Here is a 283,248-nt window from a genome sequence, read left to right as displayed (position 1 = left end):
GGAAAACTTTTTTTTTTCCAAGACAGGGTTTCTCTGCGTAGCCTTGGCTGTCCTAGACTCACTCTGTAAACCAGGCTGGCTTTGAACTCACAGAGATCCACCTGCCTCTGCCTCCTAGAGTGCCAGGATTACAGGCGTTACAGGATTACAGGCCACCACTAAGTCCGTCACCTAAAAAGTATTTTGAGCTTTATTTTGTTTTACATGTATAAGTGTTTTGCATATGTGTGTGTGTGTTCACATGTGTGAATGGTCCCCATAGTGAGTAGAAGAGGGAATCGGATAGCAGGGATGTGGAGTTACAGAGTTTGTGAGCCATCATGTAGGTCCTGGGAACTGAACCCTGGTCCTCTGAGAGTGACACGGGCTGCTAACCTTTGTGTGTCTCTCCAGCCTTTATTCGGAACCTAGGAAGACTTATTTATCCAGCGGTTGCTTCATTCCCAGAATTTGAGCAGCCCACCCCTTCCTGCTTTCCCTCATTTCTTTTGCACCGGATTCTTTTAAAACTAACCAACCCGAAAAACCAAACAAAGGAGATCGGAGGTCTTCCCCCAGCTAACAAAAGCCTCGCACTGGGGTAACAGCCTGTTGAGTTTCCTGTGGGAGTTGCCTGATCTCTGGCTTTTGTCAGTGGCACGCGCTTCCGATCAGAAGGAAGGTTTTGCCATGTTGGGGAGCTTTGTGAAACCCCAAACTTATTTTTAGCACAGTCATTTAAAGCAAGAGCATAGCAGACCCCATCTACCCTCTTCCTACTCAGCAGAAGGCCACCCTCATGTTTATTGAATGGCATATTGAAACAAGGGGGTGAGAGCTATGTGGAATTTTTGTCATAAGAATAGTTTCCAAGATTTTAATTTTCACAAGGGAAGGAATTTCTTTACCAGCATTTCTTTACTGACCCTATGTAGCACTAAAACAAAACAAAACAAGACAAAACAAAATCAGCAAACAAATGCTGTCACCCTGGATTTGCATGTTGCTTCCAACATTTATGGTAGGTATTTGTTATCTTCAAGGTTGTCTTCAAGCTGTTATTCTCAGCAAATGAATCTCTCGCTACAGGCAAACACACACACATCATCCTGGATCCTGGCAGGGGAAAGAGTTCTAAAGGAAAAATAGAGAACACAGTTCAAGATTAAAATTACTTGCTCAATTTAGCTTGTAAAACTTGATTATATGGGAGTCCAAGAAAGAGTAAGGTTGGTGACATTATTTTTTTGAAAGCAAGATAAATTTAAACAAGGTGAGTACACAGGAGGGAAACAGGTTGAGTACAGAGTTTTAAACCACATGCATGCCTTGCTTTCAGGGTTGGGCAGAAGTTCAGTTTCTGAAGGCCAGCTGACAAGGCATTTCCAGAAATCATTCCCAGAGCCGCTATGGCTGAGTGGCATCAGGATATAAAGGGACAAGCCAAGGAGCTCAGGCCACACAGCACAGGTAAGGAAGGAGCAGAGACCCAGCCTGGTGCCAGAGAACAAGATACAAGAGGAAAGGGAGAATGGCTTGAGCCATTCTAGAGGCTGGACCATGGAGGATGGAGGATGGATGGATGGATGGATGGATGGATGGATGGATGGATGGGTTGGAATATGGGGTTTCTCCAGGAGCACCTTTAGACTTTGGGGAGCACAGTGTAATATGATAACAGGAGGTGTCTTGCTCAGAGCTTAGTCAGAATGTTAGCACGGTGGCGTTTTGGGGGTCACAGTGGGGACTTGTGGGTGAAACCATCCCTGGGCTCTTCTGAGCCTTTGAGCCTATGGAGAAAAGGGTTCCCGAATGTTCCCCTGTCTCAGTCTGGGCTGTGGGGATCCCTTATACCTGATGTCTTTTCCTCAGAGCCTCTCTGAAGTTCTTGCTACCTCCTCCCTGCTGCGGCTTCTAAGCATCAGACTTGTGCCCCAAACCCTCAGCAGCCATGCTGCTGTTGATGACATTGGCTCTTCTAGCCAGTTCCGCCTGCAGAGCCCAGAGTGAGTACCTGAGCCTCCTTTGTGGCATTCACCTCCTGAATCCTGTCCTGGGTGTAAGGGTCTCTGAGTGAGGGAGTGCTCCTGAGCACTCTCTACTGCCTCCCCTTTCCAGACATCCTGGGCAATCGTTTTGGCACCTATTTCTATATTATTGGCAACCATCATGGGGAACTCAAAGGCATCCGGATCTTCTTAACACCATCAAGACACATCAAGGGGTGAGTAGGAGCACTGGAGGCCTTAGCGCCCCTTGGTAATGACAGAAACTGCTCACACGGAGACATCCCTGTCTTCACAAGACATGAAATGTGCTGCTGACTCAGCCACTCTGGACCTTTCCTCTGCTCCAGAAGGGGCAGCCATTCCCTCGGGACAAGCAGGTCTTGATTATCCTCACCACTCTCTGCCTCTTGAGAGCTGTTGTTCTCCTAGAGTGCCACAGGCAGACAGATACATGCATAAAACACACACACACACACACACACACACACACACACACACACAGAGCCAGGTGGAGAGTGACTGATACACACAAGGGCAAGCACACACGTGCACTTCGCCTACAAACACAATTTAATATGGACAACACAGATACACTAGTTCTTTCCCTTTTTAGGGTACAGGGGGTTGAACTTAAGACATACCAGGGTGCTTTGTCTACAGCCTTCAGTTTTATGCAACAGGATCTCACTATGTAGCCCAGGCTGGCCTTAAGCTTGGAGTCCTCCATCTCATCCTGTTGGAGAGAACATGGTTATACCTTAAAGGTGCAATATTGGAGCCTGGCCCGGTGGCCCACTCCTGTATTCTCAACTACCCAGACAGCAGATGTTAGAGGATAGCAAAAACAAGGCTAGTTTGTGCTACAGAGTCACTTCAAGGTCAGCCTGGACAATGTAGTAAAACCCTGTCTCAGAATAGAAAGCAAAGCAAGGGTCAGAGCTGGGTGCAGTGTCGCACGCCTGTGATCCCAGCACTTGAGGAGGCAGAGGCAGGTGGATCTCTGTGAGTTCAAGGCCAGCCTGGCCTACAAAGTGAGTTCAGGACAGCCAAGGCTACACAGAGAAACCCTGTCTCAGAAAAAACAAAAAACAAAAGACAAAACAAAACAAAACACAACAACAACAACAAAAAATTCAAGGAAATTCTGGTGACAGAGTGAGATCCTGTTTCGATTAAAATTTAAAAAAAAGAGCAAAAGGAGAGAGAGAAAAAAGATGGATAATGTAGCTAGGGGCTCACCTAGAACATGTGTGACCCTAGGTTCACTCCCCAGCATCACCAAAGAGGTGAGGGCTGGCAAGATGGCTCTGGCGGGTAAAGCTGTTTGCTGGCCCGACTGACCGCCTGAGTTTCATCCATGGAACCCACATAGTGAAGGAGAGAACAAAATCCCAACATTTTCCCTCCCACCTGCATTGAGGCCTTGGCACATGTGGACCTACATGGATAGACATACACAAATACATTCTTACACACAGCTGCACAAAATAAATGACAGCTCAATGTCAAAGATGAGCAAATAAGCCATGCAACATGGGATGTACTTGTACTGAAAATTACTCATGATTATCTAATTGAATTAGACACCCTTTTTGCATTTTATCTGGAGTCTGATTTTGGTACGCGTCACACCCTGCAAGCAAAGAAAGAGGCGGGTGATAGGCAGGGTCTAGAAGCCCTGGGTGGTCATCTTGCTTGGTTGCTCAGCAGAACAGCTTTCAGGGCTCTCCTGTTCCTACTTGACAACACAAGGAGGGGAGATCCTGTCTCTCTGGTCTCTGCCTGTAAGGTCCATCCCTGGTCAGTGTGGCTGCTGCCTCATCTGGGACTAATAGGGGAGGAGGCTCCAGAGGGGAAGCTATGAGTCAGACCCTAAAAAAGTTTCAGGCTCACAATGGGCTGCAGGAGTAGACCTAGCCACCCTGGCACAGAAGCCTGACCAGGGCCAGACTCTCTGAGGTCTTATGAGGAGGGATGTGTCTGAGAGGCAGAAAGAGGGACTCCAGGCTGCCATATCAGAGCTGGGCACTTGTGGAGACGGAACTGTGAACTGGAAACTGGGACAGGGTGCAGATGTGAGAACGAGTAGAACCGGCATCCTGAGGTTGTGCTGATTTGGTTTTTCTCCAGCATCCAGCTGAGGTTTGGCAATTTCTGGAGTGATACCTATGGTTACCCGTCACTAAACTACAAAGACTTTCTTCTGGAGGATGGGGAGCACGTGACAAAGGTGGAAGGCAGCGTATCAATCTGCCTGAATTCCCTGAACTTCATTACCAACAAGAGGCGTGTGGCTTCCTTTGGTGTTAAAGGTGGCCGACCCTTTGAGGACACAGGAGATTCAAACAAACATCTAGTGACTATCAATGGTATGCTCTTACCAGGCGTCTGTATCAAAGGGATGGGGTTCATATGGGAACATGGCCCAGATAACTTGGTCTCCCCGAAGCCTCCAAGAAGGCCAATGGACGGCTTGGACATTTCCAGAGATAAGGAAGACGAAGACAAAGACAGTGAAAAAAATAAAGACAAAGATGACGATGATGATGATGATGACGACGATGATGAAGACAATGACCAAAAAAAAGATGATAATGACAAAGATGACAGTGATGACAATGATGATGATGATGATGAAGATGACAAGAAAAAAAGATGAGTAAGAGTGGTAGAATGCTTGAGCTCGGTCTTGCATCCCTACATTACCACCTCCTCTCAGCCAAGTGCACCCACCTGGAGGGACCAATATACCAGGTGACCCTAGGCCGGGGGAGGCAAAGCCCTAATGGCCTGTAGTGCTGTGTTCAATAAACTATGTGCATGTATGTGAGCCTGTGTGGTCCTTGTCACCAAATGGAATGGGCTTGGGATTCCCCAAGAACCTCCTTTTCTTCCCCACTTTTTTGGACCTACACCTGTGCACTGGGTTAGAGTTTGCACAGAAAGAACCGTGGTCAACTCATCAGGAGCAAGGTCCCCAGGATGAGGGCAGCATCCAGCCACTTCCTGTCCCAAAGCAGCATGGGCCTGCAAGGAGAGCTCAGTGTGTGCTGACAGGGCCGGCAGGGACTGGCTTTGCAGTGGTTCCGGTTAGCTCTATTTGAGCAGGTGTCCTTGCCTCCTGCTCCTCTGGCCTCCTCCTCCCTTCCCCTCTCCCGTCCTCTTCACTGTCCTCTCATATAGCTGGGCTGCCTGGAAAGCATCCACCACCCACTTGGGGATTAAACCTAGGGCCTTCTGCATGCTAGGTAACTACTCTACCCATGAACCACAATCTTAGATTGCTCTGTATCTATCTGTCTGTCTCTGTCTGTCTGTCTATCTATCTACTATCTGTCTGTCTCTCTCTGTCTATTCTACTATCTGTCTGTCTGTCTGTAATCTATCTATCTATTTATTCATGAGACAGAGTCTTCCATAGCCCTAGTTGGTCTACAAGGACGAATGTCAAGTCTGTTTAACATAGAAACTAAGTTCCAGCCAGCCAGGCTCAGGCAATCATCAAAAACATCTAGTCAGCAGCTAAGTGGACTACTGTGTTCAGGAGAGGTCTCCAGCCAATGTTCATGGCTTCCTTTCTCCCTGCACAGAGGCAGGTACATACTTTGCAGAATTTGAGTTTCATACATACACTCCAATTTTGATTATAATATCTCCCGTGGCAAGTCAATGGGTACCATCTGTTTTAAGTCAAAGAGTATAAATTTCAAGATGTCTGTGCAGCTCGTGAGGACAGACGTGGCAACCTTTGTGAGATATTAACATGATGTTAGTCTCAAGGGAAGTTTGCAGAACAGGATGAGGCAAATGAGAGGATTTTTTTCTCCATCTCAGCTAAGAGGATCCTCTGACTTTTGTTCACAGACTCCAGGCTACTGAAACCTTCAATTAGCATTTAAAGGTAAATCAACTGGGCTAGGTGACACAAGCCTATAATTAAAGCTACTTGGAAGACTGAGGCAGGAGGATTCAGAGCTCATAACCTGACTAAGCAACTTTAGTGAGGCCCTGCCTCAAAAGAAATTTTTAGAAACATTTTTATGTTTGACAATTTAAAAATGTATTAGCTTTTACATTTTATGTACATCTGAGTGTTGCTTTGGCATATGTCTGTCAGCTTCAAATTTTTAAGTTTTTTAAAGTAAGAAAAAGAGATAGAGTAAGAGAGAGAGAGGGCCTGGATAGTTGGCATAGGTTAAGAAGACCTATGCCAACCTGGTTTGGTTGCCAGAACCCACACAGGGCAGCCAACAACCCTCTGTAACCCCAGCTCCAGGGAATCTGAGTCCTTTTCTGGCACCAAGCATGAATGTGTTATATATTCACACATGCAAACAAATGCTTACACACATTTAAAAAAAATAAAGAAAAGAGGCTTAGACAGCTGGGCATGTTGGCCATAATACTTAGAATAGGTAGAGGTAGGAAGGTCAGGAGTTTAAACTTACTGCATTAGTCAGGGTTCTCTAGAGTAGCAGAGTGAATATCTCTTTCTATAAATATAGAAAGGGGATTTATTAGAATGACTTAAAACTGTGGTCCAACTAATCCAACAATGGCTATGAGCAGAAAAATCCAAGAATCCAGAAGTTGCTCAGTCATGAGGCTGGGTGTCTCAGCTGGTTTTCAGTAGACACTGGAATCTCGTGAAAGAATAGACTCGGGCAAGGAGAGGACAAGGAGCCAAAGAGCAAAACTTCCCTTTCCCCATGTCCTTATATAGGCTTCCAGCAGAAGGTGTGTCTTCTCCCCTCAAGATCTGGATCAAAGGCATGTGTTTTCCTGCCTCAAAGATCCAGATCAAGGTGTTTATCTTTCTACCTCATAGATTTGGACTAGAAGTGGATTCACCCCCTTCAAACCAAGCCAAATATACATATATTTGTACATATATACATATAATTTCACAGGTGAGCCTCCCTTTCTGGATTGCAGTTCATTCTACACGTAGTCAAGCTGACAACCAAGAATATCCATCACTATCAAGTCTGAAGTAGGTTGGTTGTCTCAAAAACAAAACAGAGGCAGGAGATACAGCTCAGTGATGCTGTCCAGCCTACACAAGGCCTTTGATGTGGGTGCTCTTAAGACCTAAAGACATCTCTTCAGCTCCCCAAATGTTAAGAAGTAAAGAAAATGAGAGAAAGATGTCTGTGTGAATTGTTGGGGTTGGAAAAGCCAAAACAACCCAATCAGTCACAAGAGCCTAGAAAAACACGATCTTCACTGAATTAAGCAGCAAAGCCTGACCAGCCACGGACAACAGCACAGACTTCATCTTAGCCTTTAGGCAGATGTCAAGAAATTCATTGTACTCAGGCCGCTACTGATCGATCAAGACTGCAGAATATTCTGAGGAGCTAAACTGCAACCCCAGGCCAGATGCCACAGAGATTTTCAGCCTGAAATCCACAGACAGCTGTGCCACGCCCTCCCACCCACCAGGATTTAGGGATGGGGGACTTCTTAGGCGTGTGTGTCTGTGGCACCCTTATCCCGTTCCCATTGGTTGGGTTATTCAAATGTAGTCGGGTAACTTGCCTATCATTCATGTCTCAGCTTGCCAACTAGGATGCCAGTTACCCGCATCCGTGTTTCTCTCTGCCAAGCAGGATGTCAGTTACCCAGGGAGGTAGAGCCAGAGCTGGAAAGGCAAGCTAGATGCTAGGGTGAGGCACATTTCTTTTTCATATTCTCTTAGTTTTTGCCTTCTTTCTGTATTTCCTCTGTTCACACTGGGTATGTAAGACAAATGGCCTCAGCATTAGATTGAAGCAGGTCGGAGGTGGAGGAGCAGCTCTTAAGATTAAGAGCTTGCCCACCATGGTAGCACACGTCTTTAGTCCCAGCACTTGGGAGGTAAAAGAAGGCAAAGTTCAAGGCCAGCCTGGTCTACAGAGTGAGTTGGTCAGCCAGAGCTACACAGAGAAACCCTGTCTCAAAAAACAAAACAAAACAAAACAAACCCCCCAAACCCAAAAGATTAGGCTGCTGAAAGGTTGGGTGTCATAGTCCACACCCTTATATCCCATCTATCCCAGCATTCACAAGTTTGAGACCAGCCTGGCCTACATGTTTTGGTCCAGGCCCCAAAGGGGGAGAAAAAGCCCGCTGGAGCTGGGGAAGATAGCTGTCAGTATCCCTGGAGTCTGGATCCCTGCACCCACGGATATCATTCGGGTATGGTGGCACACACCTGTAATCCTAGCACTGGAAAGATGGAGACAGGAGGAACAGTGAGGCATGCCGGCCACACAGTGTAGCCAAACGGGCAAACTCCGAGTTCAATGAGAGGTCTCAAGAGTGTGGTTGAGGAAGATGCTTGAGAGTACTGTGGCTTCAGCATGTGGGGGCACACATTTGCATGTGAACACACACAATGGACACATAGGCATGCATACTTTGTTACAGTCCAAGAACAGCGGCATAAACCATTCAGACATCGACCTGAATTAGACATTGACGGTTTGTTGAACACTTGCTCTAGGCTGATTGTGAACAGAGCCGCAGAAAAGACTCAGGAGCCTAGCTGTGACACTGCTCTGTTCCCCCCCCCCACTGGAAATATTTTTATTGAGACCCCCACCAGCTGTGCAAATTGCTTCTGGCATTAAGCACCTTCCTCCTTGGCAATGCAGTCTTTCTTGAGTGGTCCCATGAATGGTCTGGAAGCGGCCATGGTCAAACTTGGAGGTGGTATCAATAAACTTCAGGTCAATCTTCTCTAGAGCCCGCCGTTTGGTCTGCACCAGCAAGGACTTACAAAGAGTAAGCACTCACTTCTTGGTCCCTACCACGCAGCCTTTGAGCATGACGAAGTCATTGGTCACCTCACCATAATGGACAAAGCCACCCAGTGGGTTGATGCTCTTGTCAGACAGGTCATAGTCAGTAGATGCATTGTTCTTGATCAGCTTACCATCCTTGATCAGATAGCCTTGACCAATCTTGTAAATCTTCTTGTTAATCTCTGTTCGATGATGGTAGCCTTTCTGCCCAGCACGAGCCACAGAGAAGGCCACATGGGCAGGGTGCCAGGCTCCAATACAGGCAACCTTACGCAGCCCTCTGTGGGTCTTGCAGGGCAATTTCTTTGTGTGCCAACGACTGGTCACCCCTTTGTACCCTTTGCCTTTTGTTACCCCAATGATATCAATCATCTCATCCTGTCCAAACACCTGGTTCACAGGAATCTGCTGCTCCAGCCTCTCTCGGGCCCAGTCTAGCTTCTCAGCCACAGTGCCCCTGTTCACTTGGATCTCCATCAAGTGTGCCTTCTTCTGGTGCAGAGGAAGCAGACACATCTTAGTGTGGGCAATTATGCGAATGACTTGACAGTACTTTTTCATGCTGTTGAAGTCCTTATCCAGCTGCTTCTTGCCCATGTCATCCTGCCATTTCTTACAGTATTTGGTAAAAGCCTTCTTCTTAGATTTGTGCTAGTTCTTATAGAAACGACATTTACACTCATCACTGATGTGCTCAGCAAATACGGTCTTGAAGGTCCTGAGTCCTCGTGGGGTTTCTACGTATCCCACAATGGCCACAACCACCATGGGTGGGGTTTCCACAATGGTTACAGCCTCCACAACTTCCTTCTTGTTCACCTTAGATCCTGGTCTGTCAACTTCCCGCACGATGTGGGTCATGCCAGCCTTGTAGCCTAGAAAGGCTGTCAGGTGAACAGGCTTGAAAGGGTCATCCTCACTTTCCCGAGATGTCGGCTACTTCGCTTCCGAGGCAAGAAGCCCAAGGACCCATGCCTGGGCGCAGAGAATTTCCTGTGGGACGTCTCGCAGTCACACGCCTCCGGTAGAGCACTGCTCCGTTCTTACAGCTTTTTATAGAAAAATCAAGTGCAGAAGGCAAGGGAGGAGTGTTACATTTTGGCTGACTAGACAAAGTATTATCAGCTGACCTTCAAGCTGCTTGGTGCCAAGTGAGGTAAATGAGGCGGTGGTTAGGGTCTTTTAGAGTGTAACCAGAGTACAGCCAAGTGTAGAGATAACCGAGAATGAGTTATGATGCCACTGACTCCTAGTAAGGTTAACCTGACCTTCTGGAAAGGTCTCTCGTGTGTGTAATAGTTACAAAGCTACTTCTAGGAAGCAGATCTAAAAATGTGAACTTAAACAAAATGTCTTCAGCTTTGTTACAAAGAGCAGCCTTATTATCTCTCACACACACACACACACTCACACGTAGAGACAAAAAGGAATGTTGGAAGTAAGCTCAGCCTAAATTCAAGTCTGCCTGCGTCTGCCTGTGGGTGATGCCCTAGTGTCTCAAAAACATTAAGGTTTTGTAAGAGTGTGTGCACGCACGCTCACACGCGATGTGTGTTTATATGTGCTGTGTTATCCTTTTAGAAGCTGTATTTCTGAAGAATGCCGGCTGATGACAGTTACAAAGTTTCTAGAAAAATACAGACAAAAGATAACTAATGAGTAAGTAGTCAGGAGGGAAAACGCGTACTTGTTAGAGTCATTCTCCGAGAGTGTGATCGTAACTGCTTTTGAGAAGTGTGCGGAGCGTGGGTGTCAAGAGACTTACAATTAGGCAGGTAGAAGAACAGCCTGCTTGTTAGGAACCAGGGGCCCCCCGCAGCCGGGTCAGCAACCACCACCAAAGTCAACACATCTGCCACATACTCTTAAAATGTCCCAGCCATCACAGGCCCCCCCTCTCCCTCCCTCCCTGGTGATGAGCCACCGAATGGCTTGTGTCTTCCCTGTTCTGTTCCCTGAGACCTGGGGATACCTTGGACTACAGTCGTTGGATACAGAATCTTCCAGAGAGAACCGCCAGCCTCTCCACCTGGCACCTAACCTGAAGGGCTTCAAACTTATGCACTTCTGCAGTAAAATCTGGTCCCTCCGGCCTCCCCCACACACTGGGTAAACGCCCTGTTTTTAAATTAGGGTTGATGGATCTCGAAGTTGGGAGTGGGAGTTGCAAAGTGGGAGCCGGACCAAGCAGGAGCTAAAAGCAAAGAAGGCCAGCTGCAGCGGCATGCCCTCGGGACACCCCTGTTCTCTCCTGTAGCGTCTGCCCTGAACCAAGCTGCTGATCTGGCTCTCCTCATGTGCGGCTCACTTGTTTCTGCCGGCGTCTGCCACCCACACGCTCAGATTCTAGAGTCTGAGTCTTGGGCCGCAGCTTCCCTCTACCGGCTTTCTCACTGCTGCTCCATATCTTGGGCCCTGGCCTGTGCTCTCCACGCGAGCACCTACAGGCTTCTCTGACTAACGCAGCCTGCTGCACCCACGTCTCCATTCTCTCCTGCTCTCTCCCCTCCCTTGCCTCCCCCAGGAGCTACCTGTGTTCTTCCTGTGGCAGCCCGGGACGCTTTCCTTGCTTCCTCCCACTCAGAGCTACCTGCTCCAGCTCTCTGTGCCTTCCTGGGCCTATGCCTTGCAATGTCCTTGCCTCCTGCAGTGGCTACCTGCTAGGTCCTGTGGTAACTCCGCCCTGGTGGCTTCTGCAAGGTTGGAACCTGCCTGGTTCCTCCTTGTCCCTTAACTGTTCCTCTTCTTGTCCTATGGCATAAGTGTCTCTGGCTCCTGGAGCCTGTTTTGCCCTTGGGGCACCCACCACATGGGCAGCTCTCTCTCTCAGCTCTGGCCTGCTACAACCATCTGGGTCTCTCTACTAAAGACACTTACTGGCTCCACTTCCCCCTGCGCTCTGCTGGCTGTTTCTCACTCCAGCCTGCAGTCTTCAAGTTTCAGGTCTCAGCTCCCTGATAGGGCTTATGGGAACACCCCCGTGATGCTCAGCTTGGCCTCAATACAGATCAATGGCCAAAAAGCTGGCACGCTTGATTTCCAAATTCTTGCAGATTATGACAACTTCCATCTCCACACAAACAAAAGATCGAAAAGTCACTTATCTCTAAGGTTCTACTTCCCATTCTTAAAAATCTTTTAAATCTACACTTTCTCTGTGCTCTTCTTGAAAAAAACAAAACAATTATGTTATAATACAAACTTTACACGCTGCACAACAGTGTGGTACAAGGAAGTTTATTACAGAAAGGGCAGGGGAGAGAGGGAGAGGAGTTATAGTCTGAGTGAGCCATGAGAGAGACGGTGTGGAAGAGCAAACTAGGAAGACAGACAGAGAGAGGGACAGGCAGAGAATGCAAGAGAGGAGAGAGAAGGAGAGAGAAGTGAGAGATGGGTCTTTTACCCTGGGCCTGCAAGGACAGGTAATGATATCACAGGTTGCTAAGCAACCAAGGGGCTCCCTATACACTAACAAAATACCCACAGCTATGCTGTACCGCTACCTCAGCTATGCTGTACCGATACCTCAGGATTTGCAAATTCATTTGGGTATTGTTTTCTTTTGTTTTGTTATGTTTTGTTTTGAACAAAACCTCAATCATTTGAATACTCGGCAGCCAGATGCTGGGGTGAAAGCCTGCTAGCTCAGAGAGGCAGAGAAACACCCAGCTGATGTCCCAGAAGAAATGCCCCTCTCTCAAACAACCTCCTTCAAACTGCATGTTCCTCCCTTTTACTTCCCGTGTGCCTCTCTATCCGTCCTCCTGACTCCCTCTTACTATAGTTTTTTCTTAATAATCCTGTGTTCACTGGTTGCTTGCTCTGCCTCTTGACCTGTGGTTGACTTTATTTAATCCTGTTTACAATATTCAAGCAGAACGCTCTCAGTTTGCTAAGGCTGAGCCATATCACAACTGAGAATAGGTTTTTCCAGTAAATAGCACAATCTTTTTCTTCTTCTAAGATTTATTATTTTTTTTATAGATAGTGTTCAGCCGGCACGTATGCTTGCATGCCAGAAGAGGGCACCAGATCTCACTATAGATGGATATGAGCCACCATGTGGTTGCTGGGATTTGAACTCAGGACCTTTGGAAGAACAGCCAGTGCTCTTAACCTCTGAGCCATCTCTCCAGACCCAATAACACAATCTTGAGGTTCACAGTGTGATCAAATATTTTGCAACAGGATATGGCTTAAAATCTATAGAATCTGTAACAAAATTGGCTTTAAACTTATAACAAAAGGCTTATAATTAAATATAGACATAATTCAACTCTTGTTTAGGATATATGTGTGTGTATGTATATATAACTCGGGTTCAACTCATTCATTTAAGAAAATAATAGATCTACTAGGAAGATATGTTTTGAAATAGTAACCACGTGGCTGTCTTCTGGCTGATCCTGGGTTGGGATATGAGCAGCCACGTGGGTGGCAGCCATGTTTACTAATGTAAAGAGTACACACCACCATCATCAGAACAATTACAGAATGTTTTAGACCTACCGGGCCCTTTGTTTATCACTGCATCTCTTTTTAGATTAAGGAAGCAACTACAAGTTTCACATATTTTGGATTTGCATGGATTTTGGTATGATGATAAAAGTTTACGGTTGTACTTGCTACACTGTACTGTATATGTGATTCAACTCTGGTCTAAAATATACTGTCTATGATGACAAAAATCTAAGCTTATAAAGGCCTACTCAGTAACAAAACCTGACTTAAGATGTACGTCTAACTACTTATGTCTTTGCTAACTGCTCAACACCAAGCAGCTAGAAAGTTTAGATAAGGTACATATATGTTTGATAAATAAGGTAATTTGATAAATAAGATTTATAAACTCCTAAGGTCTACTCAGGTTCACAATAATATTGGTCTAGCTTCTTTGTCTTTGCTCACCTTAAGCTTTAGCCACTTGGATAAACTAAGCCATACAAAAAACTGCAACATTCTATAATGGTGTGCTCTAAAAGGATCAGCATATTTGCTAGTCTCCCTATGGACTGTATCTGTGATTAAATTTTTTATTTTGACGCTAAAAGAGCTTCCATTCAAAACTTGCTATTATTAAGGCTCAAACTTAACAAGGATAAAGCTATAAAATCCTAATTTTGTAAAAGCTACTAATGGCCTGGAGAGATGGCTCAGAAGTTTAAGAGCCCTGGTTGCTCTTCCAGAGGTCCTGAGTTCAATTCCCAGCAACCACATGGTGGCTCACAACCATCTGTAATGGAATCTTATCTCTGTGAGTTCCAGGCTAGCCTGGTCTACAGTGCCAGGACAGCCAAAGCTACACAGAGAAACCCTGTCTCAAAAAAATGAAACAAGATATGCAAGTTAATAGTCACTTTATAAATCAGCTACTTTTTTTAATGTGTTCAGAATTATACTTGTAGTCCTGCTAAGTACTGATGTAATTAATTACAGAAATAGCTTCATTTTTTTTCAAAGTTAAGTCTAAACCAAGTAACTAGAAACAAGCAAAGCTTGACTAGTTTATATACACTTAATAGATAATGATCCTCAAACTCTTCAGAGAACTACTGAATATGGCATTTAATGTTTAATTTTTTTTTAAGTTTTTTGTGATAGAGAGACATGCCTCCTGGCCGCTGCTCTTTGATCCCCTCTGAAGAGATGACGGGGCACCAAACTCCTGGAGCTTGCTTTCCATGAGGCAAAGCTGGCCATTGTCAAAAAACTGTCTTTCACCTTGCCCTCTGCCAGAACACCGTAAGAAAGTGGACAAGCAGGACAATGGGGAGTTGATTGCCCAACTTTGCCTAGACAAAGTAAGCCAGTCCCCCCCAAATTCCTCCTCCATGGGAGAGTCTATTGGCTCTTTTGGACCTGGCAGCTGGACACTGATACTACCCTGGGACCTCTGCCTCCAATGACCACGGAGGAATCTAGGTTGATTGTTCAGGTAGCCAGTAAGTCTCTGTCATTTTTAATAGATTGGGAGCTCCTTGGTATATATTTCCTGCTTTTACTCAGGTAAAATTCATCCTTCTCAGGTCTCTGATGGCATTGAGGACCAGGCTAGTGATAGTCTTGTCAGTTTTACAGCAGGAACCAAGGCTTCAGATGCCTCCTCGGTTCTCCTCACAGGTAAAATCCAGGCCACAGGCCTCCCTTTCCCATAGTGACTACTGGGTCTAAACACAATTTACCTTGCTGCCAGCCTTTAAAAAGAAAACGGGTTTCAATATAATGTGTTTTTTCTATTCTTTTATTTACAGGGACTCAATTCACAATGACTGCTCTAAGGTATTAACCACCTGTGTCTCATGGTAAATGATTGGATGGGGGAAAAGCTTAAGCCGGGATGCTACACCCACTCCAGTGTCGCATATCAATAGATTGTGCTACTAGGCAGGAGATACGCTTTCTTTGGAAATACCCTCTCTGGAGGTCCCTAGCAAGTGTTTCCCCGACCACCTAAGTTAAAAAGACATATTCTAAGGTCTCTACACTTTTTTGGTCGCGGTTGTGGGGCAGGATTAATGAGTTTTAATGAGATAAACTCTTTTATGATTCTTGGAATAGCACAATTAACTATTCAGGGAAACATTTTTTATAGATTACTAAAAGCTTTAATAAGAATAGAATGGAAGAAAAATAGTTTTAAGAGAAGTAATGAATTAGATTTAGTATTAAAAGCATTATAAGAATAGTAAAAAAACAATGGGCTCCTTCTTAGGAAAAGATAGCATGAGAAAGTACAGCTGGCTCGAGCATGCCTCCCTTAGTCTAAGGAAGATTATAAATCTTTAGCAAGGCATATGGGAGGACGGTTAACAAAGGTGTATTTAAACTTTGATGCAGAGAAAGATTTTGGCAGGCATCTGACTTAGCTCCTGACTTTCCTCTTCACTGGTTAGCAATAATGAAACTGCAGTTTGAGGTTTTTTTTGTCCTTTGTTTGCTTTGAACAAAAAGTTCTTAGGCCAAGATTTCTTGTGGGCACTGCTTTATGTTTGGCTACACTTTTGAGTTAAAATGTAAACTTTGTATTCTTGGTAAAAATCTAAGTGCTCTGGGAAGTATGCCAACTTTAAGGTGTTTCCCTATGTAATTATTATAAAATTATTAGCCTGACTTCAGTAAAATTGCAGCAGAATCACTCTTCGGTGTGGCCTCTGACTGTCATTCGCCTGAAACTGTGCCTTCCTGATATCCAAACCTCTGATTCTCCCGAGGACTCGGGGAACCCCACTGGGCAGGTCCCTGGCACCGGGAAGGTCTAAGAAAATGTTTTAAGATGTGTAAATGCATTTGTCAAAGTATTAAAAAGTCATTTAAGACATATGTGAAAATGAAAAATGTCTCAGATGTCCTTCCCTCTCTATGCTGTTGTCATACTAAGACCTCAAAAGTTCAGAATTTTAACATTAATCAATGGAGCTCTGATAAGCTATTAATCTAGCTCTGGTAAAACCCTGACTACTATTAGCATAATCATAAGCCCAAGATTTTAAATTTTCTTTGGTTGTCTTTTAAGTAAAATGCTTCTCATTGTGCTAAAGACATCTGTATAATCTATACCACATCTTCCTGATAGGGGAGTGTTCATGTTTATAACCTAGAATCATTTTGGAGTCTCCAGGCTTTTACTACAACTCAAAGGCCTTAGTCCACTGCCTCCTCTACATTGTGGCTTTCAGTACAGATTGCAAAGGGTGGTAATGCTAACCTCTAAAACCTCCTTTCGCAAACTTAAAACAAATCCTGTGAGCTTCAGAGAATTGGCTTGAATTCACCTCGAATAGGTCAAATGGACTCCATATAAGTATTATCCACCAAAAGGCCTGTTTCCCCGCTGGCCTATCCCACTTATTCCTGAGGGTGGGATCTCTCCCCCTTTATTCCTGGTCTTGGGGCTCCCTCCCCAACTGCCAGCAACCCACTAGCAACCCAGAGTTCCCTTGAACTCTTCACCGAGATAGCTTCAAAGCAGCTAGCCCCAGGTGGTCCAGCCTCACAGCTGCTGCCTGGACACCCCTAGCCCCGGAAGGTCCCCCATAGCCTGGACAGCAAGGGCAACAGCCTGCTTTTCCCAGGTATGGCCAGCATCCCGGAGTCCCCAAAGATGTCAACACCACCAGACAGCAGGAAGAGTCTGAAGAACACGGCACCTTGATGTCTGCCCCACCAGTCACCTTCCTATTTCTTCACCTTTTATAATAAACAGAAGAAGAGAATCGCAGGAACCAGCTACTCCTTCGGTGACTCAGCACCAGCAGCCACGTCATCACCAGCCACCAGGTTCGACACATTTGCCACGAGTCCTGTACCCTTGTCCTCACGGAGGGGGCCTTCCACCCCCTCCCCCACCCTGGTAAATCTGTTGCATGAGGTCCATTGTATGGTGTGACTGTGTGAGGCGCCCCTTGGCCAGGGTCCACTCTACTACCACAAGACCCTCAACACTAGTTTCACTGCATCAGCATTTCAGGACAGTAGTTAGGATTGACAGCATCACGCCAGGAACCATTAAGCTATCTTGATGTACTCTCAGACATGTGTTTAAATTTGTTTCTATTTAAATGAAAATGACTGTGGCTGGAGAGATGACTCAGGAGTTCACACCACTTACAGCTTTTTTTCTCTAGAGAACCCGAGTTCAGGTCCCAGCACCTAAGTCAAATGGCACAGGATTTTCTGTAACATCAGCTCCAGGCTGCACATACCCCTACACAGACACGCTGTTGGTTTTTCGTGGCAGGAAAAGCCTTCCCGGACAGACTCCCTTTATTTACTTTGTAAACGTTGGGCCTTTGCTGAGGAGCCCCTGCAGGCAGGTGGGTTCAAGTTTTGCCTCTGGGGCCCACCTACATCTTTCCCCAGGTACCTCCTCTGCAGCTCCCCTGGGTGCCGCCCCCTGTTGTCCCTGAAAGGGGTGCTTGGATTTTTAGGCTGTGCTGCTGCTGGCCTGTCTACACCCCAGAACTCCAGAGTAACTGAGGCTAAATCTCCACAGCCCTGGGACCGTATATCAGTTGCCCAGAGAAACTGAGAAGCTGAAGTCACAAAGAAAACAGCACCTGAGGCCTCAGTTACAGCTGCCGCGGCTGACAGGGAACTCGGAGGGGTTTAACTGGCACTGGTCAAGGATGGCCATGTGTCTTTGGGGCAACAATGTATAAACTTAGCCATTCCTCCCGGGCAGGGAGCTTTAGGTGGTCTGACACTACCAGCCAGGGACCAAAACTAGAAATCTGACCCTTTAGTAGGAGTCAATAGTTTAGTCTAGGAAAGATGTTTTGTTTAGTGTTCAAGTCTATGTAAACCCTTAGAGCATGAGTCAATAGGCCCCTCCCCCACCTCTCTAACTGTCAAACTGGCAGTTCCAGCCTGCCATGATGGCCATCACCCAGCCCCTCCCAGATTTATGTTAATTTTAGGTGAAAAGTCCAAACAAAACCCCACCAATCAGCTAAGCTCCCCTCAAGCTCAGGACTTGGAATCCACTAATCCTCTCTCTGGAAATCTCTGCCCTAGAAAATCCTATATAAAGGCTGTGTCTGGCCAGCTCTGTGCTGTCCTCACCTGCGAGCCAAGGCAGCCACTCCTGGATTCACCCCTCCTCTTCTGGGCACGTCCCTCCAATAAATCTCTTTTAAGAGATTTACATCCTGGTGTGAGTTTCTCATCAGGAGAAGCCCAGAAGGGAAGAAGGTGCCGAGCTCAGGCTCCTACACTCCTTCGCTCCTCCCCAAGGAGCTGCAACGTCTCTGCTGAGGAGACCTCCTCTCAGAGCTGTGTGCTTCCTAGCTCCCGTGTCTCAGGATACAGGTCCCTTGGGACATGGCTCCACCTCAGAGCTGGGATACCTTCCCAGGCCTTGGAGTTGTGGGTTTCCCTATCTGGAAGGCCAATGCACACACATCTATACATATTAACATGTTAAAAAATAAATGTCTGGATGCCTTCCAACACCTGAAGTGAGCCGCAGGCAAGATGGAAGCCTCTCCAAGTTCTCTGCCCTGCTGCATCCTAGACCCATTGACCAGGAGTAAGCTGGGCAAGACAGCAGAGGGAGCTTGAAAAACGCTTCAGGATGGAGCCATACCCCAGCCTTGAGGCTTGAAAGGTCCTGGTCGCTACACTCAGCCTGACGGAGAAACAGGTTGAGACTTGGTTCTTGTAGAGGACACGGGTTTGGTTTTCAGCCCCCACATGTGGCTCACGACCATCTGTGACTCCAGGTTCAGGGGTGCTGACACCTTCTTCCAGCCTCCACAGGCACCAGGCACGCATGCAGTACACATACAGATATACCGGCAACATACGCACACACATAAAATAATCGAATCTCAACATTTTTAAAAAACCTTTTGTCTTAGGGTTTCTATAGCTGTGGAGAGACACCGTGACCATGGCAACTCTTACGAAAGAGAACTTTTAACTGGTGCTGGCTTACAGTTCAGAGGCGTAGTCCAGTCTCGATATGGCAGAAAACATGGCAGCACACAGGCAGGAGCCGAGAGTTCTACATCTGGACTGGCAGGCAACAGGAAGAGAGAGAGACGCTGGACCAGGCTAAAGCTTCTGAAACACCAAAGCCCACCCCCAGTGACACACTACCTCCAACAGAGCCGCACTCCAATAATGCTACTCCCTATGAGCCTCTGCGGGCCATCTTCATTCAAACTACCACAGTCTTACTTTGTTATGACTCTATTTCCCCAAGTGGTAAAAGTCTAATAAAGTTATCACAAAATAGGGCCAGGGGTGTGGTGGCGCACACCTTTGATCCCAGCACTCGGGAGGCAGAGGCAGCTGGATCTCTGAGTTTGAGGCCAGCCTGGTCTATGTGGTGAGTTCCAGGACAGCCAAGACTATGTAGGAGACCTTGTCTCAAAAAACAAAACAAAAGATTGATTAAAAATGTAAGATAGTATGTTGATTAGACATACATTCTTTGCCTTTTAAGACTCTGTCAACGTTACCGTGAAGAAACAGTATAATCTGGGGAATTTTATCATCAACACACAGTGCTCTGAAGTCACTTTTCACAAACCTTGTATAAATCACTCAGACCTTCTGAGTTTGGCTTTAAGCTTTCTTAATTTTGTTTTCATCTTTCATTTTTATTCTCTGAAAAAAATCATATTTAGTCACATAAAATTCATTTTTATTTTAAATATATATTACCTATGTCATCAAAAGCTTTATCTCATTTATTATTTTTATTATTACTACTATTATTTCATTTCTGTAAATAAGCACTGGCCCCAAATTACATTCATGTTACATACACATTGTAACAAAGTAAGATCCTCCATACAGTATCGTCAAGCTTTCAAAACTTCCTTTCTCTTTCTCTCCTCCTCCCTTTCTTCCTTCTTTCTTTTCTTTCCCTGTTGTAAGGCAAGCATTCCCTGTGAACAAGAAAGGAAGAAAACAAACCACTAAGAGCCAAGACATTAACCAGGTAATTGGGGTTTTATGTGTAAAAAAGGTTTTGTTGCAGAAAGGATATTAGACTCTTGAGGGCTTCTCTACCCCAGCTAGTTCCCAAATAATTGAGACAGAGACCTTTCCTTTTAGATTTATACAAGCTTTAAGGCACTATAACTGAGCAGGTATCAACCCTTTAAGCTCTTTTGCTGTTTCCTGGCTACACACCCCAAGTTAATTGCCATAATCGTTCCTGCCTGGGCTGATTCTGTTCCATCAGGCCAGCCTTTGTGGCCATGTGCTCATGGTCCTTACTGCCCCATGGAAGCTTCCTTCTCTCCAGCTTCCTCTTCTGCTTCCTGGTCCTTCTCTACAACTTTGACTTCCTCTCCTTTACTCCCGCCCTCTGAGAGCCCCAAGCCCAGGAAACTCAGCTCCGCCTACTTCTCTTCTGCCCTTGTATAGGCTGTCAGCTGCTTTATTTAACCTGTCAGAGAATATTGACAAGCAAAGTTTCCACAACATCACTTGGTATATGTGAGAAAGTGCTCATTTGGGCGGCAACCAGATCTTGGGGACCGGTAATTAGGACCAGACCAACTCCAATAGGGTTTATTTTTCTTTAGTGTATTTTGTCTCCTCTAAAGAGGTAGCTGCTTTTATCACTAAGATTGAAGAAGGTTGAAGTTTAACATCAGTTAAACTCTGAGACTGTTCTTTAAGTCTGAAGTTTACCCACGGAAGAGGAGAAAGTCAGGTTCCTCTTCCATAAACCCACAGGTACCCCACTGGGGTGATTTAGCTCACAGGCAGGTTTCAGTAGGCAGCAAATAAAGATGATTTTATTTGCGGTGACCCTCTCTTTTGTAGATGCAGCTTGGCCTCCTTTGTTGAATAATATCCTTAAGCTTGTCCAAACATTTCCAAACACATCTTAAATTCAGGTAACACAAGAACATAGAGCCATAGCACAAAAACTAAGCAACACATTGACACTGACCGCTCTTGCCTCCTCCTCCTCTTCTCTCCCTGTCTCTGTCTCTCTCTCTCTCTGTTGCTGTCTCTCTAAAATATCCCCTCTTGCATACAGTTCTTCCTAGAGCTGGCCTAGTCCCCATACTGGAGTTTCTTGCACAGCCACGAACTCATGTATTTGGTCCCCAGCTACCCTCTTCTGAAGGAGACAAACCACCAATAGAAATTACATTTCCTGAGCTCATTCAACACCCCTGCCCTACTACCGGGAGTTTCTTGTGACCTCCAATAATCTCCAAGTACCAAGGCTCACTAGGCTCCCTTGCCAAATTCTTCGTACATTGGTTCCGACGAGGTTCCATGGTTGCCACTGTTGCAAGTTCCCTTTTCTTCAAAGGAGTTCTCCATCAGTCTGCACAGATTGGCCACTCAACTTGCAGGCCTTGTGTCTCCCACTGTGCAGAGACTCAAGAGCCTTCCTGGACACAAAAATCCCAGGCAAAGCCTTTAAAATTGTAGGAAATAAGACCTTCACTCTGTCTAATGAACTCAAGATACTAGTGAGGGGGGAAAAAGCAGTTTTAAATATACCATTTTGCAAAAAGGGATTTGGCACAGTTGTTTTTTTTTTTTTTTTGTTTTTTGTTTTTTGGTTTGGGTTTTTTTTTCTTCTCTCGTACATTACATCTCGACTGCAGTTTTCCCTCCCTCCACTCCTCTCAGTCCCATCCCCCATCTATCCCTCTATCCCAGATCCTCTCCTCCTCTGTTTCCCTTCGGAAAAGAGCAGACCTCCCAAAGATATCAGCCTAAACACGGCACAGCAACTTACAATACGGCTAGGCACATACCCTCATTGCAAGGCTGGACGAGGCAGCTCGGTAGGAGGAAAAGGGTTCCAAGAACAGGCGAAAGGGTCAGAGACACCTCTACTTCCACTGTTAGGCGTCCCACAAGAACACCAAGCTACACAACCATAACATATGTGCAGAGGACCTAGTGACCCACACAGGCTCCATGCCTGCCACGTCAGTCTCTGTGAGCCCCGATGAGCCCTGCTCAGTTGACTCTGTGGACTGTGTTCTTCTGGTGTCCTTGACTCATCTGGCTCCTATAATCCTTCCCACCCCTTCTCCTACAGAGTTCCCAAATAGAGGACTCTCAAGCGGCTGAGAAGCACATAAAGAAATGTTGAACATCTTTAGTCATCAAGGGAGGGGAAAGCAAATCAAAACTACTTTGAGGTTCCATCTTACGACTGTCAGAATGGCTAAGATCAAAACCACAAATGACAGTTCATGCTAGTGAGGGTGTGGAGCAAAGGGAACACTCCTCCATTGCTGGTGGGAGTGCAAACTTTACAGCCATTATGGAAATCAATATGGTGGTTCCTCAGGGAAAATTGGAAACCAGTCTATCTCACAACCCAGCTATACCACTCCTGAGCATATAGCCAAAGGATGCTTCATCCTACCACAAGGACACTTGCTCAGCTATGTTCATAGCAGCTTTATTCACAATATTCAGGAGCTAGAAACAACATAGATGTCCCTTGACAGAAGAATAGATAAAGAAATTGTGGTACATTTACACAATGGAATATTACTATTCCATTAAAAAAAAAGGGTATTAAAAAAAAGGGTAACATGAAATTTGTAGGCAAATGGATGGAACTAATAAAAATCATCTTGAGTGAGGTAACCCAGACCCAGAAAGACAAACATAGTCCGTACTCACTTATAAGTGGCTATGAGCTGTTAAGTAATGAAAATCATACTACGATCCACAAACCCACAGAGGCTAAGTCACAAGGAGGGCTCATGCTGGGAGGAGGGAGAGAGTACAGGAGGAAATGACTGGGATTGGGGGCTGTGTGGAAACAGCACAGTGTAAATTCCCTGGAATCTGTGAGGGTCTCCCTAGCAAAGACTCCTAGTAGTAGGGGACACAGAGCCCAAACTGGCCATCTTCTATAACCAGGCAAAGGTCCAGTGGTGGGACTGGGACACCAACCCAGGCACAAGACCTTCACCCTACAGTTGCTTGCAAGGACAAATTTAAAGTCCTCCAGTCCTGAGAACTTTCTGTCCTCTTCTCTTGTAGGTTGGGGCTTGCCCGCTTCCCATTTCCCTACCTGCTGGACACAGTGTTAGTATTTGGGAACAAAATGTGTTTCTGGGTTACCTAGCAACTTATGATGTCATCATGTGTCACCAGCCAGGTGGCCACACCTGGAAGACATGGTTACCTTGCCCCTTAAAGGGACCAGCCGGCCATGTGATCTCTCTCTTTCCCTCTTACCCTCTTGCCCTCTTGTTCTCTTTCTCTCTCTTGGTCCTTTCTCTGTTGGGGCACCCCCCCTTTCTCTCCATCATGTCCTGTTCTCTCTCCCCCCTCCCTCCATATCCACCTAATAAACCTCTTGCATAGAAGATCTGTTACCAGCCTCATCTTTTATTAATAGATCTAACATTGGTGCATTGGCCGGGAAAGGGTCTCTCCTGGTTTTGCCAGGACTCCTTTAATCTGATAGGACCATGGATGGCTGCAACCGATTTTCTCTGCCCTATACCTAAAACCTCTACTTCCCCTCACTGCTCTCATGCGCACACTTGCTCTGGCAGTGGCGCGGTGCCCGAGCTCCACAGCCACTGCAGCGGCGGTGGCGGCAGCGGCCACCAGCCATTCCACCTTGGCCAGTGCTCTGCGACTCTCAGAACTTTTAAAATCTCCGACGGGATTTTAAATCTCTCACGAGATTTCCGACGCTCTGTTGGTTTTGGGAGGAAGTGGGCGGAACCATAGCTTCACCACAGACTTAATGTGGTGGCGCCATCTTGAGTTAGGCAAAAGGACCCCGCCTCCCGCGTGCCTGCCAGGTCGCCTTTCCATGCGTCCACCCCTCCCTCTCTATGCTGCTTTCATTCTGTCCCTAGCACCACATATTTTTCTGACTACTCTAAGAGGCTGCTTCCAAGCTTCAAAAAAATCTTTTCTTGATTTCTGTAGACTCTACTCTTATGTTTTAAATGCTTTAAATTCCTTATCTAATGCTTTATATAATCTTCTCATTGGGTTTACATTTACAAGGCTAATCATAACTAACTTTATTTTATCTTTTAGACTAGGCTACAACAACAAGCCTCATTTTACATTGGTATGGACTTTTATAAAAATTCAAAGTTATATTTTACTATCTATAATTGAACCCTACTTCAAAATAAATTTTATATAATTATAAAATTTCAAAGTTATAAATATCTATTCAAGTTAAGTTGGTTTAAAATGTAAATCTAAATGCCTATGTTTTTTTCAATTCCTAAATTAATAAAGGCTATTGCTGTCTCCTGCTATGTGTTGCTTATGATCCAGATTCACCACTGGGCTTTCTGGCTAATGGGTTTGCTATAATAAATTCAAATGTAACTTCAAAATGTCTTTATACTGTTCTACTATATTGTTGGTTTTAAAACGCATAACTCTGGTTCGTTACCACATACAGCATTTTACCAATATTCTAAATTAAGATCTATTAATTTTACTGTTCTACCATATTGTTGTTTTTAAACTTAGAGTTCAGGGGCTCATTATTACAAGTTGTTTACCAATATTCTAAATTAAGATCTATTAATTCTTAAAAAATGTACTTATGTTAAAACTGGGTCATTGTGCTGTATCTCCACTATCGAAAGGTTAAAATATGCTTGGTCCTATTTTCTAAAAATGGTATTATTAATCTATAGTCTAGCCTTAGACCTCTATAAGCTCTACACTTCTTATATATTAAATCATACCCAAAACTCTTGTGCTTTCACTTTAATGGACTATATTTATGACTTTTAAGGTTCCAACTTAGCAAGGACAAAACATAAAGTCCTAATATTTAATGGTTAACAAATACAAGTTTAATAGTCATCTCATATATATCCAAATATATATTTATAGTCCTATAGATGCAAACATGGTCTCACTGCAATTTTTAATAAACAGCTGAGAACGGTCCTTGAGTCACCATATAGGAGTTAGTAAAAATATTAAGAGCCCTCCCGACTGGCTTCAGACCTTAGCTGTGCTCTGTGGCTGCTGGCATTCCCGAAAAAAAAAAAAAAAAAAGGCAAGAGGTTTGCATAGCCAAAAGTCAGTTCCGCCAGGTGACTTTTTCAAATGCAGCCAAAGGAGACGCTGGTCCAGCTGCTGCCTCAGCAGGCCACACACTGCCTGCTGGCAGACTGGCCTCTGGAAGACAAAATGCTCCCATGCAGGCTTGTCCTTTGTACCTAGCCATGGAGGTTCAGCCAGCACAAGAGCCACAGACACTTCCAGCCTTCTAGTTCTTTGGTCTGGTGGAGGACATATGGCTCCTTGAGTCAGCAACTTCCACAACTCTCACCCAGCCCAGAGTAACACTACAGGTTTGTTTTTTTACCTCAAAATAAGGTCCCACGGACATATTGCCAACTTCTGTGTTGGGAGACTTCAAATGCCTTCCCAGTTCTCTTCATATGCAGGAGTCCAGGCCTTAACCCTAAGTCCTAGAGCTGCTATTGTCAGGCCTAGACACAATATGCCTTGTTGCCAGACTCTAAAACAGGCCTAAATAAAACCTTTTACCATTCCTTTAGCTAAAGGACAATAGATGTTCATAGCAGTCTCAACCATGTCTCATGGTAAATAACTAAATTCAAAGGTCCCTCTCAAAAAAACATATTTGAGAGATGTCTTAAGGTTGATAAATACAAGTTATACATGTTTGACAGCCTGAAAATGTGTCTTAAGGTTGGTAATGCAAGTTATAAATGTTTGAGAGTCTAAGAAAGTGTTTTAAGGTTGGTAAATGCAAGTTATAAAGGTTATAAGGTCTAAGGTGATTTAAGGAGTCTTAAATAGGTAGAAATACTTAATATTTCCTCCTGTTGCTATGCTACTGTTGTATTGACTGTCCAGAGCTTGACCTTTATCAATAGAGCTCTAATTTATTAATCTGACTCTCGTACAAAAACTTTCCACTATACCACTATTCTACTATTATGGTCCTAAGCTCAGGATTGTAAGCCTCCATAATGTGTATGCTTATACTAAAAATTAAGATCAAATGAGTTTCCCTTTTACTTCATAAAAGGCTTTTGCCTTTTCAGAGTTCACCTTAAAAAATACTTATGCTGTTAACACAAATATGTGTGTCTGCTGCTTTTTCTACAAAGTATATTTCAATGCAGAGTACAATTGTGATCCTAACACGTCTAAAGTTTTATCTCCTTCTTAAAACTTAAAAGTAATTCTTGTAAGCTGCAGGGAGTCCACCTAAATCCACCTCTCAGGTCAATTAGACTCCAGATAAGTACTGCACTTATAGCCTATCTCAAAAGGTGGGACTCCTCCCCTTTCTCCGGTTTTGGGACTCCCTTTCCTGGCTACCAGACTGCTATTTACTGCATGCAACACTGGCTGGATTGGTGAGTTCTCCTTATTGGCCAGCTACTAGATTGGTGAGTTCACTCCATTTTTCAGCATAAAACGCCTCTCTTGGTAGGGGAAGCTTGACCGCTGAGCTCCATCGACTTCGTACTATCTTTTGAGATGGAGGCCTCCCTGCCCCCAGCCGTAGCCTTAACTGTCTAGGGTTGACCCTCTCTGCTGACCTCCATTTTAGGGCCCCACTCTCCCTTGGGCGGTGCTTCCCCACTCGCACATGGTTTCTTCTTCCCCTCTCTTGCTCGTGGGAGGACCTAGCGCTAGGCAAACTGTCATGCCCTTGGCCATGTCCTGCTGGGCATCTGTGCCTTGGCTGTGCCCTGCTGGGCATCTGTGCCCTGGTCTCTGGCCAAAAGCTGACAAGCTATTGGACCAGGTAGGACCTCTGCTCGAGTCACACCTTGCCTTTGGGACGCCTTTGGAAGGTCCCCGACTTCTCTGCCTCCCAATGGGAAAGGCCCAGATGGCCATTCCTCCAGATAGGATGTCTTCTGGAGAATTTCAAGTTTCTACACCTAGTGCCAGCTAGCACTGGGGCCTCTAAGTTTACACACTTCTGTAATCAAACCTCGCCTCAATGACAGATCCAAAACAAAGCCTTTTTAACTACTGCCAGTGATTGGGTAAATAAAGGTCCCCCCAGGGAGACAGAGGTTCCCATGTTCAAGTCTCATTGATGCAAACCTTCCACCTCTGTTTGCTCTCCCAAAAGTTTTCAATGTATACCTAAAGGATTTTCTCCATAACATACTTAACTTTATCTTTTGCCTATATATGTGTTTCAGTGTCCTGCCAGACACAGAAGTTTCCTATAGCCACAACAGCGCCAAAGCAGCTACAAGTGTTCAACTCTGACCTCACAGACTTCCAACAAGCTGGACCTGCACTTTCCCTCCCAGCCATGGATGTTCTCACAGACCCTGGACAGCATCAAAACAGCCTTTTCTTCTGGACTTGGCCAACATTTCAGCCTTTTGACCTCCCTACATCTCCCCCAGTGTCAGCAGGAAGTAGCCAGAAGAAAATCTACGCCTGTTATTCACTTATTATTAACAAAGGGCTGAAATGGTGTGCTTCAGGACCAGGACAAGCAGCTCCAGGTTCTCCCAGCATTCCCCAGTCTCTGCCTGCTGCCTTGCATGGCTGGCAACTCTCTACTGACAACCCTCTACCCTAAGTTTTCCAGGGCAGAGGCTTCCCTTACTCTTGATCTTGTAATCTGACCATTTTGTTGCTATAATTCTTCTCTCTCTCTTAACCCCTTGCATGACAATCAAGAGCTGCTTTCAATGAACCTAAATTTATATACTTTAACTTACCTTATAAAAAGCAGCCCAAGTTCCTCATTTTTTAGTTATAGAAAAAGGGAGGAATGTTAGTATTTTGGAACAAAACTTGCTTCTGGGTTACCTAGCAACTTATGATGTCATAGTGTGTCACCGGCCAGGTGGCCACACCTGGAAGGCATGGTTACCTTGCCCCTTAAAGGGACCAGCCAGCCATGTGATCTCTCTCTTGCCCTCTTGCCCTCTTTCTCTCTGTTGGTTCTTTCTCTGTCGGGGCACCCTCCCTTTTTCTCCCCATCATGTCCTGCTCTCCCTTACCTCCCTCCATATCTACCTAATAAACCTCTTGCATAGAAGATCCATTGCAAGCCTCATCTTTTATTAATAGATCTAACACACAGAGTCTTACCTAATGAGTAATGTGGGGCTTGAAATGGCCCCTTTTCTGAGTTACAGAGCAGACTGCCTGTAACTTTCCAACAGACTTGTCAGCTAAGGAGAGAGGGGCTCCTTCCTCCTGCCTATCTGTAACTCTGAGAGTACCTCACACGAAATCTGAACAACTTACTGTAACAACTTACTGTTTACACAGCCAGCCCAGCTATGTGAGAGGATAGTGAAGAGGACGGGAGAGGGGAAGGGAGGAGGAGGCCGGAGGAGCAGGAGGCAAGGACACCTGCTCAAATAGAGCTAACCGGAACCACTGCAAAGCCAGTCCCTGCCGGCCCTGTCAGCACACACTGAGCTCTCCTTGCAGGCCCATGCTGCTTTGGGACAGGAAGTGGCTGGATGCTGCCCTCATCCTGGGGACCTTGCTCCTGATGAGTTGACCACGGTTCTTTCTGTGCAAACTCTAACCCAGTGCACAGGTGTAGGTCCAAAAAAGTGGGGAAGAAAAGGAGGTTCTTGGGGAATCCCAAGCCCATTCCATTTGGTGACAAGGACCACACAGGCTCACATACATGCACATAGTTTATTGAACACAGCGCTACAGGCCATTAGGGCTTTGCCTCCCCCGGCCCAAGGTCACCTCCAGGTAGGTGCACTTGGCTGAGAGGAGGTGGTGCATTGTGGGGATGCAGGACCGAGCTCTGAGCGCCCTGGTGCTAATAGTCCTCCCTGCCTCTACCTTAGTTACTTTTGTCCTCACTGCCATCTTTACAGGTTTCCTTGCTGTCCTCTTTATCAGCTCCTTCGTCGCCTTCATCTTCTTTATCGTTGTCCTTTTGGTCATCTTTCTCAGCTTCCTCACTGCCATCGTTAGAGGCTTCCTTATTGTCTTTGTTTTGGTCACTGTTGTCCTCACTGCCATCTTCACAGGCTTTCTTGTTGTCACCGGGATTGTTGTCACTGGGGTTGGCTTCCTCATTGCTCTCATCTTTATCACTGTTATCAGCTTCCTTGTTGTCATCGTTAACAGCTTCTTCACCTCCTTTATCAGCTTCCTTGTCATGGTTAACAGCTTCTTCACCTCCTTTATCCCTATCTTCACCACCTTTATCTCCATCTTCACCATCTTTATCTCCATCTTCACCACCTTTATCTCCATTTTCACCACCTTTATCTCCATCTTCACCATCTTTATCTCCATCTTTACCATTGCTTGCATCTTTTTCATCTTTGTCTTCCTCTTTGGAAATGTCCGGACTCGGCTGTTCTGGCATCTCCGAGGTTAGATCCTCTGGACCATGTCCCCACTTGAAGCCCAGCTCAGTGATGCAGTAACCAGGAAGGTACTTGCCATCCATAGTTAGTAGATGCTTGCCGGGACGCCCAACATCTCTGAGGGAAAAGCCTTTCTTTATGCCCAAAGTGGCCCTACGTCTGTAATTGGTCCACAGCCTCAGGTACCGGATACAGATGCCGTCGTTAGTCTCCACTGCAATCACGTGCTCATTGTTCTTCAGCAGGAATGTCTGCTCTTTTCGTGTTGGAGATCCATAGACTAAACTCCACTTCTCACCAATCAGCAGCTGAATGCTGGGAAGAGAGCATGTCATGCATAGGAGGGTCAGCCTTTTCCCAAAGCTGTGCCCTATCCTAGTTCCCAGCTTCACTTCCGCCCCCAGAAGATGTGTCACACTATGCTCTGACTTGCCAGCCTGGCCTGCAGCCCACAGCTGCTCCTTCGCACCTCCCCATGAGTCATCAGAGAGACTGGCCCCAGGTCAGGCATCCGTGCAGCCAGCTCTCCCACTGAAGCCCATCCTGAGCCTGGATCTTTTGGGGTCTTCCCCCAAAGAGAAGGCCCTCTGGAAGTTGGTGGCCACACTGAGAGCCTTTGCTGAGGCCAGCAGACCAGAGATGGCCCTTCACTTAAGGGCAGGTGGTTCTGGGGGACAGAGACCAGTGAGACCAGATCTGCTCCCTCGGGGTTGTCAGGTGGGGGCAGGAGCTCCGGCAGCTGTCCTACTAAGCAAAGAAGGAAAGTGCACCCCAAGTTTTCTAGACTGTTCCTAACCCCGGCCTCTTTCTTCTCTTGCTTGCAAAGATGAATCCCAAATAGGCCTCTAGAAATAATTCAGATAATCAGTTAATAATTTCTGTGTAACTATACCTCAAGCACTGCATAGTTTATTTACTCACCCTTTGACATTTATTTCATGTATGTGTGTGTGTGTGTGTGTCTGTCTGTCTGTCTGTCTCTCTGTCTATGTGGGCTCATGTGTGCTGTGACCCTTATAGAGGTCAAAGGAAAACTGCAGGGAATTGATTCTCTCCTTCTACCATATGGCTTAGGTTGATCAAATTCAGGCAGCCAGGTGAGGACGCAGAGACTGTCACCTACAGGGTCATCTTGCCACTCTTAATTGTCTTATTGGTACTGGGAATCGAACCTATGGCTCACACATGCTAGACAGACCACTAAGGTATTCCCAGTCTCATCCCGCCATACCCCAACTCTGCCTCGCCTCTCTCTTTTTTCCTTTGATCTTTGCTTTGTTTATTTATTTGCTTTGAGACAGGATCTCACTGTAGCCAGAATCTTCTTGAACTTCTTGATGATGGACATTCTCCTGCCTCAGTCTCCTGGGTTCGGACATTATTGGCACAGGCCACCATGCTGGGCTCTGGCCCTCTCTTCGCTTTCTATTCTGAGATAGGGTTTTACTAAGTTGGCCAGGTTGGCCTTGAAGTGACTCTGTAGCACAAACTGGCCTCATCTTTGCTATTCTCTAACATCTGCTGTCTGGGTAGCTGAGAATACAGGAGTGGGCCACCGAGCCAGGCGCCAATATTACACTCTTAAAGTAAATCTGCATACTCTCCAGCAGTTGTGAGGATGAGGTGGGAGGATTCCAAGCTTAGGGCCAGCTTGGGGTACACAGTGAGGTCCTGTCACACAAAACTGAAGGCTACAGACAAAACACAGTGGTATATCTTGGGATTCAACCCCCAGCATTTTAAACAGGAAGAAAACCTAGCATATCTGTGTTGTCAGTAGTGAATTGTACATGCAGGAGATGTGTGCGTGCCGTTGTGTGTGTCTTCCTCAATCACTCTCCACCTGTGCATGTGCATGCATGTGTGTCTGTGTGCGTACATGTGTGTATGTCTATGTGTGCGTATGTCTGTCTGCCAATCTGTGATGCATGTGTGTGAGAACGTAGAGGCTAGAGCTGGGCGCTGGGTCCCTTCCTCTGTGGCTATCTGCCTTATTGCCTGGAGACAGGGTTTCTCCCTGTGTGGAAGCTCAGTGTTGCAGCTGGCCCCGGAGCCCCTGGGTTCTCGCTGTCCCTGCCTCCAGGGCTTCCCCACTGGGCCCTTCCGTCCCAGCACCTCCCCCCTTCCAGGCTAGCTTTCCTTTTATACAGGTTCTGAGAAGCTGGCCCTGGGTCTTCACATGGGCACAGCCAAGTGCTCTTTCCTGCGTTCCCTGCCATTTTCCCAGGCAGGCCTCCTCAGTTTTCTAGGCAGAGTCTCCAGGGGAACCTGGAGTTGCCCTTTGGGTAAGATTCTGGCCAGCCGGCCTGGCAGGCTCCCACACCTCTGCTCCACAGATTTAGGGTTACAGACCCAGGCTGCTGCTCTCTGCTTTCACATGGCTTCTGAGGATCCAAACTTAGGGCCTCATGCTTGCATGGCAGACACTTCATCCACTGGGCCTTCTCCCCAGTGGCCCAACATCAAATGTTTGAAGGACCGAGATAACCTCAATGTCACCCAGGACACACACTAAGAGACTATTCATGTTCATCTGAAATTCTGTGAATTTGGGGACCGTGCTTGCTTTTACCAAGCTTAGCAATAGTAACACAAGGTCTTGACGATGCTCTGGGAGAACAACAGCTCTCAAGAGGCAGAGAGTGGTGAGGATAGTCAAGATCTGCCTGTCCCGAGGGAATGGCTGCCCCTTCTGGAGCAGAGGAAAGGTCCAGAGTGGCTGAGTCAGCAGCACAGTTCACATCTTGTGAAGACAGGGATGTCTCTCAGACCGTGTGAGCAGTTTCTGTCACTACCAAGGGGCGCTTAGGCCTCCAGAGCTACCTGGAGGAGGGGCCCTTGAAGCCTCTTTGGTACTTTCTGAATTAGGAAGTCAGAGGTCCCTCTCCACCGGCCCCCCTGAGGACTGTCCAGTCTTACCCAAGCCTGGGCATTCCAGCCCCAAGTTGGCTAGTTTAGATCAAGCAGTGGCCAAGAGAATGCTGGGTAATATTAGAGGTGTGGAGCCAGGGACTCCTCCAAGAGCTCCAGGCGATAAGCCATGGGCGGTGGGGGCAACCTGGGAGCATGCAAGGAAGGTTCTGGAAACAGAGTTCTACTCACCCATTGATGGCAGACATATGACCTAAGAAGACCCGGACACCTCTGAGCTCCCCCTGATCTTCACCGCGAATGTAGAAATACTTATTGTCTGGAAAGGGGAGGCAGTAGAGAGTGCTCAGGAGCACTCCCTCACTCAGAGACCCTTACACCCAGGACAGGATTCAGGAGGTGAATGCCACAAAGGAGGCTCAGGTACTCACTCTGGGATCCGTAGGCGGAACTGGCTAGAAGAGCCAATGTCATCAACAGCAGCATGGCTGCTGAGGGTTTGGGGCACAAGTCTGATGCTTAGAAGCCGCAGCGGGGAGGAGGTAGCAAGAACTGCAGAGAGGCTCTGAGGAAAAGACATCAGGTATAAGGGATCCCCACAGCCCAGACTGAGACAGGGGAACATTCGGGAACCCTTTTCTCCATAGGCTCAAAGGCTCAGAAGAGCCCAGGGATGGTTTCACCCACAAGTCCCCACTGTGACCCCCAAAACGCCACCGTGCTAACATTCTGACTAAGCTCTGAGCAAGACACCTCCTGTTATCATATTACACTGTGCTCCCCAAAGTCTAAAGGTGCTCCTGGAGAAACCCCATATTCCAACCCATCCATCCATCCATCCATCCATCCTCCATCCTCCATGGTCCAGCCTCTAGAATGGCTCAAGTCATTCTCCCTTTCCTCTTGTATCTTGTCCTCTGGCACCAGGCTGAGTCTCTGCTCCTTCCTTACCTGTGCTGTGTGGCCTGAGCTCCTTGGCTTGTCCCTTTATACCCTGATGCCACTCAGCCATAGCCGCAGTGGGACCTCCGTGTTCCCGCCCTTGGCAGGGTTTCCTGCAAGAATGTGTGGGAATATCCAGGACATCCTGGGACACTGTTTGTGTTCCTCTCTGCTGCCTTTGAACAAATGAACCCCACAGTCCATGCCATCCTCTGCAAATGCAGGGAGGATCCTGTTGAATCCCGCTGGCGCACAGGAAGGTTTCAGAGCTCAAAGAGGGAGAACATGGTCACACTTGGTGATTTCCATAGGTCCTGGCAAAGCAGGTACCCAAAGCCAGGGAACACGTTTGTCTCAAGCGAATGAAACATGCAGAGTCAGTCATGAGCTCATGTGAGGGGAGAGCAGCCGCAGTCTGCCCATGGCTTTACCCAGAAGGATGGGCCAGGCCTGGACTTGGAGAACATGCAGGCATAATTTCCACCTCTCTCACTCTTGCTATGGGAGATCTTTTCAGAGTCTTCACATAAAACAACTGCCTTCTGCCTGCTCCTTCCAAACTCTACTCATGGCCGCTCCCATCAACTGGGCAGCTAGAGTTCTCAGCACAGCCTTGGTCCCCCAGGCAGCTCTGAGGCTGGCATCACTCAGGTGCCCATTTTACAGCTAAAGACAACGAGATGCCAAGTGCTTTAGCCCTGCCATGTCAGCCTGGCCTTGGGACCCACAGATTCTTTCTGCATCCACCTCTCTGGGACACATACCTCCTCCCAGGGGTCCCCAGAAAGTCCGGCCCCAGGTTGGGCAGTTGTGCCAGGATGACCAAGTCTTCCACAGCACCCATCCTGAGCTTGAATTTTTTGCAGGCTCTGCATAGCTCAGTTTTCCCTCTGGAGCCTCATCCCTTGTGTTCCCCAAATGAAGCCCAGCCACACTGAGGCCAGCAAGGCAGAATTCACTCAGCCTGGTGTTGTCAGGTGTAAGCAGAGGCCCTGACACCTGTTCTGCAAAGACAAGTCCCCTCTCCAAGTGTCCTAGCCTATTCCTAACCCTAGGTTTTGTTTTTGTTTTGTTTTTTGCTCTTACTCACTAAGCTACTTCCTAATTCAGCCTCCATATGAAATGTGGGGAGGATATTCAATTCAGTTTGGAGTTTAGATAAACATTGCAGAATTCTTCTGTCTAAGTATAACTCAAACATTTGCTTGTGTGTTTGTTTACGTTTGGGCATTTGTTTATTGTATGGGGGGGAGCACATTTGCGCCATGACATGCTTGTGGGGGTCACAGGATAACTTGCTGATATTAGTTCTCTCTATCCATCATGTAGGCTCAGGTATCGACCTCCGACTGCCAGGCTTAGCAGCAAGTCCCCTGCCTGCTGAGCCATCCCAGGCCATCACCTACTTATCTAGTAATTCTGAGAGTTTAATAGAGCTTGACACATTCTATCTCTCTTTATCTATCTATCTATCTATCTATCTATCTATCTATCTATCTATCTATCATCTATCCATGTCAATCTTACTCTGTAACTTAGGTTGGCCTTGAACTTTTTCATGGTGGAAATCCTCCTGCCACAGCCTCCTGAGTCCTGGCATTAAGTGCACCAGGCCAGGTTCCAAATTCTCTTTTAACTTCTCATTTTGAGACACAGTTCCACTAAGCTGTCCAGCTTGACCTTGAAGTGGCTCTGTAGCCAGACTGGTCTTGAATTTGTGATCCTCTTGACCCAAGTTCCCGGGATTATAGGGCTGGACTGGGATTACAAGCCAGGCTCCAAACATTTTCTTTTTTAAAATACGGCGGTAGCTGAGTGCCTGCCTGGAATCTCCAGCACCTGAGAGGATGAGATGGCCCAGTTTCAGTCTTAAGGCCAGCCTGAGAGCCTGTCTCACAAAGCTGAAGACTGCAGTCGCAGCACAAAAATAAAATGTGCTTCTGTTGCCATTACTGAAGTGTGTGCGCATGTGTGTGCACACATGCATGCAGGCATGCACCTGGTTGTGTTACATATGCAAGCAGAGGCCAGAGCAGGACACTGGGTGTCTTCTTTCATCTCTAGCTACCTCATTGCCTGGAGATGTGTCTCTCTCTGAGTTTCCAGCTCTTTGCCAGGGCAGGCCAGGGTGTTCTTGGGATCTGCCTGCCTTGCCCCATAGTGAGGTTACAGACGCTCACAGCCATTCGGGATGTTTTTAACCTGGGTACTGGGCATCCCCACTCAGGCATTCAGGCTTTGGAGCAGGGGCTCTTACTCACAGGGCCACCTCACCAGCTGCCCGCCTTATTGTTCAAGGGCGGATCACTGGATCAGAGCTTTCTACCTGGGCTGGAACCTGGCCAGCGGTCCCACAGGACTTTGTCTCTGCTCCCACCATGTGGGGTTCAGGGTGTACCATCTCTTATGTGGGTGCTGGGAACCCAAACTTAGGGCCTCACACTTACACAGCAAGCGTTTTCACCCAGTGAACTGTCTCCTCGGTGCAGGATAAGGACATATTATTGTTCTACATCTCTGAAGAAAGGGAGGCTGAGGGGCAGGCATTGGGAGAGTGCCCAGAGCCAGTCCTTCACCTCCAGAGGTCCTTTTGCCTAAACCAGGACAGGGGAGATGAAGGTTACACACCAAGTGTTGTAGTAAATATTTAAAAAAATGTGTTGGGTTATATTTCTTACCCCTATGATTATCACAGTGGTATTATTTAACCCGCTATCACAAATAGTAAAACACAGACACCTGTTAGAGTTTATAATTGCCTTAATTTACCTTGGGCTGGGCAGATATTTCACTTACACTGTCTCAATATCCTCACCATCCATCTGTCCATTGCCATCCACCTTAATCCTCCTCATCTGGTCCACCTTCCATCCATACCCCATGGTACTTGCTTGTATTCTTTATCTGGGTCTTTTCATGCCATTATTGGAGTCCTTTCTCCTTTCCCACAGGATTTATTCTCCACGCTAACCCATCGTAGTGTCCGCCTTCCTTATCTCCTGTCTGTCAGTCTCCCATGACTCTCCTGTCCTGGAAGCCAGGAATCGTAGCCGCATCTACCCCATTCTGCCCTGCCCAGGTCTAGGCCATTTAATCAACCAGTCAGGTATGTCTTAGGCAGGATAATCAAGGATAGATGAAACCAGATCTTGAGGGCCAGTGACACACATCAGACCAAACCCCAACAGCCAAGTGTGGAAGTTCACCCTGAGCTCTGCACATGAGGCCAGCAAAGAGAGCCAAGGTTAGCAACAGCAGCATGGCTCTGTGGATTCAGAAGCCAGAGGGGGGTGGCAGGCTTTCAAAGATGCTCCGAGGAAGAGATGCGGGATGTAAGACGCTCCAGATAGAGACAAGGAAATATCCAGGAGCCCTTTTTCCCCTGTAGGCTCGAAATGCTTCAGAAGGGCCCAGGGATGGTTTCACCACGTCTACACTGTGACTCCCCTGCCCAGTGTCACTCCGCTAGCATTCAGACTGAGCTCTGAGCAACCATGCAATGTCGTCATATTATACCGTGCTCCCTGAAGTCTAAAGGTGCTCCTGGAGAAGCCCCACATTCCAACCCCTCCATCCATCCTCCGAGGTTCAGTCTCTAGCTGGCTCAAGCCATTCTCCCATGGCCTCTGTAGTCTCTCCTCCTGCACCAGGCTGGGTCTCTGCTCCTTCCTTACCTGTTCTGTGTGGCCTGAGCCCCTTTCGCTTGTCCCTTCACAGCCGTGTTTGTATCTTGGGGGACTTTGATTCCACCTTGGGAAGAATGTGAGGATGTATCCGGGACATCTCAGACACTGAGCTTCTGTCCCATAGCCCCTCGGTAAATGATCCCCATATTGTGTGTCACGCTCTGTCAAGGTAGTCTCTGGTAGAGAGCCCTGGCCAAGGTACAGGAAGAATTCGGAGCTGGAGAAGTAGAGATGTGGTCACACTTGGTGATTTCCACTCAGGCAAAGCAAGGACCCAAGGCCAAGGGACTCATGTTTGTCCTAACACACGAGACGTGCAGGGTCACAGGCACATATCCCGTCTGTGATGACTTCACCGAGAAGGACGGGCCGATGGCAGAGAGATGGTTGCCTTTAGAGACTGTGCGTGAAGGGTCCTTGAACCCCTCCTTCCTCTGTTGGGTTGTTGACTGAGTTCTTTTTAGATTCTCTGCCTACACTGCTGTGTCGTCATGCCCCACTTCCAAGCTATCACCGACTGGCCAGGGATCCCAATGCAGCCTTAGTCCTCCGGGCAACTCTGAGACTGGCATTGCCGTGGTACGTCCCTACAGCTAACGCTGAAATGCCAAGTGGTTTAGCCCCTGATAAGCGGCCACAGTCTGGTCAGCCTTGACACTCCTAGTGCGGTACTGTGATGTATGGGGAGAGAGTTGTTCTGTGGAAATTTCGGCCTCCCTCGGCAGGCAGGAAGCCCAGGAGCCCAGGAAAGGAAGCCAGGAAAGCACAGAGGGCTGGTGACCCGGCCCAGGAAGCCCGCCCTCAGGTTTACTGCCAGCAAGCTTCCCTTTGATTGGCCAAGGCTCCTTGGAGCTACAAAAAGCTGGTCAAGGGATTTGGGTGGATTAAGGAGGGAGACAGCATTATTTGCTCATCATGGAGCTGAGAACAAAGAGCACACATTCACTTTATTGAGCAGGTGAACAAGCAAGCTGCCCAGAGGAGAGGCGTGGGCTCAGGTACTCGTGGACAGCTGGAGACCAGGTGCCCAAACGCCTTCTTCCGACACGGCTTTTTTTTTTTCTGTATCGGTGTCAGAACCCAGCCCCCACCTGGTCTCCTCTGGCTGGCTGGGCCACTGCCCCCTTGCTGTGCTTCCAAGGACTGCTCTCCACCAAGGGCTGCCGACACCGGCCTGGACCCCTCCAGGAAGCGTGGATTAGCTGAGAACTCTTGCTGCTCCCTTTAAGGAAGGGCCAGCTCCTGCAAGAGGGGACCGTATGCAGACCTCTCACCCCTGGGAGGCCTTTGTCCTGGGAACAATCCCCTAGAGCTAGTTGGGGCCGCGATGCTGTGGGGTGTTACTGCCCTCTAGTGGAGAAAATGAGAGATGCGCCTACACGCTAGGCAATGCCAGGCTCCGGCCCTATCCTGCTTTGCTCAATAAACCAAAGAGGCTCCGAGGACAGAGGCAGGCACAGAGCCGAGGCCGGACTGAGGTTAGCCAAAATTTGGCTCTGAGAAGTATAGCTGGGTCTCTTCAGCCTGTCCAACTCTTCTCCCATTCTGCTCTCTAGATTCCTAGGGGACCTAGTGGGTGTCAGAGCAGGGACTGTGCCCTCGGGCTCCAAACCTAAGAGACAAGAGTTTGTACTCTCCGAAGACCATGACCCTGGCCCCCAGTCTCCCTGGGGTCATGCAAATCCACTTACATATTGTGAGAGTTTAGCAAATATGTTCTTATTATAATAAACATGCCAGTAAATTCATTATTTTTTTTTACTATTTATTTTTACTTTATGTGTATGAGTGTTTTTGTATACATATAAGTGCCTGCCTGGTGCCCTTGGATGTCAGAAGAGAGCATCAGATGCCCTGGAACTGGAGTTACAGGTGGATGTGAACCACCATGTGGGTGCTGGGAACTGAACCCTGGACCTCTAGCAAGAGCAGCAAGCGCTCTGGACCACTGAGCCATCGCTCCAGACCCTACTTCATTAATTTTATCTGTCTATTCTTTTTTGAAACAATGTCATTGTGTAGCCCAGGCTGGCCTGAAATCCATGGCGATCCTTCTGCCTTAGCTTCCCGAGTCCCGGGGTTCTAGGTGTGGGCCACCATGGCCCGACCGTTTAAGGTATGTTAACGTGTGCGTTGCCGCGCGGTGTGGCTGTTGCCTTCAGCTGGTTCTGGAATGCCTCGTTATCCTGAGCAGAGCACCGCAGCCAAGACTCGGTCCTCTTAATGAGGTATGCCTGTTTCACGTGTGTTTGCTCGCGTCTCTGTGCGACCTGGACACGGGGATGCCTTCCTCCTCGTTGAACGCTGCTGTTCCTGCTTGCTTTGAGGCTTTATCTAGCTTCCCAGGGCTTCACCACCCTACCTTCATCACACTTCATTATCCGGCTGCATTTCTCTGTTTATCGAGGTCCTAACTCGCCAGCAGTGAAGAGCATGTGTGAGCCAGGTGTGGCGAATACACCTCTAACCCCAGCACTCAGAGGGCCAGGGTGGGGTGATCTGAGCTCAAGACTGGCCTGGGCTACAGCGCCAGATCCTGTGTCAAAGAAAGGGGGGAGGGGCGCTCTGAGGACCCTGCAGCTGGTAACCGTGCACACTCCCATAGCCTCTGCCGCCACGGAAAGTGGAAAATTTACCTCCAAAAGTTCCCCCTGACAGTCAGTGTGCCCCATCCTGAGATCCAGGTGGCTACCATCCTGTTTCCTGTCACTGCCGACTAGTAAACCAGATCCCCGGGAGGGGTCCTGTATCTGGATTCCTTCACTGGATAATATGCGTTCTGAAAGTCCCGTGTTTTGTGGTTCAGTTGTGTCCCACCCACCTCTCTAGTTGCTGTGAAAAAAAAAATAACAGAAGCAACCTAAGGGAAAAACGGTTTGTTTCCGCTCACAGATCCAGGCCCTGTCTGTTGTGGGGAAGTCAAGGTGGCAGGTATTTGAGGCGGCTGGCCACATCCCATCCATAACAACGACAGGGAGAGCTATGACTACAAGCTGCTTCTCAGTGCCCTGTCTTTATACAGTCTGGAAACCTCAGAGGATGGCACCGCCCATGGTGGACGAGACTTGCCATATCAATCAACACGGTAAAGATCATCCCTGGAGGCTTGTCTTCCATCTTTTCACCGATTTTAGATCTCAAGTTGTTGATTGAGATTAACCAGCATAGGAAGTCTTTGTGTTTTGTTTAGAACTCGTTTATATTTATTCATTTATGAGGTGGTGAACATCTAGGCTCTCTGTTGGGTGCTGTCGAGTCTTGGCGCAGGGAGGGGGGTTATTCTTCTTGAAGTGGAATTGATGCCTCCTAATGTAAGTGAAAAACGTTTAAGCAAACTGCCAGCTGGGCACCCCTGTAGTTATCTGTAATCCCGGCACTCTGGAGGTCGAGGTTATACATCAACCTCAACTACATGGCCAGCCTGGGTACACGAGACCCGGACTCGAATCCCACCCTAGCCCCAAAACAAAAGAAGGAAAGAAACTGCCAGCCCTCAAAGCGCAGTCCCCCTGGAGTTTCCCACCAGGAGAAACGCTTTCCACTCGCTGTGCCCGCTAACAGTTGGTGTTATTCGTCTCTTTCATTTGGACTTTTCAGTCTCTTTCCCGCAGTTGTGACTGAGACACCTCAGAGAAGGCCAAGGAAGGTGACTCGGCAGGTAAAAGTGTTGGCTACCAAGCCTGAGTGACCTGAGTTCAATCCCTGGGACCTGCACGGGGAGAGAGAGCCACATCTCACTCTGACCTACAGCCGAGGGGTGTGGCTCAGGCACTCTCTCACAGATGTTCACATACATAAATAAACCCAACACCGTCCTCTTGCTGCTGTGGGCACCTGCACGGCCCTACACACACACACACACACACACACACACACACACACGATTAAAAATAAAAACTACTTTTAAATGAATCCTTAAAAATCACATGAAAGGCCAGGGGATGTGGACTCGGGAGACAGGCAGGTGGATCTTTGTGAGTGGGTCCAACCTGTTCTTCATAGTGAGCTCCAGGACGGTCAGGGCTACGTAGAGAGATTCTGTCTCAAAAACAATAACAACAACAACAACAAAACAAAAACCATAAACAAACACATAACAAAGAGAAAGGGTTAAAAATTTAAAAAGGGGAGTCACTGGTCGGGTCGGATCTGATGTCAACACACCGTGTCAAGCAAAACGGCAAAGACCCCACCGAGAAGCTCCCTCAGCGCGCAGCATCCACTGTGTTCACCGTGTTTGGCCAGTCCCAGGTCCCAGAGTTCAAAGAGGCCTCCAACATGATCCACCAGAACCGGATGGCGTCATCGACAAGGAGGACCCGCACCATGTGCTTGCTTCTCCACCAACACCTGCCTGGATGCCATGATGAACGAGGCTCCTTTGCTTGCTTTGATGGGGAAGCGACAGGCGCCATCCAGGAGGGTGACCTGAGGGGGCTGCTGACCACCACGGGTGCTCGATTCACGGATGGGGAAGTAGATGAGCTGTTCAGGGAGGTCCCCATCCACAAGAAGGGAACTTCAGCTACACGCCTCCTCAAGCAAGGAGGAAAAGACAAAGGTGACCGGAGAGCTTTAGCCGAAACTCCATTCCCCCTCACTCCTTCCACTTCCGTAGGAAGGGCCTACTGCATGGCGCTTGCTCTCACAGCTTTGCCTCTTTTTTAATGTATTTATTCCAGACCTTTCTGCCACTCAGCATGTGTATAATCAGACTGGAGCCGGGGACAGTGTTGTAAATTGTATTGAAAATGAGATGCGAATAAAAATTGACAAGTGTGAAAGCCTAGGAAAATATATCTGTATTTCTGGTTTTGCAGGATTTTTCACATTTTTATATAATAAAAAGTTATTTTGAAATAAAGATTACGCTGACTCAAAATAAATAAATAAATGAATGAATAAATAAATAAATAAATAAATAATAGACAAAGACATTTTGGCAATGAGCAAAAAGAAATTGAAATTTAAAGAGAAGCTTCTATGAAACGCCAGGGGTTGGGGATGCAATTGGCAGAGTGCTTGCAAGAAGCCTTAGGGCCAGTTTCTAACAGGACATAAATCAGCTCTGGTTATAAGTATGTGTCTAAGCACAATGCACTGATTGTGCCATGGCCTCATGGTCATAAACACCTGTAATCGCAGCCTTTGGAAGGTAGAGGCAGGGGGACCAGAAGGTCAAGATCATTCTTTGCTGTATAGCAAGTTCAAGGCTAGCCTGAGAGATAGATGAGACCCTATCTCATCGAAGACAGACAGACAGACAGACAGACAGATAGATAGATAGACAGATAGACAGATAATAGATACAAATTCAACAGAGAGTGCTGGCTCAAGCCTGTAATCCCAGTATTCTGGAGACTGCAACAGGAGGATTGCCACAAGTTCAAGGCCAGACTGGGCTACAGAGTGGGACACTGTCTCAAAAATAATAAACAAACAAACAAGTCCCATTGGCCACATGTTGGTGTGGGGCGTGTGTGCACGAGTACATGCGGAACCGAGAGGACATTGCTGGAACTACCTGTCCTGCTCTTTGAACTGTTTCTCATTGGCCTGGAGCTTACCAGTGCAGCTAGGCTTCCCAGGATCCTTCACAGCACGGGCATTTCAAGTGCAGGCCACCATGCCTGTTTCTCGGCTGCCGGTCTTTGGTTGGGTTGCTCATTTTGTCTTTTTCAAACATGGATTTTGAGGATGGACCTAAGGCTCTTGCGCATGTACGGCAACAGCATCACTGACTGAGCCATCTACCTAATGCCTATTCTGTTTTCAGTCAGGCTCTCACTTAATAGCCCAGGCTGGCCTTGTACACAAGACAATCCTCATGCCTTGATCTCCTGAGTGCCGGGATGGCAGGTATAAGCTATTACATTGATGAAACTTGAAAGACACAGACAAACCAGGACCTGTGTCTATTGTGACTGGGACAGGGACAAAGAAGTCCAGACTCCCCAAGCATGTTTGCTATCCTTAATAAGGAAGCAGGCCCTGTACCACAAGCTGGCCAGATTTATGTCACCTGCTTCCTCCAGAGCCAGCAAAGAGACTTTCCTACAGCCTCAAGCTTAGAATGCCTGGCTGTGCCTGTCACCTGACCTTCCTGTCAGACCTCAGAGGACCAATAGACAGACAGACTGTGAACAGGATGACAGACAGACAGACTGTGAGCAAGAGCACAGACAGACTGTGAACAGGAGCACAGGCAGGCAGGCAGACAGACAGACAGACTGAGCAGGAGCACAGACAGACAGACAGACTGAGCAGGAGCAGGCCGATGCTGTGCACTGTTCTAACGCGGAGATTAGAGCTGTGCTGTGTTCATTGCACAGTCACAACCCCCTGATGCCAACAGAAGCTTCGGGGGAGGGCAGTCCCAGACCCTATCCCATGACCTCGCTTATGCTCGAGCACAAGGCCTCAGGGAAGCCTCCTTCCAGTGCTGTTGTTGGCTTTTTTGTATTTTTTTATTTGTATCTGTTTCAGTCAAAGAACCCACAGATGAGCCAGTAACACTAAACAGTAGGAGGGAGGGGGGAGGCAGAGACAATGGTGAGGATCTCTGTGGTGGCAGATTGCCTTCCTGGTGCTGCTCAGGGAGGCTGGTTCCGGCTGAAGGGTCTGCGAATCTGTCCATGTCAGGATCCTATGATCTGGCTGGGTGTTTGTTTGTTTGTTTGTTTGTTTGTTTTAAATGAGGGGATCAATGGGTGTGTGGTTAAGTGATGTGTATGTGGATAGGTAGGTGGACAGATGGATGGACAAATGGGAAGATAAACAAATGGACGGATTGATGAATAGATGGTTGCATAGACATATAGGTTGATAGGTGAGTGGGTGTTATTTGGGTGAGGGGGTGTTTGAATGGAAGGACTGATGCATCTATCGATGGAGGTGCAAATAGATGGAAGGGTGGACATGCCAGTGAACAGACAAACAGACGGCTGGATGATGGCTGCCTGGAGAAATGGATGGATGGAAGAGCAGACCAGCATTCAACAGGTATCAGTTCTGGATCACTCACGATGCTTTCACAACTGCCACTCATTTAATCATCTCAAACACACTGTGGGGAGGTTAACTCCAGTTTCTACAGTCGAGGAGGAAGCCAAGACCCAGAGTGGAAGTCATTTTTGTGGAGAGGGCAAGATACTGAAACCCAAATCCCCCTCCCCCTACAGTGCCCTGGGCAGGTACCACCCAGCCCACCATCATGAGGGAATGGCCTATCCGAAGGCACCGCCCCCGACCCCCCCAGCCCCAACCCACCCCCGCACTCCGTGAGCCGGTGGCTGACCTCAGCATCCGCTTTGTGATGTGTCTTGCTTTGGAAACCTGGAGCCAGCAGCATGTGGTACCTGTCCCTGAGGATCACTCCTCACCAACTCACTCCAAGTTCAGAGAGGAGGCATGCCAGCCTCAGCCCTAGGCTACAGCCGGGGAAGTCCCGCTGTGTTGCCCTTGGCTCTTGGCTCAGATCCTCATCTCAGCCCATCAGTCCCCAGCTTGACCTTTAGACAAAAGTCAGCTTATGGGTCTTCCGGAACATTTCAGTAAATTGTAACCACTTCCTTATCCTTGTTCTGGCTCGGCCTTGGAGGGAGCGTCCCTGGGTTGTCTGTGTTGGCCATAAACTGGCTCCTCTTGCACAACACGGAACTGGGCAGTTCTTGCCACAACCTGTCCAAGAAGAAGCCTGTCCCTAGATCTGTGTCATAGGGAGGCCGCATGGACAGTGCAGCCAGCGGGGGCGCCTGACGGCGGCTCCTGTGTGGACAAGGATGGGTACAGACACAGCCTCTGGGTGTGGTGCTGCACACCCCCCTGGGCTCCCAGCTACCCCAACCCGGGGTAACAGGGCTCTATAAGCAGAAACGCCATTCTTAAAATCCTCTGGCAGTACCATCCAGGGAAGGAAGCCAGACTAAGAGAAGACAAAGGGACCCATGTTTGTACAAAGTCAATACCAGGCTGCAAAACCTGGGATTTTCTGTAACCTGCTACTGGGGCCGGGGGTGGGTGGGTGAGGATGGCGATGGAGTGGGCCTTGGAGGGTGGGGTAAAATATGTCAATGGAAAATGAAGGTTGGTCTGCAGACCTCATGCACACGGAGACACACAGACGCACAGAGAGACACCCGCTCGGCCTGCGTAGGAGAGGCTCTTAGAGCTGGGCTGTGTGGTCATCTGAAGAGATAAAGGCCGCTCTCTAAGGAGGGCTCTTGTCTGGAGACCTCCCGGGGGTTGACTGGTGCGGGGCAGGTTTAACAGTTGTCGTGGGTTAAACAGGAATGTAGGACTAAAAGCAGGCTGATTGGCATGTCCCTGTAACCCCAGCACTCCAGAGGTGAAAGTAGGGTTCTCTGGAGCCCAAAGCCACCATAGCTACATGGTAAGTCAGGTCCAGTCTGAGGATGGGATTTCCTGCTTAGAAAATAACTTGTGAAACAAAATCTGGAAGGCAGAATGGGGCCTTTTTATTTGTCATTTGCTGACTTCTGGAAGGAAGTTAGGCAGAAGGAGACAGAGAATTTATTAACAAAATATTTGACCCTTGGCAGCAAGAGGAAACGAGAAGGCAAGGTGGACTCTGAAAGGCCAAATCCTTCACTAGACTTGAGTTCTGAGCTCTGGAAGGAAGATAGGATAGAGCAGAGTGCAGGAAGTGGGCAGAGATAATAATTCTGTAAGGGGTGCTGTCCATGGGAATAGAGCAAGGGGTTCCATGGCACCCAGACTTAGAATGATGGCCATTTCTTCCTAGAAGTAGCTGCCAAGGGCCCCGTTCTCTGAAAGGGCAGAGGGCCAAGGGTGGGCTCACCTGTCCTCTCCCGCTACCCTGGGCAGTCTCTGGCCTGGAGTTCTGCTCTTAGGCTCGGTGGCTGGCCAGGAAGCCCCAGAGGCCCTCATCTCCTCCTCCCCACACTAGGATTGCCGGTGCTCTGGCCCTCATGTTTGGCTGTGGGTTGGCCTTACGGTTGGTCTCTGTGGAGCATTCCACACAGCCACTCGGGAGTTTCAGGAGATACAGGGTGGACCCTGAGGGGCATGTTCTCACGTCCTCTGAAACTGTAATGACAGACCATGGTGAGCTGCCCTGTGGGTGCTCGAAATCAAACCCCGGCCCTCTGGAAGAGCAGACCCTCTCGAAGAATGGTAGCCATCCCCTCCGTGGCCCTGGCAGCCCCATCACCTCATCCTACACAGATAATAGGAGTTTCAGAGGCTTCCAAGAAAACAGTGCGATTTGCAAAGGTCTCTCTGATGACCTGGTCTGTCCCGTGCCCTTTTGTACAGCTGCTAAAACCCAGGTAGAGGGCGCTCACCAACCGAGTAGATGCTGGCATCGGCAGCTGAGGACAGCACCTGTGGTCTCCGGTAAGTTAGAAGCGTGTGGTGGGTGTTCCACAGGCCGGAGCTGGCAGAATGAAGAATCTCAGTGGCAGTTAGTGGCCATGGCAACTACGTGCTGAGGCTGACACCAAAATCTTCAAGAAAGAATGGGAGTTTTGCTAATAACCACACAGAAGACTCAACCACAGTGCTTCTGATTCTAACTAGGAAGAGCAGGGGAAAAGCAGGCAACCTGCCCAGGCCTGGACCTCAAATGCCTTCTGCGGTGAAGGAGCTTCTCTGAAAGCTGAAGCAGCACCTGACAACTTGTGGCCAGATACTTTTGGGAAATGAAATGCAAATGAATTGCTAGAAAAACGTGAAAGAAAGGCGGCCCCTGGACCAGACTCAACCGGCGTAAAGTTACTCTGTCAAAGGCTTTCTTTAAAATATGCATCTTATTTTGGGGGGCTGCAAAGATGGCTCGGTGGCTAAGAGCACACTGGCTGCTCTTCCAGAGGACCTGTGTTCAATTCCCAGCACCTACATGGCAGCTCACGTCCATCTGTAACTCTAGTTTCAAGAGACACTGGCAAGCACTGTACATGCAGACAAACCACCCAGACACATAAAATAAATCTTTAAAAAAGAAACATTAATTTTATTTTTAATTGTGTGTGTATGTGTGTGTTCGAGTATCGTGTGTATGTCCTCGGAGGCCGGAAGCAGGACCTCCTGCTCTTGTAAGCTACATGGTATGGGTGCTGGAAGTGAAATGCTGGTCCTCTGGAAGAGCCTTTTAACTGTTAAACCACCTTTCTAGCTCCATGTCATGGGGCTCCCCACCCCCCCACAACCCCAGAACAAAGATGCGTTATGAACAAAGAGTAAGAGCCAAGTGTGGCGGTGCCAGCTCTCCAATGCACACCTTCAGGAGGCTGGGGCCAGCTTGGGGCACATAGTGAGACTTCCTTCCAGGTGAGAGCACAGCTTCTGAACCACACCTGACCGATGGATTGGTTGGTTGTCTGACCGAGTGATTGAGATTCTGTCCCAGCTGTGTGACCGTAGGAAACTCACACGCCCTCTCTGAGCTTCCCCACCCCCCCACCACAGCACTGTCGCACAACTAAAAGAGCCGACACAGGTAGAGCTGAAAGGGAACCAGGCCTGCGGTGAGTGACAAGTGGGTGGCTGCCTGTGTTCGACAGGATGTGTCCCTGTGTTCTAGGTCACTGCAGCCCCCGACACCTCCAGGAGGCCACCTGCAAACCCACCAGTTGAGATTCATTTTCTCAGCATCTGTCTTAAGCTTCTGAGTCTCCAATCCCACTGGAAGAGGATCTGGGACTAGAGTTTATGGCTCACAGGGCCCATTGCAAGGCAAAGACCAGAAACACTAGTGGCAATATCTGAGAAGCCCCAGAGGCTCGGGAGTGGCCCCCGCAGGCACCAAAGACGTTCTCAGCCAGGGTTCTCCGAATCCAGTCTACGTAGGCCGGCACCCGAGTGTAGACACCAGGCCTGTATGGACGAGCACAGCCAATCCCCCAGCTGGTGATGCCGACCTGGATCCAGGAACCGTTGATGGCACAAACCAATGGTCCACCAGAGTCGCCCTGAGCGAGAAGGAGGAAGGCTCGGTCAAGAAAGACTTTTTAAAAAACACCCTCTGCCAAGGCCACAGAGGCTGGGTGAGTGTTCTTTCTAGTCCTCCTGGCACCCCTGGGATATGGGGTGCAGGTATGGAATATGAGGCAAGAGAGCCAGGGAAATCCAGAGGGCTGCTGTCACCTGGCAGGCGTCTTTCCCGCCCTCCACAAAGCCTGCACAGAGCATGTCTGCCTGGATGAACCGTTTCCCTGACTGGCCGGTCTCCCGGATGTGGTACATCTTCTCACACTCCTCTGAGTCCAAGAGGGGCACGGCCAGCTCCTGGAGGACACTGGCGAACCCTGGACCAGAGAGAAGCTTGGCCTGAGTACAGCCTGACCCAGCGGAACCCCTCCCACCACGCAGACAGCCTGGACCTCCTGCCACTTCTCTGTTCTCTGGTCCCTCCCATGTCCCCAAAGCAGAGAACAGAGTCAGGGAACATGGTTCACATCCAGTCTGCTCCCCCCCCCCACTGTAAGCTGTGCCTGCTTCCATAACTCATGGCTGCTGAGCTGAAGCTTACCCATGTCTTCAGTAGGTAGAATCCTGGGCACCAGGTGGGGTTCCCCAAGCCAAGGCGAACCCCACAATTTGGCAGTACATCCCCTAGACAGGTCGCCCCCTAGCAGGATATACGCCCTTACCTCTTTCCTGGGTAGACCCCCAGCCTGTTACCCAGCAGACAGTTCCAGGAGTGAGGGGAGCATGGGCTTCTGGGAGGCAGACGGGAGTGAACTGAAAGGGCCGCAGAAGAACGCCCAGCTGCACGAGGGCAATGTCCCCACTGGTCCCGTCTTCCCAGAGGTAGGTGGGGTAGACAGAGATGTTTCTCACAGCCACTATGGTTGACTGGGGTTCCGAAAGGGAGGCTGTCAGTCCCCCAACCTTCACATAGTAGAGGCTAGGGTTCAGAGACCTAAGAAAGGACAGGCCCGGGTTGCTGAGGCATCTGCCAGAGAGCGACAGGGTAAAGAGAATGGCAGCCGCTCTCCACCCCTACTTCCCCTTACCTGCGGAAGCAGTGGGCAGCCGTGAGCACCCACCTCTCGTGGATGAGGGCGCCCCCACATATGTGGCCCTCTTCGGCTATCCCCAGGCTGACCTGCCAAGGCCACTGTCCTTCCAGAGCATCTTGGCCACCCACGATCTTCCCAGCATCTCTGGCGTGGCCACACACTGCAGAGGGACCTTCTTAGAAAGCCAGGTCCTTGCTGGGTCCCGCCATCTCCAACGACTTCCATCCCCTGCCCTGGGCTTTTCCCCGTGAAAACTCTGGGCTGGACATTTCCTGAAGGCAACATACCACTACATTCCCCTAGAAAACAAGAGAAAAGTTCCTCCGTGCGCTCTGACCAATACAGAAACACATAACTGGCCAAAATACTGAGGCTAAGCGACTGAGTGCTAGCCCTAAGTGGGACACCACTATCTGCACAACACCATCCCAGGCTCCAGAACATCACTGAAGAGGAGGCAGACAGAATGCCAGCAGCAGGAGGGGGCGGAGAGCGGCGAGATGCTGTCTTCTGAGCATGACATGGCTGTTGCACGCATGTAGCTACTCATGTAGCCTGCAAATTCGGGCACTCAAAACTCCATTGTGGATGGAGAGTGGCTCCCGGGGCCCACCTCCCCCCCGCTGAGGACCGATTGGCAGTTCATTGATGGTAAGTTAAGGAGAGTAATTTTGGGGGGTGTGTGTGTGCACTGGTAGGTTGACCATGCTTCTCTGCATGGCCCCACACCCATGTACATGTGGACAGCAGTAGATGGACTCAGTGAGTTACGGAAGAAGAGGAGGAAGAGGAGGAGAACGAGGACAAGAAGGCAGAGATGATGACGATGATGAAGTTGGAAGAGTTACATGTTAGGGAAGGCCCAAGGGAACTGAAGAGAGAGGATAGGAGGTGGATACGATTAAAGTAAACTGTTTTTATGTTTTTCTGAGACAGGGTTTCTCTGTGTAGCCTTGGCTGTCCTGGACTCACTTTGTAGATCAGGCTGACCTTGAACTCACAGAGAGCCGCCTGACTCTGCCTCCCTGAGTGCTGGGATCACAGGTGTGCACCACTGCGCCCAGCTTGATCAAATTAATTATATATACATGAAATTCTCATAGAATTTTTTGAAAAAGAAAACAAAAGCAGGGGCCTGGGCTCAGCATTCCATCTACACCATTACCACCTAAGACCTGACACACAGCAATTGGCCTTCTACTCTCAGCCCTCTCCTGGTTGCCTAGAGAGAGTGGCTGAGGATCATAGGGAAGCAGGATGATGGAGGAGGAATGCTGAGGCCACCACAGGAGAGAGGAGTTGAGGGTGACGAGGAATGAACTTACCTGGCAGTAACCGCAGCAAGAGAAGAAAGACGCACCTCGCCCAGGACTCCATGGCTCCTCTCCAGGCGGCAGCACCTTGGGGTCAGAGTCCTTGAATTGCCCTAAGGAAGGGTTGCATTTCAGTGCTTCCAGGCAAACTGGAGCCCAGTAACCTGACAGAACCCGCCCATCCAGGCTTCCGTCCTGCAGTTCCAGGGATGTGGCTCAGTAAAACCGGGGTTATTCACTGCCCACCAGGAATCAGAGGCGAGCTGTCGCTCCACCGGTGAGGTTAACACAGGGAAGACTCATCTGCTCTTCAGGAAGGTGGGGGACCCACTGCGTTACCCACTTTGTCTAGGAGACCCGGGGCTCTGCTTACCGGTGCCAGAAGATCCCAGCCCTTTCTGGCCCCACACCGATCTCAGAGATGAGTCGGCGACACCTAACTCCAGAGTCCCCTCAAACTACAGTGGCTCATGGCCCTCTCTCGGTCACCCTATTTAAGAAGTAGGAACCCGTGGAAGTCCTGTCGGTCACTACGGAAACAAATGTAGTCAGGGTTTGTCTTCCAGTCCCGGAAGTATCAACTCAGAAATACCTAAGAAAGCTATTTCCTTCTGCTGCTATGGCTACTTCAAGTTTCCCTCTCCCATTCTAGGGACAAAAGCAACACTCAGGCCAGCCTCAAGCCAGGACTCCAGTGAACCCCTCAGTGGGGTTGGACTAGTACCCTGTTCCTGCACCACTGTTTCTGCTGCTGCTGTTTGGAGACAGGTTCTCACTATGTAGTTCTGGTTGCTCTGAAACTCCCTCTGTAGACCAGGCTGGCCTCGAACTCACAGAGAGCTGCCTGCCTCTGCCTCCCGACTGCTGGAATTAAAGACGTCTGCCACTTTACAAAGACCTTCCGTGTAATACTAATCTCATTGTCCTAGGATAGGACCACAACCACAAATTTTGAGCCAAATTTGAAGCAAGATTTGTTAAACACTGGCCAGGATGATGGACACTGGTCAGGTCCATACCTGGGATTCCCAGAAAATGATGCCAAATTATGTTAGTCAGGTTCTTATAAAATCAAAACCCACAAGGCTACATACTTTCTGCCTTTGTTCAGTCAGGGAAAGCATATATCCTGATGTATAGATCTCTCTCTCTCTCTCTTTCCTTTATAAATAATTTTTATTTATTTATTTTATATACATTTGGTGTTTGACCTACATAAATGTCTGTGTGAGAGAGTCAGATCCCCTGGATCTTGAGTTACAGACAGTTGTGAGCTGCCATGTGCATGCTGGGAATTGAACCCCAGTCCTCTGGAAGAGCAGCCAATGCTCTTAACCACTGACCCATCTCTCCAGCTCCCCCCTTTTTTGAGACAGAGTTTTTCTGTGCAGCCCTGGCTGTCCTGGAATTTTCTCTGTAGATCAGGCTTTCCTGGAGCTCTCGGAGAGCTGCCTGCCTCTGCCTCCTGAGTGCTGGGGTTAAAGGCACGCACCACCACCACCCAGCTGATATATAGATCTCGTAAGCCCAGTAATGTAAACGTAAAACATAACTTTTGCCCTCACAGTAGCCATGACTTATCTATATTTACCTTACTTTGTTCTTCAAGGAGATTTCTGTATACTTTGTTGTACATACGGAATTGGATTAATTATCACCAGAAAAGTTTTTATTAAATTGTGCTGTGCTTAAATATGCCCAAAATAAGTTGGTTCAGACTTGAAGTCTGAACCAATGCCAGCTACTGAGCTATACTGAAACAAATGATTTCTTGCCTCCATGGACCATCTCTCTGCGGGCCTGTGAAGGTCACAGACACACACACACACACACATATACCCAGTTCTAAATTCAGGCCTTCATGAATTGGTTCCATTGCAATCGGCCTGTGCGGACAGAGCATCCTGACAGAAGGATGTGGCTGAAACAAGCTTCTCTCAGTAGGGAAGAGTGTTTGCTGTGCAAACATGAGGACCTTAGCTGGGGTGAATCACAGTGTGCCCCTACTTGGAGATGGGAGGTGGAGACGGGGAGTCTTCAGCATAAAGGCCTGGCTTACCAGGTGGGAAGAGACCATCTCAGACAAGGAGGAACAAGAAGCAGCCCAAAAAGGTTGACCTCTGATCTCAACATGAGTACCGTGGTGGTACATGTGTGCCTGTAACATGTGTCTAGACACCCCACAACAAATTTCAGTGCTCTCCCCCCACCACACACACACACACACACACACACACACACACACACACGCCAGGCATAGCCACACATGGCTGTAAAGTTGGCATGTGGGGATGCAGGTAAAAGGTTTTTAGGGCTTGCTGCCAACCTAGCTCTAGGTTTAGCGAGAGACCATGTTTTACCTGCGCACACATTTGCTTCTCCTTCTTAAAAAAAGAAAAGAAAAAGTAAAGAAAGAAAAAAGAAAAGCTATGGATGCTTTTTATTCTGTTTATCCATTTTACAGATAAAAATGAAAAACAAGTTCTCAAAAATTTAGAGTCAGGAAGGGGCTGGGGATGTAGTCCAATCAGCGGAGTGTCTAGCAGACATGAGGATCTGGATTTGATTTCTGCACCACATAAACTCGCGGCGTTGCCAGCCTGTAGTCACAAGCATCTGGGAGGAAGTGGCAAGAGGATCGGGAGTTCAGTGTTATTTGCTACACAGAGAATTTGAGGCCCGCCTAAATAATAAATAAAGTGTGACTTAAACAAAACAAAATCATCAGAGTAGAAATACCCAGGCTCTGAGTCACCTAGTTAAAGGGAGATATGAGTTAAGGCACAAGAACCCGACAGGTGTTGGTTTCACAACTGGAATGAGATAGGGAGGCCAGCTGTAAGACAAAGCCAGCTCCCACTAAGTTCGCAACTGGTGGCTTTTGTCCCTAGGAAGGGGATAGCCCACGTGACCTCACACCTTCCTTGTCTCCCCAGGGACACTAAATCACAGCTGCCCCACCCACAGCTCCCAGGCTGCAGTTCTTCAGACTCTGTGTTCTTTTTACTTCAACAGTTTCTGGGTTTAAACCAATCAATTAAAAAAAATTTAATCTCAAGCCGGGCACATGCCTTTAATTCCAGCACTAAGGGAGGCAGAGGCAAGCAAGTCTCTGAGAGTTTGAGGCCAGCCTGGTCTACAAAGTGAGTCCAGGACAGCCAAGGCTACACAGAGAAACCCTGTCTTGAAAAACAAAACAAAACAACAACAAATGAATCACACAGGAGGGACAGTGGGCAGATCTAGCCAAGAATAAGTTGAACAAGAGAAGAGCTGGGATGGCTTCTAGTCAAAAGCTATCAGCATACGGGGCTTCGGGTACTGCTTTGAACAAAGGGGCAGGCTTTTATTGATTTTTGGTGGGGAGGGTGTGTGTGCAGAGGGTAGCTCCTTATAGTTTTCTACTGGCCAAACACAATGTCAAAGATGTTTTCCTCTTCTGTGAGACATGGGTCAACTGGACAAATGGTCAACTCATCCTGGAAACTGCCGAGTTCCTCTTGCTGCTGGTGCCATTGTCCTGTACAAACATCCTGGCTCCGTCGTTTGTTCTGGGCCTGATGATGGGTAAGAAGCAGCTGAAGGATTGCGTACAAGGGCGGGGTAGAAGAAATACACTAGCTCCAACACGCAGCAGGCCAGTGTGTCACAGCCTTGGAGAAAGATATTCTTCTAGTGATCCACACGTCAGCGTACTGACCCAAAGGTTTAGGCTAGGAAGAGAAAGAGATGTCACCCATCAGACCTCTGAAAACCAAAGTCAGGTCAGTGCTTTCAGGAAAAGTGGATTCAGGTGGATGAGGAGGGACCAAGGCAACTGTTACCATAACCCAGGCACCACAGGAGGCCTCCACAGAGTCTAGTGTAAAGTTAGTGACCTGTTTTCAGGCTGTGTGACTTTCAAAGTGAAACCCAGGCTAGCCAAGGTCAATGCTGACCTTGAACTTCTGGCCCTCCTGCCTCCACAGCCCGAGTTCAGGGGTTATAGCCACGCGCCGCGGCCACACCTGGCATGGAAGGGTTTTTGCGTTGACGAAGGGCAAGTGAAGCTAATGGGGTTGGGCTTAATTTTTCCCTTAGTAACACCTGAGTTGAGGTGTCTCTTGGGGGCTTTTGCAGGGTGAGGTTTTATCATCACCAGCATATGGAGAGCAGATGTTGACCAGAATAATGGAGCTGAACCAAAGGATGAAAAGTTTTGTGGCATGAACAGGAAATGTACTCACAGGTTCCCCATTTCACTGGCTACGTGTGTGTGTGTGTGTGTGCGCGCGCGCGTCCGAGCACACATATGCTGCAGTGTACAAGTGGAGGGCAGAAAACATCTTGTGTCAGTTAAGTCTCTCCTCCCACTCTGTGGGTCCCAGGGATCTACCCCAGGCTGTCAGGCTTGTCAGCAGATGCCTGAGCTGATGAGATATCTCAGCAGCCCGCAGGCGGAACCTTTAGGAGGCGAGGCTGAGCTGGAGGAAGCAGTCACTGGGGATGGCTCTTCAAGGGTGCACCATCCTTGCTCCTTCCTGTCCTGCTCCCTTGGCTTCTATGAGGAGTCTCAGCCCCACACTTCTCCCACCGTGGAACTTGAAAACCGAGAACCAAATTAAATCCTCTCTCCTCCCTTTAGGTGTTTCTGTCAGGTATTTTGCCATGGTGACAAGAAAAGTAACTGAGGCAGACGGGTTTTCCAGTTCCCACAGGGAGCCCAGTTCTCACTGGGTCTCTGGACCTGGTCAACCCCTAGGACACTTGGCTAATCCCTGAACAAGGTAAGAAGGTGTCAATAGAAAATGCTTCTGCTAATGAGGTAAATGGGAGCAAGTGAAAAATGAGAAAAACAAGAGAGAGATCCTGATGGTCTGCCAAACGAGCAAACTCGTCATAGCAACTGCCACTAACGGACAACCCTCTACTAACACTTATGACCAGGCAAGGACGTTTGTTGGGGAGACCCAAGCACTGAACCCTAATAAACTAGGACTATTTCCTAAGGAAGATAATCAGGGCTGGTGATAGCTCAGCAGATAAGGACACTTGCTGCCAAGCTAGAAACTGAGTTAGATCACAAGGACGCACAGGAAAGAGTGAACTTCTGCCAGTTGTCCCCTGACTTCCTGTCTGCCATGGCTCTCATGCCTCACCACACCAACACCTAAAAATAAACAAATGATTGTGAATTTTTAAAAACAGTTTTGAAGAGGTCAGGCATGGTGGTGCACATCTTTAATCCCAGCACTCAGGAGGCAGAAGCAGGCAGTTCCGGGCCAGCCTGGTCTACAGAGCAAGTTCCGGGCCAGCCAAGGCTACAAAGTAAAACCCTATCTTAAAACCAAACAAACAAACAAACACCACCACTAACAACAACAACCAAACAAAGCAAGGAATCTAGAACATGTTAAATAGTAATAAATGCTCTGAGAGAAACAGAAAGCAGGGAAGCAGTGAGGTGGCGGGCTGCAGAGCCACGCTGTTACAGGCAGGTGATCAGAGGTCAGCAGGAAGTGAGGACCTGGAACACAGGTCAGGAGGAAGGAAGAAGCTTCAAGGGCAAAGGTCAGAGGCAGAGGCTGGCCTGTTGGGTTCCAGCAGATAGGGAGGAAGCCACAGACTGCAGTGAGGAGATCAGAAGCAGGAAGAAGACCTACAGGATGTCATGGCCTCTGATTTGAAGAAGCCACCACCGGGTTTGAGGAGGTGAGTGACATCAGTTGACTTAATATTGCTTACGCCTTTTTTTTTTTCTTTTTTGAGTGGAATTCTAGGTGATTATCTGTTCACTCAAAGTTGAAAGACGTTTGGACTGTTCCGAGTTTTTTTGTTGACTGTAGATAAAGTTGCCATAAAAATTTGCTTACGGCTTTTTGTGTATTCTGTTTTCTTTTTTCTTGGCTAAATCTTAGAATAGGATTGCTACATGCAGGTAAAACTTTATAGGAAAAGCCCAAGGAGCTCTTGGCTCATTGTGCTGCTCTGTGCCACTGTGACAGAGTACCTGTTGACAAGTTAAAAGAGGAAGACTTTATTTTGGTTCTTGAATTCAAAGTGTTTGGACCATGGTCATTCGGCCTCATGTGCGGGCATTATCATGGGTTGTGAAGTTCCTGACCTCTGGGAAAGACCACAGACTCAATCTAATTATAATTAAAAGGTTTATTAATTAGAAGCTAGCGGGACAAGAATTTGAGCCAAACTTGAAATTGCCACATGAAGTGGGGGAGAGGGAAGGATTTTAAAAAATTGATTATTCTGGAATCTCCCATCATGCACCCTGACAAGCTCACCTCCCAGGCTTTCCACGTCCGATCCCCTCCTCCCTGAAAAAGCAAGCTCAAGTCTGTGTTGTCCGTATACTCACTGAAGCATGGTCAAATTTCCAGTGGCCATTGGCCCCACTCCCAAAAGGATGAGTCTTTCTCTGCCTGCATCCACGCCAGAACCCATCAACTGAGGAGAGCCCTGGGCTGACTGGGGAGGGGTGGGGCTAGCTCTCCCTCAAGAGGCAAGGCCGGATCTCCCTTGAGGGGTGGGGCCAGCTCAAAGGAAAGGGTTTCTCTGTGTAACAGACCTGGGCTGTCCTGAAACTCTCTTTGTAGACCAGGCTGGTCCTGAACTGCCTCTGCCTCCCACGTGCTGGGATTAGAGATGTGTGCCACCTCACCCAGCTAGGGGAAGGATTTTTAAAAGCACACAAGAAGACCTTGAGCATCTGGACCAGCAAGCCAAGAGCTGTTAGCTCTGCTTAGTAAGGTAGTCAAGGCAACCTCAAAATAGTCCTTGAACATCTTCACAAGCAGGTTACAGAAGCCAAAAGGTAGTTAGTTATATCATAACAAGTAGATGATCCCAGTTGTACATTTCCGGGTGGGGGTCACGTAGTCAGTGTTGCTGGGAACTTGTCTTCCAGGGACTGAAGTCAGAGACAAATGGCTACTGGGTGCTGAGATGGATGCCTAGCATGAAACAGAGCTTCTTCAGGCATCACAATGGCAGTGGAAGTATGTGCTGGGGTAGAGCAGTTCAAGTCATCACTGACCACAAAGAAAGAAGGGAAGCTGCCTTCCTCCTCTTCTTTCCATCTGGGTTCCCCAGCCCATGCGTGATGCTTTCCACGCTCGGAGCGTTTTCCCTGCCTCGTTAATCCCCTCTGTAAGTGATCTCATCCAGGGGTGTGCTCTACCAGCCTCCTAGCTGACTCAAAATCCGGTCAAGCTGACAATGAAGGTCGGCCATCCGTTAGTGGTGTGAGTCCCTGCCACTACGCACCAAAGCCCAGCAACTGAGCAGCTGCCAGTTTTGCTAAGATGGGAAATGGGCTGGGGTGGGGAGGCTTGGGAAGGAGCGGTAGGGTTGGGGTTGCATTAGGTTAGGGCTGCGGTTATTTATCATCCTCATGCAGGGGTTGAGTGGCTGATGGACACACGGGAAAACATTCCCTTCGGGGTCACCTGTCTACAGGCAGTATATGATGCTGTGGAAACAGATGGTTCCACTCCAGGAGTGCATATAAGTCAGTGGAGCAGAGCAGAAGCCCAAGGCCTTCCTGGGGGCCCTGTCACTAGAGAGTGAGAAGAGGACTGACACACAAGGGGAATTCTATTCTTTGGAGGCCAGTGCAGCCCTCTCCGTGGGCAGAGGCCGTTCTGTGCTTTCTGTGGATGTTTGCAGCTGCTCACAGGAACTGGTCCTTGGTTCCCTGAATGGATGGCCCGAGAACATAAGGGTCAGAGCAACTTGGGGAGGACAAGCCATTCTTCTGCCACCATGCAGAACCCTGACAGCCCTGACAAGCCTTTAAGTGGCAGTTCCGGGAGCTTGAAGACACAGCGCTCCCCAAGGACAGCAGGGAGGCTCTTTCCCATGGTGCTCTGTGGACTGGGACGCCGGCAGGAAGAGAGAAGAAGCAAAGACGTGCTCTTGAATTACTATGAGATGAAAACCAAGGACTCCTGAAAACACCTGGAGGACGTTTTGAGAGTCCAAAATTCTTGGGAGCCGGTTGGAGCCCAAATCCTTCATCATCTGGGTAATTTATTGTGATTTGATTATGCTGATGACATTTAACTAACTCTTTCTTGCTTGCTTTCTTGCTTGCTTTTGTTCCTGAGACAGAGTTTCTATGTGTAGCCTTGGCTGTCCTGGACTCACTTTGTAGACCAGGCTGGCCTTGAACTCACAGCAATCCTCCTGCCTCCGGCTCCCTGAGTTCTGGGATTACAGGTGTGCACCACCCTGCCTGGCTCTGTACCTCTTTCAATAACAAGTAGACCTCTGATTTTAAGGCCAGAGTTTACACAGCTTTCTCTTAAAATCTTCCTGCAAGTTCAAAACTACTATGAAATAGAATGATCGAAGCAAGCATGTCATTGGAACACGATTTACACAAAGGATAACACCAACAACAGTCAGGTCCAAAGGAAACTCCATTTCCCCAAATTCAGGGGATTCGACAAAAGCCAGCCTTCCTCAGGAACTTGTGGAGCCAGTTCCTCTCTTACCAAAAGAAGCCAGTTTTCCTCATCACTGGCAGAAGGCACAAATTACAACCTATACACATAATACCAAAGCAAGTGCTGGCCTCCAGGCTCCCTCAGCATCACAAGTCCCTGGACACATGTCAGAGTCTAGCCTGGCACCCAAGCCCTCCTCAACCCCTCTCCTACCCTAAACTCCCCCAGCTCGGGGCTTCCCTCCCTCAGCTACTCATTCTCCTTATAATCCTGCTATGTCAGTACACTCACTCTGTCCTTGTCCCTCGCTCTCCCCTCTATCCCTCTATCTCTCTGCTCTGCTCCTGCTTCTCTCCTGGCCAGGTCCAGACTGCGGGCTCTGATCCATCTACTACTTTCTCTCTCATCTTCCAGATGCTTCTGGCTGTTCTCTCTCTCCTTCCCCTTAACCATACCATGGAGCAGTCGATTTATACACCAACCATCGGGGATAACATAAGAAAAAGAAGCCAGACAGAAGGGAGCTCCCTAGGGGGCAGGCTGCAGCCTGCTGCGCCATGTCACCCATGGCTTTGGAATCTTTGTTCATTGCCGTTGGTTGTGATATTAGTCACTTTCCTCTTCGTGGCCAATTGCTCAGCTTGTTTGCTCCATTTATACTGTCCAGCAGCACAACTCAGGGAACAGCACCATCCACAACAAGAAGGATGCCCCCCACCGCTAACCCAAGACAGTCCCTCAGAGACCCATCTCCCACGTGACTCCAGATCTCATCAAACCCACAACTGACAGTAACTGTCACAGAGGCCGGCTTGCAGCCTCATGGTCCTAAGATGACTGCTGACACGTGGGCATCTGCATCCATGACTAAAGGTAAGCTGACGGGAAGGGACGTCCCCAGCTGAGTGTGTCCCTTGTATCAGAGGAAACAAAGTCTTACTAGGAAGCCACTCATCTCACTGGTCAACAGTCCCATAGAACATGTGACTTACTGACCATAAAAAAAAAATTGGGAAATTGTAGTGTCTAGGGTGGAAGAGGCAAGGGAGAAGGATGGGCAGCGGGGGAGAGGTGTGGGCCAACCAGTGGAGAAGCCCCGTGGCTAAGTGTGTGTTTTAAAAGCCTTGTCTGTGTGTGGAGTGGAGGAGAGACTAGGAGACAGACAGACTCCCTGGTAGGCAGACAGATGGGGAGAAGGGCCTTGTCTAGGCTATAAAGATGGTGAACTTCAAGATGGCTGCCTTCTTCTTCACCCTCCTGGCCTGAGACAAAATCCTGGCAGCTTGAAACAAAGGCCTTGTAGGCTTCTGCCTCTCAGCAGCAAGCCCCCTGTAATGAACCAGCTGACCGTGTTTGAGGCCAGATCAGGATGAGGTCCAGCAAAGGTTGTATGTAGGCTAATCAATCATCCTGTCTTTCCTCAAACTGACCAATGTTAAATTGGGGGAGGAAGACTCTTAAAACCCCAGGCCTTGAGAAGATCTGACAGTTTTTGGCTTTGGGTGGCCAGCTCTGTCCTGCGGAGAGTCGTTTTTTCTGTTTGTCTGCTGTGTGCCTGTGTTTCCCCACCCCCAGTATTTTAGGCTGATTATGTCTGCTCCTGTTTGTGTACCCAAGATTCCTCTGCGGGTGCCTGTCCTGCTCCAGATTTCCCTGTCTCTTAATCCTCTAACTGGCTGAGAAAAGGAATCTGATCACGACCCCTACCTAAACTCCTACACTGTCACATTGGGTACGAGAGGGCTGCTGAGATAAACTGTGGGGAACTCACTCAGGATGTGCCCCGCAACCAAAACTTTGCACTGGGTAGAAGGAAAGTCCCTTTCAAGAGTTCAGAAATTCAAGAAGCTGAGCTGGTGGCTCATGCCTATAATTCCAGCACTCAGGGAGCCCAAGGCCGGGGGATCTCTGTGAGCTCAAAGCCAGCCTGGTCTATAAAGAGAGTCCAGGACCACCAGGGCTACACAGTTAAACCCTGTCTCAAAAAGAAAAAGAAAAGAAAGAAAAAACAAACAAACCGAGAGTTCAAATTTCAAGGTGAGGAGCAGGGGAATACCCAGGAGTGGGGGGGGGGGCAGCACCCAGGCCTCAGGGCTGCTGCTGGCATTTCCTTGCTGTGATGACTTTTGTTGCAGACTATTAGGTCCGCACCCAGCTGTGCAAGGGCCTTGGAAGACTGATGGTGCCCAGGAAAGGCACGTTTGCCAGTCGTCCTCTGAGAATGACCGCAAGTCCAAGGTCTCCACCTGCAGCCCCCAGCAGGTTTCATGGCCCCTTATTCAGAACAGGACATGCTCCAGGCATGCCCTTCTTGGGCCACAGTGCGTACAGTGAGGCCTGGAGATGCGGCCTAGCACTCTGAGCTGGGCATGTACCCAAGGGCACTAGACACAGGAACGTTTTGAGGCAATGGACCTCAAAATGGGGATTTCACCAGGGCTCTCATGCTGGGAGAGGCAAAGGCTAAAGCCTGGTGCCAGCTAAAAAAAAGGGCCTTCAGACCATCTAGCTTGAGAGACTGGAGCTGAGCAGATGATGGCAGGACTAAAGACACAGAAACTCTGGGGTATGTGGGAAGGAAGAGGTGCCCCTCACCCTGGAGTGTAGATGAAGCCTCTTGCCAGCCAGAACATAAGAAACCAGCATAACTAAGAACTAGCTGTAAACCTGCAATTCTCTAGGAAGTTCTTCAGCAACCCCATTGAGCGAAGGCCGTGTCCTAACACCCTAGGGTTTGTTGTTTTCCTTTAGTAGATTACAATTCCACCAGAGGCCTGGGCAGAACTCCCATAATCTCAATTACCAGAAGAGATTAAGAGCACATGCTAGGTGTGTGTGTGTGTGGGTGGGTGGCTAGCAGTCTTTTGAGATGTGAGTTGAAAACCACCAGAGCTGACTACGCGGCCAGTGCTAAGACAGCCAGCTGCACCTGTCTCGCTGGAGCCTGTGCACACTCTTGAGCGTGTGTCACCACTGTGACTCTTCTCTGAGAAGCCTGCACTGATACTTTCTTACCGTCAGTGTCCCTTACTCTCTGCCGAGAATCTCTCTCTCTCTCAACACACACATTTAAGGTCTGTGTTAAAATATCTTTAATAAGATCCCTGAGGCTGGAGAGATGGCTCACTGGCTAAGAGACGGCTGGTCTCCAACCATCTGTAACCCCGGTTCTGGAGGATTTAAGGCCTCTTCTGGCCTCTGTGGGCGCTGCATGCACGTGGCACACAGGCACACGCGCAGACACTATCCATATAGAATAAACGCGCTTAGCGGAACCCTCAACTCTGTTTCATTAATACCATCTAGTCCTGGAATTGTTTTCAGCATTGAAAACATGAATCCTGATTGGACACCAAGGTCCCTAAAAGATAAGGGGAACTCAGAAGGATGGGTCAGCGGAGGGGAGTGATTGCTAGTGATAGCCAATTATTTAATTTAATTTTAAGAAAGATTATGGGGACTCCTCAGGCTGCTGAAGAGGACAATATGGAGTTGTGTTGATGTCCCCTCACCACTGACAGGACCACATTTTGACCAAGATATCACACCTCTATTTAACTCTAAACTTTATGTCAGTACCCCAAAGATGGCCTTAGGGCATCAGATCTCATCATTTGTTGTTCTTTCTAGTCTGGAATTATTCTCAGTGTGGCTGTACTGAAAAAAAAAAATCCCTTTTTCTGGCTTGTTTGCTTGACCTGCAACTGGAGCCCAGGGAATGGTCCTGACGACAGATAATATGTTTTGGGAACAGCTGAAGACTGACTTCCCATAGACAAACACAGCCACCATCCCACCTAAGCCATCAATTGGGGACCTCAGGTAGCTGTTGAAGGCACTTCAGCAGTGTGATGCTGGAGGCAAGATGTGAGGGATGGACTGGACACACGAGCCTGGAGGAAACGGTCAGAGTAAAGGAGAGGACAGAAACAGGACAGAAAGGGGAAAGCTAAAGGAGAAAGGTTAAGAGCGTGAAGACAGAAGGAGCAGGAAACAGAGTAGAGGGAGAGGGGACTGAGGGAAGGAGAGGGGGCAGCCAGGGAGAGCCAGGAGGTAAGCACGCGGGAAGGGTAAGGGGCGATGGCAGACAGAGGACACGAGGTCACAAGAGGACTGTGGGGACTCAGCCAGGCATGTGCTAACACCCGGGGCATGAGTCACCAGGCACTGCCAGGCTGCAGCCCTTACAGGCAGGTGGCCGGTTTGGGCTGTTTGTTTTTAAACACTCTTTATTGCTTTCTAACAATCAAATGAAAGAAATCAAAACCACACAGGGCAGGTGCGTCTTGGCGGCGGTGTGGACTTGACTCACACGTAAGAGGCCCTGGGTTCCACAGCTAAGGTGTGGGGGATGGGACAATGGGAGCAAATCTTTCGGGACTGGACTTGCCTCAAAGCACGCGGCACACACAAACCTGGGCAGCATCCACGTCACCTCTGTCGTTTCTGGTAGGAGATACTGTTTAGCAAAGATTGTTGCAGTCCGCTATTGGGGCTGGCTACTTTCTGACATTTATTTTTGGTGAATCTCCGGGTGTAAAGCAGACACTCACCCAGCATCTGTGAGAAGTCCACAGCCCTGCCCGGGGAGGGAACAGCAGTGTGTGGAGGGAGGACTCAGGCAGGGGCCTGCGGTGCAGGGCTGAGGGACATCAGACTTCAGCTGCAGACATTCTGTTAGCCACAGACCTCCTCATCGCCTGGACCACGCTGTCGCCACACTCCTCCCTCCTCCGCGCGGACAGGAGAGGTGATTCAAGCCTGCTGCCTGAATGTTTTGCACCTCCTTGGTGGAGAGGAATTTATGGGCTCAGTGGCGAGTCACCCCATGAATCAACAGCCGGCAGGGTGTAGGAAGACAAGGTCTGGCCGAGGCCCGCCTGAATTTGCTTCAAGAGCAACTGACTCTGAGGCCTGCAGTAGGGAGAGGACCGGATCTGGCCTCAAAAGGAGCCAATCCCCGTTCTCACAGGCTTCTCAGTAGCCAGCCCTGCTTTGGTGAGAACCCCAACCTTACCCTCTTCAGTATAGCACAGCCATGTCCTTGGGCTGCAGTCTCCTGCCTCCCCTACCTGCCGCCTCAGAGAAAAGGCTAGCAAGAGCAAGGAGAGCCCCATTCAGGGGGCCGAGATGGAGCTGTGGCCAGTACCATGTGCAACCTCACGCTAAAAGCATCCCAGTATTTTTGTCCTAACTGGATTCTTGCCTCATGTGTCCCCAAACATGGGAGAGAGAGAGAAAAAAAAAACTGAGAATAATTTATTGAAACTGGAATAAATATGTGAACATGGTTTTACAAATATGTATTTACAAGCTATTTACAAATAACTAAAAAATCATTGAGAGAGAAAGGTGGCCTCAATGAAGGGGCGGGGCTTCGTGGTGGGCGGGGCCAAGAGGTCCCTGCTCTCCTGTGCAGGCCGCGGGCGCCCCCCGGAGGTAGAAGACATATTTACAGCAGAGAGAGCCGCCTGAGCTGCTTCTCTCCAGATTCCCAACTTAGGAGCTCCCGGTGTCCCCACGGTCCTTCAAGTGCCCGCGCAGCTGCACCCCTTGCACGATCCTCTGCACCCAGAAGCGGTGAGCTAGGAGGCTGGTGTACACACCGGGCCGGTTGCGCTCAGCGCAGCCCTCTCCCCAGCTGATTATGCCAGTCAGAAGCCAGGCGCCATCCACCTGGCACATCAGGGGACCTCCAGAGTCACCCTGCGGAGAAGAAGGGAAGTCAAGGAACCCACGCCGTCAGGCAATGCGCACTGCCCCAGTATCCTTGGAGGCTGCGGTACTGGGCCACCCGGTCTGTGGAGAACCAGCCTTCCAAACAGAACCGCTTCTGTTGGCATGTTCCCCCCTTACTGCCCCCCCACACACACACAACCACAAGGAGCAGGAGATGAGACCGCTTCTGTTTAGAGGATTAGAAAGTCCTTATACCAACTGGCAACGTAGGCACTGCAGCCAGGCTATATGCTGGCCACCTTGGGACTGGCCCCTGGGAACAGGATTCTAAGCCACCAGGCCATCCTCAGAATACCAGCTGCCAAGCTGCCGTGTTAGCTCTGAGGCGCTCTGTACGTAACCACGTGTAAACAAGAAAATGAACGGCTCAGCCGGGCTAAAGGGGGCCCACAGCAGCTTTTGAGTCTCCCAGCTGGGGCTCATAAGGAACGGGCACTCACCAGACAAGCGTCACGCTCCCCTTCCAGGTAACCAGCACACAGCATGTCCTCAGTGATGGCTTCCTGCCCGGCACCCCGCCAGTACAGGCGTTTGCAGAGTTCGGAGTCGATGATGGGCACCTTGAGCTTCTGAAGGATCTGAGGGCGGGGCAGGGGCACTGGGAACAGAAGGAGAGAGTCAGGTCTGCTCTACGGAGCATTCTCCGGGTGCTTTCAGGAAGCCCTGGTACAGGATCTCTACCTCCTGGCCCAGGGTGTTCAGACATGGATGTGGAGTGCTGGATTTTCTGTCTTCAAGAGGCTCCCCCACCCTCACCATGCCCACAGAGCATGCCCACATGGCATTCCTAGACTTCCTACAAGGCAGTGTGTTTGGTAGCCCCTAGGCTCCGAATTCCCTCAGCCCCACACCCTCCCTGGGGTTAGTCTGTGGACCCCAAGGAAAGGCTGCAACTGTAGAGTCCCCGCATCCGCCCGTGTCCGAGCAATTCTGGACCCAGGTTACGGATCCGGCTTTCTACCCTTTCTCCTTATGTCATCTAGGTCTCTGCTGTTATCTTCCATAGATCATTTCTGCTTGTTGGGGCTTATTCCAGGCTCTGTCGAGCTGCCATCTGCCTTCTCATGCTCTCTTCTATCTCTTTATTTCAACTGGTTTGTGATTGGAGATGGTTTCTTCCAAACCTCTAGACTTGGTTTGAAAGTCGTGCTTTATAGCCATAGACATTTCCTCCTGGGAATTTTCCTTGCAGTTCAGAGGCTACTACTACCAGGGGCGGCTATTCCCGCTTGTGCTGACTGCATTTCCATGTTACCACCCCTCCCACCACATCTACCCATTCCTGTGTCAGTCATCAGCTTTGAAAATCAAACTCCCTCTCTCTGTCCTGGAACTCACTATGCAGGCCAGGCTGACCTTTAACTTACAGAGTTCTGTCTCTCAAGTGCTGGCACTAAAGGTGTATGCCACCATGCCTGGCCTTTTTTCTCTCTTTCTCTTTCTTTCTTTCTTCCTTCCTTCCTTCCTTTCTTTCTTTCTTTCTTTCTTTCTTTCTTTCTTTCTTTTTTCTTTCTCTTTCTTCCTTCCTTCCTCCCTTCCTTTCTTCTTTTTTCTTCCTTCCTTCCTTCCTTCCTTTTTTCTTCCTTCTCTTCTTGTTGCAAATCTCTATCATTGCTTTAAAAGATAGCCAAAGATTCCTTTCACCTAGAGATGACCTAAAAATTGGCAGTTCTTTTCTTTGACTTCACTTCTCTAGTCCCCGAATCATTTTTTTTTCTTGTCTCTATAATGTATATATAGCCTCTACCCTCTCCTATGCCTGGTGTTTGCATCTGAGTGGCATCCAGCTGTCCCCGACCCTTCTGGATTTAGAGGAGGACTGTACCTCCATCGCGAATGCTTCCCCAGCCTGCGATCCAGCAGTCAGTGTTGGGAGGGAGCTGGACAGAGGAGTCAGGTAGGCAGATGGGCAGGATCCGCTCGGAGAATTTGATGGAGTGTTCCAGGCGCACCAGGGCAATGTCTGCACGGGTCCCCTCCTGAGAATACCTAGGGTGAGGCAGCACCCAAGCAACACCCACTTTCTGGGACCTTGGGCCTGGGTTCTCCAGCTGCCAGGCCCCTAACAATATTGAGAACAGAAATGGCTTGTCCACACTGCTGAAAGGAAAGGGGGAGAGGGAGATGTCAGAGAGAGAATGCCTGGTACAGTGACAATCAAATCAACAGAACCCCTGCCCAGAGCCTGAGGCAGAAAGCACAGGTCCCGAGGGATCAAGGGCAAACCTGCTCTCACATACCTCCTGAAGCAGTGTGCAGCTGTGACCACCCAGCGGTTGGTGAGCAAGGATCCTGCACAGTGGTGGGTGCCATTCTTGAGGATGCTAACGATCCAGGGCCACTGGGCATCTGTGCTGTCTTCACCACCCACAACCCGGTTCAGCTGCTGGGGCTTCCCGCAGTCTGGGGACCCTGGCAGAAGGGATGGAGTTCTGTCATCTCCGCAGACACAATCGTCTTCTGGCTCGCCTGTCGGCCCACCTCCAAGCCCTCCAAGGCCTCAAGCCTGTGTCCCAGCTCAGCATGTGCCCAGCACAGGGCTGACTGCAGGGTGAGTCCCTGTTCCTTTTAGCTCTTGGATGGATGGCCTTTTCCCTTCCTCCAGCCCTTTAGCTGGCCTTCCCTCGCCTCCCTTAACCTTGATTTCTGTGGTTCTGTTGGCCTCTTACCCATCTGTCCTTCCAGCCTTTTCTCCTCTAGATTCGTCACCCTTTTTATAGCCCACTCAAGCTCTTCTTTCCTGAATTCCTTTTTTCTCGAGTTCCTGCTCCCCTCTGACTGCAGTCCCCACTTCTGACCTACCCCACAGGGTAAGATACAGAGACCACGGGTCACACTCACCGGGAATGTTGGCAGCTCTGAAGGCAGCTGAGGGCAAGAGAACAAAGAGGGTCAGGCCCGGTGTGAGAAGCCCCGTGCTCCATATCTAAAGGACCTCCATACTGGGCCCTCCAGCACCATTCACACATGCATACGCACATACACACACACACACACACACACACACACACACACACCACAGCTACCTCTAAGCCCTGCTTGGGACAAACATCTTTAGACCCTGCCTCCCAGGCCATCAGTTTTTGTCCCATCATGCTACAAGGAGGAAGAGAGCTTGGAACACACACACAGGCACCCAGGTTTTCTGCCCCCAGCTCCCATGAAAGCAGCTGTCCCCTGGGCAGCTGTTCTCCTATTCCAGAACAGGAGTAGACCCAAGATGTAAACCATAGAGGAGGAAGCAGGAGACGGAGGACAAAGGGAAGTGACATGGACAAGATGTGATGAGCCACAAGGATGAGAGATGTGTTCCCGAGCACTCACCCACATTCAGTTCTCATAGCTTCCAGGGAAACTGAGGCATGGAGCACGGAGCTAAACAGCATGCCAGAGGCAGGGGAGCAGAGACAGAGGCTCAGGGAGATGAAAGGAGACAATGGGAAGAGGAGAGAACAAATTCAAGGGAAGGTGCTGAGCTGAGCTGTCGAGGAGAAGGTAACTGTGGGTAGGAAGGGGGAGGGAAAGGGGGAGGAGGGAAGGAGCAGCCCTTGGGGCTCACCTGTGGAAGCCAGCAGCATCAGAAAGATTAAGCTCCTGAACGGGTCCCCACCCAGTGCTGGGGAAGGTCTGGAAACCACCACAGCTGATAGGGGTGGAGACCCAGCGAGGCTGTTGGCCATCTCAAAGGACCTAAGGGCTGTGCTGGTTGGGACTGGCAGGGTGGGTGGCTGTAGTGTGTAGGGTTCCCTACAGGTCGCCCCAGGTTTTATCCTGTGAGGAGGAATGCTGTTGGACCAGTCTCCCAGGTGGCTGAGACTGAGCCACTCAGACTGTGGGTCAAGGAGGAGGTGGGGTTGCCAGGAGGAAGCAACCAGTTACTGGGGCTAGGGGGTGCCATCAGGAGACTGGATTGGGAGGGGGGGTGTTCAGGCTCAGATGTGTGCCCAGGGTACACCTGCAGAGGGGCTGGTAAAGACTTGTGTCTTTCTAGGGCATGGCTTTACCACTGACTGTCCAGGTAAGCAGAGGAAGATCCCTGTGGCTTGCAGAGCGGTTGGGTGGGAAGGGGCTCAGTCTGGAGTGCCTACAGCTGAGGTAGAGAGTCTTAGGATCCGCTGTGTCCTTCTGTTGGGGTTGCCAGGGTGACCTTGTTCTTTAACGGCCCATGTCCAGTGCCCCTGGTTGCTGCCATGACTCAACCCAGATACTTGGGGCCCTGGCATCCCGTTAGCCCACTTCCCCGAAAGCTGTGACTCAGACCCCAAGGGGGCGGGCATGGTGGCCTCTTGGCCACTTGGCCAAGCTGCTCCTGGTACTTCCACCCAGTTGCCACTGCAGGTGAACCTTGGGTGACTCATTCCTCACCTGAACTCCAGGAAGCAGGCCAACCGCAGAGCTGGAGCCATGGCCTCTGCCCAGGCCCCCAGCCCACTTGGGAGAAACAGCCCTGCAGCCACACTCACATCCTGGGACCCCCACAAAGGGCCATGGAGCCGGGGTGCTGGGGCTTGGTGTGGATGGTTCTTGACTCAGTGCCGTCCGCTTGTGGCACGCTGGCATCAGGCAGCACCCAGCCACATCTTCCCAAACAAACACTCCCTCTGCCCAGAGTGAGCTTCCGTGACTGGACCGGGCTGTGGGAGGAAAAGAGGCTGAATGAAGACAACACTTCAGTCTTTCGCTCTGTACCCCACTTTTGCTGTCCCCAAGTCCCCTCATCATCCAAGATAAAAAAAAGTGGGCTGGCTTAGGGAAGTCAACAGCCTGGCGGCTGGGCCAACTTGGGAGCTCAGTGTTCCCAGCCTGACCCTGGGGGGAAAGGGGAGAGAAGGGGTGCGGGTCACAGAGGCGCTCTGAATAATAAATAAACAAACAAACAAACTTATCTGCAAGAATAAGTGTGTATAAGGGGATCTTAACGCTGCTCCTAGGGAAGAAAGAGAGGTTGATCTTTCTACGGCCAGCCACAGCTCTCCTGGGAGCTCCCTGTCCTGTGTCTCCAAGCAGTCCAGAGCTGGCCCTGCAAGGCCCATGCTGCCCACCTCAGTTGTTTGGGGCGAGGGCGATAGCAGGCCCAGTTAACATGGATTCCCCCCTCCGGTGAGGTGACACCCTGCATAACCTTGCCAGGGTACGGTGGGCTGCAAACAGGCTGGGGGGTGTGCTGTGGGCCACTGTATCGGGAAGGAGGCAGGAGGCAGTTTGGGTCAACCTGTGGGCAAGATGAGGCAGAGAGCCCCTGGCCCGCCCCACACCACACATGCAGAATGTGTGGCCTCAGGAAGCCCAGTGGTGCATTCTTCTCCCTCCTGTGATGGTGGATGTCACTACAGGAGGAGCCGAGATGAGGCCATCTTCTCTAAGGCTATAGAGCAAGTGGGGGGGGGCACTCCTTCTCACGTGTTGCCCCGGAGGCCGCTTCTGCACCCTCAGCTGCTCCCACACTTCTCTAACACACTCCCTGGTGACACGGAGGGCTTTGGCCACCCCAACTCACTCCACAAACATTTCTTGGGCCCCTGCTGTTTGGCAAGCTCTGTACTAGGGTCACTGGGACATCCAGTGAGGAGTGAGGCTCAGGTCCTTCACAAGGGAAACTCACATCTCCCGGGGTGGGAGGTGAGTAAGAATAATGAGGTACCTCAGAGGTGGACCTTGAAGTGTGCTGAGACTCCCTGATTGGAAGGCATGTCCTCCAGCCATTCTCAGTCCCCCAGCCTGTTGCCTGCTGCACACATACTGGGTCAAATGAATAAGTGATTGTGGAAGATATGAGGCTGGAGCCCAAAAGCTGCAGCCTCCTGCCTCTGCATTTCCTCTGCCCCCAACCCCCCAGCTTCCTGACTCATTGTCCTGGGCACCTAACTGGCAGGCACATCCCCAAGCTGCTGCCTTCTTTGAGATGGGTGACCAGGAAGTAGCCCCCTACACATACAGCAGAAGAGAAGCTCAAGAAGCTAGATGGAGATTTCCTGGTACAAGCTCTGAGACACCCCCCAATTCCTAGGACGTGAAGAGCCAGTACCCAGGGAAAGGGATGCAGCTCCCTCCCGGCGGGATTCGACATCCAGCACAATGCTTCCGGAGTGCCTGCCATGCGCCAGACTCTCGCCCCACACCCCAGCTGCACTTCACACTGTGCAATAGATGGATGAGGTGCCCGGCCCTGCCACCCACACCACGGGTCCCTGCCAGCCTGCTCGGGGATGCCAGCCAATTCACGCTGAGGTGTTGATGACTGATAGGGCCTCGGGAGCACTTACACGCTAAGAACAGCTGGAGCCAAAAAATGGTGACTCACCCGAGGTGGCGGTTCAGACGTGGGCCCCGGGGAGTCAGGAGACACGCTTTGAACAAGGTTATCCATTCTTCATCCAACCAAAGGCTGCTGGGCACGGCCTAGTACTGCTGGTCCTTGTACAAAGTCCTGGAGCCATCAAAGGAACTAAGGCAGGACCCGTTAAGTCAGTCGGCAAGAATCACTCAGCACAGGGAAGGGGAGGGGAGGGGAGGCACTGACCTCAGTGATAAACCAAAGCAAAGCCTTCTCTGATGGCCAAAATGCCACCGAAAAGTGAGTCAATCTGCCAGTGGTGGTGTCTCGTGCCTGCAATCCCAGCACCAGGGAGACTAAAGCCGGACAGCCTCTGCAAATCTGAGTCCAGCCTAGGCTACAGTATGAGTTCTAGGCAAGCTCTCTCCGCTGTATATACTCCAGGGACTCGCGGCCAGCGAATGGCCCTGCTCACTTCCCACATCAGTTAGTGTAATTGGGATGATTCCCCGAAAAGCCTGCTTGGAGGCCCACCTCCCGAGTGGCTTAGAAGGGGAACGGAAGAAGCCAGCTGGGCATCATCTGCGCCCATCACCCTTTGCTTCACGACCATAAAACGCTGCCTCCTGCTGCCGCCGCCATGCCTTTCCCAGCCATAACGGAAGGGTTTCCCTCCAACGACGGGCCGAAATAAACCTCTTCCTTAAGTCCATTTGTTAGGTTGTTGGAAGAACTCTTTTCCTGGGGAGATGCAAACAAATGTCTGTCCTCTCCTCACAGGGTTCCAGGGGCAACCCAAAGTGCAACTCCAGCCCACCGCAGCGCAGGTTGTGGATGGAACCAATGAGTTTACGGGGTTTTACAAGTCATGGGTGAGGGGTTGCTTTACAGGTGGCACAGGTGGCCCCAGATAGCCACACTGCCGGAAAAACGTCACCCCGGCACGGATGACGGCTACCTCGAAGCTGTGTAGACGGAATCCTCCCTTTTAGCTGACCATCCCAGTCTGTATAATCTAGCATCAAAGGGCATGTGAGTTAGGGAAGAATCACATACAGATCTGGCCAGACAGCGCAGAAGGGCGCAGCTGGGCTTCGGGGCGCAGCGGACCTGTCCACCCCCTCCTTCTATAAGGGAACATCAGCAGCTATCAAGCCTGATCTCAGGGTCTCTTACAAATAGTCACAGCTGACGCAGACGGTGGCTGTCAAACTCGGAAAGTGGCGTCCTGCAGCACCCGCATTTTGTCACAGTAATGGGGAAACTAAGGCAGAAACCTGGTGCCAGTGAGAGGGTCATCGCTGTGATGAATCTGACCATGCAGTCTGCGGGCATTTGGACTGGCCTTGAGAGTAATGTGGAAGACTTTAATAAGCTTTAGAAAGCTGTGATCAGGGGCTGGTGAGATGGCTCAGTGGTCAAGGGCGCTGTCTGCTCTTCCAGATGGTTCTGAGTTCAATTCCCAGCAACCACACGGCGGCTCACGACCATCTATACTGGGATCTGATGCCCTCTTCTGGCATCCAGGTGTACATGTGAATAAAGCACTCATACATTAAATAAATAAATAAATATAGTTTTATGAGGGCTAGAGAGAGGCCAAAGGTTAAGAGCACTGGCTGAGTCCAAAGGTCCTGAGTTCAATTCCTAGCAATCACATGGTGGCTCACAACCATCTATAATGAGATCTGGTGCCCTCTTCTGGTGTGTAGGCATGCAGGCAGGCAGAACACTGTATAAATAATAAATAAATAAATCTTTTTAAAAAGTAGTTTTATGGCTGGGGGTCACCACCGCATGAGGAGCTGTATTTAAGGGTCACAGGGTTGGGAAGGTTAAGGACCACTGATCTAGGGTGTTGACTATGCCAGGGCTAGGCTACCTACCAAGGAAAACCACAGGCACAGAATAGAGCTGACCTGGGAGAGGCTGCAGGGTCTCAGGGATGAACCACTCACACCCTTTGGAACCCAAATGATGCTACCACATCATACTCAGGTGCCAGATACGGCACTGCAGGGTTCCCTCAAAAATCCTGGTGTTGCTTTACTCCAGTTTTTTCATGCTACCTCCACATTCTTCCCTTATGGGATGGGACTATTTGCTCTGTGCCATTTGTTTCTGCAGCTTTATGTAAGCAAATATAAAGCATGCCTGTGAGCCTTGCTGCCCATTTTCTTCACCTTGCAGCCCGGCCTTGTCATTAGTGACTCTGATGGCTGGCTGTGCTGCTCTTTCTGTGATGGCCTGGCGGTTCTTAGAGGAAACATTGTGAGTGACTCAGCACAGCAGGATATCAGGAGCACTTCCAGCTCCTGATGTGGACCAGGAAGTTCCTGAAGCCAGCATGTGCTCAGTTTTCTTGTTGTTCCCATAACCAATTTTGGGCATCAGAATCTTACCCTGAGTCTTCTCCACACCCGGCTGCTGATACTTCTGGGTTTGACACGTCATCTGGCTGGTGCCAGGTGAACTTTTTGATGGTCTTGGGTTTCGCCAGAGGTTGGAGGGCAGCCATGATGCTGCATAGGAAGTGCCAGCCACCTTGCAGGCAGCACTGAGGGAGAAACTGCTCTGTGCCATTTTACACTATAAGTACATAACATAGGTATCTTTATCTTACAGGGGCTCACACAGACTGCTGTGCATCTCAGAAGAGACCTCAGCTCTTCAACAATATTAGAACTAGTAAGATTTTGGGGACTCAGGCAGGCATAGTGGCGCACGCCTATAATCCCACACTCAAGGAGAGGCAGGTGGATCTCTGTGAGTTTGAGGCCAGCCTGGTCTACAAAGTGAGTCCAGATAGCCAAGGCTACACAGAGAAACCCTGTCTCAAAAAAACAGAAAACAAACAAAGAAAGATTTCAGGGTTCATATAAATGAACTAAATGTGAGCCTTCAAGGGAAAATTATGGGGTTGGGTTTTCTTTAAAATCCCAGTTATGTTGGGAATATGTTTTTATTTCAGTCCCAGGTGTGGGACATGGAGCCGCTACAGCAGCTAACTATGATTTTGCCAGCTGAAGAGAATTTACATTTGGAATTCTGGGGACTCTTCAGAGGGTATGTAATGCCAGGGCCCCGGAGGCGCTCTAGCATCTGCAGCACCTCGGCTGCTGGTCCCTGCTGCTGCTGGTCCCTGCTGCTGCTGCTTTTGCTAGTTACTGGTTGCTTTTGCTGTTTGATGGACTGCTGGTTGCTGATTGGAGATATCCTGATGATGAAGACTGGACCTGTCCCAAGGAACTCAATGCCCTAATCACCAGAAAGTAGCCTAAAGAGATCTATTTCCCTCTATGCCCCCCTTACGCTCTATTTTTCTTTCTCTCCTGCCTAGTGTTGGGGGGTTGGAAGGGTTAGGGGTGGTGTAGGGAGATAGGAAAAAGAACCCAATAAAATAGCCAAAAGCCTGGCTAGAGGGTATCAAGTTGAGAAAGAACTGGCTTGTGGCTTGTGATACTTAATCTTCATTGTCAACTTTGGAATTACCTAGGAGACACACCTGTGGCCCACCCGGGCATCCCCAGGGAGGTTTAACTGAAGGTGAAGATGAAGCCTGAGTGTGAGGAGCAACACCCATGACCTGGGGCCCAGACTGAACGAAAGAGAAAACAGGAGAAAGCCTGATGAGCATTGTCATTCTCTTCTCTTTGTTTCCTAACTGTCAACTTGATGCCACCAACCTCCTCACATGGCCACAGCTGTGATCCACTCTGGACTCAGGTCATCATGCTGTGAGGAACTGTATCCCCTCAAACTGTGAGCCTCCCTTAAGTTACTTGTGTCAGACATTTTGTCACTGTGATTAGACAAAGCAAGTAATGCTCAGGTTGAGTGCTCACTGGTCAGCTGGGGTGTGAACGGTTTTGGGGTATCTCGTGGTCTGGCGGACCGTGGAGATACTGGGCTGCCACTGAGCCGACACTATTCTCGGATGGCTTCTCATCACCTTCCCATGAGGGCGTCCTGCCTCCACTTGATCACACTCCCAGCTGTTCTGGTAACCCGTTTCCTTGGGAACCTCCATGGCACTCGGGCTCCTCTGCCTCTCCAAAACCCAGTCCTGGGTTGTGGTCTCCCACAGAGCCCTCCAAAGTTTCCATGCCCTTAGCCTCACATTTTCTTTGCCTTCAGGCTTCTCTAGACCCCCAAAGCTCTGTCCCACCTCCCCTTCCATGGGAAGCCGACTGTACTAGTTACTTTTCTGTTGCTGTGAGGAGACACCATGACCAAGACAACTTATGGAAGAGTTTATTTAGGGCTTACAGTTCAAGAGGGTTAGGGTCCATGATGGCAGAGTGGAAGCAGCAGGCAAGAAGGTGGCAGGAGCAGGAGCCCAGAACCCACACACATCTCGGTCCATGAACAGGAAGCAGAGAGAGCTCACTTGAAACTGTAGGAGTCTTTTTGAAACCTCAAAGCCCGTCCCCAGTAACATACTTCCTCCAGCATGGGCACACATCTGAATCTTCTTCCAACAACCACTAACTGAGGACCAAGGATACAAATGCTGGACCCCTCTCATTCAAACCACCACCTCAGGCATGCCCGGTCCGACAGGCGAGAGCTGGACCACAGCTCTCCTGAAGGGAGGGGCTTCGAGGATAGGGGCTGCACAGCACGTGCCTGTGGGATCCTGGGAACTCCCGCGCCTGACCTCTGAGAACAAAGCTTTCCCTGCCCCATAATATAACCTCTTGTCAATTCCTACAGGTGGGGATTAAGCACCTCTCTCCCTGATCAGCCTTCTTTCCTGTCCTCTCAAGGATCCCCCTGGTGGGACCCTTAAACCCCGACATCTACCAGCCCACACTTTTTAAACACAGCTTTTGCTATCCGACTCTATGGATACTGGGTTTCTGGGAGCTCCACGATGATCATGTGACTCCCAGAGCATCAGGCTGGAATATAATAGCATGGCTGGTTCTTGTGTTCCACCAAGACCTTCAGGCACCCTTCATAGCTGCACTTCTCCCTGCCTGTGGGGCCCCTTTGAGCCTTTAATTTCTCTGTCTTTCCAAGGCAGCTTCCCTCAGAGCTCTTTCCTTGTAGAAGCCTTGAAGGTGTGTATACACCTACTTTGTGTCTCTGAAGCGTTGTCTGAAGTCTATGTGATGACACCTGCTGTCCCCACACCTGGGAGGCTGAGGCAGAAGGGTAATGAGTTCCAGCCCAAGCTAAGCATTGACGCCCTACCATGAGAAAAATAATAATTTTAAAGTAAAAAGATTTATAAAAGAGAAGTTGGCTGTTGGAGTTCTGAGGCATTAATCGCCCTTTCCGCATTGACTTTGTGGTTCTCACAGACAATACCCAACAGCTTGAAAGGGCATCTGGAGGAGAGATCGACCAGCCCTCCGACAGGAATATTGTTGGGCTGTCCACTCTGGGCTCCAAGACCTTCTCCCTGATCCCAGTCTGCTCGCTCTGCTTGAGGGAATAAACTTCTTGCTACGACTTCTTTGTGGATGACTCAGATGATCTCAGGTGATCTTGAAGTTCCCTTTTCATTTTGTTTGTCCTTAAAATCACAGGCTAATTAAAGGAATTCATCAGCCCGAGGATAGAGCTCAGAGGTAGATAACTTGTGGGGAGAACCAGATCCCATGCTCAGTGCCACAACCAGATTAAATTTACACATAGACAGATAGACAGATGTGGGGGTGACCCCAGCACACAAGAGAGGGTAAGAAGACTGCAGCCGGGCTGAGGCACTCTGGGCTATAGAGAGAGAACCAGGCCAGTCAAGCCCTGACTCAGTACCATGGTGATGGGTTTGCTAATGTCGGCTCTCCTTATTGGCAGGAGCCGACAGCTAACTTTCCAAATAATTTGCAAACTTCAAATGGTTGACATTATTAGCACTTTGATGAAGCAGAGCAGCAAATGCTACAGAACAGGTCATCCCCTGGGTGAAGGTCCAGAAGGTCCAGAAGGAGCCAGGCACGAGTCCAGCTGGGGAAATGGCCCAGAGAGAATGAGTTACAGAACACACAGGGGTGCCCTTGGCCGAGCTCAACTGTTCCTCACACTCCTCATGATGCATCCTGACTCATTGGGCATGAGGTAGGACCTCTGGGTTCCGAGATAGAGGTCATGGCCGGGGCTGTCTCCTGACCAAGTATCTGAGACTCACAGGGGAGTAACTGGACAGATGGGTTTTAGCCTGGCTGGAGGGAAGGTGCAAAGCCATTGTTCTTCAGTTCCAGGGTGAGCTGTATACATAGCTGAGAACCTCAGGTCTCTGCCTGGGGGGGCACCTCTAAGTCAGGGCCTGGCTGTCCCCCACCCCAGGTGTAACCTGGGCAGCCACGTCATGCCTGCCACAGAGGAAACGCGGAGAAACCAGCTTGGGCCACCCCCACAGGGCGGGAGCCACTTCCCAACACGTTCCTCCTCCCCCTCTTCCCTCCAGGGAAATGAGTGGCTCTGCTAATTGCTGCTAATGAGGAACCTGGGGCCAGTCAGTGTGGTTGTGTTTCTGCAGCCAGGAGGCTGACAGGGAGGGTGGGAGCTGCAGGTGTGTGAAAAGAGCAGCAGCACTAAGGGGTCGCCCTCCCTGCTGGAAGTCCCTGACCCCATTTCTGCTTCCACACCTGTCTCATCAGGCCATAACCTGGATCCTGGGGACCTGGACTTTGAACAGGTGTTTCAAAGAGAGTCCTTTGAATCAGATGCTCAGAAACTGGCACTGCGATTCCCAGTTGCTCAAGACTTGGGCTGGGGACTCATCCTTGATTCATTTCTTCCTCCCCACCTACAGCTGTCTTCCACATTGCATGAACATTATGAAGATGCCAGTGAATCCGGGTACTTTTCTCCATGGGCAGAGGCCCCACAGGTAAACCCAGACATCGCAACAGCCTCACATCCCAGGCTCTTCTGATGTTTAGATAAGTTTCACCAGATAGAGCAGAAACAAAGACCCGCAACCAAACAACAGGCAGAGCTCAGGGAACCCTGCAGAAGAGAGAGAGGAAGGATTGTAGGAGCCAGAGAGGTCAAGGACACCAGGAGAACACAGAATCAACTCAGCAGGGCTCATTGGGGCTCACGGAGACTGAGGCAGCAATCACGGAGCCTGTGTGGGTCTACACTAGGTCCCCTGCAAACATGCTATGGTGGTTTAGCTTGGGTTTTTCGGGGTACCCCTAACAGTGAGAGTGGGGGTGTCTCTGACTCTTTTGCCTACTCTTGGGAGCCTTTTCCCCCTATCGGGGGAAAGCCGCTTTCAGCCTCGCTGTAAGGGTCAGCGCCTGGTCTTATTGTATCTTATTCTGTCATGTTTGGGTTCTATCCCCAGGAGGCCTGCTCTTTTCTAAAGGGAAATGAAGCCCAGTAGATCTGGGGGAGAGGGGAAGGGGGATGACTAGGAGGAATGGAGGGAGGGGAGGCTTCTGTCTGGATGTATTGTATGAAAGAAAAATTAAAAAAAAAAAAAAAAGAAAAAATTATATGCATTAGGGCCAGTGCGATAGCGCAGCAGGTAAAGAGTGGCACTTGCTGCCAAGCCTGACGACCTGAGTTCTAGCCCAGGACTCACACGGCAGAAGAAAAGAACCAACTCCTGTAACATACACATGTAATAACAGCAGAATTTCAAGGTCATTCTAAGCTTTATAGCAAGACCTGGGCTATTCCAAGCTACTCAAGACTCTGCCTCAAACAAACAAACTTAGGCAAACACTAAATCTAATTTTCCAGTAAAAGCCTCCTCTTTGGGAAGTGGGTCTCAGCCGCTGGCCACTGGCCCTGCTGACCACTCTGCCTTCTCTGTTCTCACTGCTCCGGGCTCTTTCCTCCATAGCCGCACTGGCCCCCTATTTCCACCCTGCACACGCTGCTGCTGCGCAGTGTGTGTGAAGAGCCTCAGCCTTGTCCAGAGCTGGCATCTCCTTGTCAGGCTTAGTTCAAGTGGCACCCTCTCAATTACTCCTCCAAAAGAAGGAAGGCTGCAGATGGCAAATGAAACCACTGGGTGGGAGCCAGCAGGAGGCTCTGCAGCATCTGTTCTACTTCTCTCTCCTCAGAAGAATCTGACTGGAGAGGCAGTGAGGCACAGAGACAAGTTAGTTGTCACACAACTGCCACTAAGCACATCGGTCCTGTGCACTGGGACGCAGCACATGGCACCGGCTTCACGTCCCTCCTTTGACTGTAAACATAGAGTGATTTGAGTCCTCTTTTGAGCATGTCATAATACACCTTTAAAAAAAAAGATTTATTTAGCAGGGCGCATTGGCACACACCTGTAATCCCAGCACTCAGGGAGGCAGAGGCAGGTGGATCTCTGTGAGTTTGAAGCCAGCCTGGTCTACAAAGCAAGTCCAGTATAGCCAAGGCTACACAGAGAAACTCTGTCAATAGATTGATAGATAGATAGATAGATTTTTATGTGTATGACTATTGTGTGTACATATATGTATGTGTACCATGTATGGGCCTGGTACCTGGGACAGTCGTAAGAGGGCATGAAGTCCCTTGGAAATGAGTTACAGACAGTTGTGAGCCACCAGCTAGGCGCTGGAAACCGAACCTGGGTCCTCTGCAGTAAGTGCTCCTAACTGATAAGCCATCCCTCCACACCATGCTGAAGATCTGAACTGGTTCTGTTAGGCCCAGCATGAGCCTAATTTCGAGAAGGGATGAAGAGAACTCAGGAGACCGGTCTCAATGCAAAATTGCAAGAGGTTTATTTTGACCATTGTGCAATGGGGTCACCCCTGCTGGTCAGCAAGGAGTGGCACTGAGAGACAAAGGCCTTGGGTTTTTAAAGGACGAAGCACGGAATTTTGAGGTTGCAGTCTTGGCAATTCAGGATTGGATGAGGAAGCTATAAAGTAAGATAATTGGTTAGTCTTAGGTGCTCAAGCTTGGCCAATCCTGCCAATTGTGGATGCAGCTGCAATTAAAGGTGGGGGTGGTTAGCTCATCCTTGAAGATTGGGGCTGCGGGCTTTTGGCTGGAGATCAGGAGCTACTCAGAAGAAGGATTGAGGCCATCTGGGTTGGTTGCTAAGAAACACTATCTCAAAGACAAGGGTCTGGTTGTTCTTTTTGCTGAGTGAAGGTCATTGCTTGCTCACTTTTTTTTTTTTTTTTTTTTTTTTTTTTTTAGTATCTGTCCTCACAGATAGGGTCACATTCCTCCGTTCTCTCGAAAGGTACCAAGAGGCTTTAGCTTAACCTGGTCCTAAAACTCAAAACTATAGGCTTTAGAAGACATATAGGTTACAAAGTTAATCTGATCCTTTCAGTTCCTTCACTGACTGATGGTAACAACTTTGAAATGATCTTAGTAAAGTCATCATTTTGCCTTTTGGGACCTTTTGCAGACCATTCATTTCTCTCACTAAAGCTTTATAGACTGATTTATTTAGACAGCCCTGGCTGTCCTGGAACTCACTGTGTAGACCAGGCTGGCCAAGAACTCAGAGAGATCCACCTGCCTCTGCCTCCTGAGTGCAGGAATCAAAGGTGTGTGCCACCACACCGGGCTCATTAAGGTAAACGCTCTTAAAAGTGTTTCTTGTGACTGTTTGTTTTTGAGACAGGGTCTTACGCTGTAATAAACGCGTGCCTATCTCTTGTCTTGGAGCTGAAGCTAGCTTTCAGCCATGACAATCCTCCTGCCTTAGCCTCCTGAGTGCTGGGATCACAGGTATAAATGAACAAGGCCACAGTAATATACTCATCATTAACAAATTTACTCTAATTACGATCTCCATGACATTACTACAAGAAGTGACTTTGAGAGACTTTGAAACGGACCCGCATCATCTGGCAGTCCCTTTGTGTGTCTTCTGCTCAGCTATTGTCCCCTCCATTTGACAATAAAAATTATTTCAGGGACCAGCAAGATGGCTTAGCAGGCACAGGCGCTTGCCACACAAGCCTTGCTCTCTGGCTTTGATCCCTCTCCACTAAGTTGTCTTCCAACCTCCACATGGGCACTGTGGCCTACACACATACTTTTTTTTTAATGACTCCAAACATTGCATTTGATTGCTCTGTAAGATAACAACCATTTTTAAGTTTTGATTATTTATTTACTTATTTTTGGTTTTTCGAGACAGGGTTTTCCTGTGTAGTCCTGGCTGTCCTGGAACTCACTCTGTAGACCAGGCTGGCGTCAAACTCAGAACTCTGCCTGGCTTTGTCTCCAGAGCGCTGAGAGTAAAGGCGATCACTGTCACGCCTGGTTTTATTTTTGTTTCTTATTTATGTGTATGTGTCTATGTGCACATATCCAGTGTATGTGTGGGTACCTGAGGAGGTCTCAAGAGTATTGGAGCCCCTCGTGCTCCAATACTAGAGCACACAGTTGCACACTAACCAGTATGGAGGCCGAGAGCTGAATTTGAGTCCTCTGGAAGAGCAGCAAGCATCCTTAATCAAGCCCATGCCATGCTTAGTGTCTCTGCTGCTGCTGCTGCTGCTGCTGCTGCTGCCGCTGCTGCTGCTGGTGATGAATCAGATGTGTGCTCTCAGCTCCTGTTCCAGCACCATGCCTGCCTGTCTGCTGCCCTGCTCCCTGTCCTGAAGGTCATAGACTTACGCTCTGAAACTGTAAAAACTCCCAATCAATTGCTTTCTGTTATAAGTTGCTTTAGTCCTATATGAACGTGGTTGCCAAACCCTCCTAGGTCTGGCAGCAAAGATGCCAGGTTAAGGCAGACCTCCAAACCTCAGTACCCCAGTTCTGTGCTCTCCATCTTCATTCTAAGACTCTTCCAAGACGGAGCTCCTCCTTAGTCTGACATGGTGGCTCATGCCTTTAGTGCTGCCTTTAGCGGGGAGGCGGAGGCAGGCTCTAAAAGCAAGCTCCCAATTAAATGCTTTCTGTTATAAGTTGCTTTGGCCATAGTGTCTCCTCACGGCAATAGAACAGTAACTAATACATACAAAACACTCATGCACATAAAAAATAAATATGAAAATAACTGATCAACCAATTAAAAGAAAGTCTCAAAACTTTTACTTAATTAAACAAGCTATAGGCTATATATTTTCTTTTCACATTATTGAACTCATATTACTACACTAATTGGATTTTAAATTGTACTGTAGCCTGGCACCTTCCCATACCAGGAAGTCATTCATAACATGATTATTAATGTCTATATAACTTCCCATTGTAAAACACAGCAACACTTACTTAAGCTTGTATTTTCTCAGACTGGACACTCATTCCTTTTAACTGTTACACATAATGTCTCAATAAACCTGTTGAAAATCTTTGAAAGCATCTCTAATTACTTCCTCGAGTTCGGTTCCTACAAGGGAAATAGCTAGGCCAAAGGTTATAAATTTATTTACAGCTGTCAATGATGTATTTTATCAGATCATGCTCGGGAAAGAATAGCAATTCCTCTCCTCTCTCTCTCTCTCTCTCTCTCTGTCTGTCTTTCTCTCTCCCTCTCTCTCTTCATGGTAGGGAGAATGGCAGCACGCAAGGAGGCATGGCACTGAAGCTGGAGCCCAGCGCTCACAGCTTGAGATCCAACCACTGGGCTGAGGGAGCTGGGAAGGGCATGGGCCTTTGAAACCTCAAAGCTACCCTCAGTGACACACCTCCTCCAGCAAGGTCACACCTCCTAATCCTTCCCCCAAAACAGTTCCACCAACTGGAGGCCAAGTGTTCAAATATATAAGTCTATACACTGGACTACATAACAAATTGGAGGCTGGCCTGGATTACATGAGCCTGTTAGAAGAATAAAATAAACCAAGGAATTCCAACTCACATTAGGGGAAGCAATACACTGTGGATGCATTGTGCCTTAACTAGTCCAGGAAGGGCAAACTTTGTAAACAACCTTACCGCGGAGTGCAGGACAATCCCCAGTCACAAGCGTTTCCCTAACACTTCAAGCCCTTTCCATCATGATACACGAAAGCAATATTAAGCTACTAGCGCTGTTTAATCCTGTACGAACGTGGTTGCCAAACCCTCCTAGGTCTTGCAGCAAAGGGACCAGCTTAAAGCAGACCTCAAAACCTCAGTATCCCAATTCTGTGCTCTCCATCTTCATTCTAAGACTGTTACAACCCGGAGCTCCTCCTTGGCTGGAAGTGGTGGCTCACGCCTTTAGTGCCGCCTTTGATCCGGAGGCAGAGGCAGGTGGCTCTCTTTGAGTTTGAGGCCAGCCTGGTCTATGAGTTCCAGGGCAGCCAGGGCTACACAGAGAAACCCTGTCTCAAAACAAACAAACAAGACAGAGCTCTTTCTTAACCTAACCCCAGTGTACAACAAAAGCTTGCTGTCCTACCAGCTGTTTGTCAGTAGTGTTTGTCTGGAAGCTACTATCTTCTAGACATAGAAGCTGCCATGTCTGCTGACGAAACCTTGTTCCAAGCAAGAAATGCTTTGCCCAAGACCGTGGGAGCTCCAGGAGAACGCAGGCTTCCTCCTCTGATCCACCGGCCTAAGCCGAACAGGCCCTGTCCTGTGTAGCCCAGGTGCTGTCTGTCAGGGTGACTCAGGAATGCTCCTCCCAGGGCGTCCTGAGCAATCCAGCTGGGCGAAAATATAAACTGAGGGACCAGTGGCTAATTAACTCCAGCCAATTAGTGTCTGGACTTCTGCGGATGCCCAGACAGGGCGAAGTGTGGTCACCACTCGCCGGATACTGGGAAGGTCGGTAGGCCTACTTCCAGCAACAGAAGCAGCCGGGTGGGGACAGCGGCTGGTGGGGTTTCCTCGAATGCCAGGGGTGCTTAGGGAAATGCTCACAGAGAGCCTGATGACCTGGCTACGAACGGGGCCGCAAACAGCCTTTGGACGTCCCCGGACCCCCGCCCAGCCTGTGTGTGACCCAAAAAGACATCACCATCGCTCTTGGGAGCAAAGCAGGAGCCGGAGACCCAGCCGGCCACCTGATCTCCGGTTTCTAGCTGAGAATCTCTGCGTCTGTTGCCACCTAGCGGCCGCGGGCAGAGCCTCAGGCCTCGCTGCTCCGAGAGCCGAATTCTTAACGCAGAGCTGAGCCTGTAGAGCTGATGATTAGATTCTCGTGAATTATACAAAATGGATATTGAAAACATTTGGGGAACATTAGCCTAGCATGCCCAAAGCTCTGTGTTTAACTCCCAGCGCATATAATTTACTACTGCAAATATAATTGTGTGTGCATGCGTGTGTGTGTGTGTGTGTGTGTGTGTGTGTGTGTGTGTATGAATATTGAGGGTGCTGAAGAGAAGGCTCAGCAGTTAAAAACACTGATTGCTCTTTCAAAGGACCTGGGTTTAATTCCAATCACCTACATGGCAGCTCACAGCAGTCTGTAAGCCCCAGGAGATCCGCTGCCCTCTTCTAGCCAACATGTGCACTGGGCGTGGAGGTGATGCATAAACATTTATAAGGGGCAAAGCAACCAAACACATTCATTAATATCTCAAGTTTTACATTTACGTTGGAAGCCAGGCATGGAGGCTTCATGCCCTTAATCCCTTGGGAAGCTGAGGCAGGCTGACTGTTGTGATTTTGAGGCCAATCTGTGTTCTAGACCAACCTGAACTACAGAGTGAGACTCTGTCTCAAAAAGAGAGAGAGAGACAGAGAGAGAGAGAGAGCCAGGCCCATGCCTTTAATCCCAGCACTTAGGAGGCAAAGGCAAGTGGATCTCTGTAAATTCAAGGCCAGCCTGGTCAATAGAGCAAATTCTAGGACAGCCAAGGCTACTCACGCACACACATACAAACCCTGTCTTGAAAAACTAACAACAATCAAAATAGGGAATGAGTTTGAGGGGAACACCATGGATTTTTCAAGCAGAAGACAAGAGAAGAATGTTTTGAAATGTCTGGAAACTTGGAAGGAAAAATGAAGGCAGGGAGCGTGCTTGAGGTATGAGATGAGCATGTAAAGATGAGGCCCAGATCAAGATCTGTGCCAAGACACCTCCACAGTGGAGAGGGCCAGGGGTGGGTAGCAGGATCAGGCCATCGTCATCACATGTTGCAGGCTTTGGCTGGAGCCAACATCAGAGATCCAGGGACACTGCATTCGCAGTGAACCAGTGCTGACCCTCTGTGAGCCATGAACACCGGACCTGCAGCAGCTCCCAGGTGCCAGCTGACGAGGAACAGTGGTGTTCAGAGGCTGCGATGAGCATCAAGTGCAGACCAGGGGTAGAGAGGAAGGACAGAGACCTGTGTATGCCTCCCTCTGCCCTTTCCCCTCTTGTCCCCTCTCCTGCACGTCTTTCCTGCTTCCTAGATACCACCAGCTTGTCTGTGGGTGTGTGGAGGCCACTGAAGGAGGTTCAGAAAGTCGATGTGCTGTGCCCTGGGGAATGGAGATAGGGCGGAGACCTGACTGGACAAATAGAACATAAAAAGTCAGAGTTTCAGCGTTACTGACAACTACAAGTAACAAGAATTCTGCAGGAAGTTCATTATCTAACTCAAGCTTTCAATCATGAGGGTAAAGACAGGCTCACGGAGCTAGCAGATACAAACCCTGGGTAAGCATACAGTTGCGTAAACAAGGAACTCATTAAGTGTAAACATACCACAGGTGGACATTGTTTCAGACATATCATCTGAAACCCCAACTTACTGAAGCGTCTGGTTTTGCTTTATTTTTGCATCTGCTTCAGAGCAGCGTATGCAAGAACTCCATTTGGCAAACGAGCAAGTGCTGACTCAGATTCAGTCCAACAAATGCTTCCCAGGGCAAACATGGGGATGTCGGTGACGGATCAAGTACTTAGACATGCAGGATCTGTCATCAAGGCTCTCTGTCCAGCAAGAGGAAAGCGTAGGAACGCAATGGCTGCACCAAGCGTCCGGCTTGTAAGCTATGGGGAGACAGGCATGGGAGAGCTCCAGAGGAGCCCACAGGAGGACACCGCATTGGCTTGCAAATCACAGAGGCAGGTGCCTAGCTGAGTATGAGTTAACCCCGAGAGGAAGGCTGAGTCAGGGTAACTATTGCTGCAATAAATCGCCATGACCAAAAGCAACTTGGGAGGAGAAAGGGGTTTATTTCAGCTTATAGTTCTACGTCACAGTGTATCTTTGAAGTCGGGGCAGGAACGTAAGCAGGGCAGAATCCTGGGGGCAGAAGCTGATGCAGACGCCAAGGAGGAGTGCTGATTACTGACTTGCTCCCCCTTGCCTTGTTCAATCTGCTTTCTCATAGGAACCCAGGACCACCTGCTCAGGAATGACACTGGCCACAGTCGGCTGGGCCCTCCCACACGGATAGGTAATGAAGAAAATGCACTATAGACAGGCAAAGAACAAAAACAAAACCTTATTATCGGTTCTTTGCGAACTTCACAGCATGCACCCCAATACTAATCATCTGTCCCTCCCTTCGTACCTGCCCTCTACCCTTGCAAACTACCCCCAAAGAGAAAAAAAATTCTTGCTGTAGTGTGTCACAGTGTGTCCCGCAGTATACCCTTTTGTCCCCTCTTCTTTGCTAGCAAATGCTCATTGGTGTGGCACGAGGCCTCTGCCTTCTGCTACACCATCAATGCTGGAACCTCACTGGGACTCCTCCTCTTGGATGTCCTGTTGTTGCCCTGTGTCATGAAGATCCTGTGGTTTTGCTCTGTAGGACGAGCCCTTCATGCACTCCAGCAGTTCTTCAGTGAGGTAGGGGTTGGGTGAGCCAACTCAAAGCCCTGGATCTGGGCCTGGGTGGCAGCTGAGCGGGTAGGCCCGCCAGCTCCCCAGCTCTCCAGCACTGGGGGGCAAGCACTCCCACACCAACCAGCTGGCTAACCCAATGCAGCAGCCAGCAAGAGGCAGGGCCTGCTCTTCTTCATGTTGCAGCCAGTGGGGGACAGAGCCAGTGTCCCACTCTCATGACCCCAGGGCCAGCTCACCCACCTCCACACCCTCAGGGCCAGCTCACCCGCAAGCCCCAACCACGAGGGCCAGCTCTACTGTGCTTCTCAGCCAAGGTGCAGGGCCTGCTCTCCCACCTGCTGTAGCAGGTGAAGGACGGAAAGCTCTCCTGCCCTCATGACCCCAGGGCCAGGTGTCCCACCTGCTGCAGGTTGAAGTGAAATTTTTGGAATTTTGCTTTCTTGAGAAAAACAAAAACAAAAACCTAATCTTCGCCAATGGCTTCTCCTGGCCTTTCTTCAGGGACCCCAGGCCTGTCACACAGTGCCAAGCTTCAGCTGCTCTCCGTGACCCCTTCCTGCCTTCAAACCAGCACTACCTGGGAGACTCTTACACATCACCAAGTCTGGCTGCCAGCAGGAGATGCAGCCTTGGCTGCGTTTAGCTTCCAGGTGCTGACTCTGAGGAACACTTCCCCGAAGATTTTGCCTTGATAACACTGGCATCTTCTCACAATGCTGGCATCTTCCCTTTTTTTTTTCAGCTTTTTATTGGTTCTTTGTGAGTTTCACACCGTGCACCCCAACCCCACTCACCCTGCCATACCCTTGTATCTGTGCTCCACCCTTGCAACCCCTCCCACAAAAAATTTTAAAAAATTAAAATAAATAAGTAAAAAAAAAACAAAGCATAGAAAACATCTTGTCATGGGAGCTGTAGTGTGTCGCAGTGTGTCCCTCTGTCCACACAGCTTCACTTACAATTGTTCATTGCAGTGAGTCATTGTTCTGGTTCGAGGTCTCTGGCTTCTGTGACACCATCAGTATGGGGTCCTCACAGGGACTCCTCCTAGTTATCCTGTTGTTGCCTGTGTCATGGAGATCCTGCAGCTTTGGATCAGCAGAACTGGCCCTTTCACGCGCTCCAGCAGTTCACAGATGATACAGATTTTGGGGTGGGCCAACTCAAAGCCCTGGATCTGGGCCTGGGTGGCAGCTGAGCTGGTCAGCCCGCCAGTTCTTCCGAGTCTGCACCACCGAGCCGAGCTCATCTGCACTGCCCCAGCTGGCCTACCCACTGTTGCCATCAGCAGGAGGCAAGGTCAGATCTCCCGCTCTCAGGCCCTTGGGGCTGGCTCACTCTCACCCATGCCTCCAGAGCAGCTCTGCTGTGCTGCCCAGTTGAGGTATGGGACCCCTGTCCCAAGCGCTGCAGCTGCTGAGGGGCAGAGACAGCTCTCCTGCTCTCATGAGGGCATTTCCTCCATGCCAGAACCACCTCACAGCAGAGGAGGGGTGGAGCTAGCACTCCAGTGCTCATGCCCAAGGGCCAACACGTCTGTGCCCCTGCCACCGGGACCAGCTCTGCTGTGCTGCAAGGGGGGGAGGCAAGGCCAGCTCTCATGACCCCATCACCAGATGCTCGTCTCTTCTCAATCTCCGGTGATTCTTCAAAATCAGCTGACCAGCATCCATTGTTCCAGCAAAGCAAGGGTTTTACTTTAGTGGTTGTGGTGTTTTATTAGTTGTGGCTGATTCTTCAGCCCCAGCTAAGCAGAACCACAGATTCTTAATGCATAATACCGAATAATCTTTAATCTTTAATGGACTCTCAAGTTTCCCTCTCAAACTTTAAAATCCAGGCCTCCATCATCTGCATTTCTCTCAATACTCTTATCTTCCAAAGCTCTCACAGACTAGACCACTGAGCTCTGGATAGAACTCCAGCAGGGCAGAAACCTGGAAGCAGGAACTGATGCAGAGACCAAGAGGGGGTGCTGCTTACTAACTTACCCTACCCCTCGCTTGCTCAGCCTGAGTTCTTACAGCACTCAGGAACGCCTGTCCAGGAATGGTCCAGCCCACAACGGGCTGGGCCCTCCAACATCCGTCAGTAATCAAGAAAATGCCCTATAGATTTGCCTACATACAAATCTATGGAGGCTTTTTTTTTTTTAATGATTATTGAGAATTCTTCTTCTCAAATGGCTCTTGCTTGTGTCAAGCTGATATAAAACTAACAGGGGCAAAGGCTGAGAATCTAACTAGCAGAGAGTTCCTTTCCAGAGAGGAGCAAGCTGAGTGCAGATATACAAGATGCCTCCTGTAAATGGAAGGGAGGTCATGAAGGGCTCCAGACGAGAGGGTGAGCCACAGCCCCAGGCCCTGGAAGTGGCAGCAGGAGGTGAAACAATTACCATGCATTTGATGAATGTATTGGTTAAAAAAGAGGAGGCCATCAAAAATTAAGAATTTTTTTTTTTTTTTAAAGAGGAGGCCTCTGCCTATAAGCTTGGTCTTCTTGCAGGAGCGGGGGCTGTGTCTGACTCCCTTGCTTGCTCTTGGCACCCTTTTCCTCAGACTGGGTTGTCACGCCCAGCCTTAACTGTGTGTGTGGATGGTGCCTAGTCTTATTGCAACTCCATATGCCACGTTTGGTTGATATCCATGCCCTCCTTTTTCTGAAGAGAAAAGGAGGAGGAGGAGATGGGAGAGGAAACTGCAGGAGGGATAAAATAGATAGATAGGTGAACAGACAGATGTTGAAGGATATTTGATCTCTTGTGAACCCCAAAGTTGTGAACTGCAAAACCCTGTTCCTTTGGTGTGGCTGAGCCCTATCACACACCTTTAATCTAAGAACTTCGTTTATTGTAAACCAGTGAATACAGTGTGGTTCACCCAGCCCTATCACACACCTTAATCCAAGAGCTTTCTGTATACTGCATCTACTAAAGTTAATCCTAAATCAAGAGGTGGAGCAAGAAACCAGCTGACAGGGATTAAAGGGTAGGAGGGACTCTGTGTTGAGAAATATTTAAGACGGCCTGGAGAAGCAGAAAGGGCTATTAGCTCAAGCTCTGGCTTTAGCTTAGGCTTCAGCTACTCAGCTCCCTGGCTTCTTGGGCTTTGAGCTAGAGAGCGTTTTGGGTTTTTTCCATCCAGACCTGAGCTGAGAAGGAAGGTCAGCTGGGTGCTTTCTCTGCCTCTCTGAGCTGGCAGGTTTTCACCCCAGCATCTGGCCCTGAGTCTTTATTGGTAAAATAAAACAGATGGGATTTTCCTTCTTTTAAACAACAGATAGAAAGATAGAAAGATAGAAAGATAGAAAGATAGAAAGATAGATAGATAGATAGATAGATAGATAGATAGATAGATAGATAGGTAGGTAGGTAGATAGATAGATAGATAGATAGATAGATAGATAGATAGATAGATAGATAGATAGATAGAAAAAAGAGGAGGCCAGATGTATCTCAGTGGTAGAGTGCTCAGCAACCATGTCCAAGGCCTGAGTTCTATCCCCAGCATCACAGGACAGAAATAATGTAGAGGAGAAGGAGAGGGAGCAGAGGGAAAAGAAGGAAAGGGAAAAGGAGGAGGAGGAGGAGGCTGCAGCCCCAGCTATGAAGGTAAAGATCGGGGTCTGTGGAACCCTGGATTGAAAGCTCCCTGAGGAAGCTGAGCAGAGGTGATACTAGAAAAGGCTGAGTAAGAACGACCAGCTGCAGGACTGGGTGGTTTTGGAACTCCCAAACTCTGATCTGTTTCTCCCAGCTTTCTTCTATGCAGTAGCCGGAAAAGCAGCCTGAGTCTCCAGTATGGCTGAAGGTATCTGACTCTATATTGACACATATAATAAACAGACAGAGAGACAAGCTTTATCCAGGCATGGTGGCACATAGCTGTAATCCCAGCACTAGAGAAAATGCGGCAGAAAGAGCCAGAGGTTGAAGCCACTCTAAACTATTATCTAGAGAGCCTTCCCTGACAGACAAGAAACCCTTCTCCAACTTAAAATGAGACCAACGAAAGGCATCTCTGTGATACTGTCTGACAGGGTCTGAACAGAAAGTAATCTGTGTAGGCACTTGTTTGGATATGGCTTCAGAGGGGAGGTGCCACCCAAGACTTCTTACACCAGCATGGACTGAAATTTATGGTAGAAAGAGGACTGGCAAAGAAACATTCAGAACAACTCTGGGGTGAGGGGGCGGGGTGCAGAATTGGAAGCACACATCTCCGTCTCCAGCTGTGACCTGCAGACAGAGCTGCTCCCCACCACCACCTCCAGGCTGCACCCTTACTGGGCCTGGACTCTGAGCAGTTCCTGCGGAGGATACCCGAGGAGGACCTGCAACGGTGAACATTTTTAATGAGGAGATAGCTCAGTCAGCGAAATGCCTGTTTCATGAACATGATGTGAGAATGTGAATTTAAATCCCTAGCACCTAGGTCTAATGTAAAACCTTCAGTGGTGGGGTTGGAGCAGAGACAGGGACCCTTGGAAGCCCAGTGGCCAGCCATCCCAGCCCAGTCAATGAGCTCTATGGGCAGGGAGAGAGCACAGGGTGATGGTGGCCCACACCTGTAATCCCAGCACTCAGGAGGCAGAGGCAGGTGGATCTCTGTGAGTTCCAGGCCAGCCTGGTCTAAAGAAAGACATCCAGTATCAACCCTCTGGTCTCCACAGGCATGCGTGCATCACACACACACACACACACACACACACACACACACACACACACACAAACACATACTCACCCAACACATACACACACTTTTGCTAGAATAGGCCAACAGATCCTAGTACAGATGGCTATGAGCCACTATGTGGTTGCTGAGACTTGAACCCAGGACCTCTGGAAGAACAGACAGTGCTCCTAGCCACTGAGCCATCTCTCCAGCCCCAAAGATATATTTATTTTATTTATGTATATGAGTGCTCTATCTGCATGTACACCTGCACGCCAGAAGAGGGCATCAGATCTCATTATGGATGGTTATGGCCTACTATGCGGTTGCTGGGAATTGAACTCAGGACCTCTGGAACAGCAAACAGTGTTCTTAACCTCTGAACCATCTCTCCAGCCCCATAATTTTTTTTTTTAATAGAAGAAAGAATGGAAGCCAAGGGAAGGAAAAACATGTTCCAGGCAGTACTTGTCTGAAGCAAGCCACACATAACAGAACTAAGAGCAACTCAGGGAACTCAATCCCTTGTTCGGTTGATCTGGAGTTACTGTGTATTCAAATGTTAGTTGCTTGCCCCACCCCCACCAAGATCCTTACTGTCCTAAGCGCAAATTCTCAAGTGTCCAAAATAAGATTGTATGAACTTTGCCTCCCAAATTATCCCTGATTGGCTAATAAGTTGCCTACAGCCTGGGCTGGGCAGAAGGAAGGAAGGCAAAGCTAAGGTTCCCCGGCTTTGGGGGTTGCAGAAGGACCACGAGGAGGAGAAGGGAAGGAGGAAGGAAGAAGCAAGTCGCCATGGCCATGGGTTAGTGTGAACCAGAAGCACATGACTGAGAGCTGCTTGCTCCGAGGACTGGCCAGATGCAGCAGAAGCAGCCCAGATTAACATGTGTGAGTATTTACGGGGTTTCGGATGGGAAATGGAAAAGATGGCTTAGAGGGTTGATACCTGCCCAGCCCTAGTGTTTTGAGGCTTATCATAAATCTAAAAGGGCATCTGTGTCCGTTTATTTATAAAACAGCAGGGCTTCTCTGCTTCATTACTAACCAGCATTAATTGATATTAATAGAATAATCAGTTCCATTTACAGTTGCTCTTTTCACTCTCCTATGCTACCTTCCTCTTTGAGCTCTCCCACGGCTTTCCCTCTGGTTGCTGCTATCACCTTTGGGATCCCATTTGCTTTCCCCCTGGTTCGGATTTACAAACCTCAGCTGAAGTCCTGTGCTGAAGCACATCCTATAGTAATCTCATCTGGTTAAAAAGACAGTGCGTTGACAGTCCTCGGAGGCCAGGAACTCCTAAATCAGTGGCCCAGCCATGACCGGCCGCCCTCCATTTGCTATTCTGGAATCTCCCTTTGCCATCGTGTGGGAAACTCTCTGCTCCTGTGGTTTTTTGTTGTTTGTTTGTGGTTTTTTTTTTATAGCCTCCCTCTTCTGTATACTTGGTTGGTTCCTTGGGTGGAGACTGCCTTTCCTCAATGGCTTCCAAAAACAGTGTGTAGAGGATGGGGTAAGGTCTTGGGGAGCTTCATGCATGAAGCAGTCTCACACATGCCTGAGTGACATCACTGCCTCCCAGGCTCCTCTCTGTTCCATTAAAAATGCCTGCCCTGTGGCCGTGTGGGCCAGTCACAGTGCAGGAGTGGAGCAGGGCCAGGAGCGCCCTGCCTTGGACTTGTCCACACCAGTAGTGTGGAAGAGCGTTGGTCCTCCAGCCACAGCTGTGCTTGGGGGAGTGAAGGTCAGTGCCACCTCAGCTCTTCCTTCGGTTAGGAAGCCCCAGGACCCCACCCCGTAAACCCCAAGTCTAGGTTGGGTTCCTGTCATGTGTTCTTGAAAGAGAACCACATGACTTCAGAATTGCTACCCATGCATGGCAAGGCACTTTCTTCTCGGCTGTTGCTGCCACTGTGATGAAACAAGTTTTCCTTTTCAGTTAGGTATGGTGAAGACTGCTTGTAATTCCAGTGCTCAGGAAGCTGAGGCAGGAGGCTGCATAGTGAGTACCAAGTTAGACTACACATTAAGACATTGTTAGCTGGGCATGGCGGCTCACGCCTTGGATCCCAGCACTCTGGAGGCAGAGTTGGGGGATCTTTATGATTTCAGGGCCAGCCTGGTCTACAGAACGAATTCCAGGACAGCCAGGACTACACAGAGAGACTCTGTTTCAAAACAAACAAACATAAAACAAAAAGGAGGAAGTAGAAAAGAGGGAAGAAAGGGAGGATGGAGAGACTGTTAAATTTCAAACCTGGGACAAACAACTGACGGGCCCATTTAACATCAGAGTGGACCTGGCCTCCAGATTCTGACAGCTTCCCTCAGTCCCCACCTGTTACAGGGCTTGGCTTCATACTCTGCCCCCCCCCACACACACACACTCTGAACTCTCCAGCCCAGGGGCTGTGCTGCCCTTCCCCAGAGGCTCTGTCCCTGTGTAATCCAGACATTTTGGTTACCTACCCCTTTTTGAACCTTTGGCCTCCTGGCAGCTGCACCTGGCTCTCCCCCTCTCCCTTCTCCTCCTCCTCTCCTCACATGACCCAGCTCCGTCTGATCATGTCCACTCTGGACTCTCCCAGGCGTCTCTGCCTCTGGCTATGCTCTCCCACATAATCTATAATAAACTATGTCCTCCACCATACCTAGGAGCAGTGGTGTCCTTTTCCTTTTATTTATTTATTTTTTTATCCATCACATGACAGGGAGGAAAAAAGAAAGTGTTAATCCCACTGGTCGCAAATAAGACCACGTCCACCATTTAAAGCCAAATTTGAAACAAGTTTTAATTAAAACACTGGCCAGGTCCAGACCTAGGTTCCCAGGAAAATGGCCCCAGTCACATTTTGCAGGGACTTAAAAGGCAAAACCCACAACTTAGCACATTTCCCATCAGGTCCAGTCATAGGCAAACATACATTCTGAAGTCTTTTCTGCCTGCATACCTCCTCGCCCTCATGACCATGCACATCTGGTGTGGTTGGGTCAAACAAACGTGTTTAGGGAACTGAAAACTCGTAGCTTGTCATTCCCACAAACAATAGCCTCCAGCATCTTAGCAGTAATCTGTCCTCCTCGGGCAAGGCGCTTACAGGTTAAAGGCATTTTTGTTTCATGGCTCTCTTAGGCACAGTAATTAAAACTTAAAACGCAGGGCTGGAGAGATGGCTCAGGGGTTGAGAGCATTGGTTGCTCCTCCAGAGGACCCAGGCTCAGTTCCCAGCACCCACATGGTAGCTCATAACTGAGTGTAGCTCAGTTCCAGGGGATCTGACACCCTTACACACGCAAAACACCAATCAATGCACATAAGATAAAAATAAGTAATTAAGAAAATATTAAAGCATAACTGACTCTCACAGAAGGAAAGTATTGTAACACTTTCTCTTTCTCTCTCTCTCTTTCTCTTTCTTTCTTTCTTTTTCCAAGACAAGGTTTCTCTGTGTAGCCCTGGCTGTCCTGGATACGCTGTAGAGCAGGTTGGCCTCGAACTCAAAGACCTGCCCTTCCTAGAGCTGTGATCAAAGGGGTGTGATATGATAAAAAAAAATGCAGGTGAGGTGTCAGGAAACTAATTTGCCATGCCAAAATGTACCCCTGAGAAATTATACCACACAACAAATCCTGTGTGAGAGGTTTATTTGGAGAGGGGAGAGGAGTAGGGACATGGGGGAGAGATAGAGGCAGACAGAAAGGGAGATGAAATGGGGCAAAGAAAGGGAGACGCAGGGTAGAGAGAGGGGGCAGAGAGAAATCTGGGGTGGCTGAGGCGCTTTTATCCATGGCACACACCTGGTGGGGGACAGGTGAGATGTAAGCAGCTGCTAGGTCCCTGAGAGCAGGCCAGTGGCTCTGCCTGTGGAGGGACAGTGTGCTGCCACCACTTGGCCGAATAATCAGTTTTTTATAGGGCTGGAGAAATGGCTCTGTAGCTGAGAGTTTGTTGCTCTGCCAGAGGACCCAAGTTTGGTTCCCAGGACTCACCTGTGCAACTGCCTGTAACTTTCATTCCAGGGAATCCAACACCCTCCTCCGGACTGAGCACTTGCACACATGTGACAGACATACACACATACATACACAGAGACACACACATAAAATACAAATAAAATAAATCTAATCTTTTGATAGTGCTTTCTGATTATACTTTTTGTAGACCTTTGTTTTCTTTCTTTCTTTCTTTCTTTCTTTCTTTCTTTCTTTCTTTCTTTTTTCTTTTTTTCCTCCCTTTAACTCTTTAGCTTTTTGAGACAGGGTCTCTCTCATCTCTCTATGTAGCCCTGGCTGTCCTGCAACTCACTATGTAGACAAGGCTAACATTGAATCCCAGGGATTCATCTGCCTCTGCCTTTTGAATGCTAAGATTAAAGACATGCTCCTCCACACCCAGTTTTGTTTTGTTTGGAAAGGGGGTTTTAGGGACCCAAGGCTAGCCTTGAGCTCCATGTGGAAAGTAAAATGACCTTGAAAATCTAATCCTCTTGCTTCCAGTGCTAGGACTGCAGGCTTGCACCACCTCACCTGGCTTATGACGACTTTATACTTGCTAATCAAGGACTCTACTAACCAGCTACATTCCCAGCTTCTCTGTTTTCCATTTTCTTTGTATCACAAGTATTTTCCACATTTGTGCACCCTTTGTAGAAATGTTATTTTTGAAAAATCTAGTTCAGAGGTTGTACTTAAAACAAAACAAAATTTGTTTGAGACGGGGAGAGTCTCAACCTGTCTCAACCTGGGTTTTTTGATTCTTCTGCCTCAGCCTCCTGACTGCTAAAATTATAAAATTACAGGCAGGTTCAGTTTTGCAAATGTAACATCTTTAGACAAAATATATTTTTACAGCCTGGGACACTTAGTGAGTTCAAGGCTAGCTTGGGCCACATAACATGAACCTTTCTCAAGATGAAAAACAATTTCCCGGGCTGGAGAGATGGCTCAAAGGTTAAGAGCACCGGCTGCTCTTCCAGAGGTCCTGAGTTCAATTCCCAGCAGCCACATGGTGGCTCACAACCATCTATAATGAGCTCTGGTGCCCTCTTCTGGCGTGCAGGTGTACATGCAGACAGAACACTGTATAATAAGTAAAACTTTAAAAATAAAGTAAAGCAGGCAGAAGCTTCAAAAACAATTCCCCAAGGCCAGTTCCATCACAGTCACCCTCTGACCCACTTCCCCGCAGCCTTGCCTGACAGCATTCCTCCAAGCTTTGCTTAACCTGTAAGTGACAACTGAGGTCTCTTTTCTGTGGCTCTGATTTGCATTCATTTAATTACTAAGCTGAACACTTCCCAGCACGTGTGATAGCCAAATTAGTTTCCTCTTCGCTCTTCCTCACCTTGTCTTCGTCCTTCGCCCATTTCACCTTTAGGATTCAGTGGGTTTTGTTGGTCCTGTTTTGTTCTGTCTTCTGATTAATTTCTTTGGGCACTTTAACAATGCTGTCATTATCCAGCCATATTTCCTACACTGATTTTTCCTACTTGCCTTTCTATTTGTAATCACTGTTTGTGTTTTAACTTGTGGGCCATAGCTCTTTTCATTTGCGACAGCTGCTGTGACTTCTAACCTTGAAATTGCTCTAGAGGACCAGTGAGATAGCTCAGCAGGAAAAGGCGCTTTCTGCCAAGCCTGTAGGCATGTCCCTGGGACCCACAGGGTGGAAGGAGAGAGTGGATTACTGCAGGTTGTCCTCTGGCTACCATCCCCCCCCCACACACACATGTGCACAGGCCCCTTCCTGAACACACATAATAACATAAAAAAGGGGTTGGCGAGAGGGCTCAGAGGTTAAGAGCACCGGCTGCTCTTCCAGAGGTCCTGAGTTCAATTCCCAGCAACCACATGGTAGCTCACAACCTTCTATAATGAGATCTGGTTCCCTCTTCTGGCATGCAGGTGTACATGCAGACAGAATACTGTATACATAATAAATAAATAAATATTTTTTTTAAAAAACCACGTAAAATAAACAAACATAAAAAAAAAGGACAAGCCAGATGGTGGTGGCCCAACCCATTTATTCCCAGTGCTCAGGAGGCAGAGGCAAGTGGATCTCTATGAGTTCGAGGCCAGTCTGAGTTCCAGGACAGCAAAGGTTACACAGAGAAACCCTGTCTTGAAAAACCTAAATAAATAAATAAATGCTCCAGAGAGACTGTCACCTCACCTGCTATGTGCTCCAGGCACAGCTCTGGCTCACTGATAATGGGAAGGACCCACATGGCTTTGCAAGAGCCCAGCTTCCCCTAGATCCACACACATCTATGGCTTACCTGACCTCAAGTCAGAATTGTACGTAAAACAATTGCTTTCAGAAGAGAGAAGAGGGAGAGGAAAAACTAGAAAGGGCTCCAAGAGGAAGCCTTAGCTTCAAAGTTAGGGCGAACTGATCGCCGGATGTCTGGATCACCGGATATCTGCCGGAAGTGTGGGCATCCGGTTGCTTTGAAACACTCTACACAGTTTATAATCAGGCCTTTCCCCTCAAACCTGTCTCCCTGCCGTGTCCTTGCTGCAGGTTCAGCCCTTTATTGGCCTCGGCACCCTCTTCTTAAGACTTAAAAAGGCACCCACGTGCCTCTCATCCAGTGCTTTCATGAGCGTGCAGGAAAGAATGAACACATAAATGGCAACACGCACCATTAATCCCAGCACTTGGGAGGCAGAGGCAGATGGATCTCCGTGAGTTCAAGGCCAGCCTGACCTACACAGTGAGTTCCAGCCCAGCCTGTCTCAATAACAAAAGAAAACAAGTGAAATAAAACAATAAGCAAAGAATGATCTTCTGTCATGAGTAGATGCCATGAAACAAGTGAAATAAAACAATAAGCAAAGAATGATCTTCTGTCATGAGTAGATGCCATGCCTGGGCACCCAACCCCGGGATACAGGGACGTGGATGTGTAAGAGCTGCAGAGAAGGATGGCAGCCACTGGGGAGGTAGTATCCTCCAGGCAACAGGGATACTGGAAAAGCAGAGACGCTTGTGGTCCAGGGATGGACCTAGCGGACAGGATCCTCACAGGGGTGGCGAAGGCCACCAGAGGGCCCCACCGCGCAGCAAGCCCGGGAGACCCAGGCCGCAGCATCCGTGTGATCTGTTGGGCATCTGAACACCCCTAGCTCACACCAACAGGGTGCGACACTGCACCCTCTGCATCAGCGGGGAAACTGAGGCAGCGCTCGGCCCTCTGTCCGGCTGCGCTCCCTGCCCTGGCGGGGTCTGCTGTGAGACATCCAGATCCCGCAACCAGACTCCTTGGCCTGGAGGGAGTGTCCTCCCGAGCCTCGAGTCCAGCTCTGTCTGATGTCAGTTTCGTGCCCCAAATAACTTCCTCTCAGGGACACTTCCGCCGCAGCCTCATGTCCCGGAGCCCAGCGGGCGCACCCAGGGCAGGAACTGGACAGCCATCTTGCCGGTCACTATGCCCAGCCTTCCCAGAACAGCTCTTGCCACGCCCAGAAGGTGCAGCCCCAGACTGGCGGCGGGGGTCCCTATTCCCTGAGCTAATCCTCGTGTGTGTGTGTGTGTGTGTGTGTGTGTGTGTGTGTGTGTGTGTGTGTGTGTGTGTGTTTCAGTATGTGTATGGTTCAGAAGCGACGGCTTGGGGGTGGGGGGGAATGAGGATGTGGGCAGCCAAGGTCCCTTTATCTTGGTTGAACAAGCACCCTGACCTGAGTTCTTTAATGTCTACTCCCCCATCAGGGTATAAACCAACTTTAGGTCACTGATGTCAGATAAAAAGTAGGTGTTCAGTCTGAAGGGGCCCCAGGGCCCAGGTTTTTTGTTTTTTGTTTTTTGTTTTTTTGTTGTTGTTTTTTTTGGGGGGGGCGTTGGTCTCCTTTTGGAGCTCCTGTCCTGTCCCCTCCAGGTTTTTCTGTCTCCCCCTTCTTTCATAAAATTCCATGCACTCTGCCCCAAGTTTAGCTATGAGCCTCTGTTTCCATACCTCTATCAGTAGAGTGTTTCAGAGGCCCTGTACTGTGGTAGGCTCCTGTCCTGTTCCCTGTCTTCCACAGTCAGTCTCCAAGTGGGTTCCCTAGTAAGGGGAGCAGGGGCTGTCTCTGCCATGAACTCAATGGCAGGTTCTCTGATCACCTCTGACTGGAGGGGTGGGGGGCAGCCTTGCCAGGCCACAGAGACAACATAGCCAGTCCTGATGAGACCTGATAGGCTAGGGTCAGATAGAAGGGGAAGAGGTCCTCCCCTATCAGTGGAGTAGGGGAAGGGCATAGGAGGAGAAGAGGGAGGTAGGGACTGGGAGGAAAGAGGGAGGGAGCTACAGCCTGGATACAAAGTGAATAAATTGTAATAAATAATAAAAAAATTTAAAGTAGGTGATCAATAAGTATTGAAGGAAGGAAGGAAGGAAGGAAGGAAGGAAGGAAGGAAGGAAGGAAGGAAGGAAGGAAGGAGGGAAAGGAAGGCTCTTGGATGGAGTAGACTCTGCCAGCTTAGATGGGGTCTATGGTCAGTTGAGGAAGGCATCCGACAGTGGGGCCTCTGTGGTCAGCTCATTGGGAGGAACATCTTACTACCAGAATCCCAAAGCGTAGAGAGTAAGGAAGGGGTCTGGCCCCTGAGGTTCAGGGCCGGGTCATGGAGTTGGTGTCCTGGGCACCTCCTTCCTTCTGAAAAGGAGCCGGGCAGGCAGGGCTGACAGGTTGGGCGGCATAGCCGAGCTGACACTCACCTCCAACATAAAACCTCACTTCATGGAGCCTGCACCTCCGTAGCACTAGGGAGAGCTCCTGCCACCACTGACCAGGCCTCTACCAACCACCAAGCCAAAGAACATGAGGCAGCCCCACATCCCTGCCCTGCTGAGGTTGCTGCTGCTGCCCCTGCTGCTGAGGTCTGGTGAGTCCCAGGCAAGGGCAGGCACTCCCTCTGCCATCTCTCTGTAGGGACCCCTCTATTCTGCTCTGAGATGCACCTGAGTCCCCCAATCCCTGAGCCTGCCTGAGTCTGAAAGAAATCTCTTCTTCTCCTCAGTGATGGGGTTCCCAGAGAATATGCTCATGTTCCAAATACTCCACCTGGGGGACCCGGCTGGGAGTCCTGTGGGAGGTCTGACAGAGTATGTGGTATGTGGTCATAGCCTAATCTTCCTGAGGCCCTCACAGTGTCGTGCCCCTAGCTTAGGGCTCCCCTAGAGGCCTCTCTTCTCATTCTACTGCTAATAGAGCCTCCATGCTTACAGGGTTTGAACCCAGGCCTGCAGCAAGTCTCTGAGCTTATGTGAACTGTGGCTGCCAACTGAGCCTATGAGCCTTCAGAGTCTGGCGGGGGCTCACAGGGAGCTGGGGACAAAAGCTGCAGGCCACAGAGGGTCCCAGCTCCTGCCTCCAGAGGGAAAAACCATCCCTGCTCAAGACGAGCAGGGGTCAGCAAGTTCTAGCCAGGTGCTCCGCCTGCCAGGTCCTTCCCCATGGGCTGGGCTCCTCTCTGCCGGGGAAACTCTCCCACATTCCTGGGCCAGATGGGCCAGCCCGGCAGCTATCACACTTCCCTGTCCTCAGTTCACCTCCCCGGGCTAGGCCGAGGTACCCCAGACCATGTCTCAGCAGGGGCTCTGGGGGTAGGAGGACATGAGTGGCCATCTCGGTGGGTATACCCCTCTCCCCTCCCCCATGTCATGGGATGCTTTTGTTCATGGCCTCTAGCAGCAAGAATATAGCATTGAAAGCCCATTTCCACTGGGCGTGACCCTGTGGTAGTTCACGTGGGTGGATCAATCAAGGTCACCGCCAAAGCAGAAGCAGCAGCCTGCCTTTGGCTCACAAATTGCTGCAACCTGAGGCTGGACCCCTGGGTGACAACCTTCTCCCCCCACCCCAGAGGGGTGCTCCTTTAACTGCTCTCTAGCCTAGTTGTTCAGACGTCAGCCACTCCCATGAGCATCGGGGCCCTGGAGTGGACCTACATTGACACCCTGGCTTGCCAACTCCAACTGACAGAAAGTGTCTGCCCTGAAGAAGCTGGGTTCCTCACAGCCACTCTGTCCCAGATCCCTAGATCCCAGATCCCTAGAGGCAGGCTCTGCCTTCAGACACCTCCCGGGCCTGAGCCCTGGGTGAGATCCAATGCCCTGCAGGAGGACAAAGAACACAGAGGTGCAAGAGAGGCTCCCAAGCCAGACAGTACAAGTGGGGAAGGCTACCCTTGGAGTGTGGGCACTTGAGTGAACCTCACCAGGATATGTGGAGATTGAGAGCCTCGGCCTGAAAGGACTTGGCTGTGGCAGAGAAAACGGGTTGCGGGTCAGGAGCCTGGCAGGAGGGAGCATGCACAGAGACTCTTGCAAGCTCCAGGAGGGAAGAGGAGGCTTGCAAGCATCTGTGCCCTTGAGGATGGAGGCAGCCGGGGTAGGCAGCATGGCAGGCTGGCTCTTCAGGCCTGGTGATCATTTCCAACAAGTCAGGGGGAGGACGGGCAGGGGGCTCTCTCTGCTCACATTTGCATTGTTTTATATTTTATCCTTGTATGTATCTCTGTCTGTCTCTTTGTGTCTATCTCTCTCCCTCTCGTGTGTGTGTGTGAGTGTGAATGTGTGCATGTGAGTAAAGGCAGTTACCTGTGGAGAGCAGGAGTTGTTGGATCCCCCGGGTGCTGGGAACTGAACTGGGATCCTCTGTAAAGGCAGGAAATGCTCTTAACCAACCAGCCATCTCTCCAGCCATATACCACATGGGTGCTGGGAACTGAACCCAGGTCCTCTGCAAGGACAGTGAGTGCTCCCAACTGCCTGACAACAGCACTTTGGCTGGCCTGAGGGCAATCCTCCTGCCTCAGCCTCTGGGGGAAGAGTGCTAGGAAACAGCTATGACCCCCTCCATCCCATGCGTCGCATTATAAAGGGCATCTTGTGGACACAAGCTCACGAGGCAGAAGTCCAGAGCACAGCCCCTGTGTCCCATAGCCATCACACATGCCCCTATCTGCCTGACACCCTGCTTTGAGAAACACATGCTTCTGTCCTCAGCAGTGGCCACTTCCTGTCCCTCTATGTTCTGCTTACGTTTCTGTGATAAAATACCATGACAAAGAGTAACTTGGGGGAGAAAGGGTTTATTTTAGCTCTCTATTGCAGGTGACAATCCCTCATTTCAGGGCCACGGGAACCTGAAACAGCTGGTCACATCCAGAGTCAAGAGCAGGGAGAAATGAGTGCACTGGATATTCGCTTGGCTGTGTTTAGCTCAGTCTCTTCAGCCACTACTCTGCCCAGCCTCTCTACTTGTCCGCTCACTTTGAGGGTGGTCCAGTAGAGATGGTCATAGTTGGCAAGAGGGCTCAGTCCTCAGGGTGTAGAGTCTTGGGAGGCTGATCCTCAGTGGCTGCTAAGCCAACTCTACTCCCTTGAGAGCCCAGAGTGGCCATGGGTGTCTCTACCTCATTTGGACTCTGGGAGAAGTTAAAGGAGACTTGATCATTCTGAAAGACTGAGGGGAGGCCCTGACAGAAATTGTGTAGGTGCAGCCTCCAGGCTTTCCTCTGTCATCCAGAGCTGAGCCATTAGTGGGTGAAGAGAAGGAAACAGACTCCACATCTCTAGGGGTTGAGGCCCTGCACTGTCCCCACTTCTGTACATCAAGACAACAACAGGGGTGCAGGGTGAAAAAAAGAGGTCCCTGTGTGGGTAAGATCTCCCTCAAACTGGGAGAGCAACCCACCAGCCATAGTACTAGTTTTCTGACTGTCTCTGCCTGTCCACTGAAGACAGGGACCCTCTGATGAGGCAGGAGCAGGGAGGGACAGACCTTGGCTTGGTAAAGGTGGCTGATGACCCCATTTTCTCACTTGCAGGGGCCGAAGGGGCCAGGGCTCTAAGAGGTAAGTGGGATCAGCTGAGCTGTAGCAGTGACTAGACATCCACAGGAGCATGTACACGCCCTCTCCCTGAAAATGGGGGTGGGGGGAAGCACAGGAGAGATGTATAGGCCGGCAAAAACAGCCAGACAGAAGAACTAGAGTTCAGAAGGCAGTGGAAAAAAAGATCTACCATAAGATCAGCAAAATAAACCATAGTAGAGGCATCAGGGACACATGCCAGGATGGGTGACACCTTCCTTGCTGGGCCATGACTACCCCCCAGCCCACCATGTGGAAAACATAATATACAGCCATCCTTCGGGGACCCGTGTCCAGCGGAGATGCAAATTTCCCATGTCATGTCAACCTTCCTGCCCCTGAGTTGGGTCTTGTCACCTCGTCTTAAGTGAGAGGCCCGAGGTTCCAGGGAAGGCAGAACGAGAAAGGGTTAGCCTGTGTATCAGAAGCCAACTATACTAGAGCCTCTGATCTGCCAGTGTTCCAAGTGGCTCAGGGGCCAGAAAGGCCAGAAAACTGACAGAAAGTGAGAGGTGGCATGTGGGGTTGGGGATGGAGTCAGAACCGTGGCTCCCTCAGAGAGTGATTCATGTCCCTCCAGCCTGTGGGCGCCCAAGGATGTTCAACCGGATGGTGGGCGGGGAAGATGCCTTAGAAGGCGAGTGGCCCTGGCAGGTCAGCATCCAGCGCCACGGGGTCCACTTCTGTGGAGGCAGCCTCATCGCGCCGACCTGGGTCCTCACCGCTGCACACTGCTTCTCCAAGTAAGTGGCCCTGGCCTTCCAGCTTCTCACCAGTGGCTGGGACAAGACAGAGCTTGAGCACAACTCTTTTCGGCATTGCCCCCACCCGGGCACCTCCCAACAAGCCTTGTCCAGTAAAACCCACTGTCTTCTAGAACTTTCCTTTAGGGAACTGGAGAGAGGTCAGCGGTTAAGAATACTGTCTGTTCTTGCAGAGGACCAGTATCAACTCTCCATACCCACACGGTGGCTCACAACTGTATGTTTCCAGGACAGCAACACCCTCTTCTGGCTTCAGCAGGCTCCAAGCACACATGGTGCATTGACACACGTGCAGGCAAAACGTTCAGACACATAATTTGAGGCTTTCCTTTAGGTCCAGCCCTAGGCCTGGAAGCTGCAACCACTGGCCCAGTTCTTGTTCCACCAGCTGCTCTGCTAGTAATACCTGGGGTCCCGTCCTTACAAATGCTGCAGGCACCTCCCCCCTCACACACACACTTCCCCTACCTCAAATCCAGAACTCTGACCTTGGGTCTCGGATAAGCCCAAGATTTGGAACAGAATGTCCCTCTTACCCCATCTAAGCTCACCTGTAGGACCCCCAACCCACACATCCCTGTGAAACACCCAGCTCCAGATTTTCAGGGTCCCCAAATGCTGTACCTCTTTCCTCATGGATCTGCAATTCCTTTTTTCCCTTTATTTTATTTGTTATTGTGTGTTTTGGAGGAAGGGCAGTGTGCATGTGGAGGTCAGAAGAGAACTTTTGGGAGTCATTTTTCTCCTCTTACCACAGGTTTTGGTGATAAACTCAGGCATTTAGGTTTGCACAGAAAGCACCTTTACCTGCTGAGCCAGGGGCTGGAGAGATGGCTCAGAAGTTACGGGCACTGGCTGCTCTTCCAGAGGTCCTGAGTTACCAGCAACCACATGGTGGCTCACAACCATCTATAACGGAATCTGATTCCCTCTTCTGGTGTGTATGAAAGCAGAGCACTCATATACATAAATAAATCAATCTTTAAAAGGATAACCTTTAACTGCTGAGCCATCTTGCCAGCCCCCTGCAATTATTTAAAAAAGATGGCCGAACTGGGGCTCAGAGGCCTTGGCCTTATAGTTGTATTGTTTACAGCAGGCTTTTCGGATAGGACTGTTAGTGTCCTCGCCTTACAAATGAAACTGAGTCACACCGAGTGTGTTAGGTCACTTACCCAAGGTCACCTGGCAGCCAGGGAAAGAAGGGAATTAAAGGTAGGTAATCTTTAGTTTCTACAGCCTTTAGTATGGAGATGACATTACTAAGAGTGCAAAGAGAGGTGTCAGTGGCCCAGAGCACCTCCTCCCTGTGGGTCCCTTTCCTCATGGAGGAGGCTATCACTCCAGCTCCATTCTTCCCATCAGCACTTCAGACATATCCATATACCAAGTCCTGCTGGGAGCACTGCAGCTGGAGCAGCCGGGACCGCACGCCCTGCATGTCCCTGTGAAGCGTGTGGAAAGCAATCCCCAGTACCAAGGCATGGCCTCCAGTGCCGACGTGGCTCTCGTGGAGCTGCAGGTGCCCGTGACCTTCACCAGTTACATCCTTCCTGTGTGTGTGCCTGACCCTTCCATCATCTTTGAGTCCGGCATGAACTGCTGGGTCACTGGCTGGGGCAGCCCCAGCGAACAAGGTGAGGGGACTGAGCTAGGGGAGGCAGACACAGCTTAAGGAGGGCCAGGCCTCCTGTTGACACTGGTCTACTTGATCTCTACTCACATGGGTGTGGCAGCTGTGAACAGAGGAAGTGCTGCACGTACGGGAGATGGGAAAGGGAGGCAAGCAGGCCTGGTGGGACGGAACAGCCCCCTGAAGTTCCGAGGAAACCCAGGGAGGGGCAGCGCAAGCTGTGGTTCTTAAGAACCCAGAACCTCGGGATCCTGGTTAAGGCTGTCCACTGAGCTGCAGGTGGCCTTTCCCTCCCCAGACCAACTACCCAACCCACGGACCCTGCAGAAACTTGCTGTGCCTATAATTGATACACCCAAGTGCAACCTGTTGTATAGCAAAGATGCTGAGTCTGATTTCCAGCTCAAGACCATCAAGGATGACATGCTCTGTGCAGGCTTTGCAGAGGGCAAGAAGGACGCCTGTAAGGTAGGGTATTTTGGCAAAGGCATGAGCAGTGGTTTTCAACCTGCCGGTCATGACCCCTTTGGGGGTTGAAAAGACTCTTTGACAGGGATTGCATATCAGATATCTTATATAACAGATACTTATGATTCTAGCCATGAAAATAATTTTATGGGAGTTTAGCCCAGGTCCAGGGTAGACTGTGGTTGTTCTAACTGGCATGAGATGAGCAAATGGATTCTGATGGCCCTCTGCTTACCCACAGGGTGACTCTGGAGGCCCGCTGGTGTGCCTTGTGGACCAGTCATGGGTGCAGGCTGGGGTGATCAGCTGGGGGGAGGGCTGTGCCCGCCAGAACCGCCCAGGTGTCTACATCCGCGTCACTTCGCATCACAAATGGATTCACCAGATCATTCCAGACTTGCAGTTTCAGGGGAAGGCCAGCAGGCAGCAGCAGCAAAGGGGCCCCCGAGGTTGGCAGCGTCAGGTGGGGAGCTCCGCCAACTGCCTGGCTGCCCACGCAGTCCTGATGGTCCTGGTGGCACTGCTCACTAGCCTCTGAGCCTGCCCAGCTCAGCGGGGAGCCCCATCCACTGTACATTTGTAAACAGTTGCCCCCCACCTAACGTGCTGGTTACCTTTATGGTCACTTTCAGGAGAGAAGCACCAGGACCCTCTTTGCAGGGCCCTAGAGGCCACCAAGCTGTGAGCCAGGACCTTTGTGGACACACCCAAGCTAGGCTGTTCCTGACCAGTTGCCCTGGTGCCACCCCATGACTGTCTCACCAAAATCAATGGCTGTCCCATTCCTGCATGGTGGACAGTGACAGATAGGGGTGGGAGGCAGGTCACAAGATGTCAATCGCCGGGCTGCAGAGACGGCTCAGCAGTTAAGAGCACTGCCTGCTCTTCCAGAGGTCCTGAGTTCAATTCTCAGCAACCACATGGTGGCTCACAACCGTCCATACTGGGATCTGATGTCCTCTTCTGGCATGCAGTGTACATGCAGATAGAACACTTATATACATAAAAAATAAATCTTTTTTTAAAAAAGCTTGATATTAAAAAAAAAATAAACAAAAAACCATGTCAAGTACTTCAGTGGGAACCATGCAGATGGGTGGAGGCACGTGCTGTAACATCACACAAACCTGGGAGTCACCTATGCACCCTCATAACACCTGAGGAGTTCCTCCAGGGGCAGCCTCAACCTTTATGCTCTTGCCTGGATCCGAGGCCCTTTTCCTACTGGTCCATTCCTTAACCTACTTCCCACTCTCTAGTAACACAGGGTGGCAGAGAGCAGGCACACACCAACCACGCTCCTTTCACACTCAGCGAGATGTGTGTCTCCCTATGCACATCTGCCCACATGCTCACAAAGGCCTCAAGTGGGGCAGGCACTGTTACATGCTGACTGGGTAACTGTTGGCTGTGACGATGCTTTAGTCCCAGCACTCGGCCCAGGCAGAGGCAGGCAGATCTCTGAGTTTGGGGCCAGCCTGCTCAACATTTTGAGTTCCAGGCCAGCCAAGGCTACACAGTGAGACCCTGTCACAGAGGGGAAAGAGGCAGGTGGATCACTGGGTTCAAGACCAGTGTGGTCTACAAAGCAAGTCCAGGACAGCCAAGACTACACAGAGAAACCCTGTCTCAAAAAGCCAAACCAAACAAAACCCAGAAAGGATCACTTAGCACTCGCTCTACACCAAATAAGCACGAGGAGATCCCCTGGGCTCCGCCTCCCACAGGTCACTCAGTGGCTCTGCACACAGGATGTTTGTTGAGTGCCTTCTCTAGACCAGATTGTCTGGTCTAAGAGAGGTTGCTTCCTCTTCTACTCTGTAAAGGAAAACTGGTGCACTGGAGCTCAGACAAGGGCACAAGGCAGGTTGTGGGGATACTTAGGAACCCCAAGAGAGCAAGCTCTAGGCCATCATGCTTGGTGAGCACTGGTTGCTTGGTGAGCACTGGTTACTCGGTGAGCACTGGTTACTGAGAATGACCGCAGAATCATGTGATTTGCCCTAGGAAGCATGGTTCTGTTCAAAGGTGCTGGCTGACGCCGGTCCCACTCAAGGATGTGGAAAGCTGATGCTGGGCCTTGACCCTCTGCTCCTTTGGGCCCACGGCCACCAGCTGACCAGGTGTGTTCCTGCCCCAAGCACCACTTTGGCAGAGGCCCAGGCCCAGGCTCTGCAGAGTTGAGTAGCTGTGGACCCACTTGGGGATGTCGCCTATACTGTCTCTCCTATCCCAACTGCTGGCTTCGCAGAATCAGAATCAGCCTCAGCCACGGCCCAAGCCCTCCTCCAGACACCCTCACAGCTGGCAAGCTGTCTTCTTACCAGCCTTCTGCTGTGCGGCAGGTCATCATTAGATGACCTCTCAGAGCAGAACCCAGACCCTCACCCCACCCATGTTCCCAGGCTATTCACAGAGCACCTCATGACCCAGATACCTGAACACTGCACAGGACCCCACCCACACCTCGCCCTTGTGGTACCCTAGGGTCAGTGGGCCACCAACCTGGCTGGGTTGGCTGCATGACAGAACAAAGGATATACAAGGTTCAGGGTGTGGGCAGCAAAGACATCCCTGTTGACATCCTTGCTTCCTGTGGGAAGCAAGTCCTGAGGGAACCTGGAAGAGGCTGCTTTCTAGCAGTGGGAGCGCAACGTCTTGGTTTACCAGCATGCACTTCAGGAGGGACGGCACTTCACATACTTCAAGACATTAACAGTTGCTGAACGCATTCATAAATACACAATTTTATTTACTATTTTCAGGGGAAACTTAGGCATTAAATGGTAAGCTGATAAAACACGGATACCTAAAAAAGTATAAAAGTATAAATATCCCCTTAGAATTTTAGTGAATTAAGTTTTAATATCATTAAATTAAAAAACAAAACAAAACAAAAAAACCCACAAGCCTATCTATTGTCAAGATCATAAATCAAACAATGCTAAGTGTCCAGCAACTCCCCAGAGCATTCCCCACGGCCAACAGCAGAGCCACTGCCCCCAGAGTGTGCTGGGGAGGACAGGGCTGCTGAGGCGCAATCAACCCCATAGAAAGGTTTTTACGAATCATTTAAGCCAAACATTTAACAACATACAACAGACCTTAGGAAAGGAGGTCAGTCTTAGATGCTGGAGAACTTGACTAATCAGTTACTGGCAGAGAAGGAAGAGGGTATAGGCAAGAAGTTTCTGGAAGCATCTGAGACAGTGTTAGAGGCTCTGACCTGCACATGGGCAGCCATGGCAGTCAGTCTACACAGCCCCCTTGGGAGCCAGGGGTCAAGAAGCACAGAGCTTGCTTGCTTGGGCCAAGTTTGTGGCCTGCCTCACCCCTACCCAGCTGAGAAAGGTCTGTTTCAAGCCAGCAGGCGCAGCCTCTGCAGGGATCTCAGCGGCTCCAATGTCAGATGAACAGAGCCCATGCAGGTTGTTCAAGTCCCAGACACTCCAGAAATACAAGAGAAGAACTGCATAGTTATACAAGGAAGTGAGAGCCAGTGAGAAGGAGACATGTTTGCGCTGTAAACATCCTGAATGTTCAACATGACCTGGAGTGTGAGCTCCAGAGCCAGGTGGACAGGCCTCCCGCCCCCGCCTCCATCCCAGGCACAACGAAGGCACTGGTATGCGCCAGCTCCCCCACAAACCCACAGTGGGACATATGAGGCAAAACCTCTATCTCCCTTAAATGATTTAACAGATCAATCCAAAATGTAGCAACACTTTTAGGCATTTCTAAAGAGTATAAACACCGGGTGGTCTATCCATACTTTTAAAAAAGGGATACAAAGTCCTCTTGCCTGGAAAATACAAATTGAGAAGCCTTGATGATCCCGGGCCAAGCTGACAGGCTAGAACAAGAGCCTGGCTCTGAAGGGGTGTAGTCCAGGGGAGGAGCCCAGAAGTAGTGATGATGTAGAGGCTGCCTTTGTCAGGAGCCTCAGCTGAGGTCGAGAGAACTCAACCAATCATGCTGGGAGGCAGAGCGGCCTCCCTGACCCAAGGATGAGGGCCTGGTGCTCACGTGATGAGCAGGCACTCACGCCCTAAGCCACAGTGCATGGAACAGGAGTTGCAGCTGCAGCCCCTCCCTCCTGGCAAGGCCCAGGCTGCTTGCTGCAGACCATGTGTAGCACCAAGGACCCTGTCCTTCAAATCACCTTCAGGAATGCACGGGCTGGTCAGCAGCATCCTGCCTCAGTCCCACGTAGCACTCAGAAAGAACAGAGCGAGGCCACTAAGCCTGCCAACCCAGCCCTAGCTGCAGCCCCACGGGGAGGACTGGCTTGACAGCTGGACTGTCTCTCGCCACCCACATCTGAGGCAAAAAAGGATCCACACCCAGATCTCTAGAGAAATGATCAAAAGCAGGTTTCTTCTCACAGCCATGCTTTCTGCACATGGCGGTTCACTTTATCTTGGGAAAAAGAAAATCATTTCTTCAGCTGTCAGTACTCCTCACATCCTTGAGCCCCGTTCTTGCAAAATCTGAAAAATATAAAATGTAGTGTGAGGATGTAGGCTCTGACCAAGTGTCCTCTCTGTTCAGAAAGCAGAGTCTAGACTTGCTTGGCTCAGAGCTCAGAGGAAGCCGCAGCTGTAGGCAGGGCCTCAGCTAGCTGACAGACAGACTTGTACAGTGACAGCGGGCAGCTGGCAAGAGCCTCCAGGTCCCCTCACATCCAAGAGATCAACCCCATTAATCAACCCCATTAATGAGAAGTAGGTCTGCACCCTTTCACTGATCCCAGCCCTTGGCTGACATCAGAAAACCTCCCCAAGTCAGCTAACCTGCAGCACCTGCTGCCTCCTTACCCTGTGGTCCCACTCTGGCTGGAAAACGGCACCATCCTGGCTTCCTTAACCAGTACACCACGGTAAGCTGCATATATCTAGTAGGGGTAAAGTTTCTGGAGGCCTTCAAAACATACTAGGGCTGGGCACATTCTGCTGAGCCAAAACCCAAAAAATGAGCCTCTAGGGCTGGGATATGATATGACTCCAGGTAGAAAGCTTCAGAGCCGAGGAAACCTCACAGGTAGCCATTTGGTAGTTGCTCACAACTCTGAGCCACCTTACCTAAGTCTGGGGGGATATGTGGAAGGGCTCAAAAGAAGATCAAGTTCTCTCACGTTGCTCCTACAAGGCCACCAGCACCCGAAATGCTGTGCCTGCCCTTAGGCAGCCCCACTAGGCTGTGGGAGACCTCCATCACCACGGTAGCACCTCAAGGAGCTTCCTAGGGCTAAGAGATCGTGCTGTTCCTTAGCCTGACAATGGCAAGCTCCACAAGATGGGTAACTTCTGAATGCTCCAGGACAGCTGGAAGTGACTCTAGGTGCCACCCTCTTACTAAAGAATCAAGATCTCAGTCACCACAGGTGAGCGTGCAGGTTGGCAGAAGTGGTAATGGGAGTGACAGTGTGAAATCCCAGGGGGCTGAGCTCCACCAGGACCCATAACAGCAAGAGCAGCATGCCACACGCTGAGGCTAGGCAGCACTGTCTGCTCTGGATAGTGCAAAGACCTTACAAATGCTCCTGCCTTTCTGTCTCCACAGGGAGGCACGGGCATGCAGTTCCTTCTTGTGAACTCCGGGATCTGGGGCCTGCTCCAGGTTTGCCTGTGGGAACCACTATTTTGTTCTCACAAGTCCAGGGCCACCAAAGCTCAGTCCCTAAAGGCTCCCAAGAAGTCTGGGGCTTGGAAAGATGCCTCTGCTCCCTCCAGGGCACCTCGTGGTGACTCTCCAGACAACCTGATGGCAGGTATGGCTCTCTTGAGTGTCTGTCCTTCCTACCATGCCTTAGGTTGAGTATGTGTTATAGCTCACACCCAAGGCAGGTCACAGTTCAGTGTCTCCTACCCAGGTGGCTGCAAAACCCGTCTCCAAAGGGATGTCACAACTGAGGCTCTGAAACATAAACCAGTACCTGATTTCAAACACTAAATAGTGAAAAAGGAAATGAGAAATTTATCTCAGTATGGTTTACAATAAATTATCATCCCTTTAGGCAGGTTATGATGACACATAGTTAAAGCCAGCTACTGAGGAGGCTAACACAGGAGGATTACTGGCCCTAGGAGTTTGGGACTAACTAGCCTGGGCAACAAAGCCAGACCCTCTCTCTTAAATTTCATGTTTCTTTTTACCTTTTAAAAGTATGGAAAGGGTCTTACTGTGGAGACTGGCTGGCCTGAAACTCACATTGATTTACCTGTCCCTACCTCCAAGTTCTAGGATTAAAGGTGTGGATCACCACCCCTTGCCCTCTTACCTTAAAAAAAAAAAAAAGTTTAAACATTTATCTTATTATTAGTGTACAAGTGTACATGTATACACACATGTCACAGTGTGTGGAGGTGAGACAACAGCTTTCAGGAATTAGCTCCACCCTTACATGGGTTCTGGGAGTCAGAGCTGGGTCACTAGGTTTGCGAGGCAAGTGACTTTACCCACTGAGCCATTCCACTGGCTCTGTTTTGTTTTGTGAAAAGATTTCACTACACAGCTTAGGCTTGGTCTTGCCTCAGCCTCCTAAGTATTGAGATTGCAAGTGTGTATGATCATGACAGCTTCACGGTGAACTCTCTTAAAGGGTTAGATTATGAATACGTTAAGTATCAAGAGACAAAAACTGCAGCTGTTACATTATGTAACAGCAATGGCTTAAAAGTACAACTCTGAGTCACCTGACTCCTAGCACTCAGAAGGCAGAGGCAGGCAGCCTGGTCCAGAAAGTGAGACTAGGATAGCCAAGGCTACACAGAGAAGCCCTACCTTGAAAAACCAAACCAAAAAAAAAAAAGGTACAACTTCAAGCTGGAGGGTGGTGGACACGTCTTTAATCCCAGCACTGGGGCGGCAGAGCCAGGCAGGTCTCTGTGTGTTTGAAGCCAGCCTGGTCTACAGATTAACTTCCAGGATAGCCAAGGCTACACAGAGAAACCCTGTCTCAAAATCAAACAAACAGTACAACTCTAGATAGCAGGGTGTGATGGTGCCCGCCGTTAATGACTTTAATCTCGGCATTTAGGCAGCAGGCACATCCTTGTGAGTTCAAGACCAGCCTGATCTCCACAGTAAGCTCCAAGCCAGCCAGAGCTTACCAAGTGAAACTCCATCTCAAAAAAAAAAAAAAAAAAAAAAAAAAAAAGAAAAGAAAAAGACAGTTCTTAGTTCCAAAGCTGGGACCCGAGACCATTCCTTGCTTCCAAGATGTCAGCCTAGATGCCTGGCTGGCCAGGTACCTCCTCACACTCGCTGTGCACTGGGCTGCCCTTGGTGCAGCAGTGGGGACTCCCAGCCTGCAGCTAACTGTCAAGGAGCAATGCTCCTCTTCAGCAATGCTCATGTTCCTAAGGTTAGTCCTGCTCCCGCCCACTCACTGGCACAACAAGAACCAACAGGCCCTGTTGAGGTGACAAGGCACTCAGGGACTAGCACAGGTCTGGCCTTCAAGAAGCAGATGGTAAGAGGAGGCAGAGAGGGCCTGGATGGAAAAGGACATGAGGGATGAGGGCCTGTCCAATCCTAGTGGAGATGGGTGCAAACCTGAGAACAAAACCCCATGGGTTTTCATGTTTGTTGTATCAAGGCTCAGCAACTTATGTGAGGCTATGATCTTATGACTGACAAGAAGGCCACCTACAGGTTGCAGGTAGAAATGAGTAAGCACTCATTACTCAGACCCAGGAACACTCCTGAATTCACACCCACAGCTTCACATGACCCAAAGCCCCAATCTTGCCCTTGGCATCCATGGAGGGACACTATGATAGAGCAACAGCCAGCGTTCGAGCGACATGGGCCCCCCACGCCTCCTACAAGGAGCTCTAAGCACAACTATCAGTTTCTGTCAACTACAGGATGTACAGAAGCACAGTGGAGGGGTGGAAGTAAAAGTAAGCAGGGGTCGGGGCCAAGGAGACTACGGTGTTGGGTCTACCTGAAGGGCTGCAGAGCTCACCGTGACATTTACACTTAATCTGAGTCACTGCCTTGAAGCCTCGTCTCGTCTTCGTCACTCTGGTGTGAACAGCAGGAAGTAAGGAAGAAGACAACTGTCAGCCTAGCCTGGGCAGAGGAGGCATGCAGTGTAGAAAACCTGGGGGAATCCTAGGTTTGGCTGAACTGTGCAGTCCTCCACCTGCAGCAGGCACCTCACAGCTCCCAGGCAGACCAAGGAGCTGGGCCCTGCCCAAGGGGACTTTTGTCATAGCCCTGGCTCCTGGAAAATGACTTAGAGGACCGTTGACCTGGCTTCATCAAAGGCCCACTGCATGATTAGAGGTGGGGCCTTGGTCAAAGGATGAGGTGATACTCTGTGTCACACAGGGGAAGGATTGTACCTGTCTACACAGAGGGAGGGTTTTCTTGCTCCTGACCCCAGAAATCTCCTCTAGTAGCTGTACTTCTCTGAGACAAAAGGAGGCCCTGAGCCAGAGTGCTGCATTCTGAATCAGGGCTAGATTGCAGGTCCAAGGGCTAAAGAAGGCTGATGGCTAGTACTAGAAGCAAGGTACTCACCTGGGGCTGGTCCCTCACTCACAGACGGCTTCACTCCTCACACACGACACAATCCTGGGCCCTAACAGCCCTTCCTCCTAACATCCCCACTTGAAACAGGAAAAGACTGTGGCAGCACCACATGGCCACCAGATGCTCAGGGGACATCTTCGGACAGGGCTCAGTGTGAACATGGTAGCTGCTGACCATAGAGGACCCCATAGAGGGTGGCCTTGTGTATATGGTGTTTCCAAGCTCCTGTGCACCAGGTCTGGCTCCCATGGCCCTGTAGCTTTGGAGACCCTGAAAACTACTGCTGTCACGTGCACTCAGAAACTGTACTGGCTGCTCTACTTTAGTGTCAGAAATTTTTGAAGTGAGAAACAGGGACATGTTTTCAATAGCAACTTGAGGCCACGCCTAAAGCTTCCTCACAGTTCAGAGTATGTCCTTTCGGCATCTATAAAGCCATGGAAGAGAAAGAGCTTTGATAGAGAAAGATGAACCCTGAAGCCATATAAGTTTAGGGAGAAAAAGGTCTTAAAGGTAAGTGTATAAAAGAGTCCTGTCACTGCTCAGAGACAGAAATGTCCTTCTATGATTACTTTAGAGGCTCTTGAAGGTAGGGGATGCCTGGTACCCAAGACCCAAGGGGAAGTTTGCCCCAGGCTGGGTGTTGGAGTTCTGGCTGCTGGGCCTAAACCCTTGCACAACTCATGTCATCCCGTGTTTGGGGCAGCAGTGGCAGAGGGCTACCCTTTACCCCCCCCCCCCACCTCTTATGATCACACAGAGGCTAAGGACAGGAGCTCCAGGAACCTGGGGGGGGGGGGGGGGAGGCTCTGAAGGTGTACTATATCAGCCAATGGCGAAGACATCTGTCATGTCACAACGTGGGAGCCCTGTTGGGATCCAGTGGCTTCTTGGAGATCCTCTGGAGAACTCTGTCCCTCAGTTCTTAAGTCCTCACCCTAAAGACCAGGAAAGGCTAAATGGGAAGTCCTAGAAAGATAGAAGTCACCTAGGGACTACTGACTAAGGGTCATGTTGCCATCAATTCCCCGGCCTATCCTCTCCCAAACTCCTATGCCCTCTGGCAACACCCTGGGCAATGCTGCGGCTAAGGTAACCTAAGCAAGGCCCCGAGATTCCTGGCTCCCCGAGATGACCGCAAGGCTCTGCAAGCCACACCAAATGGCCCCAAGGCCCAGGGATCATCCAGGCCAGGCCAACAATTCACACTGCTGGGACACGTGCATCTGTCTGCCTGAGCCCCATCCATTAGGCATTCGGGGGAAAGGTCACCAAAGCTGGTCACTTGAGAGTAAATGAGGCAGGGTGCGCTCTCACTCTTGCCTAACACTGCTCTCCAAAGAAGACAGAAGATCCCAGTGCCCTGCAGGGCAGGACTGAAGAACAATCCCTTTTACACATTAAACCAAATGGAAAAGACCAACAGTGTGCAGCTGACTCAGCTGCTGTGCTAAAAACCTGAGCTCAGGGGAGTTGCCCTCTACCTGTGTCCCAAGACCTCCCTTGACAGCCGAAGCTGTCCCCAGAGAAAGCAGCCACAGCGGCAGTCCTGATGCGCAGGCCCAGCCAATAGGGCCTGAGGCTTAGGCACTTCTAGGAGCAACTCTGTGGTCTTGTGGCTATGAACATGTGCTATAGTGGCGCCTCCAGCTCTGACACAACAGGTGGCTTCATGTGATGATCTTTAGCTACCCAGTAACTAAGATTTTAAAGGGAACAGCAAAAATAAGCGAGGCAAAAATAAGAAAAAAAGCTAGCTGCCAATGTAGGGCCCCTACTGACACTCACCTTGGCCTTCTCGCTCGGCTCACTGGTTGTGCCATATGGAGTGTTGTGCAGCTCCTTGGAAACCACACAGAGGAACTCAGCCTGGTCTTCATTTCCATAGTTGTAAGAGGAGCCAATGCTGACCAGCTGGAAGGGAGATACAGTCTGTGACAACGCGCAGTGGCTCAGGTGTACCTGGCCCCCAGGAGTGACACCATGGCACACGCTGTGGAAGCTCAGGAAAATGAGAGCTAGCTTTAGCCAGGAGGTTCTTCCACAGAACTCCCGGGAAGCAAAGCCCCAGTGCACTGCAGGAGCCCACACCTGCACCCCCGTGTAATTGCACGGCATGCTGGAACAGGTCCTCTCTGCAGACTCTGAGCTTCTCCTGGTGCTCCTGGCTGGGCCCTAGGGGATGACGCCTGGCTACCCTGCACAGGGAAGAGGGGAGCAGCATGCAGGTTAAGGCAGGTGAGAGCCGCAGCCGGAGTTCACGCACCAGCCCAACCTGAGGCCCTACTGCTGGCTGTCCTTGTCCTGACAGCAGCCAGCAGCCCTCCTGGGGTAAGCTCTGCAGAGTAACTCTAGCCCTGCTCAGGGCAGAGAACCCCAGGGCTATGCTAGGAACAGAGGCTGATAGCACTAGAAGCACGGAGCACCAAGAGAGAGCCTAGCTTGACTCAGACACTGAAGGTGATGTCTTGCACTTCCCTGTACCCTTGCCTGCTCTGATATGCCTCAGAAGCCTCCAGGTCACCAAGCATGCTACTTGGGCCAGGACCATGCTCATTATTCCAGTTATGAGTCCCAGACAAAGCTGAAAATAGACATCAAGCACTTTCGTTCTTTCAAACACAAAATAACTCAAGGGAAACCACTGTAGCCATAGCAAGTTGAGTAAGCAGTAGTGGCTCAAAGGTCACTATGTGTCTACACATCAGAAACAGAGAGAGAAATCTACCGCATGGGCAAGCTACTCCCCTCAGCAATGGGGACAAAACAGTTGGAAAGGGGGGGCTACCAGGTGAGACGGCCTGCAGGGGTGTCGGCTGATCAGGAAGTTGTGGGAGGCACTGCTGAGGGGAACACATACACCCGCATCTCCCAGAGACTCTGTATCCTTGCAAGGCAGCTCTATTCTGACCTAATCAATGACCCCTGAGGGACCCTAGGCTGGACTGGCCACCTCAAAGGGACTGGGTTTCACCCTGGTTCTCTGCAAGCTTGTCAATTCAGTACTAGTCCTGCCTTGGGGAAGCAAAGTGTACCTTACCAGTCAGCATGACTCAGGTTCTCCTGGTTTCACCAGCAAGAACTGATAGCATACAGGTCCCCCAGCGTGACTGCACAAAGGTCAGAACTGAGGGGAAAGAGGAGTGCCTGTGCTGCTCTGGGATCTAGGATGGCTAAGGACAAAGCCTTGAAGGTGGTTATGGGAGGACAATCTCTTCCAGCCAGAAGTCACAAGACAGCAGAGCAAAAGGCGCTTGGCTAGAAATGAGGCGACCCAGTTCACAGATCCAGAAAGGGTAACAGCCACTTTCTAGTGGGTCACGTGCCAGGGACATGAGAGGCAGGCTCTTCCCCAAGCCTCTGATGTGATTCTGACAGGGTCTGGGCCCAAGACACATGCATACTCAGCCTATAAGACCTGCCAGGGACCCCAGCAGGACAGAGACCAGGCAGCAGCTGGTGTGTGGGGGCAGGAAGCACTCAGCTGAGCTCTATACACGGGTAAGTGCTGGACATGGCATGGAGCAGCCTCAATGGAAGAGCTGGCATTAGAAAACCACCACAAAGTGTCTGAGAGGATAGGGACTAGATAATGGTCCTGGGATCTGAAGATTCTCATGAGTCCCCATTCATCACCTGCTCGAACTTCCAGCCGTCTGACATGGTGGACACCATCTGTGTAAGCTCCTCTTCCTGGCACTGCAGCACACGGTACACGTGCTTCACTGGCATCTGCAAGGACAAATGCCCCAAGACGTCAGGCCCCACCACGCACCCAAGCAATCCTAACCTCATATCGTCACAAGTCAGTGTCCAAAGCAACATGAACACACCAACATATCCAACCCACAGCCTCAACAGCTGCTGTTGCAGCTTCCCTGTTCAACTGCAAAAATGTTTCTACTTCTAAATTCCAAAATAAAATGAGTCATGTTCCTGAAATCCTCAGGGCACCTGTGGCTAGGTAGGAATACACAGAAAACCTTTGCATGTTCCATGCAGGGCTACACAACCTTTTGCTTAACCTTCCCCGCCCAACAAAGACTCCCTGGGCAGTTCCAGGTAGGCTGTGGTCTTGGATGTGGAATGGGGACAGTCGAGAGACAAGTCTGCCCTTCCACAGCCACCAACATGTACAGGACAAGTAAGGGTCCTAGGTTGCTGTTGATTTGCTGTTGTTTCTCACTAGTGGCAAACGGGTAAGAGCCATACCATGGCTTTGCTGTCACCCAAGTGCATCAAATAGCAATGTTTGATACATTTCTGTGAGGGCTGGCCCTGCCAGGAGAATTGCTTTTACCTCCACTATGGAGACAGAATCTGACATAGTCCAGACCACATGGTCATGAGTGGGATTCGGATAAAAGGAAAAGAAGAGGCAAACTGAGGAAATGGGGAACCTTCAGGACCTTTCTAATGTACCGCTGAAGAGGAGCCTCCTTCTCAGATCCCTCCCTCCCTGAGTGGGCTGAGCAGAGGGCAGAAGGCTTGGTCAGGCGTGCATTGTGTCCCCCTCTCCTCCATCAGGGAGCCAGAGCACCACCGTCTAAAGGTATGCGGTGGACAAGTACCTGGAAGCAGCATGGCAGTGAGGCTGGTCACAGGGGAGAGGCAGTGAGGGTTTTAAGTGGACCAAGCCCGGGTGTTGCCAGCATTCACTTTGTGAGCTGGGAGAGGGCGTAGCTGCTCTAAAGTGCAGAGCCAGGTTGCAGATAAGCCCAACGCCAAGCCTTTCCTCAGAGGTGGGACCACTGCCGACCTCACACAGCACTCACAACACACACTTGACAAGCGCAGAGGCCCAGGAAGCCCGACTCCTCCCAGTGACTGCACAGACCACCAACATCTGTGCCACCTACCTCCCAGCTCACCACTGCTCTTCTCTGCATGCTAGCCACAGGCCTTTGCACCTGCAGACCAGGTCTTGATAGTGTCCCATCAGAGGCCTCTGCCCTCCAGCATCTTCATTCTCCTCACAAGGCCTCCCTCTCATCCATGCATTCACCACACAACTTCCACATAACTGTCTGTCTCCACTGACAGCAGCAGACTCCCTGGTAATTGGCCAAACTGAGGTGTATGGATGAGGCAGATAAGGAAGAAGAGAGCAAGGCCTGGGGCACCAGGACGAGGACAGGACAGTTCTGGTCCAAGGCCACACACAGGGAAGCCAAACCTGCTTACACACCAAGGCCTGGAAGCTGCCAGCAGATTAGTCACCCGTCTCACCTGTGATGTTTTGCTGTCTCGTTCTCTAATTTTGTCCTTTACAAGTTTTATTAGTGAGGTGATATTGTAAAATTCTGCTTCCTCCAACACTCCTGAAATAGAAGTAAATAACTGTGATTTTCACTAGATGTGAGCAAAGTAAGTATTTCATCCCTGTACCCCATCCCTAGCCTGCAGCCCTGTGTCCAGCCGGCCCAACACCCTCACAGAGCTCTTTCAGGTCTCTGTTCACCACAGCACTGACAACGAAGGTCAGGTTACTAGACAGACTCGTTGCGCTGTCAGTCACTACAGACGACACACAAAGGCAGCACGCCTGCGCTCAGCCCACAGACACTGGGGGATAACTAACACCTTTTCTCTGCAGCCTGGAAGCCTGTCTGTGCTCCTGGCTCTTCCTGGTGGGAAAAGTGTAGAAGCCTTGGACTCCTGCATGTGCCCAGGCACATACACCTCATGCTCCCCTGCTCAATGAAGAGCAAAGCTACCCGAGTCACTCCTGGCTCCAGCGCTTTCCCACCGCCTGCTATCTAATGCCCCACATCCAGGACTCAAAATTTCCCAGAAACTTAAAACTAGATTGCAAGAGCCCCGCTTTAGAGCCTGCTTTTTGCAAGGCCTCATCTGTACAGGCCTTCATTTCTTTAGCTTTCCCACTCCTAAAAGGAAGCCACAGCTAGACCAGGGCAGCTCAAGGTAACACATGTCATGGCAACACAGGAAACCTGGGAAGGGCAGAATGCGGGGAATGAAGTATAAAAGGCTCCCAGGCAATAAGCGTGGCTCTCACAACCCCAGAGCAGAACTAGGCCTCCATATGACAATCCACACAGCAACACAGTAATCAGAGACTTAATGAGACCCTAAAGAAAGAAGAGCCATGGTAGGAGTCTCAGAGGGAAGTGGCACAATTCAACCTACGCTAACAGACACAGGGAAGGTGCTAGAACCTGTAGGACCTTCTCAAAATGGCCCTGGATTTTCTGAATCAGGAGAAGCTAGCTTGGTGCTGTGTATCCTGTGGTGTGTGACCAGAGAGAAGGGTGGCCAGCGAGGAGACCATGCAAAATGTCCAGGATCCCCAAGTTGATCTGTAAGGAGAACAGGCTCCACACACCACTCCCCAGGACTTGTAAGAGTATCCACGGGACACAGCCTCTCACTGCAGAAAATGAAGCAGCTCTGGGACCTGGAAGAGCAACCCACACTGCACCACCATGACACCCGACACCGCCTGCAGCGCGGCTTTCGGCCACTTGGTACACATCTCAGGTCCTTCAGCAAAGCAGTTCCTCGCAGAGGCTCTCGCCTGCCGCGTCTTCAGGTAACCAACCAGCACTTCTACCAGGTGCCAATGCAGAGCTCAGGTGTCTGCAGAAAATGAACAACTCACCTTCCTCTGCGAGGTCTTTGTTAATAACCAGTTTTCCATGTCTCAAGTAGTTCAGTACAGGTCCAAAGTAGGTGGGATCTCTGTCGATTAAATAGGCACCCGTTTCATCCTACAGAGAACAAGATGCTGTCAGTTCCTGTGTAGAAACCAGTAGTTCTGCGGTCAGACTAAGGCCAGAGCACACTCAACAGCACTAGCTGTGTGGGTTCCACCACAGCACATGCACCTCTCAGGGGACTTCCAAGCATTGTTTCCTGCATTTTGGTCTAAGGCAGGTCTCAGCTATGTCTACTGATATGTCAGCTCCCTGTGTCTACTGATCTTAGCCGATCAGGTTATTCCTCCAGCTCCAAAAGGCTCTAAGAAACAGCTAAGAAGGGATGATACCCACAATTCAACCCCTCATCCCCATCACAGGACAGGACAGCTATGCTGTGTAGGCCGGGACAGCCTTTGACCCTGCCAGTTTTCTGCCATGTAAGCCAGGCTGGCCTTGAACCCACACCTCCTACCTCAGACTCCTGAGTGCTAGGATTACCGGTGTGTACCACCACACCTTACTCCACGGCTCAACTTCCAAGACTCTGGAGACTTAGGCCTTAGCAGCCTACTCTCCTTGTTCCAGAGCATCCCGGAGCAGAAACCCAAGACTGGGCGCCTAAGCAGCAGTACACTGGAGAAAGCACCCCTGCTGCTAACCCTGAAGCCTACTGTTGGGAGCCTCATACAGCAACAAGTGAAGCCTGAGTCAGTGGCATGTTAAAGCAACCACACAGCATACCCTCATTTCCTGCTGAACCACAGTCCTTGGGTTTTGCCAATGACTATAGCCTCTAACAGAACCCTTACTCTGTGGTCAGTGGTTTGTGGAATTTGAGCCATCCCTAGGACAACCTATGCACTCGCCTGCTTGCTCTGACAGGGCGGTAGCCCCACTTGAGAACTGGCAGACATCCTCCCATGCTCAATATACCTATCTCCATGGAGGACATCCTCCTGCAGTATGGGACACATTCAGCCCCATGTGGTATCTCACACCATGTAGACTGCTGGACACTGATATACAGGATGAAAGGGGTCAGAGGAGGTGTAGCATTGGGGACCAAAAAGGATGATGCACAGAAGCTACAAGAGAACATTCCTGCCTAGGGTGTGGGCCAGTGAGTTTCTGTCACACCCTATTCCAGACCGGCCACAGACTGGCTATAATTTGGGGGCTGCCAAATCTGACAGGGATGCAGACCTTCTGTTGTGGACCCACTCCTCCACGATGTGGCCTGATACCTGCTTCTGCACATAGTGGGTTCCAAGGTCTCTGCTAAGGTGAGACCACCACCCAGTTTTCTTACCAGCAAGGCCATGCCAAGTAGCAGGGAAAGAAAATGACTCCATAAATTAATACAGCATAGTGGCTTTCCTGAGCAGAACACTGTTCCCATAGGGCTCCTGTAGGTGCAGATCATGAAAAAAACCGCTGTACTCACTGCCCTGTGGGAGCAGCTAGCCAGTCTAGGCACAGAGGACACTTTGGGGACTGTGTGTGTGTGTGTGTGTGTGTGTGTTGGGGAGGGGTGTTCTCTGAACCCCTTGGATGTAGCTGCCCTTGTGTAGCGGAGCTCATCAAGCTCTCAGCCACAAAGCAATGAACCTTCAGAGGTCTGTCTTCACAGACATCCATTTCTGTACATGGGACTATAAAAACTAGTGGTTTCAAGGGTTCTTCCCAACATCCACAGGCGCAGAATGACAAAAACTTTTTTCTCAGATCAAAGAGAGAAACCTGAGCTGTGGCTGACATCAAATCACTAAGGCCTGGGAGGCAAAGATGATGGAAGCCAGTCGCTTGCCCTAAGCTCCTTTCTCTTCCTAAGGTCTCTGTTCTACCCAATGTGATCGTCCTGGCTCCATGACCCTCCCAATTTCATCCTCATCCCCTCATCTAAGGACAACAGGTCAAGCTATCCCAGGGTTCTCAATTCTGCCACCTGGCCTTTATTCCTTACAGCTACCTGGGGACCTGCCTTTCCGGCTCTCTCAGTCTTCCTGACCTCACTCATCCAAACAAAGCCAAATTAAGGAGGCCTGCTTTCAACTGGGCAGCGGCAGTTGTTCCATATTAGAGACAGCCACAAGCAGGCTGAAGTCTGGAAAAAAGAACGGCACCACAAGAGCTCTCCTGTGTGTTCATGTGGGAGAGGCCCCTGCAGTGTGACATTTCCACATCACCATGCTCAGAAATATTCATGGCTCAAGGGCCCCTTGACAGACCACTGGTGGGTCAGGAAAAAAAGGTCAGAGGAGGATGGGCTCATCCCTACCCAGGATACTCTTGGGGCCTCTCTTGTCATGCTGGCCATGGCTTCAGAGTCCAGTCTCCCTAGCAACAAGAAGCCAAAAGTCCTCCTGAGTACGAAGGGGGAAGACAGTAAACGGGGAAAAGGAGTGACAGGGAGAAACAGGAGGAAGCTGTCTATTGAGCGTTCTCACTCTGCAGCTTCCTGGAGACTTCCAGAATGACAAGTGCCACAAGACTACATGAAAGTGACCTAGGCCCCCCCAAGCCCTGAAGGAAGACGGGCATGGACACTGTGGCAGATAAGAAGGAGCCATTAGCAGTAGATGAGCTGGCATTCCCACTTGGCCTGAAAACCAGGAAGGAGTGCTGAGCCTCAGCCCAGCCATGTTCACTTGCAGAGCCTGGCCAGCTCATGTGCTGGGTGTGGTTGGCTGTCACTGAACATGCCCGATGCGAGGCAGCTTTTTGACAAATGCTTTGAAAGAACTCCCCTCTAGATCTGCCCTCTAGCCTACAGGCCCTCTGGCTTAGAAAAGGACACCCCTGAACACCTCTTTCAGGCAAATGATCAGTTAGAATGACAACACCTTCTCAGAGTACTTAAGTGAGATCCTAGCCATAGTATGAATGTTGAACAGCAGAGGGCTGCACTCTGTCCACACCTCTTAGAGCTGCAGGCTCACCACCATGAACTAACAACTTAGCTATAAGCTTCAGAAGTAGCAACATGGTGACATCATTCCAAGAAAACCTTTTACAGCTGCAGACTCTTCTAGCCAATATTCTGTGCCTTGCAGCCTAGTGTCCTGTTTGCCTAAAACCCAGCTAAAAAGGAAGGGCAAGCCATCTACTTTGTGGGGTCCTCCATTTGCATCCAGTAAAGAAACACTTTAGATGGGGAGACTTCCAGAAAAACACCACCAAAGTAATTTTAAAAAATTGCTGAGCCAGGCTCCTCGAGGATGAATAACAGGAACCTGAACACATATACAGCCTTCTCCTGGCTAGTTAGGGAAGGTGGTAAGTGCTGAGAACAGCAGGATAGAAACACGTGGGAAATGAAAACAGGGAGGGACCAGGCAAGGAGTCTTCCACATAAACCCAGAAGCAGCAATTGTCACAAGCTGGGAAGCAAAGTTGTAGCACCAGGCAAGGCAGTGGCCCTAGGTTGGTTATGTCCAAAGGTGTAAATTTCCATGGCTTAGCTGGGTTTCTATTGTTGTGCTTAAAAAAACAAAACAAAACAACAACAACAACAAAACCATAATAAAAAGCAACTTGGCAAGGAAAAGATTTATTTCAGCTTACAGTTCCATACCACAGTCCAGCACTGAAGGAAGTCAGAGAAGAAGCTCAAGCCGGAAGCAAGAACTAATATGAACATGCAGGCGTGCTGCTTGCTTGCTTGCTCCCCACGCTTGCTGACCTCCTTCATATAGCACCCTGGACCATCAGCCTAGAGGTGGCACCAGTGAGCTGGGCTCTCCCATGTCATTTGTTGATTAAGAAAATAAACCACAGTCTAATCTGGTGTGGTTATGTTTTCAAGTGATGTTCCCAGATTGTTGCGAGCTAACATGAAATTAACCAACGGGGCTCGAGAGATGGCTCAGAAGTTAAGAGCACTTGCTGCTCTTGCAGAGGACTCAGGTTTAGTTCCCAGAATGCACACAGTGACTTACACCACATGTAACTCCAGTCCCAAGGGATCTAATGCCCTCTTCTAGCCTCTCTGGACACCAGGAATACACACAAAACATATACATACATATATACACTCATAAAATAGAATACTTAGGTCATTTTAGCTAGGTAGTGGTGGCACATGCCTTTAATCCCAGTACCGAAAAAGCCAAGGCAGACAGATCTCTGTGAGTTCCAGGACAGTCAGGGCTACACACAGAGCGGCTCTGTCTAAAATAAAATAAAGTAAAATAATAAAAGTTAACCAACACAACTGACCTAATTGTCAACCTAATACACAAACACATCACTGTTAAACCATAACCTTTCCTTTCTTGTTGTCCCCAAGATGTCATCAATACCAATATCACAATATAAAACACATTCCAAACTCTGAAAGTTCTAGTCTTTAAAAATTCAAAAGGCTTTAAAAGTCTTGTCTCTTTAAAATATTCATGATCTCTCTAAAACTCCAAAGTCTAGGCTCACACTTCAATGCTCACAGGAATCAAGGGAAAGCAGAGGATCATTTCCTCTATGCATCATCTCACATCAGCTCTCTATCCAGTTTCTTCTAGTGGCTACCTCCTTAAAGCAGGGCTTCCTTAATGCAGGTCAGCTGCCTGGACAGCCACAGAAGCCAGAGTCTGGAGAAAGAGGTACTGGGGTAAACACACCACTCAAATCAAATTCTTTAGGAGCTGTCTATGGGAGATCTCAACTCCCACAGTAAGGGCCAAAGTCCAAGGCCAAGCCCATGTCCACAGAGTTCCACCATGACATACATGGCAGTGCTGCTCAGGGTCCACTGTGGGAGACAGCATTCCAGGCTGTATTCATGCGTGCAAGGCTATGCTAGGAGACTGACAAGTGTGTCTCCAGCACTGCATAGACCAGTGCTGATAAAGCAGCTCAGGTGCTCCTTCCTAACACAGAAATAGAGAAAGCCAGGAAACAGAAATCCAAATACAAGCCTTCAGTTCACTCACATAAAATCAGTAAGGCACTTTTTCTTTTCTCTTTCTTTTCTTTCTCCCTCTTCTTTTCTTTCTTTGTCTCTTTCTTTGTTTCTTTCGTTCTCTTACTTAGTTGGCCTTGAATTCACTGAGATCCACCTGTCTGCCTCCTGAGTGCTGGAATTAAAAGTGTGCTCCTCCATGTCAGGCCCCAAAGAGGACTACTGATATGCTGACTACAACGACTGGGGCCAAATAAGGCAAGGCCCCACTGTCACCTGTCACCTATATCAAGAACACACAAGATGTAGAAGGAAACCAATTCTGAAACCTAGTAGATTCAAAGAGTAGTCAGGAAGCAGCCAAGACACATCGCTGGGGTGTTGGCTTTCTCTCCCGTTCTGTCGTGATTTAGAGAAAAACCTGTTATATTGGTATGGTGGGAAGGTTTTTGTTTTTCCATAAAAGCACCAGAATTAACCCTGCTTTCTCCACAATATTTGCCTCTACCCACCCCCCTTCCCCGTGATTCTGTGTCTGACCTACTTGTGGCAGTAGTGGCTGGAAATATGTACATTCCTCTCCAAAGGCATAAAAAAAGGATCACGGACTTAGCACTGAACACTGCATGAGAGCCAACTTTGCCCACGCATACATGTCACCTGTCCACATATGTGAGACAGGTTGCTGGTGCCCAAGTTGGCACTGAGTGGGCATAACACGGAGGCTGAACCCCACGCCTGAACTACTACTGGCCACTGAGCCAGGCAGGGCAATTTTCAGGCCTCTAAGATGGTTTTCCTGCCTTGTCAGGGTAGCTGCCTACAGACATCTTTCCAAGAGGGGCAAATGGGCAAAGGCCAGGTTAGGGCTGCATCAAACATGCTCCTAACTCCACAAATTAATTTCTAAAGGAAATAAGCTCCAGAAACAAACCTGTCTCAAGCCTGTGTCTCTGGAGGGGAAAGGGCTAGTAAAAGGCTGGTCACTGGTCATCCAATCAGAACACAGTCCCGTGCTACTGTTGTGCCCGAGGGCATGACCCTAACACAGCCTCGTGAGTTAGAAATAGCATGCAGACAAGAGTTGAAGTCACTCCGCCTCAGGGAAGACTCGAAGCTGAAGACGCAGGTGGAGAGTGTCACAGGAAGCCTGCGGTAGTTCTGTGCATCACTCTCCAGGCTCAGGCGCACCTGCACCCATCCCAGGGAAAGGGACAAGGCACAGCCACTAGGAAAGAACTAAAATTAAGAGGAGAGTGTTGTGAACTAAATCTGGAAGAATAGTCCATCAACTATCCCACTAAAAGACAAACACATTGAATTTTGTGTGTGCCAACAGCATGCACAATCAACCTAATTACACATGCTTAGATTTCACTCTGAAATTACCCATTCAAGTGATACATCCACATACAAACCTTTATTTCTACTTTCTTGCTTTGCTTTATACATATGTCACATCTTTGATCCAGAAGAGGTCTTAGACATCACCAATTGCAAACAAAGAAACCGAGGCCCAGAGACCCAGAAGGCTTGTCAAAGAAATTCAGATTTGTAGCACGAGCCCAGAGCTCCAGACCCCTGCTTCTCAGGCCTGCCGCCTGCACAGCAGCACCCCTCCCCCTACACCTCAGCCTTTTTTCCAAGTGCACTGGAGCTAAGGAGAGCTAAGCACTCATTTCACTTTTCTTGTGGAACCCACCAGAACAAGGGCTGAGGGGCACATTACCCTAAGCCCTGAGTTCACCTCATCACCAAAACTACCTCGGAATAGGGGGGACACAGCGGCCAGACCTCTGAGTGAGCCTGGGGGGCTATGGGGTGTATCAGGACTCTGGAACATTGTGAGCCTTAGTGTGACCTTAGCCACCTCCCACTGGGAGAGCTCTCAGAACTCAGTCATGACTTGAGGACCGTATCCCTATCCCAGATGGTACATAAAGAACTCCTGCCCCTAGCTGAAAACTAGAATTGAGGACACTGGTAAAGCTTGCAAGATGTGAGATTTGTGAAGTGGACCCCCAAAATAAGGCTCCTCATGGAATCAGCATGCTTGGAATTCACTCAGGGCAGGTTTCTTGAGCTGAGGTCTGCTATAGTGTCCTACAGACTTAACAGACAGGAGAAGCCTTCACGGGGAGAGACTTGCCAACTCACCAGAGCCCACCACCTGTGTAAATAAAACTGCCACGAACATCTGCATCACCACAGAAGGGGTCGTCCACTCTCCAGGTTTCTTGGGAGGGTTTCTCCCTAGATACACAGAAAACCTACACACAATCTCCCCACACTGCCTCCTTTCCGGCAGTGACAGTGTGTATTTAGCAGGCTACAGCAATCATCAGCCAGACAGCAGAGAAGAGAAACATGAAATGTGACCACTGAGATGGATCCAGACCAGGTGTGCCTAAGGGGAAGCCTTTCCTGGCTCCAGCCTTCAATCCTCAAGCAGCAGCCCCTCCATTCTGGCTAACAGGTCAGCAATCCAGAGCATCTGGCCAGGACAGCCCAGAGGGCCACGCTCACCTGCCAAGTCCCCTCAGCTATCTCCAAGGCTACTATCCTATCAACTTCAAGGTGGCCTCTACCCTCCTCACATGTGGCATATGGGTAAATAAACTGAATTCCTCTTTACCTTCTTGGTAGGCTAAAAAAGCAGCCCTCCAGCTTCTCCTTTTCCTCTTCTTTCCCCTCTTTAAAGATTATCCAGCACCCAATGGCACTACAGTCTGTTTTGCAAAACTAGGCCAAAAAGTGTAGAGGCCAACTGCCAAGGAAGCAAGAACCCACCAGAACAAAGGCTGAGGGGCACATCTACTCTAAGGCCGTCTCCATGAGTACCGGGTGCGGCACCAAAGCTCCACAGCCATATCTCCTAAGCTTGAGGCATCAAGGATCTTCTAAGAAAACAGTGCCAGACCAGGCGGTTCTGCCCCTTCCCACAGCAAGTGGAGAGCAAGCCGCCCCTAAACAAGGCCTAGTGAGAGTCAGCTTGCACCTAAACAGGGGCAGCCTGCTGGCATTTAGCCTTATAGACCCTCCCATTGGCTAGTAGCCCAGAGTATGCAGAGGAGCGAAGCACTGAATAAGCAAAGTGCAGACAGAGCTCTGGAAAAGAACCACTGTGAAGCCTGCATTGAGGCCTGGGAAACAACAGATACCTCCCACCCCTGAGCCTCTCTCTGCTCCTGGGACCAGGAGAAATATACCCTCTGAGAAAGGCTGGCTGCTAAGTACCTTGGCCTTATTGTTCTTCTTCAGTTCTGAACTTTCAGAGCCAAAGCATCCATACCCCATCTGAAGAGAAATGAGAAGCTCCAGGAACATTTGATGGAGGAAAGCTGGCAGGTGGCCAAAGTTTTCTGACCCCTGTGTAAAACCAAAGCCAGGCCCTGCCATGCTGGACAAGCACAACTAAACTACACTAGCAGCGGACAGAAAGAAGAATGGCTTTGCACCTGCCAGCCACCTCAGAGGATACCCTGAGACAAGCTCTCCTCAGAAAGATCCAACTCCTCATGAGATGACAAGTCCTCTTGGCCTGCTCAGGACCAAGCGGCTTCTGAATGAGAACACAAGTGACCAGACATAGTGTGGACAAGCACCCTCAAAGGGGGCAAGGGCACAACACCAGGATGCACCATCAGGGCCAAGAATACACTCAGCCAAGAAGTAAAACACACGCGTGCCTTAGACACCCACTCAGCCTGTGGCTGCTGCAGCTCTGCCCAGTGCACAGAATCCTCATGGGGATTCTGCTGGCTAGCTTTTCTGATTTAGTTACATAGAACAAAATCTGCCATTTATACTCTAAGTAATCCCCACTTCTCTTGCCAAGCCACTGATTCTCCCACCTACACCCCATCCCTTAGCCCTGTAATATCCCTTCCCTTCTTTCTAACCCTAAAACTCACAGCACCAACTGTACCCAAAGCAGATACAGAGGACTGTAGGGGCCTGGCTACAGTAAACACTGTTTCCAAAGACCCACCTCTTGGATCTCTGTCTATAAGTTGGGACAGTGGCCCTCTACCAAGGGCAGAAGTTCATATGTAACTGGCATTTTCTCTAGACCTGGCTCAGCCAGAGACAGAACTCTATCTAGTTCAGGGCACCTTCCAACAACACAGTATTTGCTGTTTCCCTTTTTCTCCTGAAGCAGCATCATATTAAACCATGGGCCAGTTGAGCTACAAACAGCAACTCTGTGTTCAACATGACCTGAGATGCAGAACTAGAACCAAAACGGATCAAACATCAAGCCTTTGCAAAGCACTTCCCACAGGCAGCTTAGAAGTATCACACCTGGCCTGCCCCCAAGGACACCACTGAAGAGAAAATGACACACAACGGCAGATGCTCAAATGCACAACACAGCCATGGTCCCACTGGAGGATGTCCCAAGAGTGAGAATTCACTCAGGCTATCTAGAAAAAGAACGCAGCAGTGGGCTCAAAGCTGGCCCCTGAAATAATAAGTCAAAGGTCCAGGGATAAAGTATGGTGTGTAGGAAGTCCCACACTGGACTCTGGGGACATGGGGGACAGGTATAGCCCAGAGGCCTGGCTATGAGGCTGTGAGGACAGTCAAGTAAGCCCCAAATGTGTTTGCACTCTCTACTGTCCTAGCAATCTGCCAATCAACATCTTTGGAGCGTGTCTTCCATAAATTTACTTTCCCGCAGTAACTCGTGGCCTGGCACCCCAGACAACAGTCTGCTTTTGGTGCTCTCCCATCACTGTGAAACCCAGAAAGTTCCTGAAAGGTTTCTTGGGAACTTCTTCCCTTAAGTCTCCTCACCCGGGTCCCATCTTGTCATCACATTCTGCAAAGCTAATCACTCAATAAACACCAAATGCCAGAAAGGGAACCTTCCACCAGGCCCCTGTTCAACTCTAGGGAGTATCTGCCAGGTATCCTTCCCTTGATCTTAGCAGTGAAGTCAGAGCTTTTGAGATCCTTCCACGTGAATCAACATCCTGTTTATCTACCATCGTGTAATTAATGGCCTCCAAAGGTTAACACCCCTTCCCTTCTAACCTCCTCCTTAGGATTTAATTGTTAAGGTGGCATGGCTTGGGGCACTCTTTCATCAGAACATGGCTGGGGGAAGCACTACAAACACAGAACGTTTATGATTTGATTTGAACACTCTTGTAACACAACTAATGCGAATTAGGATTAGTCTTTCTAGCAACCTGTGACTAAAACAAACACTACCTACCATGACACCAAGGTTGTATCCACTATTTTTTCTGAAGATGGGGTTCACATTGCTTAGGCTAGCCTCAACTCCCAATTCTTCTGCTTCTACCTCCCAAAATGCTGATATTATAGGTGCTTTCCATCATGCCTGGTACTGTTATATTATTTTTATGCTCTGAACTATGGCTTGATAATGAAATCAAATGTTATTTAAATAAATTTTATATTTATTTTACATTGTGTTGAGTGTTTTGCATACATATACGAATGTGCACCATGGGCATGCCTGATGCCCAAAGGGTCAAAAGAGGGTGCCAGACTCCCTAGAACTGGAGTTACAGATGGTTGTGAGCCACTCTAAGGGTTCTGGGAACCCAATCCAGGGCCTCCGCAAGAGCTCTAAGTGTTCTTAACCACTAGGCCAACTTTCTCCTAAATAAAAAAATAATAACAAATAAAATAATAAAAAAATCAACTAAAACATATTCTGATAGTGAATCCTTCATTGCAGTAAAGGAAATATACATACACACATTCACTTACATTTATTTATTTGTGTGCACTTGTAGGTCAGAGCACAACTTTTTTATTTTAAAGATTATTTTTATTTCATATGCATTGGTGTTTTGCTTGCGTATATGGCAGTATGTCAAACCCCTTGAAACTGGAGTTAAAGACAGTTGTGAGCTGCCACACAGCTAGGAATTGAACCCAGGTTTCTAAAAGAGCAGCCAGTGCTTCCAGCCACTGAACCATCTCTCTAGCCCACACTTTTTTGTTTTGTTTGTTATTGTTGTTTTGAGACAGGCTTTTTCAGTGTATTTCTGGCCATCCTGGAACTCGCTCTGTAGACCAGGGTGGCCGTGAACTCAGAGATCTGCCTGTCTCTGTGTCCCAAGTACTGAGACTAAAGGGGTGCACCACCACTGCTTGGCTCAGACTATAACTTTCAAGAGTCAGTTTTTTCTTTCCACTACATGGGTCCCAGAGACTCAAGTCATCAGGCTTCATTGGCAGCAAGCGCCATCTCGTCAACCCAATAAGGGTAACTTATAAAGTAATCTTAAGAGACAGTAAAATGAAGAGATGTATCTGACTTTAACTATGCTCAAGTCACAGCTCTAAATCCATTGTTCCAGGAGCCAAAGGACAAGGATGATTTAAAACCTGATTTAATACAAAAGACAGGGATGCTTGAGTAGAATGACTATAAACATTCACTGTTCGAAAAGTCCACAATAAAAACATATACTCTCACAATAAAAAGAAAACACAGCTGACAAAAACCTATCTGGAGACTTTTGTCACTCTCTGGAAGGTCAATTCTGTAAGAGTAAAGAGATCTAGTCAACTCAGAAATGGGAACAATTGGGAGGATGATTGTGAAGGATTAACACACTAGTCTCAAACCCTAATTTCTTGATTGTTTTGCAGTAACTCAAGAATTGTTATTTCCTGGTCATAATGCTGGGTTACACTGACAAGGTGCTCTGTCAGGCCTTTTGAAGTGAAATGGGCTCTCAACCTTTCTGAAAACATCCTGAGCAGCAACTTTCAAGCTGGCAAGGCATCAAGTACCATCACATAGGCTCAACCAGAAAACTCACAAAGTTCGTATAAGGCTTGTAAACTGCCTTGGGGGAAAAGGGGAGAGAACTTTTTTTTTTTCTAAGTTTCAATCCTGCACAATACTGAGTTATCAATTAAGCACTACACCACACAACTCTTGTAATGGTAATAATCAAAATACTTTCTATTACAACAGCTGTAACAGCGTTTAATAATATGAACGATAAACAAACTACAAACTACCTCACCTGGAAATTCCTACCCTTTTGGAAAGGCAGTGGGAAAACGAAGTTTGAAAAGCAGATCGAAACGGATTCTCTTCCTGGTCTCTCTTTGACAACCCTAAGATTTTTCTACACTTGGTCCCGAACATGAATTCAATACAAATAATTCATATATTAGAAGTAAAATGATACGTTTGAACATTTTTACACAGGAGGTACCTTCTAAGAGCTGCGGGGCCTGTTCATGTTATGGATGAGAAGGATGGAGCATAAACTCTGCAAGTTACTGGAAAAAAGGCTGCCACTGTGTCAACCCCCACGGCCTACGTTTACTTAAACATCTGGAATGTGAAAAGACCAGATGAATGCAATGGGTTCTCAGGTTCCAAAGCCAGCAAATAGCTGGGGCGGTAGTGTTCACACACGCTAGGCAAAAGAATCTAGGAAGAAGAAAGTAGGGCCACAGCAAAGCCGGGGTCCTTCTCCTCGACCGAAGAGCATGAAAGACACACACACACACACACACACACACAGAGAGAGAGAGAGAGAGAGAGAGAGAGAGAGAGAGAGAGACTATTAATCAGAGGGTCAAGTGCCATCCTCCCTCCGGCCCGGGACCCTGGGCTCAAGAGTGCCCGCTCCGCTGACCGTCCTCAGTGTGGAGAGGCGTGTTCCACGGATGGCGACTAGGGCGGCCAGCCCCCCGCTGACCCGCGAGGCCCTCACCTTGTCCGAATCTAGGTCTGGGTCCGCCTGGCACAAGCGGTACAGGAAAGACTTCGGGTCCCGGCACAGCGTCTGCCGGGTGGTGAGGAAGTAGGTGCCGCCGACGTTGAGTCGGACCCACTTGGACACGCCACTGGGGCGCTGTGCCAGGGCGCCGAGGCCAGCACTGCAGCGGCGGCACAAGCCGCCCCCCAGCCCCGCCCCGAGGCCGCCCGGAGCCGGCAGCAGCAGCTCGCAGTGATTCTCCGCCATGATCAAAACGAGCCCCGCCACAGCACCCTTCGCCGGAAGCGCCCGTTCCTTAATACAGTCCCCCGAGTTGTCCCGCCCATAGGTCCGCCCTAGTAAAGTGCCCGCCCAGGTCTCATGTGCAAGGCGGAAGTTCCGGCTTGAAAAGCAGGCCCGAGAAAACAGCTTCCGGCCAGAACAAGCCTCTAGTTCTCACGGGGATCCTCGCCTCCGGCTCCGCCCACGCCCAAAGAGGATCCAGAACAGCGAATGAGTACACTCTACATGCTTTTATTACAAGACTACCGAGCATACAAGGGAAATCCATCATCCGGTAATTACATCTAAAGCACAGATACTTGAAAAAAAAAAAAAAAAAGAAAAAATTGTTTCATTAAATTATATGATTAAACCATGACCAAATAGAAAATTTATATATAATAAAGCCAGGAAAAAAGTTGTAAAATATAGTTTACAATAATTATTCACATTCAAGGCTGTACATCAATACATACATAAACGTGGCCCCAAACATGAATTCAATCCAAATAATTCATATATTAGAATTTAAATAACAGACTGAACTAGAGGCCGACAATAGCCAGCAAATAACCTTATATAAGAATAAAAATACAAAAGTGTATATCCTAGTATCATTGCATTATCTGTTTTCATAAGTATTTTTAATTTTTGCTTTGCCTGTACATCACAGTTACAGCTACAGACCAGGTAGAGAATATTACACATGTTCTAACTGACTGCCACCAACCTGAACGACAGCAATAGACTATTGATTCATCCTACTGTACGTGGCTATGGAACAGCCGCAGCAGCTCTAAATACTGTAACAGTTTAATTTGCCAATGTCCAATCACACTATGGTTTTAATGGAGGCTTTCATCTGCACAACAACCCACTTGTAGTCATTAACCCAGATCATTAAACTGGGGTGGACTACATGGGGAGGGGAAATTTTGCCTTTTGTAAAAACTTCTGTACAGTTTGGATTCTTCATTTGGAAGAAATGAATTACAGGAAATTTTCAGGTATTCACATTGGCTAATTCATTTGCTCACCACTGCAAAAGTGCTTTGACAGAAACAGCTTCCTTCTTAGGCCACTTTTTCACAGACATTCTGATTTATAACCCTGAAGTATTAGGCCAGAAGTCAATTATGTTCAGAGGCTCTGAGAGTGGTCCCAGCCCTGTTTAATCCGTCAGGGCCTGTGTCCTACATTCTACCTAAGAGGTGCTACACTCATTAACTTATTTAATGTTTAACTCATTAACTTAGTTAATGTTGGGTTTTGCATAAAAACAAATGGAAAAAGTGTATATGGTAGCATCTTCACCATACTCAGAGTTGCTGCAGCCTCCCAAGTCTCAACTATGAGCACCCTGGGTCTATGGAGCCATGGGGAGAAGCCTTGAGGCCATCAGAGGAGGGCAGGGAGCTGATTTCTGCACATCTAGAGCCTTAGGCTCTGGCAGAGTCAAGTAACACTGAGTATAGTGCCCAGAAAAATCTCTGCTCCATGTTTCCAAATTGAGGCAACAGGCCCCATAACACAGATAAAGATAAAACAATTTGGGTGGGCAGTCTGAGCCTGAAGATCATAGTTACCTGCAGCACTGTAGCACACAGGGAGGTTTACATAAGCATCGGCTGGGATACCCATCCTCCGCAATGAAAAAGCCTGGCCACTGTGCTGTCCAGAGCCGCTGAGACCTGAGGAGGGGTGGGGCAAGAATGGAACTGTACTTTTGATAAAACCCAATCATCTACATGGTTTCTTTTCCAAGAAGAGCTTTGCTACTTTGCTTTGCTACTGATCCCCAAATGGCCCAAATGCACTTTGAGTCTGTAGACTTAATTATGAATTACCCATCAGGCATGTGGCAAGGTCAGTTCAACACTTTATCTCTGCTGTGTAGAAGCAGATTCAGTACCATCACGGATACAAAGTATAAGATTCTGAAAACATCACCAAGCACTTGGAAGCCATAGCAGCAAGGATGGAAGAGAAGTAACATGCATGGCCAGATTCTTGCAATGAAAATGAAGAAACTGGCTTGTGGAAAAATCTGTCACAAAAGAATCTGCAGCAATGATATTTTAGCATTAAAAAAAAAAAGCAGTCATAGTCAAAATTTCTTGGGAACAAGCAAGAACTGATGTGTTCAAACTCTGTAGGACACGAGGAAGGAGGGTTTGTAACTGGAATTCAGAGCATCTAAACATCAGACCAAGAAGGAGGAGTAGCTGTAAAATGAACAAATTCTTTGTGTGCCCCCCCAAAGAATACCACTTGCAGGTATGTGAGGGAGGGGAAAAATCAGAGTAAAAATCAAAGACATTTAAGTATATTCACCACAGCATTAAATAGAAAAAAAAAAAAAAACACCACACACACACACACAGAAAACTCAAAAACTATCTGAATGTTTTACAACAGGGAAACAATTGGATAACTTATAAATTTACAACCATTTGACTCCACAATTATTAAAAACGTGCTTCTGAAGAACTATTGATGGTATGGAGAAATGCTTAAGTCAAGTGGAAAAGCTGGATGCAAAATGATTAATGTTGTATGTGTTCCCAGTTTGGTTTAAAAAAGCAAACAAGGACTAAAGCTGTAGCTCCGTGGTAGAGCACTTGCGTAGCACTCCTGAATCCCCCAACTCAATTCCCAGCACTGGAACAACAAAAGCTGGGGAGAGCAGGACTTATATCAAAATGCTCACAGTGGTCTCTGAATGATGGGCCTATTTTTTTTCTTTTACTTTCAGAAAACAGACATTACTTTAAAGAAAGCACACAATTACCTACGGCCCCCTTGCTGGCACTGGGAGTCTGTGCCACACAACTGTCTGCAAGGTTACTTCAAGCTTGGATCACAAACACTAGGGTGACCCAAGTGTTTGTGATCCAAGAGGGCTGCAGCAGGCAAGGTTTCTACCAATTTCAGCCTAATACAAGCCATCTTTCTCAAAGTGGTTTTTTACTGGATTACCAGGTTATAGCTCAGAATGACAGCTGAGTCATGTCACCAACTCCCTGGAGGGGAGAGACTCAGCTCTACACGGGGATGCCCACTGCCCAGCTGAAGCCTAGAAAAACAAGTGGAAATGACCCATTCAAGCTAAGTTTCACTGTGACACCAAGAGACGGCAAGGTTCAGTGGGCTCAACCCACCGTACCTAGGTAGAAGCCAGAGAACAGTCTTCAACTTTCTACCCATCCTTGCCATTCTTAGAACATACGACTTCTGGAGCTAATAGAGCATTTCTTTCTCTCCTTACATATATCCTGAATTTACTGTTCTACACACACACACACACACACACACACACACACACACACGCAAACAGTTGTACAAACTGACACTCACATCCTCTCCTACAATGTAAGGCACCTGCACACTGGGTGATGGCTCGAAAGACAACTGGAAAAAATGAAAAGTAATCTAAGTCAGGGTAAGAAAAGAATGTGCATGGTTCTTAAAAAAAAAAAAGAAAGAAAGAAAAAAGAAAAAAAAATCAAGGAAAAGGGGACAGTAAGGACAAAGGTGACCTGGGAAGAGCTCAGCTGTTGTAGCACTAGGCAGCCATGGTGGCCACTCACTACCAGCCTAGCTGAACCCTGATTTTAGAGGTCAGGATGGTGCTTGGTAAAGCCCAGGAGGTAGTGGTGCTCTCCGGGAAAGGAAGCAACAGAGGACTCTCCCCTACACAGCCAGCCAGGCATTCTAATTCAAGCCTCGGTCCCATGTGCTCCCCTGTAGCTGTGCCCTCAGAGATGCCTTCCCTGTACCTGCATGCATGCAAGAGGCAGGAAGCCACTCTTACCCATGCAAAGGCAGGGTAATGGACACTATGAAGGCTAAATAGCAACAAGGCATGAGCAAGAATAGGAGTCCAAGGAGGAAACAGCCAAGTGTACTTAGCTAACACAGGCTCTTCAAAAACCAGGAGAAAGAGTACCCTCTTTAACTAATAGGCTGACAGCATACTAGGCCATATCTATTCCCTGGGTCCTACGGGTAGGTGAGGTCCTGCTCCTGGATCACACAATCTACCAGACTCTAAAGGAGACCTCTGTTCCCCTCCGGCACCCCTGCCATGGCATGATGGCGGGCTTCTCATCTACACCCCACCCCAGTTTAAGAAAACCACTCTTTTCGTTAGGTTTGAGAATAGACTCTTTCCCCCTCTCAGTTTGGATGGCCTCGCACACAGATAGATGGTCACTGTCGACAGAAGTGGGGTTATTTATGTGGGCATTTTGGGTCGCCTTTGTGAAAGTCAACAGAAATGGCAAAATTATTGTTGCCTTTGGGACATGAGTGTCAGAGGTGGTGCTGTGAGCAGACTATGAAGGCAGGTGCCTATTTTTCCCCACTAGATACCAAGGGCCATTCTTCAGGGACATCCTAGCCAGAGAGAGGTACAACCAAGTCCCTTGGAAGCACTCTGCAAGAAGTGCCAAAATATCCCAGGCCATCTGTATTACGGAACAAAGCACTGTCAGCTTATCATCAAAGAAGTGTCCTAATACTGGCAAAGAATGCCAACACAGGCAGGTTCAGGTGAAATGGGCTGTTCCTGTGAGCCAGACAGTGGTGACATTCTTTCCTGACAAGATCCACACTTTATGGAAGTGTTCAGCTACAGTATCAACAGGGGCAAGTGAGGCTGGGCGGGAGACTGCCACACACCCTGCAATGTTTTTCAGTCTGCCTCATTGGGCATGTGGCCAAAACATCTAAACCTGTGGAGATACTCCCAGTAGGGTCTGCTGGCCCACTTCTCCACATCCAAGCTGTGGCCCAGGCTGTATTCTCCATGGCACCTCCAGCCTTGCCCAGATTCTGGACAAGATTCTGTATCTGATATGACCTAGTTGGTGTTACCTAGGTGCTAGTATGACAACACCCCTCTGGACACTTGCTTGGCTTGGTGTCTAGTTCACTGGATAAACTGCTAGGAAGTGGAACACTGGAGCAGAGCCCAGTGAGGGCACCCTGTAACCACAGCAGCTTGCATACTTCTTACCATACAACTTGCCTCCTGTAAGGCAGGAACAACAGAAATCCTGCCACCAGAATCACACCTGACCTTAACTCTAGGGCCATACAAGGGACTCAAGGAAGGGAGAACACACAGAAGCTAAGAGCCCTGTACCCACAGTAAGCTGGTGACCACTCCAGCAGAGGAGTGAAGAGGCTCCCGGTGACAGATTCTGTAACAATTTGGGTAGGCAGAAAAAGCCAGATACACCCAGTCCCTCAGTCACAGCAGGAGCTGTGTTTACCAGGTGAGGAAGGGTAGAAGCAGGCATGCGATTCCTGTAAATGCTAGGAGGGGCTGGTGATGCCAAATCTGGCCACTGGTCTGGGCAGAAGCTGGGCTACCGTGCAAGGAGCTGGGTCTCCATGGCCACAGCAGCACATGGAAGCCACCACAGAGCACAGAGAGCAAGCAAAGCGACCCTGAATTCCTGTTTGTTGGTTATTTGTTTTGTTCTTTGTGTGGTTGGGTTCTTTTTTTCTTCTTTTCTTTTAAATAAAAAAGCTGCAAGATTTCTGCCATCTATGTTCTCCTTGAGATGGCTGGCAGGTGGTCTGGAAGGGTCCTGGGTGGCGGCCGAGCCGCACTGGGGCGGGTGTCCTGGCAGCAATAGGCAGCCCGGCCGCAGGCCACGTCACTGCACAGCAGCATCTGGATGACTCTGGTACCGCTGCCTCCAAACCTCCTGGATCTTTCTGCACCACTTGTGAGCATTCCCGCTTGGATCCATCAGGTAATATGTCCTGTTAGGCTGCAAAGACAGAGCATCTGATGTCCTTCATGGAGTCCCGTCCCCACCCAGCCTGTCTTTCTGTCAATGCTGCCAGCACCTTTCAAAGCCTGTGGCCACAGTGGGCTTCTTCACTCTGCAAGTGCAGAAACTAAGTATGTGGGCAGGTGACCTACTGAAAGTAAAAATCAGAGCATCTCCTGGACCAGTTCAGGCCTAAGTTGTTCATATACAGATCTCTGAGACACAGGAAGCTGACCTGTGTCTAGAGATGCTTCCTTGCCCAAGGCAAGGGACACTCAACAAAGATGCAGAAGCCTGTGATGACACTATAATCAGAGGCCTTATAGGGACAGACTCACCGTGTGGACAAAGAAAGTTTTAAAATTCTTGGCCTCTGGTCGGAGTTCTTGTGACCATGGAATTTCACCTTTCAAGACTTTGTTGACAGGATCAACATAATATAAATGTGGCCCTTCTGTGAGTAATAACTGCCGTCGTCTTGCAAATAAACCCTGGTAGAAATAAAATAAACAAACTGATCAAAGCACAGGACTAACTTGTAAGTAGCTCAGGGCACAGTGACTGCCAGCCTCCTTTCCATTCACCTGAGACACCACCTCCTCAGCCTAGGCCAGCATCTAATATCAGGAAAAAAGTAAGCACAGGCCTCTGCTGTTCAGCTCACAATATAACCATCATCCATGCTAGCTTCCAGTCCCTGACTCCTCAGCTCCTTAAGGCACAGAGTCTGGCCCTTGGTAGGCCAGGCCTCAGCCTACCCTTACTTCCAGAGTACACACAGCCAGGAAGGTTGTTCAGAAGCCCCTGTTAACAGAGTCTAATGTATTCTGCACTGTATCATGCCCATGAAATGTAATAAGTAACAACTCAAATCTTCTAATGAAAGGCCACTTGCTGGACTCTGAGAAATGATATATCCTTCTTAGCACAGTGGGTTGAGTATAGTACAATCATGAGAAAGCATACCCTGTGGCCAGAGCATAAATCTGGCTTTCCACATGCCCACATTGTTTTCCTGAGAGCCAGAGTATTCCTGGTTATAAAATCTAGAGATGATCTCAAAAGATCATGCCAGGATGAAAAATGTCATATCCAATAAGGCATGATAGGACCCCAGGATAAAGAACCTGTCTGAGCTAGAAGCAGTAGGAGCCATAGCATGAAGAGGATCAGGGACTCACCTTTCGTTTATCCACTGGACCCATTTTTAATATTAGATTATTTTCTACAAACTGGTGCCTAAAAAAGAAAGAAAGAAGAATGAGACACAGCAGTTCTCCAAACTCTTCCTTGTGGCCATTCCACAAGGGCTCTGTAAAATTTATATCAATTAAATCCTATCCCCACCCTACCCCACCCCACAGACACAGCCTCTCTTCAGGTCCAGGAGACAGCCCCGATGCAGTGATGTACAGATTTTATCTGTACACATGGACCAGAATCTACATTCCTGAGGTCATCTTCCAGTTGATGATATCTGCATGGTAGAGGAAGATTGGGAGACAGTGCCACAGAAACAAGATAGTACACAGCAGCAGCAGCATAATTATCTGCTTATCAAAAAAGCTACAGTGGGGCTGGCTGTGGTAGCAACGACTTTAATCCCAGCACTTGGGAGGAAGATCAGGAGTTTAACGTCATTCTTGCCTACAAATCAAGCTCTAGGCCAGCCTGGAACACTGCCTCAGAAAACAACAACAAAAAAAATATGCTAGATGAAAACTATCACAGACATTTGGATGTCACTGTAAATTAATATTAGAATCTGTAAAGTACTTCTCAAGCCAGGACACCTAAGAGTACCTAGAATCCAGAGTTCTATAGAATCAGAAATCCTTAAAAGATAGAGTCAGATGCACCTACTCTTACTACAATTTGATATGCCAAGGATGATTGGTGTCTATGGGAGCCTCCCCTCTTCTGAAGAGAAAGGGAGGAGGACGAGCGGATGGATGAGGAGGAAAGGACTGGTGTCAGAAGAGGGAGGGGAACTTGTGTTTGGCACATAAAATTTATTTATTAATTAATTACAAATAAAAATTATATAATTATAAATAAAAAATAATTAATAGGGAGGAGGGGATAGCTTCAGAGTCTCTCTTCTGATCTGAGGGTACTGCTTGGTGATATAGGGCATATTTGACATGCACCAAGCACTAAGATCCCGGAGTTTCAATCGCCAAGATAGTGATGGGTGTAAGGGGTGTCTTTTCCAACATTTCTATCATATTGATAAAACACATTTATTCATATATGTCAAGAATTCTGTCTGAGACTCTGCTGGTAAAGGCACCTGATTTCTAATTTTAATCCCTGGGAACCACATGGTAGAAGGAAAAAACTAATTTCTATAAGGTTATCCTATGACTTTTACACATATTGTGACATACATACATGGAAGGAGAAAACTAACTCCTCCAAGTGGTCCTCTCACTTCCACATATACAAACAATAAATAATGTTAAAAATTTTGAAACAATATTAGTTTGACTTACTACACATGAGCAGCATGAACACTTCACTTTTGTCGCCTCAAGAGTCAGAGGTGGCTTTAACGTCTAAGGATGTTAAAGCTACTGGGTGAAAGCTACCTCTAAAAGTACTCGCTCATAGCGCTTCTTTGCGACATTAGGATAGAAGTCATGGCCTTGTGTGCCTAGGCGAGCACTCCACCCCCGAGTTACAGCTTAGCCCTATCTGTTCCTGATCTGTGCTTCTAATATAGAAACATCACATTCTCTATCTGAAAGTGGCCTTCCTGAGGAACCAGAGCACTTACGAGACGCTTCCGGGCCCCACTACCCTCACAGAACCAACCACACTACCTTTCCAAGGCAGGATTCAGAGGCACAGGAAACAGGCCAAGGAAGTTCCTTGGTCTCTTAGTTTCAAATCACATGCACTATAGTACTGTGTAGACTTTGAAAACAACTAAGATTCTGAACAAGGTCAGGAGAGCGACCCATGAGGGAGATTGAAATACAAATTCTCCAAGGGGCATTTACTAACCAAATACACAGGGAGGGGGAAAAAAAGCTGGTTCTGAAAAGAACATTAGTAAGGAAGGTGTATTGGTACACAAGAGGTACAAAGTACAAAGATATGAAGATAACACCACAGGGCCTGCAGAAAGCGCACCTAACAAACAGACCCTAAATATGTTAACATAAGCAAAGAGTTGCAAGTAAATAAAGAATTACTAGGTAAATCACTGGAGGGGGAGCAAACAACACAGGAAGCAAAGGGTCAGTCAGCAGCCAGGGAAGCAAACACGGCCCTAAAGACAAGCACCAGCTCCGCCACCTGTTCACTCTGCAGAGTATACACTCACAGCCCCTATGTCCTCTAAGTCTTCAGGTGGGAGTGTGAGAAAGGTCACTTCTTGCCTACAGCCCAGGAGTCAGGCCAAGCAGCGCCATTAGCAACAGCAACACCACAGGCAGCTTACAACATGCTGCTGCTTCTTTATCTGCCTACATTCTTTCTCTTTCTTTCTTTTCTTCTTTTCTATCACCAACCCATACCCCCGGCTCTATCTACTTTGAAAAGATTACTTCAAAGATTCATCTGGACTTTTTCTGTGTATGAATATTCTGCCTGCTTGTGTGTCTGTACATCATGTACATGCAGTGCCTGCTGAGGCCAGAAGAGGAGGATAGATCCCCTGGAACTGAAGTTACAGATAACTGTAAGCTGTCATGTGGGTACTGGCAATCAAACCCTGGGTCTCTTAAGGGCTGAGCCATCTCTCCAATCATGTTGACTTTTTACTTTACAGTCAATTCCTACTCCTGGAGAAGCTCCAGACACACCTTAAGCACTTTTCTCCCTGGCACACTGACAGTATTATTTGAAGATTCACAGAGAGAACTACACCTGCGGCAGAGCCATAGATAACTATTCAGTTCACGGGCAGGTTCGAATTCACATCTAGCAGTGTGGCTCTCCCAAGACAGACAAACTCTGCCATCGATGCCAAAGAGATGATGACAGAGGCTAAGGAGGCCATGTCTCACCCATGGTCAACTCACAACGATGGCAATGCAAGGCTCCTAAGCCTGGTTCTCTCCTCTCCTCTCCACACAGAACACACTACGATCTACGGTCCCCAGCAGCCTCAGTGCCCTGGAGAACACAGTGCAGCTGTAGAAGCAGGAGTGGCTCCTGGCGTCCCAGACACCTCTATAGATCTGGCAGTACTTGAGTAAGGAGACCTGTGATGCTGGACAGTGGGCCCTAATCTGTTTCCAGTGTCAACAATCTAGCCGTCAGGCATCATAATATTGCTTTTTTTGTTTTGTTTCGAGACAGGGCACCCTTGGCTACCCTGGACTCACTCTATAGACCAGACTGGTCTCGAACTCACAGAGTTCTACCTGCTTCTGCTTTCTGAGTGCTGGGATTACAGGCCTGTGGCAACACATCCTGGCCATGTTATCTTATTTTACTTTTTTTTTTAAGATTTTTTTTTGTCTGCATGTATGTATGTACACAATGTGTGTGTTTGATGCCAATGAAAATCAGAAGAAGTATCGAATCCCCTGGAATTTGCTAAAAATGAACCTGTGTCCTTTGCAAGAGCAGCCAAGTGCTCTTAGCCGTTGAGCCATCTCTTCAGCCCCAGCCTCATGAACTACCCTCTATTCCAACACTCAGGGAAGCCCCATTAGCATTACTCTCTCTAGACTGTAACTACCAATGCAGAGTCCAGGAAATTTGAACTCATGCTTTCAAGTATGTACTCATCTTTGGTTTTTTGTTTTGCTTTGCCTTAGGACCTTCACAGACTTGGCTGCCCTCAACCCTCTTGTATTTGCTTTGTATATACTGAGATTACAGGGATATATCACCATTCCCAGCTGCAATTTACTTAATTAAAAACAACAAACCAGGGGGGATACAAAGTGAATAAAATGTAATTAAGAATTAAAAAAAAAAAAAAAACAAACACAATAAACCTGCCAGGCAGTGATGGTGCCACACTTTTAATCATGCACTTTAATCCCAGCACTGGGGAGGCAGAAGCAGGCTGATTTCTGAGTTCAAGGCCAGCCTGGTCTACAGAGTTCCAAGACAACCAAGGCTACACAGAGAAAGCCTATCAGAAAAACAAAAGAAGACAACAACAAAAAAACAAACCTGAACCAGCAAGATGACTTGGTGGTTAAAGGCCCTTGCCACTAGGCCTGACTTCCACACATGCTCTGTGGTGTGCACATGCATACACATACAAAAATTTATTAGTATGTACTCACATACATGTCTATAACTGATATACTCTATACTGAACCATATCCCAAGTGCCTCCTTCTTGTTTTTTAAACTGATAATTTGTTGAAATAGTTGACCTAGGAATCTGCAACAGTGTCAGTTTGATAAAGCATGTCTTCTTCAGAAAACTCGAATCTTCTGTGTGTGTGCACACACACATATGTACATGGGGAGGAGGCCAGAGGTCAATGTCAGGTGTTTCCCTCAACTGATCTCCATTGCTTCCCCCCCCCCTTTTTTTTTAAAGATTGTATGTGTATGAGTTCTCCATCTTTAGTAGTCTGAATGAGAATGGCCACCACAGACTCACATATTTGAATGCTTAAGTCACCAGGGAATGGAACTATCTGAAAGGATTAGAATAATGAGAAGGAATATATCCTTTCCTTGTTGAACAAAGTGTTGCTGGAGGTGGGCTTTGAAGTTTCAAAAGCTCAGGCCAGACTCTGTCTCCCTCTCCCTCTCTTTCTCTCTCTGCCTGCAGCAAAACTCCTAGCTATTGCTCTAATGACTGTCTGCAGGAGGCCATGCTCCCCATCATGATAATGGACTAATCTCTTAATTAAATGTTTTCTCTTATAAAAGTTGCCTTAGTCATAGTAGCTAATCACAGTAATAGAACAATGACTAAGATACCACCTTATCATTTTTAGATTTACTTATTTTATGTATATAAGCCTACATAGATACATGGGCATTATGTGTGTGGCTGGTGCCCTCAAAGGTCAGAAAAAGGTACTGGGCCTCCTGGAACTAGATCATTCATGGTTGTGAGCCATCATATGGGTACTGGGAATTGAACTTCAGTTCTGCAAAAGCAACACGTATTCTTAGCACTGACTCATTTCTCCAGGCTCTCTCTCCACAAAATTTGGAGTTCACCAATTTGGCTAGATTGACTGGCTGGCCAGCAAGTCCCAGGGATCACACTGAGAATGCAGGTATGCACTGCCACACCTAATTCTTTATGCTGGGGATTGAACTCAGGTCCTCATGCTTTCACAGCAAGGATTTTACTCACTGAGCTGTCTCCACAGCCCCTTACATCTTTTTACATTTAAGTGGTGCTGCTGTGGCAGAAAGGGAAAAGAAAAAATCTTAAGTCAATGATCCATGTGCATACTTGTATTATAAATGTTCTTTTACTTTACAAAAGCAAATATCAAAATATCAAAAGTAACTGTTTTAGATAAATTTTGCAGAAATAGTATTTTAATATTTTTAATAATATTGCAAAACAGGCCAACAAAGTTTACTTGTATTTCTATATAGGCACATGAATGTCAGGATTTTAAAGTAGTAACTTTCTAGACAATTAAAATTACAAAGTAATTATATAACAGGTATAACTGAAAATTGCCAGTTAGAGTACTGTAGAAATACTAGGATATATTAATCTCAAAAAATCTTTAAGCCATAATGCTACTACAGAAAATTCAAAGAGAATAACATATGCATACATTCTATGTACTGTTAATGTCCACCCTCCAGTATGTAATCATTGAAGAACTCCACTGCATACTAGCAACAAATAACAGTGAGAAAAGGCAAATTTTATCTTAGCATTAATATATTAATTTTGTCACAAGAAAAATAAGAAATCCCTGAAGTTCTCTGCAGAAGCATTATTTTCCACACAGATTTTTTATTTGTTTGTTTGTTTGTTTTTGAAACAGGGTTTCTCTATGTACCTTTGGCTGTCCTATAACTTACTCTGTAGATTAGGCTGGCCTCAAACTCAAGAGATCAGCCTGCCTCTGCCTCCTGAGTGCTGTGACTATCACCACCTAGCTCAAGACCTGAAATGTTAAAGAAAGGATGGAGACAGCAGGCAAGAAACTATAGGATTCCTGTTCTGCCTAACCTTCTCAGCTCCAGGCAGAGGCAAAGACCTCAGAAGAGCTGAAACACACACACACAACTGGAGATGGTGCTTCTGACAGGCTATGAGAGGAAGGGCTCCTCCATGAAGCTATAGAAAGCAGAACAGCTGGGGATTCAGCATACATAAGCCCAGGATGCCCTTACAAAACACCTTGGAACTGTACCTAGGACTGGTCAAATTATTTTGATCAAAAATCTTCCTTAAGATTACATAATGAAAGGAAATCTTTACCAGTCACACTTAACACAGGAGATCAGCATCTAGAATATATAAAGAACTATAAAATTAAATATTTAAAATATCCAAACTGCCAATCAATAAATGAATTAAGAAACTGAACAGACAGTTCTCAAAAGAAGAAACATAAATGGCTAATATATATTTTTAAAAGTATTCACCATCTTTAGCCGCTAGGAAAATGTAAATTAAAACTATTTTGAGATCCTATCTCATCCCAGACAGATAGCTACCATCAAGAAAGCATCTAATGCTGTGTGTATGTGTGTTCTCCTTTAATCCCAGCACTTGGAAGTCAGAGGCAGGTGGCTCTCTGAATTTGAGGCCAGCATGGTCTTCAGAGAGAGAGTTCCAGGACAGCCAGGGCTACACAGAGAAAGCACCGTTACTTACTGCTGTTGAGAGTAGAAATTAGAATAGAGATTTCTCAAAAGAATAAAATTACAGGGGCTGAAGAGATGGCCCCCAGGTTAAAAGGACATTTTGTTCTTTTCAAAGGATCTGAAAACAGTTCCCATATCAGATGGCTCAAAACCACCTGTAACTCCAGCTCCAGGAGATCTGACAACTTCTCTTGAATACTTCAGGTACCCACACACATGAATAAAACACTAAAATTAAAAATAGATCTTAAAAACAAAACTAAAAGGTCCATATGACCTCTTACACCACTCCTAGGATATACATAGGACGGCCACCACAGATAGTTGCACATCCCATCCGTGTTTACTGCTCCACCATTTACAACAACAAGAAAATGAAACAAGCCTAGGGTTTCATTCAAAGGGTGAATGGGTGTGATAAACTGACTTACATACACAATGGTATTTTATTCAGCAAAGAAGAAAAGTGAAATCATCCACTCACGGTAGTTCACGCCTGTAATTATAAATGCTCAGATGGCTGAAGGAGGAGTATTGCTACAAGTTCAACACAACCTTGGGCTACCCAGTATGTTCTACCTTAGTTTGGGCTACAGAATGAGACTGTGTCTCAAAAGACAAAAAGAAAAACAGTTGCAGGAAACCATGTTCTCTCATAGGCAGATCCAAGTTCAATTTGTGTGTATGTGTGCACTTACATACATGTGTGCATGTACAAGTATAGGTTGTGAAACTAGAAAGGGGACACATAAGGGCCAAAGGAAAGCCTTAAGAAAAGGGGTTCTTTTTTTTGTTTTATTTTGTTTTTCAAGATAGGGTTTCTCTATGTAGCCTTGGCTGTCCTGGACTTACTTTATAAACCAGGCTGGCCTCAAACTCACAGAGATCCAACTGCTTCTGCCTCCCTGAGTGCTGAAATCACAGTCATGCAGTACTGCACCTGGATGCTGCTAAAGGGTTCTTAAAAGGAGAATAATAAAATACTTGTATTCTGAGCTGGGCAACAGTGGCACATGACTTTAATCACAGCACTTGGAAGGCAGAGGCAGGCAGGAGGCAGAGGCAGGCAGATTTCTTTGAATTCCAGGCCAGCCAGGGCTATATAGAAAAACCCTGTTTTGAAAAAACAAAACAAAGAATACACATAATTTGAAAGTGGAAAAGAAACTACTGGCAGTAGGAGGGGTACAAACCCAAAGGTGGAAAGAGAATGGGAGGATCAATAAAAACAAAGTACATATAAAAATATCATAATGAAGCCATGTTAATTAAAAGATAAACAAATAAGCAGCTGGAGAGATGGCTCAACTTTGAGAGCATTTACAGCTCTTCCAAAGGACCTGAGATTAGCTCCCAGCACCTACATTACGTGGCTTGACACCTGTAACTCCAGGTCCAGGGGACCCAATACTTCTGGCCTCCTCACATACCTGCACTCATATGCACAAACACACATTTACACATTTTTTTTATGTATCTTTAAAAAAAGATAAAGCAAAAAAAAAAAAAAAAATCTTTTCTTCTATCCCTAATAGTACCTTAGTTAAGAGGGAGTTAAGGGACAAATTTAAACTCCCTAAAATTGTAGGTTATTTCTAGTATCTGTATTTAATTTTTCTAGAGAAAATAAGTTTTGGTGGTAAGACATTCTAGTCTTACCATTGCATGCCATTGAAAAAACTACTAAGGGTCCTCTTCCTCCTCACAAGTCTCCTGAGTCTTGTGCCTTCTCCTTCCCGCCTTAACAAGCCCTTAATTTTCCTCCTCCCATTGCACACAAATATATATTCCTGACAGACCCCACTACCATAAAAAGGTCTAAGTGTAATGGAGAAAGATATGCTCAAAATATATTATATACGTGTATAAAATTGTCAGAGAATAAATTTTAAAAATTTTAGTGGTAAAAGCATAAACATACTAGAAATAAATAAAGTCAGGCATCATGGTACACATCTTTAATCCTAGCACTTGAGAGGCAGAGGCAAGCAGATCTGTATCAATTTGAGGCCAGTGTGGTCTACAAAGCAAGTTCCAGGCCAAGGGAAGACCTTGTCTCAAAAAGAACAGTAACAACAACAACGAAAAGACCATAAAGAGAAGTGGGGTGCCAGGTAAAACACTGAAGCCCTTTAAGCAGACTTGGATGGAAAACAAGATTAAAACAGGAACAGGTTAGATGGACATTATATAGTTACAACTATAAAACAAATCCATCATAGATTGAAGAAATAAGCCGAAGAGAATGTTGGCAAAATGTGGTTTTCATATATATGAGAATAGCTTTCATATATATGAAATTTATGAAGATGTTTTAAAAATGTCGGAAAAAGTCAAAATACGTGTAATTCAAGCCCCAGCCATGAGGTCTCCTAATAGCCTCTGGGAAGGTGCTTCTTTGAAGTGCTGGAGAGGTGCAGCAGGATAACCAACCCAGCCCGTGTCTGCTCCCCATGCACCTGGATTTCTAGACAGGGCTACTGATGCCTGCAGTTCTTACCAAGGGTTTCCACCGGCTTGTTTTTCCAATAACAACCTTTTTTCATCTTCTGAAAACTGTAAGTCTAGTTCAAAAGAGTTAGTGTCCAAATCATGGATGTACTGCTCTATGTTGCTGCCCGACCTCTGGGGCAGGCTGGCATCCACCGCAGACAAAGAGTGGGAAGAGGAGGAGGATGACACCTGCATGCAGCCAAACTGGCTCAGGAGATTGTCGTACTGCAGGGAAGGAGAAGAAAGAAGTACCTTAATTTGTCTTTAAGGCCAAAGACCCCTCCCACATTGCCTGGACCCCATAAGCCACTCACAACCTGTAAGCTTACATACACTTCAAAGGCAGAGGAACTACCTATCCCTTTTGGTGTACATAGATTCTTTCATTGGCCATTGGACCAAGGCAAGGCAGGGCCTTCAGCTACAAGTTCCTCCTCTGATAGAAAAAGAGGTCAGAGAGGGGTTACACCACACCCTTCACCGCCAGGGAGGAGGAACCTGGGACTCTTACCAAGCACAGCACCCTAAGTCAGGAATAGAGCATCTAGCTCCTAGCATGGAAATCAGTGATCCGGTACACTTCTCTTTTAGTCCTGGGGTCTCAGGTTTTAGAGTCACTGCATAGTTTTATTTAGCTTATAACATTTGGGTTTTTTTAAATTATTCTTTTAAAAAAGCAAGCCAGTGTTGACACGGAAAGCAGAACATGCCACATAGCCTACAGCCTAGCACACTCCCAGGCAATGACAGGGCCAAAGATTTTCGAGCATAGATGAAGGTAGGTATGAGCCCCGTCTTCCATACCCTAAGTCTCCAGAAACAGAGGCCTGGCTACTCCTCCAGAGATCATCCCCTATCCCCTGCAGATTCTACAAGTACTATGTCCATCCTTGCTGCTACCCAGTGGCTCTCTGCAAAGTTTATGCTTGCACAGCCTCACAGTAGTCACAGCTCCATCTTGCTGACTTCAGATTCACACCCTAACACTACACTGGCTCCACTTCCTCTGTAAAGGTTCCCCAGCAAGAGGAAAGATGTCTCTGCATCAGTTTACACAGATAGATACCACACTTCAGAGAAAGGGTTGTCCCCACAAGAACTTTCAGTGTCAGTAGGTGGCCTCATTTTCTGATACAAACTGAAGCTCAGAGTCACATTCCTCTGGCCACCATTGAATTTAAAACCAGCCCAAAGCTGCCTCTCCACAGCACTGAGCTGCTCCAACCATGTACTTTCAGAGCACACTTCCTCTGTCCCAGCACTCCTCAGGCCCAGTCTCAATATCCAAAGATGAACTTTGGTACAGGAAACTGCCTAGATGTTTACAAAGCTTTTAAACCACACTGGAAGTGCTGAGCAGCCACCCAACAAAACCAAGTTGCTGCCACTCAGAACCAGATTATACAGGTTCAAGTCAAAACTTTCAATAAAAAAAGCCATGCCCTCAACAGTGCAGAGAAGGCCTGCAGAGTTGTTTAGATGCATATAATATACATGTACAAATGCACAAGAAGAAATACTCCTGGCTGCTGAGATGAAAGATAATGGAGTTGAAGCGGTCCTTAAGAACAGCTGCCCTTGGGAGTGATTGGAAGAAGGCACAGAGGCCATAGGCTGAAAGACTGCCTTCCATTCCTGGTTAATTTATGAAGGGATGACTGTCCTGGTAGAGGACACCAAGGCTTCCATCAGCCTCCTACCCCTGACATGAACCAAAAAGACACTACTCTTATAAGCATTAAAAGGCTTTTGGAGCAGGAGCACGAACTCCTGGCTCAGGGCTTACGTTTTCTGCAGTGACCATATTTATGCAGAAACTAGCCAACGTCAGCATAGACACATTTGAGTTTCATTCCTTACAAGTTTAGGCACAAAGAACATTTTAGGAGAAAATGAGGATATGCCAAACAGCAAGTAAAAGACACAGAGGATTCCTTGATCTCTTAAGAGGGGAAAACAGCAATGTCTTTAACTTAGCTTCAGAAGACCCTCTGTTTGGGTTTTTTTGTTTTGTTTTGTTTTGTTTTGTTTTGTTTTGTTTTGTACTAAGACAGTGCACCTTTGTAGCTAGAGTGACCATGAACTTTCAATCTTTGTATTTACTATTTTATGTACTTGGAACTTTTGCTTGTGTGTGTGTGGGGGGGGGTATATATAGAGAGATCTAGATGGATGGATAAAGACGGAAGGAAGGAAGGAAGGAAGGAAGGAAGGAAGGAAGGAAGGAAGGAAGGAAGGAAGGAAGGAAGGAAGGAAGGAAGGAAGATCTAAATGCATGCCCCATGTGTGTGCCTAATGCTTCGGAGGCCAGCAAAGGTGTTTGATCCTATAGGACTAAAATTACAGACAGTTGTGAGCCAACACGTGGGTGCTAGGAATCGAACCCACATCCTGTGGAAGGAGAGAAAGTCCTTCAGCTCCTGCCTCAGCTTTCAATCTTCTTGCCTGAGCATCTCAATGTTGAGATTACCACCCTGCCCCAACCCTGGCTGCTTTGTAAGGCTTTTAGGTAAATATCAGAATTGCTCGGTCAATTGAACAGAACTCCATGAGTGACAACTGGTTAGAACAAGCCAAGAAAACAGAAATTGAATGAATTGACTTGAATCCATGAATATTAAAAAGAAATTAAATATGGAGGTAACAAGGGGAGAAGAGAATGTTAAGAATGAATAGTGGAAGCACACTATAGTTTCTTATATGCTTTTTTTGCTAGTATTTCCCATTTTTTTAAGATAAAAACTTTTTTTTTTTTTTTAAGTTTTTCGAGATAGGGTTTCTTTGTGTAGCCTTAGCTGTCCTGGACTTGCTTTGTAGACTGGGCTGGTCTCAAGCTCACAAAGCTGCCTCTGCCTCCCTAAGTGCCGGGATTACAGGTGTGTGCCACCACCCTAGGCTAAGATAGAATTTTAAGAACAAAGTATATTTAAAGTCTTTTGTCTGTTGTCAATTCTTCAGAGACAAACTGCCTTGAAGCCAGTGACAGCAACTGCACACACACCCAAAGGGTGGCACCCCTGGAAACAGAATAGGCACCTAATGCTGAGCATCAAGCTATAGGGGCTGGAGTCTACCCTCCACACTGCGTCCCTGGAAACTCAAATCAGTAGATTCTGGGTTCTCTTGGAAAAATAAGCAGCATTCCAGAGCACTTAAAAAAAAAAAAAGTCATAAAGGCTCGGAGTCAAGAACTGCCAATGATGAACTTCCAGAAGACCCAGTGTCAGCAGGTAAGAGATTACAGCAGGGCACTGGTCTCTCATCCACAGGCCCAGACAGCATCCTGCCTCCCTCCCATGCCCCAAACAGGTAAGCTCATCAGCTGAGAAAATAAGAACAGGAATCAACCCACACAAGGTGTACTGGACATTTACTTATTACATCAAAGCACTCAACTACCACTAAGTCCACAATATTCACTCACACATTTTAACCAGAAATCAATCACACAGGTTACGGTTGCAAGTGATCACATCATACAGCATGACATGCAGAATCTCTCCTTGCCTGGGCTACTCCCCAGGGGTGTCAGCTTACGTTGCCATAGCAGTCTTCATCATCCTCTGACATGGCTGGCAAGTAAGCTGTGAGCTTCGGAGGTGTCTGCTGGTGCAGATTTTCCCATGTGATGGACTCAAAGAACGGATGAGCTTTGAGAGGCTCGTACCCTTCCATCTCTTCACAGCCTAAACGCTTTGTGGCATCTAAAACCTTAAATGATAGCCAAAGACATGTCACTGTCAGGATTGAAATGTAACTATTTGCTTATTTATTTTGGGAAGGTGTCTTCAAGTCCTGAGACCTACTGGAAAGAATAGGGACATTGTGGTTCATCCCCAGGCCTGCCAATGCCATGGCAGAAAAAGCCAACATTGACTAGGACTCTTGTCTCACCCCAAGGCTCTGCCCTTTTCTTCCCACAGGTAACAACAAATCTCAACCTCAAAATAGGGGGGGCAGCAATAAGCATCTTTTTAAAGCTGGCAGCTAAAACTGTTACAAAATGATATGACCCCTGGTAGGTTGACCACACACCAGGGCAGAGCCCACTCCCAAGACTAACTGGGCAACACAAACTAACCTTGATGGGGAAATGGGGGGAGAAAAAAAGGAAGAAGAAATTCCAAAGCTTGGAAGGGGTTTGGGAGGGTAATAATGGAAGGAGTTGGGGAGTGCACATATTGAAAATACAGTATTTGAAATTCTTAAAGAATTAAATATTGTTTAAAAAAGAGAAAAATAAATACTCACTATTGAAAACAAAAATGTTACTGGGTGGAGCAGAGGCAGGCGGCTTTCTGTCAGTTCAAAGCCAGCCTGGTCTATAAAGTAAGTCTAGGACAGCCAAGGCTACACAGAGAAACCGTGTCTTGAAAACACAAAAACAAAACAAACAACAAAAAACTAACAACAACAACAACAACAACAAAAAAAAGCCAAGTATGCTGATCCCAGCACTCAGGCTGAGGCAGGAGGGCTGTCAAGCATTTTAGGACAACTTGGGGTACTCAGCAAGACTTTGTCTCAGAAATAAATAAATGTAAAAATTATAACATAAGGAAAAAAATTAACTGACTATTTCTAAAAACAAATAAAATGAACACTCAGGCTCTCATGGGGTGGAGTATCATACCTCTCAAAGGCTGCGGCAGAGTCACTCCTAGCCCCGCAAGGTTGAATTAAAGCCACTCTACTGAGGGAAATGAAGGAAAACAGTCCAAGCAGGACAGCTGGGAAGAGCCAGCCCTGGGTCTACCCATGAATAAAAGACTGATTCCTAAAGATTTAGTAAGGAAGGTCAGATTCCAAAGTAACAGGGCCAACATCACCAGTTTCTGAACATAAAATGACTCCTCTTTCTAGGATAAATCTCTTCTCTCTGCCTTGTTACCTAAATTGATCTTTAACGTCTTCGTGTAGCTTACACTCTAAAACTGACATTAGCAGATGTCACTGAAGTAAGATTTACAGCTATCTGTCACTGGGATAAACCCAGTCACTCAATAGCAATCACTTAAAATGCGATGTTAACAAACATATGCAAAATAATACAGTGAATTCCCTGTCTTACTAATGTCAAGAATTAGGCACTGGAAAAGTGAAAGGGATTATAATGAGATGAGATAAAAATATTTGACTATTTATAATCACTGTCTACTTTAAACACATTTTTCAAAAGGAAAGTGCAAGAGAGGGCAGAAGTGGTAGCTATGATGATTCTTCACCAAGGAAAATTCAAAATACTTACCAAAAGTTTTTCCACAAGATCCCTCGCCTTAGGGAAGAATTTCTCTGGGAAATCATATTCCAGTTTAATGATCTTCTGAAATATAAGATATTCATTTCTGTGAATTAAAAAAAAAATGTTGTTATTTGGGCAAGGATTTTCCAAATCTAGGACCAAGTGTACCCAAAGTCACCATCCCCTCCCGGACCAGATCTACTGAAGTCCACAAGTACCACACATTCATAAGTTGTGATGGAAGTTCTTCCCCAACTGGGCATAACCAGTGACTGTTGGCAGTGGGATATGCTGTGATGGACTCAAAAGTCTGAGACATACAGGATCCCTCTTACCCGGCTCTGAACGGTGGTAGTCCTGCCACAAGCTGATAGATTATACATCCAAGAGCCCAAAGGTCTGAACTTTAAGGTAAGGAAAACACAAAGAAAAATGGCATCGGTATAATTTGAATGACAAATAAGGTTCATTTTACAGTCTCTGTCTATACCACCCCAGCTTCAGCCTCCAATGTACTCCTATTCCCTAAGACCAGGTATGTGGGGAGTTTGGATTTGCTTTTCTGGGCATTTCCCCATGTCCTGAATCAAATGGCACTCTACTTGGCAGGAACAACTAACAAGTGGTTCAGCTCCCCCGCAGATGCTACTTCTAACGCGGGTTAACAACTTCTACACACACGTCCTTGTCTCATTCTAAAAGGAGAGCATAGTTCACTGCCAACATCTTGCCAAACACGGCTACTGTACATCAGGTAAGGTGGAAGTTGAAGAAGAATGCTAACCAATGTTGACAAGTTCTAGTTGCAATTTCTGGTGCTGGGAGTGGAGCTGGGAGACAGCTTTGTCACGGTAGGGTGATATTGCTATGATTACCTCAAATGTTCTCTGGGCATGATTTGTGCTCACCTCAGGAGAGATATAAAAGCTGGATGCATGTGGGGCTCAAAAGGACCTTTCCAGGATGTATACAAAGCATGTTCTGCCCCCTGTACTTCCACTTTTGCAGTCTGTCAAGAAAGTCTTGTCCCTCTTTTAAAACCATTTAGACTAGCAGGGCATGGTGGCTCATGCCTTTAATCCCAAGCACTGGAGGCAGAGGCAAGCAGATCTCTGAGTTCAAGGCCAGCCTTGTTTACAAAGTGAGTTCCAGGTCAGCCAGGGTTACACAGAACTCTGTCTCAAAAAATAAAAAAAAAAAACAAAAACATTTAGACTAGCCATTTTATTTGTAATTATTCCTTTTTAAGACAGGGTCTCACTGTACTCCCCAAACTGACCCCAAAATCACAAGATTCTCAATCCATCCTCTTGTACCTTGCAAGGGTACCATTCAGAATGTCTACTAAGAGACATTCTGAAGATTCTCAGTTTCTACAATGCAGCTAGATAACCCAGAGGCCCAGCTATCAGAAGCCCTGAGGTTGGTTCCTATCCTGTCAAAACACTCTCCTAGTATGTCTGACTTTCCTGTGCTCTCTTGGGTTACTGAGATGACATCATACACCTGAGTTTTGCCTTCCATTCCCAGCTATCCCTAAATACAAGGTGTATGTAGTTTTGTGGGCTACTAGCAGTAATTTGGCATCATAGAATATGAACAACAACCACCCCTGAAGACAACAGTGCAGCTACAGAAGCAAATCTTGCAGGCAAGCTGTGTTCTTGTCTGAACACCCCTAAGCACTTGCAGGCAAGGGACAGGTAAGGCACTGAGATTGAGCACAATTCTAAAAATTAGAGATCTGAATTAGAGATTAACAGTATGAAGGAATGGAAAAAAAAATGATTTTACATGTAACTGCTTTGGGGAGGGTTAGTTTGCATTTAGTTTTTGAGACAAAGTCTTATGCAGCCCAGTATAGCCTATTACTACCTCTAGAGACAAAAACTGACTTTAACACCTAATCTTCCTGTGTCTACCTCAACTGCTAGAAGAGGTATATACTACCAAGCCCCCCTCATTATCTATCTATCTATCTATCTATCTATCTATCTATCTATCTATCTATCTATCTGTCAGCTATCAATCCATCGACCTTTTCTTTCCTTTCTTTCTTCTCTGTCTTTCCTTCCTACATGCACCATGTGTGTGCAGTGGCCTCCTAGGCCAGAAGAGGGCTCTGGACCCCTGCGACTGCAATTACAAATGGTTGTGCATCAACATGTGGGTGCTAATTGAACCTGAGTCTTCTGAAAGAACAGCCAGTGTTCTTTACCACTGAGCTATCTCTCCAGCCCCAACCTTACTATTTTCTGTGGCTGGTTTTCTTTAGTGCTTTGTCTAGGTAAAATAGGAAATAAAACAAGAAAATCAAGTTGAAAAGTAGCTAGACCAAAACAAAAGGGCCAGGGTAAGGCCAAACCACCCAGGCCCTCTCAATTCCCCTCAGAATGTGGGAATAGTAAGGGATTAGAAAGCTTCTCCTCTGTGAAATATCTCGACATTGTCTCAATTTGCATTTTAGCTCTGGAAGTAGCATACCATGGCTTTTAAAAATCTCAGTTGGGGCAAGAACTCCAGAGCCTCAGCTCTGTCTGCTTAATCAGAAGGATGACAGGCCAAGCACCTCTATCTTTCCCAGGTTACATATAGGCACATCAGCACCATCCATGAAATGGGATAGCTCAATAAATTATGACACTCTAATACAACAGAAAAAAGCACAGCTGAAAAAAAATGTACGCAGATACTTTTAATGAATCAGGTGATTAATCATCATAAAACCATAAGAACGCATGGGTATACTGTTTGACTGCACATGTATGAAAATTAAAATGTACCCCAAAAAAACCAACCAAACAAACAAAAAAGCAAATACCTGGGAGTAAATGATAAAGACTAATTGTTTTACAGTTCTGCTGCCACTTATAGGCCTTCCATTTAAAAATTAAGAAAAAAGATCCTCAATATTTTGGTGAGCTTCACAAGACTTAAAATTCAAAAGCAAGTGACACAGTGATGGCTCTTTCAAAATACTATTCCGACTCCACAGACAATTTTCTCCACCCATGTTTTATATATCTTAGAGGACATGAACTACATATAGCAAACATCCATGTATATCCCCCTGAATGCTGATGGCTCATGTGCCTGACTCCCTAGACCCTGCAGCTCTTTTCCTATCAGTGCTGACATACTTACCACACTGGGAAGAATTAATAGTCAGGAAAGCCCTGCAAACTGCTAGAGCAGGGCACCTGTGCTCACAACTCACGAGCGGCAAGGCAGCTAGATACAAAACACTTCAGCTCAAGACAAGAAGCATGCAGCCACATCTTCAAGGAACAGACTGTGTCTCCTGGACCTCTCTCCAAACCTTGAACCCATACCCTAAGGTTTTTCCTTAGTCTCTAAAGCCAGTGAGTTTGACTCACATGGCTCAGGCCACTGTCTCCCTGCAGAATGGCCCCTCTTTACTCTCTAACCTCTGATCTCTAAACAAACAAACAAACTAGATGAATGAATGAATGAATGAATGAATACACAGATTCCCTACCCCGTTGGAGGCTGGAAAGAGACTGCACAGTGGTTAAGAGTGCTCTCCCAGAAGAGCTAGGTTCCATTCCCAGAACCTATATGGTCGTTTGCAACCATCCATAACTCTAGTTCCAAGTGTCTGACATCCTTTCCTTTTCTAGTCAATATGGGTACCACATATGCACATGGTACAGAGATATACAAGTAAGCAACACACCCCCCACACATAAAAAAGAAGACCAAAAGTGTTCCAGTGCCAGTCTCTACATCACTCTACATACTGCACACTTCTAATATTCATGACTGAGGTCATCACCAAGATTCAGCTGCATCTCTCAAACAACCTCACTCCAGGACTATATCCTCTGGGCTAGAAATTTATTCCTTCTGTCCCTCCAGGGCTTCTACGCACCTCTAAAAAAAACCCATGACACTACAACAAGCACATGCCTGCTGTATACCAGCCATATGGTCACTGGGCAGCATTCCTAAATGAAGATGACCAGCTCTCTACCCAAAAGGCAACAATCAGCAATAAATTATAAGTTATAAAAGTAGAATAGACACCTATCAAGAAAAAGAGAATGTTTAAAAATAAATAAATAAACAGAAAACTAACTTCTTTGGATTTCACTATGAAGCCCTGGCTGGTCTGGAATTTGCTATATAGACTAAAATGGCTTTGAACTCAGAGACATACTTGCCTCTGAGTATTGGGATTAACAGCATACACCACCATGTCCAACCATTTTCGCTTAGAGGGAAGATTTTACCATGTATACCTGACTGGATTTCTATTCATGATCCTACTAATTCATTCTCTGAGACGCTTGGATTTTAAGGGATGTATTCTGTACCAAGCTCATACTTTGGTATTTAAGGCCTACTAAATCAAGTCTCTCTTTCAAACAGTAACTCCTCATGACTAAACCTAGCAGATACCACACCGAGATGGAAAAGGCAGCTTATTAAAGATGGGTTACCTCTTACACGCCGACTTCTCTGTGAGCAGCTCTGGAGAAACATACTGTGCTGTTCCTACAAATGAGTTGGCCCTTGCTAGGAAGTTGGGGGCGAAAAAAAGGAGAAGTCAGACTTGAAAATGCAATCCTTATACCCCCACCACACTGCTCCTCTTATGTATTCTTCAGGGTATCCACATCTAACTATAGCAGATGGGACCTGGTAGTCAGCTCAGCTGGTAATCTGGAATAAACTGAGACATCAATGGGCCCTACCTAGGGATACCTACTGGATCCTATCTACCTGGTGCCTCTTACCTAACCGCAGTGGGTGCCATGTGCATGTGTGGTACCCATGCAGTACTCATCACATTCAGCCATCATCTTGTCATTACAGAAGTGATGTGAGGACAGGGGTCCTATCTATGGTGTGCATTGCTGGATCTGCAGCAACTAAATATACATTGAACACATAAGCAGGTACTAATAAAAAGCTGCAGATCAGAGATCATCCTCTATTTGGTCACCACTAGCTTAGGTATTCAGGGTACCAGGGCAATAAGACTTAGGCTTCAGTCCAGGGACTTCCATGGTGGATACCAGGTTTTCTGAACTCACATCAGGGTTTCACCTTATTCACTCCAGACCCATGAGGAGCATGAGAACTCAGCTTCAATTTGACAGACAGAGCAGGGATACATTTTTATACCTTTTAAAGTGGCTACAGAGCAGTAATATTTATTAGTCTTGTGTTGAATTATCAGATTCTTAAGAAAATCTACACAAAGAAAGAAATGTCCAAAGCACAGCCTAACTAAACAGCTCCTTGAGGATCACAACTACACCCTAGCTCCAGGTTTCAGGCAGGCATGATGGGAAAACAGAGATTCTCCCCACAAGAGTTAAGAAATACAGAGGCTATTTGGCTCAACTTTATGGATAATATTCAAGGCTATAATATGAGGTTATACCAAGCCTATAAAATCAACATTGTTGGGCAGAAAGATGGTTACTACTTACTAGGAATGAGTCAGTAAGATGCAGGTATCAGGGCATCTCAGCAGTGACAGAAGGGACAACAAGGGCACAATACTACATCAAAAAAGGAAGCCTCTTTTCTCAAAGGCAAGGCTTGCTATTCCCAAAGGGTGGTATAGATATGTTCCCAGTATAAGAGGACTGTACAGAGGTAAAGAACAGATAACATCTGAAAAAGAACACGCACGGGAACAGCATGTAGAAGGAAATGCAAGGTTCCATGAAGGGAAACCAGTAGGCCATCTCTTACAGCACCTTGTGAACAGAACCTATTTCATTACCTGGGTTCTGTTTTAGCCCCAGCCATAATCCTGTCTGACTCCTACGTATTGGCTTACTATTTGTAGAGACAAGCCAGAAGCCTGCTGCACGGTGTTCTTGCATGTTCTTTTCCAAAAAGCAGCCATAGCCATAAAAGAGCATACGATAAAATGCTTATCAACTCTTCCTTCCACTAACATAACTGTGCTCCAAGCCTATAGTCAACCATATCCCATAGTGTCTTCCTTAATGGTTTTTCTCTCACTGAGACCCCAAGTGTAGGCAGAAAGGCCAGGTAGCTCTGACGAATCACATGCATCTCAGAATCAAGAATCCTTTGCAAGGTCACTTATTAACTACTTTCCTACCAACTTTCCTTCCTCCAAGACAGCATCATAAGTGAATTATTGTGTCTACTCAATGCTGTTGCACAGTCCTCACAAGTCTAATTTTTTTTTTAAAAAAAATACCTCCAGAGTGGGCAGTTTCTACCCAATGAGAATGTTAGTGACAGAGGGACAGCACATCATCCCACTTTTCTTGACCCAATGGACTCTCAGTAGCAACTCCTCTGATAGTAAAGTTGTCACAATGTGATCCAATGCTATAAACTAACTCTGGACAGCACTTGTAAAGCTGGTAATTATAAACACGCAAAATCAGCTCATATAATTTTCCTAGAACTTTCCTGAGGATGCCTGGGCCATCACAGGCAGCTGATGGGGAAACAAAAGAATAGGTGAGAGGAAGTCAATGGAATCCAGGGATGTGTTTCACAAGACATATAGTGCCACCAACTCTACCCCAAATTCACAAATGACCTCATATGATGTTCTGTAGAACAAGAACTAGCAGGGCTTTCTTTGGTCCTTCCCTTACTACTAGAGTTCACACACTGGGGGGAGCCAAAAGATCTCTGTATTAGAGATAATGACTGCACAACGCAACATGTTGCTCAAAGTTGCTCTCGGCCTTAAGCCCAAAACAGAGTTCTGCTGAAAATCAAACAAACATACCTTGTTTGCTCTCTGGGGATAGCACTTTTGCTGTTCCAAAATCTGTGATCTGGATGTGCATGTCTTCATTTAACAAAATGTTTTCTGGCTTAAGGTCTCTGTAAAAGAATTTTACCTTTGAGAGGAAATGTTTAAAGTAGCAGCATTATCACATGCTGCACATTTTAATGGAAACAAAATAAACTGATGAATTTTAACTTTACAGACTAAAAACAAATAATACAAGCTCAAAGTTCACATCAAAGAAGTATCAACAGCACAGGATATAGGCATCCAAATCATTTCACAACTGTTATCACTTATCTTTATAGCAGGTGAGTTGTTACAAACTTCTTAACAGCTCTGGCTTCCAATGGTCCCCCTCGCTGCTTCATCTACCACTTTTAGTAACATTTTATTGAACTTATTTTTTTAGTTCATAAAGTACAGTTCTAATTCACCTTTATCAAAATGAAAAAGCAATAAATATATTTATATAACCAGAATTATTAAATAGATACAAAAGTTGAAACTGGCAAAATAAAAAGCACCAGACATCTGAGCTGCTGCTGTCACAGGAAAACACACCACCAAGTTGAACTGATGACTTAGACATGAGGTTTCAAAGTTCAAGTTCCTTTTATTTCCAGGCTTTTTCAGTTTTCTCAGTGAGCCACCCCCTGAAAACACCTACATCACAACTTGTATAAAGCCAGCCAATGCTGACCCCAGAGGACTGCTGAGGGCCTCAGAGCCACTGGCAGTAATCACCACACACCAGCTGCGGCAGCGTCCATTACCTGTGAATGATGCCCTTGCCATGCAAGTACTCTAATGCAGACACAATTTCAGCTGTGTAAAACCGGGTACAGGTCTCATCAAATGAACCAATTTTGCGGATGTATTTAAGTAGCTCTCCATTTTTGGCATAACTAAGGCCAAAATCTGAATATTTTATGGTTAAGGAAGAATGGAAAAATATACGTTTTCTTCTAAAAGAATGACCTTAAAAGCCCAGAAAGAACTTTCTTTTCATCAAATGCAAATTGAAGGTACCTGTGCTCTAAGACAGTCACCTGTCTTTGGATCAGATCCAGGACCCGGCTTGAAGACCGGGTGCCAGCACAGAATCTAGAGACAACAGCACAGCCCCTGAAAAACCACGGACAGTACCTCCCAGCCTAAGTGCCCTTCTAGACACATGGTCTCCAGAGGCCACTGCGAACTTGAAAGGAAGCCTCTAGATAACTCGTTAGTCACTAGGGCGTGGCCAAGGCATCAACATGTGATGGCTTTAAAGTACAGAAGAACACAGTTCTGAAGATAGAGTTCTAACAGAACGCCAAGCGACTGTAACCACTGTGAGCCTTCCCTGAACTTGCTGTATTTCATGCACTATGCTAACAGCCCTTCTGGGCATAAAAGTGACATACTTTATAACAATTTTAATTTTCCAGTTCATGTGATCTATTTGAGAAATACTTGCTAGGGAGATGAGAAGTAGCCACTCCTTAGCACTCTCATGATGTAATATGTCCTGTTTTTGTGCTTTCCTTCTCTAAAGGAGACTGAAGACTGAAAACAAACAAACAACAACAAAAACAAAACAAAACAAAAGATAACAGATCCAAATGACTATTTTCCTCCAAAGTACTAAACATTTGTGCTTCTTACTAGTCATCTCCAGGTTCCACACCGCCCTGGCAGCCTGGGCCACAGGGGCCCAAACGCTGACTAATGATTAGGCCAAGCTTGAAACTCATACAAGAAGCCAAGATGGACTTCTTGCTCCATTCTGGCTGTTGTCTGCTAAGGCACTGCTATCATCTACCAAGGAAGGAACCTAAGGCTCTAGGGAAGAAAACAAACCCAGAAGACAGGACTACAACCAAAACTCATAAAGATTCCACTAGCCAGGCTCATCTCTCACCACCTACCCCTCTCAACTCAGACAAAGTCTGCCAGAGAACTGAAACATTTACTGTGGGGAATGCAGAGGGTCTTATTCAGGCCCAGCTGACTGTCTGATCCCTCAAAACGAAGGCTGATGCCATGTCATGGCTAGTTTTATGTCAACTTGACAGAAGCCGGAGTCATCTGGGAAGAGAGACTTCCCAATTGAGAAACTCCGTTCCTAAGATCTGCCTGTAGGCAAGTCTGTGGTACATTTTCTTAATTGGTGATTGGGTAGGAAGGAGCATCCTGCTGTGGGTGGTACCACCCTTAAGAGGGTGATCCTGGTGTGTACAGGCTGAGCAAGCCATGAGGAGGAAGTAAGCAGCACTCCTCCATGGCCTCTGCAGCTCCTATCTCGAGGTTCCTGCCCTGATTTACTGTCCTGACATCCCCAGTAATGGGCTGTGATGTGGAACTCGAAGCTGAAATAAACCCTTTTCTCTCCAAGTTATTCATGGTCATGGTGGTTCATCACAGCAGTAAAAACACTAAAACATGCTGTCGAACCACCAGTTCTGGCCTGACATAGGCTGGCAGCAGGGCCTTACCAGTTAGGAGTCCAGATATAAGGCACAGCCTTGGTCACAGGGTCAAAGGAACAGGAAGTAACTTCTCACTCTTTCCAGCCTGACGGTTTTGCTCTTTATTTGATTTGCCCTTCACTGGTTCCTGATTCCTGTGAGAGGAATACCTATTGGTCTTAGCTCAGGAGGGAAGCAGAGGCAAGTTGTAGCTCTTAAGCATAGCAGGTGCCTGGGATTATTTCTCAGACTGATGGTTCTGCAGTCATATCCTTCCCCACTGCAGAATGTTCTTATAGACCTCATCAATATAACATGCACCCTAAAAACATCCTCCAACTTCTTGGCCATAATTAGTGCTCCAGGGCAGCAAAACCTGCAGACTGGTTGAGCTCCTGGCAGGGCAACACAAACCAAGTGCCTCACTTAACAGAGCCAGGGGGCTACAAGCCCAATTTGCAGAGGAGGAAACTGGTAGAGAGATTAAGCAATTGACTCAAGTTCACAAAGCAAACAACTGACAGGACCAGAACCCAGTCTTGTGGTCAGAGCAATGGTCCTGACTCTATGTTACAAATGAAGCATAACAAGGACAAGCAAGTGAGAGCTTGACAATAATGGGGGGGAAAGCTGCTGTGTGATGAGACCTCTTGGTCTTCATGTGTGTGTGAAAAAGAAGGTCCCCACTGTTTAGGCTCTGATTAAGTCAGGACTATACAAAGATAGGGAAAAGCCTCTGGACTCACTTTCCCAGGTTCCCATAATGTATCTAAGAAGAACCATCAGTAGTCGCTGTGTAATCTGTCTGTTTTCAGTCTATGGCAGAAGTGTCCCCAGGCTCTGCCTTATCTTGCCTGTCCTAAATGGATATAGGTTCACCCTGAGTCTCTTGAGGGTTGTGAAAGGTAAACCCAGCAAGGACTGGTCCTTCTTCCCCACCTGAAATTATGACTAAATGAAGGGCAGTGTCAAATCTGGGCATTTATTCATGCAAAAAGTTTCATTTTTCTTTTTCAATACAAAATGTATATTGTGAGGATTAGCAGTGGAGGCAGAAGCCACCAGATCTCATTCTCATGCAAGTGGGGGAACCATTATCACCTTTTAGGTCTTAGACCCAAAACAGTACAGGCCATTAGACAAAGACCTAGTGTTTTTTCCACCTACACTGACATGACTGGTCCCATTTGGAAATCACATAGCAAGAACACTCTGGTTTGGCTTCTGAGTCCTTATCCTAACACTGTGACCCTGACAGAAGATGAAGCAAGCATGTGTGATTCTGTCTTTGCTATCCACAGTCTTGATATGACCTGGGTGTCTCATGGGTGCATGTGACTACGAGGCTTGGTCTCCAAGTGGTAGGAATGTGAGATAGTGCGATTTTTATGAAGTTGGGTTCACTGGCACATGTCTGTTGGTCACTGGGCTCCTGAGACTCACTGGTCTCATTGGAATTCTTCAAAGATTGCCATGAAAGAAGTAAACCCAGCCACACCTACTCACTTTGCTTCCTAGGTTGAGATGTGACTCTTTGTTCACACACAGTCCACTATCCCCTATATACTTCAGGACTACACCACACATGACGTCTGGACACTCAGCCTACAAACTGTGAACTAAACTAGTCTCTTCCCTTCCCAGGCATTTTGTAACAGTGACACAAAGCTAACTAGTAACAGACCAAGAAAATAAACACATTGTTCTGAGGAGTGGCAGAAAAGTTCAGGTCTGGGCCTGAATTTCCATCTATCTGGTAATGACAGATTTCATAAACTCAAAAAAAAAAAAAAAAAAAAGACTTTCATGCACAGGGGACATGAAAGAAAAACCAACACAGGTTCAGAGAGACATGTAATAAAATATAAAGAGACCATTGATAGCTGCTGTGTGAGCAATGCCAGCAGAGATAGACTAGGGATGATACTGAGACCAGTAAGCTCTACTTGCTCTAAAGACCATCACCATCAACACATCTGTTCTCCTGGAACCTATTGGGCCTTCCACCAATGCTCTCTAAACAAGCTAATTTGGTTGATCTCTACTGTCTCACTTCTGTCAACTTTGCCCCCAAGAACTGCCTATACAACTGTCAACTTGCTCATGGGCTAATCCTCTGACTAGGCCTTTGTACTAGATGGCCAGGCTACAACAGGACAGCCCCTAAGTCTCCATGTGGCCCTGAGTCACCAATACTCCTAGAGGCTTCTTCTGGATAGCTGGTCAACTGGCTGGCAGCTCTTATCTGCACATCACCTCCTCTGAGGCTTTGCTAACAGCCACCCTCTGGCCCACTCAGACAGCAAACAAGCCCCAGCACATGTATCAAATGACAACCTACTCTAATCTAGCCACTGCCCAGCCTCTGTGGGCTCAGTAACAGATGACAGTGTAGACCAGGCTCTGAAGGCAAACACCAGCAGACACCTAACTCTGCTTCCCCCCAGTCTGGACCACAGCCACCAGAGTCAGAGCAAACCCCATACTCCTCCACACTAGGAGAAAAAAGAGAATTGGTATCAGGACTTCACAGCTCAGAGAGCTGGCCCACTGCGGACCCCACATGCTTCTGCCCTCATACATCTACAGGGCTCAAAGATTCACACTGCAGACAACCACACCTGTCCTTCCAACTCGCCCTGCTACCTGAACATCTGTGCACAAGCTCTCCCAAAGTATACTCAATCTCCTGAAGGCAGAACCTTCCCTTATCAGCATTCTGCCTATCTCCCTATAAAAAAAATATTTTGAAGTGGGGTTGGGAGCACAAGCATATACATCAGGCAAAAAAACCCAGAATTGTTATTAAAAGGGAAAGAAGATGGTGGGTGTGATGGTGCACACCTTTAGTATCAGCACTTGGGAGATAGAGGGATCCTTGGTGAGCTAGGACAACCTGGTATACAAGTGAGTTCCAGGACCTTGGGGGGGGGCAATAAATAAGAAATAAAAAGTAGAAGAAAGAGGAATGTGAACAATGAACACACATGCAAAGTGAATCTGCTGGAGAGACATTCTGAACAGCCCTAAGAAGCTGGAGGTAGGGCTGAGCAAGCCCAGCACACAAGAGAGCTTCAGGAGGACACTCTGTGACCCTACCACAGAGAGAGAGCTTCAGGAGGATACCACTCTGGGCTCTTTTGAGTCACTCCAACTTCTCAAATGCCCAGTCAAGTTGTCCTTCTGACCACACTCAGTAACTCAGGATGGAAGAGGGTATGGAGAAGTTGATGCCAATTCCAAGAGCCTTGAGGAGGCTCAAGATCATTTTTTCCTCTCAGGCCCTCACATTTCTTTTCTTTTCTTTCTTTCTTTTTTAAGATTTATTTTTATATATACAATGTTCTGTCTGCATATATACCTGCCACCAGAAGGGGGCACCAGATCTCATTGTAGCCAGTTATGAGCCACCATGTGGTTGCTGGGAATTGAACTCAGGACCTCTGGAAGAGCAGTCACTGCTCTTAACCTCTAAGCCATCATTCCAGCCCCAGGTCCTCACTTTTCAAAAGCGGGAGCCAATAATAACACCTAACAAACACTCCAGAACATTTGCTAATGGAATGAGGGAACAGTTCTGCATCAGTGCAGCTAAAACAACAACAATCCATTAAATACAACATTTATCAATAAACACCTCAACACTGTGGGCCAGTTTTGCCTTCAGAGACAGCACATTAGTGAGCCTCAGCCATGTGCTGGTGGTACTGTCTGTTGCCTCCAAGGATATCAATCCCCATAGAGGACCATGAGGTATCCTTTCCTTTCAAGGAACAATGTAGCCACTAATCTAAAACACAAGGTGGTTTTCAGACAGCACTGACCATGCAAAGGATACACAGCTTTTCATCATCCTGAAATGTAAAGTAAAGTTTCACAAAGAAGGGGTGATCCAGGCGTGACATCACATCTCTCTCTCTAGTTACGTACGGGACTTTGTTCTCTTTTATAATATGACGCTTCTCCAGAATTTTAACTTAAAGTAAAAGAGAAGTTAGTTTACTAACATGAGAAAATGTAAAAGAAATAGTAATTTATACAGGTAACTGACCTAGGCTGTAGAACCACCCAGAACCACCCACTCAAGCTTTCATGCTCTAGAAGACTGGCCTTTTCACAGACTCTGAAACAAGCACAGGCCCTGGCACTGCCCAGGCTGCCACACATAGAAACATGGCACTGTCCCTGAATCCCAGACATACAGCTCACTGGAGTTAATACTTACTGGCATATTCTCTGGAAGTGGCCAGTTCTCGGGCCAGAACAACCTGGTTTTGGGTAGAAAAAACACAATGTAATAATGAGATCAATCTGGTTAAGTCACTGTCACCATGCACAGGCTGCTCAGCCTATACACACGATTTTGAAGTTACATTTAAAGTTACATTGGACTCTATACTAACAAACATATTAGAGAGCCACTGCCTGTGTTAGTATGTTCTAATAGTTAATACCAACATGATGGTAAAATAATAGCAAAATTAGATGGTAAGTAGTAATTGAGCCACTGTTTTCAAAAGTTCATAATCAGCTGGCTACTGGAAGTTCTCATAGCACAGTCAAAGTCTAAATTTAAGAACCAATAGGTATGGTAGTATAATCTTTTGTTTGTTTGTTTGTTTGTGAGACAAGGTTTCTCTGCTGCTGTCCTTTGTAGACCAGGCTAGCCTCTAACTCACAGAGATCTCCCTGCCTCTACCTCCCTGAGTGCTGAGATTACAGGCATCTGCCACTGCACCCTGTTTCATACCTTTAATCTTAACAGTTGGGAGCCAGAGGCAGGCTCTGGGCTCCAAGCTCCAGGCAATCCTAGATTACAAAGTGAGACCCTGTGTAGCCCCTCCTACTCCCTATCTCAAACAAAAAAGAATTTTGTTGACTGACATGCCCAAATACCACAAGTGGGTACTAGAAATTTCTTCAGAAAAATAACTTCAAGAATATGTATTTTCAGAGGCTGGAGCGATGTCTCAGTGGTTAAGAGTACTTCCAGAGTTAAGAGTTCTTCCAGAGGACCTGGATTCAATTCCCAACACCCACATGGCAGCTCACAACTGTCTGCAGCTCCAGCTCCGGGTGATCTGGTACCTTCATACAGACATACATACAGGCAAAACACAAATGCACATAAAATAAAAGTAAATAAATCTCATTTTGAGGCTGGAGAGATAGCTCAGCAGTTAAGAGCACTGTCTGCTCTTCCAGACGTCCTGAGTTCAATTTTCAGCAACCACATGGTGGCTCACAAATATCTATACTGATATCTGATGCCCTCTTCTTTCATGCAGATAGAATACTCATACATAAATAATAAATAAATATTTTTTTTAAAAATATGTATTTTCAGACAGGCAGTGGTGGTGTACACCTTTAATCCCAGCATTTGGGAGGGAGGCAGGCAGATCTTTGAAATTGAGGCCAGCCTAGTCTTCAGATCAAGTTCCAAAATAGCCAGGGCTACCTAGAGAAACCCTGTCTCAAAAACAAAAGAAAAAGTCTTCAATACAGATCCTAATAAAAAGCTGTTCTTGGGCTGGAGAGATGGCTCAGAGGTTAAGAACACTGGCTTCTTTTCCAAAGGTCCTGAGTTCAATTCCCAGCAACCACATGGTGGCTCACAACCATCTATAATGAGATCTGGTGTCATCTTCTGGCATGCAGGTGTACATGCAGATAGAGCATTGCACACATAATAAATAAATAAATAAATAGATCTTAAAAAAAAAAAACTGTTCTTGACTTAGGCTTCTCCAAATAATAGCTATCATACATTTCATTTGGTAGCATGAACATAGTTATGGCTCTACTGTGTACCAAGAACTAAAACAGTACAGAACAAACCATTTTTATAGAATGCTCTCCATATTGAGCCCATCTCTTCCTGTGCTCAGACTCTATCCACTTCAGAGAGAGTACCAGCAAACTCAGAGCACACCTGAGGCATCGGACTGAACAGAGCTGACAGGTCCAAGCTGCAGGGCGCAGCTTTGCCAATAAGCATAAATAAATAGATAAATAGATAAATAAATAAATAAATAAAAGCTTTGCCCCACATGGCCAATAATGTAAATGGGTGTGTGTTTTTTTAGATACCTACAATGATAACTGAGAACCAAAGAGCAGACAAAACATGCCCCCCTCCCCCAATCACTGACCTGATGGAAAAACTTTAGTGTCACCTGGCTTCTGGTTGTTATATCCTGTGACAGGACTCCCTAGAAACAATCCTGGAAAAGCACTCTATGATACCCATGACTAAGAATAAGGTAGGGCTGAATATATTTAAGTAGAAAGAATTCAAAGAACTTTCTGAAGGAACACGCTGCATATACATGACTATCAGCCATGAGGGTGAAGGAGCAGGCTGAAGTAATATATTCCCCTGAGATGGAATATATATTCACAGTCCTTCCTGAGCACACATGCATAGCTTCCTATTTATGAAAAGAAAAGAAGTAGCTGAAAAGCACTACCATTTACTGGAACCCCTCCTGAGGTAGAGAGGGGTGTGTGTGCGCGCGTTTTGAGACAGGGTCTCATTATATAACCTTGGCTGGCTTGGCCTAGAGCTCACTGTGTAAACCACACTGGCCTTGAACTCAAAGATCCACCTGTTTTAGCCTCCCAGCGTGCTAAGATTAAAGGCATGTGCCATCATGCCCAGCTTGTGATAAGATTTCTAAACTTAGCATTTCATAAGCAGGTTTCCCACAGAACAGAGTTTTCCAGAGACTTGCATGGGACGTGTTGCTCCATGTCACCAGGGTAATGTCATTACTATCTTGGATGTTAAAGAGTACTTGGGAGCCTGTCCTCTAGCATCAGATTCAGGCTCTGCCAAGTGAATATTCTGCTGAATCTGGTAACTGTATGTCCTTTACTCCTCCCCTGGAAATCTAATTTCAGTGTTCACTATTTCAGGAAGAGACACAAATCACTGTAACACCTAGTTTGAGATCCAGGGCTGCAGATTCCAAAAAGCCTGGAAGGAGACTCCAGCTTGCAGTGCTTTCCCAGGTACCTCATGGCCCGAGTTCAAAATGGCAGTGAACACGGATGACTATGCCACCCAGAAAGGATGGTGCCTAATTTACTTCCTTGTGAAGATTAAATATAAAGGAGTAAACTGTGAAAAAGGAGAACTTCACTAGAATATCATAAGCAGCTGAAAGCAACACCCACGGATCTCAAGCAGTTTCCTCTTCCTACAAGGCGTGGTGCGTACCAGAGGCACAGGGAGTGATCTTCATGGTTGGAGGCTTCTCATAAGGCCACAACCCTTCTATAAACAAAGTTACTTCAACAGAGTTGCTAATTAAGACCTAAACCTTACAATGTAAGAGCCACCAAAGTTAATTTAAGATGTCAGGGATGTAAGTAAGCTATATTTTTTATGTTCTTTGTTTTTTAGAATCTTTCATAAATATAAAAAATAAGAAAAAAATTCCAGCTAGTCATGGTGGCACTCATCTTTAATGGGTGCCCTGAGGAAACAGGCAGACAGGTCTCAGTGAGTTCAAGGCCAGCCTGAGTGACATAGTAAGCTCTGAACTACTTAGGGCTAGGTAGTGAGACTCTGTCTCAAAAAAAAAGACAAGAGAAAGCAAACTCCTCATATGGATTCTTCACTGTAAGGAAGGCTAGTTGTTTGGAAACACTCCAAAAGTTAAGACCCTCTGCAACTACCCTGGAGTGCCTGTTTCAGACTGCAGATGCAGCACAGAAATCTCTTTCATTGAGGCTGTTTGAAATTGAAAGTGGACTCTTGGCCATTCTGGAGCAATACACACTTGTCCTGGGAGTTAGAACAAAAATTTTGAAGGCCAACTAACTCTCCAGCAAATACTTAAAGTGCCATAGTTTAAGTGCTAAAGCAACCAAAAACAAAAACAAAAAACCATCAACAACAACAGAAGTCACTGAATGTTACCAAAAGTCCCCAAAGAGATACAAACTCTGATACTAACTTTCAATTTAAGGAATTAAAAGCTTCCTATGGCCTGTCCAGTAAGACAGGAAGACTCAGAGCATACCTACCCATGTTGGGTTAACTGTGGTTTTAAAGCAGCATAAATCAACAGATGCTTTTGTTTGTTTTTGAGCCAGGTATTTAATACCTTGCCAAGTAGGCCTTGAAACTTCCAGGTTAAACTCCTCTGCCTCAGCCTCCTGAGCATAGGGAGTAAAGGTATGGGCCAAAACAGACAAATCCAGTTTAACCATGCTCTCTTCAGGTTGTCTGCTGAGGGAGCTCACTCCCTTCAAGACTCTAAAGGCACTCACAGCAGGAAACAACCATGGGCATGAAACCACCTCCTAAGGAGAACAATGCCTGGTCAGGTGTTCTCCGTAGTCAGTGATCCCAAGAGAACCCTGTGTTCAATAAGCAACAACAGCAGAGGCACATACTCACTGTAGAAAAGGAGCCCTCCCCAAGAATTTTCCCAAACTTGAAGTCTTCAGGCCGTTTCTTTCGAGGCTGTGGTGGCAGCTGGGCAGGATGCTGCTGCAAGGGGTTGGTGCTTGGTCGGGCTTCGGCTGTGGTGCTGTCCATAGTGGGTCCCTGCCTGCTAACACCACTAGGAATGCCAGGGGCCGAGCTGGACTCAGTCTGGGACCTCACCATTGATGGGGACGGGCAGGAACATAGCACCACACTGGACTGAATGGGAACAGCGTCATACTGCAGACACAGAGCAAACAGATAAAAGAGTCAAGTGGCTCAGCTATCCTGAACAAATGAACCAAGTACAAGCACTTTATTATGATACTGCTCAAGGTAGGACAGTACATCTGACTCTGGGTGTCCACTGAAGCCAAAATCATTCAAGCATATTCTAACATCTCCCTTAGCACTACTCCAACCATTTCACAAAGCCAAGCTAAAGAAAGCAGACATAACATTGTGCATTTGTAATTCTGAAGTATGTTTACTTTATACAAAGACACCCAATGCTGGCAAGACTTATGATAAAGCAAGGATATTCATACAATTATGGCTGGCACCCAAAGCTGGTGTTAATTCTTTTGGAAAGCAATTTAGCAGCTGTCAGAAAAATGATTATAGAACAATTGTCAATGAGTTAGAAATAGGAAAAATGAAAAGAATCAGATATAAGCATAAGCCAGGTGTGGTAGTGCACATCCAAACCTTAGCGCACAGAAGAATTGTGGCTTCTATGCCAGCCTGGGCTACACAGGCTTTGCACCAAAAAAAAGGAGGTGGGATAGGGTGGGAAAGAGGTGCTGAGAAAGGAATTGAGTGTTCAGAGCTAAACAGGCAGTATGTAAAAATTGTACCCATCCATAAAAGCCTGTTCTTCAGCTCTGCCCTTGGCATGCTCTCATAGTGGTGACATTGTCCTGACTATAAAAGACTGGGAGATATAGCTCAGTCAGTAAACTATTTGATTTGTAAGCCTAGGACCTAAATTCATTCTACAGGCTTAAAACAAATGTAGGCTGGGGATATAGCTCAGTCATAAAGCAGATGCCTAGCATGCATAAGGCCCTGGTTCAGTAACTAGTACCCAACTCTCCCCACAAAAAAAAAAAAAAAAAAAAAAATCAATAAAAACAAGAAAAAGCCAAGCCTGATAGTCCACTTTTATAATCCCAGCACTGGAAAAGTAGAGATAAGCAATTCCTGGGGTGCTAAGTGGCCAGCCATCTTTAGTATAATTGTCAAGACCCAAGTTAATAAGACCCTGCCATTACATGCCTACCTACCTTCCTACATACATAAGCAAGCTAACCAACTAAAAGCTAGAAGAAAAGGGTAAACTGCACTGTCTGAGCACACATACCACACACACCTCCCCCCCCCACACACACACACGCCATCATAAAATGAACTCAGGCTGGGCATTGACAAATCGAGCACACCTTTAACCCCAGCGCTCAGGAGACAGGTGCAGGTGGATCTCTGAGTTTGAGGCCAACCTGGTCTACAGAAGGAGTTCCAGGACAGCTAGGGCAGAGAAACCCTGTCCTATCTTGAAAAACAAAATAAATCAATTAATTAATTAATTAAAATAAAATGAATTCCGTATACCCAAGTTACTCAGGTACTAGTCTCTAAATCCTCACTCAAGAACTCCAGCAAACTTCAGTTCTAGAGTACTTGCCTAGCATGCATAAGGACCTAGGTTCAAATCCCAACATACCTAAAAGAAAATTTAAAAGTACACAACTTGATGAAGTCAGGTCCTGAAACTACCCACCTGTTCTATAAAACACAGAGCATACCAGGGTTGCCACTGTCCAAAAGGTGACCCATTCAAAACCTAAAAGCAGACCTCTCAGAAAAAGTCTGCTGAAAAGGCCAGGAGTCCACAATCTAAAAAGGTGGATTGTTTCCTTTTTTTTTTTAAGTTTTTTAGTTTTTTGAGACAAGGTTTCTCTGTGTAGCCTAGGCTGACCTGGACTCAACTTTGTAAACCAAGCTGGCCTTGAACTCAGAGATCCACCTGCCTCTCTGCCTTCTAAGTGCTGGCTTAAAGGCATGTGCCACTACTTTTTTTTTTTCCTAAAGCTTAACAATATAAATCTATGGGCTAAATAGACTAGTCTATGTAAACAAGACAGTATGTCTGTGCATGAGTTAATCAGGACATACAAGGATAATTGTGTCCTAGATAAACAGGGTCAGAAACACAGAACCATAAAGAAGCCAGGGATCTGAAAACAGCAGGACAGACAGGTGGGCACACAGTATCCAAGAATGAGCTAAGGAAAGCTCAGCCACCTAGAAGAACTAAAGGAGATGCTCATCTTCAGATTGCAAAATGCTTAACAAATCTAGGGAGAACACCTTGTGACCTGAACATGATGACTACCCAGGTAGAGAGAGGAGAGCAGATGGTACCACAGGAGGGTATCGTGGCTACCCTCCTTTACAGCATGTGAGCCTGGGCTCCTGAGGGAGCCTTCTCGGAGCACAGGGCAGCAGCACACTCCCAAGGGTTCTAGCTAAGCAACCACCATCCGTAAATCCTGTACCTGCTCTATGGCAGAAGAAAACAGTTTTTTCAGGTGGCTCTCTTGACGCTACTATCACGCCAGGCAAAGTGTAAAAATATGAAGGAGCTAAGCAAACACGTTACCAATGAAATATGACCACATGACTGTAATAAGGATCTAAGTAAGATTCTCAAAAGGGAATTAAGTTTTTACTTTGTATGCTGAACAGTATTCAAAGTCTCAGTGAGATCTCCAGCAAATGAATAGTAAGTGGAATAAAAAGGATCACAACAATGCTAACCAAATATTTCCATAAACAAACCCGTTAGACAAGGGTTCATGGCTTAATGGGTAAAAGTTTGTGCTGTTCAAGTCTGATGATCTAAGTTTATATTCTTGGAGCCAAGGTAAAAACCAAATGCTTACCATTGTGTCTATAATTACAGCATTTCTATGGAAGAATGGGAGGTAGTGACAGGAGAATTCTCCAGAAACCCTTAGACTAGCTAGCCTTGAGTGTGTAGCACAGCAGCAAACAATGAAACCCTACTTCAAGCAAGGTGTAAAATGAATACTGACACTTGAGATTGTCCTCTGGCCACCTCATATATACCCACTGATGGCACAAACACACCCTCACACAGTAACACCTACATACAAAAAAATAAAAAATAATGTTTAAAAAATCTTGGACATAATTACTCTTTCCATCTTACAAATTCAACCTAAGAAAATGAGTTAACAGTATTTCAAAAGAATCACAAAAGAAAAATATAGGGGCCAGGGGTACGGCTCTATGGTAAAACACTACAAGAAACAAGGCCCTGGTCCCATGCCCAGCACCACTAGGCAAAAAAAAATTAACATCTAATATAGCATTAGATATTATAGCAAAAGCAAAAAATTGCTTAGATGCTCAAGAGAAGTGATAGGTAAGCCAGGGTGGGCACACTTGGTGGAACACGCTGCAGCCCTTAGAAATAGATATAAAAGTATAGAAGCATGGTTATGCAACTGGACGAGCTGGTTAAGGTTGTATTAGAACCATCTGTGCCCTTCTGGAAATAACTTTTATTTAAATGAAATAAAGACTGGGAGAGTAGGTGGGTGGTAGAATGCTTGTCTAGCATGCAGATCCCCAACACATGTGTGTGCACGTGTGTGCGTGTGTGTGTGTGTGTGTGTGTGTGCGTGTGTGTGCGTGTGTGTGCGTGTGCGTGCGTGCGTGCGTGCGTGCGTGCGTGTGTGTGTGTGTGTGTTAGGTGAAATATGTGTGTAAGAGAAGGCAGAACTAGTTGAATAAAAATAGACTATAGAAGAGAACGATGACAATGACAAAACAGGCCATTGCATTACAGCCTATTATTTGTTACATTTTAATAGAATAACAAAAACCAAATTAAGTAAATATAACTCGAACCTAATGATTCCAAGCTTTGTTGGTGATAAAAAAGGAGGCAAGTGGTTTTTCTGTGGTGAAATTCCACATGCTCAAGAAGCTATAGCTAGCCAGTCATGGTGATACACACCTTTAATCCTAGCATCCAGGACACAGAGATTTCTCTGAGTTTGAGATCAGCCTGGTCTGCATAATGAGATTCTGTCTCAAAAGGTCAGTGTGCTATGGGAAATTTCAGATATAAGCTTTTGATGTTTTGAGATAGGATTTTAGTAGCCCAGGATGGCCTCGAACTCCTAATCCCACAGAGGATTATAGATATGAACCACCACACAGGCAAGACAATCATAATCTTCTCTCCCTCCTTCCTTATATCCCTCCCCTCGTCTCTCTATCTCTGTCTCTGTCTCTCTCTTTCAGAGACAAAGTCTATATAGCCCTGGCTGTCTTAGAACTCTCCGTGTAGACCAAGGTGGCTTCAAACTCTGAGATCCACCTGCCTCTGCTTCCTAAGTACTGGGATTAACGGTGTGCACCACCACACCTGACCTAAGATATATAAATTCTTAAGAAATAGATTGTGGCTGGGGGTGATGACGCAGGACTTTAATTCCAGTGCTCAGGAAAGCAGAGATAGGCATGAGTTTGAGGCCAGCCTGGTCTACAAAGCAGTCCAGGACAGCCAAGGCTACACCTGAGACATCCTGTCTCAAAAAAAATAAATAAATAAAAAAAATCCAAAAAGGAGCCAAGGAAACTCGAGACCAAATCCATGGCCTCACATGCTAGGTAAGCACTCTCTAGCACTGAATTACACCCCAGCCCACCCAGAAGCCCAAACAGGGGCAACACTGCTCCCTCACAGTATTCAGGACCCAAGCTCCACAAGGTGCTAAGTGACATGCAAGAATGAGGAGTTTCAAAGAACCAGCCACAATGGCTACATAGAAATTACCACAGACTGCAGCTATTCTCCTGGAAAAAGGGCAAGAGGTCAAAGAACTGGGTCTGACAGTCCCCCATCAAACTGGTTATTTTGGGACGATGACCTTCATATCAAACAGCCTTTGAGGGACACAACAATAAAGACTATAAAAGCTATCATCAGCTCACACTTCTTGATTGCTAATTTTACAGTTCCGGCCCTTGGAGAGCCCCTGGAAGACAAACCACTGAAGTGGATATGTGTGTGGGCCTGTGGTTTTTAGGCACATATCTAGAAAACCTTCTTTTCTTTACCATCTGAGTAGTTTCCTTGGTTACAATAAAGGCCTCCAGAACAGAAACTCACAGAAGAGCACTATGTCCCAAGATGAGCCTGAACTTAAACTAGATTCTACTGACCCCTTATCCAAGCATTTACCTAAAACAGTGTGGCCAAAGGCTCTTGTCCCCTATGCAGCTGCTAGCCAGAGTGGGGCTCATTAGAAATCACAGACTCACTTGACAAAGCTCAACCTCTTCCTGCAGACTCCAAAATTATCAGGCAGAATAGACTCAGATAAAGGCAGAACATCAATGGGTATAAACCCTGACAACTTCCTTTGTAACATCCATCCACACATGAGACCATAGAAAACACCCAGTCACCTAAGCAAGTATGTGAGAGATTAGGAGGGAACAGGAACTGACATCCGAAGGACAAGAAGTGTGTGTTTCTTACACTAATACTGTTTATTAGGAGGAGGTGTCAAGAGTGCAACTCAAAAAAGGCAAGAAACCCACATATAGGACATTCCTGAGAAGCCATTTTTCACTGCAGAATATAGCATCTGATGTATCTTTGATATGGACCAATGCAAAAGACATCAAGCCTCACCCCAAATACACATGGTGAGCTCCGATGTGCCATCAAAGTGACTTTCCCAAGAAAAGTGCACATGTCTAGTCCACAAATACTTGGCTGACCAGATGCTATATTTTGCTGTGGAAAAAAATGGCTGGTCTTAACTGCTAAGCTAAGCCTTATCTCCAGCCCTGCTTTGAACTTTTCAAAGAAATTTTATTTTAGGCTTGAGTAATATTAAAAGACTTGGGTTGAAGTCCTTCTCTGTGATAGGTTCTGGGAAGTATATGGACTAAAACTGGGCTCAGCCAGACTTCTTTCATTCAGGTTTCTGACTTGTCTCATCTGTATTCTGGGGTGACTTGCTATGCCATAGGGAAACAGGGTGTTTTTCATAGCAGCTAGATACAAGTTCTTAAGTGCTTCTGCGCAGCTTTGTGCCAACAGTCCAGTCCATCAGTAATAAACAAAAACTTAAATCAGAGAAATATTGGGCATAATCTTACAGAAAGTGAAATGTCAAAGACTGGCATTTGGATACCGCATGGTCAAGCAGAGTTCCAGCCAGGAGTCCAAAAGAAGCTGTACCAGAAAGTGAGGAATAGTGCCTAGGTGGCACTTCCTCACCCATAGGCCTGAACTTCTTGCTAAACTTACTGCTGGAGAGTCACAGCTGAAAAGGAGATGGCAGGCCCACTGCTTGGCAGGAAGATACTCCTGTACAGACATTTAGCCTCGTGGCAGCTTTGCCAAGTGTGCTTCACCCTCTGTTGTACCCTCTCTGCCTCCAGGGATCCCTAATCCTGCTCTGAGAGGTGGGCATACAGTGTCAAGCTCCAGAGGAGCTACAAGCCACTGAAGAATTAACAGTAATTGTTGGCTTTGGGGCCTGCTCTGTCTTTGTTGTAGGGATATTCTCTTCTTTCTAAGATGTTTAATGGGGTCACTGCCTCTGTCCTCTGGGTACCAGTAACACCCTCTCCCACATGTGAGAACCAACCCAAATCTAGTCCTTGCCAGGTTTAAAAAAAAAAAAAAATATCTTTACCCTAGTTGAAGCCCCTGGGAGAGAATATCTGCCAGAGTTTCTCAGATGGAACTTGTAGTGTTAGCCGTATCTGTGTCCTTCTTGAATGACTGGGCTTTAGATGTGATTCTGTGTCTGATTGCTCTTACAATGGGCCTCCACCAGAGGACTTTGGTTCAATCTGCAGTGCCCACATGATAGTTTACAACAACCTATACCTAGGATTCCAGGGGATAGGACACCCTCTTCTAGCTTCCACTGGCACCAGGCACAAAATGTGATACACAAACATATGCAGGAAAAACACCCATATACATAAAATAGTAAATTCTTAATTTAAAAAAAATTACTTTTATATGTATGGGTGTATGTGTATGCATGTATGCCTGTATACCACAAGCATGCAGTTCTGTGGTGATCAGAAGAGAGTGTCAGATCCCCCAGAACTGGAGTAACAAATGTTGTGAGCAGCCATGTGGGTTCTAAAAACCAAACCCAGGTCCTCTACAAGAGCAGCCAGGAAGCTTCTTATCCCACTGAGCCATTTCTCCAGCCCCTAATTAACATATATATTTAAGTTTAAAGCTGCTTGGAAGAAGAGGTAGGCAAGGCAAATCTCTGTGTGAGTTCAAGGCCAGCCTGGTCTATGTAGCAATTTCCAAGCCTGCCAGGGATACATAGTAAAACCATGCCCTCCCCCATGACAGAAAATGTTCAAAAGTGAAAAAGGCTTTTCTCTGAAGGTATATTTAGCAACTTCAGTAAAAATCAACACAAACTAGATGCTTCTGCTGTTGACACCTGTCTGAAGCATAAGCATGTCATGGACAGGTACAAAATGCTCTGAAGCTTTAGTTTCATAGGCATGAAATAGGAGGCTCAGGCAAAGTCAGAAGCAGGGTCTATTAGTGAGATGCAGAGTTACAGTGGGTGGCCCTGGAACAAGGGCTGGCACTCTGTGAGGAAGCACACCACAGAGCAGCACATTTAGCACACACCACCATCTACTTCCAACCTTAGAGCCCCAGGATTCTGCTGCCTACACCCTTGGGCACCTTTCTCAGTAGGCACTGCATTGTTTGCACAGCTCACAGCATGTCATCAACTCCACAGCCCCAGGAAACTTAAGAGCCAGGATCATTAGCATACTCCACTGCAAACAACATTGGACAAGAAATGACTTCTCCTAGTATGCCACATTCCCCCAAGCTCTTCTATGACTTCACAAACATATCCATTCATCAGTTTCTCTAAGACGCAAACTAAGGCCCTGGGGCCATGCTAGCAGATAGACATGTACTCTTGGTCTAGAACTGCCCATTTATAGTAGTGGAGTGGCTACACAAGATATGGAGAGTTCAGGAAAAGCCAGAGCAAACCATGTTTGGACAAGTGTTTGGACAAAGTAAAAGAAGGAACCAAGGAGAGTGAAGCCACTTAAGACGGTAATTCAATGGTTGTGTTCAGAATGTGATATGTAACAGCAAAACACGTCTCACATAAGTTTTACTTTCCTCGAAGGTTTGAAATCTAAATATAACAAGCAGTCTCCACATATCAGAAAGAAAAAAACAAAACTTCATTTTGAAATCAACACCAAAGTGAAAATGATAATGAACACTAGATTTCTGTAGTAACAGTAGATAACAGTCTCACATCCCAGCTTCCCAGTACAAACACTAGAGTACTAGTCTAGTCTAGTACTCTAAACTAGTTTCAGCCACCAAAGATCCAAAGCCCCTTAAGACAACTCCATCTGCTAAGTCCCTGAAATCTATTCTGCATTGCTGTAACACTTTGATAGAATAATAACAAAATAAAACAAAAACTCGACCCCTAAGAAGCTACACAGGACAGTACTATTTGGATGCAAATAGTACATTTCTAAACAATCAAGAAGCTCTTACTAGGGGATGAAGAGATGGATGGTTCAGCAGTTAAGAATACTCGCTGCTCTTGCAGAGGACCTGGGATTTGGTTCATAACATCACTCCAGGCAATCTGATGCCTTCTTCTGCCCTCCATTTGCACCAGACATGCATGTGGTGCACATATACACATGCAGGAAAAAACTCATACAGACAATATAGAAGTAGCAACAGCTCTTACTAGGATGGTGACATCTAAACAAACATTCAAGGAATACAAAGGCTCAAAAGATGTCTATCTTCCAACGAAGGACCTCCCAGTGTAAAGATCTGGACACAGAGACAGCTCTCAACTCAGCAGTCCATGCATGGCCACTACAGAAGCACTCCAGACAGAGGACCTCGGAACCAGACAGGTGTAAAAATGAGCCTTCAATACCCACCCTTGCTCTGCATAATGACACAGAGACCTTTTAAATATATTAATAGCTTCAGGCACTATATAATTGTCCACTATAGCTGGACAGATACTCAACTATTCTAACCTGAAAAAATTGGCCTGACAGACACATAGCCTGTTTGTTACCTGCCATTTTAGTCTCATCCTGCCTGTTCCTTCCTCCATCCACATCCTCATGGCAACTTCTGCCCCTCTCTGATCACTACCTACCAACCCCTCTCTGGGATCAGAAGTCCCACTGAACCCTCTCCTGCCTAGCTACTGTCTATTCAACTCTTTATTTAACCAATCAAAAGAGCAATGTTTACATCATACCAAGACAATGCTTCATAATAATGACAATACTAAAGTCCAGACTACAACCAGATCTCTGGATACAGAAATTGGCATTTGAATACACAGTACACAAAAACATCCTCCAACAGACTGGGACCTTATCACCCTAGAATCCCTTTTGGAGTAACTCCAGGTACCCTCAAGAATCCTGGAGAAGCAAACATGAGACATACCATTATCCATAAGAACCCAAGCACCTTCTGATAGCAGTCTAACTACTGGCTAGGCCCGTATGAACATGCACCAACCCTGGCTCCTGACACTGATGACCAGAAGTGCCACTCATATGAGCCTGATGCCATCATCTACTGCAACCTAATGCTTTCGTAGAATTTTTCAATTTCTTCCTGTCTTGGCTATAGTGTACCAACCAAACTCCTTTCAGGGACTCTCCCCAGCCAGGTGGTATTTACAAGATCAATATGATTGTGCCCCCCTCAACGCAGTTCTAACATCCAACCATCACTATAGTTTAATAACCGATTTTACTTCTGTAGTAAAAACCAATAATATTTGCAATATTACCTTTTAAAGCATCAACTGTGAAATAAAATGCCTGAGAAAAAAGCCCCCAAGTATAAAGCCTACATGCTCATTGTACTATAGCTGTTATTAGAAACAGCAAATCTTGTATCATTTTTAGGTAGAGGATTAAGCTACATATACAGCTCTCTCAGATTGTCACCACACACTGCAAGATACACACTGCCCAGAGGACACATGCCAAGGAGAGTCCTACTGTCTCTTCTAACCTGTGGTCTTGTAGAGGCCCCTACAGCCAGAGAACCCAGAGGATTCCGGTCTGGGGCTGAGTCTTCCCCTTGAGGTACAGCCCCTTCACCTTGCTGCCCACACAGTAACCCAAAATTTTGGTAAGCAAATGTTTCTGGTTACTCAACTAATTCTGGAATTTAAATTTCTGGAGAAATTTAAAACAAAAAGCTAGTCTACTATGCCTCTTCTTTCTGAAGTCAGAGCACCTCATTCACTTAGTTCACTGAGGCTGGGCATAGTGCCATTTATGACCCCAGGATTTAATAGGATCGCCAACAGTTTGAGCAGCTCAACCTGGGCATCACAGAAGTTCAGCCTGAGTAAACTTCATTTCAAAGACAAACAACAACAACAACAACAAACCCTCTGACTAATCTCAGCATTCGAAAGGCAGAGGCAGAAGCAGATAACCAGGACCAGCCTGGTCTACATAAACAGTTCCAGGCCAGCCAAGGCTCTATGGCAAAAATCTCATCAAAAAAACCCAAAGACCATCTCTGCCTCAAGGCTGGACAGATGCCTCAACAGTTAAGATCACTAGCAGCTCTCCCAGGGGACCCCAGTTTGATTCCCAGCATCCACATTGTACCTGACAAAAGATCCTCAGAAAAATATCAAGTTTACAAATAAACTGGATTTTATCAGTTCACTAGAACCAAGGCATAGTAGGTAGGAGACTCTAGGTGTAGAAGTACCACAGTGACTTGGCAATACTGTGGCTGTGGATCATCTGAGGTGGTTATTGGTGTAAAGTTGCCAGTGAGGCAGGCTGATGTTTCTATTCTTTAGGGGGTTTTATTGTTTACTTTTTGTTTGCAGCAGGCAGGTGGGTGGGCTACATGATGGCAGGGTTTCTCTGTGTAGCCCTGGCTGTCCTGGAACTCACTCTGTAGACCAGGCTGGCCACAAACTGAGAGATCCTCCTGTCGTTGCTTTCTAAGTGCTGAGATTAAAGGCATACACCACCACGTATGGAAAGATGCTAATTTTTAAAGAGATAAAAATATAGAGGATCATGGGGATGGAGAGATGGCTCACCAGTTAAGAGCAGTGGAAGCTTTTCCAGGTTTGGTTCCTAGCACCCACATAGTTGCTCACAACCATCTAAATACAGGTCTAGGGAATCTGATGCTCTCTTCTGGCCTCTTGGAGTACCAGACAGGTGTGTAATATATAGACATGTAGGCAAACTACTCTCATATGTCCACCAAAAACAGACTCAATAAAAGAACACAACACATTGCTCTGTCATTAAATGTTTTAAGAAATCATCAAACTATTAGGCAGCGCAAAACTGCTAAACATAACAAACACTTGAACAACCAAATACACTACAATACAAACAAATTTAAAGGAATGAATAAATAAACAAACAGCACTGGGCAATGGTGGCACACTTAGGTGGCAGAGGCAGACAGATCTCTGTGAGTTCAAGGCCAGCCTGGTTTATAGAGTGAGATCCAGCCCAGCCATGGCTACACAGAGAAACCCTGTCTTGAAAAACCAAATAAACAAGTAAATAAATAAATAAATGTATCTTTTTTTAATGGCAGGTTAATTTCTTCTGTCTTCAAGCAAGTCACATATCATACATCTTGAGTCTTCCAGAGCTGCAGACAGTAGCTTCACTAACCCTCAAGAGACCAATCGTCAGATACATAGAGACTTATTTTGATAAATGTGGAGCCACACATTTTTAAAGCACCTCACAGTTCCTAAGCACCTGGTAGCAAGCTGACCTTGCATGGGGCCAAGGACGAAATAGAAAGATGATACAACTGGCCTAGCTTTCAGGGGGAGCCACAACTTGTGATGAGGCAGCCTAGTCTACCCAAAGATAGAGACCAGCTAAACAGTGCTGTTCCTGACCAAGATGGTTCTCAGGTATTAAATAAACAAACAAAAACAAAATCAGATCCATCATGATAGCCCATGCCTTTAATCCCACACTCAGGAGGCAGAGGCAGGTAGACCTCTGAGTTTAGCCTGGTCTAAATAGAGAGTTGCAGTCAAGCCAAGGGCTATTATATAGTAAGGCCCTTCCTCAAAAGAAAGGGGGAGGGTGAATGCATTATGCAGCCACTACAAGATTTTTTTTTTTGGGGGGGTGGCTTAAGAGATGGCTCAGAGGTTAAGAGCACTAGCTGTTCTTTCCAAAGGTTCTGAATTCAATTCCCAGCAACCACATGGTGGCTCATACCCATCTATAATGAGATCTGGTGCCCTCTTCTGACCTGCAGGCATACATGCAGGCAGAACACTGTACACACACACACACACATATATATATATATATATATATATATATATATATATATATTTTTTTTTTTTATCGTATGTGTAACTTTTAGAGAAAAATAAGACAAAACCACATCTGGTACACAATAGGAATCCACCAATGAGGTAACACTGACTTCTGAGGGAAGGACTGACTGTAACTCTTAACCTTGAAAGCTGCAAAGGATTGGGGGGAGGGGGGAAATGGCGCAGCAACCAGAACAGACTACGGAAGAAGAAAAAAAAAAGAAAGAAAACCTTAGCAGGTGTCTTAGTGGGGTAGCTTTTGGACTTCCAAATTCTTTCAGTCAAGTCATTTGTTCATTTATTTCTTTTGTAATGAGTAAACACTAAGGGACATTTACTAAAGTACAGATAAATGAACTAGTAGCTTCAAATGCAGATTTGGTATAAGACAGGAAGAAACCAGTTGTATTAGAAACAGCATGATACAGCCAGGCATGTGGTGTACACCTTTAATCCCAGCACGGGGGGGGGGGGGGTTATAAGGCTCTCTGTAAGCTCCAGACCAGCCTGGTCTATAAAGTGGGTCCAGGACAGCTACACAGAGAAACCCAGTCTCGAAAAACCAAACAACCCAAATAAACAATAAAGGAAATAGCATGATACTTAAAGATAACCCAACCTATGAACTTAAAATTCCATTTCAAGGCATGGAGAGATCAGGGATTAAAGAGCACTTGCTCTTGCAGAGAGCCCACATTCAGTTCCCAACATGGACACGGTGGCTCCTAATCATATGGGTTCCAGGGAATCCAAACCCTCTTCTGGCCTCTGCAGGCAACAGGTACACATGTGATAACATACACACATACAGGCAAACAGTCATATAGATAAACTTTTACAAAAATTATTGCCAAAAAAAATCTTGGGTAAAATTTAAACTGAATATCTATGGCCACTGAGACCAAGATGGCCAGGAGAATCTTGACCTTCCTCGAGAATGCCTGAGCAAAGGAGCCGGTGCTAGTGGTGTCCTTCTCTGTCTGGGGCCTCGCTATAACTATACTCATGATCAGCCCCTACACCAAGTATGCAGGCATGATCAACTGGGCCATACCTCACAACTACCCAGTACCTGTGCAAGATGATGGGAATATGACTGATGTGCCCAGCCACCCCCAGGAACCTCAGGGCCCAAACCTGGAATGGCTGACTGAAGAACCTGTGAATACTCCTGCTGATAACAGAGGCCCCTTCCCTATTCCCTCCGATAAAAATGTGAAAGAAAAAAAAATCTATTTACAAGCTTTACTAAGTACAACCTATTCTTAACCAAAAACAATAATAGCAATAAGTTCTTTTGTTTTGCTAAAATAAATTTAACATATTAAAGTTGACAACTAAGAATAATTGTGTTTCTAACGCAAAATTATGTATCACTTGAACATGAATCTTTCCTTGGGAATTAAATTCATTCAACAAATGTTTTTTTAGATTCCCCACAATCTAGTCTGAGAATCAGAATGATGTTTCGGGGCCTTTATGCAGGCAGAGAATACTTCCCTTCCAGACTAGAGCTCTGCCCCTGGTACCTTATAATCAGCTTCCAGCTTTAGCCCCAGCTCCTTATAAGAACAACCTGCGCCTCCAGGACTCCAAGTCAAATGCTGACATGAACTCTTACATATGAATATTTGTCTTGCAGAAAGAACCTTCCTCCAGGGCTGCATAGTGTGGGGGTGGAAAGGGGAGAGAACACACACACACACACACACAGTAGTGTAGGCATTCGTCTAGGATACTCACCTTATTGAACCACTGTCCTCCAAGGAAAGCTATGATCTGACAAACTTAAGGTCTCTAAGCTCCTCCAGCCATGTCACCGCTGCACTAACACTGCTTCTATTCACTCATACCGTGTTTTCCCCTCCCACTGTCCTTTAACCCCAGCAAGGCATGTCTTATCCATCACCCATGTCAACAGCATCCAGGGAAGGTGCAAGATTCCTTGGAGCTAAAGAGGGACCTGTCAGAAGGTTCCAGAGTCCTGAAGACACTGTATTTACCCAGTATTTCCCATGTATGAATATACAACCATAACAATATGACTATTACAGTTGAGAGACCCTGAAAGGAAAATGCTGGATTACGTCAAAATTTTGGTTTTATGTGGAAGCTATTCTCTGCTTGAAACAGGAAAATAAGAAAGCCAGTCCCCAGAATACTGCTCACCAAGTGAGCAAAGGCCATGGGGCAGGAATCTCCTCTCCAGCAGGCTCAAGAGTTCAGCTTTTATCCCTAACTATCTTCTTGCTGGCCTCCCTAGCTATACATTCTAAATAAAGAGCTTCTTTTTATTTTTAAGTTTTATTTATTTATTATGTATACAATGCTCTGTCTGCATGAACACCTGCACACCAGAAGAGGGCACCAGATCTCATTATAGAGCCACTATGTGGTTGCTGGGAACTGAACTCATGACCACTGGAAGAGCAGCCAGTGCTCTTAACCTCTGAGCCATCTCTCCAGCCCAATAAAGAGCTTCTTAATGAAATCAATAGTGACCAAGCAAAACACAGAGGCTCTCTGCCACTATGCATGGCTAAGTTCAAAGGAGAATTTCAAAACATTCTCAACATTGATCAACAGATCAACATGTACAGATGTACAGATCTTTCTGTACAAGCATGACACGTTTCTACCAACTCAGAAGTGCTGTCAGCACCAACAGGAAGAAAAAGACAGCATGGGATTCCACGTTCTTGCAGCTAATTCTTGAGGACCTAATCACAGGTTTCAACAGACCAGAAGTCCTCTGGCCCTCTGCCTATCAGCCACTGTTGGTAGAAGCCTCAGATAACAATATCACCCTTTCCTCAAAGTGCCGCCTCATTATATGCAATGCTGGTCTACCTTCTTATTCATCCTACCTTTATTTTGTGTGTGTTGTGTACATGTATGTACATGTGGGTATATATGGAAGCCAGAAGTTGTCATCAGGTGTCTTCCTCATCATTTCTCAAGAGCATTTTTTGAGACAGTCTCTCACTAAACCTGAAGCTCACCAACAGGCTAGGCTGGCTACCAATGAGCTACAGGGACTGGCCTGTCTCCAGCTTGCCAGCACTGGGTTCACACATGCTTACCTGGCTTTTACATGGGTGCTACAGATCAGAATTCAAGTACTCATGCTTGAGTGGCAGGCACTTTCCTGACTGTGCCATCACCCCAGCCCCTAATTCCTATTTCCGTACCATCTACTGATGTGTAGAGGAGGCTGTAGACCAATTAATAGTTTTCAACCTGTGGGTCATGACCCCTTTGGGGGTCAAACAACCCTTTCATAGTAGAGACCCTGCACATCAGATATTTACATTGAGATTCATAACTAGCAAAATTACAGTTACGAAGTAGCAACAAAAATAATTTTGTAGTTGAAGGTCATCACACATGAGGAACTGTGTTAAAGGGTCACAGCATTAGGAAGGCTGAGAGCCACTGCTGTAGACCGAGGCCAAAAAAAAAAAAAAAAAATACCCAAAGCCCTGACTTTTCTGACATGCCTATCTTCTGAGTTCTGCACTTGAAGAAATTCCACTCTTGATTCAACCTAAAAAAACTACAAAAAGGTGTGTACATAGTGGCAAGTGCCTGTGATCCCGGCTACTGGAAGACTAAGGCAGCGGAACAGTGAGTTTAAGAGCCAACATGGACAAAACAGAGCACATCTGAAAACAAACATTTAGGTTGGATATGATGGCACATGCACTCAGGAGCTGGAGGTGGGGGTCTTATGTTCACAGCCACCTTAGACTACAATGGTATCCATTAACCTGTTCTACTTAGCAAAACTGTCTTTAGAAATATATATTTTTTAATATTTTTTTATTTTTAACTAATTTTATACATTCACTTGTATCCCAGCTGTAGCCCTCTCCCTCTTTCCCTCCCAATCTTCTCCTCCCTCCCTCATCTCCTCCCTGCCCCCTTCCGAGTCCACTGAGAGGGGGTGTCCTCCTCTCCTTCCGTCTGGCCCTAGCTTTAGAAACATTTTTTAATAAAAAACCTTAAACAGCCCTCAGATTTGTAGGTGACTCACGGCAAAGGTTTATACAACAAATGGTTCTACAGTTTACCTGAAAACAAATTTGAGATTTCAAGCTAAAATACTACAAAGATCATAAAAACCATGATGCAGACTCCCAGCTGAGAAAGCAGCAAGATTTGATGTGTGCAGAAGTAGTACGGCATAAAGTGCCATCTCCAAATGCAGTAGAAGGCAAGAATCTCACCCAGATTTAAAAAAAAATAAAGTCTGACAGGTCAGCAGGTAAAGGCACTTTAACTTTTTAGTTGACTTCAATTCCTGGGACACATTTGGTAGAAGAAAAGATTCCCAGAAATTGTCCTCTGACCTCTACACCTGTACCGTGGCACACACATGCCCACGCCCACATGAAGTAAAATAAATAAGCAAACTTTAAACTTTTTTTGTTTTTTGGTCTTTTGAGACAGAGTCTCTCTTCATAGCCCTGGCTGTCCTGGAACTCACTACACAGACCAGGCTGGCCTCAAACTCAAGGCCTGCCTCTGCCTCCAGAGAGCTGGTCTTAAATATATGTGCCACCACGCCTGGCTTTAAAGAGAAACCAAGCTGTCAAGGAGAACTCCACTATTGGGATGTCCTAGAAGTGCCTGAGCCTGTGGACAGTGGCTGTATGGAAAGTCTGTATTCCAGGCCAGCTCCAACCTTCAGTCAGGAACTCTCCAAAACCCCAGGGTCTTTCATCTAGAAGGACTTGACTGGATAAGTACAAAGGTCTCTTCCAAAATAAAAATCTATAATAAATGAAATATACTGAAAGCATCGTGGACCACAGGCTTAACTTTGGTAAAGTACAATGAACTTCATCTAACAACATCAGTCATGCAGACATCATGAACCACAACAGGATTCAAGAGGCATCTCAATCTCTATGGCTATAACATAGATCACATGTGGAGATCCTTATAACCACGACAAGAAAACATCAGGCAAGGGGCTGGAGAGATGGCTCAGTGTTTAACAGCACTGGGTGCTCTGCTCTTCTAAGGTCCTGAGTTCAGTTCCAAACGACCACAAGGTGGCTTATGACCATCTATAGCGGATCTCATGCCCTCCTCTGGTGTGCAGGCATACATGCAGACAAAGTACTCACATAAACAAATAAACTTTAAAAAAAGAAAGAAAAAAAATCAGACAAATCCAAATTATGGGACATTCTATGAAATACCTGGGCAGTATTCTCCCCAAAAAGAACAAATGGTCATGAAAAATGTGGAAAGTCACAGGGTCAGAGAAGTGGAAGTGTCATGACAGCTAAATGTAACATGGTAATCTACGACAGAAAAACATGATAGGGAAAAGTACACAGTCCCAAATATGTCTTAAGTTCTATCAGTAGTGTTGTCCTATGCTAACAATGTGGTTTTGAAAGGTATTCACATTGGGCAAGCTGAGTGGGGTGTTTATTGTAACTCTAAGTATTTCAAAATAAAGCTTACTCATTTAGTTTTGAGACATGGTTTCTCTGTAGCCCTGGCTGTCCTGGAAATGAACATGTATAGACCAGGCTGTCCATGAACCTACAGGAATCTACCTGCCTCTGCCTCCCTGCTCGGATTAAAGACATGCACCTTGATGCCCAGCTCTACTTATTTTTAATTTTTATTTATGTGGTGTGGGGTGGAGTGGGAGATACACCACAAAACACGTGTGGAGATCAAAGGACAACTGTGTGGAATCTGTTCTCTCCTTCCTCCTTCACATGTTCCAGAATCAAACATGTATGCCCAAAATAAATATAATTTAAACTATAATGATAATGATAATGGCTGGAGAGATGACTCAGCAGTTAAGAGCACTGTTTGCTCTTCCAGAGGTCCTGAGTTCAATTCCCAGCAACCACATGGTAGTTCACAACCATCTATACTGTGATCTGACAGCCCCTACTGCCATGTAGGTGTACATGCAGATAGAGCACTCACATAAAATACACAAAAAAAAAAACTTTTTAAAATACTAATAATAATAATTTTGTGTAGTAACTATCTTGATAGCTTTGCACAAACTTACAGAACTTGAAAACACATTGGATCAATATTCAATAACTAATTTGAATATACAACTACTGAAAGATAATAATACATGTGAAAGAGGAAAAAGGGGTTAGCATTAGTTTTTCTTTTTTCTAGGGTCTCTCTATGTAACCTAGGCTACCCTCCAACATGATTCTTACCTCCACAGTACTGGAATTAAAGGAATGTACCACTAAATCAGGCTTGGGGTGATTTTTCATTTTATTTTTTTTATATTATGTGCATGGATGTTTGGCCTGCATGTATGTCTGTGTCGAAAATTAAACTTGGGTCCTCAGGAAAAGCATCCTGTGCTCTTTACTGCTGAGCCATCTCTCCAGTCCCAGCATAATTTTCTTTTTTCTGGTGGTTTTTGTTTGTTTAGGGTTGGGTTTTTTTGTTTATTTGTTTGTTTGTTTGTTTGTTTGTTTTAAGACAGGGTTTTTTCTGTATAACTGCCCTGGCTGTTCTAGAATTCACCCAGTAGACCAAGCTGGTCTTGAATTCACAGTGATCCACCTGCTTCTGCCCCCTGAGTGCTAGGATTAAAGGCACGCGCCACCACGAATGTCTTCACGTTACCAACATCTTGGGCTTACACTGCAAAAGATCTAGAAACTTCCTCCACTCTTGGCCATGTCCCTACTCAAGCAAACCAGACTGCCCTCCCCTCTCTTCCTTGGACTGTCCCTGCCTACTCACTTGAACTACCTTAAGGACTGGGTCTTTCCAGCAGACCCTCTAGAGCAGCTCCAAGAAGGCTGAACCTTTCTGTCAGAGCACCATTCTTGCCAGGCATAAACCACCTGAAATGCCAGACTGTGACCTTTCCTTCAGGCCATGGGACAGTCGGTGGTTAGCCAGCCCCATGGGAAACAAACACCATGCAAGCCATCTCCTAAGCAGAAATGTTTCTCACCCAAGAGTTTTTTCAGGCCAGGAGCATGGAGTTCATTTTGTTCATGACTATCTACCAGGCAGGATCCAGACATAATACTCAGTGCCAGTAAGCATCTGCACTGGATAGGCTAAGCCTTAAAACAAACAAACAAACAAAAACAACAACAAAAAAAAACAGCACCACTTAGACCATGAAGCAAGAAGACTGGCTTGCTTGCTTTCTGAACTAAGAATAAAAGGGATCCATAAATAAAATCTATATTTAGATACACATTTTAATGCATACAATCAGTAAAAGACTATAATTTGTTTGGACCAATGAAATGTCTATAAAAGAAATGTCAAACTGTACCAAGAAAAAATTTAGCTGATAATAGAAAAAACATGCAGTAAATGCTGTGGATTTCTGTAACAGTGTACAAAAGAAGCAATAGATTTTTTTTTTTCCAGAATAAGTCACAGTCCACTTGGAGGAGACGGAGGATGGCTAAGTGCCACATTCAATGAAAGAAGTTAGAAAACAACAGTCAGGTCAAGAATGAGCAGTTATCATGCTTCTAAGATTCCAACTTTCCTTAGGATCTGGCTACTGTGGCTCTGCAGAGTAAGCCTTCCTACAGGCACTTCTCCCAAGGTGGTTCTGCTCCCATCAGTATCCAAAGGAAAAGTCCAACAGTCAATGTTGACACACTAGTTCTGACATCTGACATAGCCTACTTTGTGCCTAAGATGATAAGACTCTCAGCATCCATTCCCTGCACATCATACCTGGGCACACAGCAGAAAACCCTGAACTAAAGTGAGCTGCTCTGAAACAAGTGCTAGGACACAACCACCACCAGGACCACCAACAGCACAACCCTGGGAATGTAGCTGTGGTGGTCTAGGTGACTACACCCACCCATAGCGCATTTACTCCTCTTGCCATTACAGAACTCATCCTGGAAATTGGAAGCAATTTCCTATACTACTACACTACTAAGGAAGGCAGATTCGGGAGATACAGAGTAAACCAATCCTAAGGATTTTAAGGGAAACTGCCTTTTTATGGGAATAAGACAATTGGATTGGCATCTTTGAGGCTCTTCTATAGGAACTGAGGGTGCAGTTGTGCAAAGACAGTGATCCAGCCACACCTCACCTATTAAGAAAGGCAGCAGCTCCAGCTCTCAGCTAATCTAAGAGTTCACCCAGGTTTGAGCTTGTTCTACAGAGTGAGGTCCAGGGCTAAGAAATCAAAAGGAAGGAAGAAAGAAGAAGAAAAGAAGAAGGAAGAAAGAAGAAGAGGAGGAAGAAGAGGAAGCAGCAGCAGCACCATAACCACCACCAAGAAAAAAAAAAAAGACTTTATCTAACATTTGATGGTCAGAAGTTTCTAGGAAGGACTTTAGTGTACAAAGTAAACAACAGCCTTAAAATACCACTTTTCAAGCAAGGCATGCCTGTAATCCCAGCACTCAGGGAGGCAGAGGCAGGCAGATCTCTGTGAATTTGAGGCTAGCCTGGTCTATAAAGTGAGAGAGTTCAGGACAGCCAAGGCTACACAGCGAAACCCTGTCTTGAAAAAAACAAAACAAATAGCAACAACAACAACAAAAAACCTAATAATGTCATCAAAAAGAATGGCATATGAGAAACTGTCACAGCCAAAGTGCCTAAGGAGGCAAAAGGACAAAGCATAATGTGTCTAAGGTAGACTCTGGGAACAGAAAAAGGACATTAGGTAAAAACTAGGGGATTCATCTACAGTTGGGAGGCTGAGACAGGCAGATAGTAAATTCTACGCCAGTCTGGGCCACATACGAAGACTATACTTGAAAAAGAACAGGGAGGGGAGGTGTTGAGCATATTGCTTCAGTTGATAAAGTACTGAACTCAGATCCACAGCACCTATGTAAGATGTGAAGTGTGTGTGACAGAAAGTCAGTCAGTCTTGCTGAACTAGTAAGCTCCAGGTTCAGGAAAAGGATCCTGTCTCAATCATAAGGTAGAGCTGGGAGAGAGTCAGTGGGTAAGGTGCTGCTATGCAAGCATAAGGACCTAAGCTCAGATCCCTGGCAAACAAGTGAAAAGCCAAGCCTGGCAGTGCTTGCTTGTAACCTCAGCACTGGCCAGTCAGTCTATGTTCACTGAGACCTTGCCTCAAAAAAATAACTGGAAATCAATAGAAGAAGACACCCTAAATTGATCTCTGGCCTACACACACACTTATGCACACTCAAGCATACAATACACACACAGGAAATAAGGTAAAGGAAGACAATGTCAAACCTCCAGTTCCACACTTAGGCAGTCACACACACAAATGTAAATACACAAACACACACACAAAAGAGGGAGTAAGAAGAGGGGAACAGAAAGAAGAGGTGGAGAAAAAAAAAAAGACTGTAGATGATTAAATCAGTAAAGTGCTTGTCATGCAAAGGATTTAAGTTCAATTCCCAGAATCCACATAAAAACTTGAGTGTGGTGTTGAGTCCCTTGTTATCTCAGCACTTCGGAAGTACAGACATGTCGATCCAGGGGCTTGCTGTCAGCAGATCTAGCCTAATGGATGAGCCCCAGATCCCAGTGAGAGACTCTGTCTCAAAATAAAAGGAGGAGTGACTCTAGAGAAATGATACAGGAGTTGAATTCTGGTGCACTAACAACAGAGAGACAGACAGTAAACAAGGTGTGTGGGTACATGCCCAAATCCCAGCACTGAGAAAGCTAAGGCAGAAAGATCTGGAGTTCTAGATGAGCCTAAAATGGACAGCAAGATCCTATCTTGAGAGGGATTTGAAGCTGGGCAGTAGTGGTGCACCCCTTTAATCCCAGCACTCGGGAGGCAGAGGCAGGCTGATCACCGTGTGTTCACAGCCAGCATGGCCTACAAAGCTAGTTGCAGGACAGTCACGGGGGGGGGGGGACGACAGACAGGAGTGAGGGGCTGTGAGGTTAGGCGCAAGACTGTGTCCAGTGATATGAAAGGACACCCAGCTGGGTATCAGAACCAAGAGGATAGAACAAGAGCAACAGGGGTCACCTAGAGGCTTTAGGCTCTAGAAGCCAAAGCTACAGAGTTTACTTTAGAGAAGCAGACATGAAATGCAGAACAAATGGTACAGAACCAAGGCTTGGAGAAAGGGGCAGACACCATGAAGCAGACTGGTCAGATAAGACTGTACAACCTTGGGAAATGAATGTTAAGGGCCTTCCACAGACAGGAATTTCTTCAAGCAAAGAGGAAGGGCATGGAAAAAGACAGAGGCCACTGAGAACCTGGCAGCCACAAACATCCTGGACATAAGCAGGTGTGTGTGTGTGTGTGTGTGTGTGTGTGTGTGTGTGTGTGGTGTCTGCATGATCTGTGTGTTTGTTGTCTGAGAAAAAACCTTGGGAGAAACCACGGGGGAAGAAGAAGGAGACTCAACCAGCAAGTCCTTGGAGTGCTTCTTAACTAGGAAAGGAAAAAGCCAGAAGGGAAGAGCAGTCAGACCACAAAGGTGGCGGCGCAGGCCACGTGCATAGTAACATGCAGGGGACTGCAACCCTGAATGAACTAGTTTCCCTTCAATCCAAGTCCTACCACTCCAAGAACTATGGTTCCACAACATGGTTCAGAAAATAAAATAGCCATTGTAGGCCCTGTCCCCATGCCTAATTTAGGTCTCCCGGAAACTCCAAGGAAAAACTGAAAAATTAGCTCAAGCCCCTTCTCACATTTCTATTGCAAGTCAAAGCACATGGTGAGATTCTCAGGGAATCTTCTCTGAAAAATCTTACCAACCTTCTTTGAAAGCATCCAACATACAGCTGCCATTTAGAGCTACAACTCTTTCCTACTACAATAAACTCAAGTTTCAAAAGAGAAAAACAGCTGAAGAATGGAACTTTACCCACAATCTCTCTGTAAAAGCTACATCTCTGCTGGAGTGCATTTTGACCAAAGCCTGCTGAGACCTGAGGTCCCCGAAGTAGGAAGACGAGCTGTAGATCCCACAGGCACACAAGACCATACCTCAAAAGGAACATTCTTAGCACCTAAACAGACCTTTAAACAAGGTCCGTACATACTGCAACTCCCTGCAGAATGAAAATGACACGAAACACAGACTGGCACAAAGAGTATTGATCTGTCTGTGAAATAAGTCACCAGTCCATCCAAAAACCACTTGCCTACCTTCATCTTACCCTTTGACAAAACTACAGGCAGAAATTAGGTATTCATATTCAGCAGTAAACAGTAAACCTTTAGCACTCACTCTAGCTTTTGTTCTAGGCTCTGTTATAATCTAGCAACCTAAAATCACACCCCTGAATCAGGCACCTTGATAAGGAATCAGGCACCTTGATAAGGAATCAATCCTTCCCAGTGTGGTCTGCAAAAACCTATAACCCCAACACTTGGAAAGTAGAGGCAGGAGGACCAGAAGTTCAAGGTTATCTTCAGCTACACACTAAGTTGAGGCCAGCCCGTTATATGAGATCCGATCTTTAAAAGAAAAGAAAAAAGGGAGGTGGGGAGGCAGGTGTGGTGGTATACACCTTTAAATCTCAGTACCCAGAAAACAAAAACAGGTGGATCTCTGTGAGTTCTAGACCAGCCTGATTTACATAGTGAATTCCAGGACAGCCAGGGCTGCACCTTTTTTCAATAGACAAGAAATATTCTAAACCCAATCCTTTATAATGAACTGAGTAGCTCTTTTTGTTTCCTTTGTTGTTGTTTTGTTTTGCTTTGTTTTGTGTTTGGAGATAGGGTTTCTCTGTGTAGCCCGGGCTGTCCTGGAGCTCCTTCTGCAGACCAGGCTGGCCTCTAACTCAGAGATCCTCCTGCCTCTGCCTCCCCAGTGCAGGGATTAAAGGCGTGCACCAGCACCTGGCTTCTTTTTTTCTTAAAAGACAGGCTCTGTCATTATGTTGCCCCAGCTTTCCTCAAACTTGTGAGTTTAGTGCTTCTTCTGCCTCAGCCTCTCAACCTGACTTAAGTATTTTCCTTTTTCTTTTTTAAGATTAAAAAATGTTTTCTTGGGCTGGAGAGAAGGCTCAGAGGTTAAGAGTACTGACTGTTCTTCCAGGGGTCCTGAGTTCAATTCCCAGCAACCACATGGTGGCTGCCAACCATCTGTAATGAGATCTGGTGCCCTCATCTGGTGTGCAGGTGTACATGCAGACAGACATTGTATACATAGTAAGTAAATTTTAAAAAATGTTTTCTTTTCTATGTGTATGGGCATTTGCCTATATGTTAAGTCTGTCTAATGTGTTCCTGGTATCCAAGGAGGCAGAACAGGGCTTTGGACCCCCCAAGATGATTGTGAGCTGCCATGTGGGTGCTGGAAGTCAAACCCAGGTCCCCTGAAGTGTAGCCAATGTTTTTAAATGCAGAGACATCTCTCTAGCTCTTTAAGTGCCTTTTGAGCTTTTGTTGTTTTGTTTTGTTTGAGATAGGGTTTCTCTGTGAAGCCTTGGCTGTACTAGACTGGTTCTGTAGACCAGTCTGGCCTCCAACTCAAAGCAATCTGCCTGACTCTGTTTCCCTAAAGTGCTGGGATTAAAGGCTTGTGCCACCACACCCAGCACCTAAGTATCATTCTTAACATTTTTAAAACAACTTGCAATTTCTTAAAGTGAAAAAAAAAAAAAAAGTCAACTTTAACATCAAGAAAAAATTCTGGATTAACAGACTTTCTATGATTGTACCAATGCAACAAAAGGTACCAAAGCCAGCCATGACTATACCAAACAGCCCTTTCTCTTCACAGAGAGAACACATCCCTACGACTCTAAGAAAATGCTCACACTGCCTTTGAGCTGAGCATTCAACCTGTTCACAACATTCACGTAACTTTAAAAAGGTCTGGCATCACACCAAACAAGAGAACAATGTGATCCAGTCACAGAAAAATGCATGACCGAGATGATCTGACCGGTATATGTCCCAAACTTACAGTTTCCACACAACACTTCCTCCGCCATTTGTACTGCCTTTTGAACCTGCCTTCAAAACAACTGCACTGCATACCCCCATTGGCACCTGTCATCCCACAGTCAGGCCTGCAGCACACTTGCACCTGCTAAGGGAGTCATTTCTGTACCAGTGTTCCTCTGCAATGACTTGCTCTCCTCACAGAACTGAAAACCCACCCAGGATTCCCTGTGCATGTGCTGAGGGCACCTTAGAGAGCCTCATCTCTTCAGCACTTAAAGCACTTACGTGCCCATCTCTGATTCCTACCAGGGTCAATAAGCTGCCCAGGAGCACCTCAACTCCAGCTCAAGTGGCTCAGAAGATGAGGACACAGGCTGAAAGGGGAGACACATGTCCCCAGGAGCCACCTGTTCCTCTTCCCCAAAACCGTACTGAAAGCAGCCTAGAGGCCAAGACCCGCCTTCAGCCCTCTATCTCTGCAGACAGCTGCTAGCTAAGACACCATCCTTCTCATAAAATCTTTGTCAGAAAAATTTTTTTTAAAAGTACTTAGATGTCAAGAATACTTCCTGCTTTGTCTTGGGACCCAAATTTGGTTCCTGGCACCTATGGATCATGTGGCTTTACATACCCACCAGTAACTAACTCGAGCTCCAGGAGATCTGAGACCCTCTCCTGGCCTCTGAGGCACCCATGCACACATGGGACTTACTCACAGATATACAGACACATACAAGTAAATAAATATCTTTTTTTAATAAAATAAGCTTTCCTCTCTTATGAGTACCTTCCTCTTCTATGACAGGAAGAACACATAAGAGCAAGCTCAAAAAATATAACACGATGAGATGGGGAAAAGGCTCTGCAGTTAAAAGCACTTTTTACTCTTGCAGAGGACGGGGCCAGGTTCCCAGCATACACATGGTGGTTATCAATCATCTGTAACTACAGTTCCAGAGGTTATTATACCCTCTTCTGACCTCCAAGGACACTGCACACACGTGATGCAACACACACATATGCATCCATACACAAAATATAAAAATAATCTTGTTTCATTTTGTTTTGTTTTTTGAGTCAGGGTTTCTCTGTGTAGCCCTGGCTATCCTGGCACTCACTTTATAGACCACTTTATAGCCTGGGGCTCAGAGACCCACCTGCCTCTGTCTTTTGGCAGAGAGGATAAAAGGCAGGCACCACCATCACCCAGCTAAAAAAAAAAAATCTTTAAAAAAGGGGTGGCTGGAGAGATGGCTCAGTGGTTAAGAGCTCTTTAAGAGGACCCTGGTTCAGTTCTCACATGGTAGCTCACAACTGTAACTATCAGTTCCAGGGTATCTGACACATTAACACGGGCATAAACACAATGCAGGCAAAATACCAATGAATATACAATATAAATAAATAAGTAAATAAATAAACAAGCAAGCAAGCTGGGAGATGGCGGCTCACACCTTTTAGCCCAGCACTTGGGAAGCAGAGACAGTAGATCTCTGTGAGTTCCAGGCCAGCCTGGTCCACAGAGTGAGTTCTAGGACACCCAAGGCTACACAAAGAAACCTTGTCTCAAAAAAAAAAAAAAAAAAAAAAAAAAAAAAAAAAAAAAGGAAGAAAACAGAAAAGAAAAAGAAAGAAGAAAAAAAGAAATGTGTCCTGGGCTTATTGTGCTACACACCTTTAATCCTAGTACTAGGAAACAGGCAGGTAGATTCACTGTGAGTTCAAGGCCAGCCTGGTCCACATAGCAAGCTCCAGACCAACCAGAGGCCGTGTAATGAGAACCTGACCTAAAAAAAATAAAAATATGAAGCCATTTTTTTTCATGCTTTCTAACTTTCCTTGACAGATGCAGTACCCATGGGAAACCTAAAGCACTTTAAGTTCTCATCAATTCTCCCCATTTTTCCCTCTGACCAAACTCTATCTCTTTTTTTCCAAACAAGGGGTACCTCCAAGGCTCACCCCAGCAGAGCCTCAATAAAGGTAAACCACACTCAGCTTCTTCCAAGCAGGTATTTTCTGACAAGACACAACTGAAATAGGGCCCAGGGGTCAGAGAATGTGGTCATTTCCCCAAATAAATATAATGTCCCTCCTCGTCCAATATGGCACAGTTAATATACTTCGGAGGCTCAAGCTCCAAGAAAACACCCTGGGCAGTGGTACTGAGGACTTCCTCACACTAGGTGCTTGGCTAAGCTGCCTACAGATGCTCTCTTGGGAGATCTTCACATGACAGAGTGACACTGAGTTCTCTGCCAAAACCCAATCTGTTATTTATGAGTCATGTACTTGACCTTTGGCCTCTCTTTAGTGTCCTTACCTGTTAAATGGGAACAATATCTACCTCAAACACAATGAGAATAAAGTACACATCTAACTATCTGCCTTGAAATAAGAGCTTAATAAATAGTACTTAAAACCTCTGGCCCACCTGAAAGGCAGACAGAGCTAGGCCTATTTCCACAGCCTCAGGTCATACTGTTGACTTTACAAGTGAAAAAGGCTTTGAGGAAAGTTAATTGAGACAGTGTCAGCCTGCTAGGTTAAAGTTCAAATGCAAACACAATTTACCCATGCAAATCTTCCTGTCCCCAGACAAAAGTCCATCCCTGCAACCATCTCTTCATTCCTATCAGGAAACAAGGCATATTCTCAGATGCGGGGGACTCTAGATGACAGAGATGCAAGGCCCAGTTCTTCCTTACAGAAAAGTCTTTCATTGATTCTGTAATTCTCTTCTGCTCACTAGATTTCAAGGATGTTAACACTGAAAAAGCTGCCTGATGAGAAGGAAACTGCAGACATCAAATGCCCATCATGGAAGTGCCAAGACCATTCGAGAAAACACACTCTTTTCCTTTTCCCATAGGAACCATTAAGTACACACCTTATACACTGCAGCAGCAGCACCGTGTGAAAGTTCACTTCACAGACATCCACAAGACTGCCTCTCTGACTTCCACGATTCATGTTTTTGCGTGCTAGCCCAAGCACCGCAGGGTAAAGACACGAGTGTTGCAATACCCTTTTGCCTTTCACCATTTTTCTCAACTGATAGGTCCTCCTCCTTTTAGAACTTGGATTAATTATCACCCATCTCTACAATGGAAGGTTATAACTTAAAGTCCAAATGGGCGGTAGAAGGCTCAAGGGCCTCCGATAGCAACAAAATTCTGCGCAGCTGTGCACGCTTCTCAAAGGGTGACCATACTTTCAGATTCTCAAAGGGCTCATAACCCTCCAAAAACATTCAAAACCATTACCACAGACACATGCTAGACCATACCGGACCAAGTGAGTTTCTCGGGTCTCCCTGAGTAAAAAGACCTGCAAGCCCTTTTCCGCCCCACCCAACCCCCGCAGAAGGTGAGGGTGAGGGTGAGGGTGAGGGTGAGGATCGAACCCAAGAGTGCTGAACATTCGAGGCAAGCCTACTACCACTGAACTACAGCTCTAGCCCAAGGAGGGGGTCGCCTGCCGAACCAGATTTTGCTAGGCATCTGACATCCTCCCGTCAACCACTTCGTATCGCATCCAAGGTAGGCATACTGAATCCATGACCTAAGAACTATAAAACTTGACAGAAAACACAAGACAACTATGGATACTTTTAAACTCAGAGAAAATAGAAACATTTCACCCAACAAGTGGTTGGTTTTGTGGTCCTGCCCTCCCCAAGCCCCTCCTCCCTGTCAAACTTGGGCTGCCCTCACGGGCCTCTCAGTTCGGCCTCCCGGGGCTTCCACCTCACTGAGCATAGAACGACAGGCAAGAAGAGCAGCGAAATGCCTCGCTGAACAAGAATCTGGAAAGAAGCCGCCAGCACCAGGTGCTTGTACAAGCAGGAACTCACATCTCCTGCTTCCCAGGATCCTCATCCAGGTAAAGGCCAGAGGCTGCTCCTCCGCAGGCACAACCTCAAGGTAAGCCCAGAGGCTCGGCTCCAGGCTGCGCGGAGCCGAAAACAAACTTTCCAGGCACTTCCACCCCGCCCGGCCGGGTGACACCTCCCGGCCTCCCCCGCCCTCCGCGCCCTGTCAGCGCCCGCGGCTGCCGCCGCCAGCCCGAGCCGGGGCCCGCGCTCCCCGCCGAGAGGCACCCTCGGCCGGCGCCAACAATCCTGCCTGCCACCCAGCCGCAGGTGAGGCGCCGCCCGGCCCGCGGCACCGGGCCGCCCCGCCTCGCCTAGCAGAACCGGGGCGACCGCCACGCTCTCGGGTAACGGACCGGTGCGCCCTACAGCCGCCGAGCGCTCACCAGCTGGCTGGTGGTCCTGGCCATGAGCCCCGCGTCGGCGCGGGCGCCTCCCCCGCAGCGTTGCGCTGCTCGGCGCCTCCTCAGCGTCCTCCTCCCCGCGGCGGAGCCCCAGCAATGGCCGCCCTCATCCTGCGCCCGCCCCGCCGCCTGCCGCCCCCAGCGCCACCCCGCCCCCGCGCGACGCTGGGTGGGACTTCCGCGACGCGGTCGCCGCTGCTCTCGTTCATTGGTCAGCATTCCTATCAATCGCCGCGGGCCGCAGGGGCTCCGCCCCCGCCCAGGAGCCGCATTTCCGGATTGGGGCCCGGCGCGCCTGTAGAAGGAGACGGAGCGAGCCAATCCGAGGTGGCGGGGAGGGACCGAGTCGGGAGCGCGGAGCTGTCATCCGCGTTCACTGTCAGGTAAACTGAGGCTCGGCGGCCAGCTGGCCAAGGTCACACCTGGGGCAGCAGCAGGGCTGAGCTGCTGCCTGGGCTACTTGAATTTAATTCACAGCTCACGAGGGCTCTGGGAAAGAAACTGGGCTATGATTTGAAGCAGAGAACAAACCGACAGTCACTCCGACAAACCTGCCTTTGCCTATATTTTGGTGGGTGTGTTTTGTTTTGTTGTTTTGTTTTGTTTTGTTTTGTTTTTTTCTCTCTTTGGCTGTCTTTGTGAGCTCGCTTTTATTCTTTTTATTTCCTTTCCCAACAGGATCTTCACTGTATAGCCCAGACCGGCCTCATACTTGGGGCAATCCTGTCTCAGCCTCCCGACTGCTGAAATTACAGGTATGGGCCACCACACCCTGCTTTAGTTGTCATTAATGACAACACTTTTTTTTTTTTTTTGAAATTATGTGAAATGCATACAAATTTGACAATTTTAGCTTATTTTTTATTATTATTATTTTACTTTCTGTGCTTTGTGTATAGTGTATGTCCGTGTGTGTGTGTGTTTTGGGGGGGTCAGGTATCTTCCTATACAAGTCCGCACCCCAGAGCTTGCTGATTCCTCTAAGATGACTGGCCAGACAATAAGATGTAGTGATCCTCCTGTCTGTGCTTTCCCAGGGGCGAAACTACAGATATGCCCCACCATCTCCAGCTTTTACATGAGAGCTGAGGACCCAAACTCTGAACTTCGTGTATGCATAGCAGGCACTTTACTGAGCAGTATCACCAGGCCTTGCCCCTCACACATACTAAGATATCTCTAAATTAAAGTCTCTAAGTACACCCCTAGCCCTTACCACCTTTGTTTTTGAGACAGGGTCTCAATGTGTAGTTCTAGCCTGGATATCACTATGTAGACCAGGCTTGTCTTAAATTTGTGATCTTTCTGCCTTAGTTTCCCTAGTACTTGAATTACAGGTATTCACTAGCAGATGCCTGTCTTTTTTTTTTTTTTTTAAGTAATTTAAAGTCTGCTGAAAATGACTGTATGTTCAGCCTTAAATGAGACATCTAGAGACAGGCAGTGGTAGCAGATGCCTTTGATCCCAGCACTCAGAGGCAGCGGTAGGTAGGTGGATCTCTGAATATGAGTCCAGGATGGCCAGAGCTACACAGAGAAACCCTGTCTTGAAAAACAAACAAACAAAAATCTATAAATAAATAGGGCATGATTCCCTCTCCAAATAAGGCTTAAGAAACATTGAGAAAGAGGAGAAGAAAAGAATGTAAGAGTTGTAAACTGGGGAGGAATGCTGAGAAATACTGATTCTGAACATGGCATGGCCATGGCACTGATGAATTCACAGAAGCCATGGTTACTTGCCCAAGAGCAAATCAGTCAAAATTCCAACATAGATAGGAGAGAGCCTCACAAAGACTCACACACATCTGAGTAGTTACTGGCAGCTGATGGCCGCTGGGGAAGAGCCATTTTTCTTTGAGGGTGTGGTCACTGGAAGGTTGTCCATGCTCAAGCGGAAATCCCAAACACAGGCACACACAGCACTAACCAGACTCAGTAGGTTACTAAAAGGTTATATTACTACCTTCCCCACTCAAAGACTAGTTTAAAGCCAGAGGAAGTAAAGTGTACCTGTAGAGCCTTCTAAACTTGCAGGAGAATAACTTGAGTCTAGGAGTTCAAGGCCAACCTGAGTAATACAGCAAAATTTTGTCTCAAAAAAAAATTTTAGATAATACAGAGGAGCCAGAACTCATGGGATAAATTCATAATCCCATATAGGCAGAATGAATTGCTAAACAAGCAGTAATGGCCATTAACAGCTTCATATTAACCGCATGTTGACTCTTAAGTGAGGATTTTTCATCCTAGATCTCATTCTAAAGCATCCCTGACATTGTTGCCCCAATTTTCAGATGAGGAAAGTGAAGCATAGGAGTAGCAGTTTTACAGTTTGCAGAGCCAGAACTGGGTCCTAGGCATCCACATGCTAGAACCTCTTTGTCAACCCTTGTAATGGAAGTTTGGTTTCTTTAAAAACTCAGTTATGGGTACTGGAGAGATGGCTCAGAGGTTAAGAGCACTGGCTGCTCTTCCAGAGGTCCTGAGTTCAATTCCCAGCAAACCACATGGTGGCTCACAACCATCTATAATGAGATCTGGTGCCCTCTTCTGGCCTGCAGGCAAACATGCAGACAAAACATTGTACACATAATAAATAAATAAATCTTTACCAAAAAAATCAGTTATGTTATGTAAATATGTTGTTTTAATCCCAAGTGTAGAATTGTAGTTTGGGCTTTAGTTGATCCACAACTGATAATTGCCGCCTGTGGTGCATGGTATTTGCCAGCTGGTAAAGGCCTGCTTCCTGCAGCACACAGAGGTGAGTAGTCTAGGACTCTGAAGGATATAAATATCAGAGCCCAGAAAGAGAAGGTATGGAAGTTTGGAGAGACAAGAGAAGGATGGTGTGGTGGCTTGGCAAAGACTGTTTGCTGCATTTGCTGTTGACGGAGATTGGTATAGCCCCAAACGAACCCATCAACCCTAACCTGCCAGAAGTAGAGGGGTCTGTGGCCCCTTTCCCTACTAACCTTCTTTCTCTTACCTAAGTTTGTTAAAGGATTGGTGGAAGGGAGGTAGAGGCTTAAATACCCCAAATAAAATAGAGCTTAAAAACGAGCACTACAAACCCTTAAGGATACAGCCCTTATCTATCCATTCTCTCAGTATGACATACATTTATAGGCCTTAAAAACAGCAGAGTCAGGGAGATGGCTCAGTGGGTAAGGTACTTGCTATAAAGGCATGAAAACCTGAATTTGGGTCTTCATGACCCAATGTAAAGCTAGCAATAATTAAGCTCATCTGTAATCAGTTTTCCTGTGACAAGAGAACCCCAGAAGCCAGTTATCCCAGACTAAGCAACAGACCTGACGTGGCTCAGCAGGTAAAATACTTGCTGTAAGCCGAACAACCTGAGTAAATATACATGACAACTAGCTTCTAAAAGTTGTTTGCTCTCCATAGCAGTGCCACAGTACAGGTACCATCCCAATCACACACAATATGAATTTCTTAAATGTTTACCTAATTTATTCATTTTTTTTTCGTGTGTTTTTCTTGCATGTGCGTCTGTGTGAATCACATGTATTCTTGGTGGCCACAGAGGTCAGAAGGGAGTATTGAAACCCCAGAAACTGGAGATGGTTGTGAATCAACACATGGTTGCCCTTCAAGAACAAGTGCTCTTAATCTCTGAGCCATTTCTCCAGGCCTATAATAAGTTTCTATGAGTGTGAGGCCAGCCTGGTCTTCATAGTGGGTTCCATGCCAGCCAAGATTACATAGTAAGATCAATCAATAAGAAGAAACCTTGTGTCAAAAAAGGTGGAAGATAAGGACCAACACCTGAATCTGTCTTTTCACTTCCATATATGTACCTGCACTTACATACACAAACATGCACACACATCATCTCACATATACAATTCACACACTCACAGTGTTGGAGGGTGATTTAAAACAAGGGGTGACCATACCCCTAATACCCAGGAGCCTCGTGCTATCCATGCTAGTTTGACCCATCCTGCACTCAAAACTGTATCATCCTGTGCCCTGTGTGGCCCTCCTGATGCAATCTGCCTCAGATGAAGAGGACTCCATTGGAGGGATATTCCATATACAGATGGGATGTTTATAGATCCACCTATTGACAAATCTCTACTAACATACTAACATGCAAAACATTAAAATAGTTTCCAGTTTTGTTTGTTCTCATGAGCCAGGTCCTACACAAAATCCAGACATAGCCTTACTTGCTTTCTTGGATACATTTGTAGCATATGAAATTAGTGGGTCAAAGCACAGTTCATTGCTGATAAATTGCCTGCCCTGTTCCACAAAACAAATATTCCAGGTTACACTTTCATCCTTAGAACACACAAAGACAAGCTTGAGGTTGACAGAGCTCTTGACAGCATACACTTTTGAATGCCTGTCATCCTTAGCTTGCATCCTTTACCCCTGCTACCCAGTAAGAGCAGAGTGTTAGCTTTCACCACTTGATGATCATAGTACCATGAGAAGCAGGTACTATGATCATCCCCACTACCCATGCAAGGAAACTGAGGCTGGCGAGATCACTCTTTCACAGTTAGGTCACAAAGTAAAGTTCTCAAAATCATACCTACCAACTCTGGTGCCCAGCTCTTAGCCAAAGCAGCTCAGCTGACTCCCAGTCCTCTCAATCTTATTTGGGTCGTGCTTGTCTTGAGAGAATACTAACCGTTTTATATGGTTAATCTTCCTTAGTTTGCCCTACAGCTGCCCTCCGAAGATGGATAGCGAATACTCATTTCAAGACAGGGTTTCTTGGTTGTAGCCTTGGCTGTCCTGGAACTCACTCTGTAGACCAGGATGGCCTTGAACTCAGAGATCTGCCTGCCTCTGCTTCCCAAGTGCTGGAGTTTCCATTACCATTTTACCCATGTGTGTATATAAACACACACACATATATGTGTGCACATCACAGAGCAGCAGAAAAAAGTTACTGAAGGATGTGTTCTATCAAAAATCATATAATAAAGGAAAAAAAAAAACAAGAAAAAAGTTATGAGAGCCAGAGGAAAAAAGAAGAAGTGAAGAAAACACAGGACTGGAGTGTAGGGAGGTCCCCGGTCCTATGTGTCCATTCAACAATCATTGACCCTCCCCTGTTGAACAAAAAGTTTTCCTTGTGGAATTCCAGTACTAATACAGGAGTGGAGGAAGAGAGCTGGCCCAATAAGCACATTTATAGCATATTATAAGGTAATTTCTCAAGGAGGAAAGAAAATTAGGTCAGTGAAGTTGCAGGAGTATACAGGGAGGCATAAGTTTAAATGGAGAAATGCTAAAAGTTGTTGGTAGGAAGGATCAGACCCTAAGCAAGCAGGTTTAAAGAGTACCCCAGAAAAAACTTAAAAAGATAGGTTCTCAAACACATAGAAAGTTGATCTGAGAAGCTGACATAAAGAAAACTCATAAGGAAATCAAAACAAAACAAAACTGATAGAAAAGACTGCACAACCACAGTTTGAGCCTTTTTTCAGTGCCTCTCCTGCTGTGCTCAATCTTTACAGGCATGATCAGGTACTGACTCAGCCCTGAATCATCAGACTCTCTTGACATGAGGCTAGAGCTATGGCAGAGTGTTCAGCAGAAAAGCAATATATAACCACAAATGATGACTCACGAGGTAAAGACACCACTTAGAAAGATGGGAAGACAGGGAGTTTTATCACAGCCTTTTTAGAACTATTTGGTCTTTTTTTTTTTTTTTTAATGTGTGTGGGTGTTTTGCCTGCATGTATGAGTTCCGTGTGTGTTGCAGTGCCCAGGAAAGCCTGAAGAGGGCATCAGATCCCCTGAGAGTAGAGTTAAAAGAGGGTTTTAAGTTGTCCTATGGGTGCTGGGAATTGAACCTGGTCCTCAAGAAGAGCAGACAGCTCTTAATTGCTGAACCACTGCTCCCGGCCCGCTATTTGGACTTTTAACTGCTGTTGCAAATAAAAATTGGTAAAATGGAGGTGGCAAAGTGACTAATTTCTGTAATTCCAATATTTTGGAAGCTGAGGCAGTAAGATCACCAACCACATTTCAGAACCTATTACTCATAAATGTAAACTGGGGAAGGATATTTGTGACCCCAAAGCTTACTATTGTGTAATGTTGCTAAGGATCATGGCTACAGACTCGTTGCTTCCAGGCAAATGATCTACTATCCAGTAATATCCTTGGTTCTGGCAGCACCAAGATGAGAGAAAAAGGCCACAAATTTAAAGAGCAAAAAGTGAGGTTCATGGAAGGTTTACAGGGAGAAGAGGGATGGGTAAAAATGTTATAAATCTTAAAAAAAAATGTATTTAAAGTCAGGTGGTGGTGACACATGCCTTTAATCCCAGCACTCAGGAGGCAGAGGTGGGCAGATCCCTGAGTTCAAGGCCAGCCTGGTCTACAGTGTGAATTCCAGGTTACCCAGGGCTATCCAGAGAAATGCTGTCTTGGAAAAAAAGGAGGAGGAGGAGGAGAAGAAACAATTTTTTTTTTTCAGAAAAGAATAAAGAAACAATGGCTTATTTGTTACAAGGAATTGTAAAATAAATGATGAGGGTTGGGATGTAGTTCAATGTAGACGGCTTGGAGTATGTGTGAGGCTCTAAATTTAATCCTTGGCACCACTAAAATAAAAATGAGATGAAATGGGGAGGAGGAAATGGCTCAGTGGGTACAACCATTATTACAGAAGCATAAGGACTAGAGTTTGGATCCTGTGAACCCACTTAATAGCCAGGTAAGTACTCAACACTCAAGAGGTAGAGATGGAAAATTCTTGGGGCTATCAGTGAGCTCTGGGTTCATTTGAGAGATCCCGCCTCAATAGATAAAAATGGGGAGCCATCAAAGAAGACACCCAATGTCACTTCAGGCCTCCATACGCATGCACATAAACATGTGATGGGTATTCACACATATAAACAATCTTCTCTTGATGCTGGAGACTAGTATGTGCTTACTACAAGAAACAGAGCCAGGTTCTAAGAAAGAAGAAAGTCAAAGAAGCAAGGCAAGCCAGGTATGGTGGCACACGCCTTTAACCCCAGCACCTGGGAAGCACAGGCAAACATCTCTGAGTTTGAGGCCAGCCTGGTCTACAGAGTGAGTTCCAGGACAACCAGGGCTACACAGAGAAGCCCTGTCTCCAAAAACAAAACAAACATGAAACCAAACCAAAAAAAAAAAAAAAAAGTCAAACTCAAATAATTTTTTCAAGATGATAAGAAGCAAGTTAAAGAATAAACAAACTTTAAATCCAATAATGGCTAGCAAGGTGATTCTGTAGTTAAGGGCACTTGCTGCCAAGCCCAGTGACTTGAGTTCAATCCCTGGGACCAATGAAGAGAGAGAACAGACTTCTAAAAGTTGTCCTCTAATCACCACATATAGGCTGCAGCACACATGCCACACACATACATACATACATGTAAAATGTTTCTTAAAGATCCATTGAAAGTGAGGTGTGCTTCTGGGAGATACAGCTCTGTTGTGGATATAAACATGGTTTTGTTTTGGTCCCAGGTGTGAGATATGGGGCTGATTCAGATGGCCAACAGTAGCAGGCTCTGAGAGGAGCTCTTTGCCAGCTGCAGATAGTTGAATCTGAGGACTCTGGAAAAGGAATGAATGCCACAGCCCAGAGAGTGGATCAAAGAGAAAGAACGGTGTTGCTCCTGGTTGCTATTATGAGACAAGAAGTTGGACTAGGAACCCAGTGACCCTAACCAACAGGAAGCAGCTAAGAACTGTGCCTCCTCTCCCACTAATCCTCTTTCTCATACTGGTAATAGGGTAATGGAAGGGATTAGGGTAGAGTAGAGAGAAAAAGATAAACGTAATTAAAAGTTTTTCTTTTTTTTTTTTTAAAGTACACCAACACAGCTCAATGGCAGAATGCTTGACTGATGTGCATGAGGTCCAAGGTTCAATTTCTAGTAAGAGCAAAAGTGAAATGTGGTGACACACTTCTAATTTAGCACTCAGCTAAGGTAGGAGAATTTCAAGTTCAAAGCCAACTTTGGTCACAGAGGGAAAAAAGGGGGGGGGAGGGAATACAGTTGATCTTCCTTCTCCTATAAATGTATGAAGGCCTGACAAGATGGCTAAGCTGCTGCCGATGATGACCGGGATTGCATCACCTGGGACCCCACACAGAAGAGAACCAGCAGCTACTGGCTCTCCTATAACCTCCACTCCTGCACCGTGGCACTTTGTTGGTTAAGCAGAGACTAACTCTCTAGCTTTGGGCAGCCTAAACTGATTATGTAGGCCTGGCTGGGCTTGAATCCATAAAGCTCTTTGTGAGCGCTAGGATTAAAGGCCTGAGCCACCATATAAAGACTTTTTTTTTTAATGGGTTTTTGTTTTTAGTGTATATAGTTTTTTGTGCATGTTGTGGTGTTGGGACTCAAACTTAGGAACTTGAACATGCTAGTCAAATGCTCTACCTCTGAACTATAAGTTCAGTTCCCAATAAACTAATGCAAAATTAAAATTAAAACAAAAGTTGAAGAGCCAGAAAACGGTTTAGCTGGTAAAAGTCTTGCCTTGCAGACACAAGAACCTAAGCTAATTCCACACAAAAAGTTAAATCCACATTTAAAAAAAAAAGAAAGAAAGAAAGAAAAGAAAGAGCCAAGCATGTTGCATATGCTGGCTAAAATTAAATAAATAAATAAAGGTGTTGGATTCCAGAGATGGCTCCGCAACTAAAAGCATATGCTACTCTTGCAGAAGACCCAGGTTCAGTTACCAGCACCCCATTAGGCAGCTCACAAATGCCTGTAACTCTACTCCAACACCTCTGACCTGTGAGGGTACCTGCACTCGTGCACACACACACACACACACACACACACACACACACACAAATACACACACAAATGTTTTAAAGGCAACTAAGCAGGTGACAGGAGCAGGGTAGGGAGGGAAGCAGAAAGCTGGACGGCAGTTCTCAGTCTCCAGGATCTTCCTGCAGGCAGCCGGCAAGACCCAAGCCAGACCTGACCACATAGCTCCTCTTACCTCTGCAGACAGGGCACCTGTGTAAGTGCAGCCTGGCTACCCACCTCAGGACAACGGCCAGGAGGGGAAATGGTCTTACCTAGCCTGGTGACGTTCATTGGTACCCAAGTTGAAGGAGAGGGACTGACTGTCCCTTCTGTGCCCAGACTCTCTTGTGTCTGCAGAGTATCCTTCAAGTATGCAGTGGCTTAGGGTGACATTGTGAGGTCACAGAAGGGCAAGAGGATGATGGGAACCATCTTAGAAGGGGCTGGGAGGTGTCTGGTGTGCACAAAACACCAGCTACCCATGCTCCTAGTGTTTCACTCTTTTCACCAGTCCTCATGGAATGAGTGAGGAAGGGTTCAGAGGCTAGAAACCAGTGTGCCTCTTCTGCGCTCTTAAAGACTTTCTGCTGTGTAACAAATTACCTCCAGGGGCTGGAGAGATGGCTCTGGGGTTAAGAGTACTGGCTGTTCTTCCAGAGGTCCTGAGTTTGATTCCCAGCAACCACATGGTGGCTCATACCCATCTATAATGGTGCCCCCTTCTGGCATGCAGGCAAAATACTGTATAAGTAATAACTCTTTTTAAAAAACCAAATTACCTCCAAATATTGCCTCATGATGTTTTGGAATATGGTTAGGCTCTGCTTTCTCCTGACTGCATCAAGATGAAGCTGCAACTGGTGTAGTAGCCTGTGTCTTTAAACCCAATACTTGTGAGGCAGAAGCAGGAGGATACGAGTTCAAAACCATACAGCAAAGTTGAGGCTAGGCTGTGCTAAATAATAAATAAGACTTTGTCTGGCCAACGTTCCCCCAACACACACACTCCCGCAGCCACAGCCGAGAGGGCGGAAAGGTGGACTGTTCCAGCGGCAGGCTGTAAACCTCGGCTCAGACCAGGGTCCCACCTAGAGAACTCTCCACTTAGTGTCGGTTTCACAACAGAATGGCCAAACAGCACTAAAAGCAAACTGCAATCTGGCGCGGGAAAACAAGCGTGGCACCCTGGCCGCTAACCCTGGGGAAAGGCAGGTCTGCCTGGAGCCCTTCACTGCACTCCTTACCGACGCCACCTGAGCACCCCCGCGGGTGGGCCAAAGGGTCCTGAAGGGAGGGGAGGATTCAGTGGTGCAGCGGGCACAGGCGTGGTGCTGCGCCCGTGCTAAGCTACTCTGCGTGAGGACTCAGCCTACATTCGTATTTTTAGCTGGGTCCAAGGGTTTTTGCGTGTGTCCTACAGCTCCGAGTTTGGACAGAGTTTTGGGTCTTGCAAAAGCACCCCTCGGTGGTGGGCGCCTGTCAGAGTGGCCAAAGTTGCTGCGGTCACACCTGACTCCAAGCCGGGGGCATTCTCTCAGAAGACCTGGACCCCTCCTCACTATTCATCAGCTGGCCTTGCGAATATTTTGCCTTGACCCTGGAGGAAAAACGACCCGACTGAGTCGTCTGGCTTGGGATTCGAACCCGAGTTCACGGGAGCCCCCACAGGCTGCTGTCCAGCGCCGGCCTCCAGATGGCACCCGTGCTCTCCTCAGCACCCAAGCGTTTGCCTCTCTGGCACACTGGGTATAACCGGCCGCCTCCTCTAGGTGTCTCAGGAGCACTGCTCTGCTTTCCAACATGTTCCGTAATCTGCCACTACTATGGTGACTCAGCTAAACTCAGGGAGCGGCTGTCCCAGAGTCCACACCCACACCACAGGCATGCCTAATAGGGCACCACTATCACCTGCAGCTGGGGAGGCGCTGGTGGCCCAGAGGCCCCAGGCTGAAGTAATCAGCACACCTTCCTGTGAATAATAGCCCTCCAGCTCTGAGCCGTCAGCAGGGCTCGGTGTGGTCGGAGTAGAGGACTAATGCCAATGACAGAGTATGTCTGGAAAGTAATAGTTCGGGAGGTGATGGGGCGATTAAGAGTGCTAACAGGAGAGCTGGGGACGGCTCCGTGGTTAAGAGCACTGGCTGCTCTTCCAGAGGACCCATGTTCAATTCCCAGAACCTAAATGGCAGCTAACAGCCATCTGTAACTTCAGGTCCTGGGGGGATCCAATGCCTTCCAAGGCATTGCAGTACCTGAATGATGCACAGGCATGAATGCAAGCAAAACACCTATGTATGCAAAATAAAATCTAAATAAATAAATAAATGAACAGTGGTTGGAGTGGGGTTGTAGAACTGGCTCCTAATAAAGGACCAGAGTTCACTTCGCAGCATCTACATCCAGCTCCCAAGGGATGCCATCCAGCTCCAGCCTCCACTACACATACATACATATAAAGATAAATCTTTTCAGTGGTTAAGGGACCAGAGAGATGGCTCAATGGTCAAGAGGCTCAGTTCAGTTCAGTTCCCAGCACCCACTCCCTGTAACTCTAGCTGCAGGGAATCTGACATTCTCTTCCGGCCTGCTTGGACACCTGACTTCACATAAATGAACAAAGTTTTGAGACAAGGTCTCTCTACATAGCCCTGGCTGTCCTGGAAGGTGTTATGTAGACTAGCCTGGCCTCAAACTCAGAAGTCCACCTGTCTCCGCCTCCCAAATCCTGAGATTAAAGGCATGCTAAAAAAAAAAAAAAAAATTTAAGTGCTGAACGGGTAAATTTGGGGTCCGGGGACATGGCTCAGTTGAGTGCTTGCTTATCATGAACAGGGACTCACAGTCCAGCACCAAAGACAGTGGCTGTGTGGTGCACTCCTGGAAACCCAGCCCTCAGAAGGTGGGAAAAGGACCACTTTCTCCTCAACTACACATAAACTTGGAGACTAGCCTCAGCTACCTGAGACCCTCTCTAGTCTACTGAGACTTTCCAGCCTAGGCTGGCCTCCAACTTGATATATAGCTGAGGTGACCCTTGAATTCCTAGTCTTCCTACCTCTACCATCCACAGAATTACAGAAAGACAATACTATGCTGGACAACTTTATACTTTTTAAAGATTTCTTCTTACTATTTCCTTCCTTTTTTAACGGATTTATTTACATGAGTGTCTCTTTTTTTCATGCACACCAGAAGAGGACATCAAATTCCTTGACAGATGGTTGTGAGCCACCATGTGGTTGCTGGAAATTGATCTCGGGACCTCTGCAAGAGCAGCCAGTGCTCTTAACCTCTGAGCCATCCCTCCAGAACTCCCCCCCCCCTTTTTTTCTTTTTACTATTTCTATGTATGTTTGCATGTCTGTGTGCAGGGATGTGCAGTAATCCTCACAGGCCAGAAGCGTCAGATCCCCTGAAGCTTGAGTCTCAAGTGGTTGCAGACCACCTGACATGGGTGCTGGCACTTGAACACAGGTTCTCTGGAGGAACAGTAAGTGCTCTTAAAGAATGAGCTCTCTCTCCAGCCCTCTTTGTTGTTGTTTTAATAAAAACAATCCAAGTTCCTACAGCAGTTTCAGAGCCATCGACTCCTCCCCAGCTGTATTCCACCAACACGCAAACCTGCTTGCCTCTGTCCTCTGCTGCAGTTTCTTTTACCTCAAAGCCTTCTCAGTGCTAGTTCCCATCTTTTCTGGGTAGCTCTACAACACACAACTCACTCACCTGATTGTCTACCCAAAGCAGCAGCAAAAATCCAGTAAAACTGGATCTGGGCAGGTCAGAGCCAGTTTTGGACTAGGAATGGAACCCAGGACCTTGTGTGTGTTAGGCAAGCTCCTACTACTGAACTGCACCTCTGGCCTCCAGGACTCAGTGCCTGTTTCCTTCCTCTGAGAAGTGGAGGTGGCAGACAGGTAGGCCTATCTCTGGATTGCTGGGAGATGGGTGGGATGAGTCAACGTTCATGAAGAGCTTAGAGTGTGGCCCTCCAGCAGCAGCACGTTTCCACAGGCTGGTGCATCCTGAAGGACTGGCCCCACGTGACTCATGCTCTCCCTTCCTTTGTGCTTGGCACACTCCAGGAGCTGGTCAGTCATGTGGAAGGGCGTGTCTATGCGGCAGGTTTCCTTACTTACCTCTCTCCCATCCAGGCTGCCATCCTGCCGGCTTTCTTGCGCTGACAGTGTACCAAGTGACAAATGGGCTGTGGCTGGGCCATATATGACCCTGCTATTCTCCCCAGGCTGTTGCTCTCAAACAGTAGGAGGCCTAAGAGTGTTTTATTTTGTCTGCCTAGTTTTCACTTTCTTTCTTCCTTTTTTAAAATATTTTTTCAAACTTTGGCCTGAAAACAGTTCCTTCAATGGGACCCTATATAGAAGTGACATCTGTTTGTTTGTAACCTCCCATACCAAGGTATAAAGCATTCCCAGACCTGACCTCCAACCTCTAGCATATACTCCCACATCACAGCCATCCTTAGAGTCAAAAGAATCCCCAAAGCTTGTATAGTGAAGTTTCCAGGGAGCCTGATAAACCACAATCCCCAAGTGGGAGGGAGTCAGGCTTAGGGTACTTTTGTATACCCTGCCCAGGTGGTGCTAACAGGGCAGACACAGCCACAAGTCCCAGAGCTGCCCATCAGCACCAGGCAGGGTATGCTCCAGCCACCAAACATGGGAATGAGGGAGGGCTTAAAAAAGCCATTGGGGTCTTTGAAAGAAGATACCACAGGGAATAGAACTTTGGGTTATCCAAGAAGGTGCTAGGCAGGTCTGGCAGGTCAGGGAGCCTTGGGTGGAGTCCTAGGCCCAAATTGGAGGCCCTTAAGGCACACATTCCTGCATTCACTGCTGGGTCACCCTAGGCCCCAAAGCCAGCATAAACACACTCCTGAATGTTGCAGCAGAGAGCCTAGAGCTATGGCCTCCATTTTGCCCATCTAACTCAGCGTCAGCCATCCATGATTACTGTCTCTGGCCTCACCCAGTGCTTCCCTCCAAACACCCCCCATTCACTTCCAGCCCTAACAGCCTTCTGGGAGGTCTGCAGGCCTCAAAACAGATACCTACAGAGAAGGCCCCACATAGCATCCAACCCTTCCAGATCCCAAGCTAAACCCCATCCAAGAAGGTCCCAGGGCGACAGTGGAAACACCAATAGAGCTGCTGAACATAAGCATAACTCCAAGCACAACACAAGCAAGGCAGGTCCTGCTGTCTGTATTTATCCACGCCGCTGCCCTCCAGGGGTGGTGATTGAGGTTCTGCATTAAACCCGGGGCAGGGCTCCCAGCTTGCTCCCTGGAGGCCAGCTCCCTGGACTGCCGGGCCTGTCAGTGTCCAGCAGGAGCCAAGTGTCCTTTCCAGCCAAGACCCCCAGTCACGGCCCAGCTTCCTCTGCCTGCCACACCAGTTCACCCGAGATGTAAGTGGCCTGGACATGGAGGCTGTCGTCGAGCACCACAAAGTCTGCAGCAGAAGCAGAGGGTGAGCGGAGACAGGGCAGGGCCACCTATAACCCCAACTGTGGAGTCGGCCCTTACAACCCAGCCTAACGGGAAACTGAGGCCCAAGAACTTGATTTGGACTGGTAGGGGGGCTGAAAGCAAGAGTATCAGCCCAGCACAGCTGGGGACAAGTGACCTCTGTAACCCTCACATGGCCTAATCTCAGCTGCCAGAAAGCCAGGCTAAGAGGCAGCATGGTGGCACATGTCTGTGATCCTAGAACTCAGGAGGCTGAAGTAGGAGGATCACCATGAATTTGAGGCTCGTGTAGTCGACATGCCAGCCAGGGTTACACAGTAAGACCTGGTCTCAAAAACAAAACAAATCACACGAGGGCCAGCAAGGAGAGGGCCGAGTGGGTGAAGGCACTTGCCTACAAGCCTGACTTAGTCTGAACCGTAGGACTCATGTGGTGGAAGAGAGAACAAACTGTAGTGAGCTGTCCTCTGACCTCCATAGCAAATACAGGTAAGAGTCTGTGGGGGAAACGGCCCCCAAGGAGCAGGGATAGACAGGCCCACCCCCTTGAGCCTTTACTCACCCCTACACGGGGGCTCACCTGCATCAGCACCGAAGTCCAGGCTTCCCTTGGTCTTCTCCAGCCCCAGCAGCTGGGCGGGGTGGAGGGTTGCAGCTTCCAGAGCCGACTCCACACTACAGCCTGTTCAAAACACACTGCGGTGAACATCCACAGCCCTTCCCAGGAGCAGTTTTGGCCTTCAGCTTCTAATGACTGAGTTTGGGAAAGGCCCAGGCCTCGGCAGCAGCTTAGGAAGGTCCCTCACTCCCCTAGCTGCTCACCTCCTCTTTTCCAGCCCACTCTTCATCCCAGCTGGCAGAGAACCTGTCCTTCCAACAGACTAGATGTGGGGCGTTAGGGGTTTTCAGTATTGTATGGTTAGACCCTCCTACCTACTTCTAGCATAAAAAGCCATACCTGGGCCCACCGTGCCACCAATCCAGCTGCCAAATGGGACCTTAAACTCTGAGCCTAACCTGAGGCCCAGTGGCCATATTCACTTTACTGTATCACTTCTTGCCAGGATATAACTATCTCCTTTGTCTCGGCCATCCCCAGTCTATTTCTTCTAAATAGGACCCTGACGTTGCCTACATTCAGAATGGCACTCAGCCTTGAGCTGCCAGAGATTTGGGGAGTCCCTGCAGAAGCTGCTCCAAGCCCTAGAAAGCTATTTTTACTCCCCCCCAATACTGCCCCTACAGATTCCCACTATCCCACAGGCCTAGGCTTTGGCCTGTCTATAAGCAATGTGACCCTGCTCCTCCATGAGGCCCCAGCTTCACACCACTCATCACCCTGACTCCAGTGACTGGCTGCTCACCGTTCTTCCATAGCCTGAGCTCTATTTGGGAGTGCCCATGGTCATTTCCATCTGCCAGAAGTCACACCTCCTCACCTCCCAGTTTCCAAGGAGTTATAGGATGTCAGCACAGAACTCTAATTTTCCTACCTCCCTTCTTGCTTTCCCCCAATATAGCCTGTACCCTTAGACACCCAGGAACAGCAGCCCACTGACCTGTAGCCTGCAGAAAGTGCCGGATGCAGACATCCATGGGGGCTATGCTGCCACTCAGTGTCTTGGTTCCTTGAGACCAGAGAGGACAGGATTGGGGGAAGGGAGCTGTTGTGGGCTGGGAATCCCAGTGGACAAACAGGGCACACCCAAATTCTGGCCCCACTCCAGGGAGAAGCCAACGGACTACACACATATGGATACAAGAGCCACTCACCTGCAACGTAGGCTATTAGCCCATCTACCTCCACCTCCTGTTGCCCTAGTGTATGGCGGCCATTGCCCAAGCCCAGAGCAGGGACAGCGTCAGTAACCAGCACCAGCCCTGGGGGAGGAGGCGGCTCAGGACCCGGCCAGCTGTTATCCTATCTGCCCTACCCTTCCCAGCTACTCACCCTGGGGATGGGCTCGGTGAGCAATGCGCAGAGCTGCAGGGTTAGTGTGTATGCCATCAGCAATCATCCCATAGAAGATGCAGTGGCCTGGGGGCAGCTGGTCAGTGGTCAGCAGCCCTACTATGCCTGGGTCACGGTGATGGAACTGAGCAGGACAGAAGGGAGTAACTGAGTAACAGAGGTGGCCACCGAGCCCTCTCTTACCCAGAAGTAGGGGTGGCACTCACAGGCAACATGGCATTGAAGAGGTGGGTGATGAAGGTGGCCCCACTCTGCACTGCTACCTCTGCAGCCCGCAGGTCAGCCACTGAATGCCCTGCAGAGAGGACCCGAGATCAGCGTCTGCAGCAGCAGAGGACCTCGAGCAGGCAACCGGGACGAGCGGCCTCTCACCTAGTGACACACGGATGCCTTGCGCTGTCAGGGCCTGGATCACTTCACGGCTCCGGTCTAGTTCAGGGGCAAGCGTCACAATCCGAACATTGTCCAGGGATCCGTATGTGGCCAGCACATCATGAAAAGCATTGGCTCCAAAGGAGCGGAGGTAGGCCTCAGGGTGTGCACCCCGCTTCTCCCGGCTGATGAATGGGCCCTCTAAGTGCACCCCTGGAAGAAAGGACAAGGGAGAACCTAGCAGGCATTCCCACCTAGCAGCCCCACCCCAGTCCCTCAAACCTGTCCTCCCTTCCCAACTGGGCATCCACTCACCAAGGACCCCTGCTCCATGGGGACCTCCACTTTTCACAGAGATCTGAGGAAGGACCTGGGGGAAAAACAGCTGTTAAGGCCCTGCCCCACAGCCCAGCACCCAGAGGCCAACCAAAGTCAGATCCTTAGGTCAGAGATTAAGACCCTGACCAGGCCTGACCCTACTATCCTTCCCTAACAGGTGCTAGAAGATGGCTGAAGGACTCTCCCCCTCCAGTGGTCAGGTGCAAGAAGAAGTAACAACAGGGAATATAGGATAACCTACCCTGAGGACCAGGAGATGGAGCATTCCCAGGCCACAGAAGCATAAGTGCAGGCACCAAGGGCTGCTCTAACCTGCTCTGGCTTTCAAAGTGGCTTCTGCCAAACAGCTAGGATATAGTGGCCAAACCCTTGGGAAAAAAAATAACTGCAGCCTCCCTAAGCAGCAGGACAAGGAAGCAGGGGCTGGCGTGGCAGGGGGAAGGCAGGGCAGAAGAAGAGGGCTAAATGCTGTGGTATTCAGGGCAGGCTGGGAGAGAGCTCAGCGATATGGCCCAGCCCATTCTGATCAGGAAGGTCACAGCCCTAGAAAAAGGTGAGCAACACTTACTTGGTCTTGGAGATGACCCAGTATAGCCATAACCCTCCCTCCAGAGCCTTCAGCTCTTGAGTAGGAAAGGGGAATGGTGATTCCCGGACCTGTCAGCTATGGAATCCAGGCAAAACAGTGACATCCTTTCTTGGAATCACCCCCTCAATAAAAGGAGTGGGCTTTTAAGACCCTTACGCTGGGCATGGTAGTGCTTGCCTACAATCCCAAGCACAGGCCAGCCTCAGCTACGTAAGACGTTCAAGGCCAGCCTAGGGTACACGACAACCTGTCTCAAATTATACAAAACCAAATCTATACTTAAGTCTGAGGACAAAGAATGAGAGAAGAGCAAGCCAGGATCAGGGAAGCAGAGAGGTGGACTCTGGACACATTTCAGTTGGAGAGGACTGAGGAAACTCAGACCTCACAGAACCTGGGACCATGAGAAATGGTTGGGGAGGCCTCAGTAGAGGTGAGTGAGATGGAATACAAATATTGGGAAGTATATGTTCTCCAGACTCTAGTAACAGCTCCCTCTGAACAAAACCAGACCCTCTTCCCAGGGGATCTCACAAGGCCCAGAGGCAGGACCTTGGAAGCACAACTAGGGTTGCCCAAAAAGCTCCTCCAAAGGGCTAGGTGTTCCTAGTGGCCTGCTAATACCAGTCATTAAACAGAGCCCAAGGATCAGAGGAAGGAATGCCAACAAGATGACCAAGCCAGCAGAGAGAAGAAGCAAGAAAGGACACAGGGAAGAGCCAACACTGACACGCTCTGGCAACAAGAGACCTTAAATCCACGAGGCCAGAACAGGATGTCAGAGAGCAACATGAGCTCTCCAAAACTCAAAGGTATGTAAGAATCCCAAGGGATAAACTCCAATATGGAGCTGAGGGAATCTCTAGAAAGTGGTGCCAAGGAGAAAGGTGAGAAAAAATGAGAATAGACCTAAGAAAGTCCAACTCTACATGCGGCTCGCATAGAGTGACAGTGAAACAGGAAAACAGTTCAAACAATTCAACAGAAGTTCGAACAGCTTCACTGAACTTCCCACTATGTCCAGCAGGCAGCAAAATTGATAAACACCTCATCCCCATGGCATGACACCCTGAGATGTAAGGTCTAGGGACAAAGAAAGATCTTATTCAGGTGATCTCTTGAGCCCTGGAGCTTAGATCCATATACAAGATAGCAAAACCCTCTAACCAAACAAAAAGGGTGAAGTGCAGCTGGGAGATCCCAGGAGTTCGGGGCTTGGAGATGCATCCCACTGGTAAAGTACCTCGCTTAGCATGTACAAGGCCCTGGGCTCAACCCTCAGCAACACTAACATGTTTATTTTAGGAGTGTCTGTATATATGTCTGTAAGCCACATGCATGCCTGATAGCTGCAGTAGCCAGAAAGGAGTGGCAAATCCCCTGGAACTGGAATTACAAGCAGCTATGAGCCACATAATGTGGGTGTTAGAACCAAACCTGAGTCCTCTCCAATAAAAGTGTTCTTAGCTGTTTTCCAGCCCCAAATATTCTTACCTATACCTCTAACCCAGAAGAACACAGACACAGCTAATTGGCACACGCCTTTAATCCCAGCACTCAGCAGGCAGAGGCCAGCCTGGTCTACAGAGTGAGTTCCAGGACAACCAGGTCTACTCAGAGAGAACCTGTTCTAAAAACAAACAAACAAAACAAAAGAGAATAAAGGCAGGGCTAGAGAATCGGCTCAGTGCTTAGGAGCTTGTACTACTTTGCAGGGGAGGACTAGGAAGCCCTGAGTACCTGCACACTCACATGCAGAAGACATACATACCTACACATAATTAAAAATGACAAATCTTCAAAGCAGCAGCAGCTGCTGCAGCCACCACCTGCTGGTCACCTAGCAGCTTAAAAACCAAGCAAAAGAGCCAGGCATCACAGTATATGGCGGGCTGAGACAACAGGTCAAGACCAGCCTCAACCACAAAAACCAATCTGGGCTACATTAAAAAACAAACAAAAAATCAAAACCAGGTATATTGGCTCAGTGGGTAAAGGCACTTGCCACCAAGCCACCTCATGCCCTGAGTTCAATTCCCAGGATGCACATGATGGAAGGAGACCACTGATTCCCACAAGCCTGACTGACTTCCACTCAGGTACCATGGAGTATATACACACATATACATGAACTGTTTTCTAGAAGAGCCCCTTGAAAGGCAAAGTAAGAGTACACAGCAGAGACAACAGGATAGCTGGAGGGGAAGGGAATGAGATGAATGCAGGGATGGGCAGGGTGGCAGACATCTGTCCTTGAGGTACCTCACCAGCTAACAGATTTGAAGCAGAAAACAATGCCATCAGATCTGTCCTCTTGAAGCATAGCTAGAAGAGTAAACCCAGAAAGAGAGTAGGTAGTTTCAATAAACCAGCCTTTGATGAAGACACCTGGACAAGTGGACAAGGCCCTCAGTGAGAAGGGGCCCTGGAGGAAGTTAGGGGACATCCTAGGGGAAGGGGTTTGAGGTTAGGGTCTCCTGGTTTCTATCCAGCAGGGATATATGCTTTTATACTCAAAGCTGCCCAGAGTCTCTGACATCACTTTCTTCCTGTCTCCTGAGACCTTCATTCCAAGTGTTTTATTTATAAGAGTCTATGAGGTAGACATGGACTACAGTGGGGTGCCAGAAAGAAAACCTTGGGAATATTAGCCACTCCTCCCCCTGAAGGAGAGCCACGGCCTTGCGCCACGCCAGTCAAACCTGCCGCAGGAGGAAAGCCCGGTGGTGAAGGAGCATGGGAGCAGGGCTCACAGGAGAGCAAGGCCTTCCTGGGAGAGCCTAGGAGGAGAGGGGACACGGGCAGCTGCTGGAATGTGCCCGGGGCAGAGAAGCAGCTTAAGTGATAGGAATGGACTGTTGTAGAGAAGGGGGTACATCCTGATACCCATCCCCTTGAAAGGTGACTCTGGGTCTTGCCAGAGATCAGCTGAGAGAACCAAGTCCTTATCTGCAGTAGGACAATAGGTTGCACTATTGGCCGTGGGGTGGGGGAGGGGGGACTGTGGGAAACTTCCAGAAGACATCTCTAGTTGACATTCAAGGAAAGTGTAACCTGTGTCAAGCACCCACTGACTGTTCTCCCTCTAGGTTTAATGAAATTGAGGCTCAGAAGTGAGTACAGTTGCGTCAGGCCTTCCAAGGGTTGCAAGTCAAGAGGCCAGAGCGAAGCCTGTGAAGCGAGGGCACAGTCCGCACTCAATCCCCATAGCTCCCTACTCTGATTCTGTGTCAGCCCACCCAGAGAGGAAAGCATGGGCAATCACACACTCCCTGCTCCTGTAATGGATCCTGTACCAGGAGAAAAACTGGCTGTGGCAACTGACATCAGGAACAGAAAAAATCCATTCAAGTATGGTTAACAGCCCAGTTGCATCCTGTAAGAGAAAACCACGTTTTAAAGCAAGAGCTCAGGACTAAGGGATAACCCTGCAGATTACTCGCAACTGCCGAAGACAGCAACCTAAGCAAGCTTGAATCAACCTGGGAAACCTGTGGGAAAGCTTTCACGTGAAAATCGGCACAAAGACAACAGAGCTCCCTCTAGCTGGAGGGTGGAAGCGTGAGGGAAGCAGGGCTGGAGCCAGTACACAGGGAAAGCAGCTCTCTCTGAAAGGCTTTTTCACGTGAGTCACAGAACACAGGCAGGTGAGCAGGAAGAGCCTGCCTAGAGACAATGGCTGTGGCAGAATTCCAGGCAACCTTAGTTCAGGCGGCCCAGAGGCTGCCTACAGGGTGTTGGGTGGGTGTGGCAGATGAGAATGGTGACAAAAAATGTGGGCACAACTGCATTGGCAGTTGCAGAGACCTGGCAGGACCCAACTGAACAAGAGAGAGGAGGATTCCCTCACACCCACGTGGAGGGAGCCCAGATTCGGGTGAAGGAAATGTTCCTGCCCCTGGGGGGTGGGCCCCTTTGCTCAGGCATAGAGCAGCCTGACCTCACCTTGTGATAAACCTCTGGTGGGGAAGTAACCAGGGTGGGGCAGAAGGAGGTGACACCGTGGGACAGGATCCTCCGGGCCACTAGGGCGACCCCAGAACCCACGTCCTCCGTAGCCCTGGAGAAGTCAACACCAAATCCACCTGTGGCCACAGAAAACAAGGGGGTAGCACAGTGCTCAGAGCTCCTCCCCTGGGTTCCCTGGCCCAAGCCAGGCCGCACCGTTGATCTGAACATCGATAAAGCCGGGAGCCAGGATGCAGCCTCCGCAGTCCCGCTGCTCATCAGCCACACGCCTCTCTTCAAAAAACAGCTTCTCTGGGTCCAGGATTCGGCCCTCGCGCACCCACAGATCCTCCCTGAGGACAGAGCAGTCGGCAGTTGGATCACCACTAAGCCCTGGAGCCAACACCTAGTTCTCGCTCTCACCCTGCTTGCCCCTGAACCCACTCTTCTTAGTCCCAGCCACACACCCAGGACAGTCCTGCCCTCCACTTTCCTGGGTCCCCATACCCGGCCGAGCCCTGTCGCTCTCAGGGCTGAGACCCTCCACTAGCCCCATCCCTGCGGTTGTCACCAGTCCTACACCCAGCCCAACCCTGCACCAAGCAGCCCAGACCTGAGCAGCGTGCCGCCGCGCAGGATGCGACAGTTGGTGAACTGGAGCACCGGGCCCCCCGCTGGGCACCGCCCGCTAGGCATCGTGAGGGGCGCTGAACGCAGGAAGAGAGCCGGTGGAGTCCGGAGCAGCGGTAATCGGAAGCAGGGCCAGTTGGCACCACGTGACTCTCAACTGAGGGGGAAGTCACGTGGCTGTCGGGCCCACGTGACAACAACCCTGTGATGCAAGCCAACCAGGCCGGCCCACTCCGCCCACAGAAGCACTAAAACACAAGCCAGTCACATCCGAGAACTTTTATTGGACACAGCTGGGAGCCATCCCGGTCGAGCAGTAGCACTCTGCCCTGCACCCTGGCTGTCCAGGGCTGGGGGGAGGGTGGCTCCAACCAGAGTCTCAGCAACAGGAACCCCACAAGGTAACACTCTACTAATGATTACTATATAGTTGGGAGACAGGGCTGCTCCACAGACGCATGAAGAGGTCAAATCTTTTATAAATAAACATCCAGTGAAGAGAAAAATGACAACTCTAATTCATCCTTATACACAGAGCACTCTAGGGCGAAGGGTGGGGTAGCCAGAGGCTGACATCCTCACTGGTCAGGGGCCTGAATGGGAGATGAGTGGGCCCAGATGTCCACAGCACGGGGCAGCAGGGACCAGGCGGGGGCAACAGACAATGGGCACTAGGACACTGCGCATTTACAAGACCAACTACTGAGGGGCAGCTGCCCGTGCATGTGTGTCAGGCTGTTCGTTCTGGAATGAGGAGGGGTGGTCTTTACATCCTATCCTGTGACTGGTGGTGGAGAAGGACTACTTTGTGGAGAGGATTAGGGCCACGATGAGACCGTAGAGGCCGAGCACCTCCGCGAAGATGAGGATCAGGATCATGCCCACGAACAGTCGTGGTTGCTGGGCAGTGCCCCGAACACCAGCATCCCCCACGATGCCAATGGCAAAGCCAGCAGCCAGGCCACTCAGCCCCACACTCAGGCCAGCACCCAGCTGAAGAAAACTCCTGGGGGGAGAAGAGACACAGGCTGTCAGCAATCTGTCCACAGGAAAATGATGCACTTCACCTGGCGGGACAGGCCCTGCACTCACCTGTAGAGGGTGATGCCATCAGTCAGGGAATTGGCGATAAGGACTGCCACCACCAGGCCGTAGATGGCGATGATCCCAGCCATAACCACTGGGATGATGGACTTCATGATCAGCTCTGGCCTCATGACTGACATAGCTGCGATACCAGTGCCACTCTTGGCTGTGCCATAGGCAGCTCCCATGGCTGTGGAAGGAGAGATGAAGTGAGCCCAGAGCAGCAGGGAAGGTGCCTAGGGAGCTTTCTGCATCTGCTCCCTGAGTTAGCACCCAGCAGAGGAACTGAAGGCATGCAGCCAGGCAGGAGACCCCTGAGAGTCTAGCCAATCACTACAGCTACTGCTTTTTCCACTAGCACAGCCAATAACCCCAACCTCCTCATCCACTTCTGCTGTGTACTTCTTGTGGTCACCAGGGGCCCCTGCTTTGCTCTGAAACCAGACTTTGTTCTCCAGCGTTCCCCTTTCCTAGCTTGTGACCTCTGGCAAAACAGTCACATGGGAAGGAGGCAGCTGGGCCAAGGAAAGTCTTGCTTGAGACTCTGGGCACCTCTGCCTCACAGCCTGAGTTCCAGGCACTTCCAGCATAAACGCCTACCTCTCAGTTGCCTGGAGGCCAGTCCTGTGTCAGTCAGTCCCTGCCTGCAAGGAGGCCTTCAAGCCTTCCCAGGCAGGAAAACAGGGTTCCCTGCCTTCTCTGATGTTGTTTCCTCATCCAACCTCCCAGGAGATGCTGCCTTCCTTTCAGGACTTTTGTTTCCCTCTCATCTTCAGATCCTGAACTCTAATTCTCTCTCGTTTCTGCCACTTGTCCTCCAGACCCTATAAGAACTTTGAGCTACTTATACAGGTGACAGCAGGCTCCAGAGTGATCTGCCCGGGACACCATGCCATGGCCATTCTGGGGGCCATGGTAAAACAGGGGCCAGAGGTAAAAGCCCCAACAACACCTCTAAAAAAATCTGTTGATCTCACTGGACCACAAAATATGCCTACTGTGTGCCCAGAACTGAGTAAGGCAAAGGTCAGAGGGCTCTCTGATTTCTCAGAGCTCAGGGAACAGCAAGAAGACAGGACAGTGACCCAACACAGCAACAAATCCAGCAAGGAAAGAGAACAGGAAAAGAGAAGAGGAAGTAGGGGAGCTACGCCAAGGGGAGGAGAGTCTGAAAAAGGATCATGGACCATGGAAATTTGGAGTGGGGAAGTGATAAGGTAAGCAGCAGAGAAGAGGAAAAGAAGGCAAACGGCAAGATTCTTGACAGCATATTCAGATAACAAGCAAGACAGTGTTAGATGAGCTCAGCTGGAAGAGCAGGGACTAGGTAGATCACTTGTCTCTTCTACAGCACCCTTAGATGCCCAGACACTGCCCAACTTCAAGCCCAGGGTCCACTTCAAGAGGTATTTCCTGGAACAACTCTGGTCAGTGAATTTCTTATGCTCCTATTGGAAGGCAAGTTCATGCTCAGCCGTATCGGTTAGTGCAAAAAGTGAGTGTTCCATGGGCTCACATGCCTAAGGACATGCTACTGAACACCAAGAATAGAGGTTGCCATGTGGTACTGTGAGGGTGAGGACGGAACACAATCAACTCTGCACCCCAGAAAGGTGTGACTCCAAAAAAGGTAAAGAGCAAGTCGGGTCTGTCCCCTAACACAGTAGGTAGATTATGGGGCTGAAGGATGGGTGGCAAGAAGATAGATGATGAAAAACAGGGACACCATCAGGAACCAGGGCAAGAGGAGAAAAAAATTAAGCCTAGCCTCTGACAGTAGCAGGTATCCAGAAAGCTATGCCTGACAGGCTGCAGAAGGGAGACCTGCTGACCATGCCAATGCAGTGGGGCAGAGAGCAGGGTCTCGAGGCATTTCCAGGAAATCAAGCAAAGTCAGGGAGGAAGTCACAGAAAATACAGAAAAAAAAAGCAACTGGCAGCTTCATGGAGAACATGATGAAGAAAGAACCAACAGGATATTTGTCATAAGAAAAAAAGGGAAGCTAAAATATGAAGCAGGGAATGGAGGCCTCAAAGATGTGTGCAAACCTCATTTAAAGAAAAAATAGTCTTAAAACTTGGTTAGCCAGGCTGTGGTGGCACACACCTTTGATCCCAGCACTAGGGAGACAGACACAGGTAGATCTCTGAGTTCAAGGTCAGCCTGGTCTACAGAGCTAGTGCCAGGACAGCCAGGGCTACTTAGAGAAACCCTGTTCCAAAAAAACAAAACAAAACAAAACAAAAAAACAAACAGTAGGTCCAAGGGAGTCAAAGCCTGGCGTCCTCTCAGCAACACCAAGGGCTAGGGTTCTTTAGGTAATGTCAGGACAAAAACATGCTACAGAATAGCATGCTTAGAAGGAAAAATGAAGTCAGGTGATTCAACTGGCCAAGTAAGAGGCTAGCCCCCAAAGGACCGTGAGAAGCCGGTGTGAAGGAATGGGCCTGAGGCATGTAGATTTCAATCCCCAGAAGGTAGGGCCAGGCAGGAAAAGCCTAGACCAGCAATATCCAACTTTCAATAGTGCAGAGACACCTGTTGGCCAGGCTGGGCACATGTAGGGTCTTGATAGAAGAGGTTCGAGAAGCTAGGTGCAGAAAAAGAACTCTGGGCAAATTTGGAGTTGCAGGAGCCATCATGACAGACAAAACAGGAGTCCCACATGGGTAGGCATACTGTTTGTTCACTAACATTGCCCCGCTATTTGGGACACAGTAAGAATGCAAGAAAGATTTGCTTTATTTGTGCATAAGTTAATTTATTGTAAGTTAATTAACCTATCAATAACCACAAAAAGTAATCACAGGTGACCAAAATAGGGGAACCTATGGGCATATTCTGGGGGCGAAGGAGCAGAAGGAAATGCTTGGCAGCCTTCCTAAGGAGCCCTAAAGTGTGGGGAGAACAGGTGTGGTCTGGGAGCAAAGAAGTCTAGACCACATCTCCCACCACAAATGAGCCCTTACTTCGATGGTGTGGGAACAGAAGGGTTCTCTCAGCAGCACCTAACAGGCCCAGACATGGGGAGGTCACCAAGACAGACAATCCCCCACCCCAACCTGCACCCCAAAGGTGTTTACAGTCAACAGACACTGTTTGGAGTTCAAACTCACCATGTACCTGAACAGAGGGCCAGCCTCTCCATCTGCCAGGTAGGGTGGGGCAGGGCGAGGTCATTTAAGGCAGGGACCAGACCTTCCAGAGGAGGCCCAGACCAGGCCAGACCAGTCCCTGGGGGCTGAGACTTACCTCCCTCAATCCCTCATTCTTGGGTCTGGCCCAAAGGCTTTTCTCCCAGGAAGGCCAATTTTCACTAAATTTGACACCGTAGAACTGTCAAGGCTCAACTTCAAGAGCAAGATGCCATCAAGAACCTTGCCAGGCTTTTCCTTCTCTGAGCAAGGAGGCATCTCCCAGTTCCAGCCCCTCACCCCCCTAGAAGAGGAAGGTCATTCATTCACTCATCCATTCATTAGGTCCAGGACTGAGGATCAAAGACTTAATCTTGTAAATGCTGGCTCTCTACCGCCACCCTCTCCCCCACCTCAAAGCACAGACCCTCGGCAACCATCCACTCAAGTGCTCCTACCTAATCCAAACCCACTTCCATAGGCTCTAACCTGAGTCCTTGCAGGTTCCCAGGACCAACCCCTCAGCCCAGTTTTCCCAACCAACCCACACCGATGACAGAACTATTGGGCAACCGAGACAAGCCTCAACCGGAAACACCTGCCTCACCCAGGGTACAGACCCACCTGACCCCCGGCCGCCCGGCCGCCATGGAAGCAGGGCTGGTGGACCTTAGCGGGGACACGGTCTCCCTCTGGCCAAGAGGCCAGGGACTCCCGTCCGGAGCCCGCTGACGCCTACGGACTGGCGCCTTTCAAGACGTGATGTCACACCTGCCCGCAGAATGCGGGATGCGGGGCAGGCGCAGGAGCGGGCGCAGGATCGCGCGCCGCCTCCCCCCGCGCCCCCACCCCACCTTCGTTCCTACTTCCCGGGGCTAAGATGGCAGTCACACCGATGCCCCACCCCCGCACAAACGAGGCACGACAGTCAGGGTGACGGGACCCGCACCCTGACCGAGCCCTGTGCTCCACAGATGCAACTGTCCCCGCCGCCGTGGGGCTGACCCCCACCCGCGCCCGTAAGGCCCGACACCCACATAGGTGGGGATGACGTCAGAGTGACGTCACGCACAGGCCCCGGTGAGCAGCGGGCTAGAGTTCCGCACCGCTTCGGCACCCCCTGCTCCTCCTGCTGCGATGCTCACCGCTGAAGACCATGGCGCACGAGGCGCCTATGACAGCGAAAAACGCAGCGTATTCGGGGCTGTTCTTGATGTCAGCCATGTCTGCAAGCGGGGAGAAGGCAAGCTCAGCGGGCGGCGGCCGGGTTAGGACGGCGGGAGAGCGAGCGGCCGGGGGAGCGAGGATCCTCGAGGCGGCGGATGCGCGAAGGCGACCCCGCCAGTCAGGCGCTGCGCTCTAAATACCAGCACCGCAGAGCAAGATGGCGGCCGCGCTCGCGTCACATGATCCGGGCTCCGCCCCTACGGGCTGTACCACCTTGCGCCGGCAGGGGAGCGGGGCTCCAGGCTCGCCGGCAGCGCTTGGACAGGATCTGGGCCCCGCCACCAGCCCACTGGGCCCGCGTCCCAACGCTTGGCCTTGCCGGGGTCTTCCCTGGTCCGCTGCTCCGCGCCAACGTCTTTCCGGACCCTATCGCGGTGGGCTCACCGGTCCCCGGGGCGGGGCCGTAGCGCTTATATTAGCATACAGGGCGGAGCCTGTGCGAACCCGCCTTCTCTGCGGCTGCGCGGCGCCCGCAGGTGCTCGAGTACCGGCGTTCGTTTTCCCTGCGTTCCGAGCTCGAGACCCGCAGGCAGCCCTGCTGCATAGGGGCTCTGGTTCTGGTTCTTGCCCTGAGAGCTGGGTTAAAGTAGTGGCACCTAGCAGCGTTACAGAGCCCTCTAACAGAGGAAATCCGTAGTGCGGGGTTTCGCTGTCTCCACTAGTCCCCAGGAATGCCACGCCCCACCCCGCCGGGCCTTATAACGTGCAACAACCTTAGGTGTTCTCTGGTCCTCTTCCATTCTATACCTGCAGATCAAGATCCACCTTCTTTCCCAGTGATTCCAGGAGGCGGGGCGTAGGGGCCCGACAACAGTTGAGGGGCGTCTACCCATCAAGATGTAGGCATGGCTAGTTTTTTTGGGGGGTTGGTTGTTTGGTTTTTGGTGGGGGGGGTCTTTTTTCTTTTCTTTTTTTTTTTTTTTTTGAGACAGGATCTCGCTGTGAAGGTCTGGCTAACCTGGAACTTGCCATGTAGACCAGCCCTGTCTTGAGTGCTGGGGCTAAAGGCATGTACCGCCTTACCCGTCAGCATTGACACCTGTGAAAGTTACTCCAGATTTCTGAAAGTCCCAGGAAGGCCTGCTTGTCCTTCCAATACCCTTGCAAGGCCCATACTTCAGGGCTTCCTTTCTGGACCGGTGATGGAGAACTGGTTTCCCTACCTATGGTTGGCAGGTGGCTGAGGCTGCCTCTGCCCTGCTGGTACCCTTATAGCCTACAACCCCGTCTTCTTTCCACCTATCAACTATTTTCCTTTGCAGTATCCCTGAGCAGCTGCTACCTGGCCTAGACCTCCTGTGAGCCTCAAGCTCACATCCCAAAATCAGAGGCTCTCCAAGTGGTCTGTGTGCTAATCCCTCAACTTTTCCATGCAAGCAATGGAGACACCTTCCCATCCTGCTACAATTTTCACAACAGAAAACTCCTTGTGCCCCCTTTTCTCCTTGACTGAACTGGTTCTACCATTTTTTTTTTCTTTCTGTGTAGCCTTGGCTGTCCTGGAACTTGTTCTGTAGACCAGGGTGGCCTCGAACTCACAGAGATCCACCTGCCTCTGCCTCCCTGAGTGCTGGGGGTCTACCACTCTTTACAGTTCCCATGGAAGAGCCCATGTCTGTCTTGGTCCTGAGAGGAGGCTATAGAGAACAGTTACTGTGCTTCCTCCACCTCCTGCTCCATTCTGATTTTTGAGAAGAATCCTCACTGTGTCTCCACCTCTTCACCCCTTCCCTCTTCCAGCTCCTGTCCTTGCCAAAGTCACACCAACTGTTACTTCTCTTCTACGCAGGGACACTAACTATGCTGACTGGGTCTCTGTACTGCTGTCTCCAATGCTTCCCCCTCTCCCCGTTCTTTTTCCTGTGTGCCTAGTGCCCGAGGAAGTCAGAAGAGGCTGTCAGGTTCCCTGGAATGCCATGTAGGTGCTGGGATTAAACCCAGATCCTCTGCAAGAGCAGTAAGTGCTCTTAACCACTGAGACATCGCTGTAGCCCTCACTTTTTTTTTTTTTTTTCTAATCAGCACTTCTTAATATCTCACAGTTCTTTGGCGCTCCCCCTATGCTGTCTCCTATCATCAGGCCCCGATTCCATCAGCATCACTTTCCCTTGCCCCTTACTTATTACTCAGAAGCCATTTTCCTCCAGGAAGCCCTTCTGACATCCCTCCACGTTTCTCCTTCCCTTCCTCTAAGTGTCCTCCTCAAACCCTATTCTTAATTTCTTTTGTTGTTGTTGTTTTGTTTTGTTTTTCAAGACAGGGTTTCTCTGTGTAGCTTTGGCTGTCCTGGACTCACTTTGTAGACCAGACTGGTCTCAAACTCACAGAGATCCGCCTGCCTCTGCCTCCCCGAGTGCTGGGATCACAGGTGTACACCACCGCACCCAGCTCCTAGTCTTACTTTCATTGAAGGTTGTTAGACTGTTTTTTTCCCAGACCCCCAGTAGGGTGTCCAGGTCCAGCCAATTTCTGTATCACAGCTGAGCACCTATGTGTCAGGCCCTGTGCTGAGGCACTGTAGGCTATTGCCATACCTACTCTATTCAGCAGACAGTGAAACAAATCTAGGAAGACCAGGCCCTTCTCTGGTCACCAGCTGGCAAGTGATGGAATTACAATTCTGGTCTAAGGCCTGGGTTTGAGAGCCAAACAACTAGTTCAGCCACCGTCTCTCACTTCATCCCATCTCACATCTCCCATCTGGGTCTTCCAGGCACTGTGCAGAGCCCTTACTTAGAGTGGACTCTAGGAAAGGCATCCCTGCCTTCTCCCTCACTGTCACTTCCTCCTTGGCATGAAATCACAGGTCATGAGTTCTGGCCTGTCACTGTCAGTGGGGATTTCCAGACTCTGAGAGGGAGGGGATTTGGAAATGCATGTTGAGACCCATGAGGAGAGGAATAGAGACAGAAGGTAGAAGGTGGGATCCTTAGACAGTCAATTGCACTTTCCAAAGATCCTACAAAAGGGGACAGAGAGAGTTAAGACACCAAGAAAACATCCCAGCCAGGTGCTGTTGCACACACCCGTGATCCCAGCACCCAGGAAGCAGAGGCAGGCAGATCTCTGTATGTTCGAGGCCAGCCTGGTCTACAGAGTGAGTCCAGGACAGCCAGGGCTATACAGAGAAACCCTGTTTTGAAAAACAAAAACAAACAAAACATCACAAACAACGTTTAACTGGAAACATTAACTTATCCTAGAGGAGCTGTTTTAAAGAAGGGAAGATTAGGTTTGGAAGTGTACAGCTGACAACTCAGCAGTCGGGACTCTAAGGCAGAGAGTGTAACCTCAAGGTAAGCCTGGATTACACAGGAGTGTCTCAAAACAACCACAAAGGGGTGGGATGGAGTGGGGAGAAAGGAAGTGAAGAGAACAAAATAGGAAGATGGGGAGTATGAGGGGAAGGAAGGGAAGGGAGAGAAGGGGGAGGGAGAAGCAGCAGCCTTTCAGGAACATCAAGAACTATGTGTCCCAGGAAGAGCCTTGCCAACAGCCTCCTTCCAAACCATCACGAAGGCATGGGGGTGGGAGGAGAGAACACAAGGACAAGGACAGACAAGACTATACAGCAATGGCACCTTGTTCTCTTACTCTGGTGAGACAGAACCCATGTATAGCCCAGACATGGCTGTTGGAGACATAAAAATAGCATAGATATCTGCACTATTTTGAAAGTATTTTTAGATAAGACAGAGCTTATCTAAAAACATTAAATAAAACTGGCCACTGGGATGGTATAGCTTGATGGCAGAGTGTGTGTTTACAGTGTATGGCGTCTTGGATTTAATTATCAGCACCAGAAATAAATACCGTATGGAATAAGGAGCAGAGAAAACAAACAAACAAACAAACAAACAGAAGACCTGGGCTCTACTCCCAGAATCCACATGATGGCTTATAGCTGTCTGTAATGCCAATTCTAGGGACTCCAACACTATCTTCTGGCCTCACATTACACATGAATACATACAGGTAAACACCCACATAGGTTTAAAAACAAACAAACAAACAGCAAAATAAAAATTCCTGCTGGTGTTACATACCAGCGTGGTGGTGCATACCTTTAATCTCAGCACTCAGGGAGGGAGGCAGAGACACATGAGTCCGAGGCCAGTCTTGTCTACTGGGTTCCAGGACCGCCAGGGCTACAGAGAAACCTTGTCTGAAAAAAAAAAGAAAAAAAAAAAAAAACAACAAAAAACAACCACAAACAACCAACTAAACAAAAAACCCTGCTGTCCATGGTGGCACACTCCTTGAACCCCAACACTCAGGAGGCAGAGGCAAAAAGATCTGAGGCCAGCCTGATCTACATAGCAAGTTCTGGGATAGCCAAAGCTACATATTGAGAAAAACTAATAAAGAAAGTCCTACAAACACAATCCGTCACTTGTTGCTTGGGCTCCTTGACACAGTTTAAATAGCAAGGGTGTTTGTGAATCTGCACTGTTTCTACATATCAGACCACAGAGAATAGATACATATTTACAAGGCACACAGCTAGAACGGCTTCTGAGACAGAAACATCTGGCTTCTAGCAAAAATTCCTTACTTAAAAGTTGGAGCAAGGGGCCTGATTGGTTATCTCTCTCAAGATGAAGGGCAGGCAGACAGGCAGCTCTGCCACCAGGGGGCAGCGTGAGGCTCTCATAGGACCGTTCCTTTACTGGAAGCTGGGCTCTGGAAGCTGGCTGTTAGGTGTTAGCTAACCCTCCGCCATCTTCCTTTGACCCTATGTCTCCCCACTTGCTGGTGGGAACACACTGAGTATCTAGAAAGCAAAGATGAGCTGGGAGCAAACATGTCCTGGAACAAATCTCCAAAACTAAGCCAAAACTGGGATTGCTAGAAGCCCATGTGGCAAGAAGGGAATACCTCAGCTCCCTCCTGAGGCCGTAGAAAAAGAGGATTTCTACATTAAGTCTGAAAAGATAAAAAGGTCACGGGGTGTAGTGGCTCACCCCTCTAATCCCAGCATTTGGGAGGCAGAGCTTGGTCTACAGAGTGAGTTCAGGACAGCCAGGGCTACATAGAGAAACCCTGTCTTGAAAAACCAAAACCAGAAAAAACAAAACAAAACAAAAAAAAGATACCATTCAGTTGTGGGGGGAGTGTGAGGGTAGGGGTGAGTGGGTGTAATGTAGCCTAGCCTAGGCTGGCCTTGAACTCCTGATCCTCCGGTCTCTAACTCCCAAGTCCTGAGCTTACAGGTGTGGTTCATGGTGTCTGTCCGTGTTTTGATGCCAATCACAGGAAGGTCCTGAGCACTAACAAAGGAAAGAGGTCTTTTAGGGAATGCTGGGAGTGCAGGACAAACCTTGGCGACGGCCCTGTACCACAGCAGCACTGCAGCAACGGTTATTCTGCAATATTCAGCCCTCCTGCCCTGGACGACAGACAGTCCAAAGGTGGATGACAGAAGAGCAGCAGAGTTTTTTGTTTTGTTTTGTTTTTAGAAGCTATAAAGCTTCACAACAGAGAGCCGTCTTCCAGGAAGGGAGTTGAGTGGTGGAGAAAACCATAGGCAGTAAGTTCTGTATCCATGTGAGGAACTGCAGAAAACCAGAGCTCACTGTAGCTTGTTGAGATAGTCCTAGGGTCAAGCCCCTGCTGCCCTAATAGACAAGGACTTCTCAAACTGGGCCAGGCCTCCCAGCATCCTTGGGATACAGAAGAGCAGCAAAGAAACCAATCACAGGCTAGTCTGGGGAAGAGAACCAGGAAAGAAGTGGGCAGCCACTATTTCATGAAGAAGCAAGCAGGGACCTAGATGTGCTGCAGGCACAGGGCAGGAACAGTGCCCAGAGCCTCACAGAGAGGAACTAGACAGGTGAGTGGGCATCTGTGCAGGGTTCAAAGAAAAAATATTCTGCTGGCCTGGTGGCACAAGCCTGTAATCTCACCTACTTGGGAGAATGAGAAAGAACACAAGGTCAAGGCCTATCTGGGCTACAGAGTTGGTTGAGGGACATCCTCAGTACCTTAGGACACTCTGCCTCAAGCACAAAGAGAGAGAGAGAGAGAGAGAAAATCTGGGCTATAACTCAAGTGCTGTGTGCAAGCACCCAAATAAAATCCTCAGTACTTCAAGACATTAAAAAAAAAGTGTACGGTATTAGGAAAGATGTTAACATATGCAAATGTCTAAGTAAAAATCTCCTTTTGAATGAGAAATGTGTGTTTGCCTTTGACATTGAGTTTTATGTTTCACGAGAACCAAGAATACTGGAGACATCTGACAAAGATTCCTGACAGTGGCTCCTCTCCATTCTTCATGTACTCCGAATGACAAACCGCAAGAACCAAAAGGCAGGAAGGAAGGTCAGGAAGTAGGTTACCATGGCTGGCTGTGGCAAACGTAGCAGAGGACATACATGCTCCTCTCTGTGGGGTCTCCCTGTCATGGCATGATGGGCTTGAAGAGGGCAATGGCCCCTTACTCTATACCCTTTCTCAAGAAAGAGATGGACAGCTTATCCTAGAAGGTGCTAGAACTTCCCATCCTGTACTCTCATGACACATACGTACAAAGATTCCTCTTTATCAGTTATTAATTTTATTTAGGAGTCATATGAACACTAACCAAACATCACCAAATCACTGAGTTTCACATCACAAAGTTGTATTTTGCTGCAAATCCACACTTTCACTTTGTAAGCAGGAGTCTGTTATCTTCCTTGAGATGCTCCACAGGGTCAGGCAGGGACCACATTGTTTTCTGTTGTTAAGATAAGGTCTCACTATGTAGTCTAGGACAGCCTGAAACTCAGTTAGTCCGAGTAGCCTCATGCTTGCATTCTTCCTGCCTTGGCCTCCTGAGTGCCAAGATTACAGTGTACACCATGACTCCTAATTGGTGACCGTTTGTCAGAGCCCATAATGACAACATCTAAAAGGTAAAATTATGCGTGGAACTTCTTCTCCTTCCGTCTTCAGCTTACAAACTTTTTTTTAAAAACCTTTTTTTTTTTTTTTTAATTTTTATGTTGTTTTGTCTGCATGTATGTCTGTGCACCAATTGCATGCAGTGCCCAAAGAGGCCAGAAGAGGGTGTCAGGATCCCCTGGAACTGGAGTGACAGATGGTTGTGAAACACAATTTAGGTGTTCGGATTTGAACCTCGATCCTCCGGAAGAGCAGATAGTGCTATCCCACCCACACCCCAAGACAGGGTTTCTCTGTGTAGCCCTGGCTGTCCTGGAACTCACTCTGTGGACCAGGCTGGCCTTGAACTCAGAGATCTTCCAGCCTCTGACTCCTGAGGGCTGGGACTAAAGGTGTGCACCACCACGCACAGCGACCAGCCAGTGCCTTAACTGCTGAGCCTTCTCTCCAGTTTGGCTTATAAGCTGTTGACCACACGGCCAGCGCTGCGGTGTGACGCACAGCAGAGGTGCTCTGGCCTCTTCACACAGGAAACAAGGCCAGGCAGCTACTGCAGAGCAGCCAAGCGGCAAACTAGTGGATACCAGTCTACAGGGGAACCTTCTGTTTGGTTGGTTCTTGCCATGTCACTGGTCAACGTGTCCATGTGTCCACGGACTGTTTCCTTAGTCCTGAATAGTGCTGGCAAATCCCATGCAATAAAACGACCTAGCCTACAAGCAGCAGCCATTTTGTCTGTAGTACTGTACCATGCAACACTGCACCTAACGCACAATCACTAACACACCTAACGCGAGCTAACAGCACAGTCAGAAAGGGATGCAACGAGGGGAGTCATAAAGAGCTCCTTTTCTTCTTTTTCTTTCCTGAGACAGGGCCTGTCAAGCTAAGCCTTGAACTTGGTCTGTAGCTAAGGATGACATGCTCTTTCTGCCATCATCCATGTGCTGGGATTATAGACACACAGCAGGCCCACGTAAGAATCTAAACACAAAAATTACCTTTTATTTTGCACGCTTTCTGGCCTGATGTAAACACTGTGGGGAAAGAACCGTAAGGACTGCTCGGCACTCATGCTCGGCACTCATGCTTGACATAATAACTCTACCACATAAACCTGAAGAGAGCTACTGACGATCTGGCCACCTTCGAGGTAGTTCTATAGAGAATTACAACCTAAATGGTGGCTTAAAAAACAAAACAAAAAAACAGTACAAGTCTTTTAAGTTTGACAGCTTTCTAGATTAGTGAAAAATGTGAGAAAGCAGGTAACAATAAAAACTGCATGTATTCCTGTCTAGTGGAAAAGCAAGGCCTGTGGTCCAGTCAGGGGCTCTGCACCCACAATAATTCATTCATTTTTATTTTTATGTGTATGAGTGTTTTGCCTGTGTTTATGTCTGTGTACTACCTTAGTACAGTGCCCACAGAGGCCAGGAAAGGGCCTAGACACCCAGGAACTGGAGTTATAGATGGTTGTGAGCCACCATATGGATGCTGAAAATTCAACTTGGGTCCTCCAGAAGACCCAGTGTGCTAACTGCTGAGCCTTCTCACCAAACACCCCCACCTCCAACCCTGCCATATTTTTTAAGACAAGGTCTCATTATGTAGCCCTGGCTGGTATGGAATCTACTACATATAACAAGCTGGCCTCAAACGTACTGAGATCCACCCACCTCAACCTTCTGAGTTCTGAGATTGAAGGTGTGTCACTACACCAATTGTCTGGGTGTTTATAGAGGTCAAGTAAATGAGGGTCAATGGAAACTTCAGCCTCAGCAATTCTGGTGTAAACTGAAAATCAATTCAATATATAAATACAGGGCTGAGAAAATGGCTCAGTGTGGAGAATTTGCCTAGCGTGTATAAGGTCTTAGGTCCAGTCCTCAGCATCTCAAGAAAATGGGTGCAAACCCTAAATTATCAAATATAAAATATTTACAGAGGTCAGAAGAGCTCTAGGAGCTCTGAGATGGGTAAGAAACATTTGAAAATCAGAACTCCACAAGTCTCTAAAACAAAATGCTCTGAAAAGTTGGAGAAGTAAAAGCAAGCAGCTTACAAAAATAGAAATAATTAAAATAGTAATTTCAGTCCAATAATTAAAGTAGAGAAATTAGACCAGGCAGTGGTGTGCACACCTTTAATCCCAGCACTTGGGAGGCAGAGGCAGGTGGATCTTGCTGAGTTTGAGGCCAGCCTGGTCTACACAATGAATTTAGGACAGCCAGGGCTACACAGAGAAACCATGTCTTGAAAAAAAAAAAAAAAAGGAAACACCTAATGTTGTATCATAAATCATTTTAAGAATAAGTTGATTATGACCAAGCATGGTGGCACACACGTGGGGCAGCTTCAGCTACACAGTTAGTTCAAGGATAGACCAAGCTACAGGACACTGACACTCTTGTCACAAACCAAAACCAGAGCATAAACTGATTTTCTGAGGTCCCAAAGGCATATGATTTAAGTGAACTTATTTAGTTTAATGAACTGGCTTAAATTGGGCTCAGTATTTGTTTTAAAAACAAATGCTTAAATGCTGCTAAAATATAACTTCTTATACAATGCCATCAAATTTTGGCTTGTTTTTAACATCAAAAGCTAATAAATAATAGAAAACATTAATAAGATAAATACTAAGTGGGAACACTCGGTGTCAGATAAGAACAGTGATGAGAATAAAAATACAAAGAAAATGACACCTTTTGGCAGAAAAGTCAGAAAAAAGAGGACATATTAAATTTAAAGAACTGAGTATGTTGTGGGCAAAAAGCTAGGAACTTTGCTTAGGATGTAATTATGACTACACATCGATCAGTCTTCTTGGACTAGACCCCTAGGAAGGCCAGCGGGGGGCCACACAAAATAAAAACCCACTACCCAGTCAGGAACCTTGCAGGGCCCTGGACATACTGCCCACTTAACTTCACCGCTTCTGAGAGGCTTCTGAGTTCCAGTGGCAATGCTCGGGTGGGCGTCATGGTGCACAGCCTGGAAAAGTCCTGGGGGCCTTCCGGCTGGAGACCAAACTCAGGGCCCTGGAGTTAGTGCAACAGGAAGTGCTGAGCTGGGCCTAATGTCTATAAGCCCAGCACTTAGGAGGCTCAGGCAGATCATGATTTTTAAGGCCAACCTAGGCTACATAGCAATTTCCAGGCGAGCCTGGGCTGCATAGGGAGTTCCAGGCCAGTTAGGCTCCCTAGTAAGATCTTTCCACAAACAACAGTAACAAAAACCAAGATGGCGTCAAATGAACACCAACGTTGGAGGGGTAGGCCTGGGCAGTGGGCTCAGAGGAAATGGGTGGCAAGGCTCACAACATTCTGCGGAGGAGAGCAACTGCGCCTCCCAGGACCTCTCCCCTCTGAAGACCCAAGCCAACCCATCCTGGAAGCCAGCGCGGTGGAGAGCTGGTCCACTGTGCAGAGTCCAAGGTTCTAGGCGGCTTTGCCAGATGGCCCAAAGTTGCACGGGGCTCCTTCCAGCCCTGCCTCCTGTGCCACTGTGACCCTGCTGAGAGCTGACATGAATACACAGAACATGGAACCACCCACAGCAAAAGTGAGTATCAGCATGGAGACAAGCACTGGTGTGACACATGCTGACTCTGAGGCTCACCAGACAGTCATGTGAGAACCAGGCACCTGTTTTTATCATCCAGACATCTATGGCCCCAGCACAGCCATTTGGGCCACTGCTTCTTCTCTCTTCCTCTGTGTTACCCAGACCCTCAGGACCAGCTGAGGGAGGTCACAGGATGGGAGGGAGGGCAGGGGGAAACGGAGCTTGCTATAGTCCTCAGAGGGAGTGCTTCCCTTGTCACCTACTGTGTACCCAGCCAGTACAGGCCTCAGGAAGCACAGACGTCCAGAGACCTGAAAGCCATAATGGGAGAAGGGGTAGCCCACAGAGAACACGGCACATAGCCAGCCATAGTGGCAGCAGAGGGATCAGGTCACATCGGTTTATCAGGTGCTGTGTGAGGAGGTCTAGGGAAGCAGAGGGCCTGAGGAGAAGGCGGAAGGCAGGACTGGGACAAGCATGCCATGCTAGGGTCGGGGTGACCCTGGGCCGCAGTCACTACAGTGACAAGGGAAGGAAACACAGAAGTCACCGAAACTACACGAGTTCAAGGAGGCAAAAGCCTCACTGAGTCCAGTCATCTCTGAGGAGAACCCTGGGAATGGAGCTGACTGCTCAAGCTGGTCAAAGAAAGTCTCTCCAGAGGCCACCTTCAGGTATGGACTTGCAGGGAGGTGCAGCAAGAGCTTCAGGCTCTGCAAAAACACAAAGACAAAAAACAGCTCTCCAGCCCTCGTCCCTTCTAGAATAAGGGGAGCTGCAGAGCTCCCCACAAATCCTGCCCCAATCCCCAATCCTATCCTGCAGCAGCAAATATAGCCCAGGCGAACCTCAGAGGGTCAGAGGTCTGAGGAGCTGCAGAGTCAAAGCACCAGCAGGGGGCACCACAGAACCACATTTGGCAAGAAGATTCATTTGCCCTTTCTCTACAAGAGGCAGAAGCTCAGGGCAGGGAAATGTAGCCCTGGGAGGCAAACCTGCCCACTTCCTGGAGGTGGTGTCTCATTCATTCCCTGATCCCTGAAGAGGCAGCTGGGCCTCTGTCCCATCACCCCTCAATGTGGCTCAGTCACCATCAACGCAGGCCGGTCACTGGGTGTCAGGGTCTTGGAAGCCCCAAGCCTCCACGGCTGCGATGAGGAAGTTCTCAGAGCAGAGGGGCTGGTTGTTGAAAGTGTCGCAGTGTCCGGTGCGGCCTCGGTTCAGATCCCCATCAATGTACAGTGCTTGGCCACCTCCTCCCCCTGTGGGATGTGCAGGTGAACAGATGTCTTTCTGCTCCAACAACCACCCCATCCCTAGATACCCCGTCCCCTCTGTCCTTGAAGGCTCTGTTAAATAGCTATCTCGGTAAAGAGAGCCCTCAGACTTACAAGGGGTTTTTCTAAAACCATCTGGGCCTGGCTCCCTGGCTGATGCTCACCTGCTAGCCTGAGGCTCCCATCTTTCATGTCTGGTCTACCCCCAACAACCCAGCTCCTTTCCCTTTGCTTAACTGAGGTGTCCACTCCCACCAGTCAACAAGGACTGGGCACAGGGCCTTCAGCTACCCACAATCCTCCATGGCCCCCTCCCAGTACAGGTAGGACCCAGACTGAAGTGAAGGGACCAAGTGCCCACCAATGATGAGGCAGTCATTGCCCCCAGCCATGAACATGGACTCAGTCTTGGAGGGCAGGTTGAAGTGCCGGGCAGCCAGAAAAGGTGAGAGCCGATCAGCAGGGTCGGAAGAGACAGAGTGGCTGAGGAGAGAAGGGCTGGCTGCAGACTCTGAGGACTTGAAGGATGTTGGCTTGGTCAACTCTGGGTGCTTGATGACCACCCACTCATAACGCTGTACCTCCGGCTGCAGCTGGGAACGAATGGGTGACAGTCAGAGTCACTGGCATGTGGTACCTCACTGGGCCTTCATGCTCCGAGGCCACAGCCCATCTCCATCCCATGACTGCTCTGGGCGAGTCCCTGAGGGAGAGACCGTGGCAATGGCATATCATATTAGCAGATGAGGTCCTGCTAGCTCTGGGGATACTCACAGTCCAACCAGCAACACCCAGAAGTAACCAAGGGCGTGTTTTAGGATGTTTGCTACAAGGAGAATAAAACAAGGCTCCTGTGCAGGGTTGCCAGGCACATGGTGTGGTGACTTGTAAGCCCCTCCAGGCAGCCTCTGCAGCAGCCGGGGTCAGACAGTACCCTGGCCCAGTAGACAGAAGTGCTCAAAACGTCTGAAGAGATGGGAAGAGCTGAGGAAGGAAGGAGTGGCCAGAGGACCTCCACACCCAGCCCAACTCACCCTAAAAACAAAGCATTCTCCAGTCCCGAAGAATCCCAGCTTGCCCCCGAACTTGTTCCTCTCGCTCCAGTCTGTGGACAGGTAAGCCCCGCAAACCTAGGGAGAAAGCTGGGTGAGGCCGTGCCTCCTGCCCTCAGGGGCCACCCCTGTTCAGCTATGCTGAGTGACCGCGCCCCGGCTTAGGGTGCTGGATACTGCATCCTCCCACCACTGAAGGCAAAGAGGGTGTGGGAGAGGGCTGAGTTTAGGGAAGAGGACCCTCTGGGTCATTTTTGTCTTCCCTTGTGCCTCTCAAGCGTCAGAATAAGCTCCATGCAGGGACCACATCTACATTCGGGTCTTGGCACCAGCTCAGCAAACCAGGCTCCTCACCTCCTTTTGCGTGGTCTTGATGAGTAGGAGGGTGGGCTCGTGTCCTTCACACTGGAAATAGAACCTGGGGGGCAGAGACCACATGTGACACCCCGCATGCCGTCCCTGGCACCTCCTGTTATCACTGCCAACCGTCAGTCCCAAGGTCTAGGATAGAGAGGCCTAAGGCCTATGCTCCTTTCCCACCACCTCTGTCTACAGTGGCTAAGAACCTTGCAGTGTCATTTTGGCCAGGCCAGGCTGCCCTGGCATGACAAAGGTGAAGATTCACAGTGCATTCCCCCTCAGGCAAAGCTGAGTGCCGGAAGCTACAGGGAAGCAGGAACCAGAGAAACAGGAAAGCTCAGCCCTGTACATGTGAGGAAGGTAAGGCTTGCCACCATGGTGCTCAGGTCCCTGGGGGCTGGGAGAAGTGACTCTTAACCAAGCCAAAATGCTTGTGTGGTTGTAGGCAGGGCCTTGGGGTGGGGGTGGTGCACAGCTGGTGAACTATCCTTGGAGACCTGAGTACTAACAGGACCTGGGCTAGCTAGCCTGGAGGGCAGTGTGCCCCCACTAGCATACCAGGGGCTTACACAGGCAGAGCCCCACAGAGGGGTACCTGGTCAGGCTTGTGATGAACACAGTGGGTGAGGGTAGCAGGGAGGCCAGGGCCAGCTCTCCAAGTGACTGTCTCCTGACAACTCTGAGCTCCCGAGATGGGGACTTCGGTATCTTTACGACGCCTACAGAGCTCTCAGCCGTGGTGCACACAGCAATGACTTCTAAAGTTTACACGGCTTGGGAGTGACGTTAAGCCCGGGAAGAGGCTCTGATTCTCAGGCCTCACAGGAGGAGGCAGGACATTACCAGGGTCCCAGGTTCAAAGTCTTCTTTCCAGCTACCCTATCATGTCTTGCAAGTGGGGTGGAGGCTGTGACTCTCTAAGTGTTGGGGGCACCTCACCTGGTCAGGCTGTACCCATGCTGCAGTGAGGAGAAGAGCAGGAGGGGTTGACAGAGGGCAAAACGCTCAGGGATCCAGGACCAAATGTCTCTCATCTCCTTCACACTGACAATCTCCGAGCGGAAGTTCTCTGCATGGACAGCCAAGTGCACAAACTGCCTGGGAAAAGCGAGGAGGGGTCAGAGCCCACAGTGACCAGAGTCCAGCCTGAGTCCACCCTTACCCTGTGGCCCCAGAGCTCCATTTTGGTAAGCCTGGAAAGGATATCTCTCCTAGTCAGCCAGGTCTGCAGCCTGGTTCTAGGTGCCACTGGGAAATGGGGTGAAATTATTCCTGGAAGCTCCACCTCCCCCCTGATACATGGGAGAGTGCCCAGCCTGGAGGTACAGAGGACAAAAACCCTTTTCTTTAAGAAACCAGGATAAATGAAGTAAGCCTCCAGCAAGACAAGGCTGCAGAGCCAGCCAAGCACCAGCAGATTGCACAACTGAGACAGAAAGATGGATGGACAGACAGACAGACAGACAGTGCCTGCATCGATCAGGCTAAAGCAGCAAGCAGAAGCCAGCCCACGAGAGCCACGCAGGTCTTGGGAGACAGCAAGCAGCCAAGCCAGAGCTGGCTGGAAGAAAGGCAGGGCAGAGAAGGCAAGCATGGAAGTGTGGTTTCAGACCTACCTTTTAGAAAGTGAGACACTGAGAAACAGGAGGAAGCAACGGACACGGAGAAGAAGAAAAATAAAACAGACAAGGCGAGGTTAGTGGTGGGTACCAATCCCCAGATATGCCTTCCTTTGGGCCCAGGAGAAAGCGAACTCCATCTCCATGCCAACAGCCATGCCTACAGCAGCCTACTGTGTCCAGTGTCAAACACTATGACTCTTCCCAACCTTGCTTTCCAGAAATAGGGAGACCACAATCAGCACTCAAAACAACGTCAGCCATGAAGCTTGGAGCCGAAAGGGCAGAGCTTAGGAGGCTAGGCTGGCAACTGCTGAACCTTCTGACCCCCGGGGAGCATCTAGCTTTCTTGTCTGGTTAAGGCCATAACTACAAAGCCCTTCCTGCTTTCTAGTGTCTTGGTATCCACATGGCAGGTGAACAGACAGAAGGCTAGAAGCAGGCCATTGGCTGGCAGGACAAGCTCATGCTCAGATCTCAAGGATATATTCCTCTAAAGCTTCCTGCTCTACAGATGCAGTATGTTCACAGCACAGGCACACACACGCATACATAACACACACACACACACACACACACGCACACACACACACATGGACACGATCCTGGGTCCACCTACCTCTTCTGCTTGACAGTAATGCCTTTCTGCTTCAGTGCTTTCTCATTGGCCATCTGCAAGAGCTGGATCTCCTTTCGGGAAAATAGGCGTATGGCAAAGGCCTTCTCTAGTAGTTTCTCAGGAGACACTGTCTTGGCAATGTCCTTGACAAACATGCGGATGTCCTGCTTTACATTGTCTGACTCCAGGGGCTGTCCTGCTCTCACCTTGTGGAAGAACTTGAGGATGGCCAGAGCAACTCTGTACAACACCTTATAGCCTTCTACAAGGAAGACATCAAAAACACGGGCAAAGTAGTTGAGGGGCAGTTCCCCAAACAGCCATCGCTGCCAATCGGAGTAGACCTGCAGGACGTCCTCTGACACGGCCACCATCAGTTTGTGGGCTGCCTGGCAATACTTGTTCACCAGGTCCCCAAATGTCATGCAGGAGGACTCGAAGGCCAGGAAGCTCTGGTCGATGAGCTTCTTGCTGGGGTCATTGCAGGCTAGGATGCGGCAGGCCTTTTCGAAGCACTCTGCCTCGTCAATGCTGTAGTGCAGGAGCAGGGCCACCACGGCAGGCAGGGCAGGGCAGAAGGAGATGTCGGGGAACTGGTTGGCAATGCACAGGAGGATCTTGCGCACAGCGCCCTCTCCCCGTGTGTTCAGGCAGTAGGTGGGCACCTGAGTGTTGTCTACAAACTCAGGCAGGGGCAGGCTGCGGCTGCTGTGCTTGCCCACAATCTTGCCCACAATGTCGCTGTACACGCTGGCGTCGGGGGTGACGGTGCGGCAGGGGATGTCCCGGATCAGGCGCTGGTACACTCTCCCCCGCAGGGCGTGGCTCTGGGCCCAGTAACCCTGGCGTGCTAGCTGCTTCAGCTCCTGCAGCTCAGTGCAGTTCAGCTCCTTTGGCCCCAGGTCCCGGATGGACGCTTCCATCTTGTCCCTGTCCACAAAGCAATTGTACCCTGGGGAGTCCATGGTGCCTGATGTGCCCAGGAGGCAGGTCCCAGGCTGCCAGAGGGAGTAAAGAACAGCTAAATCCTGCAGCCCCGTCTCTGGGGGTTTTCTGTTAACCAGTCTGTCATCCCACACACCCTGTAGGATTGAAAACAATTTTAGTACATTCACTGAAAAGTTCACATTTTAAAGGACTTGATTTTGTCTTTATTTTTCTAAACAGGACTAGGAAGATAAATAATTGCTCTAAGAAGTCATCACTAACTTTGGAGAACAACTTTTCACATGGTCCATGTGTTACCAGACAGGCCATGGGTTCCAAGCAATGAAACACTAGGGACAGATTCCCAGTAATGCTCTGAAACCATAACTCCGTGGGCCAGAGAACTGGTTGGGTGGTTAAGAGTGCTTACTACTCTTTCCAGAGGACTTGAGTTCAATTCTCAGAAACCACCTCGGGCATTTTAAAACTGTCTGTAACTCCAGTTCCAAATGATCTAACATCCTCTTCTGGCCTCTGTGGGCAGAGCACACATGTGTTGCACATAAGCAATGCAGACAAACACACATAAAGTAACAACATAAATCTTCTGCTTCTTCATTGTCGTCTTCATCATCATCTTCTTCTTCTTCTTTTTTTTTTTTTTTTTTTTAGACAGCCTCTCTGACTTAGAACTCTCTTTGTAGACCAGGCTGCCCTTAAACTCACAGAGAGCTGCCTGCCTCTACCTCCTGAGTATTGATTGACATTAAAGGCACGTGCCACCATGCCCAATGATAAATCTTTTTAAAAGATTTATTTATTTATTTATTATGTATACAATGTTGTCTGCATGTACACTGCATGACAGAAGAGGGAGCCAGATTTCATTATAGATGGTTGTAAAACATCATGTCGTTGCTGGGAACTGAACTCATGACCTCTGGAAAAGAAGCCAGTGCTCTTAACGTCTGAGCCATCTCTCCAGCTCCCATAATAAATCTTAAAAAAAAAAAAATCTGCAATTGAGGCAGAGACAGCACATAGCTGTGAGTTCAAGAACAGTTTACAAAGCGATTCCAGGACAGGCAAGGCTACACAAAGAAACCCTGTCTTGAAAAACAAAAAGCAAACAAACAACAAACAAAAACCAAAAACATTTAAAATTAATTTTACTTACTTGTATGGGTGTTTTGCCTAAATATGTATCTGTGTGCCATTGTGCGCCTGGTGGCCTCAGAAGCTGAAAGAGGATGTCAGATCTCCTGGGACTGGAGTTACTAACAGTTGTGAGGTACCATGGTGCTAAGAACTGAACCTAAGTCCTCTGGAAAAGCAGCCAGTGCTCTTAAGCACTGAGCCATCTTTCTGGCTTAAATGTGTGTGTGTATATATATATATATATATTTTAAAAGGTTAAAAAAAAAGTCTGATCTTGCTATAAACAGCTTTCTACTTGAGGAGATCCATGTAGGCCACCGTAGTTTAGGGGGTATCTAAAAGAAACAAAGGTCAAGAAGAGCCTGCTGGACAATGCTTCCTCTCAGCCTGAGGTGTCAGTCAGGCTCTGACCAGCTGTGCTGAGGACGCTCATGCTTAGCCTCACCATAGGTGGGATACTAGGCCAGGACTGATCACTGCACTACATTCCGGTTCCATGGAAGAAGTTCTACAGGCAGCTCTTGTCTTCCTCTAACTGCCAGCTTAAAAGCTAAGCTCCAGACAGTTAATTCCAGGGGAAGCCGCTAATAGGGCAAGAAATAGGGCCTGGAGTGTGATTCTGTATTACAGGTGTTGAGGAACACGTGGAAGATGCCACAATTTCAAAACCAGACATTTCTGGCTCTAAGTAAACTACAGCTGGAAGGCTTAGGGGAAATGATACTATCTCACTACATGGCAGCGCTGTGATTCAGGCACACGTAAAACAAGTAGGCGTGCACAACAGGCCTTAGCACACATGCCTGAGATACCAGAGCTTAGGAGGAGGGGAAACAGGAGGATCATGAGTTCAGTACCTGCCTGGGTTACACAGGAAGTTCAAGCCTGAGTTATATAGTGAGGCCCTACCTCAAAAACAGATAGACAGACAGTCTGCAGAGATGACTCAGCAGTTAAAGAGCGTGCATCGCTTTTGCAGAGAATCTTGAGTTCAGCTCCCAGCCCACATGTCAGGAGACTCATAGCAGCCTGTACCCCCAGATGCAGGGGTCTGATCCTTTCTTCTGGCCAGCTCAGGCATCTGCACTCACGAGAACTACCCAAGAACAGACACACATAGACACACGATTTAAAAATAACAAAAAATATGGGGCTGGGGAGAAAGTTCAGGTGTTGAGAGCACTTGCTGCTTCTGAAGAGGTTTCCAGGACCCACAGGGTGGCTCACAACCATCCATAACCCCAGTTTCAGGGGATCTGATGCCCTCTTCTAACCTCTGTTGGCACTAGGCACACACATGAAACACATATATACATGCAGGCCAAACAATCTTGCACATTAAATAAAATACATTAAATAATAAATAAAAATAGCCAGGCATGGTGGTACACACCCTGAATCCCTGAGGCTGGCAGATCTCTGAGTTTGAGGCCAGTCTGGTCTACAAAGCAAGTTCCAGGACAGCCAGTTCTGTTACACACAGAAACTCTGCTTAAAAATAAAATAAAATAAATAAATAAGTAACAACAACAACAACAAAAAAAAAACAGACAAACAAATTTTACAGGGCATGGTGTTGTATGCCTTTAGCCATGGTGTTGTATGCCTTTAGTCATGGTGCTTAGAAGACAGAGATTCTTTCTGAGTTCAAGGCCAACCTGGTTTACTACAGTGAATTCTTAGCCAGACAGGGCTATACAGTGAGCCCCTTCTAAACAAATACAGATCAATTTTAGCCTTAGACAAAGGACAGGCAACCAAGGAAAGCTAAGAGTGAGACGTTCAGTTTTCCCTATTTGAGAGTCCCCGAGTTGGATATTTAATGCCAAGTGGTCAGTCCTGAAATCATGAACATACAAGTAACAGTAGATTAACTGAACAGGTTACAACTATATATTTAGGAATGTGTGGACGTGCACATGTGTGTAACAACAATTAACTAAAAAGACGCATGAAGTTGTGAGAGAGTGGAGGGTGTTACATGAGAAGGCTTGGAGGAAAAGGAAGGGGTTAATGATGTCATTACATTATAACGTCAAAATTTAAGTTATTATAAAAATAAATCTTAAAAAAGGCATCCATGTGGTGCAAATATATATGTGCAGGCAAAACACTCATACACATAACATTAAAAAAAAAAAAAGCAGCCAGGCAGTGGTGGTGCATGCCAATAATCCCAGCACTCAGGCAGGGGCAGGGGCAGGGGCAGGGGCAGGGGCAGGGGCAGGGGCAGAGGCAGAAAGAGGCAGAGGCAGAATCTGTTCTACAGAGTGAGTTCCAGGACAGCCAAGGCTACACAGAAAAACCCTGTCTCAAAAACAAACAAACAAAAAACAAAAACAAAAGCAAGGGCTGGAATGGAACTTAGTTGTAGAACACCTGTCTAGTATGTTTGAGGCCTTAGGCTTGACCTCCAGCAAGAAAACAGAAGAGAGAGGAAGGGAGAGGAGGAGAGAAAGAGAAAGGGAGAGAGGAAAGAAGGCGAGAAGAGGGCAGTGGAGGGGAAAGCTGAGGATGAGATACACTAAGAGGCCATGCACAGTGACCTATAACAGCCTGTTGATTCGGGTTGTAAAGCTTCCACCAAAAGGCACACAAGGCCAATATTTGCTCACAAACACTGGGCTGACCTTTCTGATCTGGGTGGTAGAACTGTCCAACAATGTCACAGGGGGCGGCTTCAGTGAGTTTTGGTAAATATCCACACAGCTCTGATTTCTCTTGCATCTAGAAAATTCAACTAGAAAACAAACAGAAAAATAAAATGCTACTGAGTTAAAAGAATTTTATTTTACTTATTTTTTTAAGACAGTTTCTCGGGCTGGAGAGATGCCTCAGTGGTTAAGGACACTCTCTGCTCTTCCAAAGGACCCAGGTTCAGTTCCCGGCACCCACATGGCACTTCACAACTGTCTGTAACTCCAGTTCCAAGGGATCTGACACCCTCACAGCAATGCATATATAATTAAATAAATAAATTAAAAACAGGGTTTCTCTGTGTAGCCCTGGCTGTCCCGAAACTTACTTTGTAGACAGGTGGCCTTGAACTCAGAGATCTGCCTGCTGTTACCTCTTGAGTGCTGGGACTAAAAGTGTGCACCACCGCCATCAGCAGAAGAATTATAATGTAAGTCCTAACGTGTGGGGCTGTGTAAGAAAACACCATGCTCTTATGCTTCTCTGTGTGGTAAAATATATGCAAAACAACGTTTTAGCCATTTTTAAAAATCTCTGTGTGTGAGTTTATGTCACACAGTACACCTGTGTGATCAGGAGACAACCTTGAGTGTTGGTCCTTGCTTTCCACGTCCTATGAGACAGGGTCTCTTCACTACTGCATACAGCATGCTAGCTACCCGTGAGCGTAAGGGATTCTCCTGTCTTCTGCCATCCCCCTCCCCCCCACTGCTGCATTAGGGATGGAATTAAAGATGCACGCTTCTAGTCAGGTGCGGTGCTACACACCTGTGATCCCAGCACTTGGGGAGGCAGAGGCAGGTGGATCTCTGTGAGTTCGAGGCTAGCCTGGTCTACAGGCTGTCCAGGACAGCCAAGGCTACACAGAGAAACCCTGTCTTGAAAAACAAAACAAAAGCATGCTTCTGAGCCCAGCTTCACACGGGCTCTGGTGAACCATCTCCTCAGTTTAGCCACTTTTAAGACACTTCAGGGCTGGAGTGATGTCTCAGCGGTTAAGAGCACTGGCTGCTCTGCCAGAGGAGCTGGATTCAATGCCTAGCACCCACATGGTAGTTCACAACCATCTGTAACTCCAGTCCCAGGGGCTCTGACCCCTCACTTCTGGCCTCCACAGGCAGCAGGCACATACGTGGTACACAGATATACATGCAGGCAAAAAAAAAAAAAATGCAAATACAGTGTCAATACTATTGCCACTGTCTTCAGAACTGTTCCATCTCCCAGAGTGGAACTCTTCTCCCGTCTTCCCCTAGCCCTACAGGTGACCTCCCTGCCCTTTTTTCTTAAATTGAAGCCTTACTATGTAGCACTATGAAGCTGTGATCATCCTGCAATAGCCTCCTGGGTTGTGAAATTACAGCTGTGCACCGTTACACCCTGGGTCCAGAATTTCCCTCCACTTCAGAAGGGCCAGGTATAGTGGCACACGCCTTTAATCCCAGCATTTGGGAGACAGAGGCGGATAGATCTCTGTGAGTTTAAGGCCAGCCTGATCTACATAGAGAGTTCCAGGACAGCCAGAGCTACATAGTGAGACACTGTCTCAAAAACAATAACAAAAAGACTTGATTTTATGTGTATGAGTGTTTGCCTGCATGTATGAAAGAGGATCACAAGTCTGTAGTGCCACGGGAGGTCAGAAAAGACATTGGATCCCCCGGAACAGGAGTTACAGCCAGCCCTCAGCAAACAGGTGGGTGCTGGGACAGAAACCACACCCTCTGCAAGGGCAGCAAGCACTCTTAGTTGCTAAGCTGTCTCTTCAGCCCCACTGGTAATTTTTTTTCAAAGATTTTTATTTATTTTATGTAGATGAGTGCTCTATCTCCATATACATCTGTGTGCCGGAAAGGGGCATCAGATCCCAGTAGAGATGGTTGTGAGCCACCATGTGGTTGCTGGGAATTGAACTCAGGACCTCTGGAAGAGCTCTTAACTGCTGAGCTATCTCTTCAACTCCCCCTCCCCCACTGATAAGTTCTCATGGGGGCTTCCTCATATTAAACATTAATTAAGACAAGGTTTTCTGGGGCCGAAGCTGTAGTGGCATAGTACTTAACCATGACTAAGGCCTTGAGTTTAATATCTGGCACTACAAACAAAACTCAAAATTGATGCAAGCATTCTAATCATATTAAATTAACTTTACTGTCCCAGTGGGAAAGCTTTGCTTATAGCAGGACCAGTCCTGATGCCTGATGGGTACCCGTGCTTCCTTAGGGCAGGTCTGGGGGTCCCTCTTGCATTTCTCTGAAAGCAGGGAGCCTACCTGCCTGCCTCCCCTCAGCCATGCCCGGGCCACACTGTACAATTTCCCACATCTGAGTCATCTTTAGAGCTTGACTCTGGGGTGAAAAACCTAAAGAGCCACCACAGGTCCATTCTGTCTGGGTGACAAGGACCTATTCCCCCTGAGCAAAATAAAAACATTTATAAATAGAACAGGAACTCAGCAGAACACGCCAACCTGCTCCAGGTTGAACATTAAGCTGAAACTGCAAAAGTGATGGAGGTACTGTTCAAAAAACTCCTTCAGGAAGAAACAGACACAAAGTGCTGCAGGAGGTCCAGGGGGTGTGCTGGAACCAGAGGGACACTGCGGCAAGGAGACCCAATGATCTCCCCTCACATCCGACTCGAAAGGAACCGTGATGTTACTGGGGCTAGACACAAAAGGCTTCCTTCCTCCAGGCGTCTATAAAATGGGCTCAGCTGCCTTGTAATTCCAGAGGATCTGACACCCTCTTCTGACCTCTTAGGGCAAAAGGTATGCTTATATATATGCAGGCAAAACATTCATACACATAAAATAAAATAAAATTTAAAGGTCTTTAAATGCTGGGTTAGGACGCTTTACATCATTTGATAAAAGAACGCACAATTGGGCTGGAGAGATGGCTCAGAGGTTGGGAGCACTGGCTGCTCTTTTAGAGGACCGAGGGTTTGATTCCCAGCACCCATGTGGAGGCTCATAGCCATCTGTGACTCCAGTTCCAGGGGATATGGAGCCATGAGCACATAGGGTAGCAGATATACATGCAGGGAAAACATTCATACACATAAAATAAAAACTACATCAATTAAAAAAAATGTAATGTGGGCAGTGGTGGTGCACACCTCTAATCCCAGCACGTGGGAGGCAGAGGCAGGTGGATCTCTGAGTTCAAGGACAGCCTGGTCTACAGAGTGAGTTCAGGACAGCCAGGACTAGACAGAGAAACCCTGTTTCTGGGGAGGAAAAAAAATGTATAATCATAAAGTATCAGATAAGACCAAACTACAGAACAAAACCTGAGAGTACTGTTCATATCATCACTCTAGTCCAAGCTCCCTTCAGCTGAAAGATATCTACCACTGTTGCTTTGGTAAACAGCCTTCATAACTGTTTCTTGTATTTCCACACATATAGCCAGGCCTGGTGGCACACACCTGTGATCCCAGCACTCTGGGAGGCAGAAGTATGTGGATTGACTTGAGTTTGAGGCCAGTCTGGTCTACAAATCAAGTCCAGGACAACCAAGGCTACACAGATAAACCCTGACTCAAAAATTTAAACAAAAACAAAATAAAAAAAAATTTACACACATATTACAACTGAGTGACATCTTTTATACATTGGTCATTGAAACGGAGTTAGAAAGGAAGGCAGGAAATTAATCAAAAGCATAAAATAAACCAGGCTTTTATACCCACACTTTGGAGAATTAAATTGTTCATTCATTCATTCATTCATTCATTCATTCCTTCCTTCATTCATTCCTTTCCTTTTTTTGTTTGTTTGTTTTGTTTTGAGACAAGGCCTCTCTGTGTAGCCCTGGCAGGCCTAATCTCACTTTGTAGACCAGGCTGGCCTCAAACTCAGAGATCTGCCTGCCTCTGTCTCCTGAGTGCTGTGCTTGAAGTGTGCACCGCTGTGCCTGGGCTCATTCTTTACCTTTTGAGACAGGTTCTCATGTACACCAAGCTGGCCTGGAACTTCCTATGTTCCCCATGTAGACAAGGATGACCTTGAACTTCTCCTGCTTCCCCTTCCTGAATGCTGGGATTGTGGGTGTGTGTTACCATTTGCAGCTCTTTTTCACTTTTTCTTTTCAGTGCTAGAGATCGGACCCAGGTTCTCCTGCTGGCTGAAGTGACCCTTCTCCGCTGGCTTGGGCTGTCACACAAACTTACAAATCAAAGCTGTTCCCACAAGCAATGAAGGTTCTTACTCCTCAGACTTCCAGCTCCTGACAGTGGTGCCCGGAGCAGACACTGTGTGGCCGGTCAAGGAGAGAGGGGCAAGCAGGTGCTGAGGCCAGCCAGTCAGACAGGCTTGTCTTCAAGGTCCAGACTTCGCTTCTTGGGCCAGGCCTCACACCTCCACATGGCAGTGGCTTTGTTGAAAGCGGCCATAATAACTAACACCTGCCCTCAGAGACACTGGTTCATCAGAGTCTCCTCGGAGGTGTCCGAGGAGAGCACGGTCTCTGGACTTGCCGGGGAGGACGGCGTTAGGATGACAGCACACAGCAGCACAGACCCTGCGCCGGCGCTGCCACATGAAGCAGCACCTTTCGAAGCCACTCTCCCCCAGCCCGAGGGTTGGAATTTGTCATCACAAACACTGCATTGTCCCCAAGCCCCTGTCCGCACCCTCAAGTTCTCCAGGGAAGAGCTGGTTCCCCCAGGGGTGCCTTGGCTGGCTCCCTGGCCCACAGGTCCATGTGTTTGGAATGGGAAGCATTCTGTATCTTGTGCCCTCAGCACGGCGCCTCACCAGCAAGTCCGTGAGAGCAGGAAAAATGCCACCTGACACCTGTTAGACCCATGGAGTACTAGCTGGTGGTAGTTGCAGACAGAAGGGACTCCACGGAGCGGGTCTGCAGGATGACGGCTACTTCACCGAGGGTCCACAGTGTGGGCAGCTCCCAAGGGATAACGTCTGAGCTGGAGTAACGAAACTGACGCAGCCGTCGGTCGTGAGTGTTATACGAGAAGGGCAGGCACCAAGAGCCCAAGAGGGCAAGCTCCAGAGAGAAAATGTGTGGCCAGAAAGTACAGCCAACACCAGGAGCAGGGGGCCAGCACAGGCACACACGGAAGGTGCCAGGGCTTTATGCTAAGAACAGTGGGAGATGGGGAGGGCCGTGACCTACGTACGGAGGTTTCTGCTGTGAGGGCTAGAGTAAGACTGCTTAAAGAAAGCACTGCATCCGCAGACCCGCCAGGACAGCTCCGGTATCTTCCGCAGTTTTCTTTTGAGGCTGCACTCAGAGTCTTAGGCCTGGTACTCCATATGCAGGAACCTCCGGGAGGCATATCCCAGAGGCCATTCCTGAAGAGAGGTGCAGTTCTCCCACAGGCCATAAGGCCAGAGCTTGAGTTCTGGTGGCAGGGCCCCTGCACCTGCCACTTTCAGCAGCCTTACTTCCTCTTCCTGCCCTGGGCTGCTTCTTTGCCCACTTCACTAACCTCCCCCTAACGTTTACAGACTTTTCTTTAGCATGGTGACTATCTGAAAGTTCAATGTGGCTGGGTGGCGTTGGCACACACCTTTAAACCAAACACTAGGAAGGCAGAATTCCAGGCCAGCCTGATCTATAGAGTGAGTTCCAGGACAGCCAGGGTTACACAGAGAAACCCTGTCTCAAAAAACTGAGAGAGAGAGAGAGAGAGAGAGAGAGAGAGAGAGAGAGAAAGTTCAAGTAACCGAAGGTGAGAAGGATGTAGTTTAAAGAAAACAAAAAGACATGTAGAAAAGAAATGCTAGTTCCCCAAAATATTATGTTATGTTGCTGGATTGGGTGACATTTTCCAGGTGATGCTTTGACCCATCATAGGAATATGTCCTCTGTCTACAAACCCAGGGCCCTGGGTTTGCCAAGGGTAAAACCAAAGGATCTGGGGAGCCATAGATGATGAGCTCAATGTAGAGCTCAATCACAGTATTCTCTGAGGAGGGGCATTCCTGTAAGACATTTCTATCACAGATGCCCCAGGAAAACTCAGAACTCAACGACTTTCATCTGTAGTAAAGTCTTTGTTGTGCTCTTTGTCCACAGAAGGAAAGGTGGCCAGGACTGGGCTGTAAGGAAAGCATTCTCATCAACACTGGCTTGACTGTTGTGGCATGAGTGCCATTCCTGCAGATCTTTGGCCAGGAGGTAGGGTGGGGTGGTGGTTTGAATAAGAACAGTCTCCATAGGCTCGTCTTTGAATACTTGGTCCTAGCTGGTAGAACTGTTTGGGAAGGAGTAGGAGGTGTGGTTTTGTTGGAGTAGGTGAGTTATTGGGAACAGGCTTTGAAGTTTCAAAAGCCCCCACTATTCCCAGTTGGCTAGCTCTCTTGCTACTGCTGTCTGTCTGTCTCTCCTTCATGCTTGTGGATCACATGTAAGCTCTCTGCTACTGCTCCAGCACCATGCCTGCCTGCCCGCTGTCACGCTCCCCACCATGATGGTCATGAATTCACCTGAAACTATAAGCCCCAATAAATTCTTTCTCCTATAAGTTGCCCTGATCTTGGCGTTTTATCACAACAGAATAAAAGTAACTAAGGCAGGTGGAAAGGAAAAAGAGTGAGCACAAGAAAAAAATGAGCTTCATCCTGGATAGTGACAAGAGATGCTCTGGACCAAGTGGTTGGCGCCTCTACATTAGAGGCCCACCTCACCGTCTTCAGCCACAGAGGCTGGCTGCCAAAGGTGTGGCTTCATAGTCCGCCATATTCACTCATAAGAATAGACCGATGGCACAGGACTTACTCTACTTTGGAGACGGAGGGGTCCTGCACCAGAGGACCACCCAGTCTGCTGATGATATGCTAAAGCCTGTGAGCCTTCCACACTGTCACTGCCCTCCTGGAGGTACAGGCCTCTTCACAGTCAGCTCTGCCCTAGCTCCTTCCTCAGCAAGGTCAGGTCCCTTCTTAATACCACCAGGCTGTCCCAAAACACTGCATTAGTCACAAGACTGACTACACTTCTCACCTCTTTTCCCAAACAGGTAGACTTGAAAACAAGCTCCTTATCATGTGACAGACATACTGTGCCCTGAGGATTACATTGTAACACACCTGCACCTGGGGCCTCCCTTCCTAGATACTTGCCCTTGTCACAGGCAATGGGGGAGCCAATAACAACAACAATAGCTCCTTTGCTTCAAATTTTTATTCATTCCACCAACTTTCAGTGAGTTCCCCTTTCTGCCTGCCCCAGGCTGGGCTCTGGGGATAACAGAGTACAGGGGACTCCGGAAAAGACTCACAACCATAAATGCACACAGTAGTGTTACCTCAAGTCTATGAAGATGGGAAGCTGGGTGGGGTGGGGTGGGTGAAGACAGAGTATGGAGGGATAGCATTGCAGGAAGAAAGGTGTGGGAGACATCATTAAGTTGGGGGAGTCTTTGGTGGGCAGTACAGAGGAACTGGTGTGAAATGAGAAACAGGAGAGGTTAAATATGTGACATCCCAGACCTAAGAGTAGAAAACCACCCTGATGTTGGTCCTGGAGGAGCCAGGGAGAAACAGGGGAGGTCTGATCTAGCTGAGAAGGTGAGGAGAAGGGCTAGAGGGCAGCCATGGAAAGTCCAGGTGGAGTGGTCCCCAGAGGCAGCTTAGGGGTTGAGTGCAGCAGACTCGTGGGTTTCCTACGATGCTGACGGCACAGGGAAGGCACCCACACCCACACATCACCACCGGACAAAGACAAACTGTCCTAAGGGAGTGCTACACTACCCTGTCCAGCTCATTTAGCCTGACAATGCTTCCTCTAGCCACAGGAGCAAGCTGACTAGGACCCAGGTTCCTGACTGCCTGAACCTTAGTCACCATGCTGCACGTGAGGCAGGGCTCAGCTTTTCCTCTCCAGTCTTAGCAATTCCCACATGCTTTCCTGGAGACCAGGAGTGGGACACCAGACAGGAATAAAGAATGTAGAGTTGAGACTGGGCCCCTAGCCTGAGCACATGGGAAACCTGATGCCCAGCAGGCATCAAAGATAACACTGGACCACAGAAGGGGGCAGTGAGGCACTGTGGGCATTTCCATGTGATAGACAAACACACATTCCTCTCATGCTGGCCACCCTAGTATAATTCAAAGCATGCCTATGCTTGCTCATGAAAAGAGCCCACCAGTGGGGAGGGGGTGCAGGATGCAGACCACTGAAGAACACAGCCAGACCTCAACATCCGCTTGGCACTGACCGTCCCTGTAGGGCGGGGAGGGGGCCACAGATATGCTGTCTGGGGATGGGGAAGACACACCATTATTATTATGATAGTGATGGTTTGTTGTCTGATAAGATGCTCAAAGTGCCAACACATCCTGAGCAGCTGGCCCTGAGGTGAGTGGTGTGGGAGGTTATTTAGTGGCCGAGTCAGGAGAGATGCCAGCAGGTAGGAAACCTGAAAGAGCATCTGGGATGGCAACTGGGGGGGGGGTATTGGGAGAACTGTGTGTGGGGCTAATCCAAAGGCATAGTTCTGAGACAGGGAGGAGAAGAGGGATAGAAGAACACATCAGACAGCTGGAGGGGACAGGGCAGGCGTGCTGAGCCTAAAAGCAGAGCTGGAACAGGGCACGAACAGCAAAGACAAGAACAGGGGCAACAACTAACAATCAAGTGACAATTACACCCTCTTGATACACCAACTTTCCTCATACCCACCAGAGACGTATCTCCAAGGATGCGCCCATCCTCCAAGAACCTGCTGGACACTCCAGAGATACACACAGCCTCAGGATGTTGTCAAGGATCCTGGGCACTGGATTCCGACCCTCTCCTTACACCTCAGCCCCGGCACAGGACAGCACAGAACAAACCCTGAAAGAAAGGGGCCACTAGCTAGTCCATCCAGTCTTTCCAGAACTCTCTCAAACGCCTCCCAGGTCTCTAGTGCCTAGTTGGGTATAGCAGACACAGAAACAAGACTCTTGATAGTACTGGCAGAAAGTGGATTTGTAGACACATTGATAGTCAAGACACACTTAGAGAGGGTGGTAGAACCCTTCTTGGAGGGGACTCCAATTAAAGGGTAGGGTAAGGAGGCATTCCATGGACAGGACGAGAACACACAGAACAGTAAGAAAAGCCTGCTGTGTTCAGCAGACTCTAAAGCCCTAACTTCCCCTGAGAGTGGGAGGCCCATCACAAAGGCCCTTGTCTACTGAGTGTCTGTTAGGAACAGATGCCGCCAGGACACTGAGATGAGGAAGCACTGGCTTTCATTCTCAAGAGATGTCTTTTGACAAGAAAGTGGATACAGAAGCAGCAGCCATCGGAATCATTGTTAGAAGTCTTGTCCACCTGGGGTGTATTGTATTTAGGGTACAGGCCACCCTAGGCCTTCACATGCAGAATGTCATGGAGGAGAGGCCCCAAGGGGACATATTTCCAGAATATTCCCTTGGAGACCTAGCCTCCAAGGATCGCTCTGTCTAGAGTCACTGGTCTTCTGGCTGCTCAACCCCATCCCTTCTTACTCTCCTCCCCCCAGGACTGTCTTTCTCTTTCTTCTTGTTCCTGAACTAGCCAATGGTACCCCATCACCACCGCACACTCCTCTACTTTCTGCAGGCATCACTCCCCCTCCTTTTACTAGGTTCTCTGAGCACCTGCCTCCAGCCCTTGGCCTTGTTCTCTATGCTGCTATCACTAGAAGGGTAGGGTGAGGGGCTCTGCTTCTGGCTCCCTGATTCCCCCTGCCCCAACCACATCAAAGACCTTTGCATACATTCCCGGGTCACCCGACCCCATTTCACCCAGTGGTCAAATACCTGTAAACAGTATCTGTCTGTGTCTCCTCTCCCCCAGACAGTTTCTGACTATGCAGGCCTGCAAATCACATGCAAACCAGCCAGCTTCAAACTTAAAGAAACCTGTCTGTCCCTGCCTCTTTAGTTTTGGGATTAAAGATGCGTACCCTTATGCCAGGTATAGCCCTCTATCTATCTATCTATCTATCTATCTATCTATGTAATTTATTTATTATGTATACAGTGTTCTATCTACTTATTTATTTATTTATTTATTATACAGTGTTCTGTCTGCATGTATACCTGCACGCCAGAAGAGGGCACCAGATCTCATTATAGATGGTTGTGAGCTACCATGTGGTTGCTGGGACCTGAACTCAGGACCTCTGGAAGGGCAGACAGTGCTCTTAACCTCTGAGCCATCCCTCCAGCCCCTAGCCCTCTTTCTTAAGGCCTTAGCAAACAGAGCATGCCTACCCTGGAGCACCGGTCCCCACCTGCCAGCCCATCAGTTTGCTCCTTTGCAGCTGAGTGTGACACCAGTGACACTAAATCTCAGCTTCCACCTGTCTTGTCCTCTTGTCTCAGCAGCCAGGCAGGAGGAGGCCAGGCTGAAGCACGCTTCTCTACACCTACATCAGAGCTGAAGATGGGGGAGAAATCAAACCATCTGCTCGCCGGACTCGAGCATGCTGGGCTCTGGGTGCTGCCTGGCAGGCCTTCTTGGCTCGCCTCCAGCACCTCTCCTGCTCCCAGGCATTGGCTCATAGCTTCACCACCCCCTTCTCTGAGAAAGGAAGGAGCTGCCTTTCCTCTCTGGCCCAGCCCTTTTCTGCATCCCCACTTAGTGCCATGGACCCAAGTACAGGCCCTTTCCAAGGTTCCAACCTCACTTTCTGAGAGTTTTAGTCCCTGGACCCTCACTGAGGCCCTACTCTAGCCCTGCCTCTTCTTTTAAATTTCTTTAGCGTCAAACAGCTGGCGAGAGCAGGCTGCATCTGACTGCATCACCACCCAGTGGCTATACATATCAGATACCTCAGGCCTTTATCTCTCTAAGGCACTCATAGCTGATGTCATTCCCTGCTGTTCTTTGGATGCCTGCTCACGGCTCCAGTTCTCCCCCAACCCTGGCTCCTCACTGTCACTGCCGTAGATGTCTGGCTTTTTCTTAGCCTGAGCATGTGATCTCTAGTCCCTTCCTGCAGCTGCTTCCTAGGCATCCCTGCACACCTCATGACCTTCATGCTCCATGGTTCCACTGCAGCTCAGCTCAGATCCTGGCACCTTTGCCAGGCTCAGGGCTTGTCTTGTACAACCTCTTACCTGAGATGCTTCCTGTCCACCACCCTTCTAGGCCCTCCCACAGTGACCTCAGGAGCACGGGTCACACAGTGCAAACTGTTGTCCCCATGGTATAATTAGGAGGCATGTCTCTTGTAAAGGGACACAAAGAAGGACACATAGCTGTCTCTTCCTTTCTTTTCTTTTCTTTTTAAAAAATGATTTATTTATTTCATGTAGTTACATGATAGTTGTGAGCTGCCATGTAGGTGCTGGAAATTGAACCCAGATCCTTTGGAAGAGCAGCTGCTGCTCTTAACCACTGAGCCCCCTCACCCCCGCCCACTTCCTTTCTTAGCTCATTCCAATCAAGTCTCCTTCAAGGTCCCTCCAGTGACCTTCCAGGCCAGTGCCTCCTTATCCAAGTCTGTTTCCACCCCCTTCACCACAGCAAGGTATTGTAGTGATCTGCTTATATGCCCCTCTTCTACTAGATTGTAACTCCCATACCCAAATGTCACATTACACCGTGTGCCTGGGAAGAAAGAAACCAGAGAAGCAAACAGGCAGACTTGGGCCCAAGTTAGTTTTGAAGGCTGAGTAACAGTAGAAAGCCTTAAGGAACCTGCCCTTTGCAGTGACCCCAGAAGGCAAGGTATACGCCGCCTCAGCCCTGAAGCAATGCTTAGGAGTTTCTCAAGTGTTAATGTGACTGGCACTCACAGCTGACTCCCTGAGAAGCCGGTCACAAGGAACTTGATAGGGGGCCTTTTGCTGGTGGCACACAATGGCAGGCACGTGCCAGGTACAAAAGGGATGTTACCAGTAATGAGGTGTGAGTCACAGCACCACAGGCCAGCTGGGCTGCTTGCTGGCTGGAAGTTCAAGTGCTGGTCTTCCCAGAGATGTCTAAGAGCACATGTGGGATTCTGAGACCCAAGCCCGCCTAGCCATTCTAGACATCCCTTTCCCACTCACAGGCAGGGAGGGGCTGGACCTGCATGGGGCTCTTTTCTTCCCACAGCAGTTCACGAAAAGACAATCCCCCCCAACCCATCCAAGCACATACAGAATGAGAATCTGAGGGAAAGAATTCAGCCAAAATGTCAGCAGCACTAGAATTTCAACAGACCAGAGTTCTAAGTTAGGTGTCTGAGATAGGTGTGCCTTGCAAGGCTTAGGTACATAGCAGGTTCTCAGCAAACATCTTCAGACCATGTAAGACAGCTGCCTGGGAGTCATGAAGGCTTAATCATTTTAATAAGCATTCAAGACATGCTTCCTGCATGCCAAGGTGCCCAAGTGCTAGACGACAAGGATGTGAGGCACTGCCTTAGCTCTCAGGAAGCCCTGATCAGGAAGACACTGACCAAGCCATTCCAAGGTACAGGCACTGTGACTGGAAAGCTCAGGGTGTGACAGCCTCTGCCCACAAGGAAACAGGGCTCAGAAAAGGCTTTCTGCAGTCTGTGACTGCTTCAGCTGGGTCTTGAAGGGTGAAGAAGCATTCGCCCCAGGCAGTGTAGCACAGAAAGCATGAGCAAAGGACAAAGCCACTAAGCACAGGGCTCCTTCTGAGTGTAGGTACTGTGTGGAATGAGGGCATAGGCCAGTGAGTACCTTTATGGTTCAGATCAAAAGACAGTCTAAGGGTGGAGAGATGACTCAGTTGGTAAAGCTTATTATAGAGGCATGAGGATGTAGTGTTCAATCCCCCAGAATCCACGTAAAAGGCTGGATGTGGCAGTACAGACCTACAATACCAACACTGGGGAGTAGAGACCGGATGGCCAGTGGTGCTCAGGGTGGCTAGTCTAGCTGAACTGGCAAGCCCCAGATCCCCCGAGAGACACTGTCTCAGAAGGTGGAGAGCAACTGAATGAGACATCAAGTGTCAACCTCTGGCCTCCACACACAGGGACTCACATCCACATATATTCACCCACAAATGGGTAAAACAAAAAACACTTATAGCCCAGCTCACAGGCTCCAAGAAGCCCAAAGGCCTAGATTTACTGAGCTGCTGACAAAGGACAGTGTCCTTGTGTGCTGTGCTGGGAGCAAGGCTAGAAGCGGCCAGGAAGACAGAGACTTCCGGTCAGGAGTATGTCCCTTCTAAGAGTCCATAAGCTTCCAACACAGGAGTGCTGAAAGGGGCTCTGCAAGGGAAGGATGAAAGGTAACTAGAGAACAGGAACAGAGCGATTCAAGGCAAGGCTGAGGGGATGAAGGGAAGGGCAGCCTTTGCTGAGACCAGACAATGAATTACACTTAGAACAGTAAACCAGTTTTTATTCATAATAAACTCACCTATCAGTAAACAAACAGCCAGAGTCTCTGACAGTGCATAGAACCCAATTAAAAAAACTGTAACAAGCCGGCAGACGAGCCCCATACCTGTAATCCCAGCAAGCAGGAGGCCGACTCAGAAGGATCACGAGTTTGAGGCCAGCCTCGGCTACAGTGAGAGCCTGTTTCAAAAACTCAAAACCTAGTCTGGAGATAGAGTTCAGTGGTACTTACTTGCCTAGCACTAGACAGAAGGTCCTGGGTTCAATTCCCAGGACCACAAAACAAACAAATAAATGAAAAAATTAGGCACAGCAGACTTTTGGAAACAGTTTGGTGTGCTTTACTATGGAGAGTCTGTCACCTGCAAAGGAAGCCTGCAGAGTCTGGAGAGAACCCTACAGCTTACACAGCCCAAAGACAAGTGCTCTGAGACTGTGGGCCGGGAGAAGCTCAGTTTTCCCTTATCCATGCGGCACCCACAACGTGGAGGACTGGCGTGGACACCGCATGTTCGGCTCCCTCGGTTCCTGCCAGAGCCCTGCCTTTTGCTAAGGCTGACCCCACAGAAGCTGGGGGCCTGGAAGGAAGGCAAGGCAAGCTCCAAGGTGGCTTTTTTTTTTTTTTTAATCTGGAGTTCTAACTGTGAGGATACACTGGGAGGTCCAACCTGTGGTTTGGAGGAAAATGGGGTCTTCTGAGACAAGCAGCACTCAACCTTGAGCTTCCCCAAAGGACACACAGGACAAGCCCCTCGAAGGCAGTGGAGCTGGAGAAGGCTATACCTTTAGCACTCAGCATCTCCCATCCCTTTACTCAACAGACAACCTGGGTCTCTATGACAAGACTCTAAAGCCCATCCCCTCACTCCACTCCAGCCCACAAACCAGCCTTCTTCCTTACTTAGTGTCGTACGGGCACAGCAGCAGGAATCTAAATGTACAGCCCAACTCCACACAGGAACAATCCCCACTCGAGCCCCACGTACACTCTTTGGCTCTTAGACCAGCAGACACTTAACCCATGGTCTGAATGGCACCTCTGCAAACTCAAAGCCTTATTCCTCCCAAGCCTGTCTCCTTCTGTATTCTAGGCATTGTAGCCCTGGGCTTCCTGTCATCCATCATCCTTCTTCCACGCTGGCTCTTGCCACCCTGGCAGCTGCTTATCTTAGTCTTGCCCTCCTGTCTTAGGATTGTCTGGAGGCACCTCAACTGTCCCCACCCTCGGCACAGTAGCCCTTACGGTTCTAGGAAACAGGCATCTGATCAAGTCACTCACGAGCCACACTCTTCCAGAAGCTTCCAAGTCACACTCAACACTGTGTCCACAGCACACACATTCAGCTCCTCCTCATACAAACTCATCTTTCTTTCTTTCTCTTTAGTACCCAGGGTTGAGCCTAGGGCCCTGTGCATGCCAGCTCGGAATTGTACTATAGAGCTGTGTTCCCTAGCCCTTTCTGTTGTTTTGAAACAGAGCCTTGCTCTGTAGACCAAGCTGGCCTAAAACTTGGTCCTCCTGCCTCAGCCTCCCTACCTAAATTATTATTGTATGCCACCACAGCCAGCTCATTTTCCCCTCACCCTCTCCCTTGGATCCTGGGCATTGAATACAGACTCTTGCATACACTGGGTAAGTAAGCACTGTTGAAATATGAATGCAATAACCACATACTCAAAGGATAGTAAAACTCCCCAGATAATGAATTCAGGCTTGTTCTCAGTAAAAGGCCTGAGGGCTTTAAAAAATATTATCTCCATTTACAAGGTGATGGCTACAAACAGCTACCAAAATGGCTGCTTGTGAGGGCTTCTTTCTTCCATTTAGAGTTGTCAAAACAAAAAAGGTATGCTCAAACAGGTAGAACATTGAACAAGGCAAAAGTTAACTGTTCTTTTTTTTTTTTAACAACCCACTTCATTGTCCTGTGTACTTTAAACTAGTAATCATCTACAGGCAAACACTTTAATATGTCTTCTGAGGTTGGTTCAGTTTCTGATAAGGACTGGGAGCAATGCTGTGTGCCCAAGGTCACTGAGACTTGCCGGACAGTCCTGGCAGGTGTGGTTACTCAGGGCTGGTAAGGTACACATGCAGGTGAACTTGCAGTCCCGGAGAGGCGAATTTGACTGTTGTTATGAAAACCCTGCCTAGATTACTAGATTGCTTCTGCAACCCAAAAGGTCACCCACAATCAGATGAAAGCCACTATATTGTTAGTTCACTAGTTGACAGCTATCACTCAGAAAATGCCACCTTTATTCCCTCCAATAACCACTTGAGAGAGTGCCAGCCCACTGAATGCCAAACCATACAAAGAAAAGACTCTAAATACAGCTGTCACTACCCAGTACGTCCGGTGAAGTCTTTATCTGAGTACCGAGGAGATTAGGTGAGGATTAATCCTCAGAATAAAGCACACAATGGGGTCATACCCCTCACTGTGAAAGGTCACTATCAAATATTTGAAGTGTCTTAATCATTTTGTCATCGGGGTTGGTTTTGACAACAACCTAGGCTACACAGAACTGACACCAGCGAGAGCACAAACAGTCTTCTCCACAACAATTCAGTGAACACTGATCGGTGCCTACTGTGTGTGGGGGGTGAGCATAAAAATGAGAACGGAGTCACTGCTGCCAAGTAGATGAAGTGGCAAAACACGCCAAGTTACGGGACAGTTGTATAAATTACCTGGGAGCCACCTGCTGATCTTCCACCAGGACACAGTGAAACGAGGAAAACCATTTTGAGCCTCTACCCACTTTGGGAAGACGGCAACCCAACTGCCACAAAAGCCAACCTATACCTGCATAAGTCCCAGTTGCTTTAGACACTCTTTGGCCCTTGAAGTTGGCCCAGCGAGCCCTAAGAAGGCCAGAGCACAGCTGTTTCCGAACTGAGCCAGGTCTGTCAGGAAGATCCGTGGCCAGACTGCCAGCACCCCTGACAGACTGGCTCTGTCATGTGTAGCCCACCCGAGGTGGTGCATGCCAGCTCTGCCCTCCAGCTATGTTATTCAAAACTCCAGAAGCACAGGGCCAAGCTAAGGCGCAGGTGACAGAGGCAGGTCAGGGACACTAGCCGGACAGAGCTCTCGATCTGGAAAAGTACCTAAGCGTCAGGTGGGCAGCTGTGTCATCTTTGGCAAGAGAAGGGGCCGAGTGGTTGCAGGTCTCCGAGGGCAAAGGTATATGAACATTGCTGCAATTTCGAACGAATACAGAGAGAGGATTTCCTATTCCGCAAAGGACGGAAAGTGCCCCAAGGGAAGGTTGACACAGAAGCAGTTCTTTCCCACGACACAGAGCCCAGAGAGGTCAGCGACGATCGAAGAAGGCCGGGCCTTCCTAAAGGGGTCTGATTCCGGGGCCCGCGTCACGCACGCAGTACTAGACCCCGGAGCCCCCCAACCCGCAGCGACCAAGACACCACGCACCGCCCGGATCCCCTCCCTCAGTATGGTCACGCCGCTCGGTCAGCGCACAGTGACAGCGACACCCCCACACCCCGCGTCCAGCCGCCACGCCCCCGCCGCGCACCCACCTCGGCGCGCCGCACCGCACCGCTCCCTTCAGCTCTTCGCTGGACCGCGCTGGCCCTTCTGCGCACGCGCGTAGGCGGCCCCGCCCCACAAGCACGCGCTTGCGGGCTGCCCACCCCAAGCGCCCCGCGTCTCGGCGCCGGCGGCTCTGAGCATGCGCGTTTGCGCCGGGTGGCGGTCAAGTCGGGAGCATGCGCTAGCCAAACAGCGGTTCCCGCGCTCCGGGGCGGGGGCACGCCGAGAGAGGTGGGGACCCTAGCGCCCGGCGTAAGGCCGAGTCATGGGCATCTGAAACCCCGATGGCTGCCCGTGGGGGCCGCCTCTGGCACGGTCACACGTGGACCTGAACTGTTCTCGACGTCCAGCCTTGAGCGGGTTGAGTGTAGGGCTCCTAGCTAAGGGCAGGACCTGTGCCAAGGTGCCTGGAGGCCGAGTCGCGGCAGAGGGCGACAGCTGGATGGACCCTAGAGATGGAGACAGCGGGTCAATAGAGAGGTGGCCCACGGGCAGAGATGCAGCTGTGGATGGGGACACGGATACGCGACTGGCCGAGGCAGGCCAGAATGGGCATGGCGACGAGATCCGCGGTGTTGGACGGAGGAGCTACAGTACTCTTTGCAGATCCCGGCTGGAGACTGAGAGGTGGCTGTCTGAGCCACAGCACCCGCGGCGGTGGATGGGTGTCTATGGTAGCAGCAGTGGCTTTGGGAAGGACTCTAATGTGTCACAGCATCGGAGAGTGGGTGAATCACAGTGGCCGGTGGGATGTGCTCTAACCCCAGAGGGATCCTCGCAACCCCTGGGAGTGAGGAGGTTCACGGCTTTTAAGAGATGTCAGGGATCAGGATAGACCCCCTTGTCCCGGGCAGCCAGGGTGATGAGATCAGGGTCCCCTGAGGGTGCCGGCTGCCCTAGGGGCCTCCAGGTGGCTCTCAGGGGGCCTTCACACACCTGGGGGCGGGTGTCGCCAAAGAAGTTTCAAGCAGGGATGGGGGGGGTTAGATGGCGATACACGTGACACTTGCAGCAGGCCAGTGCGCCCGAGCGCGCGCCCAGTGCCGAGAGGAGAGCGGCGCCCGCCCAGTCCACGCCCAGCCGGCAGGTTCAGGCGGTCCCGCAGCGCCCCCGCCGCTCTCGCCGCTGCAGCCTCCGCAGGCGCCGAGTCCAGGCGTCCCTCCAAGGCAGCACGAGGCTCCCCCGGGCCGCGCTGAGCCCGGCTCCCCGGCCCGCCGCGCTCCCGGCCGCAGCCCCGGGCCCCCCTCCCAGCAGCAAGTAGCGCCGGCCGGGCAGGAGGCGCGGGCAGCCGCAGGCCGCGTCCAGGGTCGGTACCCACAGCGCGCTGCTCCCGCGCCGAGCCCGCTCCTCGCCGCTGCGGAACACAGCGAGCACTGCGACCGGGAAGCGTGTCCACGCGCCGCGAGCCTCGCCACGCGCGCCCACCGCCACCTGCACCGCTGCGGAGGGTGGGGGAGGCGAGAAAGGGCGATCGGGTTAGACGGGGCGGGGCCGGAAGGGCTGTGTGGAGAAACACGAACGCGCCCACCCTGCTTGGGGAAGACGGGAAGCGGCCCCCCGCTAGAGGGAGGGGCGCTGAAGACACGGCTCGGTCGGTGGGAGAGCCGGGGAGAGGATGAGCTTTGAGGTACAGCCAGGGCTTGGGGGCGGGATGGAAGGCCGGGGGGGGGGCAGCCTACCGTAGTCCTTCCGGCAGAACTTCTTGAGGCTGATTCGGTAGCTGCCACGCGCAGGTCTGCAGTGTGACTCACAGTCTGGGGGGGGGAAGAGCGAGGCTGGCCGGGTCCCCCCCACACCCACGTGCTGGTCTGCCTCAGCTACAGCCCCCTTCTCTCAAGTCACACCAGTCTGGGGCTCCGATGTCCACTCACCCTGTGGCTCCACAGGACTGCTCTCTTCGGTGGGTCCAGGGACAAGGGTCTCTAAGGAAGTGCGGGGGAAGAGTCTATGATGGGGTGGGCTCAGGGGACAGACAGACAACAGTCAGCGGCCGACGTGACGGTGGCTTAGGTGGGGGAGACAGGGCGGGGGTCACTCACTGACACAGGGCGCCACAGGAGACCGGCTCTGCTGGAAGCCCGGCGCGCAGCGGTTACAGGTGAGGCCAGTGACCCCATCCTTGCACGGACACTGGCCTGTGGTCTGGTTACAGGTTTTGCCAGCGGCACCAACCGGGTGGCAGTCACACGCTGAGGGCAGACACGAGCGCAGTTAGGAGTGTGGGGCGGTAGAGCGTGAAGCCGTGCGGGCGGTAGGCTCACCTCTGCAAGCGCGGCGGTCACTCAGGGTGCGGCCTGGGTCGCGGTAGAAGCCCTCCCGGCAGTAGTGGCAGTGGCGGCCGGCAGTGTTGTGCCGGCAGTTGAGGCACACCCCGCCGCTGCGGCGGCCGGACAGTCGGTACAGCTCCATGTTGAAGCGGCATCTTCGGGCATGGCCATTGCAGGAGCAAGCTGCAGGGAGGCATCAGTCAGGGGCAGCCCTGCCTGGTCACAGGTCCCCAGGCCACCCTCCAAGGCCTCACCGAGGCAAGCGTGGGCCTCCTGCCCTGTAGCCCGCTGCCACGGCCTGTCGCAGTAGAAGGGCTTGCAGCGGCTGCAATCGGGGCCTTCCGTGCCGTGCTGGCAGTCACAGGTCAGGCGGCCTTGGGTGTCCAGCAGGCACCGTGAGGCATGCCCGTTGCACTTGCAGCGGCCTCCCACCTGGAGCTCAGCGGCCGAGTAGGAGTAGGGGGCTGTGACCCCACCGTCCCTGGTGTCCCCTTGTGCGGCAGGCCGTGTGAGTACTATGCGAATATCGGTGGCAGTGACCCAGTCTTGCAGCACGGGGCTGTTGTCCAGGTCCAGGCCCTGCGGGCTGCCATCCTGCACACTGAAGGCCAGAAGGCCCCCACCGTCAGGCTGGGCCTGGGGGGCCGGGAAGCACAGGGCCTCTGGCCCTGGACCGGCAGGGCCATCGGCAGGAGCGGGCGGACGGCCGTAGTCCAGGCCACAGCTGGAGGAGAAGAAGCCCAGGGGCACCCAGCTGCGGCCATGGTCCTGCGACTTAAGCAGGGCCGCGGAGGTCGGGGGAGCTGAGCAGAAGCGCAGGCTCACGAAGACCAGCTCAAAAGCCTTCCCCAGGGGCACCGTGAGGGTTATGTTGAAGGGTGCCCGTTGCAGCAAATCGGAGCGCCAGCACAGAGGACTTGCGGTGCCCGGAGCAGAGGTCAGGAGGTCTGCGGAGTGTGCCCGCTGCGGGTCGGAGGAATCGCAGACGCGATTGGCCGGGCTCCCGCACGTGCTGGACGCCAGCACCTCTCGGCCCAGGGCAGCATTCACTAGGCCAGGAACACAGCAGCGGGGCTCACCCGCCTCGTCATAGCAGGGGTCGGCGGTGGCCGGCAGCCCTGGGCCCAGTGCAGCGGAGAGCGTGCCCGCGGTCAGCAACAGCCCCCAGGGCCAGGTGGGCATGGCCGTGGCCGCTGTGGGTCAACCAGCCAGCTTCCGCCCCACGGCTCTGCCCTCGAGGAGAGAGAGCCCAGTCCGAGACTGTGCCTGCCGGGTCTGCAGTGCCAAGATAGCAGAGCCCCTGGGCGGCCCCCGGCACAGGCCCAGAAGTGGGAGCAGCCACCGGCACGCCCGGGGCCGAGCGCGGCAGCAGGGATGTTGGCGAGTCCTCCTGCTAGGCCTGGAGCGTTGACAGGCGTCGCTCCCGCTCCCGGTGCCTCCGCCCGCGGAGGCCCCACCCGCCGCCGGCCGCCAGCACTCACCCACGGAGGGCCAGGAGGAGCAGGTCTCCCGGCCTCCCGGGAAGGGCCCTGGGCGGGCGGGGCCTGGGGCGCCGGAGCTGCCGCCTCCTCCTGGCTGCAGCGAGGGCAAGGGAGCTGTGCCAGAAGAGGGTGGGGGTCTCAGCAGGCGCGAGCCTGGTCCTAGCCAGGGGCGGAGCTGCTCGGGCCGGGAAGGAAGGAGGGGAGGGGGCCTTGTCCCGACAGCCAGAATCAGAAGCAGATTCAGACACAGGCTGGGCCAACGCGGGAGGGGGCTGGGAGGCCCGAGGGCCGGGGGAGGGGCTGGAGAGCCAGGAATGCGCTGACGGGAGGGGGCAGCTCAGCCTCGCAGCCCGTGAGGGACCACCCAGCAGGGTCCTCGGCCCAAAGCCAGGCTTTGGCTGCTCCTGGGGTGGTGCCACGTGCTGGGCCGGGGTCCGGGCCACTCCTCCCAGAGGCCTATCATGCGGCACAACCTCAGGTCTGAAGCTTGAAGTCTTGGACGTTGCCCAGAATGGGGGGGACACAGTCGGGGCTGGCCTACTTGTAGGGTATCCCCAAGGCAGTTGTGTGTTCTGGCGGAAAGAACGCAGGTCTGATTCTAAATGCAGGCTGTTTGGAGTTCTGGCTGTGTGGCCTGAGTTGCTCAGTTTCCTCATCAACCAAAACGCCTATTGTTCGCCATGCTTTGTGGACTTGCTGGGAGGATTTGAGGAGCCAGCATAGCTGTCAGCCTAAGCTAGGAGTCCTACAAGGGAGCACCTGGAGTCTGCTAGTAATGAGGTTCCTCAGTGGGATAGGCCAGATCTCTAAATCTAAAGCATTCCTGGGTCTCGGTGTATAGTTGTATCATATGATGGCCCGCTTGTCCAGAAGGACTTGAAATCTTGAAAAATGGGCAGGGAGTACAGCCTATCGGACAGCCCCTTGCGGTTCAGCGTCTGGTCACCTGTTGAGGGCCCCTATGGAAAGGTAAGGAGTGGGGTTTGACGCAAGAAGAGGGGCTGGCCACAAATCAAGAGTCAGAATCCCTGGACCTGGTGGTCACTGCAACAGTGAAAGAGGCCATATGGGGATGCCTGGTACTCAGAGCTGCCACTATGGACTGAGCATTCCTGACAACAACAAAAGGAGGAAAACAAGCAGTCAGGAAAGGAATAGTGAAGTAAGGACGCTGGAACCCCTGCAGGACAAACCAAGGCTGCAGCAGAGGTGGGCACTTGGAGACACTGGATGACAGGTTGGTGGACACTTGGTTTGGCCTTTGGAACAACTGACTCTCTGACCGTCGGCATTTCCCCAGGCCTGCTGTCCACACACGCTGGAACAGACATCCTAGAGGGGCTGCTGGCCTCTCTCCTCATCTGGACAGCCACAGAGCCTCACCTTTCTCTTTGCTAAAGTGAACCAGAATGTGCCCTTGGAGCAAATAGTCTTGGGCTCTTGGGCTCCTGGTTCTGCTCTTGGGCAGGTCAAGTTCAGAGTCAGCCCTTCCCAACCACCTTCTTGGACCGGTGGTTTTCAACCGTCCTAATGCTGCGGCCCTTTCATATGGTTCCTCAAGTTGTGGTGACCCCCACCATAAAATCACTTTGTTGCTACCTCATAACTGTGATTTTCCTACTGCTCTGCATCTCAGTGTAAACATCCATGTTTTCCCATGGTCTTAGGCGACCCCTGTGGTTGAAAACCACTATTCTAGTTTCCTCTGCCCCTTACCTCATAGGGATGGGAGGAGCCCTGGTGGGGGATGAGAGAAACGGAGCAGAGCGGCTTATACTTGAGAAAAACCTAGCGGGCAGCACAGGCTGTCCTCTGAACGTCAAGCCTCTGGGGAGAGCCCCCAGACTGTCAGCCAGCCATGAGAAGTAGGACTGGGAACAGCCTTTCACCCTAACAGTGACGTGAGCTTTGTCTCCAGTTCAGCTCCCCACGAGCTGTGGCTGCTGGGATCCTCAGAACACATGATGGATTCTGATGCGTGGAAGCTGGTGTCTGGGGCTCAGCCTTGATGAGGTCCTAGGGGATGGGGAGGGGACAGGGGCTCAAATGGCCATTGCATCACCAGCTCTTCAGGGAGGAGGCTGTGAGTTTCATATCTCTTCCCTAGAATTGCCCTCTGCACACACTGTCTGGCCCCGGGGCTATTTGCAGATGGTGTGCTGGGCACTGGGATGGCTTTCTCTAGTCTCTAAGAGAGGCTTATAACTCTCAGTGGACCCGGCCACCTGTCTCAGCCCCTGACTGAGGCCTCTTGGGCCTCCCACCTCACTGCGCTCTACCCCCTCCAGCCGCTTTTCTTTCACAAAGAGGTTCCGCCTCCCTTCCTCACACCTGCAACTGCTCAAGCTCTAAACACTCACCCCAATTGGGTAACAGCAGCTGGCTTTGAGGGGACAGGGGATGATAGAGTGTGACAGTTTCAGGCCGCAGGGAGCTGCTGACCTCTCAAATCACCCCCTGCCCGGCCCGGGACCTACTGTCCCATTCAGACACTTGCCACCACTTGTTCTCGCCTTGTACGAACATTTATTGAGTGCCTATTATGCCTCAGGGGGCCCAGACGTGGTGAGGAGGGCAGGCCCTCTCCGCCTCACCCTGCTCCTTACGCTCGCGGTGCTCCCTACACTCCCCGCGCAGACCTTTCGGGACAACCCCACCACCACCACCACCACCCTCACACACACAGTCCGGCCAGCACGGCCGCAGCAATCGCCCCTCCGTGTTCAAAACGAAAAGCTAAAGAGCACGGGTTGGCGGAGAGAGGGTGTGAGGGGGAAGGGCGGAGAGGGAGGAGGCAGGGTACCGGCTCATAGCCCTCCCCGCTTCACGAGGACTTGGAAATACACAGTTTAGGTGGGGGTTTTCTATGTCCTACCAACACTGAAATGCATCGCTCTTTCTCGCCCAGACCTCGCTGGGAGGCCCCCCCTCAGGGTTCTCCGGCATCCCGCCGCTCCACAAGCCCAGCTTGCCGCCGCCTAGCGCGCCAGCACAGAAAGGTGGCGGTCAGGAGTCCAAGGCCGGCGCCAAAAGCAGCCAGCGACATGGTCTGGGCCAGATCCAGGCAGGGCCCGCACAGCGAGAAGGTGATGCCCATGCCAGCTGCACCAGCCAGCACAGCCAGAGCGCCGAAGGGCAGGATGCAGCGCGCCCAGGAGCCCCCTGCACCGCCGGTGGCCAATAGCAGGGCGTGCAGGGCTCCAGGGGCCTCTGGGAACGCCAGGCCTGGCAGGGTGGGCTCGGATAAGGGCTCTGGCGTTCTCATGTTTCCGACTAGGCCGTGCTCCGGTGCGGGGATGGGGTGTTGATGCTAAGGGTGCCCACCACAGCCTTAGGTCACATCCTGGTCTGCCACGTCAGAGCCAGTTGGTCCCAGACGTGGTGACGACACCAGGTCGCCTGGGTGTTCCACTGCCTCCTCCTGGCTTTGGCAAAGCATGGGGGGGGGGGCAGGCTGGGGGTTACTGTCTAAAGTCCTTCCCCTATCTTCATGGCACCTTCACAAATACCCCTCCTAACTGCACCCAGGCCACCTCTCAGGCTTCGAGCACTTAGAACCATCGGCTGGACACCACCAGGTAGGGGGTCATGTAGTCAAGGACCACTGGGTTCCCAGAGCTTTGCCAGGGACAACGGTGGACAGCGCTCTGCCCTTCTAGGATTTAGGATCAAGCAACGATGAGGGACACTGAGGCAGCAGGAAAAATAATAAGCCAAGTGAGCCAATCGATGGAATAATTCTGGGTAGCCTGTTACAGAAAGGGATCCCGAGGGGGGAAATGACTGGTCAGCAGGGTAAGGGCTCCCTCTAGATCAGGACACGTGGGCATAAGCTCTCCAGGAAGCAGGACTGACTGAAAAACAGCTTGGTTAGTCTAAGGGATGGCTCAAATCAGGGGCATTCTCCTGTGAATGGGTGACGCTGGACAGGCTAGGGTAGCCTCCTCTCTTGGCTCAAAGATTCGTGGGTTCTGTTCCAAGAGATGCTTCTCAGTCCAAGGAAGCTCATCGTGTTTCACGGTCTACTTCAGCCTCCCTCCCTGCAACCCGGACAGTGCCAGTGGGACTGACCTTTATAGAGACTTCTCTTTGTATGGAGGGCCTCCTGCTGGTAACCAGAGCAAGCAGCTTAACCATTACCTGGTGCACTGCCCGCACCTACGGGCTTTACCTGGCTCTCCACAGACCTGGTTTTACCTCCATGCTCACTTCCTGTCAAGCCCCCTGAAGGGGCCTGTGACCCTTGTGATAGAGGCTGTTTTCCCTTTGCAAGGTCCGTGTCTTCTACCCAGGCTTCTGAACTGTCTACACAAGACTCCAGCAGTAGCTACCTTGAAAAAATGCTCAGGTTAAGTGCTCTTAAAAAACACTCAAAATCTCAGCACTTGTGAAGCACAGGCAGGAGGCCCAGGAGTTGGAGACCAGTCTGAGCTACACAGTGAGATCTTGTCTCAACAGGACAAGACAAAAATTTGGGTAACTGGAACTGAAGAGATGGCTTAGGGGTTAAGAACTTGCTTTTGGGGCATGGTGGTACAGGGCTTTAATCCCAATGCTTGGAAGGGAGAGACAGGTGGATCTCCGAGTCTGGATCCAACCTGGTCTATATATTGAGTTCCAAGCCACTGAAGGCTACATAGAAGCAAGCAAACAAAAGAGCACTTGCTAATCTTCTGAGGAGCCCAGTTGAGTTCAGCTCCCAGCATGCACATCTGGCAGCCTTTAACTCTAGCTTCAGAGGATCTGATGTCCTTTTAGAGTCTGTGGAAACCCACACAGTTATCATACATGCAATTAAAAATAAACCTAACTTTCTTTCAACAGTATCCTAATACCAGGCTGACCTTAAACTCACGAGATATACTTGCCTCAGTTTCTGGAGTACTGGGATTAAAGGTGTGGGCCATAACGACTAGCTAAAAATAAAGTCTTAAAAAAAAAATCTAGGGGCTAGAAAGATGGCTCAGCAGTTAAAAGCATTTGGTGCCCTGTAGAGGATCCAGGTTTGGTCCCCAATATCCATGTGGCAGTTCACAACCCACTGTAACTTCAATCCAGGGGATCTGAGGCCTTCTCTGCAGGGATCAGGTATACACAATGTGCACATCCCCGTACAGGCAGCCACATATACATGACATGCATTTAATTATTTTATACATGTGGGTATTTTGCCTTCATGTATGTACATTCATCATCTGTGTGATTCTTGCCAAGACCAAAAGAGGCCATCGGACCCTTTGGAACAGGCAGCTCTGAGCCATAATGTGAGTGCTCTTAACTACTCAACTATCTCTCCAGCATCCAAAATAAAATGTTTATTTGTTTGTTTTTTTGAGACAGTGTTTCTCTGTGTAGCCTTGGCTGTCCTGGACTTTCCTTGTAGGCTTCGCCTGCCTCTGCCTCCCTGAGTACTGGGATTATAGGGGTGTACCACTGCACCTGGCTATAAAACAGTTTTTTAAAACTCTGGGAACAGGCTAAAAGTCCTTAAGAATACTGCATGGGGCTAGTGAGATAGCTCAGATGTTAAGACCACCCGCTGTTCTTCCAAAGGTCCTGAGTTCAACTCCCAGCATTAGTGAGACCTGGTGCCCTCTTCTGGCGAGCAGGTACACATGCAGGCAGAACATTGTATAAATAATAAATCAAACTTTAACACACATATACACACACACTACACATATCCATCCATGATGTAAGCTCAGGACCAGGACTGCAGAGACCACAACCTGACCCCTGCTCTGTCTTGTCCTCCTAGGAGAGTAACAATTCCTTATGCAGAGTTGTGGAACTCTGCTAGTTAAGGTCAAAATCTGACATTTCCAGATAGCCTCTGAGCTTGGTCTATTAACAGTGACTTCCTTTCTCAATGGGATGCCCTCTCTACCTGAACCCTAAAGTCTGTAAGGAGCATCACAAAGCAGTCAGGGAAGATTACAGGCCTGACCCTGCTCAAGCAAGCACCTGGAGATTCCTGGAAATACTCTTCCCTATGCTAAGGAGGTCTTAGTTTTCAGCAAATGACCTTCAATTGAACCTGGAGATTTCCCCCCACCTGTAGGAATAGTACTGTTGTGCTAGGACTGTGCTACTGCATGTAAATGATGTATCCCTGTGAATACTACCATGGAATCAAATTCACCCTTGAAACCCTCCCACTGCCTAAGGTTTATAAATCCCTGATTTCACAGGATAAAGGTACTGCATGACACCATCAGCTTTCCAACATGGCTGCCTGAGATTCACTTTTATTCCGGGGAAGGAAGGGATCCCCTCTTTCCTGGAGATTAGATGCCGAACTCTAGCTGGCATCTTCCCGACCGTCTTGAGCTGTGTTGATCTCCTGACCTTTGTAGAAGCACCTACTGCCTTCCAGCCTCACAGGACCTGCTGGGCTGAGTATCTCCAGGCTTGTGTTTTACAAGCTTGTGCCCAATCCCCACCTCCCAGAGACTCAGACAAAGGGTGTAACACTTTGGTATCATCTGATACTGACAATCTCATTTAAAAGGGCTAACTGTAACACCGAAAAACTCATTTCCACCTCCCCCGGGGAGGCCAGGAGCCTTGCCTAGCACGCCTTGCTCTGAAGTGCTCTAACCTGTTCCTGAGAGAAACGGAACTTCGGATCTCTGAGTCCCTGACCACAGCATCCCAGACTACCGCTGGAAGAACGACACAAGGTGAAGCCTCGGGAATGACAGTGCCACCAGTGGGAGATGCTCGGCAGGACGCAGGGAGACCCCACAGGCTGCTACAAAAGCTGAGCCCAGGTGGCAACGGATGAAGCTGGGGTGGCCATGGGCAGAGACAAGCCTGTTCTGATGTGGCTTATGGTTTTCTGTCTTTATAGTGAACACGGGGAAGAGACTTCAGGGGTGCCAGGGCACACATGATTGTTTTCTCCCCTTCCCTTTTGCAGAAGAGTCACACTTGAAAATTTTTGCTTAATATGTTCTTTCCTTTATTTAACTGACAGGGTTTCAGGCTGGCCTTAAACTTAGGATCCTCTTGCCTTAGCCTCTCCAGTGGGGTTACAGGTATGCACCAAGCCCTTAATTGATGCAATTCTCTTTTTCTCTTGCTGTCTTCATTTACTTACTTACTTAGGTTTTGAGACAGGGTTTCTCTGTGTAGCCCTGGAACCAGGCTGGCTTTGAACTCACAGCCATTCCCCTGCTTGTGCCACAGCCCTCCAGCTAATTGATACAATTCTTAAAAACCACAAAGAAGGAAACAAGAATACAGGAAGCTCCTTGCCAAGCCCTACTATGATACAATTTAAATACATACACTTCCTGAAGCAGTTCTAGTATCATACAAGTGGTCTGCAGGTCCAGAGCGAGAGAAGGCAGAGGTCAAGGAAGACTCCCCTAGGAAGGCAGAAAGCTGAGCCCTGACTAAGGGGAACTGGTGGTGGGTGGGCCTGGCCCCCCAGCTTTCCCAGAGGGTCACAGGTTTCTCTGTGCTCTTAGCTCCCCCCAAACAGGAACATCTCCCTCAACCCCTGTTCACTACACTCCAGCAGAGAAGAGGGGGCTCTCTTAGAGACGCTAGTCTGACCAGACTGTTTAGGCAGCAGGGTCATCTCGAAGGACTGTGAGGAAGTCCTCGCCTCCTTTACAGAGAAGACTGTATGCTGCCCGACACAGCGCCAGCCAAGGCGGTCCTCGTGGATCCTGGGTGTTTATCAGAGGGAGGAGTTCAGTCATCAGAACCTGGGGAACGAGACAGCCAAGGTCTCAGTGAGACCCTATCCAGGTGGCTAGACCAGGCTACCCATGTGGGCAACCCTGGGACAAGCTTCCATCCTCCAAGCTTCCTTCCTGAGAGTCTATACATCCTGGACATGCAATGTGCTTGGAGAATGTGCCAGCGGCTCACACGGAGGCCAGACACTCATCGTCACAGCCCATCCCAGATTATTCTCTCTTGAAACTGACCCTCGGGAGGGCACGTGCCAGCCTCAGTGATGTCACCACCTCCCGGGAACCCAGGTACACACATGCCCACCTCCTGCTCTGAAAGTACCTTTTCCAGGTGGATCTGCTGGTCTAGCATGGCCACCTGAAGCTTCAAGGTTGCCATGGTCTGCAGCTCCTTGGTGCTAGAGTAGATAAGGAGCTCAGGGCACCAGAAAGAGTCCACTTCTCCACAAAGTGATAAAGCCTGAGTGGGCTTCTCCACAAGGCATGGTCTTGGCGGTTGTTCAGTCATAGCTATGAGAATAGACATTTGTAGTCTCACGGGGTGACAGCCAGTAAGTACAGGTCAGTACTTAATTTTCCAGGCACCTCTTCCCTACTCTCAACTGACCCTGGCTTTAAGAGATACAAAGCTGCACTTTTTTTTTTTTTTTTTTTAAAGACAGGGTTTCTCTGTGTAGCCCTAGCTGTCCTGGACTCACTTTGTAGACCAAGCTGGCCTCAAACTCAGATACCTGCCTGCCTCTGCCTCCCTGAGTGCTGGGATTACAAGTGTGCGCCACCATGCCTGGCTCAAAGCTGAGCTTTGAAAACAACCCAGCAGTGTAAGTCAGGTGCCACACACCTTTGACCCCAGCAGAGGTCAAAGGGGCAGAGGCAGGCAGTTCTCTGAGTTGAAGACCAGCATAGTCTACAGAGCAAGTTCCAGGATAGCCGTGGCTACACAGAGAAACCCTGTCTCAAAATGCCTTAACCCTAGTTCAGCCCTCAGCACAGGCAGTGGTAGGCTAGAACCTCACCTGCTTGCAGCACCTGGATGCTGCTGAGGCACTGTCCAACCATGGTCTGCAGTCCTTCCAGGGTGAGCAGGCATCCGTACTCCTGCATCCAGTCAGTGGGGGCTACGCGGGTTGCAGGGGGCAGGCGGGGTCCATGATGGCTCCCTGTCTGTCCCCCTCGCCTTTTCCCCTCCACCCAGGTTCTACTCAGGACCACTGACCTGTTGAAAGTTTCTTCTGCATATGGAGTCTCAGCAGCACACAGGCCTTCCTCAGGCTCTGGACATGCGCCCTCACCTCTGCAGCACTGGGCCTGTGGCTGGAACAACCTGACTGCACACTAGTCAGGGAAACTGTCCCGTAACCAGAACCTCCCCTTCACCAAAAATGAGTTTGGAGAGATACCACTGCCATGACATGGTGGCCCTTTTCCAAACCCGCCAGGGTCAGGGTGAGAAACCCCCAGCTCTCCCAGGTCAGTAAGGATACAGCCACCTGGAGTTTGTGGAGGAACTGAGTTTTGGCAGCTCTGGCGGCATCCATGGAGTCATTGGTGTGTCCAGAGCTGAGCTGGGCCCACAGGCTGGAACAGGCACAAAGGCATGCCGGGAGGAACTGGGTCACTTTAACTAACCAGAGCGCACCTTAAGAGGTAGGGGAAGGGATGGGCAGGGGCACACCTCCAGCGCATGGCTTTGCTAGATGGCAGTAGGGGGTACTAGAAGCCTCAGGGAACCTGGAGGTACTGACCAAGACAAGGGGACAGGACAGCTCTGTACCAGGCACAGAGCAAGCATCTGAGAGGAGACACCTTGTTTGACCCTCACAGCACCTCTGTGAGGTAGGGCCTATTACTGTCATTCCAGATGTTTTCCTGTCTCTTAGCCGCCCCGCCCCCCACAAGCCTTACCGGGAATTCTGGGAAGCTGCCTTCCTGAAGGCCACAGGTAGTTGCAGGAGAGTCCTATGAGAGAGAGGCCCAATGTTCACAGCAGCCTCTTTTCACTCTAAGACTGTTGTTCTTCGTCCTGGGTCAGGACCCATTACGGGTGAACCTTCTCACCTTCTCTTCTTTAACAGTCTAATTCTCAGGCAAGTTTCTTGAAAGGGGCTGCTGGAATAGCATGGGTACTAGCCTAGTCCAGAGAGAAAGCCCTGCAGAGTCCATCTAGAGCCCATGGGCTCATCAGGCTCCAGAAGGACAAGCTGGTTATCATTTCAACCAGCTGTTCTTCCCTGCCTGCTTCTGCACGTGACCCTTACGGGGCGGCCCCCCGGGTTCTCCCACCCAGCTCAATGCCCTGTCAGGATCTGAACAGAGAAGGCAGTGAGGGCCTGGGAAGCTTACCCTTTCTCCTTTAGTGTGAAGGGTTCTGTAGCATGAGGAACAGCCGATGGGGTCATCTGTTGGTTCCTGAGGCCTGGTCCAGATCCGGGAGCTTGGGCTTGTGTTCTCACACGGGTCCTATCTCCCCTTGACGGAAGTCTGCCCTCAGGGTAGTCCTTGGCAGGGACTGTGGTCCACTGTATGCCCTTGGTAGATCTTGTACCTGATGCAAGGCTGCCAGCCTGGCTGGGAGCCTGGGAATGGGCAGAGGCAGTGGCACCAGAAGTGGCTGCATTAGATGTCAGGCTGGGGGTTCCGTCTCTTTGTCCAGCCTTAGACACGCCTTTCCTCACACGTACAGCCTTCTCCAGGGCCTGTGTCAGAAGCTCTAGTTCCTTGAGGTCTTCAGCACTCGGTGTGCATGCTGTGAAAGTCAAGAACCACGCAAGAGTTCCTCCTCACTGCCCCAGCACGGATTCCCCCCATGGCAGTATGCTAGATAAAAGCCAGGGGCAGTACCCGCTGATGCTTACCTGGAGTTGGGTCCTCTTCTTTGGTTTCTGCCTCTGGAGATGGGGACCTGGCTGGTTCCCTGTAAAGACAGGGCAGTTACGGCATGGCCCAAACAGATCCTACCCCAGCCTCAGACTCTGCAAGTTAAGAGGGGGAAACAGCAATGGCAACCAGCCTCTAGAAGTGTGCTGTTGCACTGGGCCTCCCAGACCCTGTGGCTCTGCATAATCCTGATGGTCTAAGGAAGGCCTGGCCAGGAGGTCCCGGGGTCCGCGTACCAGACCTGCAGCAGCCGCCTGGAAACGCGCAGGCTCCGCTCCAACTGCCGCTGCCGTTCAGCGCAGAAGTCCAGAGCGCCCTGCAGCTCCGCCAACAGCCTGAGGACAAGCACCCTGTGAACTCGGAGCCCCGCGCCGTCCGCCCCACTCCCTCCTGTCGCACGAGACCCACCGGCGCGCGCAGTCCGTGGGCAGTAGGTAGCCTGCTTTAGCTCCAAGCATTTTTTGTCGCCGCCACAAACTCTCGCGCCTTCCGGGCAGAAGGACGCCTACTTCCGGCTAGGCTAACCAACCTTTGGCTGTGCGCTCAAGACCTCCGCCTTAGAGCGACTGTACCGCAAGCCCCACCCCACCAAGCAGGCCCCGCCCTAACCCCGCCCCGGGGCGGTGCTGAGGCTCCGTCGGAATCTTGACTACGACGCCAGGGTAGATAAGATTCACTGACTTCCGCTTTGGGTAACCAGATAAAGCTCTTCTGGCAGGGCATCCGTGACCATCTAATGTTTGGTTTTCTGTTTTAACCAGTTTTTGTCTAACCTACTTTGAAAGCAGAGGTAAGCTGTGTTGCTGACTCCAAGGTCACTTAGTAGTCATGCATACGGACGAAAGACGGTGTTAGAACTGGGTCAAGGGACTGACGCATGGAATGAGAGTCAGATGAGGTGCCAGAACAGAGAGCAACGAAGCCCAGGAAGTCTGGAGCATGTGCAACCTAGATTGGGCCTGCCAAGCTGGCGTTATGCCCTGGCAGGTTGTACAAGGGACAGATGAGTGATGGATAACAGGAGGAGGAGAGGCTGAAGGCCAAAGATTGGCCGGAAGGGGTTAGGAACAGCAGCCAGACCACATGCAAACACTGCAGCTAAGGCCCAGCAATGGCCTTTGCCCTCAGAGATTTACCAAATCAGGTCGACTTTTCACTTCATGTTTCACACTTTTTTCTTTTTCAAGACAGCCCTGGCTGTCCAGGAATTCACGTTGTAGGCCAGGCTGGCCTAGAACTAACATAAATCCACTTACTTGTGCCTCCTTAGTGCTGAGATCAAAGGCACGCACAATCCATGTTTCATATTGAAAGCTATTTCTTTACCATTACCCCCTTAGCACTTTTTAATTGTGACAGTCTCACCAGGCCCAACTTAGTTTTTTTAGAACTCTGGGCCCCATGCATGCCAGGCAAGCTCTCTATCAACTGAACAACACCCAGACTCATTTGCACAGTATTCTATGATAAAGCTCTAAGAAGCTTTTAATACATGAAATACTTCATATATACTTCCTCCCATGTCCCCTCTCCAAGTCCACTGATAGGAGAGGTCCTCCTCCCCTTCCCTCTGACCCTAGCCTATCAGGTCTCATCAGGACTGGCTGCAACTGTCTTCCTTTGTGGCCTGGCAAGGCTGCTCCCCCCTCAGCGGGAGGTGATCAAAGAGCCAGCCACTGAGTATCATGTCAGAGACAGCCCCTGCTCCCCTTACTAGG

General features: G+C 48.4%; 10 protein-coding genes, 2 long non-coding RNA genes and 2 pseudogenes across 21 annotated transcripts; 5 read left to right on the top strand and 9 right to left on the bottom strand.

Annotated features, from left to right (window-relative positions):
* Positions 1-1,856: 1,856 nt before the first annotated feature.
* On the top strand, positions 1,857-4,647 carry Zg16b (zymogen granule protein 16B). The gene is made up of 3 exons (XM_021644732.2): positions 1,857-1,985; positions 2,098-2,203; positions 4,119-4,647. The coding sequence occupies exons 1-3, from the start codon at positions 1,931-1,933 to the stop codon at positions 4,645-4,647; spliced, it is 690 nt and encodes a 229-aa protein (XP_021500407.1). The 5' UTR covers positions 1,857-1,930.
* Positions 4,648-8,574: 3,927 nt separating this feature from the next.
* Positions 8,575-9,694, bottom strand: LOC110553038 (large ribosomal subunit protein uL3-like; annotated as a pseudogene).
* A 31,546-nt stretch (positions 9,695-41,240) lies between these two features.
* LOC110553020 (myosin regulatory light chain 12A-like) lies at positions 41,241-41,756 on the top strand (annotated as a pseudogene).
* A 5,299-nt stretch (positions 41,757-47,055) lies between these two features.
* LOC110553019 (serine protease 30-like) lies at positions 47,056-50,470 on the bottom strand. Its single transcript, XM_021644730.2, has 5 exons — positions 50,404-50,470; positions 49,088-49,265; positions 48,722-48,993; positions 48,216-48,376; positions 47,056-48,040 (listed from the first exon to the last, which is right to left on the bottom strand). The coding sequence occupies exons 1-5, from the start codon at positions 50,468-50,470 to the stop codon at positions 47,786-47,788; spliced, it is 933 nt and encodes a 310-aa protein (XP_021500405.2). The 3' UTR covers positions 47,056-47,785.
* A 7,558-nt stretch (positions 50,471-58,028) lies between these two features.
* On the top strand, positions 58,029-64,105 carry LOC132646336 (uncharacterized). The gene is made up of 3 exons (XR_009584507.1): positions 58,029-58,426; positions 59,518-59,723; positions 63,532-64,105. It is a non-coding gene; the product is annotated as an uncharacterized LOC132646336 (long non-coding RNA).
* Positions 64,106-64,119: 14 nt separating this feature from the next.
* Positions 64,120-68,306, bottom strand: LOC110553047 (brain-specific serine protease 4-like). Its single transcript, XM_021644793.2, has 6 exons — positions 68,149-68,306; positions 67,431-67,457; positions 66,830-67,001; positions 66,415-66,689; positions 65,030-65,187; positions 64,120-64,556 (listed from the first exon to the last, which is right to left on the bottom strand). Exons 1-6 carry the CDS (start codon positions 68,267-68,269, stop codon positions 64,350-64,352), a joined length of 960 nt encoding a protein of 319 aa, XP_021500468.1. The 5' UTR covers positions 68,270-68,306; the 3' UTR covers positions 64,120-64,349.
* A 31,587-nt stretch (positions 68,307-99,893) lies between these two features.
* Prss27 (serine protease 27) lies at positions 99,894-106,862 on the top strand. The gene is made up of 6 exons (XM_021644785.2): positions 99,894-100,019; positions 102,969-102,995; positions 103,594-103,756; positions 105,143-105,414; positions 105,709-105,878; positions 106,120-106,862. Exons 1-6 carry the CDS (start codon positions 99,956-99,958, stop codon positions 106,414-106,416), a joined length of 993 nt encoding a protein of 330 aa, XP_021500460.1. The 5' UTR covers positions 99,894-99,955; the 3' UTR covers positions 106,417-106,862.
* A 1,728-nt stretch (positions 106,863-108,590) lies between these two features.
* Positions 108,591-134,005, bottom strand: Kctd5 (potassium channel tetramerization domain containing 5). The gene is made up of 6 exons (XM_021644786.2): positions 133,706-134,005; positions 121,045-121,153; positions 119,652-119,743; positions 118,059-118,154; positions 116,211-116,336; positions 108,591-110,368 (listed from the first exon to the last, which is right to left on the bottom strand). Exons 1-6 carry the CDS (start codon positions 133,955-133,957, stop codon positions 110,339-110,341), a joined length of 705 nt encoding a protein of 234 aa, XP_021500461.1. The 5' UTR covers positions 133,958-134,005; the 3' UTR covers positions 108,591-110,338.
* Positions 134,006-134,208: 203 nt separating this feature from the next.
* Pdpk1 (3-phosphoinositide dependent protein kinase 1) lies at positions 134,209-202,698 on the bottom strand. Its single transcript, XM_021644715.2, has 14 exons — positions 202,533-202,698; positions 172,899-173,168; positions 168,711-168,753; positions 168,324-168,461; positions 162,809-162,953; positions 162,030-162,127; positions 159,736-159,811; positions 155,608-155,676; positions 155,279-155,375; positions 153,568-153,741; positions 150,038-150,255; positions 140,943-141,000; positions 140,100-140,252; positions 134,209-139,758 (listed from the first exon to the last, which is right to left on the bottom strand). Exons 1-14 carry the CDS (start codon positions 202,554-202,556, stop codon positions 139,642-139,644), a joined length of 1,680 nt encoding a protein of 559 aa, XP_021500390.1. The 5' UTR covers positions 202,557-202,698; the 3' UTR covers positions 134,209-139,641.
* Positions 202,699-216,569: 13,871 nt separating this feature from the next.
* Amdhd2 (amidohydrolase domain containing 2) lies at positions 216,570-224,869 on the bottom strand. 2 transcript variants are annotated; one of them, XM_021644783.2, is made up of 11 exons: positions 224,685-224,867; positions 224,288-224,424; positions 224,069-224,208; positions 219,511-219,565; positions 219,196-219,408; positions 219,030-219,118; positions 218,803-218,947; positions 218,625-218,732; positions 218,411-218,479; positions 217,432-217,533; positions 216,570-216,834 (listed from the first exon to the last, which is right to left on the bottom strand). In XM_021644783.2, exons 1-11 carry the CDS (start codon positions 224,765-224,767, stop codon positions 216,746-216,748), a joined length of 1,230 nt encoding a protein of 409 aa, XP_021500458.1. In that variant the 5' UTR covers positions 224,768-224,867; the 3' UTR covers positions 216,570-216,745. The 2 variants fall into 2 exon arrangements, with proteins under 2 accessions (XP_021500458.1, XP_021500459.1); XM_021644784.2 differs by lacking the exon at positions 218,625-218,732 and having other exon boundaries at positions 224,685-224,869.
* On the top strand, positions 219,747-224,214 carry LOC132646335 (uncharacterized). The gene is made up of 2 exons (XR_009584506.1): positions 219,747-220,935; positions 223,213-224,214. It is a non-coding gene; the product is annotated as an uncharacterized LOC132646335 (long non-coding RNA).
* A 96-nt stretch (positions 224,870-224,965) lies between the features above and the next one.
* On the bottom strand, positions 224,966-230,326 carry Atp6v0c (ATPase H+ transporting V0 subunit c). 2 transcript variants are annotated; one of them, XM_021644767.2, is made up of 3 exons: positions 230,068-230,326; positions 225,794-225,977; positions 224,966-225,707 (listed from the first exon to the last, which is right to left on the bottom strand). In XM_021644767.2, the coding sequence occupies exons 1-3, from the start codon at positions 230,144-230,146 to the stop codon at positions 225,503-225,505; spliced, it is 468 nt and encodes a 155-aa protein (XP_021500442.1). In that variant the 5' UTR covers positions 230,147-230,326; the 3' UTR covers positions 224,966-225,502. The 2 variants fall into 2 exon arrangements, with proteins under 2 accessions (XP_021500442.1, XP_060220014.1); XM_060364031.1 differs by lacking the exon at positions 230,068-230,326 and adding an exon at positions 229,547-229,569.
* Positions 230,327-236,685: 6,359 nt separating this feature from the next.
* On the bottom strand, positions 236,686-270,926 carry Tbc1d24 (TBC1 domain family member 24). Of its 7 annotated transcripts, XM_060364026.1 has the most exons (14): positions 269,718-270,926; positions 269,458-269,646; positions 269,236-269,385; positions 269,068-269,118; positions 268,876-268,950; positions 250,250-250,359; positions 245,535-246,616; positions 244,913-244,930; positions 244,236-244,394; positions 243,291-243,354; positions 242,919-243,014; positions 242,246-242,477; positions 241,699-241,869; positions 236,686-241,320 (listed from the first exon to the last, which is right to left on the bottom strand). In XM_060364026.1, the coding sequence occupies exons 1-13, from the start codon at positions 270,643-270,645 to the stop codon at positions 241,715-241,717; spliced, it is 3,309 nt and encodes a 1,102-aa protein (XP_060220009.1). In that variant the 5' UTR covers positions 270,646-270,926; the 3' UTR covers positions 236,686-241,320; positions 241,699-241,714. The 7 variants fall into 7 exon arrangements, 5 of the variants coding, with proteins under 5 accessions (XP_060220009.1, XP_060220010.1, XP_060220011.1 ...); XM_060364027.1 differs by lacking the exon at positions 244,913-244,930; XM_060364028.1 differs by lacking the exons at positions 268,876-268,950; positions 269,068-269,118; positions 269,236-269,385; positions 269,458-269,646; positions 269,718-270,926 and adding exons at positions 248,529-248,715; positions 267,184-268,274.
* A 6,958-nt stretch (positions 270,927-277,884) lies between these two features.
* Tedc2 (tubulin epsilon and delta complex 2) lies at positions 277,885-282,107 on the bottom strand. 2 transcript variants are annotated; one of them, XM_021644711.2, is made up of 10 exons: positions 281,939-282,105; positions 281,767-281,865; positions 281,509-281,567; positions 280,997-281,399; positions 280,559-280,612; positions 280,138-280,231; positions 279,870-279,981; positions 279,670-279,771; positions 278,976-279,163; positions 277,885-278,662 (listed from the first exon to the last, which is right to left on the bottom strand). In XM_021644711.2, the coding sequence occupies exons 1-10, from the start codon at positions 281,986-281,988 to the stop codon at positions 278,516-278,518; spliced, it is 1,308 nt and encodes a 435-aa protein (XP_021500386.1). In that variant the 5' UTR covers positions 281,989-282,105; the 3' UTR covers positions 277,885-278,515. The 2 variants fall into 2 exon arrangements, with proteins under 2 accessions (XP_021500386.1, XP_060220012.1); XM_060364029.1 differs by lacking the exon at positions 279,670-279,771 and having other exon boundaries at positions 281,939-282,107.
* Between the last annotated feature and the right edge of the window lie 1,141 nt (positions 282,108-283,248).

Source organism: Meriones unguiculatus, chromosome 11 (assembly GCF_030254825.1).
Source record: "Meriones unguiculatus strain TT.TT164.6M chromosome 11, Bangor_MerUng_6.1, whole genome shotgun sequence".
Lineage (NCBI taxonomy): Eukaryota > Metazoa > Chordata > Mammalia > Rodentia > Muridae > Meriones > Meriones unguiculatus.
Note: the sequence above shows the minus strand (reverse complement) of the source record. Positions and strands in the feature narration are given on the sequence as shown.

Coding starts and splice junctions, on each gene's coding strand:
- Kctd5 (XM_021644786.2), bottom strand. CDS start 133,957: ATGGCGGAGAATCACTGCGAGCTGCTGCTGCCGGCTCCGGGCGGCCTC. Junction 121,154..133,705: donor CAGACCTAGATTCGGACAAG/GTGAGGGCCTCG, acceptor TGTTCTCTGTAG/GATGAAACGGGTGCCTATTT. Junction 110,369..116,210: donor AGCCGAGCGAGAAGGCCAAG/GTGAGTGTCAGT, acceptor TATATTTTTCAG/ATTTTGCAAGAACGGGGCTC.
- Amdhd2 (XM_021644783.2), bottom strand. CDS start 224,767: ATGCCTAGCGGGCGGTGCCCAGCGGGGGGCCCGGTGCTCCAGTTCACC. Junction 219,409..219,510: donor CCATGGAGCAGGGGTCCTTG/GTGAGTGGATGC, acceptor CCTTTCTTCCAG/GGGTGCACTTAGAGGGCCCA. Junction 217,534..218,410: donor GCACTTTCTGCAGGCTACAG/GTCAGTGGGCTG, acceptor TGTTTTGAACAG/GCTGTAGTGTGGAGTCGGCT.
- Zg16b (XM_021644732.2), top strand. CDS start 1,931: ATGCTGCTGTTGATGACATTGGCTCTTCTAGCCAGTTCCGCCTGCAGA. Junction 1,986..2,097: donor TTCCGCCTGCAGAGCCCAGA/GTGAGTACCTGA, acceptor TCCCCTTTCCAG/ACATCCTGGGCAATCGTTTT. Junction 2,204..4,118: donor CCATCAAGACACATCAAGGG/GTGAGTAGGAGC, acceptor GTTTTTCTCCAG/CATCCAGCTGAGGTTTGGCA.
- Pdpk1 (XM_021644715.2), bottom strand. CDS start 202,556: ATGGCCAGGACCACCAGCCAGCTG. Junction 168,462..168,710: donor CACTTCCAGAGAATATGCCA/GTAAGTATTAAC, acceptor TTTTACTTTAAG/TTAAAATTCTGGAGAAGCGT. Junction 141,001..150,037: donor CAAGCCGGTGGAAACCCTTG/GTAAGAACTGCA, acceptor TTTCTTTTTTAG/GCACCAGTTTGTAGAAAATA.
- Prss27 (XM_021644785.2), top strand. CDS start 99,956: ATGAGGCAGCCCCACATCCCTGCCCTGCTGAGGTTGCTGCTGCTGCCC. Junction 102,996..103,593: donor AGGGGCCAGGGCTCTAAGAG/GTAAGTGGGATC, acceptor ATGTCCCTCCAG/CCTGTGGGCGCCCAAGGATG. Junction 105,879..106,119: donor GCAAGAAGGACGCCTGTAAG/GTAGGGTATTTT, acceptor GCTTACCCACAG/GGTGACTCTGGAGGCCCGCT.
- Tedc2 (XM_021644711.2), bottom strand. CDS start 281,988: ATGCTTGGAGCTAAAGCAGGCTACCTACTGCCCACGGACTGCGCGCGC. Junction 280,613..280,996: donor TTCACACTAAAGGAGAAAGG/GTAAGCTTCCCA, acceptor TCTCTCTCATAG/GACTCTCCTGCAACTACCTG. Junction 278,663..278,975: donor AGCAGATCCACCTGGAAAAG/GTACTTTCAGAG, acceptor CTCGTTCCCCAG/GTTCTGATGACTGAACTCCT.
- Tbc1d24 (XM_060364026.1), bottom strand. CDS start 270,645: ATGCCCACCTGGCCCTGGGGGCTGTTGCTGACCGCGGGCACGCTCTCC. Junction 250,360..268,875: donor GTTCTGCCGGAAGGACTACG/GTAGGCTGCCCC, acceptor TTTGTTTTCTAG/TTGAATTTTCTAGATGCAAG. Junction 246,617..250,249: donor CTACCACCCAGATCAGAAAG/GTCAGCCCAGTG, acceptor TCAATCCTACAG/GGTGTGTGGGATGACAGACT.
- LOC110553047 (XM_021644793.2), bottom strand. CDS start 68,269: ATGGCCAACAGCCTCGCTGGGTCTCCACCCCTATCAGCTGTGGTGGTT. Junction 67,458..68,148: donor GATGCTGCTGGCTTCCACAG/GTGAGCCCCAAG, acceptor TCTTGCCCTCAG/CTGCCTTCAGAGCTGCCAAC. Junction 65,188..66,414: donor GGGAAGCATTCGCGATGGAG/GTACAGTCCTCC, acceptor TTCTGTTCCCAG/TGCCCCTGCCCCGCCCTCAG.
- Atp6v0c (XM_021644767.2), bottom strand. CDS start 230,146: ATGGCTGACATCAAGAACAGCCCCGAATACGCTGCGTTTTTCGCTGTC. Junction 225,978..230,067: donor GTGCGCCATGGTCTTCAGCG/GTGAGCATCGCA, acceptor CTCCTTCCACAG/CCATGGGAGCTGCCTATGGC. Junction 225,708..225,793: donor GATGGCATCACCCTCTACAG/GTGAGTGCAGGG, acceptor TTCTCCCCCCAG/GAGTTTTCTTCAGCTGGGTG.
- LOC110553019 (XM_021644730.2), bottom strand. CDS start 50,470: ATGGAGTCCTGGGCGAGGTGCGTCTTTCTTCTCTTGCTGCGGTTACTG. Junction 48,377..48,721: donor GGGGTCTACCCAGGAAAGAG/GTAAGGGCGTAT, acceptor TCTCTGGTCCAG/GGTTCGCCAGTGTCCTCCAG. Junction 48,041..48,215: donor GCGGGAAAGACGCCTGCCAG/GTGACAGCAGCC, acceptor CTTCTCGCTCAG/GGCGACTCTGGTGGACCATT.